The sequence below is a fragment of the Haliotis cracherodii genome, unplaced genomic scaffold (genome assembly GCF_022045235.1).
Source record: "Haliotis cracherodii isolate W230 unplaced genomic scaffold, xgHalCrac1.p SCAF_2, whole genome shotgun sequence".
Lineage (NCBI taxonomy): Eukaryota > Metazoa > Mollusca > Gastropoda > Lepetellida > Haliotidae > Haliotis > Haliotis cracherodii.
In genome coordinates this window covers 17,348,021-17,591,813 of record NW_027266275.1, presented here as the reverse complement: position 1 = coordinate 17,591,813, position 243,793 = coordinate 17,348,021, and the positions used below count along the sequence as shown (strand labels likewise).

The following is a 243,793-nucleotide window of genomic DNA, read 5'->3' as shown; positions in this document are numbered from 1 at the left end:
GGTACTGAGGACCCATGACAAACTTGTGGCACTCAGGGCCCATGACAGGCATGTGGTACTGAGGACCCATGACAAACTTGTGGTACTGAGGACCCATGACAAACTTGTGGTACTGAGGACCCATGACAAACTTGTGGTATTGAGGACTGATACTGGTCCTGAAATCCCAAGGGTAGAAAATCTTGAACCAGTCTAAGAAAGGGGGATATTGGAGGTGAAACAGACAAACAAACTATCAAAAATGAACAGAAAACATAAACAAAGAATGAAGAAAATATCTTTTAGCATCTTTTGATGACAAACAGAAAATAATTTAGGCATCACCTAAACACAAAAACTGAAATACTTGAATAGAGACAGAAATCTCCAAGATGTGTCAGTTTTAATTCAATAATGAAAGCTAGGCCTTGAACAACATGACAACTGATCTTGCTTCCATCATCTTAATTGAATCGTTGACTTTTCAGAATGTTAACATTTCATAATGCTTGCTTTTATTATATTATAATTGATTGACTATTGCAAAATCTAGTAACCTGTCACATTATGTGTCAGAGTTGAGTTCATTCTGTGATCTGTAGTACTGGAAATGTAAGTTTGCTGATGTGTTCGCTGAAATACCGACCACAGCTATGATGACACATCTGTGGCCATCCAGGAAGACTTCTCATACTTCTAATTAAATTACTGGATATGATGTTTGGTGTTGGAGGATGGGATGGGAAAAAGAGATAAAATCTGATTGAATATGAAATATCTTCATGTTGTCATCCATGTCTTTCAATCTCTTCACATGAATGGAAGGCAGGTTTGTGAAAAGATTGGATTAAAGGGACATAACTCTTGTAACTCGTGGTGAAGTGCCTTCCCCACATATTTCAGTTTTTTATACTAATTTACTGTGCTTGCAAAACGTGAATTTATGCCTTTTAACATAAAATGTATTTCATTTTAATTTGAATACCTCCAGGCTACTAAGTTTACATTTTTAGTTTCAGAATTTTTTTCTGAAAATGTTTTAGGTTCAGTCCTATTAATTTTAAAAAATGCCTTCATTTTTCTTATCAGACTCTGTAGTGGGTAGGTGGGTTTGAGATAAAAAAAAATCTAAATTCCTATTGTTAGGACATCATTTTAATATTTGTTACAAGATATTAATGTCAGATAATAAAAATAGTATTTAAGAATTTTCTTTTCATTTAACAAGAAAAACCATGATGCAGGAGAGATAGTTTTACTTTAAAGGAATGGAAGTCAGTGATCTTTAAGTCTTCCTTTTTGTTCTTAATCCACTTTCATACTTTTGAGTCAGCAGATATGGTAAGTCGTGTGACTCTAAATGTATAATTGGATTAAAAATAGTGTTGGTGGGCTAACAGTTCAAACAGGTCAACAGGTCAAGCAACAAAGTCACCTTCAGGGCTGGTTAATATCCAACAGGACATGAATACAAAATCATTTGTCATTAACATAGGTATTTAAAAATAAAATCTTCAAATGAAACATTCCAGGAAGCAAAATATAACAACGTTTAATGTCTTTGTAATCATGAACAATAGAATTGTTTTATATGTCTTCATAATAGGGTACAAGTGATATTTGTTGGGTACTAATTCTGACAAATTTTATACAACATGAGGTACTAAAATCGTCACAATCTCAAATGGACATGAGTGATAGGGTTTAGTTTAAATTACTGTTTAACGCTGTTTTGAACAGTATTTCAGTTACGTAACGTGTCAGCTTGATGTGGGAGGAAAGCTAGAAGGTTACATCCTTGATGCAAGGGATTCGAACTCATTTGATCCTGATACATCTAAGGGAAGCAACTCTTCACAGTAACTTGCATCCCCTCAAATGATTCCATTCCTCATTCTAGTATGTAGATTTTTTAGCTATTTTTGTCATTTTTCACATTTCTTTTATCAATTAACAAAACAATTCAGAGCAAAATACTATTTTCTTTACAAGAATTACAACAATGTTGTATACTTAGTCATCAAACCTTATAACAGCAATGATAATTATATTTAAACTCAAATTTACATAAGGAAAAGACAATAATGTCTCAGATCACTGCTGAAGTTGTAATATTGAGAAACAAATATAAATGGATTATTTACACTGTACATAATATACATGGCAAATGGATTTGTTAAAACAAAAACAGTTTCTACTTTTTGACAATTTGTATGACATCTTCATGATTCATGATATGACTCAGCCCGACCCTCTGAGGACTGTACTTGACGCTCGTCCCCTGAAACATCAATAAAAACATCAGTGTTAATACATACAGGATACATATACTTACCCCAAAAAGTAATAAGATTTTTAAGGATATTTTTATGTGCTTAGTCTCCACTACACAAAATTATGAAAACTACCAAATAAATAAAGAAATCATTTGTATTTATCTTACCCAAACAAGGGCATACTTGAACACCTCTGTTATACTTCTGTGAACTGCATGACACTGAAATGAAGAAATAAAAGCTTATCTAAAAGCTAGGAGCTATATCTATTAGCTCTAAATCCCTATCAACAAAACATTCTTGACTCCCTACCTTCAATCATCATATTTCTACTCCTAATGATTCAAACTAAAATACAGATTATGCTGCCTGACACAAGAGTGAGTGAGTGAGTGAGTGAGTGAGTGAGTGAGTTATGTTTTAAACTATTTTGTTTGAGCACTATTCCAGTTTTATCACTGCATGTCAGCTTAATGTGGGTGGAAAGCCTGGTGAGGTGAAATGGGGTTTAACGTCCAGTCCAAGATTATTGCACATATATATGACATGCATGCACGTGTATGTGTGTGTGGCTGCTTGTACTAGTCCGGACTGATGTCGATTTATAGTGCTAGCACACTGAGATACCATAATATTGAGTGAATTCATGCCTTAGACCCCATTTGTCACAATATTTGTACTGAAATGATAAGTAAGGACAAAGGATCACATGAATTGTACTTCCACAGTTGGAACAACTTTGAGGGTAGTAACTTACCCAGAAAGTGGTCAAAACTGACAATATTGACAGACAATGCACAAATTAACTGGACTGGCCTAAAGGAAATAAGCAATATTCCAGCTATATTATGGCAGCCTAAAATAATGGAGTTCAGACCAGACAACCCAGTGTATGCAACATGACATGCCATTAGTGTTTGATGCAGAGACTGCTACCCCCCACCCCATCCTTTCATTAAGTCGCCTCTTACAACAAGCAGGTGCTGGGGATCAATTCTAACCCGGAATCCCTCGGCCCACAACAAGTACAGTTACACAGTAAGTTTTTCTCACCACATGTTCTACTGAGCAACCTCTACGTAAAACCAGTCCACCATCGAAGTCAGGTTTCTCTGAAAACACATAACTGAGTGTGAGCTTTTATAGGCAAAGACAGTGCTTAAACAGATATAGACTACATATTGCTAGGCATATCCTGACATGTACCATGACACTTAACCATATGTGGGCCTATCTGTTGGCTATTCGAAAATAATTATGAGCAAATTATTTACAAATGTGGCCCCAGACTTACCTCCCCTCTTCTTTGTATAGACCCTGATGAGAGCCAGGTAAAACTACACCCAGACTTACCTCCCTTCTTCTTTGTATAGACCCTGATGAGAGCCAGGTAAAACTACACCCAGACTTACCTCCCCTCTTCTTTGTATAGACCCTGATGAGAGCCAGGTATAACTACACCCAGACTTAGGTCCCCTCTTCTTTGTATAGACCCTGATGAGAGCCAGGTATAACTACACCCAGACTTACCTCCCCTCTTCTTTGTATAGACCCTGATGAGAGCCAGGTAAAACTACACCCAGACTTAGGTCCCCTCTTCTTTGTATAGACCCTGATGAGAGCCAGGTATAACTACACCCAGACTTACCTCCCCTCTTCTTTGTATAGACCCCGATGAGAGCCAGGTAAAACTACACCCAGACTTACCTCCCCTCTTCTTTGTATAGACCCTGATGAGAGCCAGGTAAAACTACACCCAGACTTACCTCCCCTCTTCTTTGTATAGACCCCGATGAGAGCCAGGTAAAACTACACCCAGACTTACCTCCCCTCTTCTTTGTATAGACCCCGATGAGAGCCAGGTATAACTACACCCAGACTTAGGTCCCCTCTTCTTTGTATAGACCCTGATGAGAGCCAGGTATAACTACACCCAGACTTAGGTCCCCTCTTCTTTGTATAGACCCTGATGAGAGCCAGGTATAACTACACCCAGACTTACCTCCCCTCTTCTTTGTATAGACCCTGATGAGAGCCAGGTATAACTACACCCAGACTTAGGTCCCCTCTTCTTTGTATAGACCCTGATGAGAGCCAGGTATAACTACACCCAGACTTAGGTCCCCTCTTCTTTGTATAGACCCTGATGAGAGCCAGGTATAACTACACCCAGACTTACCTCCCCTCTTCTTTGTATAGACCCTGATGAGAGCCAGGTAAAACTACACCCAGACTTACGTCCCTTCTTCTTTGTATAGACCCCGATGAGAGCCAGGTAAAACTACACCCAGACTTACCTCCCCTCTTCTTTGTATAGACCCTGATGAGAGCCAGGTAAAACTACACCCAGACTTACCTCCCCTCTTCTTTGTATAGACCCCGATGAGAGCCAGGTAAAACTACACCCAGACTTACCTCCCCTCTTCTTTGTATAGACCCTGATGAGAGCCAGGTAAAACCATGTCATTTCCAGCAGGTAGTCCAAGTTCAGCTTCATGTTACAGCTGTGTACAAAATGACAGAACATTTTCATAACTACATTTCACAAATTGGACATTTCTGTACCAACATATCAACATAAATGCAATAGCTATGAGATAAATCGCAAGGAACATTGAAGAACAAAGCATGGTTTAATTCAGGATAAAACATTGTTCTATCATGACTTCATTTCTGGAAATTAAAACAATGGCAAATCCTGGGTTGTATCATATAACGTATTGATTTGATGTTATTGTACATCACAATCAGCAATATTCTAACCATATGAAGGCGGGTGGTAAACAACATCAGACAATCCAGTGACTGACATCATGAGCATCGCTCAACGCAATTTGGATACAATGACAATTGAGATGAGATAACATGTAGAACACAAGTACACAATTAACCATACATAGTTGAATCAGTTAAAGAATCTTCAAAGAATCCAATGGCAAAATGAAACTAACAACTTGCTACTCAATGTCCGAACTCACCTCATCACGAGGGAGTTGGGCTGCCTGGCCAGCCTGTCCACCTCTTCTATAGAGATCTGATCGATCTTGTTGTACACCTGGCAGAGGGGAGCACACAATGGTTAAAAAACAACCTGGTATATCTTCAACATGCTTTTACAGTTGTATAACTCTAGTCTATCTTAAACATTTAAGTTAATTCTTCGTTGTGCAGATCTGATTGTCCTCTCTATGACAACACTATCCACAAAAACGAGTTCTCCTCACTAAAACCTCATCTTTCAATCTGATTGGATACCTCTCTGTGTGAAGATGTGAGCGAGTGAGTGAGTTGGGTTTAACGCCGCTTTTAACAGTATTCCAGTTATATCACGGCGCGTCAGCTTAATGTGGGAGGAAAGCCCGAAGTGATGCAGGTTTCAGACGTTTTCCACTTCTGTGAAACCAACGAGCACGGGTAAGGTGCAGACAAACCTAGAAACATAATCAGGGCGAACCGGGATTCGAACACACAATCACAGGGTTCTGAGGTGCCCAGGGGACGCAACTCTGCACAGCGAATTGCGGCGCCTTAGACGACTGGGCCACCTGTGCCCCCGTGTGAAGATGGGAGGACACCTCGATAGGGGGTCCTGTAAGGTTCACTTTCTAATCAACAAATCAGTGTCCAGGCTTTTAATTTCACGGTTTAACTGAGCAAAGCTTACTGACAAGCAGACAATAATATAGCCATGTGTTATATTGTTTTGGAATCTTGTGGTTTCTGGGCACAATGGCATCTACAACATAACAGGTGTGCGGTTATATTTGTAATCTGTGTCATTTGACTTTTGCTAAGATCAAAATTTCAGAAATGGAGCCAATAGTTTTAGAAATCTGATTGGCGCAAGAACCCATCCATCCCTTGATTAAGTTTGGGCGGTTCAAATGATGCGACCTTCTATGGAGGTGTTCTCAGATCTTCATGCAGTAAAGTACTGTATTGGAGTAAAAGATCTGATTTCAATGAGATTGGATTCAATTCAGATCTGCTGGGTTTTTTGTTTGTTTTGTTTGTTTGTTTAATGCCACACTCAGCAATATTCCATCTATATGACAGTGGTCTGTAAATAATCAAATCTCAACTAGGCAATCCAGTCATTGAAATCATGAGCATCAATTGGGAGCCTGACCACCCAATCCCGTTAGTCACTTCTTACGATAAGTATAGTCACTTTTTACAGAAAGCATGGGTTGCTGAAGACCTATTCTACCCCAGATCTTCATGGGTCAGATCTGCTGGAAATTGAGTGCTATTACATAAGACATAATAATCATGATCCTATTTTTTATGTTTAATCTTTCGTAAAGTGGAACAACTTACATATAAACATGGCAGGTAGACTCGGTTGCCGAGGATGACGTCCACAAACTCGTCTGATGTACAGTCATCTCGGAACAGGACTTCACAGTTAAATATTTCTGTTTCACTGTTAAGGTATTAACAGGCACTCTATCCACTACACAACGTATGCATCAGTTGGGGTTTACAAAGCTTAGGATAGTATTTCAGGTATATCACGGTTTGTCAACTTAATGTGGGAGGAAAGTTTGAAACAATGAGCAGGTATTGATGAATGATTTTTTGTTTGTTTGTTGTTTAACGCCGCACTCAGCAATATTCCAGCTATACGACTGCAGTCTGTAAATAATCAAGTCTGGACCAGACAATCCAGTGATTGACATCATGAGCATCGATCCATGCAATTGGGATCGATGACATGCATCAACCAAGTCAGAGAGCCTGACCACCCGATCCTGTTAGTCGCCTTTTACGACAGGCATTGTTGCCTTTTACGGCAAGCATGGGTTGCTGAAGACCTATTCTACCCCGAATCTTCAAGGGTGTATTAATGAATGAGAGAGTGATTTATTTCACAACATAGCATGTCAGTTTATTGTGGAAAGAAAGCCCTAAGTGATGCATTTATAAACTACTATCCCACAAGCATGGATATAGTACTGTCCAACCAAGAGCCAGAGAGTGAGTGAGTCTGGCTAAAAGCTGCTCTTGACGGTGGTGCCAACATGGCGGCAAGGATACTGTATTCATGAAGAATCATGGAAACCATCCTCTCATTACACTTGGTCATAGTCACCATTGAGTTGAAGGACATTCCACCGCCTTTCTTTGGCTGAAATTACATAACAATTCTAATCATGCTTAAGTATGGTATAAGTAACCAAAAAGGCACTGTTTATTCAAAGCTTTGGCCATGGAAGCCGTGCCAAATTACATGTATCACAGAGGTACACAAGGTACCTGGTCTAGACTACCAGTAGTCAGACTTCCATTTTGTGGAAGCCTCAGTAGCTGAGCGGGTTAGGTATCTGACTTTGTGTGCTGGGAATAAGGCACCTCAGTCTGCGAGTGTGGGTTTAAAACCTGGATGAGATCCGACCCAAAAAGTACTTGAATTTGTACTTCACGAAGAAAGTGTAATCCTAAACATAAAATGTGACATTTGAACTTCTCAAAGGCGTTGTCTATTCATATAAGTAAATGAACGAAAAATGTCACACAAAGCTATATTCCAACCATATTATGGCAGTCTAAAAATAATGGAGTCTGGACCAGACATTCCAGTGATTGATATTATGAGTAATGAACCATGCCTTTGGAGTACAATGACACACAATCAACGAAATCAACAAGCCTGACCACCCGATTCATTAAGTCGGCTTTTATGACCAGCATGGGTTGCTTGAGGCCTATTCTTACCCTGGAATCTCCAGTGTTACAAAGGCAATTAGTTTTCTTTTCACAATTTTTACCAAAATTCCAGCAATATCATGGCGGGGAACACCAGAATGGGATTGAACACATTGTACCCATGTGGGGACTTGAACCCCAGACTTTGATTTGATGAAAAAACGCTTTGACCACAAGGCTTCCCCACTGCACTGAGTAACTCGATACCATAATATTGTGTTGCTTACCTTAAAATATATATTGGGTTTGCCTTTGTTTAATCGAATACCAACACTCTCCAATTCTTTTTCCAAAAGTTCTCTGGAAAGAAATATAAAAGAAATGTTCAAGAATGTGATGGTCTCAGGTTTTCAGAACTGAAGTTTCATTTAATATCAATATGTCCATATAATTTTTATTTTTTAAAAAGAAATATTGACCTGCCTTGTAAATAATATCTACAGGAAAGTAGTGTGAGTCAGTTTATTGGGTTTCATGCTGCTTTGAACAGAGTTCAGCAATATTACAGCTAAAAATGTGGAAGGAAAGCAAAAGTGATCCAGGTCATATAAGTTTACCACTTTTGTTGTGTGTGCTGTTAAACGCCGCACTCAGCAACATATACAAATGATGGCGGTCTGTAAATATTCAAGTCTGGACCAGACAATTCACTGACTGACATGAGAATCGGTCCACGCATTTGGGATACAAGAAAATGCATGCATATCAACCAAGTCACCGAGTCTGACCATCCCATCAGTTTAGATGCCTCTAATGACAAACATAGGTTGTTGAAAAGGTGGGGGATCTATATTCTTGCCTGGAGTCCATACAGGTTTTTATTTGTGAAAGCCATGAGCATGGTTATGGCGCTAACATGTTGGTATTCATGGGCGGATACAGAGGGGGGGTGCGGGGGTGCGCACCCCCCTTTTTTATTTAGAAAAAAATCTTTATTTCTGTATAAATTACCACCAATAGATCTTAATTGTGCACCCCCCCTTTTCAAAAAAGCTGTATCCGCCCATGGTATTATAATCAGGGCAAACTAGGGATTTTTAACCTACAAACAGCAGCAACTAGTATGGTAAGGGGACACAACTCTGCACAGGGAAATTGCCATGCCTGAAACCCATGGCCACCTATACCCTCATAAAAAATATTGTCAACTTGCATTCTTCTGAGACTTGTAATGATATATACTACTCAAAAGAAGTGAAGAACCTCTCAATTCTTACATATTACTATGTTAATCTGTCATGCTATGTAAGAATCAGGTGATCCTTAACCTTTTTGAGTAGTATACAAAGGGTACATTGATTTATTCACTTTGACAGGTCTGATTTGTATTTGTCCTCACCTCTGGTACTCCCTCTTTGTTGCATCCAACATCATGACCACGAGATCAGCCGTCCGGGCCACCGCAATGACCTGCCGACCTCGACCCTTGCCTGACAACAAATAGTCATTGGGAAGATCAGTAACTTAAGCAAAGCACATCCTGATGTGTTATAACATATACCTAAAAAATGTTAATGCCAGAGAATATCTGTCATGATTTTCTGCTGAAACAGATTCCATTGGGCGTAAAAGGCAAAATAGCAGTGACTATTAAAAGAATGGATGACTGAAAATCATTGATGACACCAGGTGTTCACAAAATTCAAAGCTGAAAGTCCATATCTGGCATTTGCAGCAGAGAGGGGGCCAAATGAGTAGAAGAAATTAATCTTCAATTCTTTTGAGACAAAACATAGCCTGAAAACCTGATGGAATAATTGACAGAGAGCGACCATGTTAGTTCATGTTTACAAGATGTTGGGGACAAGCAACAGAACAATTCACCAACCTTGTGCAGCACCCTCTATGATCCCAGGCAGATCAAGCAGCTGAATGTTAGCGCCATTGTACTGAAAAGAAGTAGAGCCAGTGATGAGCATGGAGGTAATGCAGGGGAGGTAATGCAGGGGAGGCAAAGAGAGAGAGAAGAAGGGAGGGGAAGTTGGTTGGTTTGTTGTTTAACGCCGCACTCAGCAATATTCCAGCTATATGACGGCGGTCTGTAAATAATCAATCCATGCAATTGGGAGTGATGACATGTATCAACCAAGTCAGCGAGCCTGACCATCCGATCCCGTTAGTCGCCTTTTACGACAAGCATAGTCACCTTTTAAAGCAAGTATGGGTTCCTGAAGACCTAATCCACCCCAAAATCTTCACGGGTTGGAGAAAGGAGAGAATGAGAGAAGGAGGGGAGCAAGCGTTGTGTGTTGACAAATGGGTTCATATGCCATTGGGATTAATATGCCACCAGTAACATAATACGGTTTGAACCAGACACACCAGTGGTTGATAGTGGTGCCCTGTGGCAGACACTATAGGGTACAATGTCACAGCTGGCAATTGGTCTTCCTGCTGGATACCTATGTAGACATGGTTGTTGTTGTCAAAGGCTCTAGGTACGAACTATGGTGAAGATAAACAACAGCTCAAATACAAAAATGAGAGTGACCAGTGGAATGAACAGTTACCTCTATTACACCGGGGATGCAGGTGAGAGTTGTGAACTCATAGTTGGCCGATTCGCTGTGGGTGGAGGTCAGGGTATTCAGCAGGGTGGACTGAAAACACATGTCATAATCTTCATAAATCATCGTTAAAGAGCGAGTGAGTGAGGTTTTACGCTGCTTTTAGCAATATTCCAGCAATATCACGGCGGGGGACACCAGAAATGGGCTTCATACATTGTACCCATGTCGGGAATCGAACCCAGGTCTTTGGCGTGAGGAGCCAACGCTTTAACCACTAGGCTACCTGACCGCCCCTCTTCATTAAAGATGCTTTACATGTTATCAAAAGGTGAAGAGAGAGAAGATCTCATGGTATTGTAATGTAAAAAAGTCTAGTTATCTGAAGCATGATTAACTGATTACAATCAACATATTGCAGTGATGAGGTTTACTGCTGCTTCAAACACCATTGTAGCTATGGATAAAGCCATAACCATGATAAGAAGAACATTCAAGAAAACTATGCATCTATAGCTATCTTTAAAATAGACAGAATATGAACAAACCTTGCCCACAGATGGAAAACCTATAAGTGCCACACGGGCATCCCCAGATTTCATCACATCGAAGCCTTCTCCCTGCAATGGACAACATCTGTCATGTCTACATCACACTCACAGCTGACAGGACTGATGGTACAGATTACTTCAGCAGCACTTGTCACATATCATACAAAAGTACTCCTTGGTGAGAGAAAAGCATTTTACACTAAGATGCACACATTATACCTGCATGCATACATTCCCAAGGCATGACTATTTAAAGCATTGGGCCATGACACTGCCAAAGTATAACTTGTCTCGATTGTCTGCCAAAACAGATCTTATTGCACGAAAAGGCAAACAAGTGGTGAAAATTATTTGAATGGACCACTGAAAATCAGTGATGCTCACAAAAATTGTAGCATGTCCTACATTACTGGTAGCACCCTCAACACAGACAGTTTGCATAAAAAAGTACTGGTCAGTGTTTGCTTATTGCTTGACGCCGCATAGCAGTACTCTTGCCATGTGACGGCAACCTGTAAACAAACCAGATAAACAACTGATGGACCAGACAATCCAGTGACACTATAGTACATTCACCGTTTTGTTGAAACTAAAATTGCAAAGATTATTTTAAATAACGTCTGCTGTGTACAGGTGCACCATCATGTATCAACATGCCGGGCACAGTGAAACCTGCTCACTCCAGAATGAGATGGTATGACGACAATGGGCCCCTGTGAAATCAGTTGGACGTTATAAGATAATACATACTCAAACACAAAAGTAACATGTTGTGAATTGTGTAAGCACATCACTCAGTATTTTTTTTCTTTGAAAATTTAAAATGTTGTAGTATAGGAGTATTAACATGGTGGATCCTAACATTCTGATAAGATTTTCAAATATTAAAAAAAATATAAATAAAAAATTTCTAATTGAAATTCGGCATTGCAATTTTTTAGTTCTTTTCACAAGCTAGGCTGATGAAATGTCCGTTTAATTTTATCTCCCCCCCCCCCCCCTTAGAAATGCAGTGTCATGTAACCATGGTGCTTAACACTTCCTGTGGTCTACCTTAGCTCCAGCCTTCCCTTGCGGCTCCAACAGCTGCTGTCTGTATTTGGCAAGTTTGGCTTTCAGCAGACCAAGATGGTACTCAGTGGCTGGAAGTAAACAAGGCATCATGGTGTCACATCATTCTACAATGCATGTCACATAACTGTGTACGATTTGAATACCTAACCTCATATTCTGAACGCTATTGATGTACTTTATGAAAGAGGAAATTTTCCAATAAATTGTATGTTTATATACTTATCCTATCTCACACTATGCATTTCTTCTTTTAACGAGTGCAAGAGACCAGGAGTGGGTACATGCTGTTATCGCAACTAGGCAAGTGGCTAATGGACATCCCTTGGGTTTCTACGTAAATCGTAATTGATGGACATAAATGGTGATCTGTTGTGGAGAAGCATCTGTGGGAGATACCGGAAAGTGGCATGCCTAAACCTGGATGTGGAAGGAGTCGATCAACTTGCCGAAGTCGAAAAAGCTGGACTGGATCATGAAGTGAGAGGAATGGGGGAGCTCTGACCAATGAGACAATGCTCGTCGTCGGACCAATGCCCCGCTACTTGTAGATCTTGAAAATGTGCTCCCCAGCCCATAGTTGATACCACGATGAATAGGTGGAAGGTCAGAACGAACAACTTCAAAGAGCTTCCAACACAAACATTAGACGCTACTAGCCACCACTGGCACAAATGGATCAGTAGGGAGATCAGTGTCTGTCAATCTTTGCTCTGGATGAAGGGTGTGAGGAAATATAAAAGCGACTGGAGATAACTTTAACCCTGCAAAGTGAGGGTGTGCGCCGAGATCAAAAGGCCGAGAATCTCTTGCAATTACCATAACAATCGATCCAGAGGGACAAACAACTTGCCCTGATGGAAGTAGTCTCAGACTTGCTGATGTTGACAAGCCAATCCAGGTGGCGTAAAAGATGTTGCGTGAACTCGAAAAGTTGAAGAAGAATGGTGGAGTGTTGACCTGAATGCAGTCATCGACGTAGAATTCGAACATGATTTCGCAGAAATGGAGGAATTTTGTTATGAGCTCACTGGAGCCGGTAAATAGCCAAAGGACTGAAGAAATTCCAAACAGGAGCATCTGCCATTGGCAGTGGTGGCTTTGAAAATACACCGAAGGAAATGGCTGTGCTCCTGATGGAAGGAATGTGAAGGTACGTGTCCTGTAAATCGAGACTGAGCAGGAAATCATGGTACGAGTGCGATCAAAGTTCTTCTGGGAACACTGCCTTGATAATGTTGGAATATTGCTAAAAGCTGCGCAAAACCATACTCACTCACTCTTCTGGAAGGTCTTCATGCTGAAGAGTCGAATCTTGAGATGGTCCATTGGCATGAGAAAAATGGGCAAGGAGAACCCTGGGTATGTTGAACCTTGAAGGTGCGTCGATCAGGGGAAGAATTCCGATCCTTGGAGGTGTGTCAAGCAGAAGAGAATCCCGAGATCGCCATACCTCAAATGCCGATCCTTGATCCTTTAGTAAACATTTTGTTTTGGAGGAGTGCTTATTCGTCAACAGCCTAACCTTTGAATCCTTATCTGGAGATCGTCGAACATGGGGAGGCCAATCCTGTGAATGGGGACTCTCGTGAGGAGTGATTGAGAGAAGAGTTCAACAAGCCTGAGCAGCGATCTGTGGAACGCCACATTGGTGATCTGGATTGTCGAGAAGTAGACGAGGAGCAGGAAAAAGCAACTGTATGTTGAACTGAAGGGGCGGACGAACCCATACTAGGAGTGACTGCAGATGGTGCATCTGAATAACTGGTCGAAGGGGAGCGATACCAATAGATCAGCCGAATCTGTGTAGTAATCGTCCTGAGATGTCCAGTCCTAGGAATGGCGATTTTTCGATGAAGAACAGTGATCCTAGTCAAAATCACGAGTGCAAACGCGGGCACGATCCTGGCTTTGTCTAATCCCATCTGCAGTAGTGGACAAACTCGGACAATCGATTCAGCACGCAGACGTAAACGTCATCTTCAAATGAGATTGAGTAGATCTGGTAGTGCTAGTCGGGTCGGCGATCAGAACTGTTGAGGCTGGCATGGACAAAACGTCTTTGGAGAGAACCATGCAAACGTCAGAGGCTTCTGGTTGCACCAATGTAGGCATTCATATGGACGCACTGGAGACTGTGAGGGAGCTGTTGAAGACTCCGTCTCTGTCCACCGATAAGGAGGGTACAGTAGAAGCTGTAGGAGATTTACGAATGGATCGGTGGAGGGGGACAGCCGGTTTGGTCTTGGACTTCTTAGCAGCGGAATGGCCATTTGCTGTGTCTCGAGACTTTGATAGCCGGTCTTCCCCAAAACAAAATTATTGAAAAAACTACAGAACTACCTGAAATGGGAATAAGAGTGAGTGAGTCAGTGAGTATGGTTTTACGCCGCTTTTAGCAATATTCCTGCAATATCACGGTGGGGGACACCAGAAATGGGCTTCACACATTGTACCCATATCAGGAATCGAACCCGGGACATCGGCTTTAACCACTAGGCTACCCGACCGCCCCTGAAATGGGAATAAGAAGAACCTGTCTTGTCCTGTGTGCCGCAGCCGCGACAAACGCAAGAGATAACATGATAATCACGGGTCAAAAATTTCTCTATTCTGTCCCTTTATTTAGGACAAGCTGGGCGATTATATGGTCAGTTCCGATTTTCTCTCAAATTACTGACATAACTTAGACACGATAGCGGCTAGACTTCATGAAAATAAAATATGTTTTCTCTTATTTTAATACACGTCTCCACCATGTGGTGATGAGAAAGAGAATGTTGTGGCAGGGGTTAGCACGTGATCAGGTTGTGTAGGTTGCTCTGCATGGGTTTATAGTGCGTGACCCATGTGTTTGGGTAGTGACCATGGTGATGCTAGGATGTGTTCGGGTGAATTGTTTTTTGAAGCTGGAAACTTTGTTCAAGCACGTTTTCACATAGGATCGAAGAAGAAAATGCATAGTGTGACATAGGATAAGTTTAAAATTGAATAAATATCTCACTTTCTGTCATGATTTCACTAGTATTATGCAAGCTTGATGAATTTATTCCTGGTAGTTAAAAGACTCCATGTATCATGTGTATGCCAGCTGTGTATGCCAGACTGTAGCGTAGGCAGTCAAAATCAAAATCAATAAAGTGAAAGAACCAAGTTTCAGAGCTATTTAAGCAGTCTACGACTTTAGACACTACTCTGAAGACTCGGTCTAGTATAGATCAGTATATTCTAGTCTTTATGCTGAGACTAAAGGCAACAGGAATTATTGCCAAACTACAAGTACAGGAACTAACTTCTAAGAAATGCCTATCAAATATCTCATTTGGGCTAGTAGGCTTAAATGTTTTTGCCACAGACTGTTCAAGTATTGATAATCCTTGTCATGTCGCTTTAAAGATTGTAGGACATTTCTCCACATGGACAATTCCCCACACTAACATTTCCCCACATGGACTTTTCCCCACATTGAATAGATACACAATTTATATTACAGTTTTATTTACAATTTGACAAACTATAAAAATATGAATATTAAATTCATCATCACTCAAGTTCACTATAATGTGACGGAAGTTGGAAGTTGTCACAGATCGAAACGGATTCTTACCAAGTCTGATCTTTTACATGTATGCACTGGTTGAGTGCCCCCCTTTTTAGTGTGAAATCATCACCCACAGAGAAATAAATGATTCAAATCATAATACATGATAATAATAAACTGCTACGTTTGGTAGCACCAACACTCAGTATGCCCATTAGGCAACTGTCAATATCGCAAACCCAAATGATATCCTGTCTACATGGTCACACCTGGTGATTGTTAAGATGACAATTCCTATATGTGTTTCAGTCAATGTGCACAATGACTGAAATTATTTTCAAACAATTCGGTCATTTTAAAATTATTTTCCAGTGAGATTAACTAAAAAGTTATTAAGAAGTTTAAAAGGGCTTAAGCACATCACAAAAGACTAATTATGATGGGATTAGAAGCCAAAAAACATTTTCTTTGAATCCTATCATCTTAAGTAACTGGGTGATGAAATAGAACATAAGAAGGTTGGAATTTCATAAAAAAAGGAAAAATAACTGTAAAATGACTGAAATATTTTGTCGTTTGTAAATTGCCTAAGTGAAAATTTCAGTCGTTTTACACCTAGACTGTAACTATAACATATACAGTCAGACAACATGGCAGTCTATATTCATTTCAAATATCCTCTCATAATTAGTTGTAAATGTTTGCACAAAAACTTTGGAAAGGATATCCTGAGTTTCCCACCAAACTTCCCCTTTTAATTCTTACAACAACAAAAAGTGGGGTGGGGAGAAATGTCTTTGAGTGGGGAATTGTCCGTAAGTAAATGTCAATGTGGGGACATTTCTGGACCACGGCTTTACAACACTTGATCCACATATAAAATGTAAAATACATGTCAGCTTCAATTTAGAGCGTATTTTCGTTCTATGTCTGCTATTTGAAGATAATAAATGCATATCCACATACATTAATATGATCGAAAACTGAACAGTAAGCATGCGCTTCCAGATACCTTTGTTTTTCTGAGTGCGTGCAATTTCCTTCTCAATTTCTGATATCTTCTCTAGGATACCCATATTGCTCTTCGGAAGTTGCTTGTACAGATAAAGAAAAATATGTATGTTTGTTCTTTGAGTATAGAAAATAGTTTTGTTTCCCACGTGCGACGTCAGCTGTCAATCTGGAAAACGCACGTTCAGCGATAGTCGTAAAATCGTTGATAATCCAATGAGATGTAGATAATTTCAACGATTAGACCAAAGTTAGGTTACACTGTGTCATTGACAGTGGTGTCAGAAATATCACAAACAGAAATTAACATGTCAAGTTAGCAGCTTGACGGAGAGTTCTATATTACGACTACGTTTCACTCTTTGGTAAACAATATGGCTGCGCCCATACGATAACATAGAAGTTTTGAGAGGTGTCATTGACTTATAATCTTCTGGGTTTTTTTCGTAAGTTTTCTGTATTGACAGCATCCATGTTGCATTGTAAAAACAACCTGATTTTTTAGTATGAGTGATCATTCCTGTCATGTAATGACAATATGTAACAAACCGCTTACCATGTTTTGAAACATGCTTATGTGATGAATCAAAACTATTACCGGTACATATAGCAGATTAATGAACTTATTTGTATGCAGTGCTGAGGCTCATAATTCATGGTCATATTTCATAGGATTTATCTTCATGTCAATATCAGATTTTAACTTGTACATATTTAATTAATTTTATCTTGTTTTTTTGGTAGATAGGCCAAAAGCTAGATCTGGTTCTATTTGTTTTTACTTTTCATGAAATAAACCTAAATGTTTCTTTCTGACACCAAACTTGCCGTATGAAACAGTACCATATTGGCAAAAGCAGCTTCATATGTCATTGGCATGATAGGTACTGGTAGGGGTGTCACATCAGCTGCGTAAACGTAGCTGTGTATTGCTGCACTTTACTATCTGACATCCACTGGTTGCTGATACATTGCTACAGTTCATGCCTTCATGTTCATAGCATTCTACCGAAGTCAGATGCTGATTTCTCAAGCTTAGCCAGATTGCAAAATACATAATGTCATGAAACTTTTGATACCTCATAGTTATCAGATCAAGTTTTCATAGTTATTACAAAACTTTGTGAAAATGTTGTTGTTTTTAAACCTGTAACAGATTTATAACAATGGATGTATTTATTGTGTGTTGTGTAAATTAGTGATGCATTGGTACATCGATGAACATGATGAATTGTGACACCCCTTGTGATAATCATCCTCAGTCTTCAGTCGTAGTAACATTTCTTCTATGTCACAGTGATGCATGTATAACCTGGACCATTGAGGCCAGTCATATGTAGTAGAAACAACAATCCCACCTTGTTAGTGCTGTAGCCATCATTCATACGGGTCACCGTAGCCTCCAGAATTGTAGTCTTCATGTGTCATTACCTCCAGTTCATACTCTCTTTTTCAGATATTGGTTAAAAACATGGCCTCATCTTTATTTCTCGGAAGACTTCATCAATCCCACTTATTTTGCTTTCGCAACATCATCAACCAATCTGTAAGAGTTCTGTATCAAAGAAGATATATATCTTCACAAAGATTGATGAAAAATCTACCAAGCCAATCAAACTCCACACCAAAATGTGCACTAGTAATGTCCAAGCATATCTTGCCAAAATTACCTCCGATGGATCTCTTGTGTGTCAGAACTTTGATGTGTTCAAGGTCTGGTGTATTTAGGAAGGGTCTGCATTTGAGAGTTCCACCAAGTTTTGTCCGTCAAATCAGCCAGGGGAGAGATCCTGAAGAACGACTCAACCTTAGATCTACATTGATTTACATTTGTGCTGTTGGTATCTTCATGCTGGGGATGAGTTATGCTGGTGTACCTCTATACAGGATGTTTTGTCAGGTGAGTAGTGTGTGTAACGTAATGGTTTTGTTTGTTTGTTGTTAAAAGCCTCTCTCAGCAATATTCCTGGTGTAAACATGGTAACTAATCAAATTTGGACAAGACAAACCAGTGATCGATATTGTGAGCAACGGTACTTTCCATTGTGGTTCAAGGACACACCATTGACCAAGTCACTGGGCGTAACCACCCAATTCATTTGGTTGCCTTTTGCGACCTGCATAGCTTGCTGGAGACCAATTGTACACGGAATCCCCACTGTAACTTAATGTGGTAATTATTATAATTTTTTCATGTTATAAGGCAATATAATTGTTTATAAGACAAATACATTTTTGTTGTTATTTTGGTAACAGTATGTCAACATGGTCAATATGAATCATGAATTTATTTCTGGTCGTGCCAAGCAAAGCTGTGCAAGTAATTAATATCATGAGTAGTTATTTGATGGATAATATATGTTCAGTTAATCTGTTGTAATATAATTGAAAGTTGTTGAAACATGAAGGGGTCAAGGTCATGACCTGGAACAAACTTACAAACCTAGTTTCATGAAAATCTGAGTTAATGTTGTTCATGGTGTTTGTTGTTTTACCAAGATGTCACAGTCATGGCTAGATCTGGGCCAGGCAAACCATTGGTTGACAGCAATTTACATGATGTATCAAGTTTCAGTTTTGTCTGCCCAAGTGTCGAGCATGAGGTACTGCAGAGCTAGTATGAGAGAACCCCTAAAGACCATGTAAACAACTTTGTCTGTGGTTTGTAAGTTGGAGTGATGTGAGAGGAGAAACAACTCTGTGGGTCGGTATTAAAAACATGAAGATTATGATTTTGTTTTTGTTTCATTTCAGGCAACAGGTCTTGGAGGTCAGGCGGTGCAAGGTCATGACACAAGCAAGGTCGAATCCATGACGCCTGTAAAGGAGCGGATAATCAGAGTACGTTTCAATGCAGATGTGGCCTCTAGCATGAGATGGAACTTCAAACCACAGCAGACAGAGGTCAAGGTGAGTAACTGGGAAATGGGGCGAAAAATCATAGTTGTACCAGAATTTGAGATGGCATCACATTAGTTATTTACTGATTAGAGATTTAATGCCAATAGGTGCACAGATATCGGTGGAGTTACTTTACATAATTCTCATTGAGCATTTTAATTTTGCATCATGCTGATTGGCTAGTTCATGCCAATTGTTATGTTATTTTCCTTTTTGCCAAGAGGCCAACAGCAATGTTATTTCAACACATTGTCGATCATGGTGGTATTACAAACTGGTGTGATAAACAACATATATCTTAATGATTTATATTTTTCTTTTCATCATACTATATGATGTGCATACTTGACTTTAAAATAATTACATGGAACAGAAATCCGCCTTTATCATTCTTTATCGTGTCAATATTATTCAATTTAACCAGAAGAAATGTATTATGATCAAAGTGACATTATTCACATTGTATCTTGACCTGAGAAATTGTGCACCATTGATATCAGTTTATTTGCAAAGTGACACAAGTTGAAACCATTAAACAATGTACTGACAATCGGGGTCATGGTCAGGGTGTATTGTCTTGGAGCTCATGATATACAGATCCAGGCTTGGCTAAGGGAAGCAACTCTTTATTGTGTGTTATATAACCTCAGACAGCTTGGTCATCTGAGTTGGTTGGTTGATTGGTTGTTTAACGCCGCTCTCAGCAATATTCCAGCTATATGACGGCGGTCTGTAAATAATCGAGTCTGGACCAGACAATCCAGTGATTAATATCATGAGCATCGATCCATGCAATTGGGATCGATGCCATGCATCAACCAAGTCAGCGAGCCTGACCACCCGATCCCGTTAGTCGCCTTTTACGACAAGCATAGTCACCTTTTACGGCAAGTATGGGTTGCTGAAGACCTATTCTACCCCGGCCTCTTCACGGGCCCCCCAAACCTGTGGAAACGCATTGTTTGTGCTATTTCATATTTGTTTTGCACCAACATGCAAAATTAAATACCTCCTAATTCAGCTTTCTCAATGCAATAACTTTGAAAGAAGATTGTGGTGGAGTTTATGTTGTTTGGTACGTAGGTGCCCAGATTTTCATTTGTTGTCTCAAAACACGAGACAGTCTCACTAGGGACTGTTTTAATTACACAATACACAATTTTAAGTGTAATCCAATTTTCTTTTTTTTTATACAGGTAGCTCCAGGTGAAACAGCTTTGGCCTTCTACACAGCAAAGAATCCCACAGAAAAGCCAATCATAGGGATATCAACCTACAATGTGGTACCATTTGAAGCTGGGCAATATTTCAATAAGATTCAGGTAACTATGAAAGAAACAACACAACTATGTTTCTGAAAAAATGTAAATAAGTAAGCAATACAAATTAATAATCTATATTCAGTTCCATGGGATCTCCTGTTATTCAAACTGTTGCTGAATATGTTTTGTTTGTTTGTTGTTTAACACCGCACTCAGCAATATTCCAGCTGTATGACGGCGGTCTGTCAATAATCGAGTCTGGACCAGACAATCCAGTAATTGACATCATGAGCATCTATGTACGCAATTGGGATACAATGACATTCATCAACTGTATATACGGTATAACCGTCAATGCATATTTTTTTATTTTGCAAGGATATCCTGGGATAATTGTAAAAGGAATTTGGAGTGTTACCTGCAAGGCATTGCAGACAAATCCACAGAAGGCATTATTACCTTTGAGTGAGTTAGTGAGTGAGTTGGGTTTAATGCCGCTTTTAGCAGTATTCCAGTTATATTGCGGCGTGTCAGCTTAATGTGGGAGGAAAGCCCGAAGTGATGCAGGTCTCAGACGTTTACCACTTCAGTGAACCCACGAGCACGGGTATGGTGCTGACAAACCTATAAGCATAATCGTAGCGAAACGGGATTCAAACCCACAATCATAGGTTTCTGGTGTGCCCAAGGGACGCAACTCAGCACAGCGAATCGCGGCGCCTTAGACGACTGGGCCACCTGGGCAATTTTATGACCTTGCTGAAGACCTATTCTACCCTGAATCTTTACGGGTCAGAATGGTCAAGAATTGTTTGGGAGGCGCTTTATGAAGCAGGGTGGTTAATATGGCGAATATGGTACGTCTGATCACTGGCCAGCCTCGTGTGCTGCACAAGATTCATGTGCTGATCTGTGACTCAAACATTAAATTTCATATGTACAGTTGTGAAAGGTTCAGTTTTTACTGTGAAAGGTTTAGTTTTTACTGGTGAGTGTTTTAGGTGTGAAAGGTTTAGTTTCTACAGGTGAGTGTTGTACGTTTGAAAGGGTTTAGTTTTTACTGGTGAGTGTTGTAGGTTTGAATTGTTTAGTTTTTACTGGTGAGTCTTTTCGGTATGAAAGGTTTACTTTCTACAGGTGAGTGTTGTATGTGTGAAAGGTTTAGTTTTTACTGGTGAGTGTTGTAGGTTTGAATTGTTTAGTTTTTACTGGTGAGTGATTTAGGTGTGAACGGTTTAGTGTTTACTGGTGAGTGTTTTAGATGTGAAAGGTTCAGTGTTTACTGGTGAGTGTTTTAGATGTGAAAGGTTTAGTGTCTACTGGTGAGTGTTTTAGATGTGAAAGGTTTAGTGTCTACTGGTGAGTGTTTTAGATGTGAAAGGTTTAGTGTTTACTGGTGAGTGTTTTAGATGTGAAAGGTTTAGTGTCTACTGGTGAGTGTTTTAGATGTGAAAGGTTTAGTGTTTACTGGTGAGTGATTTAGGTGTGAAAGGTTTAGTGTTTACTGGTGAGTGTTTTAGATGTGAAAGGTTTAGTGATTACTGGTGAGTGTTTTAGGTGTGAAAGGTTCAGTGTTTACTAGTAAGTGATTTAGGTGTGAAAGGTTTAGTGTTTACTGGTGAGTGTTTTAGATGTGAAAGGTTTAGTGTTTACTGGTGAGTGTTTTAGATGTGAAAGGTTTAGTGTTTACTGGTGAGTGTTGTAGGTGTGAAAGGTTTAGTGTTTACTGGTGAGTGTTTTAGATGTGAAAGGTTTAGTATTTACTGGTGAGCGTTTTAGATCTGAAAGGTTTAGTGTTTACTGGTGAGTGTTTTAGATGTGAAAGGTTTAGTGTTTACTGGCTTGCGTTGTAGGTATCATGATGATTTTCTTGTTGCAGTGTTTCTGCTTTGAAGAACAAAGACTTAACCCCCATGAACAGGTAGGAAACCGTCTGCCCGGATCCACCCCACATGTCTGAAGTATGCCATGTATTCTGCTTCCTCAACTAATATTTCAGCTTAGAACAGGCACTATGGTGTTGCTGTTGCTTAGCATTAAAATCTCTTAGAATATTTTGTTTCCGCTTCTGAAAACGTAATAATGAGCATATGTGTAATTTAGGTATACACACATCAAAGTGTTATTCTTACCACGTTGTCACTGGTATGCCTGTGTAGATGTCGAGTTCGGGTCGGGTGACACATCAGGTGATGTGGGTCTTCTCTTGTTTCCACTTGATTTTCATCGTTTCCATACCGCAAACCTTGCTTGTTTTGGTTCAAAAGCGTATGGTTTTGTGATTTCTTGAAGGGTCAAAGGAACTTCTTTGGACCAGGCAAAGTATCGGATGCCATGTTGTCTCACAATAAACTGGTTCTTGATATCTTTTGCATTGTGACAAGGCAGAGACCCAGTTAAATTGGCACCAATTACATCATAATCCAAGGGGGATAACTCAGGCCTGTTTAGCACGGAAAATGAAGGCCTCATAGCTGCATGACATTTTCACACTTACCATGAGCTTCCTACTTTAACTGTGAGAAAAATGACTGTACATTTTCAAACACTGATTCTAATTCTTAAATTGCGTTTTGTTTAAAATAAGAAAAAAGTGATTTTTTTAAGGATGTCTGCTGGTATTATTGTACAATCTCTGTGCAGTTGGAACTGTCATTTTTAGGAGTGTTCTAACACTATAATGTAAGTCTATTGCCTTTATCAAGCAGTGAAGTGGAGACTCAAAGTTGAGTCACCAAAGATGTGGCATCATGTATCATATCACAAGGGAATTAATTCACATTTGAGAACATGCCACAAATTACTCACCGCACAGTAGTTAAGGAGTAGTAACACTGTGTGACATCCTCAGAGGAATGTTGCTGCGTGTTACCCATTGTAAATATGTTAATAAATAGTATGATGAATGTTATTAACTGCCTTATCCATATGTGGTTAAAATAATTGAAATACAGTTAAATACCAATCATGTCAATTATGTTTTTATGCAAGGCTATAAATTAGGTATATACCATATGTTGATGTCTATAAAGCAACCTGCCTGTAAAGCGACTTCCCTCTAAGCCTTAAAAATATATGCTAATTTTAAAAATGCTGTCTACAATGCGATCCGGAATGAAGCACATCACCAGCTCATACACTATCCCGACATTTGCAATGAAAATATAAGTCCAGATATACAAAGAACACTTTTAATAACCAGACATTGCAATTACATGATTATGTAAGAGTGAATATTATCCTACCCTATTTTCTTATCCTGGGGATGAAATTCTCTAGTGTCAGGATGATTCTCCCTGGTGAATTTGAACCCATACCAGTGTGGCACTAAGGTAGGATACTATACTCTAGAGTAAAACTTCCCCAGGATAATATTTAGGTAGGATATTATCCTTGCTTACAATTACACTGTGTACTTCAGTACGGATTTGTTGACATGGTATTCCTGGTGTTACATACTCATGATGATGCCTTTCGTTTGGGAGGGAAAAACAAAAATTCTTCTTCCCTGAGTAGAACCCCCCCTTGAAGCGTGACAGGAGAGACTGCTGAAGTTTTGAATGAACCTGTGTTGGTCATCATTGATCAATTGGCCGATCATTGAAAGGTTATTGTAAAGATGTGCCAAAAAGATACCATGATAAATTCATAGATTGCTGTAGACTGTCATTGTCATTCCAGACACAGATCAAATCAATACTATGATAGTTTGGATGTGCATTTCTTCTTCTTGTTTACTTGGTCGGGTTGTAGTGAGTATAATCCTAAAAATCCTGAGTTCAAGAATATAGGGTAAAAATGATCAGAAACTATGCTTCTATATGTATTGGTGGTAGGGAATTCCCAGGGGGTCCCCCAGACATGTGGAAGTAGTCTGTTAGTGTTTACATCATTTCAAGAATACAGTCAGATTATGTCATTCATACACTTACAAACATCAGTATCGGGTTCATGTGACTGAACACTCGTCCAACGGTAAAGCTGTATAGCGTTTAAACCTCACATTAAAATAAATTATAGTCCGGAACTCCCTTGTCTTGGGTAGATGTGTTTGCCTACCACCATCACATGATCACTAGAAAGGTTTCATGATTGACTAAGCTGGTACATACGTCATTGTCACCAGTCTAATTGTCAGCCTGTTAATGTTATTTGTTACTTGTTGCTATATTTTTTGTCTCAATTGTCATAACTAGTATAACTGTGCACCACAAACAACAGCACCGTCACTCTGTATCCACTGCATGTATCTCAAGTTACTCCGTGGTCTAGTGGTAGAGCGTCCGCCCGGAGAGCGGAAGGTCTGAGGTTCGATCCCCGGCCGCGTCATACCAAAGACATTATAAGATGGTACTTGTTGTTACCCTGTCTGGCGCTCGGCATAAGGGGCTAAAACAAGGACTGGTCGGCTCAGAGTCAGTATACTGTGTCTGAGCGGGGTATTCACATGTTAAACTGCGGCATGGTATCTCAGTGTGCTAGCACTATAAATCGGACTAGTACAAGCAGCCACACACACACACATGTGCATGCACGTCACTATATAAGCGCAGTAATCTTGGACGCGACGTTAAACCCCATTTCATCTCACCTCAAGAGACACCGTGTCTTGACTAATCCAAGGGAGGTAAATCTTCCAGGCTTCTCATGCCTGTGTCTTTCAATCGTGTGCTATGTGTCTGTTCCATAATCATGTTAATCTGCTCTAATTGTTTGAAAAGAACATAAAGCAACTGATATTTCTGGTGTTAGTATGAATTCACCACATCTGTACACGCCCCAGCAGTAATTGTACCGTGACATATTATATCAACAGTGTCTATGAATAAAATATCCAAGCCAGTGCTGAACTAACCAAGGGAGACCACTCCTCCAGGTTTCTCTCTCTCTGGCTACTCTATTGACTGATCGCTGGTGTTTGAGTCACCCTAGGTCTGTGAGTGGGGTTATGACTCATGGCTTCAGCGCCATGCCTGCTGTCTGTGTCAGACTGCCTCTCACAGTGCCAGGTTGGCTCAATAATTAGCAGGTTTTGATTGCTTCCACTCCAGTTGGGTCCATCACAACTCATTGACTGATGAGATTTGAAACAAAGAATTTTGCATCTGATAATTAAAAAAATCAGTAAAATTGTTTCGAAAGTGTGTTTGATGTCTCTCTTTCTTTGTGTGAAAAGGAATTGATCAATCTTTCTTGTGAAATCAGATTTTCTTGAAGATGTAATAATTCAATTTATGTATTATTCGATTGTTAGCAATCAATCAATATATCTTCTGTGAATTTACTGATATTTGAAAAACAAAAAAATCATACCAAAAACTAGCTGTTATTACTTCATCAGTTTCTTGTCAGAATTCATTCTCCATCAAAATGTCTAATTTATTGACAGACAACAGAGATGAAATTGCAATTTTTGTTTTTTTTCATGTTGCATATCATGTTTGATATGACAGAGGTTGATGTATCATTTGCTGATCTTACAATCATGATCAGGGATGAGAATTTTGTGTGGATCCACGGAATTCCACAGATTTTTGTTACATCAAGGGTCACTTTAGCTATATATGCCATAACAATGTAGGCATAAATCATATAGTCCCACAGACCCCCCAGGCTACGTTTCAGTGTTTTTTTATGATCATGATGATATATGATTTGGATGTATAGAGACACTGTCACTCTGCTGTTTGTTGTTTTGTGCCATAGTCAGCACATTCTCTCACACACCTTTGATTTTGCTTGCTGCATAGGAAAGAGAGTTTAAGAAAGCATCTTCATCTAACTGTAACAACAACCTGTATGTTTCCAGATGTAGCATATTGTAACATTTATGTCAAATTGCAACTCTTATATTGCAGTGTGTATCATATTTCAACATTTATAGTATATTGCAACTCTGATATCATGTATGTTGCAGTGTGCATCATATTTCCATATTCATATTACAGTAACCTACGGTTATAACGAACACGCTCATAACGATCTGACAGATATAACGATCTTACTTTTTTGGTCCCGACTATTTGCTGTAGTTATGCTGTATATATGCTTATAACAAACTACGGTTATAACAAACTCAAATTAGTTTGCTATAACAAGTTTACTGTATATTGCAACTCTTATATTGCAGTTAGTATCGTTTTTCCATATTTATGTCATATTGCAACGTGTTTATTAAAATTTGTTTCATGTGCAACATGACTATTTTTTCCCTGCTCTTTAATTTAATTTAAATTACAAAACAATACTTTGATTCAAACTGAAGAGCCTTTGTTTGATGACCAAGAAATCTTACTTGCAGCCAGGACCTGTTCTAGATAATCAATAGCTATTATCCACTCAGTAAAGCCATTGTATAAAACTTGATATTGTAGATATTGATATAGTCCTAATTAATTGCTAGGCAGTATGTATGGTCGCAAGAGAAGTGGTCTTATTCTTTATTGAGTGGGATAATCTTAAATGATCCGATTACTGATGATTTGAAAGCTGCAATTGTCAACAGTGGGCCATGCCCAGCTGGTCCGGTATTGTTTTCTACTTAGGTAAAAAACCCTCCGAGGCTCTTATAGATTTGCTTGAGGAAGTCACTGTGTTGGACAGTGGGGAATATTGACTCTATGGCATAGCGGCAGGCAGTCAGACGGTCACAGATTTGGAACACTCCTTTGGAACATTATATGCGAGGAATAGCTGTTGTTATCCATTTGACATATTGGATGATTCTATATTGCTCTGTTATATCACAAAATGATAGCAGAGTGGGAGAAATTCCACCAATTACCTGGTGGTGATGTTTGGGTTTTGTGAAGGTCTGCTGCTGTTTTGTTTCTGATGTATGATATAGCTGTGGTCCATATTGGTTACTAATGCTTATTAAGTCTTATAAATGTTCTCAAGGACCAGTTGAGTGAGTGAGTGAGTGAGTGAGTGGGTGAGTGAGTGAGTGAGTGGATGAGTGGGTTGGTGAGTGAGGGGGCGGGTATGTGGGTGGTTGAGTGAGTGAGTGAATGAGTTAGTAAGTGAGTGAATTGTTGTTTTGGGGATGTTGTTTTTTCTGATTAGCAATGATAAGTCTAGCACAATTCAGAAAGCACAAACTGCTTAGTTAACCTAAGGCAGCCAAGTGTTGCATTTTGTATTCTGTTTGTATGTTCTTTCTTTCTATATTAATAATTATTATTTTGGTAATATCAGTTAATTATTATTATTGGTAAAAAACGTTAGAGATCCAGCAGCACCGGTAGATTACTGTATCTGCTTGTCCTTCGGACTAAGTGACAAATTGTGGTCAGTGACCAGCACTGCTGGTTCTTCACTTGTTGCCATGTCAGTGAGAGGTTCATACGTGGTTATTAAGATATATATTACTGCATAGGAGGACAAGATGGAACAAGTGTACTCTGATTAAAATGATATGGATGATGATGATGATGATGATGATGATGGTGAATTGATGATGGTGATGATGATAATGATGATGATGATGATGATGGTGAATTGATGATGATGATGATGATGATGATGATGATGATGATGATGATGGTGAATTGATGATGATGATGGTGATGATGGTGAATTGATGATGATGATGATGATGGTGAATTGATGATGGTGATGATGATGATGATGATGATAATGATGATGATGGTGATGATGGTGAATTGATGATGATGGTGATGATGATGATGATGATGATGGGGAGGATGATGATGATGACCCCTGGACCCTTGAATCTCATTCCTTGAAGCATTTTAGTCACTATGTGTTGATATATATGCAGTTATATAAGATTGAGCTACCTGTGGCAGACAAATGGTTGACAGACAGTTGACAGACGGTTGATGTCCAGCTGAATGACGATTGACAGACAGGTAACATGGCACTCTCAGTGTGATTGCCAGGGGTTAATGAATGCTTCCTGTAGCAGAGGGCAATCAGAAGTTGTTGTCTCCCAACCTTTGTGTGTAGGGATAGCTTATTTCCCCCATCTTTCTTCTCTGTAACGGAGGAGGTTGGGTAGCCTAGTGGTGAAATCGTTCACTCGTAATAAAGAAGACCTGGGTTTGATTCCCCACATGGGTACAATGTGTGAAGCTCATTTCTGGTGTCCCCCGCCGTGATAGTGGTGGAATATTGCTAAAAGCGGCGTTAAACCTTACTCACTCACTCTCTGTAACAACTGATGCTTCACTGCTTTCAGAGTTTAGTCTTTTTAAATAGGGCTATGATACAGTTGACAGAGATCATTGTTAGGCAGTCAGGTTTGAAGTGATTTGAATGTGTCAGTGAAACTACATGTATTTACATACGTGATGTATGTTGACATCATTTGCCATTTATGAACAGACAAGCATAGCTGGATGCTGTTGTGGGATGGCTGTTAAGCTTATGTGGGTAATGGTAAGGTCTTTCTACAATACAACTGTGTCTCAGAACCTTCAGTAGAATCACACGATGTTCAACACTGATTTACAAACAGTACTAGAGAATGTTGCACTGAGTTATTATCAAATAAACAAGGAGTAAAGAGAATGTTAATCTTTCATACAGAATGTACAGACACTGAAACAAAATATCCAAAAACTCCCAAGCAAGTCTACAATAGTTGGGAATGTCATGATTTCTTTAGTTACAAAAATGAAGATATTCTCAGGGGTCCTCTCATAATAGATTAGATTCTTAAATTATTTTCATTTGAAAGACTAATATTAGTCTAAGAGAATGTCTGCCCTATCTTTTGAAATAAAGTGTCTCGCTCGTCATGTTAATTACAAAAGTTATGAATTCTAATTTTCCTGTTGATGAATTGATGAAGTGGGGAATCAAATCATTACCAACATTTGTGCTTGTGGAGCTCGATTGCTGCAGAAGTATTTACCCGCTGACAGTGTGCAGTTGTCAGCCAACCTTTCTGGGGCTGCAGGATCACAGTGAGGCAGGTCACACTGACACACTCCGCAGACATCTGGACTTGCGTTAAGTCAGCATTATTGAGGAGATAATAAAACGTATTGTAGAAATATAGGTGAATCAAATTTATGAGCGTATGTTTTGCTTATCTTACTCCAGTGAAGCAGATTGTCTTCATAAATCTGAGGCAAGATGGGTAATAGGATATTTTTGCCACGCGCAGGGATTTTTCCAGACCTGCCCAGAGGCTGATATTAGGCCCCAAGTCTGCAGCAAATTGGAATTAAACATTTGCCAGTTCATGGGGTTATAGTTAATACTAATGTTATGGATTTGTATAGGTGACTTGTGTTGCACTTATAACAACACCAATATAGAGAAAGAGGCTTTACTTCTAAGTTTAACATTATTGCTTTGACTGCAATGTTAAAATTCAATGTTCAAACTTTAAAAAATCCAATTTTTAGCAAAATAATAATTTTTCCCCGTTTGCCTATTGAGGACACTTAGTTTGGAATTCATATTAAACATCAAACCTGTTAAAGGTAAGATGGACATTGAGACTCACATTTAAGATTACATTCATATTAAACATTAAACCTGTTAAAGGTTAGATGGACATTGAGACTCACACTCAAGATTACATTCATATTAAACATTAAACCTGTTAAAGGTAAGATGGACATTGAGACTCACATTTAAGATTACATTCATATTAAACATTAAACCTGTTAAAGGTAAGATGGACATTGAGACTCCCATTTAAGATTACATTCATATTAAACATTAAACCTGTTAAAGGTAAGATGGACATTGAGACTCACACTCAAGATTACATTCATATTAAACATTAAACCTGTTAAAGGAAAGATGGACATTGAGACTCACACTCAAGATTACATTCATATTAAACATTAAACCTGTTAAAGGTAAGATGGACATTGAGACTCACACTCAAGATTACATTCATATTGAACATTAAACCTGTTAAAGGCAAGATGGACATTGAGACTCACACTCAAGATTACATTCATATTGAACATTAAACCTGTTAAAGGCAAGATGGACATTGAGACTCACATTTAACATTAAACCTGTTAAAGGTAAGATGGACATCGAGACTCACACTCAAGATTACATTCATATTAAACATCAAACCTGTTAAAGGTAAGATAGACATCAAGACTCACACTCAAGATTACATTCATATTAAACATTAAACCTGTTAAAGGTAAGATAGACATCAAGACTCACACTCAAGATTACATTCATATTAAACATTAAACCTGTTAAAGGTAAGATGGACATTGAGGATTACAGGGCAGAATAGGTTCCCAGTACCCAATACATGTCTTGTAATGAGGATTACAGGGCAGAATAAGTTCCCAGTACCCCATACATGTCTTATAAAGAGGATTACAGGGCAGAATAAGTTGTAAGTTCTGTTGGGGGATTATTGACAATATTGACTTTTAACCGGAACTGTGTTATCTTATGACAGTTTGTTTAATTTGAAGATGTTGAGTTGGATAAGTAGAATTCTGTAAAAGTACTTTTCACTTGGTCCCTTTAATTTTGATGTACAAAGTTTTCCTGTATTTCCTCTGTCCCTACATAGGACTTCAGCCCTTACCAGCCCACTAGGTGAGCCCACTGTGTGGTAGTACTGGTACAAAACCTCCTCTCTTGCCATGCCCCTTTGAAAAGTATAATACTACACTGATTTGTTTTCTGATGAAAGGAATGTCCATGTTTTTGACACATTTTTCCATTTTTAAAAATGCCACAGGCACATTCCTTCTCATTTTTAAAAAAATTTATGCCATTTTGATATTTATTTGTAAATATTTCTCACAAACTTTGTCCTTAGTTTTCTGTGATAATAATGTTTGTTGGCAGCTTTAAGCTATTTAGCATGTGTTTGGGCAAATTTGTAATGCTCATTAAACTGTTTTAGGAAGGGGTTACCTTAAGTTTATGAATATTTAGATGAAATTATGGATGTTGAAAGACAAGAAAGAAATATTTTGAAAAATTGTTGAATGATTGGTTCACATCGTGCAGTGTTGTAATATGTCCCATTCTAACGTGATATCATTTTATCAATTATCTGTTACATTTTGCACAAAAACTCTCAAAACAATGAAGGCATGAGAAGATTTAATACTACCTCCTCTTGTTCATGTGCAGGGAGGTATATTCTTGATATTTGGGGGCTAAAATAGATTTTATGATTGAACTGAGAGTGAGAATGCCCCAACAACCTTTATATGTTGTTTAGGCTGACATATTTTGAGTGTAAAACTTGTGAGAAATATGCACAGAAAGTGTGATAAAGTGGAGATTCTGTTCCTGTCTTTGCTCAAGTGCAGACCACAGCTCCCTGGGATAAGCCCACTATTTTCCATGTATGTTTCAAAACTGTCCCATCAAGGCCAAGCTAATCTCTAATTCAATTTCCCGGAGAACGAAAACCAAATATTGATCTTTCACCATGTAGGGGGCACGACCCATCCATCGCTCTCTAGTCTAGGAAACCGGTAAGTGCAAAACTACCGTCTCCATTGCAGACCCATGCAGGCATCGCCAAATGGAAGTCGTATGATCGTAACATAAAAGGATAGGATTTACTGGAAGGAAAATAAATGTTTGGTTGGCACGGACACGTCATATTTACAAATGCAGATGAGCTTGTGTATTCTGCATCATATTTGGCATCGATTCCCCAAGTTTCCAACTTTGTTAACATTGTTGTCGGGACAAACTCCCACGGGGCTACGATCAGGAAACTACAGCTGCTAAACTGGCAAAAAAGAACATATTTGGCCATATTTGGTGTCACTGTCTTTGCTTTGAATTAATGTGTTGATATTTTGGTGCCGAAGTGAGACATAAAGTAATATTCAAGGCCACATTTAATAGCAATAAACGTGTGATATTGCACCAATGAACATTTTGAACATGGATTCAAATACATTTCTCATTGAACACACAGCATCTAAAATCTGGAGCTAAAATGAAATACTCATTTTGAATAATAAAGACTCGAGGAGGAGATATGTGAACATGCCCCCAGCCCCCTCTTTCTGTCCCAGATATATATTCCAATTCCAACAACCTGATTTTAGAAGCAGTTCACACATCATGTGACGCATCACATGACTCGTAGTGAATACAGAGTCTTGACGTTTTGTTTCTTTCTTTTGAGAAATGGGGGCGGTCGGGTAGCCCAGTGGTTAAAACGTTCGCTCGTCACGCCGAAGACCCGGGTTCGATTCCCGACATGGGTACAATGTGTGAGGCCCATTTCTTGTGTCCCCTGCCGTGATATTGCTGGAATATTGCTAAAAGTGGCGTAAAACCATAGTCACTCGCTCACTCTTTTGAGAAATGAATAACAAGAATATAATATGCATACAGACAGGTTTCTACGGAAACCACTGAAATCCAAGAAGTAGATATGACTATCCAGTAACATAGAACTGTCATCTTCTCATTCTAGTGAGACCACCTCCATGGTATAGTGGACAGTCTGGCCTGGATGTGGAACCTCGGGGTTTAATCCCAAGCCGCATCATATCAAAAGACAATAAAAGACCATACTTGTTGTTAACCTGCCTGGCACTCAGCATTAAGGGGCTGAAACAAGGTCAGGTCGGCTCAGAGTCAGTATACTGTGTCTGAGTGTGTCAGCAACATTCTAGCAACACTGTAGCAACACTCCAGTACTATTCCAGCAATATTCTATCAACACTCCATCAATATTCCAAGAATGTTCTTTTCAATGTCAGTTCTAGACATGTAAAAAGAAAGTGGTTAAATTCAACTTTTTGTTGAAAAGGTAATATTAATGGATCTTAATGGACAAATATATCAATGTAAATCAATCGATGATGGTTTTATTGACATTTTGATAAAATACTATTTGAACATGTTGAAATATGTTCTAAATTATCAGCTAGCAGTTGTCACATAAACATCATTTAAACCTACTTGAGACAGCTATGATAAGACGTCTGTATCCCTAAACATGCTAATGTCACCAATGAAGTATGCAGCGCGTGATTGATGCTCTGCTGCTGTAATGTATGGGCAATTACGTGTTGATTTCTCGTTAGTTAACGAGTCATACAGTGACGGAGCATGGCGGTGGAAACATGAAATCAATGTCGGATATGTCGCCGGTATTTAGTTATGTAAATGATTAGACAAAAAAGTCTATTGATGGATCTCTAGCTACAAATTAATTACATGTTGGATGATGACATTACAGCAATACTGTATCGTATTCTGATCAGATGATTAGTTGATGTTAGGAAATATTAGTTCTTCGTTGGTATTGAGACAATATTAGAGGATATCTATAAAAGCCTTTGTTATGTAATTGAAATAGAGATATTAAAGTGTTAGAAATATGACTGATTGAAGGGGCATTTCATCTTAAGATTCTTGAAGCAAGTTTTATTTATTAATGTGAGAGGTTTCATTCACTGGTTGTCAAGGACTAGCATCACTTCAGGCTTTCCACGCAGTGATATACTGTATTCGACATAATAAGCGCCCCGCTCTAATAAGCGACCACGGCGATATTTGTTAATATATTGGCTAGTGAACAATCCCAATTAGCGTCCATTCCAATTGATCAATGTACACAAGACTTATTTATTCGTGTATAATACGCACTCGTGTGTTATATGCAAAAAAATGTATCTGGCGTATATAAACATTTAAGGCTGTCAGCATAAACCACGAAGTTTATCTTTCAACTCTGTTTTTCTCCCCACCAAAATACCATTCTAATAAGACTATTTCTAATTTTGCGGGGGCGGTCGGGTAGCCGAGTGGTTTAAGCGTTCGCTCGTCACGCCGAAGACCCGGGTTCGATTCCCGACATGGGTACAATGTGTGAAGCCCATTTCTGGTGTCCCCTGCCGTGATATTGCTGGAATATTGCTAAAAGCGGCGTAAAACCATACTCACTCACTCACTCTAATTTTGCGTTCGGCCTGGGCGCTTATTACGTCGAATACGGTAACTGGAATATTGTTCAAAGCCGCGTCAAACCCAACTCACTCACTCACTCATTCTCTTGTGGGATATCAGATTTCCCTTGTCGGAGACAGTAGCAAGTGCCACAATCCATAGTCACATGACCTTCAGATGTCACCTGTTGAATAATCTTTTTATACATATGTATGACTTTGCACAGTGCAGATAGGATTAGGAATAACATCCAGCTGTGGTATTGCTGAATTAGTGATGATGATATGGTCACAGCCCACTCAGTTTGAATTCCTCCAACATCAGACCAGAGATCAAAATATAATTAAAGGCGACTATGCCTCGTAAGAGGCGACTAACATGATCGGGTGGTCAGCCTCGCTGACATGGTTGATGCATGTGTAGATCGATGCTCATGATGTCAATCACTGGATTGTCTGGTCCAGACCTGAATATTTACAGACCGCCGTCATATAGCTGGAATATTGGTGAGTGCGGTGTTAAACAACAAACAAACAAAAGTTTCCAGTCATTCTGTTAATTTCCAAACAGAACGGTTGACTACACTACTCGAACTGGAAGTGCCTAGAACAGCATCATTTTTCGTTGACACATTAACACGGGTAAATGCTTAAAGACTGATTTCACAGTGTAAATGTAAAGCACAACTGAGCAGCTGAGAACAGCTAGCATATGGCTTCTTCTCATATACGCCTCTCATGACAATTCCTCATGTGATGGTCATTGCTTAGTCTATTGTCAAGAGAAATAATTAGAGTTGTTCCCCTTTGGCCAACTGGATGTTAGTTTGAGCTTGTGTTCCATATTTTTAATATCTGTGAATGATCCGTAGTAAAGGTTTGTTTTGACGGGATTGGATTCCCTAAGAAATAATTGCTATTGCTTCATAAGAGTTGTAGTCTTAAAAGTTCAACTGCAAGACTAAAATATTTTCACGTAGATTTTACCACCTACCTTGATTAATGCAGGTGTATGGTGAGAGTCTTTCATGGTATGATGACAGTTTCTGACAAGAGCATCAAATCTTTTATTGATGTCACGGATTTGACAGGCTGATGTTATAACTGAAAATATCTCACTCACTACATTATGAGTGTGATGCCATTTGAGAACACAATGCTATACCACAAGTGGATGAACCTTGTATATGTTACCGTGACATATCACGTTGGCTGTGAGTTATTTCATAATGTTGTTGGCTGTGAAACCTGAGCAGATCTCACAGCTGAATCTCTATGTGTACATCTATGTTTCAACAGACTTAATTCAACAGAGATGTCCCATTCCATGTTTTACCAAACTGTTTGTGATTAATAGGACATAACTATCTTCATTTCTCTACATATTTCTGTGGGGAAGTAATTAATTACATGACATATGTTATATCCGAAAAAACAGAGCCATTACTTATGTAGTGGAGTAGTATAGGTAATAGGTAATAGGTATTACCTATACTACTAGTGGCATAAGTTTGGGTCACTAAGCATAGGATGCTACTACTATCATCATCGCGAAATTAATAGACGGCATAGCATCAAATAGAGGAAATACGGTAGTTTGATATTGTTTTGGGCGTTGTCTAGGCCGCAACCCTGACTGCTTCGATGATGACAATAAAAGATTTAACGAAGGCATATCTTTTGCATACAGATGAAATGTTTATGAAACTGTTAGGGAAATGTTCTATGGTGACAGAATCGGAACAATTTAGGCTATTTTATCATTGAAACAACCAACAATGAAAGTAAAATATAACATTATAAAAATTGTTTGAAAAAACTTTATTAATGACAACATGTTGTTTACAAAACTTTTTGTGATCGATATTCGTCACTATCTCCGTCAACCACCATCGTAAGGATTTGGCAGAAGAGGATTTGAAAGTCCATCACTCAGAAAACACTTGTCCATTCGAAAGTCCACGAAAACAATGTCCCGACATCATTGACGTCAAACTTGATGAAATTCCTTTCAGAACACGCACAATTAAGAAAATCTAAAGCGCTCGGTTCAAAATAAAAATAAAGAGGTATCTACTCTACAGTGGGACTACATCAAATTTCAAAACACAGTAGGTTTATCTCCTCCATGTTGTTGGCTTTGAGTGTTGTCATAATGTCATTAACCTGAGCAGATCTCACAGCTGAATCTCTATGTGTACGTCTTTGTTTCAACAGGCTTAATTCAACAGAGATGTCTCATTCCATGTTTTACCAAACTGTTTGTGATTTATAGGACATAACTATCTTCATTTCTCTACATATTTTTGTCGGGAAGTAATTAATTGCATGACATGTTATATCCGAAAAACCAGAGCCATTGCTTATGTCCATTGATTATGTCTGTTTCATCAGATTTCTCCTAATTATAAATTTGCTTCCAAGGCAGGAGTCATTGTTAGTTGGGAGGAATCATTTTGCATCAATTCATTGCTACTGATGTTGCTAGGCGTGGTGATGGCAACGGAGACATTGCTGCCATTGTCGCTGTAAACAATGATGCAGAATGTGTGTGTTTTGTTATGTTATGTTCGTGATATCCTCAAAATAAAATAATTGTAATGATGCTATCAAACAATTTTTTTTAGAGAACAGTAAGCAAGTTTTCTAAACACAAGTTTAATGTTGTTATAATTTTGCCATATATATTTGACAATAATATCACAGTAGTATAATTTTAACAAATAAAAGTTATATGATGAAGAATGAATACATTGGTATCAGCATATTATTTGAAATATTTGAGAATTGATATGAATTGAATAGAATATAAAAGTCAATGTAAGAAAATAATTTATTTGCAGCCGAAACAGATTCCAAAGTGGGCAAAGGGCAAAATAGCTGTGAAAATGGATCACTGAAAATCACTGATGACCCCAAATATTCGTTAAAAATATACTATTCTTTATGGCACTGTAATCATAGTAATGAGTTAGAACTTATTATATTCCTGGAGAGATTAGGTCCGTGATTCCTAAGCTATGAAACTGAGAATGCATGATAAGGATTCTACTTTGATTAAAAGACCACCAGGGATGACCTACTCTAATCTCAGCTATTATCAGCCTTTAGTGACACTGACGTGTTCATTAGAAGTACTCATTAGTTGCAGACCAAGGTTCAGCCTGTATTATAGCATCTTCCTGAGGCAAGGGAGTTAACTGACTGTTAAACTCCAGTTTCCACCCTTGTCGAACAAGGCTGGAATTATGAAATTATATTCCTGGCTGGACTGACGTGTCTATGCTTAGTCCAATCAAATGGCATAACGAAATTGACATCCGGTTTGTAAACAATTTTATTGGAGGAATTCATAGCTTACAAAAAAACACGTCCCCCATTTCGAGTGAATAATGTGGAAATAATTTTTATGTAAGATACATATAAGAGTTAGAAATTTAGCACGGAACTCAACCCTAATAATTAAAAAAGTAAACTTGTTTCGGTAACGCGTCCTTGTTATAAGAGGCAACTTGATCAGATGGTCAAGCTTGGTGACTTTGTTGATTGCATGACGATGTTCCTGACTGTATGGAGCATTGCTCATTATATCAACCGTTGGTTTATCTGATCCAAATTCTTAACCTGCCGCTGTGATATAAGATGAGGTGAGGTGAAATGGGGTTTAACATCTCATCCAACATTATTGCACTTAATATAGCAGTGTGCTTGTGTGCATGCGTGCATGCCCACTGAGATTCCATGCTGCAGTATAACATGAATACCCCACTCAGACCCAGGATACTGACTTGGAGCCAACCAGTCCTTGTTTTGGCCTCTTAATGTCGAGGCAGAGTAACAGCAAGTACCATCTTTTAACAACTTTTGGTATGATGCAACCAGGCATCGAACCCACAACATGCAATTCGCTGGTTGGACGCTTTACCACTAGACCATGGGGGAGGTCGCTGTGGTATACGTGTTATATTGCATTGACTGTGGAATTAAACAACATTCACTTACTGACTCTCCTTCAATATTGCAACGTAAAAACGAAAGACTATCAAAACAGGGTTTAAAATATATTCAAAATAATGATGAGAAGTTGGCGACTTTAATGCATTATTTAAATATCATTTATTGATTATCAGCACAGTTCTGCAGTATACACCATGTTTTACTGGTTGCTAGGCGTGGCAGGTCAGATGTTGGCCACCCATTGTTGGAATGAATGGAAACAAATGAGCATCTGTTGTTGAAAGATGGCGTCACTGCAGTTAATCAATCATATCACTCTGATGGGTGAAATACTAATGGTACATTTCATCTCTAAATATGTCCTTTATCCAACTATAAATTCATCATTGTCTTTGCAAGAAAATTTGTGCTTCATCAGTAAACTAGAACATAATACTTTTTTTTAGATCGATGCCAATAAATTACAATAGACAATGATCCGGATAAAAACTGTGAAAATGGATTGTTTAGAATTTTCTTCAATGTTTTGACACAAGGGTGTCAACAAGCTTTGAAAATATCCCAGTTAGACCTCAAGAACATATTTTGACTTTCCATAATAGATTTCAAAAGAAATTGTCAACATGCTTCAATAGTGGCCCGGTAAGCTCTCAATGACAGGGTTTTGTAGGCTGTGCTCTCCTAGGACGTCTGCCCAATGTCCAGCTCAGGTCTTTAGCCTCTGTCACCATCATGCTGAGATGGACCAGAGCTTTGCTGATGCTTGTGTCAACTAGTTAGGTATAATGATCCCTTTGTTAATTCCTAGGCCCCACCCTCCTATCTGCTAACCATGGCCGCAAATCAAACATTTCTTTTGCTATATTGATCTAGATCTGGAATGGTTTTGTAAGCATTATTTGGTCAGTGTTACAAGATTAGGAAATTATTTTTCTGAATGCAGAAACAATTTGAAACTGTTGCTATTTCTATTTATAGGTACAGGAATGGAAAGGTAATATGTGAGGAATTCATATGTTAATGGGGAATGGTTACAATGAATAGTACAGATAGCATCTTTAACAAAACATGGATTTGTGGCCTTCACCTGTGTTTTTGTTGCACTTGAAAACCCAGCATTCCAGATGCTTCAGCATCTTACAACCGTGTATGATTCATTGGTCAATGAGAACAAAATGCGGTCATTTTTGTTTTATCTTTGTTTGTTGAAAAGAATTCATTAATTTTCAAAATGATTGCAGCAGTAGCATGATTATAAAAGAACACTACCTTCAAAATATACAATTTTTTACTGAAACAAGTGCCAAATTATTACAGTTCTGAAGACAATTGTGCATTACTTCGTTTGTGAGACAGATACAAAATTTTAGATGATGCACCTAATGCAAGGTTTTATTTACCAAACAACATTTTTAATTTCTCCTTGCCCCTCACATTAACTGAATCCATTTTGTTTGGACACACGCAAGACGGCTGTATCCTTAGTGTTTGACTCCATCTTTGTTGAGGGATTATGGGTATCCGTGGCTCATGGAAAGTCTTTGACGTTCATTTACAAGATGTTTGCTATTTACTGATGCATCATGGGCCAGGGACATGGTCCAAATGTCAGGGAAATGTGCCAGACAAGGTTTTATTCGACATGGATGACACAAAAATGTTAAGTTTGTCGGAACAGTTGGCAAGCTATATTGTTATGCACATTCACAAATCAGATATCAGATTGATGAAACAAGTTGATGCTGTATCAGTTGGTGCCACCAATTCGGAGACAACAAGCCTGAACTTAGCTCTCAGCATCATTATCAGAAAATTTAGTGTTATTATGTGACTGATCATACCTGCCCGAACAGAATTTTACAAGACTTCAGACTAGTGGCTAAAGTCGCAGACTGGTGTATGTTGTATGCATTTCACGGTGAAACAAATAGTAGATTGCTTACCGTATATCGCTGTGTATAAGGCGAGTTTTTCGTATCTAGGGGGTTAAGAAAGGGGATCGTCTTATGCACGGAGTCGAAGATCTCACATTTTTTTCACTGGCGATGTCAACCGGCGTCCGATAGCCAGCCCAGCATTTGACAATAAAACTTCGCATTTCGTCCTAAATAACTGTTCCAATAACTATTTCCATACATAAACATGATTTGCACCTCTTTTCCTTGAATAAAGCTTAATAATTTCTGCAAATAAAGTTGAAATGACCCTCGCCTCGGTATTTTGAATTTGTAGGCAAATATAAACATGATAAAGATGAAGACTCAGGAAGTATCCCCTTCCTGACTAAATACCTTTGTATCTCCATAAAAATATTGATACAACATTTTTATGATTTTACGACATCTATCGATGCTATTGAATGTGTAGATGGCTTTCAAATAAACTGTTGATATTTAACTTGTCATTGATGTATTGCCATCGAGAATGGACATATGATGCACTGATATCTCCATCAAATCTTTACCCCCTAATAATATATGTCAATATTACATAACAAATGGTAATCATCCTTTTGTTCCAATATTTAAAGAGTCTTCATCCTTTAAAAATAATGGTTTAAGTGTTTGTGATTTGAAAGGAAGTTTCAGATTAAAAATGATATCACAATTGAAAGGCAACAACACAAAAAGTACAAGTTCCCACGGTTACGATCAGGTCAGGACAGGTGGCATGCTTTAAGGTCATAAATATTGGATATTTTTTAAAAGAGCAAAGAAAATTTAGGAGGAAGTTTACATCTTCAGCGAATGACAGCAAAAAAACAAAGAGGAAGATATTTAGGAAGGCTGCAGTCATCTTGATCTTGAATCCACAGCAAATGCAGGAAAAAGCCAAGATTGAGAGCACCACTTTGATGTAATACTCTTCCTTCTGTGAAGTTTTTTTCAGCCATAACAGGTAACTTAATGGAATGAAATCAATCCAAAGTCATAAGAATTCCTGTATAAGCGAGGGTCTATTGAAATATTCCTTCAAAGCAGGTCTACAAATTTTGTCCTTATAAAGATGAACACATCTTCCCCATCCTGAGTTATGAAATTTCTTGGAAGGCGTTACAACTATGCGTGCTGTACCGCAGTATATCAAATACACTGCTTCACACTGCAAACAGGACCTTATTGGCTCATTGTCTGTGGATCCTGTTTTGTCTTTGAAGACTATAAAGTTGAATTTGTCATCTCGTCTGAGAATGGCTTGATCAAATAGGTATTTTGTGCACAGGCCATGAAATAATCTAGAAGATGTGTTTATGTGCAAGACAGGGGTTTTCTCAAAAATGCCATGCTGTTTTGTTGTAGCATGGTTGTAATATTTTGAATCTATGTTGGGTTAATCACATATTACAAAGTAATTTCGCAATCTCACATGAATGACATCCTCAGTGCCTTTAGTTATCAAAACAATGGTCATTCAGACGACTAGGACAACCAGGTATTTGTTTCAATGGTCTGAAGAATCTGATTAATGAAGGTAGTTAAATTTTTAGATAAATCTACCTTAATGTGGCCAGTGTTGGCTAAGGCTTATACAATTTACATGCAGACAGTGTATGTTTGTTTGTTGTTTAACGCCGCACTCAGCAATATTCCAGCTATATGACGGCGGTCTGTGAATAATTGAGTGATTGATATCATGAGCAACGATCCACCCAATTAGGATACGATGACATGCATCTACCAAGTCACCGAGCCTGACCACCCGACCCCATTAGTTGCCTCTTATGACAAGTTTAGTTGCCTTTTATAGCAAGCATGACTTTTATCATTCTGCCCCCGCTTAGACACTTTCTGGTTGTAGTAAGTGTTCAATGTATATCTGGCGTTATGTTTTTAGTCTGGTTTTTACTTCAATTATAAATTCCGTTCAATATTGTTTACATATATTTTGATGAAATTGTGTCTGAACAGTATTTACGCTATTACAGTAAACATGGTCAGAGGACTGCTATTAATGCCTTTATACAAACCTTAGTGGTCAGGAAATGAATTCATATGTCATAATTGTTTCAATATTGGCAATTAGACATGAACCAAGTGAGTAAATTTGACAATGCTTAACAACATTTAACAATGGCGAGGGATCATTGGGAGACAATTAAGTGCTAATTTCGGGAATAGTCCATTTTCTTTCAACATATTTTAGGAAAATTCCTATGAGTTTATTTGGGTTATGCTAATCATTGTCAGGGCAGAAAGAACAGTAGCAGGTGATTGAGAAGATGTTTCAAGTTTGCTTGTAAATTGGAGAACAATGCAAAATATATTCCTTTCATATCCTTTGACACGGACATATTTGTACATCAGGACAGAATGTGACGTCTAGTGTCTCAAAATAGGACTGATATGGTTCACAATTGTTCCTCAATTTTCTCACCATCGACATTTTTCGTAGCATGTGCTTTTCACTTCTGTAATCTGGGAACGTTTCCAGCCATTTAAGGAATTTGAAATGGCTGTAAGGAAAAGCGGAGAGAACATAACAGAGGTAAGTCAACTTGTGTGTTTTTAAAGCTGGAGCAAAGCTGGCAGATTAAAGGGGGATTACTCTGAGGGATTTTCCTGATCTCTTTCATTGGAGTCCTGTTTGTTCTCCTCTCCCACAAGCCTCTTAACAGAGACATGGTTTAATCAAGTTTTAACTTTAATGATATTGCCTTTCGCTGTTGTTGTTTTTCCCCCAAAATGCCTAGGCATGTAAGAGAAGCTGGTTTTTTTTTGGTTCAAATGTTTTGAGTGAGTTAAAATTTTAAGTCACATCAGCTATATTTCAGCCATATTGTTACTAGAGCTGGACACATGTCATGTAAAGGGGAAGGTGAAGGCTGGACATATGTCATGTTAAGGGGAACATGAAGGCTGGACACATGTCATGTTAAGGGGAACGTGAGGGCTGGACACATGTCATGTTAAGGGGAACGTGAGGGCTGGACACATGTCATGTTAAGGGGAACGTGAGGGCTGGACACATGTCATGTAAAGGGGAACATGAGGGCAGGACACATGTCATGTTAAGGGGAATGTGAAGGCTGGACACATGTCATGTTAAGGGGAACGTGAAGGCTGGACACATGTCATGTTAAGGGGAATGTGAAGGCTGGACATATGTCATGTTAAGGGGAACGTGAAGGTTGGACACATGTCATGTTAAGGGGAATGTGAAGGCTGGACACATGTCATGTTAAGGGGAATGTGAAGGCTGGACACATGTCATGTTAAGGGGAACGTGAAGGCTGGACACATGTCATGTTAAGGGGAATGTGAAGGCTGGACACATGTCATGTTAAGGGGAACGTGAAGGCTGGACATATGTCATGTTAAGGGGAACTTGAGGGCTGGACACATGTCATGTTAAGGGGAACGTGAAGGCTGGACACATGTCATGTTAAGGGGAATGTGAAGGCTGGACATATGTCATGTTAAGGGGAACGTGAAGGCTGGACACATGTCATGTTAAGGGGAACTTGAGGGCTGGACACATGTCATGTTAAGGGGAACGTGAGGGCTGGACACATGTCATGTTAAGGGGAACGTGAAGGCTGGACACTTGTCATGTTAAGGGGAACGAGAAGGCTGGACACTTGTCATGTTAAGGGGAACTTGAGGGCTGGACACATGTCATGTTAAGGGGAACGTGAAGGCTGGACACATGTCATGTTAAGGGGAATGTGAAGGCTGGACATATGTCATGTTAAGGGGAACGTGAAGGCTGGACACATGTCATGTTAAGGGGAACTTGAGGGCTGGACACATGTCATGTTAAGGGGAACGTGAGGGCTGGACACATGTCATGTTAAGGGGAACGTGAAGGCTGGACACTTGTCATGTTAAGGGGAACGAGAAGGCTGGACACTTGTCATGTTAAGGGGAACAAGAAGGCTGGACACTTGTCATGTTAAGGGGAATGTGAAGGCTGGACACATGTCATGTTAAGGGGAATGTGAAGGCTGGACACATGTCATGTTAAGGGGAACCTGAAGGCTGGACACTTGTCATGTTAAGGGGAACGTGAAGGCTGGACACATGTCATGTTAAGGGGAACGTGAAGGCTGGACACATGTCATGTTAAGGGGAACGTGAAGGCTGGACACATATCATGTTAAGGGGAACGTGAAGGCTGGACACATGTCATGTTAAGGGGAACGTGAAGGCTGGACACATGTCATGTAAAGGGGAAGGTGAAGGCTGGACACATGTCATGTAAAGGGGAAGGTGAAGGCTGGACACATGTCATGTAAAGGGGAACATGAAGGCTGGACACATGTCATGTAAAGGGGAACGTGAAGGCTGGACACATGTCATGTTAAGGGGAATGTGAAGGCTGGACACATGTCATGTAAAGGGGAACATGAAGGCTGGACACATGTCATGTAAAGGGGAACGTGAAGGCTGGACACTTGTCATGTAAAGGTGAAGGTGAAGGCTGGACACTTGTCATGTTAAGGGGACACATTCAAATCACTGTTAGACACTTTCTACACAACATTTGGACGTGAAGGCTGGACACATGTCATGTTAAGGGGAACGTGAAGGCTGGACACATGTCATGTAAAGGGGAAGGTGAAGGCTGGACACATGTCATGTTATGGGGAATGTGAAGGCTGGACACATGTCATGTAAAGGGATACGTGAAGGCTGGACACTTGTCATGTAAAGGGGAACATGAAGGCTGGACACATGTCATGTTAAGGGGAATGTGAAGGCTGGACACTTGTCATGTTAAGGGGACACATTCAAATCACTGCTAGACCTTTCTACACAACATTTGTATCATGTCACAACATATGGCAATTTACCGATTGGAAAAAGGGGTAAATAATGTGCATATTCAATTAAATAGATTTAGGTTAGATAAATGTGTATATGTCCTACTTAGCCTCCAAATACTATAAACTGTTCAGTTATGAAACAATCCATATCGCAATATTTTGTTTAGATATGTATTATAATATTCTATTTTGTATAAAAACTGTGTGTATGTATTCTCAGTTTGATCTAAAGAAAAATGATTGGTGAGTTTGTTTTTCCAATCACACATTGACGTCAGATGATGTTAGTTTCAGATGATAGAAGAGACATTATTGGATTGAATAATGGACTTAATATAAAAAAAAAAAGATGTTTATTAGTTCCACTTTGTAGAACCTTTGATGTGCAGATAATGAAAGCAGATTGTAAAATGATACATATGGATGTTGGATGATGTGTATCATTTTTCATATAGTTGAGTTTTAGCGGTGGCCTGTATCGAAATGCCAGGATAGAGGTGATGCTTTGCTTGATGATTGGCCTAGACACAGTTACACAGTTGACAACTTCTTTTTTCTTTCAACATTTCAGTACAGATTCTAGAACCTTTAGGGGCCAGGATTATGGTTTGAGATGAGCCTTTTTTTAGTGTTTTGGAACTCAGTTCTATTCCAAATCTAAACAGGTGCTCAATTATATATTTTTTCTGATAAATAAATATAATTAACTGTATTCTTTTCTTTGGACACTTGTCTGCCAGAAAAGGGCGCTTTTCTTTTTCCCCTACAATGTAAGCCAAATGGAAAATGAAGTCAGTAAAACAATATCGGGCTTGGTAGACACAATTTTATGGATAACAATTCTTTAATACTGTGAAAAGCGATGTTTCGGTATAGATGCTTATACCATTGTCAAGCAAGGATCCATGTACCGTCCGTCAACTTCGAAGTATGCCTATCAAACAAAATATCGGGCTTGATATTTTTTTTCGTAGAATAACTCTCCCAAGTTACGATATTATTATGATAAATGGAATCAATTTGTGACAGTTCACATTAGTATGGAGGGGATACAGTGATTGATAGGTTGTTTTTGAGCTGAATATCCAAGCCTGGAGCTTATCTACAAGGATGTTTTTCATCACCAGCTACTTAATGAATTGCAGTGATTGACAGGGATTGATAAGCAAGTTTCAACTTCAGGACAAACCACTGTAGTTGGATTTATGTAATCAAATGTGTATGTTCTGGGGGATATTTGATACAAATGTAGACGATTATGGTAATTGTAAAATGTTATTTGAAAACCATGAGAGCCTCATTTCCAAGGAATATAGATGTGACTTAAACTTGATAAATTTTTAATGTACACAATTTATTTGATCTCATAATTCTGCAATAATTGATCGTCATTGTTTTTATTTGTGATGAAGTACATATAGTTTTACGCAGTGTCAATAGTGTGTTCTTTCATGATGTAAACAATCAGGGATAACATTGTTACATAACATCTCAAATACAGCCGGGAATGCCTTTAAGCAAAACACTTCTCTCCCCTTCTTATTGCTCAGTAAAACAGTTTTTCCAAGTAAAAGATAATTTATAAGTCTTTGATTTAATGTTAACTGAATGTAGATATGATAGACTTGATAATGGAGAATGATGGTGTGTGAGTCAGCTCGTTGCCCACCATGTTGTTGGTGAGCACTGTTAATGGTTGTCTTCTTCAGTGAGTGAGTGAGTTAATGCTTTACGTCACATCGGCAATATTTCAGCCATATCGTGACGAGGGTTGTCTTCTTCAAGACTGTTGGTGTGAGTGAGTATTGTTTTACTCTGCTCATAAATTCGAGCAATACTTCTGCCAAGGAATGGTTTTCACACATTGTACCCATGAAGAGAATCAAACCCAGGTGTTCAGTATGTCGAATGAACACCTAAACCACAAGACAAACCCATCATGCTCTGGGAATCTGTGTTTTGTTGATTGTTTCTGTGATAATTAGTCATTGTAATTGGTGAGAATTGGGTGCTCATTAGGATGTTTAGAAGTTGTGCTCATTCATGTAACTTCTTCAAAAGTCAATAAAGATAGCTAATGAAAATGATTTAAAAAGTTGTTGTATATTAAATATAATAGTGCATATCAACTTCCCAGCTGTGAAATAGTATGTTTGTTTGTTGTTTAACGCCACACTCTGCAATATTTCAGCTATATGATGATGGTCTGTAAATATCCAAGTTTAGACAGGACAACCAAGTAATCAGTATTGTTATCAACGACCAATGCTGTTTGGGTATGATGACACACAAATCAACCAAGGCACCAAGCCTGACCACCTGATACACTTGGTTGCCTCTTCTGACCAGTTTAGGTTGGTGGGGACCTGTTCAACCCGGAAATCACAGTTGTGCAGTTCATCCGACTATGACATGACATAAATCAGAAACTTGCTACACTTAGCATGCCCTTCTGCAAAGACTACTGATAAAAGGCATGGTTTAAACTGCAGTAAAAGTTATATTATTTTACTATTGTGATTGGCAGAATATCTTGACTAAGATGCCACATATGTATTTTCGTAATCAGAATATATTGGACTGTTATATTAAAGACAGCTGACTTTAATTATGGATAGGTACGAAAATGGGCAGAATGGAGTTTGAGCGACACGTGCCATCTGCACATCATCATCCGATCCTCATCATACACCGACATGGCTGCTTCCTGTTGTTGTGTGGACATTTGATGTGCTGTAGACACTTGACTCAAGTTGACAGGAAGGCCACACGCTGCACTGTATCATTGTTACAGAGGCAGCTGCTGCTTGTACTGCTGCATTGTGGGAGAGGACAGACGTGTGTCACTGTACCCTATCTGTGTGGATGGTTTCCCATAACATTCACTGTTTTTTCTTGTCCAGACTTCATACCATCATACAGCTGGACTGTCTTGAGTCAGGTGTCAAACAACAAACATACAAACATGTGACTGAAATGGCGAGCACCCATTGGATCAGAGCCTCAGGGTATATGTTCTGTGTTCTTATTCATAGTAATGAGATGCTGTGATAAAACTGGAATACTGTTCAAAGCGGTGTTAAATCCAATTCACCCACTCATACTAATGACATATGGACTGCTAGAAAATACTTTTTTTCATGTTGGGGAATAACAGTAATTGTTTGTTATTTCATAGTAATGAGACATGCAGATTTTCAATGTGCAGGAGTTGCTTCCCATAGTTTTGCCAGAATCAGATGATAGTGTGTTCAACACCAAGTTCCACGATTATCATTTTTCTGTTGTAAGCACCATCACTTTCTGTGTTTCCTCCCATATCAAACTAACTTAACGTGATGACTGATAAACGACTTGAAGCATTTATTATCCACCCACTATTGGCATCGAGTCAACATCAGTACCAACACAGTGTCATTCATACATCTCTACCACTACAACATCCCATGACACAGTGTCATTCATACATTTCTACCACTACAACAATTCCCGACAGTGTCATTCATACATCTCTACCAATACAACATCCCATGACACAGTGTCATTCATACGTTTCTACCACTACAACAATTCACGACAGTGTCATTCATACATCTCTACCACTACAACATCCCATGACACAGTGTCATTCATACGTTTCTACCACTACAACAATTCACGACAGTGTCATTCATACATCTCTACCACTACAACATCCCATGACACAGTGTCATTCATACATCTCTACCACTACAACATCCCATGACACAGTATCATTCATACATCTCTACCACTACAACATTCCATGACACAGTGTCATTCATACATTTCTACCACTACAACACCTCAGGGGGACACTGGCAATCACTGTGTGCTGATGCTAACATCACTAAAGTGCCTCTATAACTCTATTATTGTGATATGTGGGACAAAGCAAACAGGCAGGAACAGGCTTATTTGCGAAGCTAATACTGTTATTACCAAATTCCCTTTGCACAAGTACAGTGCCGTATTTAATTGATCCTACAACCTATGCTTGCTGGAGAGCCCCAGATGTATTGGAACATTATAACGGAGCCGAAAGATCCATTTTATTGTTCAAGAGGGAATGATGTATAGTGCTGTTGGGGGATAATGTATCTCACATGTCTAAATTCAAAATAACTTCTGTTTTAGAATTCATAAGCTTCAAATTATATAATTATTTTAAACTACTTATCATAGTGTTTTATGCCGACAGGATCAGGTGAAATATCGAATAAACATGACTTACTTTGGAGAGAGATAGTGAGTTGGGTTTAACGCTGATTTTACCAATATTCCAGTTATATCACGGCGTTTCAGCTTTATGTGGGAGGGAAACCCGAAGTGCTGCAGGTCTTCGATGTTTACCACTTTGGTGAGACCAACGAGCACGGGCATTGTGCTGACAAATCTAGAAACATAAACCAGGATTTTTAAATCACAATCACAGGTTTCTGGCATGCCTAAGGGATGCAAATCTGCATTGCAAATTGTAGCGCCTTAGATGACTTGGATCCTGGGACAGTGTCTTTGATGAAAGGTATAAATTTGGGTAGTGTCATGGAAAAGGTCATTTTTTTTTTATGATATTGATTGAAGTATGTTCATTTATCTTTCTAAAGAATGTAGATGACAATTTGGCATCATAGTGTTGGAGATTGATTGGCTCTTTGAGAGGCTCCCCCAACCAAAAATAAATGTTAGTGTTTAAAATAATAAGTTTGTTCACTCACCGACCCTTCACAATGTATGATCTGTGTATTTTGAAAATCATTTGAGAATTTTCATATTATTTGAATTATTAATATGAAAGGCAGAATTGGAATGATGAAAATGGTTAAAAGTGATTCTGACAGGAATGTATAGTTCACTGCCCATGAAATCTGTTTGCTCTATGTAATAGTGAGATGTAATTGGTGTGTGATAACAAGTCGTATAGCCACGACCAGGATGTGGTAAGAGATGAAGGGAGCCTGTGGTGGCTAATTATCTCTCTGGGCCTAGAAGTGTTGATTAACCCTTGACAATCAATAAAACTGACAGGCCTGTGACATTACCTTTACAATACATTACATCATTGCTTTAGTTTGTGTTGAGCTGTCACTGCAATGGGTTAGCCTAGTGGTTGAGGTGTTTGTTTGCCACGACATTGATACAATGTGTGAAGCTCATGTCAGGTGTCCCCTTGTGTGATATGAGTGGAATATTGCTAACAGCAGCATAAAAAAAAGCTGTTAATGTCTGAGATTTGCATCACTTTGGGCTTTCCTCACACATAGAGCTGTCATGCTGTGATATTATTGGAATGCTGTTAAAATCGTTAAATCCGACTCACTCGGTTGTGTTTAGTTGTGGTATATGTTCAGAATTATACTTAGAACAAATTAACAATTTAAAATGCTGAATATGTCAGATGTGGCAATTTCTGTATCTTGCCTGTTGATTGCCATCCCTGCATCGCTGCTCTGGATGAACAAGTGTTTATACCAGGTGCAAAGAACAAGGCCACAGATAAACCAATAAGTACTGGGTCAGCATGTTTTTTTCTCAACAAAAAAATCAGAAATCAGATATTGATCTCCAGTACATCTGTGTCCAGTGGCTGGTGTGCAAAATCCTCTTGAAGTACTAAGGTCTAGGTGCCTATCAAATTCCGGCCTCTAATAAACGCCTGGCCTTTGAGGTACTGGTATAATTGCCTGATTTCACCTGTCATAGCCTCATCTCTTCCACGATGTCTTTGAGGAAGGACCATGAAAGACAAGGCATTAGCTGTCATTATATTCCGACAAAACCTTCACATGACATCACACTTCTCTGTTCAATGACCATACATTATATTCTACTCAACATTTCATAGGGATACTGGCATATTTAATACTGATGTAACACAATGAAAACAATTAACTTGAGGTGTGTATTTATTTTTAATCAGTTTGAAATGAAGCTACACATACTTCAGTTAATTTGAATACTATTTGTATAGCAACATATCCGAGCAATCAGTCACGTTCCGACCCCACCTGGAAACCCCTGATCCCTGTTGAAAGTTGAGTAGTATACATTGGGGGCAAGACCATGTAATGGTATCAGGGAACTGACAGTGGTGGAGATTACAAGGCTCAGGTAACCAACTATCACCCCAGAACACCAGTACATAATTAATATCTTAATGGACATGACTCAGTCTGAGGATTGTGGGTATTTTGCCCCCTGGTGCTAGGTCAGGTATCACTATTAAGGCACCCTTTTTATTATTTCAGTTTAGAAAATCGACCCACCGTACCTAAAAGCCACAAAAAGAGAATAGAATAGAAAATGTAGTTAAATCCCCAACCAGTTCACTGTTGAGGGAAGAGAAAAATAAAATGATGCAACTATTATGTCAAACAAAACTAAAGTAACAGTTAATTTTTGAAATAATGATTGATCGATTGAGCATTATAAGTGGTCTCTGGTCATTGTGTACCTATAATAAGGAGAGCAAATCTATCTCCGAAGCAAATACATACCGGTACACAAGCTGCTGTGGAAATGTTTAACATCCTGCACTATTAACCTAATTACCTTTATATTTTTTCCTCAAACCGACAGACACAACTTAATGCAAAATAGACCCATGAAGATCCGGGGTAGAATAGGTCTTCAGGAACCCATGCTTGTCGTAAGAGGCGACTAACGGGATCAGGTGGTCAGGCTCACTGACTTGGTTGATGCATGTCATCGATCCCAATTGCGTAGATTGATGCTAATGATATTAATCACTGGATTGTCTGGTCCAGACTTGATTATTTACAGACTGCCGTCATATAGCTTGAATATTGCTGAGTGCGAAGTTAAACAACAAACCAACCAACCGATCATGCAAAATAAGATATATACAAATAACAACTACTCACATATATTTAAATTTCTAATTCGAACTACCCAAACTGAGCCCAAACCATAAAATGATAAAGTATGGCCTAAATACACACTCTTTCCATTCCATTTGCTAGGATCATGTCACAGCTGTATGATGATGAAGACATGATGAAGTGGCTGTTATTCACATCACTTGGCCATCTCACTCTTACTTCATCGATGGAAATTAATGTGAAACTCTGCTCTAACTCATAGAAATAAAGTGATGTGTTTGTATTTTACATACTGTATCAGATTGTCACAGTGGTTGACTGCACATACCGGAACCAATGACATTCATCATATAACATTTAAGCACCCAGTCAGTGATGTAAACTCTTGCTCAGTTATGAGAGACATTGTCAATTCACTCACTCACTCACTCACTCACTCACTCACTCACTCACTCACTCACTCACTCACTTACTCACTCACTCACTCACTCACTCACTCACTCCTTTATTTATTTAGTGATAATCTTGTGAACCAAATAAGGAAGTGAATGACAACAGTTGACAGGCAGTGGCATGGTGTTGTGGAACCCAATTGCACATGGCATGGTATTTAGTAACCAGTTAATTATGCGACATGTGCAGGTCAACAAGTATAATTACACTGTGTGTCAAAACACCCCTGGGATTCCACTCTTGTCAAACAACGTAGCCAGATGTAATCGTCTTTGTCCCTTGACTCACCGTTATTATTAGTCAGCTGGAATATAGCACCGGATTCTCACCACCTGTAGTAACAAAGAGATGGGAACTAATTGTTTAATCAATGTATTTATTTATTGATAGTTCTAATTTTTAAAGTAATTTTTTCAAACAAATATCTATTGGCTGTAATTCCATCAAGTATAATTTCACTGTAGGAAATGTACTTTATTTTGTTTAGTAATATTTTCCTATCATTTTAAATATGTTGACAGCTTTATACCTGTGAAATACAAGAAATTGGCAAACATATCAGTACAATTTTGCGAGCAAGATTTTCCTTACTCGATAACATAATTTACAGTCTTGAAACCGAAACCTATATCTGAATAATATATTGAAAGGAAAGGAATATTGGAATTTATAAGATAGCGACTATCAACATTATCAATGTATGATAGGAAAACATGCAGAATGGTATCGATAAACATTATGTTTAGATATGATTTGTAAAATATTATGTTAATGAAAAATGACAATTAACTATCGGTACTTTACAGTCATAAAATAACATAATTATGACCGAATATGTTTTCAAAAAGTTATATGATTACGTTTCACTGCCTGCCCATCAGTTGAATGTGAGATCACAGCAATTCACTGTCACAAGAATTGTCAGTGTAAACCTTCTGTATGTCATCTCTTTTGTGTATATGTCTGTAAGTGAGTGAGTGAGTGAGTGAGTTGGGTTAAACGCCGCTTTTAACAGTATTCCAGTTATATCACGGCGTGTTAGCTTGATGTTGGAGGAAAGCCCGAAGTGATGCAGGTCTCAGACATTTACCACTTCAGTGAAACCCACGAGCACGGGTATGGTGCTGACAAACCTAGAAACATAATCGGGGCGAACCGAGATTCGAACCCACAATCATAGGTTTCTGGCATGCCTAAGGGACGCAACTCTGCACAGCGAATTGCGGCGCCTTAGACGACTGGGCCACCCGTGCCCCGCATATGTCTGTATGTCTTATACATTGTGAGTGCCGTTGAGCACCTCATGATGGAAACTAACTGCTATATAAGTCTACACAACAATCGGACAACTTGGGATGCAAGTGTTACAATTTATAAGCAAGGTCTGACTATTTGCTATGTTTTTCATGAATCTTGTCAGTCACATTAGTGTCAAAAGGGACAGAATTTATATATTATTGTTGTTGTCGTCATCGTCGTTGTCATCATCATCATCATCATCATTAACCTATATGTACCATTTTCCTCATGACCAATCACACATGACCTCATATGGCATAGCGCAAGTCGCGGTGCCAACAAAGCGTGTCCGGATGCCAGGCTGTCTGCGGCCAGGGAGGAGACAGTGGCTGCCTTGGCATGTGGGCTGCTGAAGCAGCGGCCCAGAACAATGCTCATCAAGTCTCGGGGTAGGGGAGGGGGGACGTGTTCTTTGTCTGAGCTGGGATGCTTCAGTGACAATTGTGACTCACCCCCACAAACACATCTGGAATTAACGTTGGCTACATTTTGCACGCTTTCGTAACAGTTCAATCAATTTTTACAGCACTGGCTTAATATGAGTAAAGTGATTAAAATTTGGGGGCACTTGTGTATGACACAATGTCTCGAAATTGAATTATATTGATATTCCATTAGTCAGTCATTGTTATGGCTTACGGTACTGTGTCACTGCAGTGCGTTGTGATGATCAATTACTTTCAGATTAGTTATCATTTTTCCCATTCTGTGGCTTACGTTTAAAGAAATAGCATACAGTATGCACACAATCCCCAATCAAGCTTCCTCTCCATCTGGTGAAATATTTGTGTGTCAAATGCTGTTTATCATGAAGACATGTTTTGCATTATCAGGATTATAGCTGCACCAATGGGAGACAAGGGCAGAATTATTCCCCTGCATCTCATGTTTTGTTGTTTTTTAACACCGCTACCTTCAGCAGCATTTTAGCTGGGCTGTAAATAACCCTGTGATAGATATTATGATGATTGTTTGATGTTTAATGTCTTACTCTACAAAATATTCCCAGCTATATCATTTCTAGAACTATTGAAGATATCTTCGTTATTCTTTTTTTGTTTTATTTGTATTTGTAGTTTAAGGAAAATTTGTTTTGTTAAATAATAAGTAGTAACAAATTTGGCTGCCGGTACCTACTATGGTATGGTGGCCTGTATATAATCAAGTCTGGACCAGAGATTGAGAACATGAGCTGGGGGTTTGATGATCAAATTCGTGACCCTAACCACTCGATCCCATCAGTCACCTCTCGTGACAAGCATGGGTTGTTAAAGGCCAGTTCTAATCTGGATCTTTCCAGGGCTGAATATTATCAGCAGCAGCGACATGGAATTGACCAAGTGACCAAGTCTGACCATCCGATCCATTCAGTCTCCATTAAGATCCATGCTTGTCTAAGAGGTGACTTATTGCAGGTGGGGATGGAATGGTCACACTGGCTGTCAGTTTAGGTGAACCAAATTATTAGGGGTGTAACAATGCACCGGATCATCGTGAGTTTTCATTGACGATACGATACTCGATACATTAATTTCTGTATCGATACAAGACTATACACTTGCTAAAATAAATTATTTCCTACTCGTTTAATGGCCATCCAGCGTAAGTCAAATATTTCAATTCCTGTTTAATTAGCATTTCAAGTTCACAACTAAAATAGATGCTACGAACATGTGTCTACAGCCAGCTTTCCCTTTTGAACCTGCTCTTAAATATTTATTGTCAAGTTTCAACACGATTTGAGGTAAATATGCATATTGCGATAAGTATCATATTGTGATCTATGTATCATGATACGTATTGTATCGAGACCTTGCTGTATCGTTTCACCCTTACAAATAATGATGGGAAATGAAACAGCTGTAAATAACTCAGGTGTGATTACTTTGGGTGAGTGAGTGAGTAGGGTTTTACACCACTCTCTGCAAAATTTTATCATATCAGCAGGACGGGGAATCCAATATGGAGCTTTGTGGTGGCACATAGTCCTGTATACACCACATCGGTCACAAATCAGACGACGTTAGGTTGTGGGAGTAGATGGATGGGTGACTGTTCAGCAGCTTGACAATCTCATTAAAATCAGATCTAAGTTCTCGCTGCCGCTAAACAAAGAACTGAATACATCCCATTACGGGTCCGGCAAAACGACCTTACACGAACTTTGAAATGACTAAAAAGAAGTCGACATCAGCCAATTAGAAAGCAGCTTTCTCTAGCTTTACGGCACACATTTTAACCTGGCGACTTCCATTTCAGACTACGCTTGAAATATATGTTGACACAATCCTCGATTAAAATTTTGAAAACTAAACAAACAAATATTCCAGAATGTCTAATATATGGTTGAGATTGTATGGCAGTGCTTTCCACGTACTGTGCAATGCCTCCTCCGTTCAAATGTTTATCCCACGAAAGCGAGAGATAGACGATAATTTTGATGGAATCAGTCGTTCGGAATACCCCGTATTAACGTTTTCGAGGTTGCATGATCAGAAAACACATTCTGACTGTCACTTTCACGATCTGGTAAGCGACGCTCTGATTGACCCGTAATGGGATGTCCTCAGATCTTTTTTTAGTGATAGTGAGAACTAGGATCTGATTTTAATGAGATTGGCAGATTGATGACTGAGGTTTTCTTGGACTTCAGTCTTGTCCCACACTGAAGCACATGTTACATGTGGTTTCTCCTTAGGCAAGTGACTTGTTCGAAATATGCCTCTGTTCACCCAGCAGTGAATGGGTACCCAGTAGGATGAGATAATGATGAGATTTTAAACCTCCTAGCACCTCACAGGCAGCCCAGGAAGTTGAGAATGATAACAGTGCACACTGATCCCCTGACCGGGGTAGTAGTGCTTTCAGCGCCATGAGCATTCACTTGCTGAATGGAATCTGGTGCATTATGGACTTTAGTTAATAAAGAACTGTTTTAGAAATATATCAATTTGGACTGTTTTAAAGGTTGGTGCAGTCAGATTCATAAATGAAATAATAGCAAGGTTTGGCCTTCGATAAGAGCAGACCCGTAAAGATCCGGGTTAGAATAGGCCTTCAGTTACCCATGCTTGTTGTAAGAGGTGGCTATGCTTGTCTTAAAACGTGAGTATGTTTGTCATAAGAGGAGACTAGATCGGGTGGTCAGGCTTACTGACTTGGTTGATGTATGTCATCGTATCCCAATTGTGTGGATCAATGCTCATGAAATCATTCACAGAATTGTCTGATCCATACTTGATTATTCACTGCCGTCTTACCGCTGGAATATTGCTGAGTGCGGCTTTAAACAACAAACAAACAAAAGATAAGAGCAATGTATGCACAAATGTTAACCATCATATCCCAATTGTGTGGATCAATGCTCATTATATCAATCACTGGATTGTCTGATCATTACACGATTATTCACTGTTGTCATATCGCTGGAATATTGCTGAGTGCAGCTTTAAACAACAAACAAACAAACAAAAGATAAGAGCAATGTATGCACAAATATTAACCATTGAAGTGCAGTCACTTTTACCTGTTACAGATCACTTCCTGATGCCCTTTTCCTTACAACTATTTGCCATGCTGTGTGGTTTATAGAACTGTTTATCACAGAGCACAAGACATCCTTGTGCAGAGATTGTTGATATTCATTTACTATTTGTTATGCATGTAGGCAGGCTTTTCCTAACATCTATTTATAAAATCACATGGGTTTTTTCTTCATTTTATCAAGATCATAAAGATAGCCTTATATGCCAAACATGAATTGTAAATAGCAAGACTGTAAATAAATCTCAACAGCATTTTCCTTGGCATTCAGCTACACAAAATGTATGCACATATGCAATATTCGTTGAAATAACTTTCTATATGTGTGTTTTGTCACATTTTGTTACATTTTAGAAAGGACTTTGGAATCTTAAACATAGCTGGCAGCATGGGGAGATTCAAAGCAATGGGTTTAACATTTTAGAGTAGATTCATTGGCGAGATGAGAACAAACGGTTTTGTCTGAAGTAAGTTTGTTTAGTTTGTTTATGAGACTTCTGAGTGTTTATCCTGTGAATATTTCACCTTGGTTGAGCTTGTTAAATGTCCTGTTTCTCCTGACTTGCCCATCCCTAATTTCTGTATATATGTTTAAGCCCCTAGAGGTGCAGGGTGAATAAATCAGGTGACAAGGTGCATTAGAATCAAGATGATTTTTGTAGATTTGTAACCTGCTAAAGAATAAAAGAAAAAGAAAACCCTCCTTCCCAACTCTAAGTACCTTAGAATAAATCAAAACAATACATTTTTTTCATATTGATTACACCCAGACTTGAATTGATGTTGTATTATTTTCTAAAATATCAATTTTCAAAAGCCGAGTGTAAAAGCTCTGTAAAAATTTTAATTCATATATGAAGATAGAATGAACAGGAGCCTGACAACATTATACACTGAACACATGCTATACCCCGGAATATTAGCCAGGCTCCCACCATCAAGCATCATCATCAGCTATAGGCTGTTGCATGTGTTTTTCTCATGTTCACAGTGTCTGATTATGAGTCATATTTTCCACAGTTGAGTGAACCCATTGTCCAGCTCTTTAATGGTATTGATTATGAATATGAGGTCTGAAAGCATTCAGTCTGTGTAATAAAGGTGTTTTGTACTACCTGGGGAAATCTGATTCAAGACTCTTTGTAAAAGAGCATCTGTTGTTGATGCAGCCTTTCAGAGTTCAGATGCTGCATATTATAAATGTCTCTACAACTTGACATAAACTAGCCTGGTGTATCTTCCCTCTCAATGGCTAAGAGTATTTGCACCCCGGATACTTACAAAATTTAATACTTCAAAAGTTGATTAAACTGAAACATTTTCGGTGATAGTTACCAGGTCTGTATTTCCCATCTACATTGCTGATTTCTGTGAACAGTCTGTAATATAAACGAGAAACTGGACTCATGTAAATGTCTTAATAGTGGGTGCTTTTATAGATTACTTACCGTATTATCTTGAGTATAGTGCACACTTTTTTCCAAAAAAACACAGCTGTGTAGAAGGGGGTGCGCATTCTATCTCAAATTTCAAATTTGTACTGACCAAGTTTCTCATCACCCGTTTGTTTACCGGAATTCGCTGAAGTAGTACGGTGTAATTTTTTCTGTGCATAATGTACAAATTTTATTTTTTCCAAAATACTGAATCCGCTAGAGGGGGGTGCGCACTATACTCAAGAAAATATGCTACACACTGATCTAGAATTTGGTCAGGGGCACTAATTGGAACATGACACCTCATGTGGTTACTTGTTTGTGTGTATTTTGTAATATACATAGTGACTCTATACTGCTGTATTAGCATGTCTCTGTATAAAAACTCCCGTCTAGTGCCAATATTGTCTCATGTTTGATGTGTCCTGTTTTGAATTATAAGAGTAAATGCAGTGATTTTGCAGGATATGCTTACCCTTGGATACACAGAAACTGGTGCTGGTTTTATTTACATGAGAAAATTTGATATCTATGATTTTAAGTTATTGTAAAGTTGTATTGATAAATGATCCACTGTTTAACTAACACAATGGGACTTCTTTCAGTTGCCACCCACATTGCAAGCTTTCCTAAAGCTCAGACTTTGCCATTAGCTTTTTGAGAAATGGTAAGACATGTTGATACGGTAATTTAAGGCACACTGAGATATGTGCAGTGTAAATCTCCTTGCAAGCATGTTTGTGATGATACAAAGGTCTCACAGGAGGCGATACATTGACTGATACAGCACGTGGTACAGATGGCTTTTAGATCATGTGTTACATCTCTGTAGTCTCCAGGCATCCACATTTTGAATATTTTGTTGTTGTAAGAATAATTTTGAACATTTTTGAACCAAGTGTCAAACAGTTTCATATACATTGAAATGTTTGAGCATCTTAGGCGCGACACAGTTCTCTCGCAAGTTACTTAGATAATGTGAGCCATTATCATGATGAAAGCAGTAACATAGCAGGTATTGAAGAAATTAACTTATGATAAATAACTGGTTTCTTTGCTCATAGCTATGAGCAGTATGTAGTATAGACCTTTGCTGAGATTGAGTGAGTATGGTTTTACGCCACTTTTAGCAATATTCCAGTTATGTCATGTCAGGGAACACCAGAAATGGGCTTCACACACCATGCCCTTATGAGGAATCAAATCCAGGTCTTTCGCAAGATGAGTGAATACTTTTATACACTTGCTGAGAGCTATGAGCATTATGTAGTATATACACTTGCTGAGAGCTATGAGCATTATGTAGTATATACACTTGCTAAGAGCTATGAGCATTATGTAGTATATACTCTAAAATGCTAAGAGCTATGAGAATTATGTAGTATAGCCACTTGCTAAGAGCTATGAGCCTTATGTAGTATATACTCTAAAATGCTAAGAGCTATGAGAATTATGTTGTATAGCCTCTTGCTAAGAGCTATGAGCCTTATGTAGTATATACCCTTGCTAAGAGCTGTGAGCCATGTAACATTCATAAGATATACCTGGTCAGAAGGGGATGCAACATTTATTCCATAAATGGTTGAAGATGGGGGATACATAATGTTTTATATACCTGACTAGATTGTGATTTCATTCGCTCTTTGTTGGTGAATGAGAGCATAACATCCCTCTAGCAAAGCATCAGGTTTCAGTGACCTCATGGTTATAAAGAGGAGCAGTGCACAGAAATAGTTTTAATACTAATTGAAGGTGATATTCACCATGCTGCAGCTATTTGGGTTCTGGGTTGTAGACTTGCTTGCCTGGATTATGTAAACTTGATTCATGTGTTCCTGTTGATCTGGTTCCATTTCCTTCATTGTAGAGTTGGTGTATAGGATGAAACATGCCTCCGAGGTTTGGGTTTAAAATGAAAAACCTTGAGCTCAGGAGAAGCCCGAGTGCCTTCGGCTCACAGTTTTACATATAAAACCAAAACCACAGGGTCGTGTTTTATCATTATTTATTATTTTATTATTTATTTTTAGAAGTGTCTAAATCCAAGAAACACCAGATTAAAATGAGAAAACATATTGTGAAACAATACAGTGTATCATGGTATAAAAGAAATTTGCTCAAATCGTGCAAGAGAAAAACCATGTGCAGCATGGACTAGCTGGAGTCATGACATGATAAACTGAACAACTTCTCATCACCTGCCTCGGTAGCTCAGTGGGAAAGCAGTGGATTACAAAACTTAACACGATATGTAAGGTTGCAGGTTCGGACTTTTAACCAATCATCAAACACATGAAGAGGCAAGTTTATAAAATGTTATGTGTAAATCCTAGGTCATTGTTGATATTGCCTGCATTGGAAGGTTTCCAACATTTAGAAGGACCTTCTGTTACTGTAGTGTGACGTAATCAGAGGTTTATAAATCCTCTGCTGTACCAGGAACAAGCGGTGTATTATATCATTCATAGCTGGGATGGTCTACTGAGAATACAAGATTGTATAGATAACAGGTTTAGGTTGTATAAATGTTGAGGCACCAGTTTGGCAAAGTGCTGGATTGTTGAGAGACCAGTTTGGCAAAGTGCTGGATTGTTGAGAGACCAGTTTGGCAGAGTGCTGGATTGTTTAGAGACCAGTTTGGCAGAGTGCTGGATTGTTGAGAGACCAGTTTGGCAAAGTGCTGGATTGTTGAGAGACCAGTTTGGCAAAGTGCTCCATTGTTGAGAGACCAGTTTGGCAAAGTGCTGGAATGTTTAGAGAACAGTTTGGCAGAGTGCTTGATTGTTGAGAGACCAGTTAGGCAGAGTGCTGGATTGTTGAGAGACCAGTTAGGCAAAGTGCTGGATTGTTGAGGCACCAGTGTGGCAGAGTGCTGGATTGTTGAGGTTTCAGTTTGGCAGAGTGCTGGATTGTTGAGGTATCAGTTTGGCAGAGTGCTGGATTGTTGAGGCACCAGTTTAGGCAGAGTGCTGGATTGTTGAGGCACAAGTTTAGGCAGAATGCCTGATATTCAGCATACCGGTAGTAATTAAGTAAGTTTCTCCATGGACTACATTTAGGTTCTATTTTCTGTCCATGGTCTAACCATGCATCCATGGACTACATATAGGATGTATTAAGTGTCCATGCTCTAACCATCCATCCATGGACTACATATAGGATGTATTAAGTGTCCATGCTCTAACCATCCATCCATGGACTACATATAGGATGTATTAAGTGTCAGTGGTCTAACCTTCAATCCATGGCCTACATATAGGATGTGTTAAGTGTCCATGCTCTAACCATCCATCCATGGACTACATATAGGATGTATTAAGTGTCAGTGGTCTAACCATCCATTCATGGCCTACATATAGGATGTATTAAGTGTCCATGCTCTAACCATCCATCCATGGCCTACCGTATATGACCGCGTATAAGCCGAATTTTGATGACCAGAAAAAAGATTCTGTAGAAAGGGGTCGGCTTATCCACAGGATACACTCTCATGATAGTATTTTTCAGATCGTGATCTGTCAGAAACATCGCCTGAATGACGGTCCAATAGATTACAACTTCCCGACTTGCCACGACTAGAGCCATTATTGTTATAAATTATCAATAAAGTTATTATTATACACCAATGTTGTCATTATTAAAAAAATGTTATGCATGTTACTACTTCCGATAATAAGTTTTCAATTGAATGTTCAAAGTTTATCGTTCTTCGTAAACTCCACAATCTTTACATGTAACAATATATGTAATTCACAGCTATAATATATAATCCCCAGATAAAATCGCCAATAGCTATTACGTACGTTTTGCAAAGTTCATAAATTGATAGTGAACAAGTGTCTACCTTTATTGAAAGAGGCAAATAAACAACTGTATCGGCGAGTTATTCCGTTCGCCTTTTGCAAAAACATGTGATCAGCTGTTTCCTGTGACGTCACAAACGGTGACCACTGTGATTGCTTCATGTTGTTTAAAGCAACATGGTATACAAGGAAATGAGCATTGATAATAACGGGCCGATTGGTATTGTCATGTTGTTTACACAAATATTTTCAAGTTGTGGGTGCTTAGCGATCGTGTTGGGAGTAGGTGCTTAATTCCTTTGTTTTCGAGAGATTAGTTTGATAAACTGGAGAAGCCTGTGAGTAAGTGATGGTCATTCAATGTGTTCATAGTATGACAGTTAATTTAATTCAATTGGATTAACATACAATAGTGGTGTAAAGGGGGTTATAAAAGTTGGTATATTTTTACTGACTGACATTTTCATCAGGAGTTTTAAACGAAAACGCCATGCTTACGATGCTGAATTCAAACTGCGAGTCTTCGCTCCAGCTGATATATTTTCTCACGGGTTCATAATTCTATATACACCGATTCACAAAATGTCGCTTGGTTGTTGATGGCAACATATAACGATCATTATGAGATTAAAAAACCCCACGAGAAACAGCTTCCCACAATATGAAAGTGGATGACTAGTTTGTTAAATCTTAATTAGTAATAATAATGACTTTTTCAATATAATTACAACGTTTTTCATCTTATATTTTTGAATATCTGCGAGTACCGACACATGTCTTGCAGTCCGACTTCGCAGTGTTTTTTGTCTTTCAATTCCTGATTCAGCTTATCTGCGGGTCATATCATTTTCTTTCGTATTTCAATGGTCAAATTAACACCTTGGCTTATCTACGGGGTCGGCTTATCCGTGTCCATGCTCTAACCATCCATCCATGGCCTACATATAGGATGTATTAAGTGTCAATGGTCTAACCATCCATCCATCCATGGACTACATTAGTCATATAGGATGTATTAAGTGTCAGTGGTCTAACCTTCAATCCATGGCCTACATATAGGATGTATTAAGTGTCCATGGTCTAACCATCCATCCATCCATGGACTACATTAGTCATATAGGATGTATTAAGTGTCAGTGGTCTAACCTTCAATCCATGGCCTACATATAGGATGTATTAAGTGTCCATGGTCTAACCATCCATCCATGGCCTACATATAGGATGTATTAAGTGTCAGTGGTCTAACCTTCAATCCATGGCCTACATACAGGATGTATTAAGTGTCCATGGTCTAACCATCCATCCATGGACTACATATAGGATGTATTAAGTGTCCATGGTCTAACCATGCATCCATGGACTACATTAGCCATATAGGATGTATTAAGTGTCAGTGGTCTAACCTTCAATCCATGGCCTACATATAGGATGTATTAAGTGTCCATGCTCTAACCATCCATCCATGACCTACATATAGGATGTATTAAGTGTCCATGCTCTTACCATCCATCCATGGCCTACATATAGGATGTATTAAGTGTCAGTGGTCTAACCTTCAATCCATGGCCTACATATAGGATGTATTAAGTGTCCATGCTCTAACCATCCATCCATGGACTACATATAGGATGTATTAAGTGTCAATGGTCTAACCATCAATCCATCCATGGACTACATTAGTCATATAGGATGTATTAAGTGTCAGTGGTCTAACCTTCAATCCATGGCCTACATATAGGATGTATTAAGTGTCCATGGTCTAACTATCCATCCATGGACTACATATAGGATGTATTAAGTGTCCATGGTCTAACCATGCATCCATGGACTACATTAGTCATATAGGATGTATTAAGTGTCAGTGGTCTAACCATGCATCCATGGACTACATATAGGATGTATTAAGTGTCCATGGTCTAACTATCCATCCATGGACTACATATAGGATGAATTAGGTGTCAGTGGTCTAACCATCCATCCATGGACTACATATGAAATGTATTAAAGTGTCCATGATGTAACCATCCATCTTTTGACTTGCACTGTTACTTGCAATGTAAAACAGACACTATATTAAATTACGTTGTTACAAGCCACCACCCAGAAAGTTAAATTGTGTTATTTAGAATGCAGTCATTCAGCCCCATGAGAAGAATGTGGTGGGGAGATGGAGGTTGACCATTAACATACGAGATACAGAAACCCTATTATTCTTACCTAACAGTATACACTAAGGAGATCACCACACCCGTCTGTGTTTACAGAAGGAGAATATTCGTCTAGGATCAAATGAAGAATATATCATCTGAAGGTCACAGAAACTATTAGGAGTTCCATGTGTAATGGCAAATTCCTCTGTGGAGGATGCGACTTATCAGTTTGCACATCTATATTTCCTGCAGATGATTCAATGAATATTGATTGTAGACCCTGGGCTAAGTTCATTTGATATCTTGACTCGGATAGATCTCGGGCTATCTTGAAGCTGATCAAGCTAATGTTGCTGTTGGGAAAGTAACCTTTCAGATGTATGTAATTGTAGCCGCCATAAAATTTCCGAGTCCAGTGATGGGATTCGAACCACGGACCTTCTGATCAGAGGTCGGACGCCTTGTCCACATGACCAAAGAGGTTAACCCCATCAGCAGGCTGACAAGGTAAGGATGTCATCTGTGGAATGACTCCATGCCCTGCTACATACTCCCCCGTCAACAGAAGGCACCTCTCGGGCCGCATAGTTGGGTACTGAGGCTTATTTTGCTCAAATTTAATATGAACGTGCTCACCCCCACATTGGGCACCAATTTAGCGTCCATTAAATTTTCGAGTCCCATGATGGAATTCGAACCACGGACCTTCTGATCAGAGGTCGGACGCCTTGTCCACATGACCAAAGAGGTTAACCCCATCAGCAAGCTGACAAGGTAAGGATGTCATTTGTGGGATGACTCCACGCCATGCTACATAATGTTCTCCTGTAGCTGGTACTGAAACTGCTGTCACTGAAAATCCACTACAATGCTATTCCTGTACAGAAGATCTCGAGGTGATTACAGAACTACGGACATGTAAGAAGAGAGGAACATCACCTGACAGTCCTTTGTTTAGGTTGAGCTCTGATGACTGTTAGGTTTGAATTGATATTTGGGGCTGAGTCACTTCAGGACAACAGGTCCAGCTGAAGACAACTGGTTGTGTGGTATGGGTGGTGGTTGTCAGGTGGATTGTTGTGTGGGGATATGAGGTATGATGGGGTGCCTGCTCATGGAGTGTTGGGAGGAGATGGATGATGGGTGACCGGGAGGGGGATGAGGGCGGTTGCAAATAATGGTGGTGGTGGGAAATGGAAATAGTCAAGGAAAGAGGGCGAGAGAAGATAAGGGAAAGATTAACCTTAAGGAGGAAGGAGGAGGAATCGAGGATGAATGGGGGAGATAGAATGTGATTGTATGTCATAACCAGCTCTCAGCTGTCAGCTGGCTGCCCTGGTGTGTTATGTGACCCCAGTGGTGATGGGTGATGACCCCAGGGCAGACAACTCTCAGCTGTCAGCTGGCTGCCCTGGTGTGTTATGTGACCCCAGTGGTGATGGGTGATACTCACACTTTCAACTGGCATGTGATGCCCAGGACATCATACTATGGTCCAATTCCATTGATGTTTTAAAGATTAGAACTTCAGTAACACAAGTGCAAACTTGCAAGCTATAGTCTTCTGCCACGATGTTCCAGTCACACCATACCAGTACAGAAATAATAAAGCAAACCAAGAGTAAAAGATGAGAAAAATTCTCTTTTTCATAGAGAATGCAAAGTAGTATCTCTTTGAAGTATCGGCTGCATTTTGAGCTGTCATTTGAACAATAAATACTTACTACCCAGCAGTTTGGTACACATATTCCTGTTATTCTCATATGCACCAAGTCCTCCTTATAATATGTGTACTTTAATAGTATGAAGTATGTCATTACCCCAACAAAGATTGGGTGGTACATATAGCTAGCTCCATTCTGTTATAATGTATACTCTGGATCTATTTAGGAGATAAACATACTCAATGTAGAGCTGGGTTACCTGTAGATTTAACAGCCCTCAATTGAATTTGGAACTGAACTAAATAAACCGCGATCTCTTTGGTGTTAGCAAATATATTGAGTGAAGCACCATGGGTTGAGTCCAATGTTTTGAGTGGGTTGTCGATCTGAATTACGGAATCACCAACAACAGCCTGTAAACAAAATATGGTGCTGTATATGCTCAAGCAGTTTGTTACAGTAATACTTTACTCGAACATATGACAGGCATTGACAGCATATGAGCATGGCAACTTGGTCAGCTAACATGAGGTGGGCACACCTAAAGAAAACTAAGCAGGCTTTGCAAGGCTTTCATCCTACTCTGCACATCACCATTATGACATCATATCGCTCATTGTGACATATTGCCATTATTATTATGTAGCTTCATTTTGAGCCTGAGGGGGTGACGTCACTTCTGAAATGAAGCTGTGGTGGCGGAGGGGCCCTGGTTATCGAACTAAAAAGGAGTGAGTTAGTGAGTGAGTGAGTGAGTTTGGTTTAACGCCGCTTTTAACAGTATTCACGGCGTGTCAGCTTAATGTGGGAGGAAAGCCCGAAGTGATGCAGGTCTCAGATGTTTACCCACGAGCACGGGTATGGTGCTGACAAACATAATCGGGGCGAACCGGGATTCGAACCAACAATCATAGGTTTCTGGCGTGCCTAAGGGATGCAACTCTGTACAGCGAATCACGGCGCCTTAGACGACTGTGCCACCAGTGCCCCCAACTAACAAGGAGATACAGTACACATGGTAGTCGAGGATTGTTACATCTTGGAAGTAATATTTGAAATTTATGTGTTCTAATTACGAAAGTGTTTCAAAGATTCTGTGATTATTACCCTTAGTACACTCTACTTTGTAAAGGAGAAGGCAACCAGTTGTTTACAAGAGACGGGTTAGCTCTGCTGTTCTAAAGACAAGTCTCGAGGGAAGTCTAGTGAAACCAAAAAATCCCATCTGCCATTGTAGATTGGGGAGAAATGTGTTACATCATAAATAAACCTGGATGCAGGTCTCATGTGAATCTCCTCCTTGAAAATGCCTTCCCTGCTTCGCAGATTCAGATTTCAAAAGAAGCTATTTCTAGCCAGACTCTGTTATTCCTTGACGGCTTCAGTTGATAAGATGTCAGTTGTGGCATCATTACGTGAAAGTATGGCAGTCTCCGGAAATATTTTCAGTAGCTATGGTGGGATTGATGTGGTATATTTATCAGATTTTATATCAGCATGTTATATTTATAAGGTCACAAGAAATCAATTATTAGATTTTCATACAAATTATTAAAATTGTGAGTGTGAAGCGTTTTGGTATAACTATTCTGTATGTAGTCCATTAATACTGTGGAAATGTATACAAGGCTTCACTTGTGTAAATGATCTGCCAAGATTCTGTCACAACTTTTCCATCAACATTTTAGCTGTGAACTAATTTTGTACTGACCCAGGAAAGGCTTTAAGAAATCAAGGCATGCAAATTTGTTGAAATTTACATTGTATGGAGGCAAATGTTGATTGACATTTCAATCAATTTCAAACGGATGTTATTTCTGAGAACTGACTGAGCTGTGGTGATCATTTGCTGTCATTTGCTAAAGATTGGAGTTTTGTCCCTGACATGGGGATGACACAAAATTGATCATCATAATCCATGGTCCAGCGTGTTTATCCCACAGCGAATCTTTGACAGTTCTTCAAGATTACCACTTCGGACATCAATACTATTTGCCATGTTTCTATAGTACACTTTGTCTAGGGAGCTGTCAGGTGGCTGTCATTCCCTTGTCCCATGTACAACAAACTAACTGGGCCGGACTGTGTCAACTGACATGGTTTGGCTTTCAAACGCTGGCAACTTCGATGAAATTAACAACTTTTTGTGAAAACCTTTATGAAGTCTAATGTGGTGTGTTGTATGTGACGTTTTCATTAGGAGCAACAATTGTCTATATGTTCAATGTCCATAAAAAAATTGGGGGGAGGGGGTATATTTGCAGTAATAACACACTTTAGCATTTTGGTAGGTGAACATTCAGTTTTATGTTCAATTTATGTCTGTGTTTTTATGTGAACATATTTTGTATCTCTACTTTATCTTTTCATTCTGTATTGGTAGTGTTTGGGCATTTCAGATGATGAAGTTATCAGGGTTCACTCTAGCAGTTTTCTGACATGGGCCCTTTATGTTAAAATTTCAAATATTCCAGAGGTTCACCCACACTTGCCCATACAGCACAATGTTAAAATGCCCATTGTATTTGAAAATGTGGGCCTTTTTTCAAATTTAGGGGCTAAAAGCACAAGGCCCCACCCTAGAATTATACCTGTGTTATGACTATACTTTGTAAGGTTTCTGAGATTGAAATCATTCTATACATTTGACTTCATAAAAGGTTTGCCAACAAATATGAATTTGTCTGAACTAAAGCCCATTGACCTTGACAAAGCAATTAAAGGCACTTAGATTGTTGCAAGGTCACTTTGCCCAGGAATACTATACACATGCCACTTCCTTTCATTGATCTAAGGTCAAGAGATGCGTAGTCCTGACAATGAGACTGTCACTGAACAGTGACCCAAGGGGGCAGCAGTGTGATACACTGAAACTATAGACCCCCTTGTGTCACTACTATTTCACATGCCAGGCTTAGTATCTATGTAAAATGTCCGGTTAAATGTCATGGCTAGTGATAATGTTCTTCATGAGATGGTCATTAGACAACTGTAAAAATTGACTTTAATATTTTTCTGTTTAAGGAAATATAAACGTGAAAAACTATGTGCGTACTGTTTAGATCTGCATGTGTAGCACAGCAGAGTTATGAAAAGTGTGCCCACTGTTTTTTATGCAAATGCATCGGTTTCCGCTTGGTTGATCTATCACATGCCATGGAATCACTTGCAATTTATTTATATACTCATGACAACGGTATCATATGATCATACGAGGAAATTGTGTTGTCGACTTGCAAACTAATCCTTGACATATATGTATGAAGAAGTTTAAAGAATCACCTCAAACACAAATTACAAATAAGGAATAACATTTCAATCCTGTTTTAAAATTCCTTTGTTTAAAATGTCAACTTTACGCAGATCTCAAAATCTCTAAATATACATTTAGTGTATCTTTGTCTTCATTATGTGTGTTTCAAATCTTTAATATCCCTTTTCCAAGGAAGTCTTCTCTGTCCTAACCATTGAGGTGAGAGTGTAGATGTAGACCCAGTCAATCCTTGTGCTGATTGTACACTGGTGGTGTTAGCCGGTGGTCGTCACCTCCTGTCCCACACCAAGCTGAGCCACAAGCAACATTTACCCAGCATGCCATAGTTCCTGTGTGTGAGACTTACAGTGTCTTTACCTGACTTTGACTGTAGACTTTGTCTATTGGTTGCCAGCTACCTAGGATGGTGGACATTATTGGTGTGTGGTCTTAGACTTGGGGACATACACTGTCCTGTGTTCATCTTCCACCTTGAGAATTACTACAGTATGCATTGCTGTGTGGGTCATTTGTGGTAGGTGTCATTGCAGACCTGGGTGCCATACTTTGGCACCATGTTGACTCATAGTCACTCATTCAGTGCCTGACTCACCCATTCAGTGCATCACACACGTCACTCACCCACTCACTCACCCACTCACTCAACCACTCACTCACCCACTCACTCAACCACTCACTCACCCACTCACTCAACCACTCACTCACCCACTCACCCACTCACTCAACCACTCACTCAACCACTCACTCAACCACTCACTCACCCACTCACTCAACCACTCACTCAACCACTCACTCAACCACTCACTCACTCACTCACCCACTCACCCACTCACTCAACCACTCACTCACTCACTCACTCAACCACTACTCACCCACTCACCCACTCACTCAACCACTCACTCACCCACTCACTCAACCACTCACTCACCCACTCACCCACTCACTCAACCACTCACTCACCCACTCACTCAACCATTCACTCACCCACTCACTCAACCACTCACTCAACCACTCACTCAACCACTCACTCATTCACTCACTCACTCAACCACTCACTCACCCACTCACCCACTCACTCAACCACTCACTCACTCAACCACTCACTCACCCTCTCACCCACTCAACCACTCACTCACCCACCCACCCACCCACTCGCTCAACCACTCACTCACTCACTCACTCACCCACCCACCCACCCTATCACTCAACCACCCACTCACCCACTCACCCACTCACCCACCCACTCACTCAACCACTCACTCAACCACTCACTCAACCACTCACTCACCCACTCACCCACTCACTCAACCACTCACTCAACCACTCACTCAACCACTCACTCACCCACTCACTCAACCACTCACTCAACCACTCACTCAACCACTCACTCACTCACTCACCCACTCACCCACTCACTCAACCACTCACTCACTCACTCACTCACTCAACCACTACTCACCCACTCACCCACTCACTCAACCACTCACTCACCCACTCACTCAACCACTCACTCACCCACTCACCCACTCACTCAACCACTCACTCACCCACTCACTCAACCATTCACTCACCCACTCACTCAACCACTCACTCAACCACTCACTCAACCACTCACTCATTCACTCACTCACTCAACCACTCACTCACCCACTCACCCACTCACTCAACCACTCACTCACTCACTCAACCACTCACTCACCCTCTCACCCACTCAACCACTCACTCACCCACCCACCCACCCACTCGCTCAACCACTCACTCACTCACTCACTCACCCACCCACCCACCCTATCACTCAACCACCCACTCACCCACTCACCCACTCACCCACCCACTCACTCAACCACTCACTCAACCACTCACTCAACCACTCACTCACCCACTCACTCACTCACCAACTCACTCACCCACTCACTCAACCACTCACTCAACCACTCACTCACCCACTCACTCACTCAACTACTCACTCAACCACTCACTCACCCACTCAACCACTCACTCAACCACTCACTCAACCACTCACTCACCCACTCACCCACTCACTCAACCACTCACTCAACCACTCACTCAACCACTCACTCACTCACTCACTCACTCAACCACTCACTCACCCACTCACCCACTCACTCAACCACTCACTCACCCACTCACCCACTCACTCAACCACTCACTCAACCACTCACTCAACCACTCACTCACTCACCAACTCACTCACCCACTCACTCAACCACTCACTCAACCACTCACTCACCCACTCACTCACTCAACCACTCACTCAACCACTCACTCACCCACTCACCCACTCACTCAACCACTCACTCACCCACTCACCCACTCACTCAACCACTCACTCAACCACTCACTCAACCACTCACTCATCCACTCACTCACTCACTCACTCACTCAACCACTCACTCACCCTCTCACCCACTCAACCACTCACTCACCCACCCACCCACCCACTCACTCAACCACTCACTCAACCACTCACTCACCCACTCACTCACTCAACCACTCACTCAACCACTCACTCACCCACTCACCCACTCACTCAACCACTCACTCACCCACTCACCCACTCACTCAACCACTCACTCAACCACTCACTCAACCACTCACTCATCCACTCACTCACTCACTCACTCACTCAACCACTCACTCACCCTCTCACCCACTCAACCACTCACTCACCCACCCACCCACCCACTCGCTCAACCACTCACTCACTCACTCACTCACCCACCCACCCACCCTATCACTCAACCACCCACTCACCCACTCACCCACTCACCCACCCACTCACTCAACCACTCACTCAACCACTCACTCAACCACTCACTCACCCACTCACTCACTCACCAACTCACTCACCCACTCACTCAACCACTCACTCAACCACTCACTCACCCACTCACTCACTCAACCACTCACTCAACCACTCACTCACCCACTCACCCACTCACTCAACCACTCACTCAACCACTCACTCACCCACTCACTCACTCACCAACTCACTCAACCACTCACTCAACCACTCACTCAACCACTCACTCACCCACTCACCCACTCACTCAACCACTCACTCACCCACTCACCCACTCACTCAACCACTCACTCAACCACTCACTCAACCACTCACTCACCCACTCACTCACTCACCAACTCACTCACCCACTCACTCAACCACTCACTCAACCACTCACTCACCCACTCACTCACTCAACCACTCACTCAACCACTCACTCACTCAACCACTCACTCAACCACTCACTCACCCACTCACCCACTCACTCAACCACTCACTCAACCACTCACTCAACCACCCACTCACCCACTCACCCACCCACTCACTCAACCACTCACACAACCACTCACTCAACCACTCACTCACCCACTCCTTCACTCACCAACTCACTCAACCACTCACTCAACCACTCACTCAACCACTCACTCAACCACTCACTCACCCACTCACTCAACCACTCACTCACCCACTCACTCAACCACTTACTCAACCACTCACTCACCCACTCACTCACTCACTCAACCACTCACTCACCCACACACTCAACCACTCCCTCAACCACTCACTCACCCACCAACTCACTCAACCACTCACTCACCCACCCACCCACCCACTCACTCAACCACTCACTCACCCACTCACTCAACCACCCACTCACTCAACCACCCACTCACCCACTCACTCACCCACTCACTCAACCACTCACTCAACCACTCACTCAACCACTCACTCATCCACTCACTCACTCACTCACTCACTCAACCACTCACTCACCCTCTCACCCACTCAACCACTCACTCAACCACTCACTCAACCACTCACTCAACCACTCACTCACTCACTCACCCACTCACCCACTCACCCACTCACTCAACCACTCACTCACTCACTCACTCAACCACTACTCACCCACTCACCCACTCACTCAACCACTCACTCACCCACTCACTCAACCACTCACTCACCCACTCACCCACTCACTCACCCACTCACTCGCCCACTCACTCAACCATTCACTCACCCACTCACTCAACCACTCACTCAACCACTCACTCAACCACTCACTCATTCACTCACTCACTCAACCACTCACTCACCCACTCACCCACTCACTCAACCACTCACTCACTCACTCAACCACTCACTCACCCTCTCACCCACTCAACCACTCACTCACCCACCCACCCACCCACTCGCTCAACCACTCACTCACTCACTCACTCACCCACCCACCCACCCTATCACTCAACCACCCACTCACCCACTCACCCACTCACCCACCCACTCACTCAACCACTCACTCAACCACTCACTCAACCACTCACTCACCCACTCACTCACTCACCAACTCACTCACCCACTCACTCAACCACTCACTCAACCACTCACTCACCCACTCACTCACTCAACTACTCACTCAACCACTCACTCACCCACTCACCCACTCACTCAACCACTCACTCACCCACTCACCCACTCACTCAACCACTCACTCAACCACTCACTCAACCACTCACTCATCCACTCACTCACTCACTCACTCACTCAACCACTCACTCACCCACTCACCCACTCACTCAACCACTCACTCACCCACTCACTCAACCACTCACTCACCCACTCACCCACTCACTCACCCACTCACTCAACCACTCACTCAACCACTCACTCACTCACTCACTCACTCAACCACTCACTCACCCACTCACCCACTCACTCAACCACTCACTCACCCACTCACCCACTCACTCAACCACTCACTCAACCACTCACTCAACCACTCACTCACTCACCAACTCACTCACCCACTCACTCAACCACTCACTCAACCACTCACTCACCCACTCACTCACTCAACCACTCACTCAACCACTCACTCACCCACTCACCAACTCACTCAACCACTCACTCACCCACTCACCCACTCACTCAACCACTCACTCAACCACTCACTCAACCACTCACTCATCCACTCACTCACTCACTCACTCACTCAACCACTCACTCACCCTCTCACCCACTCAACCACTCACTCACCCACCCACCCACCCACTTACTCAACCACTCACTCAACCACTCACTCACCCATTCACTCACTCAACCACTCACTCAACCACTCACTCACCCACTCACCCACTCACTCAACCACTCACTCACCCACTCACCCACTCACTCAACCACTCACTCAACCACTCACTCAACCACTCACTCATCCACTCACTCACTCACTCACTCACTCAACCACTCACTCACCCTCTCACCCACTCAACCACTCACTCACCCACCCACCCACCCACTCGCTCAACCACTCACTCACTCACTCACTCACTCACCCACCCACCCACCCTATCACTCAACCACCCACTCACCCACTCACCCACTCACCCACCCACTCACTCAACCACTCACTCAACCACTCACTCAACCACTCACTCACCCACTCACTCACTCACCAACTCACTCACCCACTCACTCAACCACTCACTCAACCACTCACTCACCCACTCACTCACTCAACCACTCACTCAACCACTCACTCACCCACTCACCCACTCACTCAACCACTCACTCAACCACTCACTCAACCACTCACTCATCCACTCACTCAATCACTCACTCAACCACTCACTCACCCACTCACCCACTCACTCAACCACTCACTCACCCACTCACTCAACCACTCACTCACCCACTCACCCACTCACTCAACCACTCACTCAACCACTCACTCACTCACTCACTCACTCAACCACTCACTCACCCACTCACCCACTCACTCAACCACTCACTCAACCACTCACTCACCCACTCACTCACTCACCAACTCACTCACCCACTCACTCAACCACTCACTCAACCACTCACTCACCCACTCACTCACTCAACCACTCACTCAACCACTCACTCACCCACTCACCCACTCACTCAACCACTCACTCAACCACTCACTCAACCACTCACTCATCCACTCACTCACTCACTCACTCACTCAACCACTCACTCACCCTCTCACCCACTCAACCACTCACTCACCCACCCACCCACCCACCCACTCACCCACTCACCCACCCACTCACTCAACCACTCACTCACTCAACCACTCACTCAACCACTCACTCACCCACTCACCCACTCACTCAACCACTCACTCAACCACTCACTCACCCACTCACTCACTCAACCACTCACTCAACCACTCACTCACCCACTCACCCACTCACTCAACCACTCACTCAACCACTCACTCAACCACTCACTCAACCACTCACTCAACCACTCACTCATCCACTCACTCACTCACTCACTCACTCAACCACTCACTCACCCTCTCACCCACTCAACCACTCACTCAACCACTCACTCATCCACTCACTCACTCACTCACCCACCCACCCACCCTATCACTCAACCACCCACTCACCCACTCACCCACTCACCCACCCACTCACTCAACCACTCACTCAACAAACAACCACCCATTCTCCCACCTATGATTACATCATTTTTCAGACCCAAAGCCCTACTCTACAAAATACTGTGGACAAGAAACCTGGCAAAGTTTTCCAAAATGTTTGCCAAAGTCTATGATTTCAATTAAGTGCAGGGTCTCTACTTCTTACTCTTTTCGAAATGTGTGTAGAAGATGTGTATCTATTGACAGATTGTTTGGGTATCTTCTTTAGTATCTCTGACTCACCGTGTCAATATTGACGCTCAGCTGATATATATTTCATAGTAGGTATTGCAGATATCACCATCTGATACTCTCTGGTACCTACCAGTCCCCCCTTGGTAGAGCTGATACAACTCATCCCCACTGATACAACTCATCCCCACTGATACAACTCATCCCCACAGTTACAACTCATCCCCACCGATACAACTCATCCCCACCAATACAACTCATCCCCACCGATACAACTCATCCCCACCGATACAACTCATTTCCACAGTTACAACTCATCCCCACCGATACAACTCACCCACTCACTCAACCACTCACTCAACCACTCACTCAACCACTCACTCACCCACTCACTCACTCACCAACTCACTCACCCACTCACTCAACCACTCACTCAACCACTCACTCACCCACTCACTCACTCAACCACTCACTCAACCACTCACTCACTCAACCACTCACTCAACCACTCACTCACCCACTCACCCACTCACTCAACCACTCACTCAACCACTCACTCAACCACCCACTCACCCACTCACCCACCCACTCACTCAACCACTCACACAACCACTCACTCAACCACTCACTCACCCACTCCTTCACTCACCAACTCACTCAACCACTCACTCAACCACTCACTCAACCACTCACTCAACCACTCACTCACCCACTCACTCAACCACTCACTCACCCACTCACTCAACCACTTACTCAACCACTCACTCACCCACTCACTCACTCACTCAACCACTCACTCACCCACACACTCAACCACTCCCTCAACCACTCACTCACCCACCAACTCACTCAACCACTCACTCACCCACCCACCCACCCACTCACTCAACCACTCACTCACCCACTCACTCAACCACCCACTCACTCAACCACCCACTCACCCACTCACTCACCCACTCACTCAACCACTCACTCAACCACTCACTCAACCACTCACTCATCCACTCACTCACTCACTCACTCACTCAACCACTCACTCACCCTCTCACCCACTCAACCACTCACTCAACCACTCACTCAACCACTCACTCAACCACTCACTCACTCACTCACCCACTCACCCACTCACTCAACCACTCACTCACTCACTCACTCAACCACTACTCACCCACTCACCCACTCACTCAACCACTCACTCACCCACTCACTCAACCACTCACTCACCCACTCACCCACTCACTCACCCACTCACTCACCCACTCACTCAACCATTCACTCACCCACTCACTCAACCACTCACTCAACCACTCACTCAACCACTCACTCATTCACTCACTCACTCAACCACTCACTCACCCACTCACCCACTCACTCAACCACTCACTCACTCACTCAACCACTCACTCACCCTCTCACCCACTCAACCACTCACTCACCCACCCACCCACCCACTCGCTCAACCACTCACTCACTCACTCACTCACCCACCCACCCACCCTATCACTCAACCACCCACTCACCCACTCACCCACTCACCCACCCACTCACTCAACCACTCACTCAACCACTCACTCAACCACTCACTCACCCACTCACTCACTCACCAACTCACTCACCCACTCACTCACCCACTCACCCACTCACTCAACCACTCACTCACCCACTCACCCACTCACTCAACCACTCACTCAACCACTCACTCAACCACTCACTCATCCACTCACTCACTCACTCACTCACTCAACCACTCACTCACCCACTACAACCACTCCCATCAACACACTCACTCAACTCACACCACTCACACACTCACTCCACTCAACCCACTCACTCACCACCAACCACTCACTCAACCACTCACTCACTCACTCACTCACTCAACCACTCACTCACCCACTCACCCACTCACTCAACCACTCACTCACCCACTCACCCACTCACTCAACCACTCACTCAACCACTCACTCAACCACTCACTCACTCACCAACTCACTCACCCACTCACTCAACCACTCACTCAACCACTCACTCACCCACTCACTCACTCAACCACTCACTCAACCACTCACTCACCCACTCACCAACTCACTCAACCACTCACTCACCCACTCACCCACTCACTCAACCACTCACTCAACCACTCACTCAACCACTCACTCATCCACTCACTCACTCACTCACTCACTCAACCACTCACTCACCCTCTCACCCACTCAACCACTCACTCACCCACCCACCCACCCACTTACTCAACCACTCACTCAACCACTCACTCACCCATTCACTCACTCAACCACTCACTCAACCACTCACTCACCCACTCACCCACTCACTCAACCACTCACTCACCCACTCACCCACTCACTCAACCACTCACTCAACCACTCACTCAACCACTCACTCATCCACTCACTCACTCACTCACTCACTCAACCACTCACTCACCCTCTCACCCACTCAACCACTCACTCACCCACCCACCCACCCACTCGCTCAACCACTCACTCACTCACTCACTCACCCACCCACCCACCCTATCACTCAACCACCCACTCACCCACTCACCCACTCACCCACCCACTCACTCAACCACTCACTCAACCACTCACTCAACCACTCACTCACCCACTCACTCACTCACCAACTCACTCACCCACTCACTCAACCACTCACTCAACCACTCACTCACCCACTCACTCACTCAACCACTCACTCAACCACTCACTCACCCACTCACCCACTCACTCAACCACTCACTCAACCACTCACTCAACCACTCACTCATCCACTCACTCAATCACTCACTCAACCACTCACTCACCCACTCACCCACTCACTCAACCACTCACTCACCCACTCACTCAACCACTCACTCACCCACTCACCCACTCACTCAACCACTCACTCAACCACTCACTCACTCACTCACTCACTCAACCACTCACTCACCCACTCACCCACTCACTCAACCACTCACTCACCCACTCACCCACTCACTCAACCACTCACTCAACCACTCACTCACCCACTCACTCACTCACCAACTCACTCACCCACTCACTCAACCACTCACTCAACCACTCACTCACCCACTCACTCACTCAACCACTCACTCAACCACTCACTCACCCACTCACCCACTCACTCAACCACTCACTCAACCACTCACTCAACCACTCACTCATCCACTCACTCACTCACTCACTCACTCAACCACTCACTCACCCTCTCACCCACTCAACCACTCACTCACCCACCCACCCACCCACCCACTCACCCACTCACCCACCCACTCACTCAACCACTCACTCACTCAACCACTCACTCAACCACTCACTCACCCACTCACCCACTCACTCAACCACTCACTCAACCACTCACTCACCCACTCACTCACTCAACCACTCACTCAACCACTCACTCACCCACTCACCCACTCACTCAACCACTCACTCAACCACTCACTCAACCACTCACTCAACCACTCACTCAACCACTCACTCATCCACTCACTCACTCACTCACTCACTCAACCACTCACTCACCCTCTCACCCACTCAACCACTCACTCAACCACTCACTCATCCACTCACTCACTCAATCACCCACCCACCCACCCTATCACTCAACCACCCACTCACCCACTCACCCACTCACCCACCCACTCACTCAACCACTCACTCAACCACTCACTCAACCACTCACTCACCCACTCACTCACTCACCAACTCACTCAACCACTCACTCAACCACTCACTCAACCACTCACTCACCCACTCACTCACTCACCAACTCACTCAACCACTCACTCACTCACCAACTCACTCAACCACTCACTCACCCACTCACTCACTCACCAACTCACTCAACCACTCACTCAACCACTCACTCAACCACTCACTCACCCACTCACCCACTCACTCAACCACTCACTCACCCACTCACCCACTCACTCAACCACTCACTCAACCACTCACTCAACCACTCACTCACCCACTCACTCACTCACCAACTCACTCACCCACTCACTCAACCACTCACTCAACCACTCACTCACCCACTCACTCACTCAACCACTCACTCAACCACTCACTCACTCAACCACTCACTCAACCACTCACTCACCCACTCACCCACTCACTCAACCACTCACTCAACCACTCACTCAACCACCCACTCACCCACTCACCCACCCACTCACTCAACCACTCACACAACCACTCACTCAACCACTCACTCACCCACTCCTTCACTCACCAACTCACTCAACCACTCACTCAACCACTCACTCAACCACTCACTCACCCACTCACTCAACCACTCACTCACCCACTCACTCAACCACTCACTCAACCACTCACTCAACCACTTACTCAACCACTCACTCACCCACTCACTCACTCACTCAACCACTCACTCACCCACACACTCAACCACTCCCTCAACCACTCACTCACCCACCAACTCACTCAACCACTCACTCACCCACCCACCCACCCACTCACTCAACCACTCACTCAACCACTCACTCAACCACTCACTCATCCACTCACTCACTCACTCACTCACTCAACCACTCACTCACCCTCTCACCCACTCAACCACTCACTCACCCACCCACCCACCCACTCGCTCAACCACTCACTCACTCACTCACTCACCCACCCACCCACCCTATCACTCAACCACCCACTCACCCACTCACCCACTCACCCACCCACTCACTCAACCACTCACTCAACCACTCACTCAACCACTCACTCAACCACTCACTCACCCACTCACTCACTCACCAACTCACTCACCCACTCACTCAACCACTCACTCAACCACTCACTCACCCACTCACTCACTCAACCACTCACTCAACCACTCACTCACCCACTCACCCACTCACTCAACCACTCACTCACCCACTCACCCACTCACTCAACCACTCACTCAACCACTCACTCAACCACTCACTCATCCACTCACTCACTCACTCACTCAACCACTCACTCACCCACTCACCCACTCACTCAACCACTCACTCACCCACTCACTCAACCACTCACTCACCCACTCACCCACTCACTCAACCACTCACTCAACCACTCACTCACTCACTCACTCACTCAACCACTCACTCACCCACTCACCCACTCACTCAACCACTCACTCACCCACTCACCCACTCACTCAACCACTCACTCAACCACTCACTCAACCACTCACTCACCCACTCACTCACTCACCAACTCACTCACCCACTCACTCAACCACTCACTCAACCACTCACCCACTCACTCAACCACTCACTAACCCACTCACCCACTCACTCAACCACTCACTCAACCACTCACTCAACCACTCACTCATCCACTCACTCACTCACTCACTCACTCAACCACTCTTTCACCCTCTCACCCACTCAACCACTCACTCACCCACCCACCCACCCACCCACTCACCCACTCACCCACCCACTCACTCAACCACTCACTCACTCAACCACTCACTCAACCACTCACTCACCCACTCACCCACTCACTCAACCACTCACTCAACCACTCACTCACCCACTCACTCACTCAACCACTCACTCAACCACTCACTCACCCACTCACCCACTCACTCAACCACTCACTCAACCACTCACTCACCCTCTCACCCACTCAACCACTCACTCACCCACCCACCCACCCACTCGCTCAACCACTCACTCACTCACTCACTCACCCACCCACCCACCCTATCACTCAACCACCCACTCACCCACTCACCCACCCACTCACTCAACCACTCACTCAACCACTCACTCAACCACTCACTCACCCACTCACTCACTCACCAACTCACTCAACCACTCACTCAACCACTCACTCAACCACTCACTCACCCACTCACTCACTCACCAACTCACTCAACCACTCACTCAACCACTCACTCACTCACCAACTCACTCAACCACTCACTCACCCACTCACTCACTCACCAACTCACTCAACCACTCACTCAACCACTCACTCAACCACTCACTCACCCACTCACCCACTCACTCAACCACTCACTCACCCACTCACCCACTCACTCAACCACTCACTCAACCACTCACTCAACCACTCACTCACCCACTCACTCACTCACCAACTCACTCACCCACTCACTCAACCACTCACTCAACCACTCACTCACCCACTCACTCACTCAACCACTCACTCAACCACTCACTCACTCAACCACTCACTCAACCACTCACTCACCCACTCACCCACTCACTCAACCACTCACTCAACCACTCACTCAACCACCCACTCACCCACTCACCCACCCACTCACTCAACCACTCACACAACCACTCACTCAACCACTCACTCAACCACTCCTTCACTCACCAACTCACTCAACCACTCACTCAACCACTCACTCAACCACTCACTCACCCACTCACTCAACCACTCACTCACCCACTCACTCAACCACTCACTCACCCACTCACTCAACCACTTACTCAACCACTCACTCACCCACTCACTCACTCACTCAACCACTCACTCACCCACACACTCAACCACTCCCTCAACCACTCACTCACCCACCAACTCACTCAACCACTCACTCACCCACCCACCCACCCACTCACTCAACCACTCACTCACCCACTCACTCAACCACCCACTCACTCAACCACCCACTCACCCACTCACTCACCCACTCACTCAACCACTCACTCAACCACTCACTCACTCACCAAATCACTCAACCACTAACTCAACCACTCACTCAACCACTCATTCAACCACTCACTCACCAACTCACTCAACCACCCACTCACTCACTCACCAACTCACTCAACCACTCACTCAACCACTCACTCAACCACTCACTCAACCACTCACTCAACTGAACTAAACAACCACCCATTCTCCCACCTATGATTACATCATTTTTCAGACCCAAAGCCCTACTCTACAAAATACTGTGGACAAGAAACCTGGCAAAGTTTTCCAAAATGTTTGCCAAAGTCTATGATTTCAATTAAGTGCAGGGTCTCTACTTCTTACTCTTTTCGAAATGTGTGTAGAAGATGTGTATCTATTGACAGATTGTTTGGGTATCTTCTTTAGTATCTCTGACTCACCGTGTCAATATTGACGCTCAGCTGATATATATTTCATAGTAGGTATTGCAGATATCACCATCTGATACTCTCTGGTACCTACCAGTCCCCCCTTGGTAGAGCTGATACAACTCATCCCCACTGATACAACTCATCCCCACTGATACAACTCATCCCCACAGTTACAACTCATCCCCACCGATACAACTCATCCCCACCAATACAACTCATCCCCACCGATACAACTCATCCCCACCGATACAACTCATTTCCACAGTTACAACTCATCCCCACCGATACAACTCATCCCCACCGATACAACTCATCCCCACCGATACAACTCATCCCCACAGTTACAAGTCATCCCCACCGATACAACTCATCCCCCACCGATACAACTCGTCCCCACCGATACAACTCATCCCCACAGTTACAACTCATCCCCACCGATACAACTCATCCCCACTGATACAACTCATCCCCACCGATACAACTCATCCCCACCGATACAACTCATCCCCACCGATACAACTCATCCCCACAGTTACAACTCATCCCCACCGATACAACTCATCCCCACTGATACAACTCATCCCCACCGATACAACTCACCTTTTTCTACTGACAACACCCTCCTCTACTGACAACACCTTTTTTCTACTGACAACACCCTCCTCTACTGACAACACCAACCTCTACTGACAACACCGTCCTCTACTGGCAACACCCACCTCTACTGACAACACCCACCTCTACTGGCAACACCCTCCTCTACTGGCAACAACCTCCTCTACTGAAAACACCCACCTCTACTGACAACACCCACCTCTACTGGCAACACCCTTCTCTAATGTCAACACCTTCTTCTACTGACAACACCCACCTCTACTGACAACACCCACCTCTACTGACAACACCCACCTCTACTGACAACACCCACCTCTACTGACAACACCCTCCTCTACTGACAACACCCACCTATACTGACAACACCCTCCTCTACTGACAACACCGTCCACTACTGACAACACCCTCCTCTACTGACAACACCCACCTCTACTGACAACACCCTCCTCTACTGACAACACCGTCCTCTACTGACAACACCCTCCACTACTGACAACAACCTCCTCTACTGACAACACCCTCCTCTACTGACAACACCTACCTCTACTGACAACACCCACCTCTACTGACAACACCCACCTCTACTGACAACACCTTTTTCTACTGACAACACCCTCCTCTACTGACAACACCTTTTTCTACTGACAACACCCTCCTCTACTGACAACACCTTTTTCTACTGACAACACCCTCCTCTACTGACAACACCTTTTTCTACTGACAACACCCTCCTCTACTGACAACACCAACCTCTACTGACAACACCGTCCTCTACTGGCAACACCCACCTCTACTGACAACACCCACCTCTACTGGCAACACCCTCCTCTACTGGCAACAACCTCCTCTACTGAAAACACCCACCTCTACTGACAACACCCACCTCTACTGGCAACACCCTTCTCTAATGTCAACACCTTCTTCTACTGACAACACCCACCTCTACTGACAACACCCACCTCTACTGACAACACCCACCTCTACTGACAACACCCACCTCTACTGACAACACCCACCTCTACTGACAACACCCACCTATACTGACAACACCCTCCTCTACTGACAACACCGTCCACTACTGACAAGACCCACCTCTACTGACAACACCCTCCTCTACACTCAACACCCTCCTATACTGACAACACCCTCCACTACTGACAACACCCTTCTCTAATGTCAACACCTTCTTCTACTGACAACACCCTCCTCTACTGACAACACCCTCCACTACTGACAACACCCTTCTCTAATGTCAACACCTTCTTCTACTGACAACACCCTCCTCTACTGACAACACCCACCTCTACTGACAACACCCTCCACTACTGACAACACCCACCTCTACTGACAACACCCTCCTCTACTCTCAACACCCTCATCTACTGACAACACCCACCTCTACTGACAACACCCACCCATACTTACCTATATGCTGATACCCACCTATACCTCCGATACCCACCTATACTGCTAAAACTCACCAATACCTTATCCCCACTGATACCTGCTGATAGTTGATATCTGTGTCTTATATTGATACTACCAGTTTGTTCTTTAAAAGTCCAGTACCTATTAAATAATTCTATGACTTCCTAAATGTCCATGCACCATATGAAAGCGAGTCTGTGCAATGAGACTGCCATATGTATCTATAAAGTGTGATATGTAAAGCCAGAAGAAAGTGATCTCGGTGCAGATATAAATCCCTGTTCACACACCTGAGAGGCTTGTCTTAAAGTCAGATGCAGTGACCCGGGTTCCTGTCAGTACATTCTTACACTCCTTGTCATGATAATTGGGATCACAACTCAAATAATTCTTAAAACTTTTTACAAGTCAAACAGTGGCAGGTTTAATTTTGGCCAGATTTATTGTGACAGAGTTGGTCATGTCTTGTAAATACCTCTCAACTTGGTACAGGTGATGGATGAATAAACAGTTTCATGATTCAAATCTATAATCTATTATTGAGGGACAGGAAGTCAGTGGATTATTTATGCCCGTCTTTGTCAGCTAATCTGTTATAAAAAATTGCTATTTCCATTTCTATTGCTTCGACCCTTTGTTGGTTCAATTCACCTTTGCCATCATGTGACATTACTTTTACGTTAGGCAACTTAACACTGTGGCAACTTGAGAAAGGGGTCATTTATTGTTCCCATCTGTATAATAGTCGCTCACTTCGTGTGACATTCATCTTGCCTGGTGCAGAGAACTGGGGGATATTTGAAGCAACAAGTGAACCAAGATAGTATCGATCTTTGACTCAGCTACACTTGCTGTGCCAGAATTAGTTCCGATTTGAATATTTATTGTGTCTCTGGTGCATATAAATGCTGTGTTGAACGAGGTAATCAATACAGATGGACATGTCAGGAAGCAACAAGTCATAGATCCAAGACAGAATCCTATGGGATACAGAAACTCACAAAGTTATCAGACAACTTTCTGGCTTTTTGTAAGGGTCATAATCCTTATCCCTTAGGGACTGGTTGGGTCACACTTAGTTTTCTTGAGGTTTACACTTTTTTTCTCTATATTTATTTTCGGTAGGTCCAATTAAGAATTAAAGCTTGTGTGAATTTACCAATGGCATGAAATTAATTGGTTTAGTTACTACAGTGTGAGGAGGTAGATACTAATTCTGCCTATCCTCCAGAATGTTATTCCAAAATAAATGTATTTACTTTGATTCTCCTGAAAAGGTCGACCTCCATGGTGTAGTGGATGTAGCATCTTCCCAGAGAGCAGCAGGTCAGTGGTTAGATCACCAGGCAGTGTTATACCAAAAGACATCACAAGATAGTACTTGTTGTTACCCTGCCTGCAATTTTCCATTAAGGTTGGTTGGTTGGTTTGTTGTTTAACGCCGCACTCAGCTATATTCCAGGTATATGATGGCAGTCTGTAAATAATCGAGTCTGGACAAGACAATCCAGTGATTGATATCATGAGCATCGATCCACGCATTTGGGATCGATGAAATGCATCAACCAAGTCAGCGAGCCTGACCACCCGATCCCGTTAGTCGCCTTTTACAACAAGCATAGTCGCCTTTTACGGCAAGTATGGTTTGCTGAAGACCTATTCTACCCCGGAATCTTCACGGTTCTTCCATTAAGTAGATAGATCAAGGACCAGTTGGTTTTGAGACAGTATAATGTGTCTTTAATGCCAGAGTGGGGTATCCATATCCTGCAGCATGGCCTCTTGATGGGCTAGCACTATAAAATCAGCATTTATCCGGACTGGCACACGCAACCACACACTCACATGCATGCATATCACTTTATAAGTGAAATAATCTTGAATGTGAAATTAAACCTCATTTCATCTCAGCTTCTTCCGAAAAGGTATATGCTCATCATAAGAGGTTAGCAGTGTCAAACATTATTTGATCAGTAAGTTTCTAAAATGTTATTACCGGGAAATTACTTTAATTTTGATTGATTTTTTGAAGTTGTATTTTTTTATTTTCTTAATCCATCAAAGATGGAGCATTTGGGTAAAAATACAAGCAAACAAGTTGTTTTTTATTTCCGGATATCTGCTTCTGGTTGCACCAAGTTGAATCCATGAACAAAGTGTATAATAAGTCCCTCAGCACAGTAACGGTGTCGGTGGTCTGTGCTGTTTATTCATGCATGGCAACTTACACCGTAGTTGGGTTGTCACAATGGCTGTGGAGGTTTGGTTATGCTTGGATGATTGCGCTACTGTGAATGCTGATTTTTGGCTGTGATGTTGCTGAGGATGTTAATGCTGTTACAGACAAATTGTCATCATGTGTATCAGTGGCAGGATGCATTGGCTGAAACCCCGTGAATATACCCAATAACAATCACTGGATGGTCTGGTCCAGACTCGGTGACTTGGTTGATGATGTGTCATTGTACCCTGATGTGTTAATATACCCAATAACAATCACTGGATGGTCTGGTCCAGTCTCGGTGACTTGGTTGATGATGTGTTGTTGTACCCTGATGTGTTAATATACCCAATAACAATCACTGGATGGTCTGGACCAGACTCAGTGACTTGGTTGATGATGTGTTGTTGTACCCTGATGTGTTAATATACCCAATATCGATCACTGGATGGTCTGGTCCAAACTTGATTATTTTACAGGCTGCCGTCATACAGCTGAACACAGGCGCACAATGTAGGTGATACTTGACCACTGGTTGGCCTGTACAAGACAGATTTGAACTATGCATGCCCTTGTGATATGTGATATTGCTGACAATCATGTATAAACAAGCTCAAGCCACCTGTGAAGATCCGAGGTAGAATAGGTCTTCAGCAACCCATGCTTGCTGTAAAAAGCAACGCTGCTTGTCGACTAAGGCTTGTCGAGAGGCAACTAATGGGATTGGGTAGTCAGGCTCGCTGACTTGGTTGATGCATGTCACTGATCCCAATTATGTGGATCAATGCTCATGATGTCAATCGCTGGATTGTCTGGTCCAAACTCGATTATTTACAGACCGCCATCATATAGCTGGAATATTGCAGGGTGCGGCGTTAAACAACAAACAAACAAGCTCAAGTACTGTTGGATCAAAGTTTCCTTATAAACATTGCACTTTGTGAATAAAAACAAATAGTTTAATTCAAGAAAGAACATTCAATTAATAGATGTCTGTCTGTGTTATGTTTTTACATACTGGTAATACTAAACGCATGACTGAATCGATGCCTGTGGGCTATTCATACTTATAAAAGGAGTCTGTAAGAGTCCAAACTAAATGTAAATCCTGGAAACCTTCACTCACAAATCACTGTACTGATAAAACACAATGATAACATGAGCAGATACCACAATGTAAATGAATATAAAAAGAATGTGATAAAAGTACAGATAACTTTTACAAGAATTTTATTATTTTCTATTGTCACATTTCAAATACTTGAGTCAGGCTGAAATTACAACTTGATGAATAACTAATGTTTGCTATCCTACATCTCCTATTGAGGAATTATAATGTGGATTCACAGCTTTGATGTTCGTGAGTCATAATAGAGTAATGATAACTGGAAATAAACTACATAATTACTACTTCTGCAGCACAATCAGCTCAGAACTTTATGAATATACTTCCAGCCACTGCCTTCTCTAAGGTCCACAATAATCAAATAATAATTCTTTAACATACCAAGGATTAAAAACTTATTGACAAGATGTATCATCAAAACCATTTTCATGAGGGACTCTACTGTGTCGGAATTTCATTGATCATTTTGCAATTCCTGCACTAACTACACATCCAGTGGTGGGGAAATTGCTTTTATTACTGGCTGATGCAGTGTTTGTGCAAGGCATTCTCAACACTGGGTATTGATCTGATCCTATCCCAGGATTTCTGGAACCATCCTGGTAGGAGATGGTCTGAGAGTGTTGCAGGAATAAATCAAGTAGACAAAGAACCCATTCAAGTTAGGTGCCCCAAATCTTGTATTTTCTGAAATAAACTATTCTGTCGTTTGCGTTTGATGCTTGTAAAGTGTGAATGTTTTCTGCAAGTCATTTTCTGCTTTTTTCTCTTTTTTGGTGATCAGATTCAGAGATTGTCTAAAACATGTTCCCACGTTTGATAATTGTGTTTTCCAGGAAACATAAAATAATAGATTGTGTTTTCTATGTGTGTCAGGATGACTGGATATGTTTTGATGAGATTGGGGCAATTGTGCCAAGAGGTAATTACATGGTGTGGAAGTCATACATCTTCAGATAGATGGATGATGACTGGTCAAATAACCCCTTACAAGTAAAAAATGGGCATTGACTCTGATTTTGACATAGTGGATTAAGGAGACAATTGGATCTACGTAATTGGGATGAAATGACATGCTTCAACCAAGTCGGCATAGGTTGCTGGGGCCTTATTTTTCATAGCGGATCGAGGCAATGATCTGGCAGAGACACTGATGCATATGATGACATATGATATAATGTCTGTAACAGCCTCAACATCCTTATGACATTCATATACTACCAACTATTGAATAAAATGTGTATTGGGTGGCAACAATGGGCCTTATGTAAGGGTGTCAGTGAACGATTGGCTACAGGGAAGCTGTATCGTCAACTGCATCCTAGCATGTCTTTGATGGGAATATGTACCTCATACTCTTCAGCAATGATTCAATGTTTGGTAGATAGGTCCTCAATTCCTCATGGTCATAGAAAAACTGGGTATTGTGTGGACACAATGGGTCTTATGTAAGAGGGTCAATGAAGAACTGACAGCCAGGGAACTCATCCACTCAACTGTATCCTTGCAGGTTTTTAATTGGAATATGTACCACATACTCTTCTTAAATGAGGCAATTCTGAGTAGAATAGGTCCTAAATCTGTCATGCTTATAGAAAAACTGGGTATTGAGTGGACACAGTGGCTGTTGATTATGGCTGATGTATAAAGGGGTGACCACAGGTAAAGGCCAACTCTTAGTGTGACCTGGATTATTTTGTGCTCACATCATCAACCACTGTTGTTTCTGGTCATGGCTATATTATACTGTAGACCACCATAAGCTAAGACACTGTAAACTTTACCCGCTCACAAGATCAGCTTTGGTACTGCAGGTTGTGTGGAGAGGATAGTTAATTGTCTTGGCATCCAACTGAAACTGAGCTGGTCTTGCTCCATGGCTGTGGAATATCTGCATTGTATTTAATTTAAACCAGGCTTTATACCGGGTAATGAAAATAGGACAGTCTAGCTACTCATCAGCATTAGGGAATTTCTTTTTTTGGTAAAAATAAATTTATTCAGATGTTAGTCTTTATCTGAGCAGTTTAGGCCCCCCAAAAAGATAGAATGTCTGTTACAAGTATGTTGTAGCGGTAGTTAGATAAGTCGCCATGTTCATCTCATACATGGACATACGAGGGGCGTTCAATAAGTTAAATATAAGACCAAGTCGCAGAATATTGTTTGCACTTTTATTTTTCAATATAATCTTCATATTGCTGGGGGCTAAGTTCAGGCTGTAGGGGGGGTGATTTAACTGTACAGTCCAGACTTAGACCCCAGTGACTATTTCCTGTTCCGGCAAATGAAATCTGCTCTACGTGGAAGACACTTCCAGGATGACGAGGACATAAAGGCTGCCACAGAGGCGTGGTTAGAGGTCCAATCTGCAGATTTCTATAAAAGTGGTATTAAAAGCATTGAAGGACAAATGGAATAAGTGTATTGAGGTGAATGGAGATTATATTGAAAAATAAAAGTGCAAAAGATATTCTGCGAGTTGGTCTTATATTGAAGTTGCAAAACTTATTGAATGCCCCTCGTATCACTACAACTGGAAGAGATTATTATACCCTAATACTGTTGAAAGTTTTATCTGGTGATATGCACTGTGACTTCAACCTGTTTCTCCGGTCAGCCAAGGCTGAGTCCATGAACCAAACCTGGAGTTGCTCCACCACACAGAGTGGAAAGTCAGTGTTGCGTCAAAGCTGTATGAAGAGAGTTAAATGTGCTTATCATTAACTCTACTAGACAACTTGAATATTAAGTCATGATGTAGTGGGTCATTCAAATATCATAGCAAATTATCCAAGAAAAGTAAGCAAGTAAGTAAACATATTCCATTCCATAGCAACGCTATTTGGTATTTTTTATTTGAAGCCTGAAGAGTATTTATGAATGAACTTGAGATGTATTTTCAACTTAAAGCATGACCCATCCTGACTATCTGAAGCCATCATGATTCAAGAACTGCCTTTATAAATAGACCCTCAGATGAGGCAGTGGGTGTTAATGTATGTTTTGGAATGTTTTGCTGATAATTCAGCCATGCCGGTTACATGAAGATGTTGAGGGAGGCATGGAAACAGATGACTGATAACACAGCAGATAGAAGTCTACTGTATCGGGATGTGGCAGTTTCAGAGGGGAGAAACATTTAGATTACAGGTTACTTTCCTTGTTTCATTGTAGTTTGGGATAGGCATTATAAGCCTACTGACACTTTTCCTATTGCAAAAGTATCTTCCTATCCCATAGTAACCTTGTGAGAAGTACTACTTTCAAGTAAAACCTGCCTTGAGGTTTTACATTTGAATTGAAATGATGCAGGTCTCAGACGTTCACCTCTTTGGTGAAACCCATGAGCATGGGTATGGTGCTGACAAACCTAGAAACTCAATCTGGGTGAGCCTGAATCCACACCCACAATCATAGGTTTCAAGGCATGCAACCCTGCACAGTGAATTGCAGTGTCTTAGACGGTTAGGCCACCAGTGCCCCCACAGCTAGGAACAGAATGTCATTTTCATCAAAGCAAGTGAACTTAATGTGGGAGGTCATGAAAGTCAAATATGGTACCACTTTGGTGAAACATTCTTTGTATGGTGCTGACTGACCAAGGATCATAATCATGGGCCACTGTGGTAGCCTAGTGGTAAAAGCGTGAAGGCCCGGGTTTGATTCTCCCTATGGATACAATGTGTGAAGACCATTTCTGGTGTTCTCCACTATGATAATCCCAGAATATTGCTAAAAGTGACGTAAAACCTCACTCACTCACTCACTCACTCACTCACTCACTCACCCAACTTAATGTGGGAGGTCATGAAGGTCAAATATGGTACCACTTTGGTGAAACATGCTTTGTATGGTGATGACTGACCAAGGATCATAATCACTCACTCACTCACTCACTCACTCACTCACTCACTCACCCACCCACCCACCCACCCACTCACTCACTCACTCACTCACTCACTCACTCACTCACTCACTCACTCTTCAAAGTGCATGCATCACCTTGGACTGCTGAGCCTCTATTTGGACCATTTCCTGATTGTGTTTATTTGCTCCAGTCAGTTGAAGAATAAAGTGTTTCCTTAGTTTAATATCCACTGAACATAATGCTTGATGCCCTTTTAAATCTGAACATATTTTGCATCAAATTAGGAAAGAAGTGTCTTGTAACCTCATCAGTGTTGCTGCTTCCTGTCCTGGCACAGTCTGACACAATCGTGCCAAGCTATGAGACAGAAGGATCAGTCACTATCTCAGTCTTCATTAGAGCTTTGCGGAGATGCCAGATACTTGTAGCAGAACATAACCTGTTATCCCAATGTAAGAAAATAAGCCTCTTCATCGATCTTCAGGGCAGAAGACCTGAGTGTGAGTTTTAAAGTCTCTTCGGACTTAATTGGAATTTTCTTGACTTTCTGGAGCCTCTATGAAAATCAATACCAATAGTACTTTAGATTAACTGAACCATTTAAAGGTTCATCGGTCAGTTTGACATTTTTCCTACATCTCTAAACATTCTAAACTCACAGGACCTGCCAATGCTAAACTGAAATGTTAGATTGAGCGACAAAACCCTTGCCATATCCAATAGAAATCTCTACATAAAGCAGAGTCGATTGTACGATTCCAACTATATCATGAGCATGTGTTTATGAATCTCTAACAGATAGTAAAGATACCAGGTGTTCGTGAAAAGGTGAGCGTATCCTGTCCCACCAGTGGCACCATCACAAACACATGCAAAGGCCAGTCACTTGTTCACCTGAAAAAGCACGGGAACATATGGTACAAGTCAAAATAGGGAATTGCATCTGACATCATTTTTGTCACTGATGCATCAAATTTGGAAATGTTCGCCACATGTCTACGATAAAACTTTTGAAAGCTTTACTAAGGCCTCGAATGTTATAGCTTGATCAAACAACATCGTCATATGATGCTCTTTAAAATCCTGGTAGAAAGAGCATGCTCGATTGTATCTCAAAAGTTGTGAAACGTAAACACCAAAGGCTGCATGGAGCTGCTGGAATATTGCTTGACATGAAGGGAAGGGAATGGGTTATTTGATTCTTATTGATTGATATCAGATCAGCGATATGTCTGAAGCTTAATATTAAGTTAAACTTCTTGACCAAATTACCTTGTTTGGACTTTTACAATCCAAGCAGAAATTCTGATTCATATGCATAAAGAAACAGATCTGCAAGAAGGGGAGCACTGGAGAACAACTCATTCAATGGGAATGTAGCACTGGTTGAATAATTATTGCTGAATGGTCAATTGGAAATGTAAGTTAGGCCCAATAATACTGCCAGTAATTCTTGCATTGTATATATTATTATCCCCCCGGCATGATTTGGAAGGCTGTCTGTCCATCCATTTGTCTGTCATGTTTTGTTTCTGTAGCAGAACTAGAAAACCATGAGAGATATCTTAACCAAACTTGGCACAAAGATGGCACAAACTTTGCATGTCTCCCAGGCACATACTGAAAGTTGCCTTTTGCTATTTAGGAATTTTATAAAGAAAATTTTTATGTTTCCATGGCAACAAGTTGGATTTAAGTTTTATTAATATAGGGTGGGTTCACTTATGGAGTATAACAAATAAACTGTTAAATATTTCCTTGCCAAACATTGCATGGCTATATATAAAGCACATACTGAACTGGTGTCATTTGATATTAAGGAGTTTTGGAAATGTTAATTTTAGAATTTCCATTGCAGCTATTTTGACATGGGCTAAGAGAAATGTTGGGTCAGTTACCTGGTTTTGGACGATAACGTGTTAAAATGGGCGGGGGATGTAGATGACTTCGTCGACTATACACTTGTTTGATAAACAATAAGTATGTGATATGTGCAGAATGTCATGTGACAGCAGGTTGTGTCACTTGAGTGAAAATCAGAAATGCTTATGAAGCTGAATCTAAATGCATCAGTGAATGCTGCAGTGGAGTAATTAAAACTTGGTCATCTGATTCCAGTGTGTCATCTCCAGGCCTCACATTCCCTCTATGAATGTGGGATAAGGTGGGCAGTAAACAGGGTTTGAAATTAAAGTAAGTTAGAGACGAGTAGCAATAAATTCAGGAAGGTTCTACCACTTTTACTATTCTAATCTTGGTAAATGTCTCCTGGGATTTAGCTGCCTTTCTATTTGTGAGTTCTGGGGATCCCCAGTTATGCTTTTGGGGTCCCAGGCAGGAAGATGGGTGTCCAAGTGTTACCAATGTACCAACCACAAATAAAATATTTAGTAAAATGTGAAATATTTAGCTTCGATCTAACTATAAGGATGGGATTTTCCATGTTCGAAACAAAACTAAGGTTATTGAGTGATATGCACTGTTTGCCATCCATATCTAGGTAGAAAACATGACATTACCAGGCAAGTCCTCAAACAAATGTTTCTCAGTCTAATTACTCAGTGATCTTTTCATCCCTTGGCTGTTGGGATCAGCTGGATCTGGATTGGAACTTCAGATTTGCCACGATTGTGATTCTGAGCATCTCCATCTTTGAGTTAAAAAGTTTGGTGTGCCACTTTGAGCAATATTCCATTTATATACCCCAGCATGTCAGCTGGATGTTTGAGGAAAACTCAAAGTATCATGCAGGTCTTATACATTTACCACTTTGGTTAAACCAACGAACACGGCTGTGATGATGACAAACCAAGAAACATAATCAGGGCGACCAGGGATTTAAATCCATGATAACAGATATCTGGTAATGCCAAAAGGACCTGACTGTACATATGTGTACCCTACCCTTATTTGAGAGTTTCACCACAGTCAGGAACATCTACAACCTGAATCCCTTTTGGCTTACCGGTACTTCCCACATCCAAACTGACTGCTGTGATATGACCAGAGTGCTGCCAAGACAGGTGGGAAACACCATTAACTGACTGACAACTTAATGGGTATACACGGTGATAAGAGTGTGAGGAAGTAGTCCTATAGGCAATGGAAGCAAATGTACTGGTATTGTACTTCTGCTTAGTCTTCTCATATAACAATATCAAGATTTTTATTTACTTTGCATGATTTAAGAGATTGACTGTCTCTAGACCTGCTGAATGGCATCGTGCACAGACTACCGTATTCGACCTAATAAGCGCCCTGGGCACTCTCGAAATTGGAAAAAGGGGGCTCTTATCAGAATGTTATTTTGGTTAAGAAAAAAAAAACAGTTGAAAGATCATAAATTTCGTGGTTAATGCTCACAGCCTAAAATGTTTATATACGACAGATTTATTTTTCCAGAATTTTATTGCCCATGATTAAGGGTGCATATAACACATGAGTGTGTATTATACACGAATAAATAAGTCTTGTGTCCATTGATCAATCAGAAAGGGTGCTATTTGGGATTGTTCCCCAGCCAATATATTGGCAAATATTGTCATGAACGCTTATTAGATCGGGGCGCTTATTACGTTGAAAATGGTATATCTTGTATGCTGATGTGATGGCTCCTTGATGAAGATGGTGACTCATCCCCAGAATGGGCACCAGTCGTCATCACTCACTCCAAGCCATTAGATCCTACCGATACCATTATAGACATTAGTGGAGAGGCATTCAGGCAATAGTGAATTGTCATAGACATTTGAGAGATGTATGGGTGTAGGGTTTGATTGGAGTAGGCAAGAGTTAGGCATATTGATGAAAGTCTGGATGCAACAGTTGGGCATTTTGATGATTATAAGTGCAGTATATGAGTCAGTCATAAGAAGTGAAGTAGGAGTCTGTGAACTACAAAGAAAGGAACCTCATTATTTTTTCTATATTTGCAAAAAGAGCCCATAAGGATTTTGCTATGACACCAGAGTATGTCATCGTAGTTGTACGTGTTCTGTTGAGTTTAATTTTTTTATGCACACAGCAGGCCGTCATATGTTTTTCAGTTGAAGCCAACTTTAGTCATATTGCGAAACTATGACGACAAGGAAGTACAGTATGATGAGAATGCAGATTTAGGGAGGCTGGTCACCTGTGATCATTAAAATAGATTTGCATGAAACTTGCTTATTATGTTTAACAACAGTTATTATGTTTAACAACAAGAAGTAGAAACTAATGTCTTCTAATACCACTGCATCTGTTATTCAAAAAGGACATCTATCATCATTTTTTAGGCTTGAAAGGGGATGTAGACAAGGAGATCCAATTTCATCCTATTTATTTATTATCGTTGTAGAAATTCTAGGTATTATGATAGGAACAAGTCCAGATATAAAAGGTATAACACTAAACGATAATGAAAATAAACTAGGTCAGTATGCGGACGATGCTCAATTATTTCCAGATGGATCTGAAAAAAGCCTTAATACATCAATGGATACCCTCAACAAATTCTATCAAATGTCAGGACTTAAAATAAATGTAGAAAAAACAAAAGCAATTTGGATAGGATCATTGTCTGAAAGTAATCTAGTTTTAGCACATGACTTTAAACTTGATTGGTATAAGGGAGATTTTGAAATTTTAGGGATAGCTTTAAATGCTTCATTGAACGACCTTTGCGTAATCAATACTAGAAAAAGATTAGAACATATTAATAGACTACTAGCTAATTGGCGCAGAAGAACCTTAACTCTTATTGGAAAAATTACAGTTATCAAAACTCTTGCTATATCAACTCTGGTACACATCTTCTCTGCTTTACCTAATCCACCTAAAGCATTTATTACCGACCTAAACACAATAATTTATAGATTTCTTTGGAATAACAAAAACGACAAAATTAAGAGATCAACTATTAGTAGAAATTATGAAGATGGAGGCCTAAGGATGATAGATATTGAATTTTTTATTAATGCTCTCAAACTATCTTCATTACAAAAGTATATAAAAAAGCATGAAGATTCTACAACAATCTTTCCTCTAAAACATATTTTCAAACTTGGTTCTAATGCTGTAGACTGTTTGTCTAAACATGATAACCCTTATTGAAGAGATGTATTGTCTGCTTGGAAGATATTTTACCCAAAAATGAGTTGGTATGAATATGATTTAGACCAGATTTTGAATCAACCACTCTGGCTGAATCATTTATTCAAATCATCTTATATTATAAAAAATTGGTTTAATCAAGGTGTCCAGAGTGTAAGAGACCTTTGCGAAAACAATGGTTTTCTTAGTTTTGAAGATTTCAAACAAAAATATAAGATCCAGGGAACTTTTTCAGACCTTTAAAAATTACTGAACATTACCCAGTATTCCAAAGAGTTGGAGATTTCAAATCAGAGACAAAACCCTTGATGTTAATGTAGTTCAACTGAACAATATATGTAAACACTTTTTTCATAACATTAAAAAATCAAGGGCTTTTTATGATGAACTAATTAGGAATGATACTGTACCGAAATCATTAGAACACTGGAATACTGTTTTTCCTCAAGGTTTGGATTGGAAAGATATACTTCTGTGTTATAGGAAATGCACTTGTGATTGTAAACTTTTAGATTTTCAATATCGATTTATAAACATAATAATTTACACTAAGAAAACATTACTCAAGATGAAACTTGTCGATGAAGATATTTGTACTTTCTGTAAAACTGCTTCTGAAGATATGTCTCATGTATATTTCGATTGCCAATCTGTTCAACAATTTTGGTTTAAAGTTGAAAACTTCCTAAATAACAACCTGCTAACAAATATCATCCTTTCGAAACTTAATATCTTTTTTGGAATTTCCACTCAAAACCATGTAGCAAATCATATTATTATACTAGCAAAGAGATTCATCTACATATCAAACATAAAACAACAAGATTTATCTTTCGAACAATTTCTTTCACTACTAAAAGACACAATTTGTTTGTTAAGGTATATCGCTAAAAAAAACACAACAATTTAACCAATATGCTCAGAAATGGCAAAACTTACATCTCATAATCTAATGAAGCAGTTGAAATTTCTATTTCTTGTAAACAATTATTTATAATCTCCCTCTCAGTTTCAGAAGAACCTTAATAACGACATATCCTATACAATCTGCCTGTCCTCACCTATGAAAATTATAACTTGTGTTAATACTGTCATATATACACATGTTAATTAATACCTACACTTGTAACAATATACATGAAATGGAATAATAAAAAAACAAGGAAAAAAACAACAACAAGAAGTAGAAACAATGTATTTCCGAAGAGGAACTCACATGATGGAGGTGCTAAAAGTGTCGATAGAAATGAGTTGACAATCACAGGGAAACGGTAACAGAAAGTACACGCTGATAACAGCACAGACATCCCAGATATGTAACTGATTCTAGGAATAGGACACAGATTGGCTGACACTGCTACCTGTTCACATATCTGTGCAGACATGAAGGTCCTGTTTCCTGTGCCACTTCCTGTTGTCCATTGTATTGATACGTTAATGGTGCTTAATTGTTTTCTGAACATTGTTCTCTTGTTTTTGTTCTAGATGTTGGAGAAGGTTTTAGGTATTTCTTGTTCTCAGATTGGATCATCTGAAGTTGGCATTGATTTGTCAACACAATACATGTTCTGATGGGTTTCACATCTGTGTAATATGTCCATGACATGAGTTATTTAAGGTTTTCCTTCAAGATTAAGCTTATGCCGTAGTTTTAATGAAATTCTGTTCTGGGCCCACTTGCACAAAGCGATCTTAGTCCTATGAAGATCTTAACTCCCATACTTTAGCATAGACTTACAATAGTCTTAGCGCTAAGATTGCTTTGTGCAAGTGGGCCCAGAACAGTACTGAAACACACTTACACACCCCAGTGTTACAACATGGAGTGTATCACACCCTTCTTGATCCTGGGATTGTTTGTTTGTTGTTTAATGCAGCAATATTTTCAGCTATATATGACAGCAGTCTGTAAATAATCTAGTCTGGACCAGACAATCCAGTGATGTGTTGCTGAAGAACAATTCTAACGCGGATCTTCCCAGTAACCTATTCCTATCCTAAGTGACTTAAATGACTTGTGTGGTCAAACGTGGTGACTTGGCTGATTGTGTGTCACCATGACCAAATGGCATGTGTTGTGGCCAAGTCTTCAGTGACTGGTTTGTCTGGTCCATACTCGATTATTTACAGGCTGTCGTGGTTTGGCTTGGATATTGCTGAATGAGGTGCGATTACAACAATCATGTAATATTTGCATCCCTGTTAAAGGATGTGTCTGTCCGTTAATATAGTCTTACACATAAATTGCATTGTTTGCACGACACTGTTGGATATTTATTAATTTTGAAATAAATTCTTTGAAAACAGTCCTTAAACAGTAACTTAAGTTCTGTGGAATATTTTTGGCATTAGAATACTCAGTTCTGCCGAGCCTTAATCAGCAAACTATTATCTCATAGGTATGACTTATGAAGCCTTTGAGGAGGTATTTGTTTCAAGTAAGCAGATAATGTGTAATCCCCTGTTCCTCCTGTTTGTCATGAAGGAAATAGATACATGCATCTACATCCAGCCTGATCATGTACACATGGCATAATGGCTACGTTTTTAATGTAATATTGTGCTGGCAGTAAGCAGGGGGATTCCTTGCTGGTCATGTGCTGGTGTTTGTGTCTTGTTAACCATCATTAATTTACAGTACATTTGTGGACCCAGGTTTTATGTCACTCCTCTGAAGGGCTGACCTGACTCATATCAGTCCATATGCAGGACCTGACACTCTCAGCAATGAAAGACTTAGAATGAAACTAAGTGTCTGGTCATGATGGCTGTCTGTTCATTTAGAAGACTTCTTCAATGAATACTCTTATACTGTGTCAGGTGTGCTTTCTATAAGAGGTCATCCGTGAAGATCCGGTCTTCAGCAGCCCATGCTTGCCATAAAAGGTGACTATGCTTGTCGTCAGAGGCAACTAACAGGATCGGGCTATCAGGCTCGCTGACTTGGTTGATGCATGTCATCAAATCCCAATTATGTAGATCGATGCTCATGTTGTCAATCACTGATTATCGTGTTTAGGTTATCTGTTGTCATTGTTTAACCTACTCATGTTTATCTCACTGATGTAAGCAGTTTTTGTAACTGTTAATCCATGAACAACTATATATATTCTGTACCTTGCTCATTATTCAGACTTGCTTGACAACGGTAAGAGGATCTATACTGAAACATCGTCTTTACAGTAAATAAAGAAGTTGTTATCCATAAATTATCTCTACTTTGACAGGGATTTCGGGTAGCCTAGTGGTTAAAGTGTTCGCTCGTCATGCCGAAGACCCGGGTTCGATTTCCGACATGGGTACAATGTGTGAAGCCATTTTCGGTGACCCCTGCCGTGATATTGCTGGAATATTGCTAAAAGCGGCGTAAAACCATACTCACTCACTCTCTACTTTGACACTCTAGCAAATAAGTTGCAGTATGAATCTTTTGTGGGTTTTTAAAATCAATATTTTATATATTATTGTGTCTTATATTGACACTTCTTCAGAGGGTTTCTGTCATTATAACTGGCAAGTGATTAACCAGGTACAAGTGATGAAATCAGCAACACAAACAATTTCATATTTCTGATCCAAATTGTTCACATGTGATGTGTGAAGCTCTCAGGATTTGATTATTGAAGTCCTTAATTGACATGTTGGATTGTGTCAAACACACGGCCTTACAAGATGGAGGAAACATGGCCATGTGTGTGTCACATGACCCATCTCACCTTTGATGGCGACAATGTGTAGGAAACTGAATTTTCTGGAATGAATTTGTAAAATGCAGAAGTGTCTGGGATAACATGGCATATGTGACTTATGTTGAAAGGAAATTGGAGCCTTGGTTCATGTGTAGGGCTTGTGGACCTCATCCGTTCCATTTGCCATGCCATACTTTCTGTTTTATGTCTGTTGTCTGTCTGTGGTCTAACTGTTGTCTGTCTTTGGTCTAACTGTTGTCTGTCTTTGGATGAACAGATGTCTGTCTGTGGTCCAACTGTTGTCTGTCTGTGGTCTAACTGTTGTCTGTCTGTGGTCCAACTGTTGTCTGTCTGTGGTCCAACTTTTGTCTGTCTGTGGTCCAACTGTTGTCTGTCTGTGGTCTAACTGTTGTCTGTCTGTGGTCCAACTGTTGTCTGTCTGTGGTCTAACTGTTGTCTGTCTGTGGTCCAACTGTTGTCTGTCTGTGGTCCAACTGTTGTCAGTCTGTGGTCTAACCGTTGTCTGTCTGTGGTCTAACTGTTTTCTGTCTTTGGTCCAACTGTTGTCTGTCTGTGGTCCAACTGTTATCTGACTTTGGTCTGTCTGTATATCAATACATAATTTGGTAGACAGTAAGAACAGCTAAGCCTCATTTTGAAGATCTGATTAATTTATTTTACACAACTACTACCAATCAGGCATTCAGTCGCTCACTTAATTATCATCAAATATATTTTGAGATAACGAAGTATGAGATTACAATCTTCAACTGACTGATGTGATCAACTGGAAATCAGGGAATAATGTAATTCCAACCCGGGGGAATTCCAGGTCCTAATATTGGTCCCCAACAACCTATCCTCAGCAAAAGAGGTGTCTCAATGGACTGGGTCATCAGGCTTGGGCTCTTACTTGATTGCATGTCATTATATCACATTTTCTTGGATCGATTCTCATGATGTCAGTCACTGGATTGTCCAGTCCAGACTCAATAATATTATTTACTGACTGCCATCATCCAGCTAGATTTTTACTGAGTGCAGCCAGCGTATAACAACAAACGGATTTGTCTTCTGTTCATCCATCCGTAACATTTTCGTTAAAAAATATCATGAATCACTTCAGGTGAGCTACATGTTTGCGTTTTCTAAAGACATCATGATGGAAACCAGTGCCTCGGTTAATATGTCCTTAAAAGAGATTTGGGGGCACGGGTGGCCCAGTCGTCTAAGGCGCCTCGATTCGCTGTGCAGAGTTGCGTCCTTTGGAAACGGCAGAAACCTATGATTGTGGGTTCGAATCCCGGTTCGCCCCAATTATGTTTCTAGGTTTGTCAGCACCATACCCGTGCTCGTGGGTTTCACCGAAGTGGCAAACATCTGAGACCTGCATCACTTCGGGCTTTCCTCCCACATTAAGCTGACACGCCACGATATAACTGGAATAATGTTCAAAGCGGCGTTAAACCCAACTCGCTCAGTCACTTAAAAGAGATGTCACTTTTTCATGGACACATGTGCTGAAAATAGAGCAGAGTTGATCTGTTGAAAGGCTCTGACATGGTCCTGATTCTCCAGCATGCAACACCAATGCAGTCCCATCAGCCAAGGGCTAATCACATGCTACTGAGCACTGTCACCACTTTCTAGAGCAAATTTTCTTGTTGTTGTTATTCTGTTCTTGACAACTTCCAGCAAGCATATTCAGGTTTGTACTGCTGCTTAAATTACTGGTAAACATTTGAATGCACGTGGTCAAGCTGGACATAAATATTTTAAGTGTGCTAAAGTAGCGGGGTGGGGCCTGGAACTTTGTACCGAGGTTAGATATTTTTTCAGCTACAGTGATGCATTGTTAGTTCAATCAATGGTAACACCCTTTGTCATAATAGGTCTTTGGAAATGTAATAATGCAGATTATAAAGAAATAATCATCTCCAGGCAAGGGAGTTACCTGACTTTAAAAGTCCAGTTTCCATCATTGCCGAACTGGGCTGGAATTTCTGGGCTTGATCGTAGCACCACCAGTAGTCAATAGGAGTTATGTCCCTTCTATGTGCCTCCTATTTACCAATCAGATTCCACCTCTTTTATTACTTGCATTTGCTTAAAAAAATGGCGGTGCCCAGTCAAGACGAACTGGTTGATAATCAAATCTATATTGTGATAAAACAGGTCTTATTTTGTGAAGTGCATCGAATCATGTGAGCACCTTGATTAAAAACATGAAATGATTTGGAAAATATCTGTCCACGCCCAGACCAGCAATCGACCAAAATCAGCACGGCAGTTCACGATCCGGGTGTAGATTTCGTAACTCGATTTTGATTGGACTATACATAGACTCATTAGTCCAGCCAACAAATAACTCCATAATTCCAGCCTAGTTCGGCAAGAGTGAAACTGGACTTTTGTAGTCATTGAACCCCCTTGACTTGAGAAGATGAAATGGTCACTGCTAGGAGAGTTGCCTCCCTCACTGATTGAGGATAAGTAATGATTATGAGACCTGGTTTGTCAGCACCATACCAGCTTACCTGTGTTTGTTGGCTTCTCTGTTTTAATAAAACTGAGTCACTTTAGGTTTAGTCCCACATTATGTCAGTGTTCGAAATTAAGGGATGTCCTGGAGTTTTGAAGTCTGCTCCTTTAGTATTTGAATCTCAAATATTCAATGTAGGTTCGTGACCAAGACCTCTTCGTGCTATGTTGCACACTGATGGTGATACACGGTGTTATAATGGACAGCCTGTTGAAGCATCACTTACCAAGCTTACTCACTCACAAATCACCCTGCCATCTCACACTTGAGGTCCGATCTGAAGTCAGCAGTATTATCAGCTGATGTTGTAGAGGACATGTTTATCAACCAGGCAAAAACAGCAAACAGCAAACAAAGGATTCCGTCTTTTGTCATGTTCATCTTACCAAGGTCGATCATGATGCTGTGATGACATCTCAAGGAATCAATTTAACTTAATCATCTGTTTGCAGCAGTTGTCAGGAAGCCAGCAGGAACATGTCAGCGAATGCAAAGTTGTGTATTAAATCAACACCAAGACAGGTTTCAGAGGCCACAGAGCGGCCTCACACACAACGGAAGATCACAGACGATCTGATTGTCAGAACAATATCTTTTGTATCATTCATGCACCCAGCATCAATAATTCATCAATGGAGCAGAGAAGAGCCTTGTAGTGGAGATGGGATTTAGAACAGATTCCAGCATCCATTAATGATCATCTGGAACTACGTTTGAAATCTTTGATAGCAGCAGGTCAAGCTAATGGTGTGTGATCGCAGATTGTGTCTTGTGAACAGGTATTATATGGTATGGTAGTGTTCTGTTGTCGTGATTTGTGACTATTCATTTAGTTCCATTTGAAATAAGATATCGCAGACCTGAGAGTTTACTGTGTCTGTTTCCAGCTGTGTTTTATGTGTTTATGATGTAGACATGTGTTTATATGGGGAAATGAGTATCTAGCTGAGAAATAAAGGTGGTTGTTTTTATGTAGTGATTTGCAATTAAGCTAAATCTCTAGTTAAAGCATTTTGCCTATAAATTTCAGAATATCCTGAACATCTGATTTCATTGAATTTAATTTTGCTTGTTGTTTTATTCTGCAGTCAGCAATATTCCAGCTGTCACCCTCACATTGAACATGAGAAATCATGGTTATTGTATTGAGACAGACACAGACAGACAGACAGACAGACAGACAGAGGCGATAGAAACTAACTGTTTTAGTCCACTAGTCCTTATAATGATAACATGTAGCAAAACCCTTATAATGGCAAATGTCTACTTATTCTTATGATGCCTTAACTTTTGGGCAGTTTGGCAAGGACTATAGGACTAGTGCCAATTTCTATCACTGATGGATGGATAGATGGATGGATGGGTGGAGAGAGAGATGGATAGATGAACTTGTTTTCATGGTTATTGTATATGATCTGAGACAGACAGACAGACAGACAGACAAAGAAAAATAGAACAATGACACAGTGAATGATTCAGATCAGCAATGGTATAATTTATCCCAACAGCCAGCACAGCCTGGTAAGTCCTGGCATGCTACGTACTGCCATGACGCCTTCTCTTGGTGGATGATGGGAAAGGGTTTTGTTGCATTTATTTTCATGCAATAATCCTCTGCAACACATCTTCACAACTCTGGATGTCTGCTGATACTGACTGTCATGGTGATCCAGGCTTTTTATAGACCCTGACAAATTGCTGTGAGTTTTGAAACTGTGAATCATGCCTAGTTCCCACAGAGGCAGAACATGGCACCAAGGTTTGGTGCACTTTTGATGAGACTCCTGCAGGGAACTGTCCAAGAACAGTTTGCCCACCATCCATCTGATCACACTTATCAATCTTAGACTCTCCCACACTCATGTTAGCCAATTTACCAATTTATCGGGTCAGTATTGACTCTGTTCTATGAATGATGCATTTGCTTGCTTAAACGTCAGAATGGTATCCATTTTGGTGCAAAGAGTTTTATTGCCTGAATTGTGGCTGTTCAGTTGGACATCTGATTGATCATAAGGTTATATATGTGCTTGAGATGTCAGGAGGGATGGCATCCTAGGAAGACTTCCTTATATGGTCATGATGACTAATCAACTTATTGCTTGATATGAAGTATTGAGCAATATCTATAATGTGTCATGGGATTCCCTCAGAAATAGGCAGAAAGTGCTGTATACGAATTTTTATATAAAGTCAAATATGAGGTGAGGTGAAATGGGGTTTAACGTCGCGTCCAAGATTATTGCACTTATATAGCGACGTGCATGAACGTGTGTGTGTGTGTGTTTGTGAGGCTGCTTGTACTTGTCCGGACTGATGCCGATTTATAGTGCTAGCTCACTGAGATACCATGCCGCAGTTTAACATGAATACCCCACTCAGACACAGTATACTGACTCCGAGCTGACCAGTCCTTGTTTTAGCCCCTTAATGCTGAGCGCCAGACAGGGTAACAACAAATACCATCTTTTAACGTCTTTTGGTATGACGCGGTCGGGGATCGAACCCCGGACCTTCCGCTCTCCGGGCGGACGCTCTACCACTAGACCATGGAGGCAGTCTAGTACCATCTTTTAACGTCTTTTGATATGACCGCGGAGGCGGTCGTCAAATATGAGAGTGAGTGTGGTTTTACAATAGCAATATTCCAATAATTGACTACACAAAAGAAATTACAGCCCGAGAAGGACCACCTGATTGTTTCATTTTACTAGAGTTAGTCTTAGTCTGACAGATTAACTATAGTAATATGAAAGAATCGGGTGGTCCTTAACTTCTTTCGAGTAGTATATCACAGCAAGGGATGTTTAACACCGCACAGGAATATTCAAGCTATATGATGGTGGTCTGTAAATAATCAAGTCTTGACCAGACAATTCAGTGATTGATGTCATGAGCATCAATCCACGCAATTGGGATATGATGACATGCATCAAGCAAGTCAGTGACCCTAACCATCTGATCCTATTAGTCACGTCTTACGACAAGCATAGTCGCTTTTAACGGCAAGCATGGGTTGCTGAAGACCTATTCTACCCTGGATCTTCACGGGTATAGAGGTTGTCTTGTTTTATGCTGCAAGCAGCAATATTACATCATCATCACAGCAGCATGTAAATAATTCAGTCTGAACCAGACAAACCAGGCGATGAAATCATGAGCAAGATGCAGCAAATACACTGGAGAGTTTACGGGGACAAAAGTGAAGGGCTGAGACATTTCTGCGGATCCGTAGAGTTCAGCTGATTTGTTACGTCAAGAGTCCCTTTTGTGCCATTACAATATACATGGATTCATAAATCTGGACAGGCTTAATTTCAGTGTGTTTCTTTTTAAAAAAACCCATTCTCATCCCTGATTATGTGATAAAAACAGTCATTCTGTTGTGTGAACATTAAATGCCCGATGGCACTACTGGTTTCAGTGGGGCGGTCGGGTAGCCTAGTGGTTAAAGCGTTTGCTCGTCACGCTGAAGACCCGGTTTCGATTTCCAACATGGGTACAATGTGTGAAGCCCATTTCTGGTGTCCAACGCTGTGATATTGCTGTAATATTGCTAAAAGCGGCGTAAAACCATACTCACTCACTCACTCCTGGTTTCAGTAATAGACAGTAAGACCCAGAGGCATGATGTAGCAAATCACAGCCCGTCAGTAGATGGGTTTCTTCAGCTGTCAACATAAACACAAGCACTGAAACCTGATACGTGGTGAAACCAGTACAAAATGGAGACAAATTATCCATAATATCTGTCCTTCAGCTCCTATTTCATGGCCATATTACTCAAGAACTGATAATCTAAAAACCTGATACTTTGCTAAGTTTTATATGATGCAACTTTGTCATGTTGGTTCTACAGTAGTTCAACATTTCAATTTGAAGTGGAAGTCAAACTGAAGGAATATGCAACACACAGCTCTTTCAAGTTTCAGGACGAGAAAAAAGTAAAGACAGTATTTTGGTGCTCCTGTTGGCATCAAGGAAGACGAGCAGCTCAGTTCAACAAATGTCGCACAGCTGTGAGAGTTGGCTAAAAAGTTGGAAGCAGTGTGGAAATGGAGAAGTCTTGTTGGTTTGTGTCAACTAGATTAATACAAATCAATAACGCTCTATTTGGCATTGTATTTTATCATCAAAATGAAGTACATGTCACATCTGTTTAATTTCATAACAAACAGGATTTTTATGGATCGTCAGTCAGAAGCAATATTTTTGTAATATTGCAGTTACTCATTGAATATGCTTATTGTATTAAAGTAGATCAACATTGTTGGTCTAAGCTGTGGGTGAAAGTTTCAGAATCGAATGTTGCTTGATAACTATGCTTTAAAAAAATGTGCCAAAGGCAATCAGGAAGAATGTCTCCTTGTCCACCAGCATATCCATGTGGTATTGTTAAATTCTCAATATTCAAGTTATATGAAAAATATTATGTTACCATATTTGACATTTTGTAAGCTGCATAAAAATTTAATTTATTTTCTTTAATTCATAAGAATTTCAACATTTCATTCAATAGAATAATGCCCCTTACTCTTTATTGCCCATGTTATCAGTGAAACACAAGTCACGTCTGCAAAAGCCATAACAACAGAAAAAAAATTAACATAAATTGGGAATTCCAGTTTGGGAATATTTTCTGAGATTTGCTGCAGACTTGAAGTCAAATATTGCTCTCTGAGCAGATGATAGTTTTTGTAATTAGGTCAAATTCCTGTGCATGGGTCTACATGGCTCTAAAAGTACAATGCAGTAAAACCCACATTTAGATGAATCTTTAATGACATAGACTTTGATTTCCACAACTTGCCTTTCTCTTGTTGTAGGACAGTGTTGGACAAGGAAATGATTTTCTGGAAGAGTCACAATAACAGGAGCAATCTTTGTTTGATTAATTCTAGCAAGGTTAAGGTGTTAAATATTTCCAATTCCACTGAAACCGTTTCAACATGACGGCATCGCTAATGTTTTAAACATTATTTGCACAGTCCAATTACTGGTCAGATGTTTTTGACAACAATCAATTCTGGTGTTGCAGTTTTTCCGTTTGACTTGTAAGACCATCCAGCTTAAAGGGTTAAAGTTTCCCTTCATTCTGAAGCTGAAGCATGCTGCATCATCCAAGTATTTCACATACCGTATTCGATGTAATAAGCGCCCAGGGTGCTCTCAAAATTGGTGATAGGGTGCTCTTATAAGAATATAATTTGGGTGAGAAAAAAAACAGAGTTGAAAGATCGTAAATTTTGTGGTTTATGCTGACAGCCTGAAATGATACAAAAAAAGTCTCTGCATATTATACATTACAGATATATTTTCCATTATTTAATTGTCCATGATTAAGGTTGCATATAACACATGAGTGCGTATTATCCACAAATAGATAAGTGTACATTGATCAATCAGAAGGGGTGCAAATTAGCAAATATCGCCATGGACGCTTATTAGAGCTGGGTGCTTAATACGTCGAATACAGTATGTCTGGTAATTCTGAAGGGGAATTGAGACGTTCTTAACAAGACATGTTGTCATTATCTTTGCAAATGAGGGTTAATACTGAGATGAGTAGAGCTCATTGTGACCTTGCAGTGGTTGGGGTTTGAGAGCTGGACCTGTTAAAGATTGATTTGGTTGAAATGAAAACAGAAATGAATGACAGGTCAGACTTGATGATTGGATGGTGATGTTGGAAGAATGTCCGTTGTCATTAATGTGAAATCAGGAATGTACCATGCATTTTTTTGAATGAATGTTGTTTAATGCCATGGTCAGAAATATATAAGTAACAGAGTATGGGCCAGGTAAAACAGTAGTTGAGCAATTCCCCATGCCATCAGGGTATGATGACAGAATCAACCAATCCCGACAACCTGATTTAAGTTAACTGCCTCTGTTGACAAGCAATAGTATCGGGGAACTTATCTTGCTCCACAGGATCATTGTAGAGACCAACATTTCACGATGTGCACCAAATGACCAAATGAAAACGTCCTTTGTGCTCACTGACGTTCTTTCGTACACATTGTTCTTTCTTTTCTTATGACGTCTTTTCGTAACATTTGACTATTAATATTATATTTTGACCTTTTGTAGTAACATTTAGTTCTTTATTCGTAATATTTGACCTTAATTGCGTACTTTTGTCCTTTTTTTCAACTTTGTATTTTTTGACCGAATGGCCGCCCATACATCAAAAAGACAGATTTGAAATGATATTCAAAACAAACTGATAACAGGTAGGTGGTTGAAATAAGGACACCTTCATTTTGACCTTTGCCCCGAAGGTCTGTAGTAAATAAAACTATTGGCCATGTAAATGAATTACAAATAACCTTGGGAACAGCATGGTGTTTCTCTGAACCAGATTTTGTGATGCAAATTTGTTTTTTTACAGTTTTTGTGAAATAGTTTAAAAGGAGTGTCTTTAAAGCCTCACTTTAGGGTATTTAAGATTACACTACGTCAGTTTACTTTCCTGAGACTCGCTCTTAAAAATGTCCTCTTTCATCTGTCTCTCCTACCCTGTTTTTCTGTCACATGTTTGTTAAACTCCTACAAGGCACACAAAGGAACAGCCTCATCCGTGACTCAAACTCTTAATTGGGGAGCGTGGTTTATCAGAATTTCAAGTAGAGATGTTTGGTAAATGATTGCTTCATCCTCTGCATTGGTATAGGGGGATGATGATAGTATTGGCATCATACTCTGTAGTGGTATTTAGGGAGGATGGTATTACTCTTTGTAGTGGTATTGAGGGAGGATGGTATTACGTTCTGTAGTGGTATTGAGGGATGATGGTATTGTTCTGTAGTGGTATTGAGGGAGGATGGTATTGTTCTGTAGTGGTATTGAGGGAGGATGGTATTATGTTCTGTAGTGGTATTGAAGGAGGATGGTATTATGTTCTGTAGTGGTATTGAGGGAGGATGGTATTATGTTCTGTAGTGGTATTGAGGGAGGATGGTATTATTTTCTGTGGTGGTATTGAGGGAGGATGGTATTATGTTCTGTGGTGGTATTGAGGGAGGATGGTATTATGTTCTGTTGTGGTATTGAGGGAGGATGGTATTATGTTCTGTGGTGGTATTGAGGGAGGATGGTATTATGTTCTGTTGTGGTATTGAGGGAGGATGGTATTATGTTCTGTGGTGGTATTGAGGGAGGATGGTATTATGTTCTGTAGTGGTATTGAAGGAGGATGGTATTATGTTCTGTAGTGGTATTGAAGGAGGATGGTATTATGATCTGTAGAGGTATTGAGGGAGGATGGTATTATGTTCTGTGGTGGTATTGAGGGAATATGGTATTATGTTCTGTGGTGGTATTGAGGGAGGATGGTATTATGTTCTGTGGTGGTATTGAGGGAGGATGGTATTATGTTCTGTGGTGGTATTGAAGGAGGATGGTATTATGTTCTGTGGTGGTAATGAAGGAGGATGGTATTATGTTCTGTAGTGGTATTGAAAGAGGATGGTATTATGTTCTGTAGTGGTATTGAGGGAGGATGGTATTATGTTCTGTGGTGGTATTGAAGGAGGATGGTATTATGTTCTGTGGTGGTAATGAAGGAGGATGGTATTATGTTCTGTAGTGGTATTGAAGGAGGATGGTATTATGTTCTGTAGTGGTATTGAGGGAGGATGGTATTATGTTCTGTAGTGGTATTGAGGGAGGGTGGTATTACGTTCTGTAGGGGTATTGAGGGAGGATGGAGGAGGATATTTTCCCATGTTTTACTAAATGCTCAGTTTTGTTTGTTGGTATTCTTGGTTGGGAAAGAATTAAAGTGTTCCTCATTCATCACTTTTGTTTCAATAAAAAAATACATTCTCTCCTCACTTTGGAGAAAAATGTGCACTTGTAACATTATCATAATGCATCAATAATATAAGTTTATTAAGTGACCCCCTTTGTTAATACTTATTATGGCAAATACAGTAATGACAATAAAATGACCTACTCGAACCTTACAATGGATCTGAATCCCCATCATCAAATGATCGTAACTGATGGTTATATCAATTTAATTTAATTGAACCTGGACTGTGGTTTGATATGCTTCATATCCCATTTCAACAGAACAACTGTAATTTGTTTAGCTGGCAATAATTCAGCTGACACATGCATTTCAGCCTTAATGTTGCAGACAATTATGTGTCACCCAACTGGAATTCCTTTACTTTGACACCAAAATATTGCCAATAATTGAGTGATTGTTGCTGAAGATATTGAAGCACATTTTGAATTGTAGATTCATTCAGCTGTTGAAGACCAAGCAATAACTCGTTTGAAAAACAACATCACCAAGTTCAGTGTGAACCCACCAGTCTTTTGTTGAAACCACCAGGGTTAAAACCTTTCTCCTAAATAATGGTGCATCATGAGACCTTGTCACTATATGAATACTTCTTATAAATACAAATCTTCTATGGCATCATTGCCAGAAGTCCTGTATTTTGGCTAACATCACACTGTAAAATCCTCATATTGTCAACAGAAGTCCTCTTGTCAACTGTCCATAATAAGTTGTGCAATAAATAGTATCATGCTACCCAACCTTATGCACATGCATGAGGTGGGACACCTCCCTTCTTTCCTCTGTGTGTTTGTGTCAACATCTATTTTCAGAGTTTTCATAGGACATTAGTTGGTAGTTGTCACAATGCACTCACTCACTCACTCACTCACTCACTCACTCACTCACTCACTCACTCACTCACTCACCCACCCACCCACCCACCCACCCACTCACTCACTCACTCACTCACTCGCCCTAACCCTTCCCTCTGACCAGACCGCTATCACAACCCAGTGTGTAGCATCAGCCCTACACAGACCAGCTTTGTGTTCCTGTGAACCAGCAGATATAGATCTCAAAGGTCTCTATCTTTACTTGACAAGAACAATACCACAGATGCTCCTGTTTTATTTTGGGAACTTTAGTTTGTTGATAATTTGTTTTCTTTGTTTCTAAATCTGAAAATGTAGTAAGAAGTTGTTATGTGTTTTACAGACATGCTGGGTCTGTTCTGAGTGTGTCAGTCCCTAGCTTCTGCTGTGTGTTGGTGATTATGAACAGCTGTCAGTATTGGGGTGACAACACAGGAACCTACACTTGCTACAAGTCTCTTCAACAATAACAGGGGGCACTGGTGGCCCAGTCATCTAAGGCGCCACAATTCGCTGTGCAGAGTTGCGTCACTTGGGCATGCCAGAAACCTATGATCATGGGTTCGAAGCCCCGATTATGTTTCTAGGTTTGTCAGCACCATACCCGTGCTCGTGGGTTTCACTGAAGTGGTAAACGTCCGAGACCTGCATCACTTCAGGCTTTCCTCCCACATTAAGCTGACACGCCGCAATATAACAGGAATAATGTTAAAAGCAGCGTTAAACCCAACTCACTCACTCACTCACTCAACAATAACACCAGCCTTACACATCAGAGGCTTTAAAAAAATATTATGGTATATGGCTTGGGAAATTTAAATCAGCCTGAAGCAAACATGAAAAAGAAATCTTCCTGGTTTAGTGTTGTGTTCGGGGCTGAGTGTGTACTTTCAGCACTGGTGATTATTAGAGAGGATGTGTGCAGGATTCCAGCATGTGAGAACACTGTCTGTGGCTTAAAGGAGACGGTTCCTCTAACTGCAGGTTCATATGGTTGTCATGTCTAATCAACAAAACATGCATATAATTTTCGAAACATTGTTGGATGAAGAGTGAGCGCATGAATCAAGACAATTATGATCTGTTGGTGTCTACACATGATCTGTTGATGTTTACCTATGATCTGTTGGTGTCTACACATGATCTGTTGGTTTCTACCTGTGATCTGTCGGTGTCTACACATGATCTGTTGGTTTACACCTGTGATCTGTTGGTGTCTACACATGATCTGTTGGAGTCTACCTGTGATCTGTTGGTGTCTGCCTATGATCTGTTGGTGTCTGAACATGATCTGTTGGTGTCTACACATGATCTGTTGGTGTCTACCTGTGATCTGTTGTTGTCCACCTGTGATCTGTTGGTGTCTACCTATGATCTGTTGGTGTCCACCTGTGATCTGTTGGTGTCTACACATGATCTGTTGGTGTCTACCTGTGATTTGTTGGTGTCTACCTGTAATCTATTGGTGTCCACCTGTGATCTGTTGGTGTCTACCTATGATCTGTTGGTGTCCACCTGTGATATGTTGGTGTCTACCTGTGATCTGTTGGTGTCTACACATGATCTGTTGGTGTCTACCTGTGATCTGTTGGTGTCTACACATGATCTGTTGGTGTTTACCTATGATCTGTTGGTGTCTACCTATGATCTGTTGGTGTCTACACATGGTCTGTTGGTGTCTGCCTATTATCTGTTGGTGTCTACACATGATCTGTTGGTGTCTACACATGGTCTGTTGGTGTCTACACATGGTCAGTTATTGTCTACACATGGTCTGTTGGTGTCTACACATGGTCTGTTGGTGTCTACACATGGTCTGTTGGTGTCTACACATGGTCTGTTATTGTCTACACATGGTCTGTTGGTATCTACACATGGTCTGTTGGTGTCTACCTATGATCTGTTGGTGTCTACACATGATCTGTTGGTGTCTACACATGGTCTGTTGGTGTCTACCTATGATCTGTTGGTGTCTACACATGATCTGTTGGTGTCTACACATGGTCTGTTGGTGTCTACACATGGTCTGTTGGTGTCTACACATGGTCTGTTGGTGTCTACACATGGTCTGTTGGTGTCTACACATGATCTGTTGGTGTCTACACATGATCTGTTGGTGTCTACACATGGTCTGTTGGTGTCTACACATGGTCTGTTGGTGTCTACACATGGTCTGTTGGTGTCTACACATGATCTGTTGGTGTCTACACATGGTCTGTTGGTGTCTACACATGGTATGTTGGTGTCAACACATGGTCTGTTGGTATCTACACATGATCTGTTGGTATCTACACATGATCTGTCCACACATGACATGTGGGGTGTCTACACATGAACTGATAATATTTTATCCCAGAAATATTATAGACCGAAAAAGGTTGGATGTCTGGCTTATGTACCATACATGACATTTTGATACAGATTTCATGGACCAAGTTACTACCTTGGTGAAACTATGAAATCTACGTTCATATATGGTACTAGCATTTTGACTTTGTGGTATAAATAGATTAATGTTTTAAATATTCAGCAAATATGATAGTTTGTGAGTGTTTCAGGTTTGTTGCATAATGAAGAATTTTAAAGATTTTGAATTGTGATAAAAGCTAAGGAGGAAGTCTACGTGTCCCAACCCCTTGAAATGTTTTTATAGTGTCAGACTTTCATGTCTCCTATCTCCGTTCCCAGTGCAGTGGATGTTGTTCCACATCTCTTGTTACTGCGGCCATGTTTGTGCTGCACCTATTATCTTGTGTACACACATGCACATGCAGAATTGTCACGCCATTGCCTTCACAACACAGTCCATAGGTCACATACAGCATTATGTTCTCAGTTATGAATATCATATAAATATTCCCTTTTGCTACATTGTCAATACTGCCTTCCTCTACTCATACGCTTTGGGATCAGGCCTAATGTTTTAAAGGAGCAAGATCAGATATGCTTGGAGAATATAACCAAACTAAAAAAATATGGCCTGTTTTTTGGGGGGCATATACTGAATACTCCTGATAGAGAAATATGTCATCGACAGCAATATATGTTTAAATTAACACAGGTCACACCCATCCGTATGAATTGAAGCCTATCAGTTTTTGTGCAGATGGAATTCCTTTAGCTCCCAACATCAACATCTTGTTCTTGTATAAACTGGTTCCTTGTCTCTGTGCACTGCAACAGCTTTGTGATGTATAATCACCGATTTTATTTACGATATGCATCCACAAATTTGCAATTAACGAATCCATTTATATATATTATATATCTCGTAACTGATATTGTTTGAAAATATTCTTTCTTTTTTATACCCACCCCCACCCACCCCCCACCCCCCCAAGGCATGTAAACCATGGGATATAGTCATCATCTGGTCTGTCTGTCTGTCTGTCTGTCTGTCCATATTTTGTTTCCAGAGTACAACTTGAAAACGTGAAAGATTTTTCATCTAACTTGGTACATGTATTAATCAGGGGCTTTAGTGGTGCCCTTTTGCTATTTAGAATTTCTCGGATGCTTGGTATTCTTGAGCTGAGTTTCCTGGTGGAGAGTCAATCCCAAGTGTCAGGTGCCTAATGCTTTATTAGACTACTGGACTGCTCCTGCTCTTGTATTTCAAGAGGAAGTTCCTTATTTATATCTACCAGGACATGCTTGAGCAAATATTAGTTGGCCTGTTATCAGCAGATAATTTCATGGTAAAACTGAAATTCATTTTAACCTCATATTAAATTAATGGTTGCCTTAAACATGCCACGTGCAGCTGTGGCGATAGGAAAGTCTTTTGAATAATTTCCTGTTGATATCTGTTTGTAGGAAAACATGATTTTGGCAACCATGGCATGTATTGAGCAATTACACTGGAATGTTGTAGATCTGCATTAGTAGGTATGGGTAGCTTCAGTGTACAACAGAAGTGAAAGTTATATTCAACACTTAATTCATTGATAACTGAAGTACCAAAAACATTCAGGTACATGATGTGCAATCTGAGAAAAAACAACATTCATTTATAAGACAGAATGAGGATTTCACACTTACTTGTGAAAAACTTAAGGCAATGATACTACTTCATGATTATAAGGGCTTTAGTTCCTTGGTCTAAGAGTATAATGTGTGAAGCCCATTTCTGGTGTCCCCCACTGTAATATTGCCCGAATATTGCGAAAAGCAGCTTAAAACCATACTCACTCACTCACTCCATGGTCTTTGAATTAGTCAGGGGACAGAGGATAGCATCGTGGTTAAACATTCATGATGTGGAAAGCCTAGTGTGGTTTCCTCTGCCATGATATTGCTGGAGTATTGCTTATGAATAATATTGTGTAAAACTATTCTCATTAACTTGAATTTATCTGTGGCAGAAATGACAATCCCATCATTTCCTAGATCTGAGATCTCATTATGGAGTCCTGCTGTGGTACCAGGACCCCAATCTTGTCATAAGAGGTGATTAAGATGAGGATCAGGTGGCTACAACGGGTGACCTGGCTGATCGTGTGTCGTCATATCCTGATAATGCGGCTCACGCTATCAACCACAGATTTGCATGGAACTGACTTCATTATTTACAGGCTGTCATGATATAAGTACGACATTCACCCACTAACTAATAAACATTGATCATAGTCAACATGAACTCCCCCTTCCTCTTCCCACACTGATGACAGATGTATGTAAAATATGTTTGATGGATGACTTGTCACTAGATGTGTATCAGTAGTTATCACTCTTGCCAGAGCTGCTGGTGTTGGCTAAGATTTGATCGATTGATATCGATTGCTTGATTGAAATCGTCTGGCCCTAAGATGTCGTGTGCTCTGAGACTTGGAGCAGGAAGTGATTTATCCACCAGCAAAATGCCAACATGGAGCCAAAAATGTCAAGGATCACTTTACGTAACCTGCTACATGAGAGATGAACGTGTTCCCTGTTTCATTCAAACAGCTTGCAGACTTGGCATGAAGAGAAATTTAGACTGATTGCAATGTATTCAGGAAAAGAGTATTCCTTGATGAAAAAAACCAACACTAAATAAAATTATCTTTTGAAGGATGTTGGAAGTGTAAAGGTTTTGGAATATAATTTTTTAATCTCGCACCCTGAGTGAATTAACTGGTCATCAAGCATGTTTGCTTGTCTGGTTAAGGCAGTGAGACAATTTTTGTTTTTTGTCAGGTTATCAAGCTTGGTTATTAAATAAATCTTTTAACTGGATTAAAAAAAAAATAAAAAAATTCATAACCATATATCATGCCCTTGCCTCTTCACACTCACCCCCTGAACCCCTCTCTTAGGTCAGGACACAATGCGTCCCTTCGTAAAAGAAGACTTTGCTTGTCCTAAGAGGCAACTATTTGGATCAGGTGGTCAGGCTTGCTGATTTGGTTCATGGATATCATTGTATCCCAATTGCGGGGATTGATGCTCATGACATCATTCACTGGATAGTCTGATACAGACTCCATTATTTACTGACCGCCGTCATATAGCTGGAATATTGCTGAGTACGGCGTTAAACAACAAACAAACAAATCTTGAACATCTTCCCTCTCTCTCCTTAACTTGCTTGGGTATGGACGTCCTGCTTCTCTTCCCACTCTCTTGAACCCTCCTTTGAACAATGTAACACAACCCGTCAACAATCTCAGAAGAAGGAGGTTTACGCAGCATCAAGTGACCAAGTTCTGTCAAATGTGAACAGAAGTAAATTTCCAGGAGATTAGATTTCAATAAATATCTAGGAGAATTCTATAAATTTGTTCTGACCTTGGCCACATTGCTGACTTTTTCTCAGATTCAAAAGAACACTATGTCAGAGATGTATGCAGATGGGTATTCAGGAACAACATTGTGAGCAAACATTTGTACACATATACTCCAAAGTTCAGAGTTCCCACAGGGCTGCTGTAAACAGATGTTGAATCAGGCTTACACCCTGAATCTTCTTGCGATCTTAGTGCTGATATTGTTGTAAATCTATCTTAATGAATGGAAGTTACAGTAGTTTTAGTGCTGAGAGGGCCGTAGTCAAGCATACCACTGGATGTCAGATAGCATCAGTCTTAGCATGTAGTTCTGTCAAGGTGGTCATGCGTGACTAAATGGGTTTTTGATATCAGTCAGCAGTATTCAAGCTACCCTATATCGCTGTGTATAAGGCGAGTTTTTCATACCTAAAATGAGGGGGTTAAGAAGGGGGGTCATCTTAAGCTCGGAGTCGAAGATCTCACATTTTTTTTCCACTGGCGATGTCAACCGGCGTCCGATAGCCAGCCCAGCATTTGACAATAAAACTTCGCATTTCGTCCTAAATAACTGTTCCAATGATTATTTCCATACATAAACATGATTTGTATCTCTTTTCCTTGAATAAAGTTTAATAATTTCTGTAAATAAAGTTGAAATGACCCTCGCCTCGATGCAGATTGTCAAACCAGCTGACACGGTAAAACAATCAACATCCGTGAGTAGAGAGCTGGAAGTACCAGTAAGCATTTGCATATTGCACATGTGACCTAACATGTGATAACCGGTGAAGCTAAAATCAATTCCCGCTGTTTTTTCATTTGTATTAACAACTGTTGGAGACGGTGTGTATAAGTGATTGTGGAATAAACACGCTGAATGAGAAGCAAACATAAGCCTAGTTAGTTACAACATAGTTAATTGCCGATTTAATTACTCACCATTGTCTCTTATATGTTATTACTTCTTACAGCTAAAATGGATAGAATTATCATAAAAACGCCCGCATGTTATCAGAAATGAGTGGGCCACTGTAACTTGATAATGCCCTCATATTACTTGACGATGGGCCATTATCACGCCCGTTGTTAGGTGACGTCATAGAATAGGGATAGGTGACGTAACGTTCAAAAGTGACGTCATCTGGTTTGTTCTATGACGTTTCCATATTTGTAAAAGTGGGTCAGTGACATTCGTGTTGATTGCAGTAAATGTTTCAAAATCGACATTGTTGTTTCTTTTTATTTGATAACAAATTCCATCCATTTTAGCTATAATAACGGTAACGCTATTTTTCAGGGCATTATCATTTGCAGAAGCCCTCGGTCTTTTCAACTGCCCTCCTTCGTCGGGCAGTTAATGGAAGACCTCGGGCTTCTGCAAATGATAATGCCCTGAAAAATAGCGTTACCCTTATAGTAATAACCCCTAATTCCAGCTACCGGGGTATATCATTGTGGCATGTAAATAATGCGCCAGACAAACCAGTGGTTACCAGCATCAGTCCGTGCTGTGACATTGAAACACCATCCTCAAGGTCACACATTGTAGCCCAGTCCTCACTGAAGTGTGGTCTCATCTCTGTGGCCCATTGTCAGCGTATGTCTTGATGATGTAATGAGTTTACAGACACACAAACTGGTGTATGAACAACTGGAATCAAATTTGCCTATCCTGCCTATTTGCCCATGTCGAGTCCACCTTCTTACCAGAACAGATTACTGGGGACCTTTTCTTCCCCTGAAACTGAAGGCGTGAAATGTGATGGCTTGTGTAAGAACAAGGATGTATACAGTTTGAAGTGGCCAACACCTTGGTATTTGACAAAGAAAAGGAAAAAATCTACTTATCCAGCTGTTTGATGAACCTGTATGGTGAATCAGACTTGGCACATGTGTACTGTTTCACAAAGAGAGATTTTAGATTTTAGAACCTCCCATACTTTTACATTGACTTACATCCCTGTGAAGATCCGGATTAGAATTGGTCTTCAGCAGCCCATGCTTGTCTTAAGAGATGACTATCGGTCTCTGTCAATCAGGCCCACTGACTTTGTTCATTCATGTCATCATATCCCAAATGCATAAATTGATGCTCATGATGTCAATCACTGCATTGTCTGGTCCAGATTTGATTATTTACAGACCAACGTCATTTCACAGGGATATTGTAAGCAAGGCCGTAGTTAACTTTTTTTGACAGGGGGTGCAAATATTTGTACAAGTATCACTTGTCCCCAACTTGTATTTTATGATTCAAATAAAACTGTTTTCTAAAAGAAATCCAGGGTGTGTGTGTTTTAATCACCTCATCTATTGATTATCATTGTTCCAGTAGACATAATCAGTATCAATATGTGGCCTGGTTAAGTGGTCTGTATTTTCCAACCATGCATGTACACACAAAGAACCCATTCATGCAAAAGCGCCTTATTCAAAAAAGAGATGGAAAGGATTCAAAACATTTTCTTCAAAAAATTCACTTTTGCTGTTACCACCTCTTTTAGAAATTCTTTAAAAGGTGCAACCTTTTGGGAATTCTTGGAAATCTGGACATGCATAATCTTTTTTGAGATGACTGAATTCTAGGTTACCTCCTAATTCAGTGAGAAGAAGAATTAATTAACAATGGTTCCAATAATGACAGTGAATCATCCCTGCATGTTTCTCCTCCCAAGACAAGAAAAGAATTCTTTCCATCAAGTTTAGAATAGTTTTTGTTTCTTTAAAAAATAAATAAAATGGTAATGTTTTGCTACTTGTGGAAAAAGATGTTGAGAAAAAATGTAGTGGATGTTTGTGGTGAAGTGTGCCAAGGAAATCATCATTTGAGGACAAATTTTGAGTTTGGAAAGCACAGGTGATGGCTTTGTCTGAAGGTGTTGCCAGGAGTTTGATCATCATGCCTGCAATCACCATGACTCCCCGACGTCCCCTGTACCCGGAGAATATCAACACTGGCAGCCATGCTCACGAGCCGAGGCAGTGTTATGTCCCACGTGTGTTTACTTCATTTAAACAGGACCAAATAAGAAAACTAAGGCATGTAAATGAGTTCATGGTAACTTGTTTTTGTAACCAGTTTGCTCCTTATGAATAGAAGCAATTTCAAAATGGCTTTAAGTTTAAATTTTGCAAAATCTTTATTCTTTGTTTGTGGCTAACTGTTATAAAAGTTAAGTCATTTTTTTTTAAAATCTGATTTGTAAAAGTTCAGGTATAATCAGGTTATTCTGACATCATCTTGACGATATATTGACACTAGATTATTGCATGTTGTAGCCGTATAACTGGACTGGTAGTATAACATGTATTTTAAGCCAACAGTATTCATTACTTGTTGAGGTGAGGTGAGGTGAAATTGGGTTTAACGTCGCATCCAAGATTATTGCACTTATATAGCGACATGCATGCACGTGTATGTATGTGTGTTGCTGCTTGTACTAGTCCGGACTGATGCCGATTTATAGTGCTAGCTCACTGAGATACCATGCCGCAGTTTAACATGAATACCCCACTCAGACACAATATACTGACTCCGAGCCGACCAGTCCTTGTTTTAGCCCCTTAATGCCGAGCGCCAGACAGGGTAACAACAAGTAGCATCTTTTAACATCTCTTGGTATGACGCGGCCGGGGATCGAACCCCGGACCTTCCGCTCTCCGGGCGGACGCTTACCACAAGACCACAGAGGCGGCCACTTGTTGAGAGAGATATGTTTAGATTGGTGTGTCTGTCAAGGTTGTATTTCAACAGTGACTTCCAGTCAGCAGGCTGCTGACATTTGAAAATCTACTTGAATCTTAAGTGTCAAAGTCAAGATGCATGTAGTGCATTTTTCCCTCAAAGGTTACTGACATTTTTTGAAGGTTTTACAACAGACATGTAAAAAAACGTCAAGGTATGAATGTTGAAATCAGCAACCCAGTCTTTGGTTAAAGTTCTACCCATTTGAACATTAGATAATTACCCACATTTATGCTCAAAATATTACTCATGTTTGTGTCCAAAGTATTACCCATGTGCGTATTTAAATTATTACCCATGTTTGTAGGTTAATTATTACCCATATGTATAGAATAATACCATTAGATTTAAGAAAGATCTTATAATAACTGTTGAATATTTGCACATTTCTACTTCAGTAATTCTGTAATGTGGATTGGTGAGTTGAACAATATGACATCACATTGCTTCATTGTTGAGAACAATACAATCAGATGTCATCCATTGTTGATGATGTCATGCATGACTAAAATGACATCATCAGAAGATTAGGTGGACTTGAGTGTAGGTTGACATTTTGTATGTTTTTCTTTATCTTCATTCTTGACCTGTGAAGATCCAGGGTAGAATAGGTCTTCAGCAACCCATGCTTGACTTAGTAAAAGACGACTATGCTTGTCGTAAGAGGCGACTAACGGGATCAGGTGGTCAGGCTCGCTGACTTGGTTGATGCATGTCATCGTATCAAAATTGCATGGATTGATGCTCATGATGTCAATCACTGGATTGTCTGGTCCAGACTTGATTATTTACAGACCGCTGTCATATAGCTGGAATATTGCGGAGCGCGGTGTTAAACAACAAACAAACAAACAAGCAAATCTTCATTCTTAAAATGACAATTAATGATATGTAGGACAAGTAACTTGAAATTAAGAATTAAGGAATATCTGACTCTTGGGAATGAGTGCTGTTAAGTCCTTCACCAAGGCCCACAGCATTCCTTCACCCAGCGTAGTCTGTGATTCCTTGGAGCTCGTTGGTTATTTTCTAATTGCTACCCATGTGTATATTTGAATTATTACCTACTTGTATGTTTAAAAAACAGCCCACATTTGAATGATGTACCCACTTCATAATGTGATCCGAGGGTGACACTGCGACCAGACCTCTTCCTTCAGAGGTCCACTAATCAACAGTATCTGTTACAAGCAGTTGTGGAGGCCTGCTACCTCTCATCTCCAGCTGAACAACTTGGCTCCTTGTAGACAAAGCATCTGTGATCCCTTAAGTACTCAGAATGACCACTGAGTCTGTCTCACATTAAATAACCCCAGGGCTTTGCAAACACTATTACATACTTAATACAGCGGTGTAGAGGTGAACAAAATACTGTTACTGGTACTTGCCTACACATTTTACATAACACCATCTACATCCTTGACATCGGACCTTTCAGTGTCGCAGCAGCCTTTCAGTGTTTCAGAGTTGTGTAATTGTTTTATAATTGTGTAATTGTGCGATTTGACAATTCACATTTTGTAATCATGTAATTTTATGAACACAACAACACCAAGTGAGTTAGTGTAAATTGTTACACATTTACTACCCAAGCTCTTCAACCCTGTGTATAAGACGACCCCTCTTGAAAGCCTCTTGAAAACTCGCCTTATACACAGCGATATACAGTATTCGTGTAGCTCATCACCCTAAAAAAGATCCAAATGAGTATTTGTTGTGTGAGGGTGGTATGGTTGGGGTGGGGTAATGGAATGTGTGAAGATCTGTGACATTTCATGAGTATGGGTGTCAGGACGTATGTCGTATATACAACAGAAGGGGGATCAGTCAGTTCCTAGAGGGGAATAGTCAGGGGCAGGAAGCACACCGTTGAATTATGTCCACAACATTGACATTTCTACAGGGTCTTAGCTCATTGATCATGGGGTGGCGGTTAAGAATTACTCCCCAACAACCTATAGTGGTCATAATAGGCAATTTAATGGATCGGGTGGTCAGACACAGTGACTTGGTTGATTGTGTTACTTTGTGTCTCCCAACCTTGTGGATTGTTGCCCACAGTACCGATCACTAGATTATCTGGTCCAGACTTGATAATTGACATGCCACTGTCATATAGTTGGAATATTGCTGAATGATGCATTAAACACCAAACAAACAAACAAACAAACAAACAAACAAACAAACAGGACAAACAAACAGGACAAACTCAGCCTGAAACTTATTAATAAGTACATTTTTTGTTTTGTTTATGCTACAGTTTTTTACATTAATGTCCTAATGTATTATGTATTATATGATAAATATTCCTATGTGTGCATTTATAGTACCAAGGGCGTTCATGCTGGCAGAGGCCAGTTGGGTTTTATTCCCACATCGGTGGGATTATTGAATCCTATTTTTGGTTTTCTTTCACTGTTATATGGATGAGATCTGAAAACGGAATTGACAGTGGCACCATTGTCTTTGTCCGAGTAACCAAATCGTTGGTAAGAAACCACTTGGCAATGATGGAACTATCTTTTATCATGTTATTTGATGATGATGTAGCTTGATGGTGTTGCCAGTGAGATTTGTTCACGTGAAGTCAATACTGCAGGCTGTTGAATATAGTCTTTAGCCACAGTGACATGGAAGAAATTCTTTTGATATTAACATTTAAGTATTTACTAATGTCAAGTCTAATCAAGAAAGAATTAATCTGGTTATGAATGGGGCAAATTCTTGTGAAAACAAGACCTCTATTACATCATATAAAGATACTATCACTTGCACAACTTATTATTGATTGTTGACAGTAAAGAAGATTTTCAACAGATTTCCTCTTTACTGTCAACTAACCATAATATGTTGTGCAAGTAATAGTATCTTTATGATGTAACAGAGATAGTATTCTTATAATTACTATTTATTGTTGAATGTTTGTGTTTTACTCAGTGTGTTACTCAACACAATGAACGTACATGTGATTTGATAGCTTTCATTTAAAGAAAAACACATATTGAAAGTACTGTTTTCTTGATCAGGGCTAGCTATGTTTGCTGTGGAATTTTTCAAAAACCTACTCATTGTTATTACAAATTCCCAAATAGGAATGAAAGATTTCCCAGTTCTTGGTAAAGTTACAATCAATGATAACTAATGTCATGGCTTTGTAGAGCTGACTTGTATTTCACTGACAACTCTACCGATGATGATGATGACCTAGACTAACATATAGTCTCTGAAATGAACATATCATACAGAAAATAAAAATCTAATAAAAAGGGAGCCCAGTTATTCTCTTCATTCCTGATACTGCAGTAATCTAGACTTGCCAAACATTATAGACATGCATGGGCTGTAGTTGATATAAATGTATCAGGGTCTGTAAGACAGACTAATGATGACCAAATAGGCTTTGTGCTTAGTTTCCTACTTCCTTGTACTATTGCATTCAATGGAATATTTAAGTTCCTCCTAAATTATGAAAAAAACACAGACAAATTGTAGAAATAAGTTTAAAAAAAAATAAATGATACTTTCCCATGATAATAGCAACGGGATGGTACCTAAGCCGTTGAACATGGGTCTGTCTAAGCTAGATTGATTTAAACAACATTCATTCACTCACTCATTCAATCACTCTGTCAGCAAGTGAACACAAACCAGTGCATCCCACAGCTGGGGACGGAGCTCTATATTTATGTCTTATTTCAACAATCTGCCACAACTGGTATACAGAGGGGGGCATGTTGTCACAATATTGACGCTGATAAAACTGCTGGTGCTGCCTGCTGCTCTGCATCTCCATCATGGCTCCATCTTCTGCCACAAACTCTGCCACCGTGTACTTGGATGTCCCTGTTGAGGACTCTTAAACTTAGAGGTGGATGGAGCCCAAATATTGTCCTGTAGAAATAATACAAAATGGTGTTGCCTCTTTTTCTTTTCCAAACACCAAGTTTACAAAAAGATGTTTCTCTGGATCTAGCTTGCCACAGTGATGAACAACTCAACTGTATTTTCTTGTGCATACGCTCACTTTCTTGAACAATATACTGCTGGGTAGAAAGAAGTGTGCGTAAAACATGCAGATAATGAGTTTTGAGTTTTTATTCTCTCTACAAAGACATTATTGTGAGCATGTTACGCTGGAAATAGCATGTCAAAAACCTGTACTGAAGTATGCAAGTTAATCCTGTTATTACACTATCTGGTATTATGAAGTGTTCATCATATATTTGGCCTTATGTTTGTAATATATTTATTAATATAAATTCAAAATTTCATTCAATAGTATTCACATTTATTTCAATGAAATTGTGTGTAAACTGATTGGCAGATACTTGGATCCAGTGTCAACTTTGCATCTGGGCAACACTTGATGTTCTCCAGGAGGCCATGATAAAAGCAGAAGAAAGTTGTGAGAGAAGTGAACATTTTAACTAACAGGCCACACTGACCTAAGCCTAAAACCACAACCAGAAAATGAAATAGATTTTTGGTTTGTTTTTTATTTGTTCAACTGCATGGCAGATCAAATACTTTTGCAGAGATATGTAGCTTCAGTATGTCATACATAAACCTATGAATGTGGTCCAAGATTCACCCTGATTATGGTTCTAAGTTTGTCAGTTGTTACTCAATGTCAATATGTACATTCATGGTTTGCCGACTCAGAAGTTCGGTCACTGTTTGATGCAATTGTATACAATGTGTAGACCGCCTCCGTGGTGTAGTGGTAGAGCGTCCGCCCGGAGAGCGGAAGGTCCGGGGTTCGATCCCCGACCGTGTCATACCAAAAGACGTTAAAAGATGGTACTTGTTGTTACCCTTCCTGGTGCTCGGTAATGAGGGGATAAAACAAGGACTAGGTGGCTCGGAGTCTGTATACTGTGTCTGCGGCATGGTATCTAGTGGACTAGCATAATAAAACAGTGATGTGTCCTGAAAAGTACTAGCAGTCACTTTATAAGTGCAATAATCTTGAACACAGGTTTGATCCTTGAAAAGCCATTTGTGTAGAAACTGCAAGATGATATCTCATGACTAGATCATTAAAATTCTCTGAGACTGATAGAAGCCCAGATATGCTTTTGTTTGGTGGAGGCAGTTCTTACAGTCTATTGGGGACACGGGTGGCCCAGTCGTCTAAGGCGCCGCGATTAGCTGTGCAGAGTTGCGTCCTCTGGACACGCCAGAAACCTATGATTGTGGGTTGGAATCCCGGTTCACCCCGATTATGTAAGTGGTAAACGTCTGAGACCTGCATCACTTCGGGATTTCCTCCCACATCAAGCTGACACGCCGTGATATAACTGGAATAATGTTAAAATCGGCGTTAAACCCAACTCACTCACTCACTCACTCTTACAGTCTATCATTGTGGTTGTACCTGACCTTGCTGGATCTTGCTGTGACCAATCAGTGTCCAACTCTTGATACAACATCAGTCACGACGGCTTCAAAACCATGATGTGGTGCAATTTGGATTCATTATAGTATGTGAGTTGCTTGTGTGACAGGGAATGCATCTTTGTGCAGATCCCTAAATCCCCCTGCTCCTTTCTCTCCCAATATTGACAGTCCACATCACAGCAGTGTGCGTCAACACACACAAAGACGGCCGCCAAATTACGCCCAAACAGCAATGGCCGAGGCGTACTGTGCATGCACGCTGCACCAAATACGATCAGGTGTATTTGCTGTCCCCTTCACGGTAAATACACCACAGTGATACTGCCAAACTTGACAGCTGCAGGGCAAAGGGATTTAACCCCAACCTTCCTTGCATTTTTGGTGAAAAGATACAAATGTTTTTGTTTGAGTGGTACGTATTTATAGAAGGAAGCCCTTCTGTGGAAGATGGATTCCCCTGCCGCTGCTTGTGGATGAGTTATGTGTGTACTGGCGTAGATGTTTCTGTGTCGTTGAAGAACATCTCGTAGGAATGGCCATGTTCTCTCCTGTGATGACCAGCTGTTTGATAAGGATGAGGATCAGTCTAGGACTTAAAAGTTTTGCTATTTTATTTTTTTCAGAATTTGTCTACAACCCAGCACATTTCACTGCTATTTTGCCTTTTTCACCCAATGGAATCTGTTTTGACGTATAAACCAGACTGGATTAATACATCTGTTAGATGGAATTGTAGCTTCAAAATTATTGTCATTGTTCCACTCACTCACTCACTCACTCACTCACTCACTCACTCGAAGATATGTTGTTTGTACATTATATAACAGAACTTGAAACTTTTACTGTTTGGTAGGTAAGGAGAGATTTAAGCTTGTAGCTCATTCCAGACTTTCATGTTCCATCTGATCTGTTACATTTTTGTTAAAGAAACCAAAAATATATGGATTTTAACATCTTTATAAAGTTTAAGACTAGGGAGAATATAATCACAGATACAAACCTCACAATGCAACCAAATATTTTGGTTTATTTGATCACTGATTTGGTTTGTTTTAGCCCATTTCTGGTGTCCCCTGCCGTGATATTGCTGGAATATTTCTAAAAGCAGCGTAAAACCTCACTCACTCACTCACTCACTCACTCACTCACTCACTCACTCACTCACTCACTCACTCACTCAATCAATCAATCAATCAATCAATCAATCAATCAATCACTATTTCAAATATGAAATGACCTGACTCCTGAAACTATTCCCCCAATAAATGTTTATGGTATTAATGGTTCGAAATAGTTTCTTAAGTTATGTCCTTCTCTGCCGACCAGCGTGACTGTCTGGAGTAGTTTTCGCCTACGACTGTCTATTTCACTTTCCCCTAGCCTGTCACTGTTTGTACTTCACCTCTCCTACCCTTGTAAGAAAAATAACAAGATAAAACCATTGCATGATGAAGTGTGTACCAGACTGTAAAACAAGAGTTTGGCATGACTGCTATGGTGAGCAATGAGTGAAGACTGAATCCCCCAAGCCAGTTTACTTCCCCCACCCCCCACCCCCCTTTCCCAGGAGTGTATGACCTCACACAGATGCACCTGTCCCCTCACCTTCCTTTTTAGCTCCATCCTGTAGTTGTTTGACTGTACTCTCCGTACCTACACCGCATTATGAGAAAAGTAAGATTTTAGAAAAATAATTCTCCTAAATATGCATTGTAGAACTCACCAGGTCATGACATGATGACAAAATAATGAATAGAATCCTATAATCCTGTAATTGAAGTACAATTCAGCACCATATAGCCTATCATCTACTCAACTCCTTCGTCTTGACTCCTTCCAGTGTTGACTGTTTCTCCTCATAGATCTTATATGCATAAGTACTCTTATGAAGTATTCTTATATAGTGGAGTATTCTTATATAGTGGAGTATTCTTACATAGTGGACCTTGTTAATCCAAACTCCATGATGCTGGTACATCGTTGTGGATGACTCCAACGTGTGTATTGTCCCAGCAGAATATTTGTCTGTTAGATGGTGACTAATATCAAACCTCTTCTGGTCTTCAACAACCTTTTCGTTTTAGTGTATTTTTTTATGTCTTAAATGATCTAAATATGTAAATTTAATGCTAATCGTTCCTATGATTTCATGTGTTTAATAATCAGCTTGAAAATAATCTCTATCTGAGATTGTCAGATTATTGACATGTGTTTAATAGAGCGGGTTTCGAGTTTCCTTTGCCAAGAGAGGAGACAGTGTAAATCTTTGCAGTGAACTCCTGTTTTTCATTTCCTAAACTACAGAACATGTGTATGTCCTTGTAACACACATACCACATTTTACAAGCTCCAGAGAAGAAAGGGTTTGCTTCACTGTGAGATTTACTGTGTTAAAGAAATGCCCTTTTTTGATACGTTTTTATACTTTATTCAACACTCACTTTACCCTTTTTTCATGATAAGGTCACAGTCTTTTCCCACATGGAGTCTAAATGAAAGTTAGTATAATTGAAGAAGATTTTGATTCCATGAAACCAGAAAATGATCTGAAGTCAATTTGGATGAATAAGTTATAATTGTGTCCTGTATAGAGTCTACGTTATCGTTTATAAATTTAAGTGGAGGGAATCTGGGCTTATTTTAAAAATACTGGTCTGAAATAATATGTCTGGAATCTGTCATAATCTTTTCCTGAATCAAGTCTGAATAAAAGTTAAATTTCGGCCCAATTGGATTATTTGGAAGGGTTCAGGCCTGAAATCAGCTTGCACTTATTGTCTTCACCTCAAGGTGAAGGACATATGATATGTCTGCACATGGTTATGGAACCATCTTACACAAATGTCTCTGTGAACCATACAGATAATATGGGATGTGGACATGGATAGAAACAGGTCATAATTGTTTATGTGTACAAAAAATTGCTATTTCAGATTTTAATAGAGTGAAATGTGTTTAGCAGCCTTGTGCCAACTACACCATGTCTGACACAGATCGCCATCCTGCTTCAGACTCGCCTTCTGTCATGGCTGTCTCGGGAACATATGTTCTCCACATCATTTTTTTTTGTTCAGCCTTCTCAAATTCTGTTTTATCTAAGTTGGCTTGGTCTGTGAGTATGCTGCTTGGCGCGGTGAAGTAGAGGTGCATGTTATTTACCAGCAGATCACTGGGGAGATGTTGTCAGGAATTGGCATTATTGCACTGCCATAATTTATGATGGAGTTATACGAGAATGATTAACATAAATAACCAACTATAAAATGGGATGTATTTACGGCAGGCAGGGGACATGGTGAACAATTCCAGAGTTTTGGCAGAAATAGTCATCTCCATCTTCTGTGTTACAGTGAAGACATGAATACAATGTAAGAACTCATGCCAAACAATTTAGCTTTACACAAAGGAGCTTGAGCTGTCATATTGCATACTTTATTCACTTATTAATTTCATACAAACTTCAGCTTCGTTGGTGTTATTGAGTTTTTCCCTCCTTGGACTTGGAATTTTTTTAATGCAAGAATTCTTAGGCATCAAATACTCAATAATACTTTCAAATTTAAAAACACAAAATGTTTATTGACCCTTTGAATAAAAAGTGATCAGTAGTTTTAGGTATTGCTCTGCTTTTAAGTGTCTTCTAAACAGCTGTGCAATGACATGGTGTCAGTTTGGAATGCAGCCATGGTATCTGATCTGGATGGTTAATTAGTAGACTGCAAGGAAAATAAACAAACTTTTATAGGTTATCAACCTGATAATAAAATGAAGACAATCTTCCTAGTGGATCAACACTTACAATAACCTTTTACACTCTGTGTTAAGATAATTGATACATGTGTTTAGACTAAATATATTTAAATGCTGTGAAAGGTTTCAAATCTTTTTGAGGAAAGTGCAGAAGGGAAGGAATCTAATCAGTTATACATTGTAACCCTCACTTTCCTTGTACTGACACTGATAAATGTTTATTGTGTAGAAATGTATTGATCACTGAATAACAGTTATGATAATCAGTCTTATAGCTGTGTACCCAACTGACCCCAGACAGGACTGACTCGGGTATTTGATGCTTGCATTTGGTATGAGTGAGTGAGTGAGTGAGTGAGTGAGTGAGTGAGTATGGTTTTACGCCGCTTTTAGCGATATTCCAACAATATCTTGGCGGGGGACACCAGAAATGCGCTTCACACGTTGTACCCATGTCGGGAATCGAACCCGGGTCTTCGGCGTGACAAGCAAAAGCTTTAACCACTAGGCTACCCGACCGCCCCTCATTTGGTATGAAGGAAGTAACACTTTAAATGATATCCCCTATGAAACTGCTGTACATGTCTGATCGGGAATGAAAACAACTTCTATTGCACTATGACATGTTAACAACAACAGCAATCTCAAGAATGCCTCGGGGATCCATGTTTAGCTGAATCAATATAGTCACATCACAACACTTTTGATCTTCAAAGAAAAGACAGGTTTAAGTTAAGTAGCACTATAAACAGTATGATAACTAAGAACATTGTAACAGTTACCTTTGTGTATAGACAACCATGTTGCCACAATGTAAGGAAAGCATTGTGTTTTATAAAAGAGTTGGAAACTACTTACGACTTAGGAAACATGTTACAACTGGAACCAACAACACAAAACTAATCATGCAAGGTGAATAACCTTTAATGAAAGATCAATGTGTGAAAATTATAGGATTTTGTTTTGTTTTGTTTGTTGATTAACGGGGCACTCAGCAATATTCCAGCTATATGACAGGGGTCTGTAAATAATCGAGTCTGGACCAGACAATCCAGTGATTGACATCATGAGCATCTATACACACATTTGGGATATGATGACATGGATCAACCAAGTCAGAGCCTGACCATCCGATCCCGTTAGTCGCCTCTTACGAGAAGCATAGTCACTTTTTCATCAAGCATGGGTTGCTGAAGACCTATTCTGACCCCATCTACCAGTCTACCCCAGAGAAGTCAAGGAAGGTATTCAAAGGAAAATGGTTGAATGAAAACTGTTAGATTTCGCAAACAGGATTTGAGATATTGTTTTCCTTCAGGAAGTATTTAAGCATAACAAATTTACATAGGGATGAAGTTGTAGATATGATTGTATGTGCAAATAAACTTGATAGAATAAACTTGAATACTAAAGGCACTCTGATATTCGCAGACCAGGAAGTCGTGACGAGGACATACATAGTATGTTAATGTAGGGAAAGTAGATCTGCTTTATTGTTCTGTAATATTGAATGTAAAGCGAAGTGGTGCAATGTTAGCTCACCTGATCTACAAATTAATAACTTCAAGTGTGGATACAGCTTTTGCGAAAAAGGACGGGTGCATTTTGTGATCACAAGTTAACATTCAGGGCTAGATGAATGCGAATAATCCTCAATGCAATTTGCAGCTTGGTAGTCATGGTTTTTGTTGTTAAAAAACATCACGATATGAGTGGTAATAGTTTTGTAAAGTGTTTACATTTGGTGTACATCAAGTATGTTTATCATGCTTAAGAAAAATGGGGTGTAGGGGCACCCCTAACTGCCCCCTGAATCCACAGATACACCCTCCCCTGCACCCTCAATCTGGATATGTGTTAGTGTAACCTACCTTAATGGCAGCTTGTGCATTGTTTTAAGGATAAAATATCAGTGTTTGTGCTTTAATAAAACTGCAGTGAACCCTCAGTAACTCAGTACAAGTTCATTATCACAGTATATCAATCAAGAGGATGGATGTTCTGGCAGAATCTTTATTGGTAGCCTGTCCCTGCCCCAGGGGAATACCAAGGGACACTTAAGCCCTTGTGAGTGTGAGAACAAATGACATGCATTTAGAGAGGTACAATTAGTGTTTTTATTGTGTCTATGCACATTCACTGCCTATTGTGCTTTGAAAGTTGTTCACATATATTTGAAATGTGATTCATGAATATTTTCAGAAAATTTTCAGGTGAGCTTCATTCTTTCTTTTGATAACTGGTTGAATTTACTTCCTGATTGTATCACCTTTTGAAATATAAATACTGCAGGCATGAAAAGAGATATTGACAATACATATACAACTAATTTGGTTGGGAGGAGATCTGTGTATTATGAAACCAATGTGAACTATTGTGAACCATTCAAGCCTTCAAATTCACATTCAACAAAGGGAGAGTGATGGGGCATGGTGTCATGAAGTGTAAAGAGTAAACCAGGTAGTCACACAGATGACACTACACATGACATAGGTCGTCACAGGTGTGTGAATCAATGAACATCATTGAGTCTAGGGGCTTACATGATCTGTATTGCTGGAAAATCCAACAAGGATGAGCTTCACTTTCTGTCATCATGTTTGGTATTGAACCTGTATGCGTGGTTCCTATGCACATCTAAGGAGTTGGGTAGCCTGGTCGTTGAAGTTTATGCTCATCATGCCGAAGTCCCGCCTTTGATTTCCCACATGGGAACATTTAATTATTATTTTTAATCATTAGTTCTAGATTATGTAAATAATAAGAACAGGATGTCCCTATAAGAGACTGGCGTCATTGTACTGTCCACATATCTAGACTTGCCTATTAGAAGGATAGAATTAGTACACATACATGGACTTTTCTTTCAGTACAGCCTTGGAGCAAGGCTAGGGAACAATATGTGAAAACCATTCCTGGTGTCCCCAACTGTGATATTGCTGAAGTATTGCTAAAAGTGGTGTAAAACCACACACATTCATACATGTTTAACTATAGTGAGTGAGTATAGCTTGATACTCCCTTGAACTATATTCCTGTCATGTCTCTCCAGTGATATCAAGAGAGAAAGCAAACCTAGATGAACCCAGGTCTTCCATATGACAAGGCAATACTTCCAACTGCTCACAAAAACTAAATACACATGTATAGCCAATGCTACTTACTATAACAGTAGCTTATGAGTAAGGAAGAAAAAGTCTTGGCCACACAAAACTCTAAGTTGAAAGAACGTATCATAATCATTTGGTCAAGTAACACACAAGTAACACACAAGTAACACACAAGTAAAACACAAGTAGCCCACAAGTAACACACAAGTAACACACAAGTAACCCTAAAGTAACACACAGATAACACACAAGTAACACACAAGTAACACACAAGTAACACACAAGTAAAACACAAGTAACACACATGTAACACACAAGTAACAAACAAGTAACACACAAGTAAAACACAAGTAGCCCACAAGTAACACACTAGTAACACACAAGTAACCCTAAAGTAACACACAGATAACACACAAGTAACCCACAAGTAACACACAAGTAACACACAAGTAACACACAAGTAACACACAAGTAACCCACAAGTAATCCCACAAGTAACACACATGTAACACACAAGTAACACACAAGTAACACTAAAGTAACACACAAGTAACACACAAGTAACACACAAGTAACACACAAATAACACACAAGTAACACACATGTAACACACATGTAACACACAAGTAACACACATGTAACACACAAGTAACACACAAGTAACATTCAGCCAACATTGTAAGTGGTGAGTAAGTAGTTTGGACGAGTCACTTAGCAACACTTTGTGATTCGTGCTTCTGTATGTTCAAAGACCTAGTTCATAGATTTGACACCTGTTGACCTGAAGTTTCAAATTTGACTTTTTATAAATTTCCAATTGCTGTAAATGTTGAACATCTAGAACAGGCAAGCAAGGTGGTTGATAGCGTGAGCAATGATCCACCTCATCCTGATCAGCCAGGAGAAACCAGGTCATACACTGCACCAGCCCCATCCCAATGGTAGTCCTCTCTTAAAGGGAGGCTACATTCCACAGCTAATGTAACATTTAGTCAAAGAAATATAGTTATCCTATTTAGTAATATATAGACCCATGAAGATCTGGATTAGAATAGGCCTTCAGCAACCCATGCTTGCCGTAAAAGGCGACTATGCTTGTCGTAAGAGACGACTAACGGGATCGGGTGGTCAGGCTCGCTGACTTGGTTGATGCATGTCATCATATCTCAATTGCATGGATCGATGCTCATGATGTCAATCACTGGATTGTCTGGTCCAGACTTGATTATTTACAGGCCGCCGTCATATAGCTGGAATATTGCTGAGTGCAGCATTAAACAACAAACACGAAACAAAGTAATATGTATCTACAAAGTAAAAAATTCAAATTCAGTGCTTAATTAAAAGCAATCTTGACTTGCCAAATCATTCTGGACATGAGTTTGATTCATTTTTTTTATTTATTTTCTATTTATTTGTACAGTATTGTTTGTATAGTATTTGACTATTCCACAGCTGGCAGGTGCCTCTTTGCAGCCTGGGCACTATTAGTAGTGCCCTGTTTGAAACTGAGAGACTGGCTGTTTGACTGGGGTCATTATTTACTGCAAGGTTGATCTGCACCATAAAATGTGTGATAGCAGTAGCAGACATACAGGAGTTGAGGGACATGAGTCACAATGCAGGGACTGTCAGTTTGCCCAAGCTGAGTCCCCCTTTAAGACAAGCATGAGGTGCTGGAGACAACTCTGCCCAGCATCTCCCCAATTACTGAACTGTCTTAATTACGGCCATTAGTTTTACAATAAATGCCTCACACTATAAACATGTACCCTGAACAAGCTCATGCAACCATATTTAATATATGCCAAATCAGTGTCAGGCAAGTCAGTCACATTATGGAGGTGAGACTGCCTTTAATTTGCATTGGATTAGAGGAAGTGAACATATTTCCTTATGACGACGCAGCTCAGATATATTTGTGTATAGGAAGCTGTACTTCATGCACCCAGTACTGACTTTGTGGGACGTTTGAAACTACTTCTGTAAAAGGCAATGTGTAGTTGTGGAAATGTGTTGTAATGTCACTGCCTCTTGACTGGAGAGGTTTCAGATCCCAACCCTCTCTTTAATGGCTCCTCAGGAGTGAATCTAGTCTGTCATACAGACCCTGAAACAAATATATCCAATACAGCCCATGTAAGTCAACAATATTTGGCAAGTCTAGATTACTGCAGTGTCTCGAAATGAAGAATATCTCAGGGCTCCTTTTTATATTATTTTATAACTATTATTTAGCAACTGTTTTTTTTCTGTAAAATATGTTCATTTCAGAGACTAGATGTTAGTCTACAGTGAATCATTCAGTCCTATAAGATACAGTGATACAGTTGTTCTGGACCCTGTTTGTCAGGACAACCACTTTGAGTCTGATTCCTTTTTGAAACATCTCTATAAATAATACTCCACATTACTTTGCTCCCATGATTTTGCTAATAAGGAAATAATTCCGAAATTACCAATGATGGTGATTCACACAATGTATATTATAACAATCATACATCAGTTTACATGATTTCCAAACAATTGTTACCCCGTGGGGATTCCGGGTTAGAATTTTTCCTCAGCAACCTATGAAGGTCATAAGAGGCAACTTAATGGATCGATGGTCATGTTCAATCACTGGATTGTCTGGTCAAGACATGATTATTTACATGCCGCCATCATAAAGATGAAAAATTGCAGCATTAAACAAAAAAACACAGTGTTTTACATATGTCCTATTTCTTGATCAATTTTGTATATTTTGATTAGTGACTATGACAATGAGACAAAGGTGTTTGAACCTCGTATTTAATACCATGGTAGTGTTACACAAGCAGTCCATCACTGTGCTTTAGTGCTGGCAGTGTAAGGTGGCCGGGCCACCAACACCAACTGCTGAATCTGATAACACAGCTTCGACAAACCAACACCACACTCTGTCTCCTGGATCAGGTGGCGACTTTGACACGGGGATCCTTAAAGGCTGGTGGATGAAAGAAATGCAATTAAATCCTGGAGTGACCTTTTCTTCGTCTGCTTCTCAAAGTTAGTGACTTTTATCACAAGTCAACTGTGCGTTTGGTCTTTTAGGGTCAGGGATACAGTGTCAGTGGCTGGCAAGGGGGATGGCTGTTTTCCTGTGGTGATCTCTAGAGCCACATCTGTAGTAATTCCTTGTGATGATGATCTCAAGGGGCACATCTGTAGTAATTCCTTGTGATGATGATCTCAAGGGGCACATCTGTAGTAATTCCTTGTGGTGATCTTTAGGGGCACATATGTAGTAATTCCTTGTAGTGGTGATCTCTAGAGCCACATCTGTAGTAATTACTTGTAGTGATGATGATCTCTAGGGGCACATCTGTAGCAATGGTTTGTCTCCAAGACCCAAGAGATTCTTTTTAAAAAGGAGTCTAACTCAAGCCTAGAGTGATTTGGCAAGTACAGATTGCCTCAACTCTAGAAATTCCTTGTAGTGATGATGATCTCAAGGAGCACATCTGTAGCGATTCCTTGTAGTGATGATCTCTAGGGCACATCTGTTTCAATTCTTCCTAGTGTTGATGTTCTAGGGATACATGTTGCAGTGCATCAGGCAGGATGCCATTCAGGGATGTCACAGACAGTATTGTGTACAGGGATGTCACAGACAGTATTGTGTACAGGGATGTCACAGACAGTATTGTGTACAGGGATGTCACAGACAGTATTGTGTACAGTGATGTCACAGACAGTATTGTGTACAGGGATGTCACAGACAGTATAGTGTACAGGGATGTCACAGACAGTATTGTGTACAGGGGTGTCACAGACAGTATAGTGTACAGGGATGTCACAGACAGTATTGTGTACAGGGATGTCACAGACAGTATTGTGTACAGGGATGTCACAGATAGTATTGTGTACAGGGGTGTCACAGACAGTATTGTGTACAGGGGTGTCACAGACAGTATTGTGTACAGGGGTGTCACAGACAGTATTGTGTACAGGGGTGTCAAAGACAGTATTGTGTACAGGGATGTCACAGACAGTATTGTGTACAGGGGTGTCACAGACAGTATTGTGTACAGGGGTGTCACAGACAGTATTGTGTACAGGGATGTCACAGACATTATTGTGTACAGGTGTGTAGAAGACAGTATTGTGTACAGGGTTGTCACAGACAGTATTGTGTACAAGGATGTCAAAGACAGTATTGTGTACAGGGATGTCACAGACAGTATTGTGTACAGGGTTGTCAAAGACAGTATTGTGTACAAGGATGTCAAAGACAGTATTGTGTACAGGGATGTCAAAGACAGTATTGTGTACAGGGATGTCACAGACAGTATTGTGTACAGGAATGTCAAAGACAGTATTGTGTACAGGGATGTCACAGACAGTATTGTGTACAGGGGTGTTGAAGACAGTATTGTGTACAGGGATGTCAAAGACAGTATTGTATACAGGGATGTCGCAGACAGTATTGTGTACAGGGATGTCACAGACAGTATTGTGTACAGGGATGTCACAGACAGTATTGTGTACAGGGATGTCACAGACAGTATTGTGTACAGGGGTGTCACAGACAGTATTGTGTACAGGGGTGTTGAAGACAGTATTGTGTACAGGGATGTCAAAGACAGTATTGTATACAGGGATGTCGCAGACAGTATTGTGTACAGGGATGTCACAGACAGTATTGTGTACAGGGATGTCACAGACAGTATTGTGTACAGGGATGTCACAGACAGTATTGTGTACAGGGGTGTCACAGACAGTATTGTGTACAGGGGTGTCACAGACAGTATTGTGTACAGGGGTGTCACAGACAGTATTGTGTACAGGGATGTCGCAGACAGTATTATGTACAGGGATGTCACAGACAGTATTGTGTACAGGGGTGTCACAGACAGTATAGTGTACAGGGATGTCACAGACAGTATTGTGTACAGGGATGTCACAGACAGTATTGTGTACAGGGATGTCACAGATAGTATTGTGTACAGGGGTGTCACAGACAGTATTGTGTACAGGGGTGTCACAGACAGTATTGTGTACAGGGGTGTCACAGACAGTATTGTGTACAGGGGTGTCAAAGACAGTATTGTGTACAGGGATGTCACAGACAGTATTATGTACAGGGATGTCACAGACAGTATTGTGTACAGGTGTGTAGAAGACAGTATTGTGTACAGGGTTGTCACAGACAGTATTGTGTACAAGGATGTCAAAGACAGTATTGTGTACAGGGATGTCACAGACAGTATTGTGTACAGGGTTGTCAAAGACAGTATTGTGTACAAGGATGTCAAAGACAGTATTGTGTACAGGGATGTCAAAGACAGTATTGTGTACAGGGATGTCACAGACAGTATTGTGTACAGGAATGTCAAAGACAGTATTGTGTACAGGGATGTCACAGACAGTATTGTGTACAGGGGTGTTGAAGACAGTATTGTGTACAGGGATGTCAAAGACAGTATTGTATACAGGGATGTCGCAGACAGTATTGTGTACAGGGATGTCACAGACAGTATTGTGTACAGGGGTGTCAAAGACAGTATTGTGTACAGGGATGTCACAGACAGTATTGTGTACAGGGGTGTCACAGACAGTATTGTGTACAGGGGTGTCACAGACAGTATTATGTACAGGGATGTCACAGACATTATTGTGTACAGGTGTGTAGAAGACAGTATTGTGTACAGGGTTGTCACAGACAGTATTGTGTACAAGGATGTCAAAGACAGTATTGTGTACAGGGATGTCACAGACAGTATTGTGTACAGGGTTGTCAAAGACAGTATTGTGTACAAGGATGTCAAAGACAGTATTGTGTACAGGGATGTCAAAGACAGTATTGTGTACAGGGATGTCACAGACAGTATTGTGTACAGGAATGTCAAAGACAGTATTGTGTACAGGGATGTCACAGACAGTATTGTGTACAGGGGTGTTGAAGACAGTATTGTGTACAGGGATGTCGCAGACAGTATTGTGTACAGGGATGTCACAGACAGTATTGTGTACAGGGATGTCACAGACAGTATTGTGTACAGGGATGTCACAGACAGTATTGTGTACAGGGGTGTCACAGACAGTATTGTGTACAGGGGTGTTGAAGACAGTATTGTGTACAGGGATGTCAAAGACAGTATTGTATACAGGGATGTCGCAGACAGTATTGTGTACAGGGATGTCACAGACAGTATTGTGTACAGGGATGTCACAGACAGTATTGTGTACAGGGATGTCACAGACAGTATTGTGTACAGGGGTGTCACAGACAGTATTGTGTACAGGGGTGTCACAGACAGTATTGTGTACAGGGGTGTCACAGACAGTATTGTGTACAGGGATGTCGCAGACAGTATTGTGTACAGGGATGTCACAGACAGTATTGTGTACAGGGATGTCGCAGACAGTATTGTGTACAGGGGGGTCAAAGACTGTATTGTGTACAGGGGTGTCGCAGACGGTATTGTGTACAGGGATGTCACAGACAGTATTGTGTACAGGGATGTCACAGACAGTATAGTGTACAGGGATGTCACAGACAGTATAGTGTACAGGGATGTCACAGACAGTATAGTGTACAGGGATGTCACAGACAGTATAGTGTACAGGGATGTCACAGACAGTATTATGTACAGGGATTATGGAGGATGTTGCTGACTCTAGGGGCTCCAGGGCAGGCCAGCAGCAGCAGGCAGGATGCCTCTCGGGAATGTTGCACACAGTTATAGGAATGTTGGAAGAATAGTATGCATATTTCATCATTACAAGAATTATTGAAGCCATCACCTCACAGTTAACACCCTTATGGAGGCATTAGTCTGCACAGGAACTCCTGATGCCCTGTTTTTGGCTGGCAGATCTAGTGTGACCTTCTCTTCCTCTTTCGTTTGGGCAACAATTTAAGTGACCAATTTGGCCTCCAAGAGTATTACACATGCAGGGATGTCAGCCTGTCTGAAGTTAACAGTTCTGTAAATAGTGCTTATATAATTCCAGTTTACTGAACTTTTGAGTGGTGTGATCAGCTTGGATAGGATTACATGCCTACTAGTTACGATGGACATTGTCATTTGGGACGTTACCAGTATCCTTGTCCTGGAGATTCCTCCAACCTGTCAACCTGCCAGCTGATTAATAGGGTTATATTACAAATTGCTGTGTACTCCAAAACTTGTTGCATCCCTAGAAGTTAGTATCAACAACTATTGAAACTATTCGTAGCTGATCCCTTTGTGTGTTATCATCAAGGAGGTGGCAATCTGTAGCAGAATAATACTGCCAGGCCAAGCGTGTTTCCAATTTGTTTATGGGTTCTAGTGACCTTCAAACCTGAAACGTGGAAAAAACCCACAAAATTAGGAGAGCACTATTTTTTTAATTCTGCCAAATGCATACTTACATATTCACCACTTAAAAATTGTGATTACAATTGTTTAAATGAAAAGAAAATAGGTTACATGACAAGCCAAGCTTAACTATAACTGCACATATGGAAAAGTATTCAGATAAACTATTGAGGGACCCAAATATCTACCAACCAGGATTTTCCTCATACATATTGTAAACCAACTCATACATATCGTAAACCAACTCATACATATCGTAAACCAACTCATACATCTTGTAAACCAACTCATACATATCGTAAACCAACTCATACGTATTGTGAACCAACTCATACATATTGTAAACCAACTCATACATATTGTAAACCATCTCATACGTATTGTGAACCAACTCATACATATTGTAAACCAACTCATACATATTGTAAACCATCTCATACATATTGTAAACCAACTCATACATATTGTAAACCAATTCATACATATTGTAAACCAACTCATACATATCGTAAACCAACTCATACATAATATTGTAAACCACCTCATACATATTGTGAACCACCTCATACATATTGTGAACCAACTCATACATGTTGTGAACCAACTCATACATGTTGTGAACCAACTCATACATGTTGTGAACCAACTCATACATGTTGTGAACCAAGAAATGAACTAAGTGTGGCCTTAGTGACCACTTGAGATGTTATGATAGGGGAACACTTTGTTTATGTGTCTCTCTCCTCTCAGCCGGACAAGAACCCCGGATGGGAGGTGATTGTGTGCCATGGTCACAATGTTATGCCCACAAAGTCCTTAGGGTCCTGATGTGGCATAATGTTGCATATATATATATATCTCCACAGAGCCAAGGGTGCAAGTTCTTGTGTTTGTGGCATGGATATATTCACATGACAGCTGCATACATGTATGTAGAAAATAACCTATGAGCTATGAGAAATTAAAGAATAATCTCTCTCAAGCCCGCCCCATGCCTAGACAAGGGCTTTCAACATGATTTCCCTGAGGAAAGACTTTCCATAATTCCATGTTGCCTTAGGTTTTTGATATTACCTGTAGTCTGTTTTCTGATAAAATGTAGAACATTGTGTGTTGTGTGATTACCTGAATTGACATGAACTCAGTCATCTACAGTGGGAATGATGTCACATAAAGCTGTCTGTGATGTCATGAACAATTTGGAACAATGTGTAAATACGACAGCTATTACTGTGGGTCACATCAAAATTAATATTGACAATGGAACAATTGGCATGATTTTGCCAATCAGCATGAAGCAAAAATCTTAATGTTCAGTGAGAATTATGGGAAATATATCCATTGATATATCCATCCCCTAGGGGTAGTATCAAGGAGTATTACCAGAGTGAATATGGTTCATGTACCCTCCTAGACAGCATGCTTGATACATGGGTGTTAGCTCCTGAAGTGTAGGAGGATGACCAAGTGGCTACTACAGGGTATCATGGACACTGGCATGTATGCCACCATTGAGAGCTTAGCCTTTCTCCAAGACCTTACTGAAAGATAAGTCCATGGATGTGTTGTAATTCTATCCTCCTAATAGGCAAGTCTAGATATGTGGACAGTACTAAGGACCACAGTCTCTTATAAGGACAACTTGTTCTTATTATTGACATCATCTAGAAATTATTATTTAAACTAATAATTATTGTCTTAGAGACTTGAGCAAGTCTATTGAGAGCCCTGCTGAGCCCAGTGTCTTCAACCATGGTGTAATATACCCGGGTAGCACATATATGTTAATATTATTTATGTAAGAAGCTGTATAGCATGGTGGTTCCCCACTGGGCTTGACGCTCTGATTGTAGCACTGTGTAACTGAATGGTGATGTGACTAATTAAATCATGGCTACACGTCCATACAACTCCCTAGTGTACAGTGTCAGGCCCACTGATTCCCTGGTCGGTGTATAACACTTGTTATGTCATTGGTGTATAACACTTGTTACATCATGGAGGATATCATATTGGGGTTTAAGGGGCTTATGGAAGTTCATCTAAGTTGTTATGAGTAGGTGAACACAATGCATGTATGTTTTAATTAAATGTAGCAGATAATTAATGTACTGATAGTCTGTTGTGTCATTTTTTATGTAAGACTTGAATAAATATATAACAGTGATTAACTTCATGGATATACTGAGGGAGATTGGTTAGTTGGATGGATGGATGGATGGATGGATGGACAGATGTTGGATGGATGATGGATGAAAGTGTTTGTGGGTAAGAGGCTGAAAATGAATAAATGTGTGGTTGCATGTACCGGGTATTGATTAAATTAATTTCGTAGTCTGTACCAATATTCTTAGAGGTGTTGTTCCAATCTTTTTTTATACAATATTCTTTAGAGATTGCACCAGCCTCATTCCAATGATAAAGGGTGACTACGTTCCACAGCTGAAGTAACATTCAGTCCAAGAAATATAGTTATTGTATTTAGTAATGTATAGACCCATGAAGATCCAGATTAGTATAGGCCTTCAGCAACCCATGCTTGCCGTAACAGGCAACTATGATTGTTGAAAGAGACTAACGGGATCGGGTGGTCAGTCTCGCTGACTTGGTTGATGCATGTCATCGTATACCAACTGCGTAGATCGATGATAATGATGTCAATCTCAGGATTGTCTGGTCCAGACTCAATTATTTACAGACCGCTGTCATATAGCTGGAATATTGCTGAGTGGGGCGTTAAACAACAACACACAAAATCTTTAGAGGTGACATTAACTCAGTGTGACCTGGTTGACAAAACAATGTGACACCCAGGCCAGCCACCACATGCCTTCAAACACTCCTTATATAAGACAGAGTTTCTCTAAGCATCAGAAATGCACAACGTAATCTATGCCTACCTCTGTCAATATGTTTCCGCTGTTCAGCTGCACAAAGCCATATTGTTCTGAGCTTCACACATTCAAGTCACTTTCCATGTTGACAGATCTCTACTTGTAAACAAAAATTTGGTAAAAATATCAGGTTTATGCCGAGAAGTTCTGTAAATCAATGAAGTAAACAACCTGATAAAAATAGCTTGTTTATTGTTAAGAAGTTTAATTTTGAATTAACTCTTCAGGATGATTTTTGAGATTTGTGTGTAAAGTTGTTTGAACGTGAGTAGTGTGTTTGGTGTAATGAAAAACTAAAGTGGAATGTTTTGTGAAATATTTCAATCATGTTTGAAGTTGGAGTCAGGTATGACATGCCCGCAGAAGGGCAGCTGACAGTGACCACCATGTTTTGTGGGATCAGATGAGGAATTCTGGTATTTTTAGATTAGTTTCTGCTGTTGCCACTAAAAACATCATGGTTTAAAAGGGGCGACACTAGGAATTAAATGAGGTCACAAGGCATTTCTACTTTGCTGCAAAATTTTTGGAATCAATTGGAATATTTATCTCTCTTCTCTGCCATATATTGATTATGATATTAACATTTATAATAATACTTGTACTTTCAAAACATCCTTACATGAACTGACTTCATTATTTATCAGTATGTAATGAGACTGTAGGGATTATTTGATGTTGAACAAACTGTTCTTAAATTACATGTTTTATTTATTTAGTACATCTATTAATGAGTGTGATAAGATAAGAATATCCTTTAGAACATGTTGGGTTTTTTAAATAATAAGTGTCATTATATTTTCAAGTTGATTTTAAAAATTATGTTCAGTTTGAAGGATAATACTGGGGCTAAATAAAGTTCATATCAGAAGATAATTTATAATGATTCTTTTTTAACTCTATTACATAACATGTTATAATAGGGTAACATAGGATATGACCCGTGAACATCAGTGGTAGAACCCATGCTTGTCGTAAAAGGCGACTAATCGGATCGGGTGATCAGGCTTGTTGACATGGTTGATCAATGTCATCGATCCCAATTGCGTAGATTGGTGCTCAGGATGTCAATCACTGGATTGTCTGGTCCAGACTCAATTATTTACAGACTGCCGTCAAAAACCTGGAATATTGCGGTAGTGCAGCGATAAACAACAAACCAACCAACCAACAAAGAGTATAGAATATAACATATAACATATAACATGATACAAATTAATAAAACATGCTGATGGAAATGAATACGGGAACATAGTTTTAGACACAGTGAAATGATATGCTATCATGGGTTTCCAGCTTTGTCTACCAAATCCACTTTGGAAACAATGCACACAAACACATCTCAACATTTGATTCTGACGTGTTGAATTTGTATGCACGCTATTTCAAATGTACTGATAGTAAGGCTTATTTCCCTATATTTTTCATTGTTCCTTTATTTGTTTTCCATCAGCACATGATTAATACAATTTTTTGTACCACAAACCTTTCATTTGTTCTCTTGTAAGATTTTTTGTCTGAGCCAGATAAGCCTTACCCACTTGAAGTGACATGATTACTGGGTATATGGACAACAGACACATCGCCTGATGAAACTGCTTGCCACACAACAAATATTTCTGATCATGGCCACCTACTGTGACAGACTACCAGTATTCCTTCTAGGCCAACATTTAATCAAAGCCATATTGGAATAAGCCTAAATATATTTAGAAATGAAACTATTTTTTTGCAGTGGTTTCTCTGAATTTTATGGTTGAAGAAAATTGATGCAGCCATGAACACACTGTGTAAACGTGTGGAGTGAGTGAGTGAGTGAGTGAGTGAGTGAGTGAGTCATTATATGTCAGGTTCCATGACCCAGACTTGACTTGTGGAACATGATCAGGTTAGATCCTAAAGGAAGGTTGTGACACAATGAATATGATCATGAATAAAGTGAATTATTATAATTTGTTATAAAGATGTATTTAGAAATGAGTTCTTTGTCTACATTATAATAGACTTTATGAAAAGGGAAATATCAGCTTCAAATATTTATTAATTTTGTTTTTAAACAAACATCATAATGGCACTTAGACCAATTTCACTTCACTGTTGCACAGATAGCTAATGACAAATTGAACAGAAACAAATGACATTGTTTCAGTCCCGCATAAACCATACACTTTTTTATCACACTTGTAATCTAGACTTGCTACAGTTAAACCCAGGAAGTTGAATACAATAGGAAAGCACATCTGTCTTTCTCCAGACTCCGTGATCTCTTTATCACACTTGTAATCTAGACTTGCTACAGTCTAAGACATAAAGTTGCTGCAATTAGAGGAAATACACCTGGCTTACTCAAGACTCCAAGATCTGGTTATCACATGTGTAATCTAGACTGGCGACAATCCAAGACATAAAGTTGCTTCAATAAGAGGAAATTTATTTGAGTCTTTCTCCCGATTTTAATATCCATTTAGCACTCATGTAATCTAGACTTGTTACAGTCAGAGAGTTCATGAGGCTCCCTCCAGACTCTCTCAGACAGTAGACAGGAAGGCCCAGCTTACAAGAGACTGGCTGCTTCGGACCCATGTGTATATATATATAGGGACTCAACACCATCAATAATATATCAGGCTGGAGATAGCTCTAATCAAGTTTCAGTACCAGGAATGGCTGTCTATGAATAAAGCATGCATGTACACAGGGACTGGTACCAGTGGTTCTGTGTCACGGATTACATCCGATACTGAAAGACATACATGCTTGTTTACAGTTTAACACAGAGATCGTACGCTGGTAAACAAGGCAAGTTTGTTCCCGCTCTCACTTGTTTGTACTTTTTAAAACACACATAGAAGTATCTGATTGATTGCGACCTGAGAGAATCACCAAACATTGTCTGTCTTCCAGAGTTCCTGTGCTTATCATCGCAAGATCCCAGTACCCAATGCTTGTCTTAAATCAATTTGGGGAATAGCTGGTGCCATATACTGTGATCGGTGATCACCGTGTGCGGACATGGGTTACAGTAGTTCCCTGACACTCTTTTGCTTGTTGTAAGAAGTGACACAGGACCGGTGGACAGGATCTTTGACTCGTTTGAATGTCATCATATTCCGACTGTTGAATGCTGCTTATGATATCAACCACTGGTTTGTTTAGGCCAGATCTGATAAGCTATAGGCCATCATGATACAGCTGGAATGTTGCTTATTAGGTTGTTAAAAAACTGACAAACTGACGGATTATCAAGGAAGATCAACTCTTAGCATGACTTGGCTGTAACCTATTCACACACACAGAGAGTGGGGCACAGGTGAAGAGATGTCTGAGCTGCAGTTTGCTGTGCAGAGTTGCATCCTTTGGACATGCCAGATACGTTTTTGGTTGATTTGGTTTGTTGGTTTGTTGGTTTGTTGTTATATTCCAGCTATATGACGGCGGTCTGTAAATAATCAAGCCTGGGCCAGACAATCCAGTGATTAATATCATGAGCATCGATCCAAGCAATTGGGATCGATGACCTGCATCAACCAAGTCAGCGAGCCTGACCACCCGAGACCCGTTAGACGCCTTTTACGCTAGGCATAGTCAAATTTTACGGCAAGCATGGGTTGCTGAAGACCTATTCTACCTTTTTTGGTTGATGACAAAAGTGATGATTGAGAGGATTTACTTAATATTTTGATGGGAGCATGGATGGCCAAAACCTATGAACGAGGGTTTGTACTGATTATGTTTTTAGGTTTGTCAGCACCACACCCGTGTTCATGGGTTTAATTAAAGTGGTTACACTACTCTGACCTACAGAGATATGATCTTTGGTCTGTCAGCAAAATATCTGGTTTTTTTTGGACATACCAAAGTAGTAAATGCCACACTGTGATGTATTGAAAGTGAAATGTTGTTGAAAGCTGTATGTAGCCCAGTGGCTTGTTCTCACATTGGAATCATTGATTTATCCGTGGAGTGCTTGTATCTTTTCTCCGATATGTAAATGATAGATGAGCTGACCTCTGTAGGAGGAAATACACCATGGAGCTGCCAGTTGTCCTCCTTGCAGGGTGACTGAGATAAGGTGACATTTAGTTATACAGAAGAAACAAACAAAACCCATGGAAAGCTCACATGTCACTGTGCTAAAATGTAAACTTTATTGTGATTTATTTCAAATATTATAATCAGAAAACTTGACTATATTCCGATTATAGTCTCATTCTAGTACTGCAACTAAAGGCAGGCTAAGACTGTCAAGAGTCTGACTCTAGTGTTATTGTAGTGCTGCAACTAAAGGCAGGCTAAGAATGTGAAGAGTCTGACTATAGTGTTATTGTAGTGCTACAGTGAAAGCCAGGCTGTGACTGTCAAGAGTCTAATTATAGTCTCATTGTAGTGTTGCAACTAAAGCAAAGTGAAGACTGACATGAGTCTGACTCTAGTGTTATTGTAGTGCTATAACTTAAGCAAGGCTGAGACTGTGAAGAGTCTGACTACAGTGTTAGTGTAGTGCTGCAACTAAAGCAAGACTGAGACTGATATGAGTCTGACTATAATACCATTATAGTGCTACAATGAAAGCAGTGCTAAGACTTATGTCAGTATGACTCTAGTGCTATTGTTGTGCTATAACTTAAGCAAGGCTGAGACAATCGTGAGTCTGACTATAGTGTTATTGTAGTGCTACAGTGAAAGCCAGGCTAAGACTGTCAAGAGTCTAATTATAGTCTCATTGTAGTGTCACAACTAAAGCAAGGTGAAGACTGACATGAGTCTGACTCTAGTGTTATTGTAGTGCCATAACTTAAGCAAGGCTGAGACAGTCATGAGTCTGACTATAGTGTTATTGTAGTAACGTCGCAACTAAAGCAAGGCTGAGACTGTCATGAGTCTCACTGTAGTACCATTATAGTGCTACAATGAAAGCAGTGCTAAGACTCATGTCAGTCTGACTCTAGTGCTATTGCTGTGCTATAACTTAAGCAAGGCTGAGACAATCGTGAGTCCGACTATAGTGTTATTGTAGTGCTATAACTTAAGCAAGGCTGAGACAGTCATGAGTCTGACTATTATAGTGTTATTGTAGTAACGTCGCAACTTAAGCAAGGCTGAGACTGTCATGAGTCTCACTTTAGTGCTATTATAGTGCCTCGAAGGTCATCTGAAGAAAGCCAACTATTTCAGTAGTCTATCTGATGCATCAAACAAGCTGTATCCTAAATTGTATTGAAATCACTACCAACATATTCCAATTATCAGCTTGCAGCGAGCCAAGGTGATCTGTCACGGTGCCTGTACTTTACCACCTCCTATGTGACAAAGTAACATGTTGGAACCAAATGACATGCGATAATAATTATATTTATCACAATCATTGTACTCCATGGTGGCACAATAATAAACAGGGGGAAGTAATTATATGATGTTCCCCTGGCAGCTCATGATGTAGCATGGTTGGATCTACCTTATAACTAATTCAGATGTGAATTGACCCATTAGTCTCCCCATGCCTAACATGGACAGGACAGAGAAGTGAACTTAATCAACAGCCTGCAGCGGTTTTGTCTTCCTCTCTACATTTAAGGTCTAGGGAATCAATTTTCGACTTTCATACTGGCTCAGTGCCATTGTAATGTCTGTGATAGGTTCAGATTGTAGTTGCTGGCTCAATGTCACTGATATCTGTGATGGGTTCAGATTGTAGTTGCTGGCTCAATGTCACTGATATCTGTGATGGGTCAGATTGTAGTTGCTGGCTCAATGTCACTGATGTCTGTGATGGGTTCAGATTGTAGTTGCTGGCTCAATGTCACTGATATCTGTGCTGGGTTCAGATTGTAGTTGCTGGCTCAATGTCACTGATATCTGTGATGGGTCAGATTGTAGTTGCTGGCTCAATGTCACTGAAGTCTGTGATGGGTTCAGATTGTAGTTGCTGGCTGAATGTCACTGATATCTGTGATGGGTTCAGATTGTAGTTGCTGGCTCAATGTCACTGAAATCTGTGCTGGGTTCAGATTGTAGTTGCTGGCTCAATGTCACTGAAGTCTGTGATGGGTTCAGATTGTAGTTGCTGGCTCAATGTCACCGATATCTGTGATGGGTTCAGATTGTAGTTGCTGGCTCAATGTCACCAATATCTGTGATGGGTTCAGATTGTAGTTGCTGGCTGAATGTCACTGATATCTGATGGGTTCAGATTGTAGTTGCTGGCTGAATATCACTGATGTCTGTGATGGGTTCAGATTGTAGTTGCTGGCTGAATGTCACTGATATTTGTGATGGGTTCAGATTGTAGTTGCTGGCTGAATGTCACTAATGTCTGTGATGGGTTCAGATTGTAGTTGCTGGCTCAATGTCACTGATATCTGTGATGGGTTCAGATTGTAGTTGCTGGCTGAATGTCACTGATGTCTGTGATGGGTTCAGATTGTAGTTGCTGGCTGAATGTCACTGATGTCTGTGATGGGTTCAGATTGTAGTTGCTGGCTGAATGTCACTGATATCTGTGATGGGTTCAGATTGTAGTTGCTGGCTGAATGTCACTGATATCTGTGATGGGTTCAGATTGTAGTTGCTGGCTGAATGTCACTGATGTCTGTGATGGGTTCAGATTGTAGTTGCTGGCTGAATGTCACTGATATCTGTGATGGGTTCAGATTGTAGTTGCTGGCTCAATGTCACTGATATCTGTGATGGGTTCAGATTGTAGTTGCTGGCTCAATGTCACTGATATCTGTGATGGGTTCAGATTGGTGGCTGGCTAGAACAGGAAGCTGTAGTCCTGCACCATGACCGTGGAATATATTTATTTTATGAAAAAATAATAATCTAGAAATGCATACAAAAGCAAGTCTAGCCAGCTCAAGCTAGCTCTATTCCTGAAATCAGCATAGGGAATTTTTTTATTTTTAGAGTCAAGAAGGATATTGTGTAATATAAGATTTCAGAGACTAAATGTTAGTCTAAGGAAGCTGGTACTCGTGTTGTTTATTCAGTAATGTACTGTGGATGATGATGGTTCAATGATGTCAGACAATTTATCTTCTCCACCAGTTACAAACAATTATGACAGTTTAACATATATCAACACCAGCCCAGTGAGGACTGTCTGACTTGCTCTTACATTTGCAATTTAAGAAAAACTTAGTCAGTTCTTACTGGTTACTTACTTACTCACTGTTAATCAAATGATACTCAAATGATAATACAGTTACAAGCTGAAGTTCGGGGGTGGTGTGACGCCAGTAGCTGAAGAATGCTAAATGTCTGGTTCTCTTTCCACACTGGTGCTACGTGTGAAGCCTTTTCTTTGTGTCCCATGATATTGTTAAAATGGCATAACTCCATTTTTATTTACTCTGACTAATTACAATTATCGTTCATATGAATTATACAGTGTAACAGTTGAGTCTATCATTATGGAGGGTCTACATGTGGCCTTGTCATCTTATGTTGGTAGCTGTTACTGTTCCATTGCCAACATCTCTGTATATGTGACATATTCTTTAAAGTATTAACACCCAAATCCACTTGGGAAAAGGTTGGAGTTAAATCTGTAAGACCTCTGAGATGACCTAATGTCTTTATGAGGGTTTATTTTTTTCATTTCAGGAATGATAAGAATCTTTGCAAATGGGCTTCCTTCTGCTCTCCATTTTAAAAAAAATGTTTTCCCTGATGTGAAAACCATGTACTGTCAATGTGTCTCACATTACACACACAGCCACGGAGGAAACACTATTAAAACAGGAACATATGTGTGGAAGGACATTCCAATTACAGGAGTTCTGCATGACCTTGACCTCAAATGACCCGATTAATTTGCTTTTTAAAAGAACTGCCTGCATCTGATATCTTGGGGCAGGCAAGACATGGGTTATTATGCACTCTTTACTAGGCTGTGATTGTCATGATTACTTGGTTTAAGAGTCTGGCATAATTACAAGGGATTATAAATCTAAATTACATCATCGTCCTTCCAACTGGCAACATTAGTGGTATCAGGCTGTTTAATGAGAGTAATGTAGACACTATGGCTCTCCAAGCAGCAAATGTATTATTTGATCGATATTTTATTAATCAAACTGATTGTAAATACATTATTTTTTCTCTTTCTGGCATAACAGTTCTGACTGGGTAATTCGGATTTTTTTTTGCAATGAGTGTCTTAACTTGTCATTGTGATTGTAAATTTTACGTCATCAGTAGAACTAGAATTATTGTAGGATGCCTGCTGTAATATTTTGTAATCACTGGGCAACTTCAACTGTCTTGTATGGGAATGGTCTAACGATATATTTTAAATCATTCTGTTGCAGAACTGAAGTGATGTAGCAGGTAATATTAGACTACAGGTTAAATTGTCAAAGATGTGTCATTATATCAGGAACAAAAAATGTTGATGTTTTCTCACATAGATGATCTTTTTATACATATGTGGTGAACCTCATCTAAAGTGCTGCAATTCCCTTGGCAGAGTTGTGTCCATTACAATTTGGGGTTCAAGTCCAAATTTTGCGATAATGATGTTTCGAGGTTTCTCAGTGCAATGGAAGTAAACAAAGGCGTCAACATCTTAAACCTGCATCACTTCTGGCTGTCCTCCCACATCACTCTGGACACCCTGTGATATAACAATATACCAGCCAGGCCGAGACAACACACAAAAAGATTTTAGGAAGTTAAATACCATGGATTATACTTCTTATACAAATTTCTGTAGTAAAGTGTGAATGTGGCGCTGTAAGACACCCTCTTTTTTTTCCCCTTTCCTTCCTTGTTTTAATACTCTGTAGACAAGTGAATATCCTACACATATTGTTTCCTATTTCATGAAGTACGTAGTCATTTTCTAACATAAACTTGGAAGCCCTGATAATAATAAACCTAATAATAATTCAAATAAATAAATAAATAAATAAATAAATAAATAAATAAAATATAAAAATAAATAAATAAATAAATAAATAAAATATAAAAATAAATAAATAAATAAATAAATAAATAAATAAATAAATAAATAAATAAATAAATAAATAAATAAATAAATAAATAAATAAATAAATAAATAAATAAATAAATAAATAAATAAATAAATAAATAAATAAATAAATAAATAATGATGATGATGATAATAATGGTTAAGAAATATTAATATTTACAATTACCCGGTACTTCAATTTCTCCTGTAAGAGCAAGAAATAGGTGAGACAAATACATAATTAGATTTGGTTATGTTTTCTCCTTTTTAATGCAACAGAAAAGAATAACCTCAGATCGCCTTACTCATCATTCGAGTCCGTTGACATTGAGGCGTGGTGCAAATTGACACTTTGTTTTATTGGTAAGGTATTTGATAGGTTTATATACACTCCTGGCATGATTGAGTAAAATAAGAGTAAAATCATAGAAGTCTTCAATTCTGTTACAGTCTCCACATGGTCAAATATTATTTGTCTCTCAGTGACAACATTTCAAATTCGTTCAAGGCCAACTCCAGCGTGTATGATAAGGAAATAGTCACTTTACTGACTGGTCATGAGGGGAGAATGCTGTCCCCTTGACATAGGTTGATTGATAAGGTCGGAACTGAGTTATGCTGTTTTCAATGTCTCCTTACAATCTAGATAGGTAGTAGTTGATGAATGTGGTCATCCACATCATTAAATCATTATATTGCCAAGAGTACATTGTGTTTATATGTGTACATGCCAAACCAAATAGTCCTCTTCTTTTAAAATACTCGTCACGATATGGCTGAAATATTGCTGATGTGACGTTAAATATTAACTCACTCACTCACACAATTCTTTTACAATATATTCCTATAGGAAGTAAAAGATGTAACAAGCTGTTTGAATTGATTTTAGGTTAATTTCCTGAAAAAAAATAACTATAATTATATGAAAGTATTGGGTCTTCTTTAACTTCTTTTGAGTAGAATTCTACAAAAGGGAGTTAAATATGTTTAACTTTTGTAAAATGTCAGCAGTGATATTAATGTACTTGAAATCTGAAATTGTTCTTCCAGTACAAATGAATTTGGACTTAAAAAGCCTTTCATGTTCAAGTGTTTGCACAGCAAGGATATTTTGTTCCATGACACCATTAGACTTTGGATACATTGTAACTAATTGCCTCCACAGATTAGGCTTGCTAAAATAAATGTCTTGTTTCTGGTAAGCTTACTGCTCCTTAAATTGTCCCTGTCCCCTTATTCACAATAAGATATATAAGCTTGACAAAAACTGTCACAACACGACTGTGAACTTATTTTCATTGAGCAAGACTATTACAAACAGGTATATGGAAAGTTTTCAGTGTCCAAGCATCACAAGATGACCTACTGCATCAGTGTAGTGGAGGTTGATCTTCTTTCCATTTAGCTGCCGGTTTCTTCAGTCGCTCCAGCCTCCAGTTCAGATCTCGGTAGACTTACATCTGATGTGGTGGTGCTGCTCCAGAGAAAAACTGCATCTTGTTAGTTTTCCACACTCCACCCCACACACCCCACCCCACACACTCCACCCCACACACCCCACATACCACCCCACATACCACCCCACCCCACACATCCCACATACCACCCCACACCACACACTCCACCCCACCCCACCCCACACATACCGCCCCACATCACACACTCCACCCCACCCCAAATACCACCCCACACTCCACGCCACACACCACCTCACACTCCACGCCACACCACACACTCCACCCCACACACCACCACACACACCACCCCACATACCACCCCACACCACACACTCCACCCCACACACCACCACACACACCACCACACATACCACCACACACCACACACTCCACCCAAAACACCCCACATACCACCCCACACTCCACGCCACACACAACACACCACACACTCCACCCCACTCTCCATAAGTCTGAAATCAAGAAATATTAGTTTAAATTCTAAGTTCTAGATTATATAAATTATAAGAACAAGTCGTCACTTTATACAAATATATATACAATACAAATCCATGGACTTTTCTTTCAGTACAGCCTTGGAGGAAGGCTTGTATGACCAAGAGAGCTCATAAGCTAAGGGATAAATATTCTATTAATTTGGTCACTCTTTGCACCTCAGCACAATGGCTTCAAGTTTATTTAGAAAGTTTATGAATTCATATATGATGGGATGACATTTTTTATTTAAGAACTGTTCCCCTCATTATAGACAATTATTTTCCACATTTTTTCCAAGGAATGACATGTCTTGAGTCATGTGAATCAAGACTCTTTTTTTTAACTGGCCTTATCAAGGGCAGGATGTTTGTAAGTGTGTATGGAGGTCTAATGTTCATAAATTAGCTCTCATGTCTCCACACATCATATTGGACAGAAACACTGACATTGTGATTGATCTGTTAATTGTTCTGATGATCCTAGGCAGGACACAACATGAGAGTGTGTCAAACAGGAAAACCTTGCTTCATGTGGTGACCCTTGATAATGTTATGAATGTGACTGAAATATTAAAGTGGGATAGTGTCATGAATCGTACAAGGAAATGTTATCAAATTTGACAATGGAATGATTGCAAGCGAAAAGTCATTAGCATCTTAAATGAACACTGGGTTACCTCACTGTGTAATGTGGTAGCTGGTCACACTAAGGCATTCATAAGTTCTATCCTCAAGATGAGTTTCCCTTTAGATATAGATATAGCTTCTCGTACACACCCTGAATCAAAATTCTCCAAACAATCCCATACAAGTATAGATTACTTCAGGATCTGAAAATGAAGACACTTTCTTGTCTGCTTTCTATTATATATATATGTAAGACAATTTAATAATGCAAAATTTTACACTGTTTTCAGTTCAGTTAGCCTATCAGAAGGTATAAAACCCCAATCACTGTTTCATAAGTTTGGGGAATGGGGTGTCGGGGTAGCCAGGTGGTATGCTCATCAAGATGAAGACTTGGGCATAAAACTCTTCTCACTCACTCACTCTTGGTATTTTGTGATCATGTTTGTTTGTTGTTTTTGTTGGTACATGCAAACTGGGATGGTGAACAAGTGTTGTCTGGAACGGAAATACCATTATATTTGTTTGTTTGTTTGTTGTTTAACGCCGCGCTCAGCAATATTCCAGCTATATGATGGTGGTCTGTAAATAATTGTGTCTGGACCAAACAATCCAGTGATTGGTATCATGAGCATTAATTCACACAATTAGGATACGATGACATGCATCAGCCAAGTCAGCGAGCCTGACCACCTGATCCCGTTAGTCGCCTCTTACAAGCATGTGATTTTTTCACATTATCTGCCCACGGCTTTCCTGAACATCTGTAAACATCTACACTGACCTGTGTCACTGTGGGCTTTCCTGAACATCTGTACACGTCTACACTGACCTGTGTCACTGTGGGCTTTCCTGCACATCTGTACACGTCTACACTGACCTGTGTCACTGTGGGCTTTCCTGCCACATCTGTACACATCTACATTGACCTGTGTCACTGTGGGCTTTCCTGCACGTCTGTACACATCTACATTGACCTGTGTCACTGTGGGCTTTCCTGCCACATCTGTACACATCTACATTGACCTGTGTCACTGTGGGCTTTCCTGCCACATCTGTACACGTCTACACTGACCTGTGTCACTGTGGGCTTTCCTGCCACATCTGTACACATCTACATTGACCTGTGTCACTGTGGGCTTTTCTGCACATCTGTACACATCTACACTGACCTGTGTCACTGTGGGCTTTCCTGAACATCTACACTGACCTGTGTCACTGTGGGCTTTCCTGCCACATCTGTACACATCTACATTGACCTGTGTCACTGTGGGCTTTCCTGCACATCTGTACACATCTACATTGACCTGTGTCACTGTGGGCTTTCCTGCACATCTACACTGACCTGTGTCACTGTGGGCTTTCCTGCCACATCTGTACACATCTACATTGACCTGTGTCACTGTGGGCTTTCCTGCACATCTGTACACATCTACATTGACCTGTGTCACTGTGGGCTTTCCTGCACATCTGTACACATCTACACTGACCTGTGTCACTGTGGGCTTTCCTGCACATCTGTACACATCTACATTGACCTGTGTCACTGTGGGCTTTCCTGCACATCTACACTGACCTGTGTCACTGTGGGCTTTCCTGCACATCTGTACACATCTACACTGACCTGTGTCACTGTGGGCTTTCCTTCACATCTGTACACATCTACACTGACCTGTGTCACTGTGGGCTTTCCTGCACATCAGGGGTCCGGAAACCGTCATATGCGCCGGACATGTCCGATTGGGAATCTCAAATGTCCGGTCTAAAATATTGCTTACCGGACATTTAAATTTTTCTGTCCGAACATTTTAAAAAGTATTGTCACATCTGTACACATCTACACTGACCTGTGTCACTGTGGGCTTTCCTGCACATCTGTACACATCTACACTGACCTGTGTCACTGTGGGCTTTCCTTCACATCTGTACACATCTACACTGACCTGTGTCACTGTGGGCTTTCCTGCACATCTGTACACATCTACACTGACCTGTGTCACTGTGGGCTTTTCTGCACATCTGTACACATCTACACTGACCTGTGTCACTGTGGGCTTTCCTGAACATCTACATTGACCTGTGTCACTGTGGGCTTTCCTTCACATCTGTACACATCTACACTGACCTGTGTCACTGTGGGCTTTCCTGCCACATTAACCTATGCACCATGATTATAATGGACAAACAGTGAGTGAGTGAGTTGGGTTTAACGCCGCTTTGAACAGTATTACAGTTATGTCACCATGTGTACACTAACTGTGGGAGGAAAGTCCAAAGTCTTGCAGGTCCCAGACGTTTACCACTTTGGTGAAACTCACGTGCAGGGGTATGGTGCTGACAAACCCAGAAAATAACCAGTATTCAAACCAAGTTCATAGGTTTCTGGCTTGCCCACTGAGGGATGCAAGTTTGGACAGCGAATTGTGGCACCTTAGACACCGTTGCCCCAGAAATACAGTTGAAAGCAACATAGTTTTGGCGGTTGAATGTAGATTTTATTTTTATACATAGCATTGCCTGACAGCTACTTGTTGAAAACATTTCAGCCCTGTCGATTTAGTCATCATGCCACATCAGGTCATTGATTGAATGCGTGTTATATGTTATGTGACCAGAGGTTAGAAACCATTAACCTGCTGGAGTACCCTTCAACATTGTGTGACATTGTCAGAGTATTAACTTTACAGCACTTAAACTGGCATTAGCTGGCAATCTAAACAGCTTTCATCATGTATTGTAGGACTGGTGTTATTTACAGTCAACATTGTAATCAATACCATTCTAAGAGGTAAAACATGCTATTATCAAACATATTGATTGCATTAAGGAGAGGTAATTCACTAGGCTGTGTTGCAAACAGGGTGTTATATGCTTGTGCAGAAAGTAATTTCTTTAATAATTTCCTGTTGTGGTGAATTACTGGTGATTTAGACTTTTTAACAGTTTTAACTTCAATTAGTTGGATATTAGGAAAAGAAAATTCACAGTTCAACAACCATGTTAAATGGTAATGACAGTTTGTTTGGATGTCGTTTGAATTACATAACATGCTATTCATTTTATATAGCAGGCCATTGTATCAAGGGGACAAAACTTCAAATGAATCTTAGTTAACATGCTATAATTTGAATATGCTTTAATTAATCCCGCATCACATTCCAAGGTCTACAACACAATATCTTGTATGTGAATGGGCAGTTCTGGATGGAGAAAAATGCCTGCACTATACCATGGGCATTTTTCACCCTGTCAGTGGAATCTTGAAAGGAACGACAGAGTTTCTGTTAGCTTTGGTTTCACTTCTCCTCCACCAAACATTAACAAAACTGCCCATAAAGTGTTGTACAATGAAGTTGAAAGCAATGACTGGCTAAGAAAACCTATATCTTTCATTTTCATTAAGTCAATGATCACTCAATATTTGCCAGATTTTGATAGAGAGTCTAAGTTCTGTAATGGGAATAAAAGATCTGTGTTTAATAATACAGAAGGGCTGGCTTCCCAACGGGTAAAGTTCTGCAGGTACACGTCTCCTACGCTTGTTTGAGATCAGGGTGGTGGCCTCGTTGTTGATCTTCCTGCAAATGTCCCTGGTTTGTTTCTCAACATGGTTACAATGTGTGAATCCTGGCTGGAATGTTGTTAAAATGTATAAAACCTTCCTCACTCATAATGAAATGGGGCCCAGTCTTCTAAGGCGCCACGATTCACTGTGCAGAGTTGCACCCCCTGGTCATGCCAAAAACCTACGATTGGCTTTCCTCCCACATTAAGCTGACACGCCGTGATATAACTGGAACACTGTTAAGAGCAGCGTTCAACCCAACTCACTCACTCACTCATAATGAATTGCCAGTGTATCACACCAACAGGACACTAATGTTCATGAGATCATGAGAGTGGTATGTGGTAATGAATTCCCAATGGACACAATGCTTCATGATCAGGTATATCACGTATGCATCATCATAACAATGGACATCAACTTGATTGATATAGCTTATAGAATATGTGATAACTGGAAATATACAACGATAGATCTTATGAAATACTTGATAATAAGAAATACACAGCTTATGTCTTCATAACAACCTCTATTGTTCATGAAGAAATGATTAATGGACCGGCCCTGTTTACATATAACATCACAGGTTTAGATAATAACAACCTTTGTCGTTATATTATTTTGATTTACAGTCTATTCTTTGAAACATTTGTCAAGATGTCATAAAAGTATACCAGTGATTGTTATTGTGATGGAACTGTCTACAATTTGAAACATTGCTGTGACTTGAGAGGTTTCAAATGAATGATACATCAAGGAAAAAACACATTATATTTTATATTACTGCTGATACATATATGTGGTATTATGGTGTATTATAGAAACTACTAGTATTTCAACTTTGTTCTTTCTGCTTTATCTAACATTCTTTGGAGAAAATAGATCTCTCTTCAAATACTTTTTATATGGCAGTTGTGTAAATCATATTTGCTCATATGAGAATACACTCCTTAAGCCAATATTTTTTTTCAATACTTGGATCCCATAAACATTCCCTGTAGAAATTCCAAGGCAAAAACAGATTCCTGGTACTTTATGCTTGTCAAAAGTTTGGTTGGTAGGTTTATATGTTGCTGAACGCTGCACTCAGCAATATTATATGACGACAGTCTGTAAATAATCGAGTCTGGAACAGACAATCCAGTGATCGACATCATGAGCATCGATCCACGCAGTTGGAATACAATGACATGCATCAACTAAGTCAGGGAGCCTGACCACTCGATCTTGTTTGTCGCCTCTTATGACAAGCATAGTCGCCTTTTATGGCAAGCATGGTTTTGCTGAAGACCTATTCTACCCCGAATCTTCATGGTTCACTTGTCATAAGAAGTAAATATTGCTAAGTACTGGTATTTACAGGCCATCGATAGATGTGCAATATTGCTGAGTACTGGTATTTACAGGCCATCGATAGAGGTGCAATATTGCTGAGTACTGGTATTTACAGGCCATCGATAGAGGTGCAATATTGCTGAGTACTGGTATTTACAGGCCATCGATAGAGGTGCAATATTGCTGAGTACTGGTATTTACAGGCCATCGACAGAGGTGCAATATTGCTGAGTACTGGTATTTACAGGCCATCGACAGAGGTGCAGTATTGCTGAGTACTGGTATTTACAGGCCATCGGGAGGGGTGCAGTATTGCTGAGTACCGATATTTACAGGCCATCGACAGAGGTGCAGTATTGCTGAGTACCGATATTTACAGGCCTAGGTCTGCCTTGTCCAGACTCCATTATTTTCAGATTGCCGTAGCATTGTTTGAATAATTGCTGACAGTGATATAAATCAACACCCACCAACTCACTACACATCAACCTGTTTACCAACTAGCTGTTACGTCTCAAGGACAGGTGAATGTTGTAAGAATGGGAAAAATGTCATCTATTTTCTGGTTTTTTTGATTGACAGATCTATGATCAAAGTAATAAAATGGGCAATCAAGACATATATATATATATACAGCTACTCTAAGTATCCCTCACCCATTGCTATATTTCATTTGAGGGCTCTTTAACTGTCAAAGTATGCAATAAACAAAAATCAGCACAGCTTTCAGTTTATGATTTTGCATATACTTGTATGTGCAGTTAATAACATTGCATATACTTGTATGTGCACTTAATGACAATGCATATCTGTGTATGAACACTAAATGACATTGCATATGTGTGTATGAACACTAAATGACATTGTATATGTGTGTATGAACACTTAATAACATTGCATATCTGTGTATGAACACTTTATAAAATTGCATATCTGTGTATGAACACTTTATAACATTACATATCTGTGTATGAATGCTTTATAACATTGCATATGTGTGTATGAACACTTTATAACATTGCATATCTGTGTATGAACACTTAATAACATTGCATATCTGTGTATGAACATTTAATGACATTGCATAGCTGTGTATGAACACTTAATAACATTGCATATCTGTGTATGAACACTTCATAACATTGCATATCTATGTATGAACACTTTGTAACATTACATATGTGTGTATGAACGCTTTATAACATTGCATATTTGTGTATGAACACTTAATGACATTGCATATGTGTGTATGAACACTAAAATAACATTGCATATCTGTGTATGAACACTAAATGACATTGCATATGTGTGTATGAACACTAAATGACATTGCATATGTGTGTATGAACACTTAATAACATTGCATATCTGTGTATGAACACTTTATAAAATTGCATATCTGTGTATGAATGCTTTATAACATTGCATATCTTTGTATGAATGCTTTATAACATTACATATCTGTGTATGAACACTGTATAACATTACATATCTGTGTATGAACACTTAATGACATTGCATATCTGTATATGAACACTTTATAACATTACATATCTGTGTATGAACGCTTTATAACTTTGCATATATTTGTATGAACACTTAATGACATTGCATATGTGTGTATGAACACTAAATGACATTGTATATGTGTGTATGAACACTTAATAACATTGCATATCTGTGTATGAACACTTTATAAAATTGCATATCTGTGTATGAACACTTTATAACATTACATATCTGTGTATGAATGCTTTATAACATTGCATATGTGTGTATGAACACTTTATAACATTGCATATCTGTGTATGAACACTTAATAACATTGCATATCTGTGTATGAACATTTAATGACATTGCATAGCTGTGTATGAACACTTAATAACATTGCATATCTGTGTATGAACACTTCATAACATTGCATATCTATGTATGAACACTTTGTAACATTACATATGTGTGTATGAACGCTTTATAACATTGCATATTTGTGTATGAACACTTAATGACATTGCATATGTGTGTATGAACACTAAAATAACATTGCATATCTGTGTATGAACACTAAATGACATTGCATATGTGTGTATGAACACTAAATGACATTGCATATGTGTGTATGAACACTTAATAACATTGCATATCTGTGTATGAACACTTTATAAAATTGCATATCTGTGTATGAATGCTTTATAACATTGCATATCTGTGTATGAATGCTTTATAACATTACATATCTGTGTATGAACACTGTATAACATTACATATCTGTGTATGAACACTTAATGACATTGCATATCTGTATATGAACACTTTATAACATTACATATCTGTGTATGAACGCTTTATAACTTTGCATATATTTGTATGAACACTTAATGACATTGCATATGTGTGTATGAACACTTAATGACATTGCATATGTGTGTATGAACACTAAAATAACATTGCATATCTGTGTATGAACACTTTGTGACATTGCATACTATAACATTGCATATATGTGTGAAAACTATAACATGCATTTACATCTATAGTACACTTCATAACATTGCACTTACTGGTGTGTTCAGTTCATAACAGTGTATATATATATTTTTTCATTTAGTAATTGTGATTACATGTGTACTTGTATGTACCGTGTTTTTATATTGCATACACTTGCATGTACAGTTAATGTGCTATGATATACTTTTATGTACAGTTTTTAACATTGCATACACTTGCATGTATAGTTTATATGATTCGATATACTTTTATGTGCAGTTTTTAACATTGCATACACTTGTCCATGATAAAACTACTCGTCATTTTCACATGCCCACAATGTCTATCAGTGTACATAGCTGTCACCGGGTTTATGACAATGGTCTACAGAAACATGAGCAAGCGCCTGCTTGTTGCATGATGTGATGTAACATTATCTCAGTGATTGACACATCAGGATGTAAATCTACTATTTGCTTAGATAACAGAGCAGCAACACAAAAGCCCTGTTTATTGCGGCATGTAATTAATCTCGTACACATACTTATGCAATATTAATCAAGATTAGCTTTCTTTGTATATTTCATACTTAGCAGGAGCCTCACAACTCTTGTTAGGTGATATATTAAAACATCAGGTGTTAATCCAGGATAAACAGAGATCATGTGATGTATGTCTAAGCCAGATATCAGTCAGTTTATGATCAGGTGATTATTAAGATCCTGTGTGATGTAAGAATGGTGTACATGAGGGTTGTATCAAATGGTGTGGTAATGTTATGAATAGCCAACAATTGTTACGATGCCACTTAGCTGGTTGATTTAGCACCCTAGTTATTGGAGTTATGGGATGTTGACAGAGTACAAGTAGTAAGTTTTTAAGTATGAAAAATATATAATCGGTTTGAGTCAGTTGTCAGTGGAGTGTCATGCTCTTTTAGCTTTGGGCGAAAAAAATTTCAGTCTGTAACTTTAACTCATTTTATTAAATACTTATTTTCTTTTTATTGTTACAGTTGTGTATGTGTTCACATGTTTGAGGGTAGAACGTCACTTCAATGTCAGTTGGGCCATACAGCTATCAATATCTAAAGTGAAAGACTACTTTGTGATATAAGCTGAAATAGTTCTGGTTTGACATAGAGTTCACCATTCAGAAGATTTAACTATACAAATAGAAAGGAACTGTACCGTATCGAACTCGCAGGAATAAAATTTCCAATATCCACTTTCTCTTCACGCCATATCGCCTCATGGCCAACATTTGATGTTAAGTGATGAGGTTAATGTTCATGTCAACTTCTTCCATATTATATTGATGCTCAATGCAAAATGCCTATAAGAAGCTCTAAACGTCAATGATTTCAAAAATACAATTTGAAAAATTGTGATATGATATTTGTAAAGATGTTTCTGTAAAGTGAATGCGAGAAATGGCTTATTCAAATACAAAGTTTATTTGAATTTTTTAAACGGTTATGAATTGGTTTAAACAGTGTTAAAATTTAAAGCGTGTCCTGTGTTTCTGGGGTCGTTAAGGTTAGCTGCAACATACTACTCAAAATAAGTGAGGGACCACCTGATTCTTTCATATGGCATGACAGATTACCTATAATAAACTAAATGAATCACTTTTTTTCAGTGGTATGTATCATAATCTAAGGACCCCTACATTTTTAATATTAGGGTAATGACAAGGATCCTTGGTGTTACATGCTTAATCTTAAACACTGGTTAACTCCTAAATCTTCCATTAAAAGTTTTCCGATCCAAGCATACTGAGGGGGCACGGGTGGCCCAGTCGTCTAAGGCGCCGCGATTCGCTGTGCAGAGTTGCGTCCCTTGGGCACGCCAGAATCCTATGATTGTGGGTTCAAATCCCAGTACGGCCCGATTATGTTTCTAGGTCTGTCAGCACCATACCCGTGCTCGTGGGTTTCACCGAAGTGGTAAACGTCTGAGACCTGCATCACTTTGGTCTTTCCTCCAACATTAAGCTGACACGCCGTGATATAACTGGAATACTGTGAAAAGCAGTGTAAAACCCAACTCACTCACTCACCCAAGCATGAATTTCCTTACAAACACTTACTTTTTTATGCAAATTCTGTGAGTGGCGGGTGCTACCGGGAGGGCCGGACATGCTTACTCTTTTTGTGAACACCTGGTGTCATCACTGATTTTCAGTGATCCATTCATAGAGTTTTCACCACTATTTTGCCTTCTGTGCCCAATGGAATCCGTTTCGTCGATTAATCAAGACTGATTTCATTTAATATTTACAGAGAATTTGCGTTTGATCAGTAAACAGAGATCTGTAAGGACTGTATGTTAGCTGAAATGGCTACATTGGGTTATAACGCACAGTATACTATGTTCATAACGAACTGACAGATATAACATACTGATTTTGTCCTTGGCATTTGCTGTCTATATTCTGTATATGTGCTTATTATGAACTAAAATTAGTGGTCCCTTTGAGTTCGTCATAACCGTAGTTTACTGTACTATAAAGTTGTTGAAATTTTTCATGGCTGTATGCAAGCAGCTCTAAATTAAATGGGTAATGGTAATGTAGTGGGTAGTTTAGGTCAATCTATAGCAGCCAAGATTAATGACTGTAGCTAGTTGAACAATGCCACCAAGTAATGGGGTAATTATCTACTTAGGAACTACTCATGTACAGCCCACTACTTTGTGATTAGTGGTGCAACTATACAATCAGATTTCGAAATCATTTAACAATGTCCTTATTCACATTTTCCTCAAACTAATACATGCTGATCTGACATTTAAAACGGCTTGATGCATAGTGTGTTGTTTATTAATCATGTACAAATCATTTCCAAAGTGTCATATTTGATTTGCTGTTGATAGATTCTAATTAATCTGCATGCCCTTGACATTTACTGGCTGCCTCACACAACAATGATGCTGTCCTTGTTAGAAGCTGAACGGGCCTAATAGGAGTGTTTCGTATGTCTTTATTATCCATAGGGTGAAAAAAACATACAATAATTAGTCACACATGCTGCAGACATGTATCTGCATTAAAGTTTTCACACACCCAAAGCACTGTTGACATGTCACATATCTTATGTTTAGCTCATCTGACTGAAAGTCAAGTGAGCTTATGTCATGGACTATTTGACAGGTGTCCATCGTCAGTTGTACGGCGAAACATCTTCTCCTCAGAAACCATTTGACCAATGAAGCTGAATCTTCACACAGCTGTTCTTGTTCCTACCGATGGTGACATCCCAATTTGTTCCAGAGGTTCAAATCCATGGCAGCCATATTGAAAAACTCTGTGGTCATTACTCAGCCTTTTTTGTTACAAATTCATTGCAATTCGGGACATGTGTAGTTAGTAGTGGGGCTCGACAGGTGTTAGATTTTTCACGATATTTCAAATGTTGATCTTAATTTGACCTTTGTTCAATGACCATGAATTTAAATTTTCTCAAAATGTATTTCCTTGCACTGTAAATATAAGTTTCTCAGAAGCCACTTGACCAATGAAACTGAATCTAATTTTCAATATGGCTGCCATGGTTTTGACCTCTGGAACAAAACCATCTATCTTTGTTGACTATTTAAAATTGCTGACTCCATGTCCAGGTGATCTTCAGTGTCGTTGCACTAAATATGTTAAATGTGAGTCAGGATTCACCTTATGTTTACACTTACTGTTCAAGGCGACTGTATACTTAACTGTCTATGTATGTTATCACATGAAGCATGACTTGTTTGGTAGGACTATGCATATGGTGTGTTTCATCAAGTACCAGTGAAAAAAAGACAAGGGTCCACAAAGCAGTTGTGTTAGTCTGAATGTGCTCAGGCTGTTTGTTGGTAGTGAGGTGGCAGGGGATGAAAATTTAATAATTTACTTATCATGGCCTAAAAAACCTATATGGGGCAAACATGTCATAATAAGTTCACAGACCAATATGCACCATTGGCATATTCCAAACATTGGCAGTAACAGAACAACTTGAGTTTGTTTGTTTGTTTGTTTGTTTGTTGTTTAACGCCACACTCAGCAATATTCCAGCTATATGACGGCGGTCTGTAAATAATCAAGTCTGGACCAGACAATCCAGTGATTGACAGCATGAGCATCGATCCACGCATATGGGATCGATGACATGTATCAACCAAGTCAGCGAGCCTGACCCTCCGCAAGTATGGGTTGAGGGCTTCCAAACTACATTATGAATCCTGGCATACATTGGACCGTTTCTTGAATGCCCAATTTAAGCAACATCATGTTTTGCTTTTCATCCAATTCTTTTTACTGGTATTTTATAGGATATCACACCAGTGAAGATCCGGGGTACAATAGGTCTACAGCAACCCATGCTTGCCGTAAAAGGCTACTATAGCTGGAATATTGCTGAGTGCGGCGTTAAACAACAAACAAATTAAAAGATATCAACTTAAACTGGTTAGAGCCTGTAGTATAAAGAACAACAACATGACTTCCCTATCAACACGTTCACTTTGGTTTTTCTATTCCAGGTGGACATGCCAGTGTTTTTCTACATCGACCCTGAGTATGCTGAAGATGCCAAATTGGAGACGATAGACACAATCACATTATCTTACACCTTCTTCGAGGCCAAGGAGGGGCTGCAGCTTCCCCTGCCAGGCTATGCCACATCATAGGATAGGTGCTGTCCCTCATTTCAAAGGTAGTCATCAAGTGCTACTGAAAAGCTTCCAGACCTTAACTTTCACATGACCTTCTTAACTGAACACCCTAACTATTTAGCTATACCAATGTTTTTTACCTATTGTGTAACACAGGGCCCATGTATCAGATTATCACGAAGCAAGTATTTAGCACACCACTGTGCACCATGCCCCTACTCAGCTGAACAGATTTCACTACATAATATCATGCCCCGATTGATTGGCTACATCTAATTTTGTATACAGTTAACTTTAATTCATGAAGTAAAAGGGCACAGATATTCCCTATTGCCAAATAGATAAACATAACGAGAGCTTTGTCCTTCTGTGATTGTGCCTGGTGACACACATTGTAAGTTTTATTCTTCATCTGAGAAACTAATGGTCTCTGTAAACCCTTAAAGAATCTTTGGACAGGTACATCTAAAGTGTGAACTTGTGTCCCATCTTGGTTGACAAAACTGTTTCCCACATTTTCAAACACAAGTCTAAACAACAATACAAATCTTGTTGACAATAACATAATCTCATCAACAAGAACACAAGTCTATTATCAATATTAACACAAGTCTATTCAGCATGACACAAGTCTAATCAACATAGCACAGATCTGTACTACAATGATACAGGTCTATTATCAATATTAACGAAAGTCTATTCAACATGACACAAATCTTTTCTATTCAACAAAAATACAAGTACATTCAACATGACACAAATCCAATCCAATCAACAAATAAATATCTGGATAATGTTTCTTTTCTTTGTCAAGTATTGATCTTTCAACTTTTATCAATGATATCCTCATACAAATTATCACAAAAGAAGTAGATTTCTTTTGTTATTTCAAAAGTAAAAACAACATCTTCCCTTGCTTCATCATGGACCTTTCTTTGTCATTTCAGATGAAGTTCTACATGACATGAATGAGGGTGTCAGAGATTCTTCAACTCTTAAGTAAGGTCCCAGGCTATTTCCAGCCAACCATCAGTAATCTTAATTTGACAAACTGCCATGTAACATGTACACACAAATGTTTCCTGGGATAAATCAACATTTGGCAATACTCATGATAATAAGTATAAGTATAAACATTCATGTTAATGTCAGATAAGACAATCTGAGCTACATGAAGAGCAGTCACAGTTCTATACAACACAGATTGGTGAAGTAGACATGACCGGAGGATAGGTTAGATGATGCCAGTTTTTTGGAAGGTATCTTTTTGTACATACTGGATATAAGACAAATAAACTGCATGTTTGTTTATTGTGATGTGAGAGTAAGGTCAATATTGGGAGAAATAAAAGTACTGTATAGCTGCAGATCTTGTTTCAACTTTTTTTTGTAAAACCGTGACAACTTACTCGAGTATACAGACACACTCTCAGTGACATGGTGAGAGAATCAAGGACATCCTGCACATGGAAATAGTGTAATCTGTAATCTACCGTATTTGACGTATAAAGCATATTTGGCACAAAAAGTGCCATAAGAATATAGAAATAATAAACCTAAAGCTTGAAGCATTTACCTGAAATTCTCATCTAAATAAGGTGGCTTGAGTATGTTTTTTGCATATTTAAGGCTTTTATGCATTCAATACGGTATGCATCAGGAGACAATCAGGTAAAAAATACAATCATATGCATCCAAGGAGATGCAAACATACCATCCAAACCCCGTTCAAGATGGTGAACATCTTTTTTGAAAGCCATTGTCTTGTTTTGAAACATGTAACACATTACAAAATACAGTTTCATGTAAAATACATAAGTCAAACTACCGGTAGCCATGACCCAACAGCGTGGGTCGCTGTCAACCACTGGTTCACCTTATTAACAGATACAATTATTCACAGCCTGCCTATATAGAGATGGAATGGGCAGTATTGTAACATTCACACACTCACACAAACCTCTGTCTGATGTACGTATATGATAGTAGTACAGCTTCATTTCCAGTTGGTCAGGAAATACGGTCAAATTCCTCTTAACAGCATAAAAGCTTACTCTTCAGCTGTCTAAAACCTGTCAATATTTCAACACTAATCAGGTATTAAAGTGAAAGCCATCTACACTTCTTGCCCACACAGAGACACTTTCAATCTGTTCAATCCTTTGCCCCCATTTTCTGTCCCCCCTTGTACTATCATTGTAATGTTACCTCCTGGAATGATCCCTTCACTCTCCCCCAGATGCCCCATCATCAGACCTCTGTGGACCTAGGATAGGATATTAATCCCCATATTTGCCCACCTGGTACATCCACCATTCTCAGTCTTTTGGTTTGGTATGATCCCCAACTCCACATACAATGACTGGTCGGCTCAGAGTCAGTATACTCACGGACCTATATACAAGTCTGTGGTATACTGTGTCCGACTGGGGTATTCATGTTAAACTGCGGCATGGTATCTCAGAGGGCTAACACTATAAATCAGCATCAGTCCGGACTAGTACAAGCAGACACACATGCACGTGCATGCACTTCGCTATGTAAGTGCAATAATCTTGGACGCAACGTTAAACCCCATTTCACTTCACCTCACTCATACAAAATTACTGACCTTATTTCTTCCATAACAGGAACTTACCAATGTCATAATCCCCCACCTGCGCCCCACCACCTCTCAATAACATATCAAATTCAATAATTCTCACATTAAACTGTACTACCTCCACTTAGCCCTGATCCCTGACCCCCCATCACACCCCTCCCTTTCCTACTCCCCACCCATGTTATCTCTCCTGGGTCACCCCCAACATACCTCCTGTCCATCATGTCTGATACAGGAACTGAAATAGTCCACTTAACTCCTGGTGTTTATAGTGCTGGAGATAACCAGCAGTTAGCACCAGTCTAACTAGGCCAAGAAGTTCACACTGCAGGAAACACTTCATCACATGTACATTGTTCAATGTTATCTTGTAGGCCTTGTTTTCAGTGCTGTTGGCATATCTAGTGACCAGCATCATCTGTCCAGGCGCTTCCTGGCATTTCCACAGAGCATTTAGAGAATCTGACTCCTGCTTGTAGATAAGGAGGTTTTGGATGATTTGTGTCTCAAGCAGATCTGGTAACAGTAAGTGGCAAGGAAGTGTGTAGCAGCATACCAGAGACCAGCAGGTGCTTTACACCGGCACACCACATCGTCACACCACATCGGTCACGTGGAGGTATAGTCAAGGAGGGGCTTTGTGACAAGTCGAGGTCGAGAGTGAAAATGGGAGCAAAGCAGATAACTCTCCAAAACATACAAGATCATATATCTCTTTTTTTTTTATAAAAACCTGCCGTGAATGACCTTGACATTCAATATTCTGACCTCTGGTGACCTTGAGTAAGTTCAAATTTATTTTTTCTTTTCTTCACATAACATGCATGTGTCAAACTAGGTCAAGGTGCTATCATGAAGTCGCAAGTTATGGTGATCACATGTATTTAGATGGTATCAATGACAACCCTGAGTGAAAGACCTTACCTGTAACCTTGCTATTCGAAGGTATCTTTACATTGTCATCACTGATGGAAAAACACTTTGTTAACTTGTGCAGAAAAATAAATATTTCCAAGTTTAATTCATGCTTTACTAGGTGACATTAAAAGTACTTTAAATATCAGGTAAATCTATGTCAAGGCAGTCAATTTCGAAACTTTTCCTCCCCTGTTTCAGAATTAATGACTTTGAGCATTAATACCTGTTTCTGTAGTTATATGAAAGAAAGGTTCCTCAGTGTCAATAAGCATGAAGCCTCTAAAACAAATTGTATTGGAAGAACATCACACACAAAATATAGTGTGGAGTTCAGATTCTGAAAAACAAAAACCCCATCAAGCAGCACCTGCTCCACAGTACATGTTAACTAAAATATTGATATCAGGACCTGAGTTATCCAAACATATAGAAGACATTAAATAACATTACATTGCTCAGGACAAGCGGGCATGTGAAATGGCCCTACAGGAGCTGGTGGACAAGCCAGAACATGGCCCAGCCACCTCCTGAGAACCAACACAGCACTAATTACTGTGCGGGTCACTGACTGGGAAATGACCGAGCTACCCTGTTCCGTGACTATCATTGTGTTTATGGTGTTAAATCTAATCAGTCTTTACCAGAGATGTCAATAATTCATTAAGAATGTGGACTGATTAATTTTGCAGTGTCAGCGTTTTCATGAAGTTGTGGACTTGACAGATTCATTACACTTGACCATACTGTCTGGTGCATGAAGAATAGTTAAACTACGCATTAAACCCAGGTTTCAGAACAAAAATACCTTTGGTCAAGAAGATAAAAGCAAATGTAATGCATTCTGATAAGAGTGTAATATGGCTGCCATGTCAATACCCCAGATCTCACCCCCAGAGTAACGACCGTTTGTCTTTATGTGTGCCTGCACACATTGACTGTATCAGATATCTTGCATGGTTAAATGTGACTATGTCTCCACAATAAGACTAGAGATAGCTGATCAGACTCATGCAACACTTTATTCCTCATCAGATTCCAAATTAATCTTTCAGTGGAGATTTACCGAATTAAGAGTGAGTGAGTCAGTCAGTTGGGTTTAACGCCGCTTTTAACATTATTCCAGTTATATCACGACATGTCAGCTTAATGTGGGAGCAAAGCCTGAAGTGGTGCAGGTCTCAGACATTTACTACTTTGGTGAAACCACGAGCACGGGTATGGTTCTGACAAACCGAGAAACATAATCGGGGCAAACCCGGATTCGAACTCACAATCATATGTTTCTGGCGTGCCCAAGGGACTCTACTCAGCACAGCAAATTATGGCGCCTTAGACGACTGGGCCACTCATGCCCCTACCGAATTAGAAAGATATACAGCATCTCAAGTGCACTCAGTGCATGGAGCATACATAGACATAGACAATACATTATGTCTTGTTCCACAAAACAATCAGAGCAACAACTGCCCTAACTCTTAGACCTCCCACAGCAATGATGTTATGATAGTTTTGTGGGGCAGGCTATGGTGGTCTGCTGAAATACTGAAATTACAGCCTGAAGGATTAATACCACTGACACAATTAATACACAGACATTAAAATTAGTGATATAAACTCTGTGATTTAGAATACCATTCTTTCAAACTAATCATGTTATTTGACTTTTTGTCTCTCCAGTAGTATTATTGACTCAGGGTTTTCAATGGAGTCTTCTATTGTCTTGTTCTGCGACCTGATATCTCTCTAACGTCCATCATTAACATGATCTCCTGGTGTGCACGGTCAGTGCAGCTAATTGGTCACTGGTTAACGAGATATTGGAGACCCTCGGTCAGGCACGGTACGGCACCCTGGGGATATCTGTTCTGTTTGTTTTACGGAATTGCTCGAGTTGTGCCGAATGACCTGTAACATAACAGCATCAGTGGGCCCCGTTGACTGGGCTACTGTCTAAAGCTAAACACATAATGCAGCTGCGCATTCTCACAGAGAACCAGAGAAATGGGACCCAGCTACAAACGAATTCGTTACCATGTAACCATACGCTTTTTCATGGTAGAGACAATCCGTGCTCTCCATATGGGAGAGCAGAGCATTCAGACCAATGATTTTGTTGTTGTCATTGCTGAATATTTTATATCATAATAGTCCCGACAATATGTTTATAAGCAGTCGACAAATGTGTTTTTTTCCCTCGTATATGATATGATGACCTATTATCGCTGCGGTGAAAACAATAGTGCTTGTCGGGGTTTGAAATCTTCTATTCCGAAAATATTAAGTTATTGCAATATGTCCACCAAACTGAAATATAATTAAACAAAAAGTCTGAAGTCTCGTAGGTAACAGGATTGTCACACATTTCTCCTCCTTCGTTTTCAATTTCAAGTTCAAATGCTGATTAGAGCACGAGTTATCTGAGACGTTTCAAGACGGGATGAAAATTGCACCATGTACTTAGAGACATTCTGTTAATTTCTGCAGGCGTTTTTCAGTTGCTATGTCTCTCACGTATTACTCGGTAAACCTTCATTGACCTGTAAAGACAGAGAAACGTGCGTGTTTAAACGATGAACCAACATCATTGAAAGGTATTCAAGAGTTTTCAAAATTGTTACTTTGACGTGGCTGGAAGGATCGATTCTGTCTTTTGTGTTTACCCAGTGGCTTTGGGTATATACTCACTGTATGACACTGGTTTCTCACATTGACGACATTCGCCCGACATTCATTCAGATGAACAAATGTGCATCTTTTTCAGAGAATTGTCACCTTTGCTACGTAATTTCTTTGTGAGAAGTTTCCCCACGTCTGTGTTGAAAAATTGAAAAGCATCGCCGGCTTAGAAAAACGAATCAAGATTTTGAATAATTTGGATGGAACTGTTAGCTATTGTAATTACTTTTGACAAGTATTTCATTGAATCCACATCTGAACTGATTGGGATGTTTGTCAATCAGATGTTGTTTTTCTAACGTAATCCACTTGAGTAAGTGCTCCTTTTGAAGTTGTATTTGTTTTTACAAGGCCTCCATCTTGAGTTTGGTGAACTGTGTCTATAGAGTCTGCAAATGTTATGGGACGGCCTCCTCTGCTTGTATTCCAGCTGCATTTTGTTCGTATATAACATTTAATTGTAGACCCACCTTATTACACAATGTTGGCGTTTGAGAGGTTCCGTTGCCAACATGTTATGCTAATACCATCAATATCGATGATTGCTCTACACACGTAATGAAACTTAACACATGTTTTTCTTTTGTTTAGTAAGGAAAATATCAAACTTTCGTCCAGATTTTACCATCCACTCGTCTTCTTGCAACAACTCATTATGCTCTCAGAGGTTGAAAAGTAAACGGAACTTGTACCGTTACCCTACGTAAACGGATTCGCTGTGTATGCCTCGCTGTCACCTCTCCGGTAGTTTGCAGGGTGGGAGATGTTCACCCATGCAAGTGTACTTTGCCGTCTAAAAAACAGGCAATTCCTTCATTATAAACGTTACATTTTCCCCAAATTGAAGCTGGGCAGATTCGCTATATTTCAGACACGTGATGATCCGGGATAGAATAGATCTTCAGAAACCCATGCTTGTCGTAAAAGGCGACTATGCTTGTCGTATGAGTCCACTGACGGGATTGGGTGGTCACGGTCGCTGACTTTGGTTGATGCGTGGACCGATGCTCATGATGTCAATCACTGGATTGTCTGGTCCAGATCAACTCGATTATATACAAACTGCCGTCATATAGCTGGAATATTGCAGAGTGCGGCGTTGAACAACAAACAAAACAAAAACTATATTTCATTGAGGGCATGTTCATAATATTCTCACCAGCTTTTTGTCAAAATGATTCAAATTCCATAGTCGCCACCATTATGGGTTGTCAACATATACGCATCCCCATTTGTTTCGCCACAGTGGTAAACATCTATACGACCTGCATCATTTTGGTGTTCCTCCTAAACAAATATGTCACGTCCTGATATTACAAAATAATTACTCTTTCCAAGTTTTAATTAAAAGCTATTTTGTGTCTACAGGGACATGCGTGGGTTTGGCAATGGAATGTTGCCCAACAAGCAGGTCATGTCAAGCAAAGAGTGAGTCAGGTGTAGCCATCGTCCTATGCATTACAAATCTTTTTGGGGTCCGTATTTTGGGACAAGTACTTGCAAGGTTTTAGGATGTCACGACGTTTAACAAGCAACATTTTCTGCTATGTCAGACTGTGTCAGTCGAGACGGCCGTCGGGTTTAGTCGTCAAACAGAGGTGTGGAGGTACGTCCAAATCCGTCCCTCCACGCAGAACCTCCTTCAAAATGAGTTTGCGTAAGTAGTTTTTCTTAAACACTCTCAAAATAGTTAATCCATAAACATATCGACTGGTGCTTATCCCTTGCACACGCAGACAAGTCGACGGTGCACATTTGCATCAAGATTAAACCTGCCATTTGGTTTGAGAACTGCGCATGCGCAGACGTGCTGGGGTCGTAGGCTTGTTTGTCTTACCCAATGCTAGAATTTGCGTCAAGGAAACCGGAAGTGGATATTTCATTAATACCTCAAGGGCTAATGTGGATAACCTGTAGATTTCTTCTAGTACCAAAACAGTGTACAGCGGAACGAAGTAAGACAAAATGGGAGATGGTGAGACCATGTTCAAACACTTAATCTGCACTCCCGGTTTGCGGTCTTAGGGGTATGCTTTTCTGCTACTTTTTCAAAACATGGGATTATATGCTTTCGTATGTATTCCTATCTACCCATAGGGTCTAGTTGACTTAACTAAAATGCATCACAATAACATTTGTATCCTTCGTAATTGCTCCAGAGGTAGTAGTGAGTGAATGTCGTTTTACGCCACAATCAGACATAATCCCGCTACATCAGCTGCAGATCAGAGATTATGTTTTCAGCAACCCATGCTTGCCGAATTAAAGAGGCGACTATGCTTGTCGTAAGAGGCGACTAACGGGATCGGGTGGTCAGGCTCGCTGACTTGGTTGATGCACGTCATCGTATCCCAGTTGCGTGGATCGTTGCTTGTGATATCAATCCCTGGATTGTCTGGTCCAGACTCGATTATTTCCAGACCACCGTCATATAGCTGGAATATTGCTAAGTGCGGCGTTAAACAACAAACAAACAAACATCAGCTGCGTGTAAATAATCCTCGTTTGGATCAGGCAAACCAGTGACTGAAAACAAAGCCACCCGCCCGCACGATAAGATGATACGCATAGGTTACTGGGGAGTAACTCTGGTTACCCTGGTATTCCGACGAGGCTCCGAAGGTTATATATAACCTGCAGGACACTTTCATGCAGCAAAGCCACCCTCCAAGACCCCAAGGGGCGGTCGGGTAGCCTAGTGGTTAAAGCGTTCGCTCGTCACGCCGAAGACCCGGGTTCGATTCCCGACATGGGTACAATGTGTGATGCCCATTTCTGGTGTCCCCCGCCGTGATATTGCTGGAATATTGCTAAAAGCAGCGTAAAACCATACTCACTCACTCCAAGACCCCAAACGTGTCCATCGCGTATACACGTCTTTGTCACAACACACATAGAACAATGTTTCAAATTTATAAGACAGAAAAAAGACAGGAAATCTTTGTCGGGCATCGGCGCGTCAGTTATCTATTTTGCGTCACCCACCCACTCCCCCCTCCCAATATTTTAGAAATTTCCCTTGTCATGTGAAGCATGCTCTGTTATCCTTAAAATACGATGCTTAACAGGTATTATAGGGCCCAGTTGTGCCCAGTTGAGTTTGTTGGTATTCTTGGTGGAGAAATAAATAAAGTGTTCCCCATGCATCACTTTTGTTTTCAATAAAAAGAATATAAAAGTAATTCCAACTTTTGAGAAAATGTTCCCGAGAAATATATTCATATTTCTATGCAGCTTATTTGTGTGTTTTGATGAAGTGCATTCTGGGTGCTGTCAGAAAAAAATAATATTCTGCCTCCCTCCCTAGAATATTAAAGGGTCGGCTAGAGAGATCTTGCAGTCCACTTGAAGATGATTTGACGTGAATTACTCAGAGAATCAATATAAAATGAAGATGAAGTCTTTGAACAATATGAGACACTGAATGTCCCTGGAATGGTTTCTCCACAACTTAATCAGTTGCCTAGATCTCTAATATCGCACCGCCCGGGTGGTGTCGGAATGCATTTACGTCCTGTTGGTGGCAGCCTAGCGGTGAAGGTGTTCGCCCGTCTCACCAAATACCAGATTTCGATTCCCATATTTATACATGGGTTAACGTAAAATAAAAGAATCGCGCCATACTTTAGGAATGCTGTTACATTATAGTGGAGAAAATATCACCCACTCACTCACTCACTCGCTCTTGAACATGACTACTGATAATAACATGGGGTCAGTTAGACTAACATTTAGTCTCTGAAATCTTATATTACACAATATCCTTCTTGACTCTAAAAAAAAAAAAAAAATTCCCTATGCTGATTTCAGAATAGAGCTAGCTTGAGCTGGCTAGACTTGCTTTTGTATGCATTTCTAGATTATTTAAAAAAATATATATATATATATACCACGGTCATGGTGCAGGACTACACCAGCTTCTGTATGGCCATTTCACATGCCTGCTTGTCCTGTATGGCCTCTGATATGGGACAGACACATTCATAACTGACGACAGGATGGTATGGCAGATCAACTTCTTTATTACAGGTGTAGCGACGTTTCGGTAAAGAATCTAACACAGTTATCAAGCAAGCATATTCACGGCTTATATACTACTCAAAACAAGTTAAAGAACACCCACTATTGGAAGGCCGTGTGTTACAATGCTCACCAGCCAAGACAGATGAACAATAGTCATGGGTACAAATTTGGCGTTTTTTTAACTTCTTTTGAGTAGTTCATATACGCTCTTAGGGCGACAGGGTGAGTGAGTGAGTGAGTGGAGTTTGACGCCACAAACATCAATAACTGAGTATGTACAGCACTGATTATTTGTGTTACAGGGTTTGCATACAAATCATTGATTCACAGCATTTGCCCCAAGTTATTCTGCCACGGTGTGCTGTCACTCTACAACAGTCAGAGCATGTACTACGTGGTATAATAATAATAATAATAATAATAATAATAATAATAATAATAATAACAACAATCATCATAAATAATCATAAATTAATAATCCGCTTAAAAACCGCATTTTGATCATCATCATCATCATAATAATAATCATAAAATAATAATCCGCTTAAAAACCGCATTTTGAAGACTCGAAACTACCTACGCCAGAACACACGACATTATTTCCTCGATCAACGGATCAGCGTGTATTCTTAGCTCTCCGGGGAGTACATATATTTTTTATATAGTCACTGCTTGTGTTCGTTTTGAATGGTGGCCTAATACGGCAAACATGGGACACGGAAACTTATTCTACACGTCTGAATAGGATGCAATGTGTGTACGTATATTTTCCAAAACACGCCACCTCCATGCCGCTGTGTCAGTAATTAAGAAACATTTAAATATTATTTTGAAACAGCAGTTGATGCTGTCACAGAAACACCCCTTGTTAATATGGGGCGTCTTCTGGTTGCTATATCTAAACCCTGCATGTTGAGTATCAACTGATAAACCCCCGATATTAAACAAGGAACACTTCCAGCGTCCGTATGACGTCCGATTCTAACATTTTGACTAATCGGGAGCAACATCTGGTCTCTTGAGGAATAGGGCAATGGGGTAGCCCGATATTAAACAAGGAACACTTCCATGCAGCGTCCGTATGACGTCCGATTCTACCATTTTGACTGATCGGGAGCAACATCTGATCACTTGAGAAATGGGGCGATGGGGTAGCCTAGTGTTTCACCCGAAGTCCCGGGTTCGATTCCCCACATGGGAACAATGGAAGAAGCCCACCCCTGGCGTCCCCCACCCTGATGTTGCTAGGTGATGTTGCTAGAATATTGCTAAAGAGGCGTAAAACTCACTCGTTCTTCAGTAATGTGCCGCTTCGGATAGGGTCGGTGTCAAAGATGGCAAACAAGTTATTGGTTTCAAAATATCGTTTTCTTTGTGATGCATTGTCACACTGAATTCAGATATGAGAAATGTTCATATTAGCTAGAGTTTAGTCTAATCGTGATTTGCCTAGTTGATATATATGTCCTACAGGATAACATCGGGCAAACATGTCAACATTTTCCCGTTACTGCTCGTCTTTTTTCGTGACCTATACGTAGTTTTGTCACCACTCACCCTCTCTGTAAACTACCTTCCAGTTGCCCCAAAAAGAACACGAGTGGTCAGATTCATTCCTTTACTCGATGAATCATGAAGAAGTCAGATGATTTGCTGCAGTTTTCTTTCACGTACATGCCGTCGTGACGTACATTGCTCTGAAATCGTTAAATCTATTAACCCCTTTGCTTACAGGTAATCGAGTATCAGACATAAAAGAGAATTTAGAATGTCGGGTTCTGCAGGTAGAGCAGGACATGGTCACCTTTTTTCGCGAACACCTGGTGTCCTCACTGATTTTCAGTGATCAATTCATTAAATTTTCACCACTGTTTTGCCTATACCGCCCAATGAAATCTCTTTTCGGAAGAAGGGGCGGTGGGCAGCTTAGTGAGATGAGGTAAAATTGGGTTTAACGTCGCGTCCAAGATTATTGCACTTATATAGCGACGTGCATACACGTGTGTGTGTGTGTGTGTGGCTTCTTGTACTGGTCCGGACTGATGCCGATTTATAGTTCTAGCACGCTTAGATACCATGCCGCATTTTATCATGAATGCCCCACTCAGACACAGTTTTAGCCCCTTAATGCCGAGCGCCAGACAGGGTTACAACAAGTACCATCTTTTAACGTCTTTTAGTATAACGCGACCGGGGATCAAATCCCGGACCTTCCGCTCTACCACTAGACCACGGAGGCGGTCTCTGGGTAGTGTAGAGGTTAAAGCGTTCACTCGTCACGCCAAAGACCCGGGTTCGATTCCCCACATGTGTACAATGTGTGAAGCCCATTTCTGGTGTCCCCCGCTGTCACATTGCTGGAATATTACGAAAAGCGGCGTAAAACTCATTCACAGTTTCGGCAGAAAATAAAGACTGATTTTTCTCTGGCGTTGACGTTTTATATTTAGTACATTTAGTCTTTGACATTGTGATCAATGGATGAGACAGGTTGAACAGGGGATGGAGCTCATTAAGTACAGGGCTGTAACGCAATTGTTGGGATTCCAATGCATAGGGTTTCCAGTGCACAAATTCCCAGTATACCCGAGTAATATTAAGGGGTACAACGTGAGACCTCCATGGTTAATGGAGTGTCATTGTAACCCGACATGGACGACGCTATTGTTGATCGTGATAGCAAGGTCTTTTTTTTAACAATCACTGGTCTGTTTTGGTTCAGATACGATTGTTTACCGATCGTAGCGATGAAATATTGTGACTTATTCACTCACTTGTTGAATGAACGTTTCACACTTTTCATGATATATGAAATAATATAAGCTAGCAATGAATGCAGGCAGAGGAGTGTGCACGGTAAGCTTTGGGATGTATTATTAGGATGTTCGATTCCGTTTCAGCAGCTTTCGTACATGTATAGTTTCTTAAAAGCGAAAATTGCGATCTATATACCATATCTATCAATGTCAATGTTGCAATAATGAAAACAATGATGGTGAATATTATTACGATGACGAAACACGATTTGTAACTGTTGTAACTGCAAAATCAATAATCACACAATAACATATAAGACTGAACAGACTTGAATTAAGTGTCGCAACTAATCAGGACTAATGGGAAAATAAATCATGCCAATTACGGTTATTTGAACAGAATTAGTATGTCATATATCCAATACAGCCCATGCAAGTCTACAATAGTGGCCAAGTGAAAATGAAGCGGATCTCTGGGCTTCTTATTATCAGATTTTATTAAGATAATTTAGCAACTGCTTCTTGTGTAAATTTAGGTTCATTACAGTATATAAATCAACGTATGCATGCCTGTTCCAATAATCACGTATATTATTGGCTACGCGTTCTATTATGGTCACATTATTGCATGGCCATTAAAGAGAATTGTTCACATAATTAGCTGGCAATTTTGTGGCCGACATTCCAAGCCATGATGATTAGTGTTATGATTTTAACGACACCGCGGAAGTGGTTCAAGTGTCAAGGCTATCGTTTCTACCACGCACGCTCAATGGCAACTTCCGGATCAAGGTTCTTGGCCTGACACAGTGCCTCACAATGTGGCTCCACAGATAGTACTTTTGTTACATAATGGTTTTCAGTATGGTGTCATTAATGTCCTAATGGTTGAAATATTCGGAATTCCCTCAGCTTACTGTGTAAGAACAAGGGAGATATTCGGCTCGGACTTAAACATTCAAAGATAACACTAGTGTTGGTCCCATTTCTCTCCCAAACGACGCATAGCCCTGTCGATTTATTCTTGTTACTAACAATAATACCCCCCCCCCCCCCCCCCCCCCAAAAAAAAAAAAAAAAAAAAAAAAGAAAAGAAAAGAAAAGAAAAAGAAAAAAAAATTAAGGAAAGAAGAAGATAATATCAAATGAACGGTTCCTTATATTGTTTATATGTAGGCAGTACTGGTTCATGTATGTAATCCCGGGTTTGTCTTGGGCATAATAGGCCCCAGTACTCCACATCCATGTTAAAAAACCCGTGAAGATCCGGGATATAATTTGTAGACTTGTGTAGATCGATGCTCTGGATGTCAATCACTGAATTGTTTGGTACATACATGCTTTTTCACAGACCATTGTCCTATTGGGGAGTGCGGCGTTTAACAACAAACAAACTTGTCGAAATTGGTAGACTTGCGTAGATCGATGCTCTGGATGTCAATCACTGAATTGTTTGGTACATACATGCTTTTTTCACAGACCATTGTCCTATAGGGGAGTGCGGCGTTTAACAAGAAACAAACTTGTCGAAAGAGTCTGAGGGGGAGAAAACTTGTGCTTGTGATATGATTGAAGTTGTACTCCAACGCCGTAGATCGTTGCTCATGCTGTCAACCACCTTGACATAGCTTAATATTGCCGACTGTGGCGCCAAACACCAACCACTCACCCTTTCACTCACAAAATGCAGTCAGATAGTATTTGCATCAACATACAAAGCGTTAGATGGTAAGCATTAGACACCCTCGCCGCAGTATACAGAATGTTGGGTGTCAGTTGACTCTCATATACCTACATGCTGTGAATAAATGACATGAAATGTCTGAAGCTGAAGATATGCGGGTCAATAAACCTAATGCCATCACATTCACTCGATGAAGTCACTCCGATATGTGCCCTGGCAGAGAGAAACGATTCGTGACCAATTCTAATTCGATGACAAGCAGGATGGGATTCCTTCTATCCCTGCTATTTATTCAAAGAAAAGAAGGGTAGTACAACCCACTTTGGCATCTCATGGGGTTCACAGCGATACTGCTGAATGACCTTGTGAGCATTTTAGAACGATTTACCCTTAACTACGGGAAAAAAACTACCTCCAGTTTTAGGTTGTGACCTTGAACGGGTCATGCTGACAGGGTCAAAGTTGTGCCAATCAGTGATGTAACGTGCCACATCAACATTGTTTCCAGAACTGGATTATTTAATAGAATTCTCCAAAGATAAGACTTTCATCCCCCAATGCAAATTGAGAATAAGCGCCAGTAAACACAGTGCGGCTGTCTGGGAGGACCCCGACCCTCTGAGTCCCACCAGATCGATACCAGACGACCCTAATATGTTCTAACTCACATGGTGACGTCTGCTCTCAGCTGAATTGGGTTTGCTCAACATGACGGGCACTGGTTTTATACGATTTTGGTGTTTTAATGCAACAGCTTAGGGAATGTAGGCTGTCTGAGTAACAGCTAAATCTTTGGCTATTTTCAGGTAACCGTCATGGAGTCGAAATTCAAGGCGTTGGAAAACCAGATTAGAAATCCAGATTTGCGTTACATGTTAAATAACAATTTTAGTTTGTGTGCTGATTGATATTTGGAATTTATGATACTCTCGACGAATGCTGGATTCATACCACGTGAAGTCTGCAAAGTAAACCCACAGGCTATAAACCATCCACAACCATGACATAAAGCTAAACTCACTAAGTCACGAATTGTTAAGGGTCGTTTATTTCTACGCAACTATAAAAAAAAGAACTACAATCGTACCCTTTAGTCATGAATGTATTCATTTTCGCCTTGTCAACATCACGACTTTCCTTCCCAGACAGTCCATGTACTACCCGTAATGACACCAGTCATGTGTAGCTATGACACATCTCCTATATTCTCAAAAATACCTTCTAACAAACACTTGCGGGGAAGCGAGGCGTATAAATTACAGTGTTATTCTATTCTGCTCCAAATATTTTGAATACCCATGAGTAAAAGGGGGGTTGATACATAGTATGAGCTAATACCATATGGTAAAACGATCCCGGAGGGGATTTACTGACATCATTACGATCTGAAACTACCTGGTTAATGACTTTTTAGAGGCGAAGTCTAACATTTTCCCACAATTTAACAAGTCCTCTTCCTGACATACCCTACCTACATATATATGTACTTAAAGGATATGACGTGTCACATTGAAAGGATATAATCAAAAAGGTGTTGCAACTTACTGATGTAAGAGTAAGAGCCTTCAGAGTACAGAATTTTCTAGAAAGTATATGAAACGGATCTATTTGTAAATACCTCATGAAACAGCATGGAATGTCAACAGCCTCATTGGATTCGTGTAACATATTAACAGTCACACTGACAACTTTGACAGCATGTCAAAAATGGCTAAATACTACGATACTATGGTAAATTTCAATGATGTATATACATTATAAGCTAAACTGCATTGATGCTAAATGTAAAACCAACTCAATCTGAATTTTCAAGCGCTTTATTGACTGAACAGTTGCATACATACAGGTCCATATCAAAGCACTGATCCTGGTTATAACAGCATTGCACAAAGAGGCGCTATCTGAGCATTGGTCTGTCATCCACTGTAGATAGATGAGTACATGTACTCGCAATACACTCTCCGTGTTGGAGTGAAGCAGCATACATCATTCGCATATCACATTCATGCAGGGAGAACAAGAATTGAAAGAGATGACACTACTTAAACAGGGAGACTCTTGACTAAGGTCCATCCAAAGCACAGTTGCACTCTGGGCAAATTATTAGTCCATAGGTTTCTTGAGAACATTCCTCATAATCCTTACAGTAGTTCCAGTAACAGATATATGTCAATATATGCCTGTATTCATTTTGTCTTTTCAGTAACAACATTGTTACAACAATCACAAGATCTTGACAAGTCCCAAAAGTATGAGCAACGAGCATGGAACAATTACAAATACCTGTGTAACATATATTAATCTTCCAGAATTAGAAACATGTATAACAGTAGCAAGCTAAATCTCTAACAATATACTTGGACTGATGGATAACTAGTTTTCAGTTCGAGTTAACAGTTAAGATTTCCTCAGGGCAAAGCTGACTGAAGACTACCGTTGATATGTCAAGGGCATAGGTTGCTATACAACTGCTCTGTCTAATCTCAATGTGTTATGGAAGGATGAAGAACATGTAACATATATGCAATGTTTAACAGGAGATCAAAAATGGTTTGGGTAATGTGCATAGGAAGATTACTTGTTCGTTGAGACATTTTGGTACAATTTAGTGACAATGCTGAAAATATGACTGGTCCACTAAATGTAAATACATATGCTAGTAAAATATTTCTTCATCTGTTTCCATGTGGAAAGGGTTGGAGCTTTAATCCACATTATTGTATCAACATGGAATTGGAGCACCATGTATGTTGAGGAAAACATTTCATGAGAGAAGCTAGCAACTGTTGGCAATAGTGAATCTTCTCAGTACAAATATGATGGAAATACATATCACCCAATAGGGTAAAACATAGGAAACTTCATCTGTACACAAATCCGCTGATTAATGAAAGGCATTTGAAATATGCCCAATTACCTTCATAACACCACTGGTGTAACACTGGCAACAAATATATAATAGAAAAGTGGCTGAATGTTGAATATTGGTCCCAGCCAGCGATCTTTACATCATCATCGTCATACATGAAAGCACAGTTTGGTTGTGGTCCACATAGGCCTGTGGGTCAGTCAGTCAGCCAGCCGGCTTGCTTGTCTTTCTTCCACTGTTTGAGCTAGTACTCCCACAGGGTGGAGGAATCAATTTCCTCTCCTTTGGCAACAAAACTGTTTTGTTCTCCTTTCAGGTATTTGCCGTTAGGGGCCTTGATGGAGAGTAGGGACTGTCCCTGGAACTCTATCAAGAAGGGGCTGGTACCAGTGTCAGAGTCGGCTAGCAGGCTATTGTCATCAGCTACAGACCAGTACTTGTTGTTCAAAGCTGGAAGGGAATATAGGTGCATTATTACCATGTGCAATCTTCCTGTACAAACATGCCTTCCTATCTATAAAATTACAATTACCGACTGGAGAAATCATGTTACGGTTGATGTATAATTTCTCTATAATTTTTCATATTGACCAATAGTTGCATCAGCTTTACTGAATAAAATACATGTTTAGAATGGTCACTGAATTCCTGCCTCAGAACTGGAAGAAGAATAGCGTGACACCATAATGGTTTAATTACTACAATCAACTGAATACATGTAATTTCTTGTTTGACTGAAGATTCTGAATTTATTACTTGCCCGTGAAGAGACCACTCGTGAATAGTTGTGGTATCCGACTCGCTTTCGCTCGTGGGATACCACAACTATTCACTCGTTTCATAAAATTGGTATTACACGGGAGCTCGTTTAGTATTCTATATTTATTATACAAGTGAGGAATGTCCTACTATTAATGAATGTATTGTTTCCAAAGGGGCTGTACAAAATGTTCATATCTCATATAAGAAATAAAAGGGCTTGTGGTCGTTGTTTATCATACAATAAAACACTGCAGGGAGAATAAACCATGAGCATCAATCCACAAATGGCTTACTATAAAAGAAGGATTTGTATATGTAACACTAGTACAAGCAGTCCTATTTGTCTTACTCAGATATAAGCCAATCCTTTACTGTCGACTATTTTCATTTCTTACACATCAAGAGCTCTACTTTTCAAAAACACAAACAATAAGCAAGGCCAGCCTGACCTACCTTTCATATAATATTTCCCATCATCCTGCGGTTCCAAGAAGGTAACTCCATAAGTTGTCTTGTTGCAGACTAATTCTGGTTTTGTTGATGTGGCAGACTTCAAACCCACAAATCCAAAATCACACTTGAGGATAAGGAATGGCCTGTTGATCATGCGGATTATGAAGCGTGTGGCTGCTTCTCGGTTTTCCAGGTTGGATAAGATGCTTCCAGTCTGTTTGTTGTACAAGCAGTTACCGTTATCTGCAGTGATAATAACTGTGCCATCCCCCATGGACTCCACACCAAACAGGGACTTACTGGACCTGAAATGGCCAATGTGACAGAATGAGAGAAGCATTACCTATATTAGACATGGTAAACAAGGCAGAAGGCTTTAGAATGAATCTGTGCTTGTCAAGCGTTTTACTTTAAACCAGCGGTCTTGAATAGAATGTACTTTCACAATAAAACAGCGCTACACTATTATATGTTTCTTTTCTACATCATAGTACATGGCTAGTGAGTCCACCTGCACAAAGGTCACAGTATCTTTAATGTAACCACTTTTGAGGTTGTTACATTTTCAGAATTATTTGTTTGTTTGTTGTTTAACGCTCTATTCAGCAATATATAAGTCCTATTTGAAGCTTTTTTAACTTTTTTTTAAAAATACAGACCCTTGATGGTTACGTATGGACATATATCTAAGCCAAATAAACTTTTCATGAACTTTCAAAAAAATGAAACTGTTAATTTCCAGTCAGCTTAAAACTCACACAGTCAAACAAGTTGCTTGGATTCCTCCAAAAGACTCGAGGGACCAGTACTTGTTGTCTGCTGTTGTTCTGAAGGACCACTTTTGACTGGGTTTGTCAAACTCCATCTGGAATGTCGACTTTTCACACAATTCTGACTGATTGGCTGACAGATCCACACCTAAAACAAATATACAAACACATTCAAATGCAGATTACAAAAGCATCACCATATCATTTGTAACAATCTCCCACTGATAAGGTTCAACAAACTCACAGTCCCAGCCTAAAATCATATCAGCTTGACTGAAGTTCAGGTTTGAAAAGTCACTAAGGTTGACATCTTCATTGTGGCAACTCTAGTCATTTAAAATCAGCTTCCAAAGTTGCAGGGGCCCATCCCTACACATTCAGGTTGACAAAAAGTCAGAAGAAATCAGTTGACTTCTTCACAATAATGACAGTATCATTCAAACATGCTATTAATCATAACTCGAATACCTTAACATAGACTTACTACAGGACAGTCGTAGCACTGAGGTTGTTTTGTACAAAGGCACCGTGATGTATAAATCAGCAGTTATACGAATTACTCTGACAAATAGCACGTGGAAAACAAAATTATACGTAGCTCTCTTAATATCGGCTATGAATATATCAGGTTGGTTGGTTTGTTGTTTAACGCCGCACTCGGCAATATTCCAGCTATAAGACGGCGGTCTGTAAATAATGGAGTCTGGACCAGACAATCCAGTGATTAATATCATGAGCATCGATCCACGCAATTGTGATCGATGACATGCATGAACCAAGTCAGCGAGCCTGACCACCCGATCCCGTTAGTCGCCTTTTACGACAAGCATAGTCACCCTTTACGGCAAGCGTGTGTTTCTGAAGACCTATTCTACCCCGGAATCTTCACGGGTCGAATATCTCAGGTATGTTACATTCACACTTGACGTCTGACTTGTCTCAATGACAAACCTAACCGTGTCTGAAAGCAACCAGGCAGTGTCAGATATCAGGATACAATTACGTGATGTGGGGTCGCCTAGATTTCCGCATGTAAACAGTGTCGTTACAGACACCCACTTCATTTACTAAGGCTCCTGTGGCGCAAAGATGGGGGGCATTCTCTCACTGGATAAATACACTCTGTACAGGTTCTCATTACACAACTGCTTGAAACCGTAAATATTGATTTTGTTTCTCAATCCCCCAGGACGCATGTGTTATATCAAGTCGGTTTAATACATGTGGTGAGAATAAGGTATTTTGTTGGGGGTCTACTTTGACTTAGGATCAACTAATTGAATATTTATTGAACTATAATTAGAGCTTCCTAAACGGAAATAGTTTAATCGTTGTCACGAAAGCAAGGAACCGAAGATATTCACATTACAGTGAAGCAGGAGTGTATAAAAAAACTGTTATCATTAATATCAGTGTAAGTAATTCTGATCGTAATTATGTCGACCAATAACTCTGGGAATCGAAAGCCAAACAACTTGACATATCAATTGCTGCAGCAACTGCTTCCGTTTGTCAGAAGGGCTCGATGGTGTTCATTACATTCATCAAGTCAGTTTGAAACACTAGCCGATGTGAAATGGGGATCACAACACCTTTGACAGTAGTCAGCACCGTCCGTCATGTTGTAACAACGCCACCGAGCAAACAGCTCACTGCTGACAAACTTTTAACACATGCTGCCCACATCGTAGAAATGGTCTGAACTCTGATGAAGAACCTCTGAAGGATGTGGAAAACCACAGGAGTTTAGTGAACCTTTAGAGTCCTCTTATTCCAGCGTCATGTCGTTCGTTAGTTTAACGATCACATGTATTCAATAAGGAAGTAACAGGAAAAGCTTAACGTGTTCATTTCAATCATTCTCACGTTTTTCAGATGTCTGACAAAATCAAAACCCTTTTTTAAACATGTACAAGCATTGATCAAATGAACAGCTCACGATTTCCGAGTGCCATTATGAACTTAATATTTCAAGTGGATGCTATCAATATATATTTTTGTACGGGGTGATAAAGAAAAACATATCGTACTCATTTTACTAAGAACAAGTCATTTTACCCTGAGTTTTTTTACAACATCATGGCACTATGATTGTTGAACATGGTCTGCAGGCAAAGTATACTGCAGGACTTTCAGAACACTGCTAGAGATGTTTGACAGCCAGCATTCAGTGGCGGCGACCTGAACTATCCCCAAAACGATCTCAAATTTATTGATCGACATCAGGCAGACGACATCCTCGTCTTCACTAAATGACAGCCATGGATACTTAACAAAGAAGTCCATGTTGTGCACCATACAAGCACGCGTAGAGGACCTCAGTTGTTCATTAGCCCTCCAGCGTGAAGCTATGGTCTGTAATTTCAGTCGTCCTTCACATTGCCGTGCACGCAACTAGCCACAGAAACACTAGAATTTTAATGACTCTGAACCGCCTGACCTTATTTATCAATGAAGAATGCTGCCAACTCGAGGTTCTATCACTATAGATAACGACGTAGCAATGGTCCTTGCAATCATGAGTGTTGGTTTTTCACTTGAATCGATTTTCTGAGAGAACAGAAAACCATGACATCTATGCACATGATCAACGAAAATGTCAAACTAAAAGGTCAAAGCCTATATAAAGGTCTCACTCAATTGCATACCTACAGTCAAGACAAAAGAACAGAATGACAACATAAAACATGTAAATATTGTCTTCCATGCTCAAAACACTCCATTCAGGGTCGGTGTCAAGAACAAAAGATGACCATTCTCACGTGCTACAGAATGCACATGGCATAATAGCCAAGCAGTTGTCAGGTACAAGACCAAATAACAAACTACAATATCTGTTTATTTGGTTACAGAAATGAAAATTTGACTGCAGATCACCACCTTAGTACACAAAACTTTCGTATTATTCTCTCCTTGTCTTTTCCCTTTAAATTCCTTCTATATAAGGATGCAATAAAAGGTACTAAATGGTTCCCTACTTTTGGCTAAACGGGAGATTACGTGAATTATGTTGCTTTAGTGATTTAACACTGCAGCCCCTACGCCTGAAGGTCAATATAAAGGCTCTCCTTAGAAACTTCATACATGCTTAGCTAAATTTCCAAACATGCCGTGTATCATCAGGATATGTCAATATTGTTTCGTAGCTGCTGAGGGGCTGGTCGCGTTCCTGAAACGGGGGATGCATTGGCTCAGCCAACAAGGGCGCTACTCGACTATGTTGTACAAAGGATTCCTGACCAACAATTGACAACACTTAATCCTCGTTAAATTGTCAATTCTACTTCTGCGAGTGTTGAGCAAGACATGCGAAGTCCCTTTTCCATTCTAAACACACATGCCACAAAGCAAACTATCGCCATTACATAACAGGTAACATATACTGTGGACTCAGGACATAACAAAAACACTTGTATCTCTACATTTTACTTCAAAAAAGGTTCAAGGCGTGTTTTGTACACTAAAGACGCATTAATATCAAATAAGACGTCACAACGTGTCGATGCACACTTATTTACTGATCTTTTCATTTGCATTCAGCATCTGCTGGGAAGTTCTCGTAAGAGAGTCTCAAAATCGGGAATTCCTCCTGGCTGACATCCGTGTGTCATCATACCCAAATGCCGTGGCCTTTTCACTGTGCAATTAACCACAATTAGAGCCGGGCATTGTCAGGTACAGCTTATCATTTCTTTCTATCACATTAGAACCTTCACACAGGTACGAATAAGGGTCGGAAAACTAACGGGAGACGAAATCTGATATAAGCCGAACTCTTAAAGAGGGACAATACCGTAAGGCATAGGCTAATAACGCTTAGTCAATGAAAATATATAATTTTGATAGAAACAAACAAATCCATTTAAATTAAACAGGAGCCCTACTGAAATGGGGTATTCAGAATCGATAGACTTGCTCCATTTACGGGATTTAGCATTACAGTAAGGCAAGATAATATGGTCCAGTTGATGCGAGACAGACTAGGTAAGGCATTGCAACTTCTATTCTTCATTCAAAACGTTTGGGCAGAATTCAAAAGGTCTAATTAAATTTGTTTTGTGAAATGAAGGTTAAATCCTCCGAACAATGCAAGGAATAACCAGCAGCGGGTGAACATTGCCGGAAGGCTGAGAAAACTTTTTTCAAGGATACATACAAAAAATGGGTTCCTCATGTGTGAGATTGTAGGGACGCTAAATACAAACGCGAAATTTTGTGAAATGTGACTCATCTTCGAGGGAAAGTCGCCATGGCAACCTTGACTGGGCTTTACATACATTAATCAATAAAATGCTTACTAGTCTTCCATCTTTCCTTTTCACAAACAGAAAAAAACTACATTAAGTTGAAATATTGATGTATGCTGAACATAAAATGACTGAAAATATGCATCACTGATCCATCGAACATGATTGTCAAACTAAAATGATTGTGTATGTTACCATTTTATATCGCATCGGCAATATTGCAGCTATGTAGCGATATAGTAGTCAAGATATAATATTAACAAAATACTGCAGCGCATATAATACATTTATAGCCTTGAATGATTTTCTAAGGTTAGTTTTATGCTACCAGCACTATTGTCACGTGAACATTGGGCCTAATAGAGGGCAAATTGGGCTTAACAGTGTAATGTGTCTGCATGTCACGGTGACATTGGTGACATTTTTTAACTTGACAAAGGCAAAACAAGAGGAAGAAAAACTGCAACGATGTGAGAAATGTTTCACTGTGCTGATAAAGGCGAGACGTGAAATCGATCTGAATATTGTGAAAACACGATCTCTGAACACGAGTTTACAAAAGCACGTGCGCGCATGCTTTTACAGTGATGCTTATGCGGTGACTGGGAGTGAGTGACAGGCAACTGCTTTCATGGCTTTCTCGCGTATCTCTGATTTCATATGCATTGGAAACATTGCATAAAACAAAATATGTCAAACAAACTTCCCAGAATTGTTTTGGATATAAATTCCAAGTTTCACAATGAGCAGATTACATGAATGGCTGTATAGATCTATGTAATAAATAATCATTATAACAGGCTGTATCTGTCAGAGTATATCTGTATATAGCCTGTAGAGTATATAGGTAAAAACAAGAATTCGAATGTGTAAATAAAATCGATGGTTATTTAAACTGATATTAACAGTATTGCCACGAATTCCTGTGGTGTAATATATATCTACAGCGTATTAATTGGTAACAAATGTTAATACTAAATACTAAACAAGCAGTATAATTCAGGTGACACTTTACCTTGTTTAATCGATACAAATTTCTTATTGTTTGTGCTTGTGAGGACAACTTGTGGGTGACTATCTTCAAGGGTGAATAATTCATCTTTTCCAACTGTCTTGTTTTTACCCCCTTTCATGGTTGCAGTGGATCCAACAGCCGTCAGATAATATCCTTTACAGTCTTTGAACGCAAGGCCGCAGGTAGCACCTGACCTGATTTCTAGCGTAAATTTGGCATCATCCTCAAGCTCATTGACAAGACTGCCATCTCTATGCAAGAATCTATTGTCGCAGGTTTTCAGAGAATATTTCCCATCGGCAAAATGCAGAATGACAAGTCCAGCTTCACCCCATGGAACGATTTCTTTGCACTGGATTTCGTCGTCGCAGAGCACAGCATAACGTTTACGGTTGACGTTACGGAGGTTGACTTGGGGGTGAATTGCCAACTGGACAATCCATAACTCAGTGTCTGTGACGGTCTTAGAGAAACACTGCACATTGTCATCGGTTCCCCCAAAATAATTCCCGTGTTCAAGATTTCTGAATGCCCATCGACCGCTTCCATCCTTGGCATACTCAACGACAAATTTGTCACAACGTTCAAGTTCGTCAGCTTCTTTCTCACATGTAACTTTTCCATATTTATCCGCAGATATATAACGACCCAAGTGGCTCCTAATGTACACTACCTCGTCCTTTGTGTCTTGTTCTAGTATCCAAGTTTGCTTTTTCTTCAGACCTTGGCCAGATGCATTGATTTTAAATCCAAATGTCTCCGCTGTCAAATATTTCTGTGCATTATTTATCAATCCAACTTTCCACTGCAAAACATCTGGTCCACCGTGACTGTGACCATTAGCATTTCCGTTTGTAGACATCCTGAATCTATAGCAAAATTATGATTTCATATAAACACGGCAAATACCTATGACACAACTCAGCCAAACACTACCTGCCTGCCTAAGCTCCCAGTCTTTTATGTTAGCAGCCGACAAGCTGCACGTTGGGCCTCGTTTTGACTGCGTCACATTATGAGTCGAAATTTGATTGGTTGAGGCATTCCACTCCCTCTCCACAAGAGAGTTCTTTGTCGACGGCTCATGTGAGGGGAATGCGATTCGGGAGTCGGGTTGCTTGTCAAAAAGTTCATGCCGCAGTTGTGTTTAGAGCTGAATGTGTATCATATTTCGGCTGATAGTTTTACAGGGAGTGAAGTGAATTCGTTTGCGGTGATTTGTATTTCAATCTGTTTTAGCGAGCCCATTCTATCGATTCACGCCTCAATTTGTAAACAAAAACAAGGTCCGAGAAAAATGTCAAAGGTTTAATTTTGATATCGATCTAAGTAAATTCTGAATTGTCGACAAATGACGTTTCACGATTTGGGGTGAGTGGTCACATGCGTGTAACATTGTTACATTAGGCTCAACGAAATTCGAAGAAGTAGCCTAGCTGGTACCGGATTTCAACGATAGTCGTCTCTCATAATTGTTTTGCCCGACCACACTGGGTGACCAAGGACAGTTTATCTGTTTACCACTCTTCGGGCAGTCAAATAATCTGTCATGTTACTTTTAACATGTTCTAACGTCGTCTTGAATACAACATCAATGCACACACTTTTCGTCCATCGGGTGCAATCGTGCGTGACGAGTGTTCTAAGGGAGATAACTTCTGTATTTATTGACTAATGTGGGCAGAGCTCATGTCCTGCAACCGGTCACTGAGAACAGTCCTTGGGAAGTAAACGATCGCCCTAGAGGTTCCAAGAACGTTTCCATTCCAAGACCGGTTACTGTAATTGTTTGTTTCTTATGACTTCAACTCCAGAATATATCAAGCGTTTTTGATTAAACGTAGATTGATTTTACTCGTGAAGGATTCGCCGGGTGATATTTCACAGTATGTAATGTATCGTTTGACTCAGAATATGAGATTATATTAGCTGCAAGATCAATTTATGCCCCCAAAGAGTATACGTTCAAAAACATGTAATGAAAATATACTCGAGTTTACTGGAATACTTTTATCTCAGTGTAATTTCGAGGTTATCTGCCGGTATCTTACCCCAACGAGTATCCCGCTAAAGTTGTACCAAGCTATTATGCAATGCCACTTTACAGATATCTATACAACGTCACGTCTTCTTTCTCTTCATCCCACGACACTAGACCCATCGACCATAGAGTATGTTGTATGTTATGTGTGGGTTAGGATTTAGGGACACAATGGCCCGGGCATATATTTAAAACGTTCAGAGATCATCCATGCATCTTCACTGAGACAAAACTGTAGTTGCAGTAGACCTACCTCGTTTCACTTAATAAATATCTCAACAATGTTCTCCAAAGTCAAGTAATGGGGTTAGCTGGGTTAGACGTGACAAAGTCAAAGGGCGAGTGGTGCATACACTGTTGTCCTGCGCTTTGACTGGAATTTATATATTTTATGTATGTTTCTTTTACTAAAAGCATAGGCAAGTCTAGATCAAAGTAACCAAGTCTAGTTTGCTTGAATCCACAGCAGAAGAGGAAAGCTTCTTTCGAAAAAAAATGTTGTTTTTTTAATTTTAAAGACATGTTTTTTAATTGACTAAGTGTTCTTTTACTGTAACACTGTTTCACACAACATTATTCAGTTTTATATTATAAAGCAATACTTTAGCCATTACATCTGGCCCAGTCATAGCAGTATCTTTGATAACAGAACAATCCACGGTTTCTTTTCATGACATGCGTTCTGCGGGGTCACCAACAATAACCACTCGATCACCATTCTGCTGTGTGTTTGGCTCCAAATTGCAAAATAACTAAAAATCGGGAATATTCTATTAAATGTCAGTAGGTACAGGGCAATGAATACCCTGTATCCAACAACATCTGTTGTTTGTTACTTTTATTCCCATCACTGGAAACGTTATTTAAAAAATTATCAGGCGGTCAGGTCCGCTGACTTGGTTGATGCATGTCATCGTACCCCAGTTGCGTGGATCGATGCTCATGATGTCAATTACTGGATTGTCTGGTCCAAACTCGATAAGTTACAGGCCGCCGTCATATAGCTTGAATATTGCTGAGTGCGGCGTTAAACAACAAATAAGCAAACAAATAATAGACTATTCCCGATTTTGAGTTATTTTGCAAATCATCCTTCCCATTGGAGCCAAAACGTCAAACATAGGACGAGTACAGCAGTCTTGTCAACATACAGAATCCCCGTGGCAAAACATGCTTGCGACGATATGATTGCTTGAGATTTTGGCCAAATGGAAAAGGTAAGATTGGGTGAAATGTGGCTTAACGTCGTGTTCATAGAGACGTGTGTGTGTCCCACGGAGATATCACGCCCAGTGTTAACATGGATACCGCACCTCACAGTATACTGAATCCGAACCGACTAGTCCTTGTTTCTCCATATTTAATGCTAGGCAGGGTAACAACAACTACCATATTTTTACGCCTGTTGATATGAACCACCCACCTGCCTCTCTCCGGGCAGACGCTCTATCAACTAGACCACTTGGGCGGTCTGCATGTATTCCGTAGAATAGAATAAGATTGAATAGAATGCTCTCGTTGGACAGGGTACACACATGGTACGCACATCGCTGTAGCACTGGTGTTGAAGTATGCTGTGAAAATGTACACGTAATTATATATCATGAAGCCAATGGCCTAACCAAATTTATCTTCCAAATATGGCAATTAACCTCACACAAATATCGGTGAGTTTAAGTTTACATATTTGTAAGTGATGAACACAACATCATTGATATTCACCTGTGGCATAGTGTGTATATTTTACGACGCATCTTTTAATTCAGACCCAATTTAGTTCACACAAAATTGTAACTTGGAACAACCTTAGTCCCATCACAACATATAGTTTTCTCTGTTTTTAAATAGAATGGCATAATATTTTTTTATCAAAATATCAGGGAAATTAAGTTCAACCGGTTCTCCCGTGTAAAGCTTGCATTTTAACAGATGTCCGATAACCTACTCAGGTCACAAAACGTGACTATCGAATATTAGATAGCCACCCTTACAGGACCTTTTTAAGATTCACGTTTTTCAATCCAAGGTCTTGTCATTTTGTCATTTATTGTTGTTGTTGTGGTGGTCGATTCATTTTTGGGAATGTATCGCATTTTGTTAAATGTAAATGTTTAAATTAATATATTTGAAAACCGAAAAACATTTGATGTAACCGTGTAGTAAGAGCTCCCCTCCATATATTTTGGCCCGTACTCTTTTTCGTAGTCTGTCTTACAGACCCTGATACATTTATATCAACTACAGCCCATGCAAGTCTATAATGTTTGACAAGTCTAGATTACTGCAGTACTGAAAATGAAGAGAATCACTGGGCTCCCTTTTTATTAGATTTTTATTAAGATAACCGAACAACTGTTTTTTTCTGTATGATATGTTCATTTCAGAGACTATATGTTAGTCTATCTTTTTCGCTGTCATTTTATTATCATTATATAAATTATTATGAGAGACAATCATCGTATCTGATCTTATGCATTTAATTTTGTAATAATTAGAATAACAAACACTCATGTTCAAAACAATTACGCTTGACTAAACGTTATTCATCAATCTTGAATCAAAATGTTTTTGAGTGACTTTGTATCCTTAGCAGAACGTGCCAGCGTGCACAATTATGTCCTCGGATGCCCTGTTCGCGTGAAACGACGTGAGATTTGGCGCGTTTTCCTGTGTTTACCTCTAGGAATTGTGGGTAATGATACAGCAACATGGCCGCTGAAAGTGTTGTCGATCTGCGACACAAGTTAAAACATCAATCAAAGCCTGCTAAATCAGTCAAAAAGCGCAACTCAGGGGGTGAATATGATACTATGTATGCAGATTTTTACCAACCATCGTCGAGGTATGAAGATCACGTCAAAAACGAACGCGAGGACGAGTTACGTAAACTTGACGACAGTATTCAGCAACGTCGGCTCTTCTCAACAGCGCAGTGCGAAGAGATCGAGAGGAAAATTGACGAGGTTGTTGCTGAAGCCGAAGCAGGGGTATACAAAGATTGCACCGTTGATCGAGCACCATTGAGAAATAAATATTTCTTTGGCGAAGGGTACACCTACGGATCCCAGATGGCAAAGAAAGGGCCTGGTCAGGAGAGGCTTTATCCGAAGGGGAATGTAGACGAAGTACCCAAGTGGATAGAGAAACTTGTGATAAACCCCTTATATGACGCTGATATTGTCCCCAGGGGCTTCGTCAACAGTGCTGTGATCAATGACTATATGCCTGGGGGATGCATCGTCTCGCACATTGATCCACCTCACATATTTGACCGCCCCATATTTTCTGTATCTTTTTTTAGTGACAGCGCTCTGAGCTTTGGTTGCAGGTTCTCCTTCAAACCGATCAGAGTGTCAAAGCCAGTCCTTACTTTGCCTATTCAGCGAGGATGTGTTACAGTCCTAAGGTATTATGAAAATAAAATCATCGTACCTGTGTATGATGCGAATTGTATAGAAATTATCTGAAGGTCAACAGTGAAAAGACATTAAGTATTATTTAGCTTCAAATATACCAGTTGGCATGAATGAAATTTTGCTACACTGTTATCTGTATGTAACCTTGGTGACGTTTGAAATGTCATTACTTCTTTCACTAGCTGCTGTCACCATATTCCTTCATCTGTTCATCATTTACTAGTATTATTAGCCATTCAGTATGTCACTACGAGGTGGCTACAGATTGACACCCTCCGGAAGAATGTGACCCTAGCACCCCATTGCTGTTCGTAGGATGCAACTATAACATAATATCTAAAAAGCTATACCAAGACATTCAGAGAACTTGTGAAAACATACATCATGATATATTGAAACTCTCCAAGCTGTGGGTGGCGTTAAACAACAAATATATACACAACACACACAGATTGACTTAAGTAGGAAAGTGTGCCAATACACACGGTAGGATTTTCATCACATTACAACATCTGTGATTGGCTACAAATAATTGAAAAAAAATCCACAATAAGTATAAAAATTTGAAGATCAGCTGTTTTACCCCATAAATCTCAAATATATTTCAATGTATGAAAAAAAAATCTCACAAAAAATTCAGAGGACTTTAAAGGCGTAATGAAAACTATCCCAAAGTTTGGGTTCTGTACGTCTGGAACTCTATTTTTCTAAAAATGATATGCATATGGAGCATCTTTTCCTAAATACAGGATTATTTGTTGTGTGTCACACATGATAAGACTTTTCTGTAGACATTGGAAGGTGATTACCAAGATTCTTTGAAGTGCCAAATGGTCATCATATTTTCACTAACTTGTGTTTTTGTTTCAGTGGCTATGCAGCTGATGGCATTACTCACTGCATCCGACCTCAAGATGTTGTTGCAAGGCGTGCAGTCATTATTTTGAGAAGGTAATATTTTGACCTTTAAGCACTTTACCCATGATACTCGTACATGTTGTCGTTTGTTTGTTGTTTAATGCCGCACTCAGAAATATTCCAGCTATGTACGAGTGAGAACTTAACTGAAAAGCTATACTAGCCCGGGTAAAGATAAAATGTCCTTGTAATGTTAAAACAATGGGGAAATTTGTACTAGCCTGTAGGATTTTGCACTAGCCCCAGGCTAGCGGGTTAGTGTTAATTTCTAACCCTGTGTATGATGGCAGTCTTAAATAATTGAGTCTCGACCAGACAGTCAAGTGATTGCTATTATGTGCATCGATCTACACAATTGGAATACAATGACATGCATCAACCAAGTCAATGGGCCTGATTACCCAATCCCGTTAATCACCTCTTACTTGCTGAAGACCTATTCTATCCCAGGTCTTCATTTGTAGGGAGTACATGTATATTTGGACTGAAAATTATGGTTTCAGTTTCAAATATTTTTTAATCTTGTTTGAATTTTAATGTCCATTATCTATCTTTATTATAGTTGGTGAAATAAATAGCTGAAACAGCAGTGCAGATGTTTGGCAAAAGTAAAGCATGCTGAAATTTAAAAAAAAAATTTATAGCCAATTTTTCTTTAACTTTAAATGATATATTTCCTGATTATGTCCTCAGAGTTTTACCTAATGCACCTAGACTGGATGATGACCGATCTTTCACACGGAAACGTCAACATGCGAGTGATGAATCTAACAGTGAAGATGAAAATCAAAGTCACACCTACAGAGTAGTCATGCCACGTGCAGAATCTGCAAAGAGCCAGAAGCTTAATCAAAAGCCTCCTAAAGTAAACTCTAAGGTGATTTGCTTGAGTCACGGTAATGGAGACAAGGAGGAGAATAATGATTCATGTGAGGAGGACACAGCCTCATCCACCACGAAGATTGAGCGTGAAGTTAGATTCTCCAACTGGAAGTCGTAACCTGTTTCTTCATCAAGTGCTTTACCCAGTAAATAGTGTCAAACTTTGTCAAGTGCCAAGTGTTGGAGACAGTTGTGTCTAGTTGGAACATACTTTGCCTGTTTTTTGAGGTTTTATTTTGTTTGTGTGATTTTTTGTTATGAAGCAAGCAGTGAAAAATATGGTTGATGTGTCTGACAAACCTGTCAGTACTTTATATCCATATTCATCTTGACATGTTTCAAATACATTGCAGTCAAACTGATAGACATCAAGTGTTTGACAGCATAGGCATTGGTTACTTATACCTACAAGGCATTCCTGTTTTTCAAGATTTACCTATTTACTTTCATCATCTTCATCTGCTGTGTCTGTCCATATGGGTTTCCACAGTTGTATGTTATTACTAATTATATATTTGCTCTGAATTATTTCCCACTTCCCCACGTCCATTGTGTACTTACAAAAGTATTGGAAGATAATATCATACTTAGTTGGCTTGTCATAGCAAGTGATGTATCACAAGGTATGTTCCAACATTGTTTTGAAGTCACAAATAAAGAACATTGTTTATTGATCTGCATATCCATACATGTTAATGATGTAAAGGGCTGTCATTGGTTCGATATTTCAGTATCAATATATCATATGCCAAATTTCATGTTTTAATGCTTTGTTTTACATTATTTCATTGAATGTAGTATTAAAATTCCAGAATGTAAGAAGATGAGACTTTTTAAAAAATCCAATCTTTTTCAATTTACCTGCCAAAGGCACTTAGTTTAGAATCACAGATAAGTCCCTAGTATATATCTCAATGCATATATGAGTGATATGAGTCATGCCACAGAGTGTTAGAATCTGGCATTAGTCCCATGTCCAACACAAATTTTCTCAATAGTAAGCAATGTTAAACATGCTATATGTGTTCATAGGACTATTATTAATTACTGATTTTAATCATGTTAATTAAAATTCTCTTTATACATTATGATTTATCATAAGGACAAGTGATTCAACATTCAGCTGCTGTATTCAAGAAGTACACATACAATGAATGTGTGGTAACATAGTTAAAATTTCAATCTTTGCATTCATATTATTATGTATCAGTTGAGTATGGATATGTAGATATCGTGATATCAGTGACAGCCCTCCTCCTGTGATGTACATATTTGTGGTTATCTACTACAGTGTTGTTGTTAGAAACTCCTGATTGCATAATTCCCTCATGGCAGCAGTGTGATGTTTTTGTGTGGAGGCTGAAGAAAACATTCTTGGTTCTTACGCATCTTGCATGCAGCAACAACAAAAGTCATGCACAACCGTCTTTTGTTTATGTTTTCCTGGGCACACAATTACATGCTGAAAGAAATTCGTCAAAGTGTTTGCATAAGAACCAATTTGTTATTGTTTTTTTCTTCCCGATTGCTGAGGACAGTCCAAGCACCATTGACATCTCTGTTAATGGAATTAATATGGTAATAGTATGAAATAAAATGTAATATGTCAGAATACACAAATATTGTACCTGTTGACGGGTGATACTTTGTAAGGACTTCCGCTTCACATAATTTCAAGATTGTTAGTGATGATTGAGAGGTACAATGTTTTTCTTACCTTGATCACCAGGTGTTACATTCCACCTTCAATAGTATTACCATATTCGGCGTAATAAGCACCCACAGCGATATTTGGTAATATACTGACTAGTGAACAATCCCAATTGGCACCTTCCGATTTATCAATGTACACAAGATTTGTTTATTCATGTTTAATACGTACTTGTGTGTTATATGCACCCTTAATTATGGGCAATTTAATTCAGGAAAAATATATCTGTCGTGTATTATAGGCACAGATGTTTCTTTTGTATCATTTCAGGCTGTCAGCATAAACCACAAAATTTATGATCTTTTAACTCTGTGTATTTTTTCATCAAAATTTTATTCTATTAAGGGCCCCTATTTCTAATTTTGAGAATGCCCTGGGCGTCTATTATCTCGAATACAGTACTGTTAAGAACAGGAATGTGGTAGTTGCCAGTAGCTAGCTACAGAACAGCACAGGAACTGTTAAACAACTGAAGGCAAAAAGTTTTGTCATTTTCAGAAAGTCAGTGGTGCTTAGAAATCCCTTCAAGGTGATATGTACTTTTAAATGTACAGAAATGATAACCATGGTTTGATGAAGAATCTGATATGTAATTATTGTGGTTGGTACAAAGATATGATTTCAACATTGTCTGGATTCATCATCTGTGGAGGCATTGCTATCTCTTTTATTTGTTCCTGTTCTCTGATTATAACATTCAGTTCAACTCTATTGTCCTGTTTCTTGTGTTCCATTGTTACTTTCAACTTGATTCCACTTGGTATTTTTGACTATGGAGAAGAAAATCATCATGGTAAATTAGTAAACAAATCTTAGCCACTCGTATGAAGCCAAGAAAAATATCTATCTGTCAAGCTACCTCATCTTATAATGGATCATATTTTAACACTTACATTAACAAAAGACAAGATTGGGCAAGCAGTCTCAGTAGGTTTGTACACAGACTTTTCATAGTTACATTTTGTTGGCAAGACAGGGGTTGGAAAAGAAAGTCTGCAGCATCAGACTCTTAAAAAAGATGATAAATTTGTTCATTTTGTTTTTTCCATAAACGTCAGGACGACTTTGGAGTTTTTATATTGGATGTTTGCATTACTATTCCATATGTCAGAGAAATAAATAACTTATTAAACAGATAACATTTTTCGATATGCTGAAACATTTTGTTGAGTGAATTGTTATGACCCTAAACGTTTGGTGCATCTGTGATTTACAGAATATCACATGAAAATCCTGCATGATAAATTATGGTCAACCTTTTAACATGGTGAAGCGAGTCTCATTGTGTCATTAAATCAATGATTATTAACTGAGTTATATTCATGGTATTGATTATGTGTCACTTGTTAATTTGACTTGACATTATGCTACTGGTAATAAATAAACTGGGGATAAACACATCACAGAATGCTGAAAGCAAGAAGAGAATTACCAATTTTCACTATATTCTATGCAAAACTATCGAAGTATAATTTACTGGTTTGTCCATTTTTTTATGGTTGATGTCAAATGAGTTGTCAAAAAAGTAAGCAAACACAATTCACTGTGTATTCAGAACGATGTGAAGTTAAAAGTTAAAAACATTATATCAGTTTTTGTTGCATTTTGTTTTCGTATGTTTTCTTATTCATTAAAAAAATAGAGTGGACTGCCAAATAAGAATAACATTATATCCCGTTCTTTTTGTATTTTGTCTTGTGTTTTTGGCTTGTTTGGTTAGATTGTTATTGGGAAATTAATGTGTTGGCTCAGTACCTTGCAGCAGTTGTTCACTCACACAGAATCACCATGTTAAATAAATGTTGGAGCACACCCACCTATATCTGAGTTCATCATGTTTTGTCTGTGAATGTTAATGGCTGCCCTGAGATAGATGGAAGCAATCGGCTCTCTTGAGTGTCTCCAGTAACTGCAAGAATTGATCAGAATCTCAGATTTGTCCTTATGATTATGATCCTCGGTTTGTCACAACAATGTCAGTGCTTGTTGGTTTCACCAAAGTAGTTGTTGGAGCTTTGTTTCAACATTATTGACCCCTGAGATATCGATACTTGTCAAAAAGTGGAAATTGATTTCAGTTAAGTACCGCTAATCTAGAATCTCAATAATAGCCCCTTCAAGGTGTGCCCGCAGGGGTAAACTTCAGCTTCAGCAGTAGATTGGGTCTTGGCAAACAATACTTATCTTAACCATCGGTTACAGTTTGTAAAATGTCTGAACAAGATTGGTTTATTGTGTCTGAACATTATAAAAGACCAACATATTTCATGTATGACTTTGTGTCTCCATATATTCTTTCTGCAGCTCTACCAGGTAGCCACAGGGTTTTCCCCGACGCAGAAATATGCATCCAGTACACTCAAATGTATAGAATGGACGCATACATTTTTTATATTGCATCACACTGGATACATGATGCTAGTCATCATACCAAATTCTTGACAAGAAATTAATGTTCCTGTAATTAAACTAATCATATAATCTTTCAGTACAGTACACTAGTCTTGCACTAGTCAGCAAATTTACAGCATCCTGAAGATAAACTGTTCTGGGCCAGGGGTTGATAACATGAGCAAAGCTCCACACTGTTGGGACATAGTAGCATGCAGTCAACCAGATCCTATACTGTGACCATTCGATACTCATTTTAGTTGGCAGGGTGCATTCTGACGGGATAGACAGCCAGGATAAAGGATGAAAAAGCTAGCCACAATTCTGGACTTATCTGCAGTTGACGTTTAAACGTATTTCTTTCTGCATGAAGATAGTTCCAAGTATCCCTGTGTTATGGCTTTTCGTACGCTTAAGAAACATTTGTAATCTTCCCGTTAGTCACGAGAACAACTGTAAAACATTTCACGACTTTATCTTAAAACAGTGCATCACCTGAGTACATGTTTTTACAATATTTTTATGGCGTGAATAATCACGATAACCATGATCGTCCGAAAACATATGATGTCCAATGACCTGTGATCGGACAATATGTAAAACTAGAAGCTCAAGTTGAGTAATTTTTGTGATGGATTTAAGTTAGCTATTTAAAATGTAATATGATAAAATATGACTACTGGGTAGTTTGGGTAAAAGGAGACACTTCAGTTTGGTCCGGTGGCAGTTTCAACTATCGTAGTACCAGGTATCTTGGTTGTGGGTCGTATCCCAGATTTGCCCTGAATGTTGGTTGGTCTCCCACATTACCCTGCCATGGCAGAACCTACACAGGTATTACTACTCAACCCCAGCTACACTCTACTGGCTAGACATTATATAGTCAAACAATGTCTCAAACTTTGATGTGTCCAACTTTCGGTTGTCTTGAAGTTTAAACTTGGTCCCTATGTATTGCTTCTTTATTCATCATTTGTCCACACAACAGTGTCTGATTCTATCTCCAGGCTTAGATGCCAAAATGTTTTTGATTAAAATCTGAATCTTCAAAGTTACTACATTGATTAGATGTGGACAGATGTGTAATGATGTCTGAGACTGAACAAGAAGCTACGGACTGAATGTCACCGGACTTCATTAACTCATTGGATAGGTAGACACACATGTGCTGTTTGTCTCAGAGTAGAATACCATTCTCAAATTGAAGTCCTGTAAAGTCCAACACAGAAGGGGGTGGTCGGGTGGCCTAGTGGTTAAAGCGTTCGCTCATCACGCAGAAGACCCGTGTTTGATTCCCGACATGCGTACAATGTGTGAAGCCCATTTCTGGTGTCCCCCGCCGTGATATAGCTGGAATATTGCTGAAAGCGGCGTAAAACCATACTCACTCACTCACTCACTCACTCACCCCCCAACACAAAAGTAAATGATTGGTCTTGATAAATAGGTACAAACAAGAATTGATTTGCTAGATGTAAACTTCTTGTGAATGTTATTTTACCATTGTATTGGTAAGTTAAATTGGCTGACTTGATGCACACCTGGTCACATGATTGATTTACAACTGCAGACCTCCAGGCCCCCCAATCGCCTAACTTCAACCACTGTTGAGTGTGGCTTCAACACTTAGGATGAGGTGGCCCAATGGTTACAGTTTTTACTTTTTCATGCAGAAGACAGGGTTTGATTCCTCACATGTGAGGCCAGTGCTTGGTATGCCATGGAGGGGCATTTGTACCTGTTTTCAATAAATATATAAACATGATATAAATAATCAGAGATCCCTGGTGTGTTCCGAATGCACAACAATCTATGGAAATATAATTTGTTGTTTCGATTTGTTTGTTTGCTTGTTTAAGGTTACACAAGAAATTATTTACATATAGTAAAATGGAGACTGCTCCACTGTAGGTCTCCCAATGTTATCTATATATATGATTGCTGCTGTTTTGTTAATTGTGAATTTTGCTCCCTCACTTGCAAGTGTAGGATTGTGCAGTGTTTATTCTGGGAATGTTATGTTTAAAAAATGGTATATATCGTGTTCTTGTACACAGACATTTGTATTTAGACCCGGATTATGTATTGAAAAGTATACGAAAGGAGCTTTTTGTATAAAATGATTACAGATTTGGTATGTCGTTTGATTTCATGTTATTATTAAGAGTGTGTCCTTGAAGAAGAACCTAAGCTTCCATTTATTTAGAAGGGTTGAGACAGTGGTGATGCCCATGTTGATCTGTAAATGCAAAAGTATTGAACTTGCAACTCTACATGTACCTTTGGTAAACTGTCTTTCACATTTTTTCTTATGTAAATACAGAAATTCAAGCTTACTTTTGCTTACGGTTTGGAGAGAATGTTCAGCTTCAAACATGGAAAAGAGGTGCCTTCCTTGGTATTGTGTGATTGTACTCTTAGTAACCTGTGTATGTGTATACATTGTTGATATTTGCCAGGTATGTTACAAGTACTGTTTGAGGTTCTTTGGTGTGTTGATGACTGATATACCACACATTAATTATTTTGTACCATGTTACCATGAGACAAAGGAACTACATGAAAAAGGTTGTTTTTTAAATAGAATTTTACTGTTATGTTCATGATGTTTTGTTTCTTTAATCAATTCAGTTTTTCCCTATTTTCCATCATCTGAATAGTATTTTCAGTTTAAAGGGGTACTGGGCTCAGCTGCAAGTTTCACTCAAATCATGTTTATCTGTCAACGAAAATTATGTTAAATATATCAATGTAATTGTTCATGATTACCCGAATTACAGTTTCAGTCTCATTAAGATCAGATATTTTGTTCTTGCTACTGCTAAGCAACGACATTTCACAAACTTTGCCCGACCAATTAAATGACTGACAAGTCAACATTAGCCAATCAGAAAGCAGCTTTCTCGAGCTTTACAGCATTAGTTCCACACTCTTAACCTCCATCCGAGACTATAATTCCAAATTTCAAAACTGAACAAAAGAACATCCTGGACCTCTACGATTATACGATCACTTTCCGGAAATAAAAAAAGGGCAATTGACAATGGAGTGTAGTCCCTTTAAGAGGGTGTGTTGATACTGGGACACATGAATAAGGATTGTTTATTATTATTCAGTAAAGTGTTAAAGGGGCTCTTTGAGGTAGTTTATAGGTTATGTAATATGAGTGTACATTACCCCAAAATATGGTTGTTTTTTATTTATTGTGACTGAATAATTGTAAACAGTATGATGTTGATTTTAATATAACTTAAGCGGGATCATCAGTTTTTGTTTGCACTACTTGTCCGTATCAATTTTATTACCATTAGTATTTAAGTGCTCTTTAGGCTGATTAGAAAAAGACATTTATGGCCTGTCACTAAAAGAAAGCCAGTTATTTCTTTGATGTTTAACAGTCATTAGGGGCATTGTTGGCCCAGTTGTCTAAGGCGCCGCATTTCTGTGTGCACAGGTGCGTCCTGGATCCTGAAATCACGGATGTTTCTTGGCTTGTCAGAACCGTTCCCGTTCCCTCCATCAATTCAGGCTTTACCCCTTCACTCCCTTTAAAGATATTTCCCCACATCAAATGGGTAGATAATTGATTTGGTCCCATTATTTCTTTGACCAATCACCTCCTTAGTATATGACATGTTCCATGCTATCATCAGTGCTATTATCAAAATGTTTTTCCAATCATTTGGTGTTCAATCATAAACATACCCGTTTAATCAAAAAGGATAAACTGAGAAAGTACTGATATGCACTAGGGCTGGGACGAGTCCAAATTTACTACCTGGGTACCCACGCCCCTATTACCCGACCCTACCCGGGTACCCGCTGTAGGTCTCAAGAGATAGGTCCAAATGTCCGACTGGGAATAGTTTGGCCGTAGCCCTGGCAAAATGTATTTAGATACACTTCATGCATAAACTGAAGTTGACTGAAGTTTTATCTTTATTCATACATATAAAGTCAGAAGGAATGTGTGCATAGTCAACGAAGTGCAAACATTAGTCACTTATTGTGTAACCGTAGAGTCCTAGATAATCTTTTGTCATTAAACAATATGTCACGTGACTAACCACGGGTCCGGGTGGTCCGGTGGGTACCCCTGTCCTCCTCAGTACCCTATCCGAGTATCCGAGGTACCCGTCCCAGCCCTAATATGCATGTATATGGACCTACCTACTGGAAGCTACCTGATATGATTGTTCATGCATTTAGGATAGGCTGAAAGAAAGCATCAAACAGAGGCATTAGGTCAAGGATATTTTCATATTTCGAGACACATATTCTGAATATATTTCTATATGCATGTTTTTGTGGCTTAAATCATGTCAGGATTATCAGTTAGACTTGTGTTTGATCATGTTAATGTTAAAATTGTGCGGATGTCTTTGTGTTGTGTGTATATAATTATAAATAGATGTTCTAGAGTTTTATTATGACTGTGATTTATTTGATTAAGGATGAACAAATGATTGTACATGTATATAACGTAAGAAGATGATTGATGTTTGTACATAACTGGAGTCTTGTAACCAAGCTTAGTGTTTACAAGGAGTCAGTGTTACCAGCTGGTTGGAAATGAACAATTGTGATTGACATTGGTTATCCAACAGCTGTGCTGTCGGTTGGAATATTGAAAATAAGTTAGAGTTATGTTCTGTTTGTAGATGTCGTGAGGGTTTATGTCTACAAAAAACTAGGAATGCTGTTTATGTATTGAAATGAATTTTATATAATTTAAACCTCAGTACGTTCAACTGTAGATACATCAAAGAAAAGTTTTTTTTGGTAATTACATCAGCGGCAATCAGAGCTATTATTGACTATGAATAAGGATACCTTGGACCTCGTTATATGTGAAGTTGGACATATGTTAAAAATTCTCGAGGTGACAATTTTGTGAAATTTCTGCAGAAATATTTGTACTTTGTTACTGCCATTTCTTAGCCTGTAATATTCCTCCATTCCCCCTAAGTTGAAAATAATAAAAAAAACAACTCCTTATCTTATCCATTTGTTTCAGTGTTTCTTGTTACTGAGTTGGGCGTTGTATTTCCCACTGGGACACAGAGAAATTATTGTTGGGAAAACAGATGGATTGACCAATTCAAATAAAATGCAGATCAAACTTTGGCAACAAAATGCCATATTCTGCTTTGATGCAAATAATTGATGGTGATCTCCTGGCTGACATGAAGTAGCTGAAATATTGCTGACTGTGGAGTTCCACAACATTCCTCCACCAACCTTACCTGCCCTTGACATGGCTGGTCTAGACTTGATATTCCCATGGCCGCCATGATGTTGCTGAAATATTGCTGACTGTGGAGTTCCACAACATTCCTCCACCAACCTTTTCTGCCCTTGACATGGCTGGACTAGACTTGATATTCCCCCGGCCGCCATGATGTTGCTGAAATATTGCTGACTGGTGTTCCACAACATTCCTCCACCAACCTTACCTTCCCTTGACATGGCTGGTGTAGACTTGATATTCCCCCGGCCACAATGATGTTGCTGAAATATTGCTGACTGTGGAGTTCCACAACATTCCTCCACCAACCTTACCTGCCCTTGACATGGCTGGTGTAGACTTGATATTCCCCCGGCCACAATGATGTTGCTGAAATATTGCTGACTGTGGAGTTCCACAACATTCCTCCACCAACCTTACCTGCCCTTGACATGGCTGGTGTAGACTTGATATTCCCCCGGCTACATTGATGTTGCTGAAATATTGCTGACTGTGGAGTTCCACAACATTCCTCCACCAACCTTACCTGCCCTTGACATGGCTGGTGTAGACTTGATATTCTCCCGGCCACAATGATGTTGCTGAAATATTGCTGACTGTGGAGTTCCACAACATTCCTCCACCAACCTTACCTTCCCTTGACATGACTGGTGTAGACTTGATATTCCCCCGGCCACAATGATGTTGCTGAAATATTGCTGACTGTGGAGTTCCACAACATTCCTCCACCAACCTTACCTTCCCTTGACATGGCTGGTGTAGACTTGATTATCTCCCGGCCGCCACAATGTTGCTGAAATATTGCTGACTGTGGAGTTCCACAACATTCCTCCACCAACCTTACCTGCCCTTGACATGGCTGGTGTAGACTTGATATTCCCCCGGCCACAATGATGTTGCTGAAATATTGCTGACTGGGGCGTTCCACATTTTCTGCTCTGGATTGTCACTCTTCAGGAAACACAGACATACCACTGTCTTGTGCTGGAAGGGACAGTGGCCCAGTCTATGAGTCATCCAATATGCCACAACTTGCTGCTGCATGCCAGAATCCTATGGACATTGGTCTGAATCCATGATTGTGAGACTGCCTCCATGGTCTCATGGTAGAGCGGAAGGTCCGGGGTTCGATCCCCGACCGCGTCCTACCAAAAGACGTTAAAAGATGGTACTTGTTGTTACCCTGCCTGGCGCTCAGCATTAAGGGACTAAAACTAGGACTGGTAGGCTCGGAGTCAGTATATTGTGTCTGAGTGGGGTATTCATGAGTAACTGCAGCATGGTATCTCAGTGAGCTAGCACTATAAATCGACATCAGTCCGGACTACTACAAGCAGCCTCACACTCACACACACACACACACACACACACACGTGTGCTTGCATGTCGCTATATAAGTGTAATAATCTTGGACGCGATGTTAAACTCCATTTCACCTCACCTCACCTTGATTGTGATGCTTGGTTTATCAGCACCACACTTTGCTCATGGGCTTCCCCAAACCTGCATCACTCTGGCCTTTCCTCACACATTAAGCTGACATGCCATGGTAAAACAGAAATAGTGTTCTAGGTGGCATTAACCCAGAAAGCCATCAGTGATTCCTCAGTCCTTTCATCTCCATGGTAATAGAAGACACAATGCATAACATGAGTTGTGAGGAAAATAGCATCATGAGAGAAAACAGTACAGAGATAGTCATGTGTATAAACTTTCTTTATTAAAATGATATAAAAATACTTTAGATATATATGTTTCTTGTTGTCAATTTGAACACACAGGAATGAAACATGTAAATCTCTCACACTGGATGTGATTTACCCTGGGACTTGAAGCACTGTTTTGTAATTTGATAAAACATACGGCTAGACCAATTCAATTCCTTGTTTTCTTGAAATTCCTGGTCAAATACCAAGGAACAGGAGGATCCTCATATCTTTAACAAATCGTCGGGTTTGACTTGAGATTTACCTAAGATTAATCTTTGGAAAAATATATGTTAAAGTATGATTTATATTTCCAATCGAATACAGCCAACTTTAGGAAAGGCTAATCTGGAAAACATGAAAATAACTTGGTCTAGCCTAAAATAATTTTTCTATAACAGTATTTCAGTGCCTGTGACACTGCTACTGGCCAAGTGTTGTAAACCTCTTCAGTCAATTTTTTAATATGAACACACTTTCTGACAACCATAAAAATAAAATAAAACCAACATGAAGATATATATGGGTAACACCATGCCCAATACCTTCCCTACAGAAACAGGATGACATAAAAAAATTCTACTCTACAACCAACAAATAGTGATTTTGACCATATTCTCATATATCTAGAAGTATTTTCACTCGGAAAATTCATTTGGAACTGACATTTTGTGTGCATCAAATATTCAACAGCACCCACAAATATGAAAATGCATATGTCTAATGACGTTGCATAATACAAGAGTTATTAGTTATTTTTCCACTGCACTCTTTTTCAATGAAAGATCTCCGTTGTGAGACAGACATGACGACACACTGGAATGCTGACATCCTGATACTATGGATGAAGTCCTAAGCTTCCATGACAAGTGATCCTGCCGTCTTAGCAAAATGTGAAAAGTTTGAGTTGTTCTCATAAATACCATGTTTTCTTGAGTATAGTGTGCACTTTCCCCCCCAAAAAACACAGCTGTGTAGAAGGTGTGAGCATTATACACACAAAATACCAAGAATGTACCAAGTTCATCGTAAGATGATTGCTGCATCCATCTGACAAATGAATATTCCACACCTGTTCAACATTGTTTTTCAACAAAACAGATTGCAGCATATACTCCCATTCATTTTACAAAGAAATCATCTTCACAAAAGAAAGAGACACAGTCTTAGGCAACTTCCTTCACATGTATAACATGTAAGACCCAAAAAACGGAAATATCACATTTCTTGTCGCCGTCTGTGTCATTTTTAACCCTCTGTGTTTTTTGCTGTGTCCTAAGTTACATTTTCAGGATGTTAAAACAAGGGCAGACAACTCTAACCTGCTTTGCCCAAAGACAACCCTACACGCTGCACTACACACAATGCCTCTCATGCTGAAGGTTTGGTGTGTGGAAGATGATAAGGCCTACAGTTACAGAACACAAGTGCATTTCATTTGCATATGGTAGTGCATTAGAACATTGTAAACATTAAACATTTAGTCAGATTATTCTATGATTGCTTGTTCTTTGGGGAGAGAGGAAAAGCTTGATGACCAACAGTGTAAATGTGGATGTGTAAATATTGCTGTACCATGCAATTGATATGTTTTAGACATAAACCCCTATCAGATATAGAGAATCTCACCCGAGTGTCTTTTGATATGAATTATATCAAAACGAGTTGATAAAAATGGGAAAACTCCGAGGCTTGCCGAGGATATTTCTACTTTTATCAACGAGTGTTGATATATTTGATATCAAAAGACACGAGGGTGAGATTTTATTCATCATCCAACTCATTCTTCCAACTTTTTCAGTTTGTAGACAGTAATAAGCAGTGTCTTAAGTGTAATAAGTACTGCTAACAGCTTCAGTAGCAGAGCCATAAGTGATATCATTTGATTGTGATGTCATGGTAACCAATGATGTCACAATGGTCTGCAAAGCATAATACAGTGTAGATATCGCTTGATCTCACCCAACCCATATCTCCTGTGGGAGCCAGTTTTGGATGATAAACAACAATGTGTCACACCAGAGTGTTAGTATATCCAGTTATTAAACTAAAGGAGAATGAAAGTGCTTTCATGCATGTGTTTTTGCAGATACACCAAGGATAAACATATGATAATATTTACTGGGGACTAAACGATAAATTGAGCCACTCATCAAAACACTAAATCCGCTCAGACCATTCTGAGAAAGTGTTGGATCATGGAATATATATTAAGTTAACCTGATTTCATTTGATTAAAGCATGTCCAATAATAGACATTCATTTAATGGATTATAAAGCTATTATTTCACAATACTCACACATCAAGTTATTCAAATAAATTTGACTTTACACCTTTTAGCCACCTCTATTGTAATGTTTATAAGTGTTATAAGATCATTTTAGGTATATAACACATGCATCCAAACAATATCCAGGGATGAGAAAAAACAACTTTGACAGTTTGTCCGGTGTCTCGGGTACGATATGATTTATGCTAGAGCTGGGACGAGTCCAAATTTACTACCCGGGTACCCGACCCCCTAATACCCGAACCTACCCGGGTACCTGCTGTAAGTCTCAAATGGGAACAAAATGTCTGATTGGTAATTGTTTTACCGCAGCCTTGGCTAAAACTATTTAGATACATGTGTCAAACAATCAGATCATGCGTTCACTGAAGTTGACTGAAGCTTTATCTTTACTCAAACATTTACATGTCAAAAGGAATGTGTGCATGGTCAGAAAAAAATGCGAACATTAGTGATTTTTAGTGTAACCACTGAGCTATAGTAAGTTTCTGTTATTAAACAATATATCACGTGACTAACCACGGGTCCTGGTAGTCCTGTGGGTACCCGGGTCTTACTCAGGACCCACCCGACCCGAGTACCCGAGTTACCCGTCCCAGCCCTAATTTATGCATATATTGTAATGCCATGACATGTATGACAAAAATGATCCATGCGGAACAAAATCTGTGCAATTCGGTGAAACATTCTCATCCCTGAACATGGTCATAACATATTTTGTTTCCTGCTTAGTAGGCAGGATTGTGTAAAACACACAGTTACATAGGACTAGCCTAAGTACAACAAAAAGGTTAATTTGATACTTGCTGCTTTGAGCTGACTTGAAGAAATAATACATTTCAACCTACAAAGGCAGGGTCCCATTTAAATAAACCTCAAAACAGTTAAAAACGTGGGCTTCGTGTACATTACACAAAGAGACACAAACGAAACATCAACTTGATTCTGGAAAATTAAAATGTTTTTGGTGCCTAACTAATTTACCGTATATTGCTGTGTATAAGGCAAGTTTTTTGTACCTCAAACTAGGGGGCTTTCAAGGGGGTTGTCTTATACACAGGGTTGAAGAGTTTTGATGTTTTTCCCCCCAACACAGACATGACTGTGCGCAAGTAACACCAGAAATACCACGTCAACAAATCCGTATTTAAGTACGCAAACTAATCATGTAATTACACAGTCTGGTTATAAAAACAGTTCATTACCGGTATATATCCGGACTTGCCTTTGTAATCTATTTTATTAATTTTATTCAAAATTTCATTCAATATTGTTTATTTTCATTTTGGCAAAATCTTATGTGAAGTGATCGGAAGATCACACAACTCACTGTTATTAACAGCAACCACAGTCATATTACCACAATTGACGCCTTAAAACGAACTATAGTGGATAGAGAATGGATATATATATCATAAATGCCATACTTTGACTCGCTGAAAGTCCTTTTTGTTGTAGTTTGACTATTATTTGTCAGCATAAATTTTCACTATCGTGAGCGTGGAAGCACGGTAATCATAATCTCTGCATATAAAACAATGCCTATCAGAACAGGAAATACCATTTAATCGGTAAATGATCATGTCTAGTGTTTTTTATCTCAACTTTTAAATATATATTGACCAAGTTTAATTGTTATGATCTGTTCATTTCCCTGAATTCGCTTAAGGGAAACGATGCAATTTCTTTCTGCGGAAGACAAACATGTTTTTATCGCAAATGTAGGAATTGTGTATGCGCTGGTGATGTGTTCCAATCCGATTCACTTTATAGACGAGGTTTTTAAATGAACAATCAATTTTAAAGGCTTGTACAGGGGGGGTCGCCTTATACGTGTCGGTCACTTTATAGACAGCGATATACGGTACATGAATGAAATAAGAAACTATATACATGCATGAGCATGGAAAATAAAACACTTGATTATTCTCTCTAAAATATTTGATGCCAATAAATCTGAAGATCACAACCAACAAGTTCATATCACAGATTTGCCGAGTAACAAGTTTACAGTCTTGATTGTATTCAGTGCATATGAAAACATGAGGGTGCTGTTGTTTCCTAATTAAATACTGGGTATTGAGTTACGAGTGGTATGCCTTTAACAGTACATCTATATATCCTCCCAAAGCTGCCTAGAAACCTACTGATAATACTTACAAACACACACATTAATGGGAGTATCCTAGTCTATGCCAATAAGTATTTATCTTTTTATACAATACTTAATATACTTTTGTCAATTATTGACAAATGAACCACCAACGCTATTAATACCTGATTTATCATACATATTTGCAAACATTATTGTATTTCTGACAAACTATTTATGCACTACACAACCATTTCGTGTCAAAGAAGACCGTGTAAGCATTGCTACCCTTCCATAGAGCAGGCACGACACACGTAAACAGCCTGCACACCATGGGTGTAACACTAGATTCAACTCGCGATGCATCAAAGTTGTCCCGATGGTAAATACATCCCCAATAAGTCAAACTTGCAATAGTTAACGGACACTATCATCATTGTGATGCACAACACACAATTTATAGTATAGACATGAGGAAATAGACGAGTACTGATAACCATTAATCTTTCCATTTGTTTTGATCAAAATATACCTTGCTTGAAGAAACATGCAGGTCTCCATTCAAAATATGTTCAAAAATTAATTTTCAGACAATAATCACGGGTACCACCCTAACTGAATAGTTGTACCTAAATTTACAATAGGATTGCAATAGTTGTACGTATATTACAATAGTATTGTGATAGTTGTACCATTGTCAGCATTGTAGCTACTAACATCTCAACTAAAATGGTGCAAGTAGATTTGGCCAGAATTTCATTTCTTGTAACAGACATGAAACATAAATAAAATAATTTTTAAAAAGGTGTGTTTTGTGTAATGTATACCAGTGCTTATTTTGATTATCTTAATGTTTGTATTTTTAACTTTTATTCCAAGGTGTGTCTTTCAGGGAATCAATGGGGAATACTGTTAAGTAAGATGACGCAAGTCTGGCGTGAGCTTGTTTTGATGTTGCTCTGATGATAACCTATAAACATGACAAGCAATAGAAGACAACACAGGATGTGTCGCCCATGGAGCCTCACAAACTAATGTAACAGTTTTGAGAGAGTGTCATGAAAGAAGTAGGAATAAAATAAACTATTGACAAAATCCATTCTGTGAAGAAACAAAACAATGTGCAGAAGTAATCTACAACATAATTGTAGACTTTCTATCATAGCGGTAAATGCTTTGAGGCTCTAGCTGCTTTGAGGCTCTAGCTGCTTTGAGGCTCTAGCTGCTTTGAGGCTCTAGCTGCTTTGAGGCTCTAGCTGCTTTGAGGCTCTAGATGCTTTGAGGCTCTAGCTGCTTTGAGGCTCTAGATGCTTTGAGGCTCTAGATGCTTTGAGGCTCTAGCTGCTTTGAGGCTCTAGATGCTTTGAGGCTCTAGCTGCTTTGCTCTAGAATTGTACAGCCATTACCTAATATCAAGTAATTCAGATCCCACGATAACAGACAACTGAAAATACATAAAATATAATAAAGAAATGTTAAAATCCCACACCCAAAACCATCAAGCTTTGACTTCCTTCAGTTATCAAGTCTCAATCATTCAGATGCTTCCTCCGACATCCACAAATCAACACAATGAACTGTAATCATGAAAATTAAACATTGCACTTTGCAATAAAAATGAAGTGTGTATAACATATATAAAGTTGGACTAAAAGTCATAAAATATAAAAACACACCCTTATCAAACTCCTCATTTTACAAAACCTTTTGCAATTTGTTTTTAAGATCTGCTGATGTAAAAGTAATATTTTGATCAATAAAGCTTCGGGCAGCTTTAGCCACCTGACCGCCATAAAACCAATCCCACTGCCACATTCTGCTTATGTCTTCATCGTGAGTCCTCTTGCCACTGTCATCAAACTTTAATGGCGCTGGGCATCCATAATGATCATTCGTCACTCTATGCTTAAATGGCGGCTGCCCTTTCTGCTGTTGATTTAGATTTTTATGTACAGCATTGCAAATATGGCATTCAAATCCATCGATGAAATTGATGGTGGCAGGGGACCAGTGCTCTTCACTGTCCACTCCCCATTCTCTTTTTTCCACTAATTTCTTCAGGTAAGTGTTCGTGATACCAGTTTCTTTCCATTTGAAATATTTTTCATATTCTGCATCATTTTTATTGAGGTATTTCAAGTAGTCTGCAAGCTCTTTCACACTGGAGAAATCATCAACAATAATGGCGGAATGGTTGGATGGTAGCAGTTCCTGCAAAAGAGCAAATGAGTGAGGGAGTTCAGCATGGAGCGTTTTTTCAGTTATATTATCATGGTCATGTCATCCAAACTACCCAGGTAAAGCCCAGGACCAAAGGCTGTGTTTACTTCTTTAATGAAACCCAAAAGCATCTTAATGTGCTGACCAAGGATCATTATCAGGACAAATCATGGATTAGAGCTGGCAGATCCTGTAATTGTTAAGGGAGACAACTCTTCACATGGAGATGCCAAATACCACTTAACCACCTATGGCATAAGACACCTGTCTGTTCCCCCCAAAAAGATAACATACCTGTCTCCCTTCATTATATATATTTGCAATAAACTCGAATGCAGCTAATATCAATAAGTGTTTTCAATATTACAGAAACTAATTGATCATGTTCAATTTGAATGAAGAGTTCAAAAATATATTTACATAACATCATGATCATAGTATATATGTGTTGAAAGGAAATACAATAGATCTGCTTAGATTTGACTTGGTACTGCCAAAAACTAGGGTACCAAAAATGACAAACCATAAGACATGTTAGATTTTCTAAGTAAAAGTGTATAATCTTTTTAATAAAAATGTTGATAAAGTGTTGCGCTTATTTACCTTTATTTTCGGAGAGCCCATCACAACAGGCAATGATCCCACCATGAGGGGCCGCCATACTTTTTCGGTGATATAGTCGTCACAGATGCCATTCTCCATTGCCAGAGAGAACTTGTATTTTGCAGCAAGTTTGTAAAAGTCTTTATGATCCATGCCTTGGATTGGGTCTTTTAAGCTGGAAAACAGACCAGATTTTAGACTTGACATGCCATTACTTGTGAAATATCATAACCTGTGTGATGCACGTTTTACATATACCCAAAGGAATCATTGGATATATTAACATTCAAAGTTGACAGCAAATTGAAAAAGATGGGCCTATAGATTATTTCCTCAAGGTTAACAAGGGAACTGATTTTCAGATAAGCCTAAAAATGATATTTGTTATGAAACATCCACCCTTTTCCATTACTCCGAGGGATGCAGACTTAAAATTGCTCCCCAGCAACATATGCTGGTCGTAAGAGGCAACTTAATGAATCAGGTGGTTTGACTTGGTTGATTGTGTGTGATTGTATCAAACAGCATGGATTGATGCTCACAATATCGATCACTGGATTGTTATTTAGATGCCGTCATCATATAGCTGGAATATTGCTGAGTGTGTCGTTAAAAAAACCCAAACAAACCTGCACCATTTTTCTTTAGCTAAACTGAAACAGTTTCCAGTTTATTATGATGAAAAGTGATTTAATGCCCGACATTTCCCTTAACAATAAAACAAACTGCAAATTCTTTTGAAAATATGAATTTTAAAAAAATAATAAAAAACTTATTCAGCGGGATATGGATACAGGTGAAACCATTGTCATAATTCTCACTGAGTATGACATTTAATAGCTTCAAGCTGATTGGTTAGTTCACGCCCACTGTCTCATAGTTTTTGCTTTTGCGAAGTGGTCTACAGCATTGTGACGTCATATGAATGCACTGCAACACATTATTGACACGGTTGAAGATGAGGTCATCCATTGATTATGATGGCCATGACAGTTTTATGGGTCATAATTTCAACAACAGATTAACTGAACATATGTATCCATGTGTCATCAGAACATCCACATTTTTCTGAGACAAGAAGACTATTATGATACTGTATGGAGAATAACCTACTAGTAATATAAACTTGGAAATAGATTATCTAGCCCTTGTGAAGTAAGGTTCAATGTTCCAAACTTGGGGTTAATCAAATTAGTTCATTGTTCAGTACTTGTTGTTACCCTGTCTGGCGCTTGGCATTAAGGGGCTAAAACAAGGACTGGTCGGCTCGGAGTCAGTATACTGTGTCTGAGTGGGGTATTCTTGTTAAACTGCGGCATGGTATCTCAGTGTGCTAGCACTATAAATCAACATCAGTCCAGACTAGTACAAGCAGCCACACACACACGTGCATGCACGTCGCTATATAAGTGCAATAATCTTGTACGCGACGTTAAACCCCATTTCACCTCACCTCACCTCATTCAGGACAGACAATCTGTAATTCCTTGTAGATGAGGTTTATCTTTAAATACGTATAATTTTTAAATTATTTTAATCTGACAACAAGGGCTGCTGCCAATATCATGTGTATATATCCTCAGTGGCAAGTGCTACAATCACATTGCGGATCATGTAAGTGTGACCCAACGTTTTGGTCTAAGGGAGATAACTCACTGTTCTGGGAGATCCTTGTTATGAAGACAGGTGCCATATGAGTCAACCTTGATATATTTCTGCAGCATCTTCACGTAGTGGTCTCTGTCAGACGGGACATCACAGTCGCTGTGGGCGTACATAAGTGGAGCCAATTTCTTCTGGTGCTTGTTTTTTTGTCCCGTCGAAATTAAATATTGTGTGCTTTCCAGCCATTCAGTACCAACTAAATACTGTGTGGTGATCGGATAGCTTGACTCCCTTTTAAATGTACTGGTATAGTTAAATAAAGTCATAATCTCTGGATGAGAGAAAAGATAGTTGTTTTTGGGAGATTCTTCATGAAGCAGTGCCCACTCGTGTTTGTGGCTACGAGGTAGAGGGAGGTCGGTGACCTTGAAGTCCGTTCCATAAAAAACAAACACCTGAAACATGTCGTCCATGGTTACAATGCAGAAACATACTTCACGAAATATGTATTTAACATCTGGAAACTTCGGTAGTTTGAGGAAAATTTGGGCAAGTACAAAATGAGTAAGTGAGTGAGTTTGGTTTGATGCTGCTTTGAACTGTATTTCAGTTAAATCATGCTGTGTCAGCTAGATGTGGGAGGAAAGATGCAAGTGATGCAGTTGTAGACGTCTTTGATGAAAACCCCAAGAACAGATACAGCGCTGACAAACCTTGAAATTAATTAGGAATTAGGATTCGAACCAGAGATGATAGGTTTGTGACAGAGCTCTAGACAAGCTGTTGGTGATCATGAAAGATGAAAAAAACCTGAAAATGTTTTTGGTCCAGCATGTCCACTCTTATTGTGTGGAATATTATGCATCAATGCAGGGATAATTCTAGGGTGGGGTCTTCTGATTTTAGTCCCTAAATTTGAAATTAAGGCCCACATTTTTAAATACAATGGGGAATTTTAACATTGTGCTGTAAGGGCATAAATTTTCACACAAAGAGCCCATGTCAGAAAATTCCTGGAGTGAACCCTGTCAAGGTATCAGTGAATCATCCCGTTGGCAAATACAGAATATCGACACTTACTGATGTCATCGGGTGGTTCCTGTACGCCCGCCGCACAGTGAAGAAACATTTCACATTCCCACATTTCTTGTAGATTCCTTTCTCCCCCGTGAATGGCGTCCACCACAAGATGATCGGTTTGTTTATCCCGGGGACAATGTTCTCTTCCTCGAGTTCCTCATCCAATGGACGACGATCTGTTAAAATGAATTGATGACATTTATGTTGTAGTCTTTCCATATCGTCCATACAACTAAAATTAATCACAATATATTTCGAATGAGTTTATTTTGGAGACCATCATTTTAGGTGGCATAGGTAAAAATGATATAAAATATGTTTCCATGGCACCAGGCCTTTGGAGTGACTAGCAGAAAATGCCTTAACCACTATACTACCCCACTACCCTATGTGTATTTATCTATTCCATAAACTCACTGGGGATCATGGCTGTTAGTGTTACAAGGCACTCTGGCATTACTAGCATACAATATTCAAGTCATATGATATATACTGCCTTAGAAATTTATCATATTTAAGACTAATCTAGAGAAGAACAAAAAAAACATATTTAGTAAACCATCAATAAAATAATGGCTTTACAACATTGAAGAAGACATAATTAATTTTCATTGCATGTAATGTGTCATCCCTGTACATAGTTTATGAATACGTACTGTTTTGTATTGATACATGACCTTTTGATATTTGTACCGCTGCACAAAGATTTGCGAAATCAGATATTTGGTGTTAAGTGGATTCCTACAACTTAATCATTTATTGAATGTAAATGCAGAGCTCCAGATAACTTTTTGACCAATTGAGTTTTTACTCGAAGGTTTCTATTTTAATTGGGTTATTACATTTTTCATTGGGTAACAAATCTTTTTTCACTCATCTGTTCATCACTCTATTGTTTTTTTCCCCAAAATGAGTAAACATTTGCAGTTTAAAAAAAAATAGTTTTGCGGGGTATTTTACGCAAATACGCTGCTTATCTGTAGCTCTGTAAATGCAAATTTTCAGAAGCTCTCGACCAACGAGAATTGCCTAAAGTTGTGTAACAAATTCATTTTGTAATATTAAAAGATGGTACTGTATTTTCTTGAGCATGTTGAGTATAGTGTGCACCCAAGTATAATGCAAACTCTCTTCGAGGGAATGCAGTATTTAGGAAAAAAAAGGTACTTGTACTTGTTGTTACCCTGTCTGGCGCTAAGCAGTAAGGTCATAAAACAAGGACTGGTCCGAGTCAGTAAACAGTGTCGCAGTGGGATATCCATGTCAAACCGTGGCATGGTATCTCAGAGGGCTAGCACTATAAGACTGTTATTAGTCTGGATGAGTACAATCAGAGTACACCCATGCCCACAGCCATGCCCATACATGTTCCTGTGTAAAGGCAATAATCTTGAAAGCAACTTTGAACCCCATTTACCCTCACCCCTCACAAACCATGTCACGGTTCTGGAGCTAAGTAGCAAATAAACATCAGACATGCTGGACTCTGCATTCCACATAAGCTGCATAAAGTAAAGCTTGCCTTCATTCACTTCCACGAGGAAGTTGTCGTAGTACACTGGGTGGTCATCACTGCTTGAAAAAATCTGAAATCAGTAGCACAGGCTGATATTTGAGTGTCATTTAACATGTTTAATGTATACTTACTAGAAGGTTTGTTTGTTTGTTGTTTAACTCCGCACTCAGCAGTATTCCAGCTATATGATGGCGGTCTGTAAATAATGGAGTCGGGACCAGACAATCCAGTGATTGACATCATGAGCATTAATCCAGGCAATTGGGATATGGTGACACGCATCAACCAAGTCACTGAGGCTGACAACCCGATTCCATTAGTCGCCGCTTACGACAAGCATAGCCGCCATAGAAGGTAAAAGAAATGCAATATATAAAGAAAATCACACACAAGAGTCTTTTGATATCAAATATATCAACAAGAATATATACATAATAAAATGTTGATATATTTGACATCAAAGACAAGATGGTTGGTTAGATTATATTTCATGCAAAATTTTCAATTAGCAATGTGTGGAGGATCAAACTTAAGTGTTGCCACCTTGAAGCTAAGCTCGGTGAATGAGATAATCTTACTACTTTCATCAAACGTCTTGATCAGAAAGGGAATCAAAGGGCTTGAGTTGGTGTAACTTATCTGTACCCTATACAACTGATCAAGGAGGTGCAGGATATCTGCGAAGCGAGACCTAATTAGTTCTATAAGTTGCGAATGCTACCTGCCTAACTGAGTTTGACGGATCCTTTGACGACGAGAACCTTTTGTAACCCCAAAATGACTTTTAATATCATCGTACATATGTATTTTGATGTTCTTTGTTATGCCTAACACATTAACTGCAATCACTGATGCATGACACGAGTCATAGCTGCATACAATACAACGGACAAACTACAACAGTGAATCTGGAGTAAAACATACGCCACATACAGTACCTTGTATCCAAGAATTAGCATGCCCAGGAAGCCGAACAAGAACACCAGCAGGAAACATCTGAACACAAATTTGGACGACATTTTGTTTTTTTAATGATATTTTGGACGAAGATCCACTGCATTTATTGACATGCTAATGTTTGTGCGGAGTGCGGTTAGTCAGTCGACCGTACACCCGCGATAAAAACAGAAACCACAACACTGACAAACGGTACACCTGAACCACCGGAAGTAGGAAGTGGCTGTGCAAACTAAAAACCGAAACCGGTTTATAAGGGAACGTTGCTGGTTGGATGAAGGCGTTACACCTCCAAACCAATCAAAGTGTACAACATGTCTTTTCCAGAGTTGTTTTCGGAGTGCCTCTGTTCAAGCACAGGACAAAGTTAACTAATAAAAATAACAATAACATAAAACAAAATCGCAGACGTGTCCGAAGGTCGAGACCGAATGCAACAGAAATTCTAAATTCCGAGAGTCCACCTGCATGTTTGTATTCGCCAGTAGAGTATTATTAAGAAATAATACTCTACTTTCGCCTTTGCTAAAACCATGTTCAATATCACGGGAATACTGTTAAAAGCGGCGTTAAACCCAACTCTCTCACACACACACGTGTCAGTACAGATGTTCAGTGTACCTATTTATCAAGAAAGTGATCAACAACAGAAGGCAGAAGATGTGGGGCTGTTGCCGACACTGTGGATTGCCTCTACATCTCACAAGGAGGTGGGTGCAGGTGGGGCCGAAGGATGTTCTTTTGTAGGCTTGTGATGCTTCAAGATGTCGTACCTACAAAATCTTTTAAATGCTGGCCGCCGAATCGGATCTGTGCAATTCTGCCATCGGTGCTCTGTTTGTTTGATGGGTTTCACTGCATGTCTGAGTCATAACTTTGTATGAGGTCCATTGTAGGTTTTTTAGACCGTCTTTCGCGACTCAGCATTGTGGTAGGCAAATGAAATCGTATTTGATAAGCAGATTCAACATTTAAAATAATTAATGGTGTACGTAAATATTTCCTTCATATACAGTGACGCCCAAATGAAAGTACACCAAACTTTCGAGGGGCGATTGAAGCGGAAAGCACATTGGAAGTTAAAATAATATGTATAATTAATGAAGTGGCGTTGAAATAATAATGTTTCAGGGAATATTGAACAAATAATAAAACACCATTCACACAGCACACTGGATCTTCTAAAAAAAATATATGGTCTGGGGTCCCCCAAACAGTTTCTTCGCTACCCCTTTCAGAGTAAAAAAACCAGTTGTATGTCTTGAGGCGTTGTCTCAAAAAATATATTCTCTCTCAGACAGTAATCCCAGACTCCCCAATTTCTCGTAACTCACAGTTTATGATGTATATCAGTCTGGTAGTTAATGGTTAACTTAACAACACAGGGTCGCTGTCTCACTTGTGAATACATCTTCACTTTCAATTTCGAAAAAAAATATTAAAAGAAAAGAAATGCCAGATATGGAGCAAATTCGTACTGGAGCAATTTCTGTTGCATTTTGTTTGATAACTTGTTAATGGTTATTTAAAGCATTATTTACATGTCGATTTAAGAAAATGGAGACTGCTTCAGTTTAGATAACCACAAGTTACTTTCAAGTTTATGTTAACTACCCACATATATTATGTATTAAGTAAAAATTGCATGTACAACAAAAGCGAGAAAAATATTTCCATAATCATAAGAAATCTAAAAATAAGAAAAGAGTCTACCGCGCGATTCCGACTATATCATAAGCATGTGTTTATGAATCACTATCAAATAGTGACGATATCAGGTGTTCGCGAAAAGGTGTCTGTCTCCACCAGCTGCAAATTCAATCAAGGATGTATACTTTACCCTCCAACCGCAAACTGCTGAAACAATGCTGGCAAAAGCAACTGTGATTTTATAAACTTGTTGATAACAGATTGACCAATTTATCTTATTATTGTGTAAAGAGCAAAACCACTCGCCAAGACCGACATACCTCTGTTTCAGCCATTATCAAGCTGACATACATCTCATGTGAGAGACAATAACCAAACGTGTCGCCATTGCTAGCGTACATACATACAAACACACGCTTGTACATGAGAACATGTTGTTGCATTGTTTACAGTAGTTGTAGCCTTGTGGGTAAAGCTGTCGCTCGACCGACATATTCGCTCTGTATATTCCAGTCAGCCTCTATTCTGCCTTAATATTTGAAGAGTGAATTCGGACATGTGCTTTGGAGATTTGTGATAAATAGTTTTCGGGATTCAGGTGTGACCAAATGAGACTTAAAAAGTTAAAAAAGTTAAAGAGTTAAAAATTAGATGGTTATTCGGGATTCAGGGCAACGGGAGATTGGCACCCTCATCTTTCTGAAAATTGAATTTCTTGCGGCCAATGTTAATGCTAAACCGTGTTTTTAAACAGGGTTTGGACTCGCTCATTGGCAGCAGTGCGTGGTTGGGTAGCTTCATGTAAACTGAGACCCCTTCAGCCTCTGTGGTAGCGATGATATCGGAAGAGTAACGAAGGTCCCACGCTTGTTCGGGTAAAGGTCAAAGGGAGACAACTCGGACTCAATCAACGGTTTCACCTACACATTCTCGGTGTTTAGTAGTTTGCTGGATATGTTGAGTGGACACGGGTGTGGCTTCATGGGTTGCGCACAAACGATTTCAGTTCCATTCGGGTTCAACCGGCGTAATCCGTTACCTTCACACTACATCGATAAGACTAATTTGAGTTGCGGAGTCATCTTGATCAAGCTCCTTCCCAGCGCGTGACACCTTCGTTACACTCTCGGTAACATCGCTGCCACCAGTGTGGGCGCGGCCATTGAGGGCATATGGTCAAGTTCCTTCCCAGCGCGTGACACCTTTGTTACACTCTCTGTAACATAAGCTGGTTCCAAGCTAGGAGCCGGTACAGGCCAAAACAAAAAACACTCAGTGTGTTTATTTGACGTCACATCCGGTGATTTTCAAAAATCTGATGGCGGGCAATTTTATAGAGTGGAAAATAGACAAACAAAATCAACCGACAACAGTCTCGCTAATCTTTTGGAGCGCTAAGGCAGATTAAAAGTGGTTCATGGGTTGAATTCTAAGTGAAGTGAATTAAAAAATTGTTTTTCTGAAATTCGATGATTTTGTTTCCGTTTGTATATTCACATAAACCTAAAACAATTAGATCCTGCCCTCTAAATGGTTAAAAGAGCTGCATTGTTGACACATTTATTTACAAGAATTCACTTCTATATTTTGGAGCACCTTTAGAATACGGTACTGAATTCTAAAGGTAGGCCGAAGATTTTGTAGATTTTCGGGCAACGAGGTCCATTTACACCTTGTCCAGAATGAAGGCTAATAAAATTCCTAAAAATGTTATGAAGTAGAGAAACTGACACAGGCTTTCCCCTTGGATGATAGAGGGACATATTTGTCCCTCCTCTTCAACCCTCTGTGAAATCGAATCAAACTGCAGCAGTCATAGAGACACTGTTTGGTCATGTCATCCACTGGCATTTTTGGCCAGGCAAATTTACTGAAAATTAGGTGCATAGTAAATGTCGACATTTTTTTTACACATTTCTAAATTACCACTCACGGCGTTATTTACAGCATTTTTTGAAAAAATAAGTTCGGCTATTCACTCGGCGAAATGAATTTCAAAAATAGCATAGCATCACCGGTATAAGTCTTTGATCAAATCCTCAATGATCATTCCAAAACGTCGCCGATAGCCTTAGAATCGCTTAGAATGTCTTGGAAAATACGCAAACACGAACGCCGAAGTGAACTTTCCGTCATATATATTGGATAGTGTTTACAAAATCACGTTTCACGTATACCGGTTATGAGATGCCTGTAACATCACGTTAATTTTAAACACAGCTGCGATACATACATCCTTGAATTCCTCATACAGAGTAGAATCAAATGACACATGGTCCTTGTCACCAATACAAAGTGTGTAGATGAAATCAATCAAAATAAATTAGGTGTGAAAACGAACGCTGTGCTCGAAAAACTACACTTGTTTGAAATGTAAACAGAGCAAAATTCATATTTTACACAGTGTAGCATTTTCTCCTATTTGAACTATCCATTCGTCTTTTCATTGAATACATTGGCACAACAATTTCAGAATATGCATGGGAAGAGAATCGTATGAAGAATTAGGGAACTAAAAATAGATACATTGCAATGATTGATATTTTCAACAGAAATTGTCAAAATTTCCGTCCTGTGTGACGGCTTGACTGACGCAAAATCACGCACAACGACAATGGTATTTATCGGAATTTCTGACTATTTCCGTTGGTTTCAATGAAAAATATCACCACAAGTAACAGTACACTAATTGTCGGAATGATTCTGATTACTTACATGTCACATGTATGCATGCACGATTCCTGAATCAACGAAAGTCCCATCTTAAAATCCCGCGTACTATTGACAGTGAACACGCCATTTTGTAAAAGTCGGTCAACGGTAGTGATGTCATACGCCAACGTTGCTGAACATATTAGGTAATTTCTTGGAAGTGAAGGTCCTTGAACAATGTTGAATGAAAGCACACACGATCATTGTTTCCTGCTGTTTACAGATAATTATTTTGTAGATTTTGCATATCTTTCATACATTTTTTCGCCTACTTTGGATATTTGTCAATGTTCGATATGATATTATGCGTAGATCTAGGCCACAACGTGTATCTACCTTTGATAATCTCCTGTTTGTTTGGACAAGAAATTGATAAGTTTATATATATAGTGTCGTATACGATATTTCTTTAATCTGGACAGTGTTACATCATTACCTTACGTTGAGTCAAATATTTTTGACAATGCAGTTAATAATGAACTGTACAATGTGCAGAAATGTTTTTATTATGCTACATATTGAGATATGCAAGACGACAATGCCCGAGAGGAGGTAAGAGGACCTCTTCTCTCTGATTGTTTGGGGATAGTTGTAATGCATTAATAAAAGGTTCGATGCCACAGAGATAACTCCTTTTGAGGAGGATGCCAAAGTCTGTCATGTTCAGTATGACGGAAAGCAGTTTTCTAAGAACGGATACCATAAGACCCCGTACCATCTTTCCAACGATCTTGAAAATTATCAACATAATCACTTAACACAGGTTTGATTTATGTAAATAGTTACTAAATACAATCCATGTTTAAAAGAAAATCGACACCTGACCGCACCCAGGTGCAATCTTAGACTACATTACTACTATGGTATTATTTGTAACACTTTGAAAAGGAATGTCACCTTCATAATGATGTCACTCAGCTACAACGTTGTACAAAGTTAGAAGTGATAACTGGGTCATTCGTGACCAACTCGTGTTATTCCGGGACAAGCCGAATAGCGACTCGTGCCCCTCTGGTGGCCATTTTTGCGACCGGGTTCCGTCTTTGCGCAAACCGGCATACCTAAAACAATTGTCAACTCTTTGCGTAATGGTTCACATATATTTCCCTATATATTGTATATATTTCAGATGCAAGTTACAGCACATCGGGAGATGCGGAATTATACAGTATGATTGAACACACTTAACTGTGTCTTGGGTATATTTTAAGATGCAAGACATATATAAAATCAAAAATTATTTCCGAGGGATTCTTTGACGACGAACTTGAAATCATACGCGCATTCTGATTGGTTTGTCGTATTTTCGCACATAACATTCATCGATAGGGGGACGAGTCTTCTTGCAGGTGACGGAAAGGGGCGAGTGATGACGAATGTAACTGGGTGAAACCATCCATTATGATTTTATATTGTGATATTGGAGACGGGGCCCAGCTTATCTGTAACATCGCTTCCACCAAGCTCCTCACAGCGATAGTCCGTTCGCGGAGCTCTCCACTCTCCTACCCAGAGTTCCATGCGGCTGGCAGCCAGCTCGCATAGTAACTCTGCCACAGGCCAGCGTCATGTCACGATTCGTCACACCTTTCACAGTCCATTCAAGATATTGCATATGTTTTTCATCCGTTTCATGTTTGACAAGTCTACACATTTTCATAAACAAATGTCAAAGAATGGTTAACTTTCATTGAGAAAGTATGCAAATACGTAAAAATCTACTTGTTTTTGCGTAGTTATCCTATGTTTTCATTGGTTGTACGGCTCCACGTGCTGTCATCGAAGCCCAACGGAGAGCTAGCGACACGGTCACTTTGATGCATAAATATATATTGTCATGCAACTCACTGTCGCAGTTGTAGTAGCATATCTATAAGTTATGCAAAACAATATGTAAAGCGCCCCCAAATACTTGCATTAGTCCGTTCTATACTGATTTCTGAAAAAGCGCGTTTGTTTACAAACAAGAGAAAAGTCCGGTCACGTCATATGCAAATTAGCCTGTGGCAGTGGTGTTATGCTGAGTCACCACTGCGACCGAGTGTGGGTTCCCGGATCACTCTGCGCGTCGTTCACTCGAAGAGACGGCGCTCGGCTTGCCTTCCTAGACAACGGTTCCATTGTATTCCAATTCAGAATGTTCTTTACATGTATAAATTGGATTGCTGAGAACTGAGGAGTAGAAACACACTGGTGGAATGCTGTATCGAAACTGATTTTACCAATCACATATTCGAAACGATGGGGGTAAAACGATTCTTGAAATAAACTTAACTTTACGCGTCACGTGACATGCATGAATGACGGGCAATTGACTGCCATCGTATTCCTGAATATATAAGCTTCACAAGAAATTAACATCACAATGTTTGCACGTTCGACAAACGTTTTTTGAAGAATTTTTCTTGTGTTTATGATGGTGGCCATTTGTTGAAGACAGATGTTATTCTATGACGGGGGGAGACGAACAATTTATACATCTTCGGTACCCAACTTATGATTTTATCATTTAACTTCTTGAAAGCTTTTATCACATACAGGAAATCACGGCGAGTCTGAATCCTGGTTTAGAAACTACAGACAACATCGGGATAGAACCGCCGTTTGCCTCCTTGTTAATAACAAACACCAGAAGGTCGGCGCAATGCGCATAGACCCAAACAGACAGACCGACAGATAGAATTTATACAATATGTAGGCCACCAACCCATTCTACAAATTACCGTAATTAAAGCAGCTATCTTGGATTTGTACAGATACCTTTTCCAAATTATAATCATGATCATAATAATTGCTCTTTGAATAAACATGGCATTTACATAGATCTGTTGTACCTGGCAAGGAAACGAAGAGCCAAAGACTCTATGCCATGGTCCCCAAGTTGCCAAGATTTGTTTGCACAAATAATTTATCCATATTGTACCACCAATCGCCTGTATTATCCGTGTCCTTGCATCATTTACACTCTGCAAACAGATGACCTTATTAGTGATCATAGTCAAAGACCACAGTCGGCCGTGCCAATAACATATGATCGTGGGTTCGAATCCCGGTTCACTCTGGTCATGTTCTAGGTTTGTCAGCACCATACCCGTGCTCGTCCATGGGTTCCAACAAAGTGGTTAACGTCTAAGACTGGCATCACTTCGGACTTTCCTCCCACATAAAGCTGACATGCCGTGATATGACTGAAATACTGCAATACAGTTCCAATACACGTTATTTCAATATATTTCCGTGGAATGTATCTTGTGGTTATACCATATCTGGACATGCGCAAATATCTACTTCCTGTTTCTGACGCATCTTGACATCCGCGTGCGTGTGTGCATGTTCAAAGATGGTTTATCTGTGACAAATGGAGCCGAACAATGGATGTTTTGTTTCCAGGTTTCGAGCCCAACTTATGATTTTATCATTTAACTGCGAGATGTACCTGTAAATAACACAGGTACAGTTTAATCTTAATGTCACAGCGTTCCGGGTCAAGATGACCACACGTAATGTTTATGGTATCATTTACATAGTGTAGTACAGTCAAGACATTGGATGTTTAAGGCCAGTGCACTGGAATGTGTGAACAGAGTGTGTGTGTATGTGTGTGCGCGCGTGTGTGCGTGCATGGATACCCCACGCAGACACATTATACTGAATCGGGGTCGACCAGTCCTTGTTTTATGAGTCATAGCTTACGTATTACACTTGAATATAACCTCCTTCGCAATGCCATTGACTTTCTACTCTGGAGTGACCTGGTAACACGTGTCTCCCGCATGTTTAAATAGAGATATGTCCTATCTTGGTACAGTCAATGATCCACAAGGTCTATTAAAGGGGCCGATTTTCAGTTTAAGTCTATACACGTTGTAAAATAGTGACCGTTTTAAATTGGAACATTTATCTTTAGCTTAATCATTAACTGTGATATTGGTATACATTTGAGCTAACGGGTGGTGTGAAGGGGTGTTTGAACGATATAAACCAAACTGGCTGGGACTGACAATTTCTTGGAGCCGAGTCCCTCTTTAAGGCCTCTTCACTGTTCGTGCATGGGGTTAAACAGAGGGGTGACTGGTTATAGCCCTTAAAGCGTTTTCTCACCACGCCGAAAGTACGGGGTCAATTACCTATAGTGGGTTCTGCCCGCCGTGATACTGATGGAATATTACTAAAACAAAAGGCGTACACTCTTCTTCACTCGCTCACAGGTAGACCCAGTATACCTCGCAAACTACAACCATAGTGAGTGAGTGAATGAGTGAGTGAGTGAGTGTGTTCTTCCATCGCCTGTGAAAACACACGGTCGGTATACGGTGTTGTCTTGACGCCTATCAAAATTCTATCTGAAGTCAAGCAGTGAAATGAGGTCGTCTAATTCTCGTGAAAGTCAAATTAGCCCTTCTCCGTGCAGGAATTGAGTGCCAGGCCTACAGCTTTGCGGGATATTCAAGCAATGTCTATAGAGTAGATGTTCTCAAAGCTGTGACACATGCGGTTTGCCGTTGGTGCAATGTAGTCTGGGTTCTCATTGGTCAGAGCTCTCGCTGGTTTTATGCTGAGTCACCACTGCGACGGAGTGTGGGAGCTCTCTATACTATACTATGTTACCGAGAGTGTAACGAAGGAGCTTGGTCCGGAGTTATCGCAAGGGAGTTAACTCTTGTACAAACATGATTACCCCCCTCTGACCATAAACAAAACCATTACAGACTACCACATGGTTCTTTGCGATGTTTCTTTTTGTATGCCATATCCAATTTTAGAAGAAAAGGAATCACAGTCATATAGGAGGAAGAATATTCACACACACACTTCGCATACACAAGTTGTTATGACAATGCAACCAACTATGTGAAGAAGCAAATATTAGTATGCATCAAATTATGTCAGTTTATTGCTGACAATGAAATTGATCTATTATTACATTAATTTTATAAGATTCATAGACATATCTTGATTTCCTTATTCTCATGGTGAGAATGGGCCAGAGATCCGACATATTCATTCTATATATTCCACTCAACTGCAATTCTGCCTTAAAATGTGTAGAGTGAATTCGGACATGTGCTTTGGAGATTTGTGAAAAAGTATTCGGGCTTCAGGTTTGACTAAACGAGACTTGGAGCGAAAAATGAGATGGGATTCAGGGTAACGGGAGGTGGCACCATCACCTTTCTCAGAAAGGAACTTCTTTCAGACAATGTTAATGCATACAGGTTTCAGAACGGGGGTTGGACTCGCCCATTGGCAGCAGTGTGTGTTTGGGTTGGTTCACTCACTCACTGACTCCAATACAAAATGACAGTACAGATGCTTATGCCTTTATTTGCAAGTGGTATTTATAGTGGTATAGATGTACTAGCATCTGTACCAAAATGCCACATTTAGAAGTGGAATCCACAAGTCAACACTGTCATTGATAGGACAGCTTCTGGAATGCTACTTAAAGATATTGGAGCCTGCAGTGCAATTAGAAATGTGATCACTGCACCATTAAGAAATCAATAATGCACACTTCCGAAAAGGGTACAACTGGAATATTTATTTATGCGTTGTCTTTCAAAAAATACCGAACCACCATGTACAACCATGACACAAAGCAACGAGAGATAGGACACAGAGAAAGTTTTGATTTAAATTAAATGATTAGAATCTGACCCAATAATAAGCTCCATTATGGCATAGCAACCGCCAGGGACAAGCACACAAATTGCTTAATAGTAACGACAATACCCCTGAGTGCCCTATGCCAATGTATTAAATAAGTAGGGGACGTTTTACACAACCTAAGTTGAAATATCTATGGGTCTGCATGTAAAGAGATCAATCTTTACTTTTAATTTACTGCATATATGCACGTTATCAACGCTATATATGCATGCCACTATACTACTGAAGCAACTAAGTACCAGTGCATTATACTTTGAACTGTTTCTTTTACACCTACACATGTTACAGCAACATTTGACAGTCCATAGGGAGTATCACGGAGAAGGCATGTTTGGGCAGCCAAATATTAGACAATGGAATCTTTGTAACATGCACCCAGCTCAATACTATACACAGTACATATCAATCAAAACCCCATTAATATATCTAAGGTAATGAAACTGTAATCCATTGGTTAAAAATATTAGATAGATTAGGTACAATGTATATATCCCCCCTCCCCCATATATATATATATATATATATATATATATATATATATATATATATATATATATATATATATATATATATATATATATCCCCCTCCCCATATAATATATATATATATATACCTTTTGTTCCAAATAAGAAAGTAAGTAATATTCCTCTGTCTACAGTTCTCTCGTGTCCAACTTCACACAACTTGAATCGAGACCCAAACCCCCACCCATACTCCCGCCCCGACTGGCCACCCCTAAGTCTACTTCTTGGCTGGCTTCTTCGCCGCCGCCCGCTCTTCCTCCAGCTTCTTCAGTTTCTCCTCCCTCACCTGGAGCTGATGCTCCGCCTTCATTTTCTTGATAAACTCGCGACGTTTCTTCTCGTCCTTGACAGCTTTGTGCTTTATTTCTCTGTCCAGTTGTTTCCTCTGGACTTGTTCTACCAACCTGTAAACAAAAAGGTATATTAGATTGTTATGAAATTGGGAGATCAAGCCAAACGCATGTTTAGTGATGAAAACGGTTTAAGTGAATTAAGGTTTTTAAGTTCTGAACATACCTGTCCAGCCTGTATAGATCCGCCTTCTGTCTCCTCCTCTCAGCTGTGTAGAAGCATCGCACTGGGATTTGCTCCAGACGTCGGGGAGCTCTGCCACGGGGAACAACCCCCTCCACTGCGGGGACAGAGAAGGCAACTCCTCCGCTGGCCTGACGGTCGGGGACCAAACCCTCATCTCGTAACTGTTTAAGAATCTCCGTCCCTGACAGACGTGGTGTGGGCGGTGTCACCTGACACTTGGCGTAGTACAGCTCGTGAGGACAGTTGATCTTGCCCGTCAGAGCCTCCTCGAGAGATGTCTGCTTGAAAGGCTTAACCTTGGTCTGTTTGCATCCCATTTTAGACAGAAAGAAAGACACTTCTTAAACACCGCTAGTCTCCGCATTACTGGGAAAGACAATGACGTGACGTCATAATTTTATGATGTCACAAACAACGAAAATGCCCCCTTTTATGGGTATGCTGGTTCCAGGATTACTCTGCGCGTCTTCAACTCGACAAGACGGAGCTCAGCCTGTCTTCCGAGACAACGGGTCCATTGTATTCCGCTTCTGAATGTTATCTACATGTATATATTGGATTGTTGCGAACCGAGTAGTAGAAACGCGTTGGTGGAACGCTGTATTGAAACAGTTTTTACCAAAGACAGTTTCTAAACGATGGGGGTAAAACAGTTCTTTTGGTTACATCAACATAGATCAAAATCCATTATCATGTCATGTGACCTGCCTGAATGACGGGCAAATGACTGCAATCGTATTTCTGAATATATAAGTTTCATAAAAAAAATGTTTACACGTTTTGAAACTATTTCTTCAAGCAGTTTTCATGTTTTATGGTGGTGGCCATTTGTTGAAGAAAGATGTTTTTCTGTGGTGCCGAACAATGTATACATCTGTACAGGTTTCGGTCCCCAACTCATATAGGATGGGGACGTAATGCGCTGTTATGGTACTCCTGCTGTTGTGAGTTTGTGGCCGTCGCATAATGAGGGGTCCGACAGTATGTATTTTGTCCTCCTGTAAGCTGCCCTCCCCTACACTGCAGATATCGCTGCAATGAAATACATCACGATGCTTTGCAGACCATTGTGACGTCACTGGTTACCACGACGTCACAATCAAATGACATCACTATGGCTCTGCCACTGAAGCCGTTTGAAGTACTTTTTACACTGCGCTTTCGGTTCCAAATTCAATTTAGCGGGGTTAAATCTACAGGTAAATAAATTGAATTTGGAACCGAACGCGCAGCGTGAGGTTTCAAATGTTAAATTTAGTGGGGTTAAATCTACAGGTAAACAAATTGAATTTGGAGCCGAACGCGCAGCGTGAGGTTTCAAATGTTAAATTTAGTGGGGTTAAATCTACAGATAGCCTAGCTCTACATTGAAAACACAGTATGTTTATCTCCATTCTACCATGACTCAATAAAACGCGAACTCTTTGGTGTTAGAAAATATACTGAGTGACGCGGCATGGGTTGAGTTCATTGTTTTGAGTGGGTTATCGATCTGAATTACGGAATCACCGAACAAAATATGGTGCTGTATATACTCAAGCAGTTTGTTTACACGGTAATACTTCACTCGAACATATGACAGGCATTGAAAGCATATTCTACCATGAATTTGGAATTTACTCGATTCTGATTGGTCAATCAGAGGCTATTAAATCACAATAAACCCCCTCTGATAGAAAAAGCTGGTTTGACGGCCGCATCACCGCGGAAGCTAATATTCATAGAATAGTACTATTTTCAGTCATTGTCGGTAGGCATATTTAAATAATTATATCTACAATTACAAGTTACAAAATGCACAGATGCGGTTACTACAGTATTCAAAGGATGTGTGGCAATACATTTCATGCAGAAAACACGCTAGAAATCTAAAAAAGGAATGTATTTACGTTTTGGAGACAACAGAAAGCTTGGAATTTTGGCGCTTTTCTGGATACGACTGTGACGTCATATTTTTTGCGTCACAATGAGGGGATATGACGTCATAATGGTGACGCGCGATGTAGAGCGAAAACCTTGCAAAGTTTGCCTTGTTTTCTTTAGGGATGCCCACCTCATGTTAGCTTACCAAGTTGCCGTGCTTATATGCTTTCAATGCCTGTCATATGTTCGAGTGAAGTATTACGCTGTCAACAAACTGCTTGAGTATAAACAGCGCCATATTTTGTTCGGTGATTCCGTAATTCAGATCGATAACCCACTCAAAACACTGGATTCATCCCTTGCCGCTCCACTCAGTATGTTTGCTAACACCAAAGAGTTCGCGTTTTATTTAGTCATGGTAGAATGGAGATAAACATCCCGCTAAATTTAACATTTGAAACCTCACGCTGCGCGTTCGGTTCCAAATTCAATTTAGCGGGGTTAAATCTACAGGTAACCTAGCTCTACATTGAAAACACAGTATGTTTATCTCCTAATTAGCACGGCAATTTGGTAAGCTAACATGAGGTGGGCATCCCTAGCAAAGCAACAAAGCAACCTTTGCAAGGCTTTTGCTCTTCATCGCGCGTCACCATTATGACGTCATATCCCCTAATTGTGACGCAAAATTATGACGTCACAGTCGTATATAGAAAAGCGCCAAAAATTCCAAGCACTCTGTTGTCACCAAAACGTAAATACATTCCCTTTGTTCATTTCTGTCGTGTTTTTCTGCACGAAATGTATTGCCACACATCCTTTGAATATTGCAGTAACCGCATCTGTCCATTTTGTAACCTGTAATTGTAGATATAATTATTTATATATGCCTACCGACAATGACTGAAAATAGTACTATTCTATGAATATTAGCTTCCGCGGTGATGCGGCCGTCATACCAGCTGTTTCAATCAGAGGGGGTTTATTGTGATTTAATAGCCTCTGATTGACCAATCAGAATCGAGTAAATTCCAAATTCATGGTAGAAGAACTCATAGCTGAGCCCGACATCATTGGTTACATCAACATAGATCAAAATCCATTATCATGTCATGTGACCTGCCTGAATGACGGGCAAATGACTGCCATCGTATTTCTGAATATATAAGTTTCATAAAAATATTTGAGGTTACAAAATGGACAGAAGCGGTTACTACAATATTCAAAGGATGTGTGGCAATACATTTCGTGCAGAAAAACACGACAGAAATCAACAAAGGGAATGTATTTACGTTTTGGTGGCAAGCCTCGGAATTTTTCCACTTTTATCAACTCGTGCTGATATATTTGATATCAAAAGACACTCAGGTGAGATTCTCTATATATTACGAGCACTACTTCACCTCCTTTGAAGATTAGTGATTCCCCTCCTTGTACACGGCAGTCAAAGATTCTACATTACCTCAACTTGAGAGTTTTTGAGGCAAGCCAATACAAATAAATATGCCTCTCTCTTAACTTGAAGGAAACAAGTCACTCTTTTAACCTATATATACTTCTCTTAGACCAAGATTGGTTCTGTCATCAACTGACGCATCCACTGCTGGCACACATTTTGATTATGTTATGTAAGCTGCTTATATCACTCACAGTAGAATACACTCTCGCTGAATTATATTGCTGGTATGGTCAATAAGTTCGGTGAATCAACTTAAAGGGGTACTTTGTGGGGGTATAATGCGTCCGCGTTGAGTGTGTTATGCACTTTCTTTTGTATTGGCACATGTAATCCAAAGGATCACAACAGAACGTGACGAAAAATTAATATTTTAACCCCTTGACGTACCCATATGAAGCCTTTAGATACTCGGCTTTGTTTAGACATGTCAGGTGATAAAGACATGGAATATGTATACTGATAAACTGTTAACATTATTTACCAAGGACGTGTGTTGTGTTTGATGACACTGAACTTAAATGAGATGGCCGAATGTGTTGCACGTCCCTTCTCGGGTTCAGCTATGGATGTCTCTCACTGCGGTAGTGGTAGCCAGTCACACGAAGAATACTACATGTTAATCATTGGATATAGCTGTTGCTGACTTGAAGTTTTGCATATGTTATCACGTTAAACAAAAAGACCCATGAGGCGACGAATCACTTTTATTTGGCGGTTTTTTCCAGCGATTCAACATTCCTGATGTTTACTCAAACACAAAACGTCAGTATGATAACTGAACCCAAATAAGAATTATTATGACGTGCAATATGGGGTGTTACAGATTGATCATGTTAGTATGTACAATCAAAATGTCAGGATAGACTAGGATAGCTTGAGGGATGTTTAATGCTTGCATACCGTGGTCACAGAAAAAGCCATGCCTCAAGCATTTGTCGATTCCAACTCGCTGGTAGCATTCGATTTGAGAATTTTGATATTGTTATATTCAACTATAAACAATTGCTAATGTCTATAAAGCCTATACGGCCCAGTAGACTTAACATTTTCCAAGAAAGTGTTCATAGTGATCACACTTACTATTGTGTTTGAGTATATACACGTTTTAACGTCCGACTATGATTGCGACGCTTGACACATATCCAGCGACATGGCCAAAAGTAAAAACAACAGTGTTGTGATGTTGTTTTAAAGCAGCGACAGGGACGTTATACTCGTACACCTCCCACAGAGTCAGTTCAAAACTTTGACTCGCAGCGTCAGACAGGAACATGAATGACGTCAGAACATGTCCGTTTATGGAAACGGAGTGAGGTTTAGTTGAGGAAGACCTATCCTTCAGACTTACAGCAACTCTGAGACGCGCCATTTTGATGGCTCCAAGGAAAGGAATGCCAACCTGTGTGTTCACGGCGTTGTTTTGGATGGGCACGACCACGGCTGCCCCGTAATACTTAACTTCATTAATAGTCTGCGCATGCGCAAAACTATGACCTGATTTGAGGCTGTAGAAGCAGCTTGACTCCGGTTCCAGAAGGACCTGATTGTGGTTGATGCGGACGGTTTTGTTCGGTTGAAATACCGATACGTTGTTGTGATGGTTCTGATAGAAGCAGGTTGAAGTGGCAGAGGATGGTTCAAGCCAGTTGTTAGGGAAGGTGAGGTTGACTGTAGCTTGTACCTTCTTGTAGTTGTGGAGGAGCACTGTCACCTCCTGGGTTGCAACGTTGGCGAGAGCGTGTGAGGCAATCGTCTTCTCATTGCCGTCATAAGCGTCATCAACTCTCAGGAACTTCAGGTTGTCATGAAAATACTTCCAAAACTTGAAGGCATCAGAAACTGTTCTCTCAGTGCCATTTCTCTCAAACAGGCTGGAATAAGAAAATTCACATCAAGATCATATGCATCTTGCATTAAAACTATTCTGATATTGAATGTCACATTATTAAATGTTTCCAACTGACGATTGCATGCATATTATGTGCATATTTAGCACTAACTAAGTTAGTAAGACTTGGATTGGCGACACCACACCTACATACTTAAATTTTTTATTTTTGTCCATGCATTAAAAGATTAGTGTGCTTGAAGTATATAATTGTATTCTATGCTCAGTAGATGGTCACTCGAAATAAGAAATGATAAAATGAAGGTATTCCCTCAGAATGTCAAAGGAAAAGATGTAATTGATGGAGTGAGAGAATGTGCTGGGGTTAAACAGTAATTCACATATATCACATGTCAAAATATTGTTGGAGGAAATTCTGAAGTAATATACGTCTTTGATGTCACATCTTCCCGAGGCAAGGGAGTTAACTGTCTGTCAATGTCCAGTTTGCACCCTTTCCGAACGTAGCCGGAACTTCTGGGGCTATTACGAATTACGTTACCTTTCATGTTCGTTCTATTGACCAATTTGATTCCACCTCTCATATAACTACATTTGCTTCAAACAAAATGGCGGCGCCCAGTCAACACAATCTGATCGATAATCAAGATCTACATAATAAAACGAGCTTACTTCGCGAAGTGCATCAAATCACGCAAACAACTTACAGTTTACGAACCGGATGTCGATGTCGTTACGCCATTTTCATTGGACAATGCAAAGACTCGTTGGTCCAGCCAAAATATAACTCCATAATGTACCGCCGTGATATTGCTGGAATATTGCTAAAAGCGGCGTAAAACCAAACTCACTCACTCCATAATGTCAGCCTAGTTCGGCAAGGGCGGAAACTGGACTTTTTATAGTCAGTTAACTCCCTTGCCTCGGGAAAATGTAGATGTTCCCACTTTGGTGAGAACGTCAGTGGTGGAAGTATGAGCATTATCACGGTACATTGGAACCTTCTTGCATCGACTCTACCCAACAACTGACGAACTATGAGGAAATACAGATTCTATGTCCCCAGAGAATGAGAGAGGTAAAACCCGCGCCACGGCCCGGCCCTTACAGCATTCCTTCACGAGGGACAGATAATCCCGGAATACCGTAGTTCCGAGTTTCGAGTAGATTACTCTAAATATTAGACTTCGCCATTTTAAGAAAGAAAATGAAGAAAAACGATGAATGATGAAATATAAACCCTACAGAGAAACTTCAACGAAGGCAACCTATTATTCAGATGACGTAATATAATCAATTTGTGACGTTATGAACTGACCAAAACAGTATTGAGAATCCTAAAATGCAAATGTGCATATATCGGGATTTGATTACACATCATCTTTCTAGCCTCCTTATAAGTAATATTATATAATAATATAACCATAGCTGTGTAGAGTGACCATCGGAAATATTCACCTACCTGTACGTGATGCTTGCTTGTCCCTTTAAGTCCGTGTAGGATATAAGGAATGCAACAACCGTGTCAATAACGTCCCTGTAGCTCAGGTAGGTGAACATATGAGCATTGTGCTGGTAGACGTACGCCCAGTCAGCAAAGTTGCTTGGTTTCTGGTCATTTAAACCAATGATCAACGTAAGACCAAACTCACTGATGACTAGCGGTACATTTCTCCCGCTTTTAACGTGTGCATAATTCTCCACCAAGTCTATGAATGCCCCAAGCCTGGCTGGGCTGCTGCCGTAAAAGGTGTATCCATCGCCGGCAACCTTGAGGTGGCTGTAGTCATGGAAGGAGAAGAAGTCCATGTCCGTGACGGACATGTTCATGAAGTCGGCCAGACGTTTCCACACAGTAAAGTCCTTCCTGTCAGAGTGGGAGACTGTCCCTGTGTTGGTCGGACCTCCGACTCGGAGAGCCGGGAACTTGGCTTTGAGCTTCTTGGCGACAACTTGATGGTAGGCGACGACTGTGTCCCATTTGAGGTATTTGTAGTCCGCGCCAGGCTCGTTGTAGACCTCTACTATTGGTGGGATGCTTCCAGCGGTACCGTTCACCGCTTCCAAAAACAGAAGCACGAACTCTGCTGCAGCGTCCATGTTCTTAGGGAACTTGCCACCGTATGTTGTTTTCGCCATCCAGTCGGGCCAAAACAAACCTTTGATAAAAATATCAAGTCAGAGTGAGTGAGTTTGACTGGCGAAGTCTAGTCTAGTATTTCAGTTTCTTCAGGGCGTCTGAAAGGATCCTAGATGCCTACCTATATGTTGAAAGCGTGGGGTACTGACAAATCAATGATCGTGGCTACCCATTTAGAGCTTCAAATGTGGTTTGGCCACATCTTGCGAATTTTGCTTTGTACAGGAATTTGTTACTATTATGTTGACAAAGATGCACATATAATTGTATATGTATGTGATTACTCTGTTTATGGTGATTTGAAACTCATATAAATATAAAATAGGCCATTCCTAGAAGGAAAGACGACACACCACGGGGATGCACGCTGACATTATTACCCAGGTCAGTAGAGTATATCCCCAGATCCGTTATATAACAAGTGGACCAGACGACGAATACCCGTGAAGGATTTTCAGGATAACGGAAGGATGAGTTACGATAAGGACACGCTTTTGCCAACTATTGACATATCTTAGGAAAAGCTTTGATAGAGAGATTTACCGCACGTGTTCAAATGCCTTTTTGCAATACATACTTTACATTTTGGTTTAACAACAACAACAACAACAACAACAGTTAGTAAAAAGTTACGACTAAAATGCACGGAAAAGGCCAAAGTGCTGGAGAAAGAGTAAGTATAATTTAGAACGCAAAAAATACATCTTCAACTTTCATCTGTCCCAGATACTTAATTTTGTTAATTTGAGTTTGTATATCTTCATGGAGTAACTCAAATTATGATGTAAAAAGTTTTGTACTTTAGTTCACGTGGCCTTTAATGCAAATAAATCTGATATCAGTGCAACTGCTGGACATGGTGTCGTAAATTCATTACTTGAAACTTCAAACAATAATTTTGAAATGAAAATGTGCGTAATACGAACAATTTACAACCAACCTTACAAAGGATAGCAATTAAAGGGGGTAACATTTTTTTACGTACAAACATATTGACGAAACTGATTTAATAATAAAACAAGCTTCAGAGCTCTGCTCTGCTCTATGTCTGCATTGGGTCATCAACAGCCATACTTCTCACCATTGAATACAATGACTCCGTTAGGATTACGGCCATAGCCCTTGATGTTGTGGCTGTACTTGTTGGATATGGCATCCCTTTGGTTCCAAAAATGTGTTGGGTCAGGGTAACCATGGCGATGAGGATCCTCTGGGACCTGGACAATGAAAGGACGTGAGTCAGTCATTGGAACGCTTATGTTTCAGCCTTCTTACGATACTCGTTAAGTACTTAAATCCTTCAATCATTGCATTTCAGTAAAAAAGCCTCAGTCCAATGTAAAATGATAGCAAATGTAATTGGAACAGCAGCCATATGAAACACAACAAACATAGTGAATTAGTAAGGTTTGT

The 243,793-nt window shown here is 39.9% G+C and overlaps 7 protein-coding genes across 7 annotated transcripts in view; 2 read left to right on the top strand and 5 right to left on the bottom strand.

Annotated features, from left to right (window-relative positions):
- Window positions 1-341: 341 nt before the first annotated feature.
- LOC139468769 (developmentally-regulated GTP-binding protein 2-like) lies at window positions 342-16,819 on the bottom strand. The gene is made up of 14 exons (XM_071250905.1): window positions 16,647-16,819; window positions 12,076-12,164; window positions 11,020-11,091; window positions 10,475-10,564; window positions 9,793-9,853; window positions 9,304-9,394; window positions 8,192-8,264; window positions 7,296-7,386; window positions 6,576-6,673; window positions 5,234-5,310; window positions 4,671-4,759; window positions 3,309-3,367; window positions 2,423-2,476; window positions 342-2,260 (listed from the first exon to the last, which is right to left on the bottom strand). Exons 1-14 carry the CDS (start codon window positions 16,708-16,710, stop codon window positions 2,174-2,176), a joined length of 1,095 nt encoding a protein of 364 aa, XP_071107006.1. The 5' UTR covers window positions 16,711-16,819; the 3' UTR covers window positions 342-2,173.
- Window positions 16,820-17,012: 193 nt separating this feature from the next.
- On the top strand, window positions 17,013-169,883 carry LOC139468768 (cytochrome c oxidase assembly protein ctaG-like). Its single transcript, XM_071250903.1, has 7 exons — window positions 17,013-17,091; window positions 18,102-18,545; window positions 19,400-19,555; window positions 20,743-20,868; window positions 22,688-22,729; window positions 168,392-168,564; window positions 169,471-169,883. Exons 2-6 carry the CDS (start codon window positions 18,117-18,119, stop codon window positions 168,536-168,538), a joined length of 900 nt encoding a protein of 299 aa, XP_071107004.1. The 5' UTR covers window positions 17,013-17,091; window positions 18,102-18,116; the 3' UTR covers window positions 168,539-168,564; window positions 169,471-169,883.
- A 15,100-nt stretch (window positions 169,884-184,983) lies between these two features.
- Window positions 184,984-194,276, bottom strand: LOC139469908 (fascin-like). The gene is made up of 4 exons (XM_071252254.1): window positions 193,299-194,276; window positions 188,025-188,184; window positions 187,267-187,571; window positions 184,984-186,501 (listed from the first exon to the last, which is right to left on the bottom strand). Exons 1-4 carry the CDS (start codon window positions 194,158-194,160, stop codon window positions 186,296-186,298), a joined length of 1,533 nt encoding a protein of 510 aa, XP_071108355.1. The 5' UTR covers window positions 194,161-194,276; the 3' UTR covers window positions 184,984-186,295.
- Window positions 194,277-198,040: 3,764 nt separating this feature from the next.
- Window positions 198,041-209,616, top strand: LOC139469907 (RNA demethylase ALKBH5-like). Its single transcript, XM_071252252.1, has 3 exons — window positions 198,041-198,745; window positions 199,626-199,706; window positions 200,367-209,616. The coding sequence occupies exons 1-3, from the start codon at window positions 198,048-198,050 to the stop codon at window positions 200,671-200,673; spliced, it is 1,086 nt and encodes a 361-aa protein (XP_071108353.1). The 5' UTR covers window positions 198,041-198,047; the 3' UTR covers window positions 200,674-209,616.
- Window positions 209,617-215,725: 6,109 nt separating this feature from the next.
- On the bottom strand, window positions 215,726-224,174 carry LOC139468767 (alpha-(1,3)-fucosyltransferase 10-like). Its single transcript, XM_071250902.1, has 6 exons — window positions 223,957-224,174; window positions 223,025-223,088; window positions 221,503-221,678; window positions 220,474-220,877; window positions 218,818-218,992; window positions 215,726-218,205 (listed from the first exon to the last, which is right to left on the bottom strand). Exons 1-6 carry the CDS (start codon window positions 224,035-224,037, stop codon window positions 217,690-217,692), a joined length of 1,416 nt encoding a protein of 471 aa, XP_071107003.1. The 5' UTR covers window positions 224,038-224,174; the 3' UTR covers window positions 215,726-217,689.
- Window positions 224,175-234,749: 10,575 nt separating this feature from the next.
- Window positions 234,750-235,401, bottom strand: LOC139469324 (uncharacterized). The gene is made up of 2 exons (XM_071251464.1): window positions 235,049-235,401; window positions 234,750-234,936 (listed from the first exon to the last, which is right to left on the bottom strand). Exons 1-2 carry the CDS (start codon window positions 235,384-235,386, stop codon window positions 234,750-234,752), a joined length of 525 nt encoding a protein of 174 aa, XP_071107565.1. The 5' UTR covers window positions 235,387-235,401.
- A 3,676-nt stretch (window positions 235,402-239,077) lies between these two features.
- The window catches only part of LOC139468803 (beta-agarase-like), a 5,658-nt gene continuing 942 nt past the window's right edge, over window positions 239,078-243,793 (bottom strand). The window contains exons 2-4 of the mRNA XM_071250940.1: window positions 243,462-243,597; window positions 241,703-242,399; window positions 239,078-240,262 (exon numbers count right to left, since the gene is read on the bottom strand). Coding sequence (XP_071107041.1) covers window positions 239,497-240,262; window positions 241,703-242,399; window positions 243,462-243,597 — 1,599 coding nt within the window. The 3' untranslated portion in view covers window positions 239,078-239,496. The remainder of the gene's footprint in view (window positions 240,263-241,702; window positions 242,400-243,461; window positions 243,598-243,793) is intronic.

Coding starts and splice junctions, on each gene's coding strand:
- LOC139468769 (XM_071250905.1), bottom strand. CDS start 16,710: ATGGGTATCCTAGAGAAGATATCAGAAATTGAGAAGGAAATTGCACGC. Junction 9,854..10,474: donor GCATCCCCGGTGTAATAGAG/GTAACTGTTCAT, acceptor ACTTCTTTTCAG/TACAATGGCGCTAACATTCA. Junction 3,368..4,670: donor CTATACAAAGAAGAGGGGAG/GTAAGTCTGGGT, acceptor ATGTGTTTTCAG/AGAAACCTGACTTCGATGGT.
- LOC139468768 (XM_071250903.1), top strand. CDS start 18,117: ATGGCCTCATCTTTATTTCTCGGAAGACTTCATCAATCCCACTTATTT. Junction 19,556..20,742: donor CACAGCAGACAGAGGTCAAG/GTGAGTAACTGG, acceptor TTTTTTATACAG/GTAGCTCCAGGTGAAACAGC. Junction 20,869..22,687: donor AATATTTCAATAAGATTCAG/GTAACTATGAAA, acceptor TTCTTGTTGCAG/TGTTTCTGCTTTGAAGAACA.
- LOC139469908 (XM_071252254.1), bottom strand. CDS start 194,160: ATGTCTACAAACGGAAATGCTAATGGTCACAGTCACGGTGGACCAGAT. Junction 187,572..188,024: donor CAAGCAACTTGTTTGACTGT/GTGAGTTTTAAG, acceptor TGGCCATTTCAG/GTCCAGTAAGTCCCTGTTTG. Junction 186,502..187,266: donor TGGGAAATATTATATGAAAG/GTAGGTCAGGCT, acceptor ATTCCCTTCCAG/CTTTGAACAACAAGTACTGG.
- LOC139469907 (XM_071252252.1), top strand. CDS start 198,048: ATGGCCGCTGAAAGTGTTGTCGATCTGCGACACAAGTTAAAACATCAA. Junction 198,746..199,625: donor GGATGTGTTACAGTCCTAAG/GTATTATGAAAA, acceptor TTTTTGTTTCAG/TGGCTATGCAGCTGATGGCA. Junction 199,707..200,366: donor GCAGTCATTATTTTGAGAAG/GTAATATTTTGA, acceptor TTATGTCCTCAG/AGTTTTACCTAATGCACCTA.
- LOC139468767 (XM_071250902.1), bottom strand. CDS start 224,037: ATGTCGTCCAAATTTGTGTTCAGATGTTTCCTGCTGGTGTTCTTGTTC. Junction 220,878..221,502: donor GGAACCACCCGATGACATCA/GTAAGTGTCGAT, acceptor GACATGTTTCAG/GTGTTTGTTTTTTATGGAAC. Junction 218,206..218,817: donor TGGGCTCTCCGAAAATAAAG/GTAAATAAGCGC, acceptor GCTCTTTTGCAG/GAACTGCTACCATCCAACCA.
- LOC139469324 (XM_071251464.1), bottom strand. CDS start 235,386: ATGGGATGCAAACAGACCAAGGTTAAGCCTTTCAAGCAGACATCTCTC. Junction 234,937..235,048: donor GATCTATACAGGCTGGACAG/GTATGTTCAGAA, acceptor TTTTGTTTACAG/GTTGGTAGAACAAGTCCAGA.